Source organism: Melanerpes formicivorus, unplaced genomic scaffold (assembly GCF_026170545.1).
Source record: "Melanerpes formicivorus ecotype bairdi unplaced genomic scaffold, bMelFor1.0.p_v2 SCAF_7, whole genome shotgun sequence".
NCBI lineage: Eukaryota > Metazoa > Chordata > Aves > Piciformes > Picidae > Melanerpes > Melanerpes formicivorus.
In genome coordinates, this window is record NW_027142359.1 from 12,681,731 (window position 1) to 12,901,854 (window position 220,124).

Genomic DNA, 220,124 nt, shown 5'->3' on the forward strand with positions numbered 1-220,124 from the left:
AGAATGGTAGTTGTGTGACTGAAGATAAAGGAACAAAAGGTTGTAGTTGGAAAAATTATATTCCTTTTGAAGAAATAAAAAAGACAGAAAAGAATCAAACTGCAACAAAGGAACTAGACGTGATTAGAAGAAAATACTATAAAAGTGATCCCTAAAGAGAGGAAAGTAGAAGCAGCTCTGCTGAAAGGTGTCTGAAAGGTAGGGAAAAGAATCATCTACCAGACTTCTCTAGAGGAGATATCCATAGCAAAATGCTGAAGAAAAATTAATAGAGACTTGCTGTGTAGTATGTAACCAGGCTCAGATAAATATTCACATTTCACAGGCTTTCCAAGATTAGGGCCTGTGAAGATTTTAACACTAACCTGGTGTTCATTTCTATCAGATAACACTGTGAATTTATTTCATACTCCCTGGCTGGGTTTGAGTTTTTTTAATTTAAACTGGCAGCTGTTGTTAGGGTGAAAATCCTGGTAAATTAATTAGGAATACTTCCTACTTCAAATACAGTTGAGTGGGTTTACCAGTAGGATAAAATATTACGGCAGATTTTGATTTAAATTTCATACACTTTTTTGCTAAGTAGTTCATCAGAATCAGACCATATACTATGAGGTGGAGCCCAGTTTGGTGAGAATCCTGTGTTAAGGTGTTTGCATTCCCAGCAGTCCTTCACCCTAGGGCAAGATCCTATATTTTAGCAAGGATTTCCACAGCAGCATTTGGCTAAAACAGCTGTCTGCAGTGCTGGGCTGGCAGTAAGCAGAGGGTTTGAGCGCTGAGCTACAACTTGTTGCTCTCAGCTGAGTTAAATAGGAGCAGAACTAAGCCATTCTGTGAATGAGCCTTTGTATTTGAGTACCTGACAAATTTTGTACTGCCTCCACATGCCTAAGTAGCAGTAATGGCAGATCTGTGGCATTAGATGGAGAACCATACAAGGTTTAGGAAATCATCAAACAGTTAAAACCTGAATCACCTTCTTTTTGGTTGGTTGGATCTGGAGAAGCATGATATATGCAAGTAATGCAACTGTGCCCCATGCCTAGGAATAGACTGCATTTAATAAGGAAGAACAAGATTTCAGAAACCTTTCTTAGTTTTAAAGCTTTTAGGTTGAGTCCCTGGGCGGGGGGTTGACAGTCTTAATGCCACAGTTCACAAAGACTGACAGAACACTACTTGTAAACCCTGGATGCTTGTGGCATTTTTTCTGCTGTACTAAGCTCAGTGTCATTCATGTGAGTTTTAACCCTTGGCTGGTTAAGTATTTTGAGCAGTTTTACCATTTGGGTGAGATAGGAAATTGGGAGAGGAGAAACTGGCTGAATGTGGCTCCTTTCATTGCTGACACCTCCCTACCTCCCAGGATCACAGGATGTTAGGGATTGGAAGGGACCCCCAAAGATCAAGTCCACCCTCCCTGCCAGAGCAGGACCATAGAATCCAGCACAGGTCTCACAGGAACACATCTAAATGAGTCTTGAAAGTCTCCAGAGAAGGAGACCCCACAACCATTCTGGGTAGCCTGTTCCAGTGCTCTGCAACCCTCACAGTGAAGAAGTTCCTTCTCATGCTGATGTGGAATCTCCTGTGCTGTAGTTTATGTCTATTACCCCTCGCCTCTCCCTCCTCTTTCTTCCCTCTGTCAAATCAGGTAAATATCTTTTGTTAGTACATTTGTTGTTAAGGTATTGTTAACACATTTTCACGTGGACTTTTCGCTGTGAATTATTGGCATTTGAATAGTGTGAATGGATCACTAAATAACATGGTGTTATCCTTGTTCCTTGAGTGGATAGCCACAATACTTTTAATAGGAAAGTTAACTTTGATAGGGTCTATTAGGGGGTTTATTGCCTTAAAAATAAAAAATAAAAAAAAAAGAGAGACAACTATTTAAAGGAGAAGGATAGCCAAAAATACACAGGCAAAAGCTGCAAATGGAAGAGTTCTCAGCACAATATTCTGCTTGTATTCCTGATTACTAGATATGAAATAGCAATCTGGCTTACTTACTTACTTACTCTCATTTTTAGCTATATAGTACTTGTAATTAGTTGACAAATATTTATCTTTAATTGTTCTCTCTCCAGTGCCCCTCCAAGCTCCTCTTAGCACTTCTTACAGAGGGTATCATAGGTGGCTACATAAGCTTTTGTGACATACTATGTGTTTGTGTGTGAATAGACTTAGAGGGCGTCCATGAATACTAGTGTGAATGAGACTACATACCTACACAGAAATACTTATCAGAAGAGGAAAGCAAAAAGACATTTTACTTTATCCCTTGTTTCTGAGGGAGGATGAGCACACTAAGGAGAGCCATGACAAGTGCACTTCTAAAATCTTTTTGCAGCAGGCAATTCATTCTTAAGGGTAGATTCTCATTTGGTGTAAACCATGTACTTCATTCATTAATTTTACTATGCTGATTTTTCACTGAGAATCTTCTCTGTAATTTTTAGAGGGTTGTCCTGTATGTTTCTTGCCTGGATTGCTGTCTCACAGGATGGTCAGATACGATGACAATGCCTATGGTATAAATAGACAGAGACAGATCTCTGTAGGGATCATTTTGAAAGAGCCAGATGGCAACAACCACTTCTTTTTTTTTTTTTTTTTTCCTGTGTCACAAATATGTTTTGCAGTAGGGCTGTGCCTTTTCACTCCAAATGAACCCAAACAAAACCTCATGCATCTTTTCTACATACATTTCAATTCTTCTGGGAGGCATCTGTGGCCCAAATTATACAAAGTCAAAGCATCATTTTACAGACATACCATCCAGGAAATACAATGACATAACCAGATTGCTTACAATTGTGGGACTTTAACTGGCTTCCTGAAACATTAAAAAACAAACAAACAAAAACAGTGAGAAGAGTTACTGATAAAAGGCCCCATGCATACCACTGCTGTGCATGAATAAGCCTCTGATTAATTCTGAGGTCCATGTACACATCTTAGTAGCCCCAAAAATATAAACAGCATTTCTGTATTCAAACTAACATCTGCATCACTCGTTTAGTAGTACTTTGCCTTCTACTTTCCTCTCTTATATTCCTTCAGCTTCTCTGACAAATTTTCCATTCTATCTTGGTGTCATTCCTAAATTCAGGCTTGCTCCTTGATATTTCCTGTGTACAGAAGACAATACCTTCCATGTAACTGAAACCAGGGTTTTTTTTTTCCTTTACTGTGTATGTATAAGCAATTGAAAACACTTCTGTCTGTAGTGGAGGTAACACTATGCAATCAAGAGTATGTGTACTTTTGGCAGTAAGGAGTGTAAAAGCATCATTTGAATTAAGAGCCTCATTAACTAAGAGGTAACCATCTTCTATATCAAATTATGAGTGTCTAAACTTCATACCAGACACAGGACCATACGTGTCCCTCTCCTGCTTTTGCCAAGTTTTTGCTAATTATCTTTAAGAAAAGCAGCACAGTTAGAAACAGCATTTTTAGGATAAGTGTCTACTAGTTTGTTTACCATTTTTTACATGACAAAAAATGTGATATTTTGGTTGTTTTTTGTGTGTGTGTGCTATAATGCAGCAGGGAAGAAATTTCCAGTCCCGGATTCCCACTAAAACAAAGCTCCTGTTTAATACAGAAGATAGAGGAGATGAACCAGGTTCCTTTAGCCTGCCCTGTTCTGGTGGTTATTTACACTGACACTCAGGTGAGGATACACAGCTAACTTTCAGAATGAAGTTTAAGGATTACTCTCACCCAGTGTCTGCTGTAACAGCTGCCTCTCTGCTAATCTGTAAAGTATTTTGAAAGATGTAATCCCATTTAGGATGTTTGCTTCTCCCTTCCCATTGCTGTGAATTCACTTTCCCCTTTAATGAGGAGCTGTGCAGGCAGCCAGAAATGCTAAATGCAGCAAGATGATAGAGAAATCTGCATTTTGCCAAGAGGGTTTAACACACAGGCAGGTCCAATCTCAGACACTCTCTCTTTTAGGCTCAGAAATACAGGCTTTAGTGTTATCTTTGAGCCAACTCTGTCAGGTGATCACACTGTCAGCTATCTAATCTTTCAATATTTGATACTGGCCTGAATACGGTATGCAGTACACTGGAAAACAAAGGGAAATCCATTTCCTTTTATTTCCACACTGTTGTGTGAATGGGGAAGCAAGTGATTTGGGTGAATTTTTTTTTTTATTTTTTTTTTTTTGTAGTTTTATTTCTGCTTGGGGAAAGGTGAGGGCCATTTTTGCTCCAAGTCTCTCTCATATTGGGGAACAGTAAAATAAAGGGAGCAATAAACCTCTGTAAATACAATTTTCTGGAGTATGGTGGCAGTGGTACTGATTAGCAATAAGTGTGCTATTGTTCCTTGATATCTCTGTGAAGTGGAGGCACAAGCATTTTACTCCCTGGTGATCACTCACTTGGGGATAATGTTTGGTAGGAATTTATGCTCAGCTGTATTCTGCCCTATTTCCTGGTATTTCTGGTAAGTCAAACTGGCACCTTCAGCACATTTGCCTTTGTACTTAGAAGGGATTGTCACTTCAGAGATGACAAATCCTTTATACAAATTTGAAGAATAACAAACTCTGTGTGCCTTTTATATTCAAATTTGTTTACAGAATGATATTTGCAGATAACTATTTAAGTCACCCTTTTTTCTTTCTTTCTTTTTTTTTTTAATCTGATGATGCAGTCAGTAGTTTGTTCTGTGCTTGGAGGTATATTTCTTTCATTATGTTCATTATTCATGATGATTCTGTAGTTATTCCTGTGCTGTGGGGATCTGCTGCATTCATTAAATATCATTTCATAAAATTGATGGGCTGTGGCTGGCACAACTTTATCTATCAGATTTTCAAAGAGAATATATCATGTAACTGGCTTGTAAGATAAGCTTATGAGTTTTACAAAGTATGCATATTCATTATGCATTTCCTGTCTGCCTTGCTGTGTCACCTCCATTACTGGAGGGAGCAGATGCCTCCAAACCAAGCCTAGATGCCTAAAGATTCTTGAAGCTAGCACTTGATTCTGTTAGACTACTGAACAAGCTGCTGACATACAGCAAGCCCTCTAGGATTTCCTCTCCTGTGTGACCTCATGCTTAGTTTTTGGAAAAGTACAAAGTTTTCAATTCTTGTAACCATTGCATTCCAAGATAATTCCTTCTGCTAACTCTAGCAAGGGAAATGTCTTAGTTTCATGTCACAAATATTTTTGATGCAATTTCAGTGTTGCACACACACGTCTCCAGACAGAAGCTACTTATGGTTTAAAGGTGTATAGACACTACAGCACGTAGTTTTGAGATCCCTAGGGTTTCAGTTTTGTGTACATGTACAAAGTGGAAAAAAAATACTGTTGCTAAGATGAAATGCATTAAGAGGAGTGTGCTCAGCAGATTGAGGGACATTCTCCTTCCCCTCTAGTCTGCCCTGGTGAGGCCACACCTGGAATATTGTGTCCAGTTTTGGGCTCCCCAGTTCAAGAGGGACAGGGATCTACTCAAGAGAGTCCAACAGAGAGCCACCAGGATGATTGAGGGACTGGAGCATGTGTCCTATGGGGAGAGGCTGAGAGGCCTGGGGCTGTTTAGTCTGGAGAAGACTGAGAAGGGATTTAATAAATGTTCATAAATATCTGAGGGCTCGGTGTCAAGAGGGAGGGGACAGGCTCTCACAATTGCACCTTGCAATAGGGCAAGGGGCAATGGATATAAACTACAGCACAGGAGGTTCCACATCAACATGAGGAGGAACTTCACTGTGAGGGTCACAGAGCACTGGAACAGGCCTTCTCTGGAGACTTTCAAGACTCATCTGGATGCATTCCTGTGCAACCTGTGCTAGCTTCTATGGTCCTGTTCTGGCAGGGGGGTTGGACTTGATGATCTTTGGAGGTCTCTTCCAACCCCTAACATCCTGTGATCTGTGGTAGCCTGGGAATAGAGATAAGGCAAAGTTTTCAAGAAAAAGTCATATACATTATTACAATAGCTATTTTATTGTTGAGGGGAAGAAAAACTCCTTGCCTGAAGAACAACTTGTGCTCACAAAGCTGTTTGTCTTTATGGCATTTGCTTCTACAATAAAAGATGCCACCTCTCCCTAATCTGTCAAATTTACATTTTTTGGTAAAAGTTTAATTTTGTTTTGTATTTAGCAAGTGAAATTTTCTCATAGTCAGTAGTTGTAATCCCACTGTCCACAAAAACCACTATAGTAATGAATTAAAAACTACATAGCAAAGGAGATTTATATATATATATATTGTGGACAATACAATTGAAAGATGATTGTTTGTGCGCCCATCCCTGTAAAGGTAAATCACAGATGGTAGGAAGTGCTGTGACCATCTGATTATATTAATGTGGTAGTACATTAGCTTAATGTTTTGAAGACCAGGAAGTTTACATCTCAGTGGCACTAAACGGGAAATCTGCAAAATGTAATATAATCTAGCAACAGGTATTGTAATTGATTGTCCTTAAGAACTTAATTTAGGAAATTAGAACTACATCTAAGCAGTAGTGAAGAGCAGAAAACTATAGACCTGTATGCAATTTTACAATTGCTTTGTCTCGAGAAATGTTTTATTTGCCAGATGCTGCTCTTCCTGCAGGCACAGTTAGATCAGATTTCACTTACAAGTATTGGTCATGGACATCTATCCATGAAGAAATTGGATATAAAGGATCAGAGCAGTTGATTGAATATTGGTGATTGGTGTTTTGGTGCTTTGTATGATTTCTCATTTCATTCTGATTATTTTGTAGGTTGGGCTTGTAGTTCCTAGATAAATATAAGCATACATTAAGCAAACAGTGGCAGAAGAGCAGTACTTAGGCTGGCAGGCATGGTTCTGGAGATTTATAACCCCCACAGGAGTGTGGGTTTCCCGTCTCTTTGCCTAAAGGCTATTGCTGTTGTGATTCTACTTGTTTTCCAAACCTGGAGGAATTACAATGTCTAGAAATACACTGTGGATTCTGTGCACACTCAAATTTACTTGACATTTCACAACGCTAGAATTTGTTAGGCTGCTCTTTGTTGGATGCAAATTGCCTTTGTTCACCTGTTCACGAACAGACACAAGAACATATAAAGCAAAGACCAGAATTTAATTCATTTGCTTTGCACTGAACAGCTAATGGACCAGAAGACATGGCAGAACCAGAGAACCTTGCAACTTCAGTATGTTCATGATATGGTACAGAGGCAATAATGACCAAAAAACACGCTTGGCAAAGCATTGCTTAATTCTAGGGTCATTTTTTCCTCAGTGAGCTTAGAGCCCTGAATATTCTGAAAGCAAAATATTTCACTTTGATAGATCTTGCTTCACCTTTGATTCTCATTTTGCTTAGCACCCTTGGTCCAAAGAGATACTTCCTTCCTTTTCTTCTTCCAGCTAGTTCTGCTTATTAGCTGCAATAAAATGGCTTTGGCTTTTCAGACAGCTCCTTAAGCTAACTGTTCAGGGAGACAAACTGCTTCTTTCAGAGAAAACTACTGGAGAATTTCCCTTCTTTCTCATGCAGGTTTCTTTCAATTCAAATACTTTACTATCAGGAAACTGTATTTCAGTGGGGAAGAGATATGTACAGCTGAGATCTCACAGTGACTCTCAAGTTTGTAGTGGTTTATGTGACTTCTATCTCCTGGCACAGTACAGATGGTTTAGTCCTAAATGGAGCTTGTAACACAACAAACCAATGACAAAACACTTGCCTTTAGCTTTCAGTACAGGGCTATCATCTTTCAAAATGGACAAGTCAGAAATGCTGATCTCAATGTCAGAGTACTTCTGAATTTTTTTTGCAGTTAGTAATACTTTTACCAAATTTCATTATTCTGCTTTAATGGCCCAGCGATTAAGAGAATTTTCATTCCATCCATTGTAATCTGAAATGTGTGACAGTCAACAAGGCTACAGGATTGCTCAGTTTATGACAGGTGAAGAATTTGACATTGTGAATAGTGTGCAGTGTTTTTCCAGGCTTTACAACTACATCATAAGTGTCCAGTTATCATGTGGCAGCTAATTTCTGAACCAGTTTTGAGCTGATCTGGAGAAGCTGAAATTCCATCTCATCAGTCTCAGCTTTTGTTGGTCTTTTAGTGGCTAAATTAGCAGCATGTGAAAAAATAGTGATTAGAAACATTTTGGAAGTACACCATAGTTATGTAGTCTAATAGTTTCTGAAACAAGATCTTAGGAGAATATATGCCTGGGTTTTGATTTTTTTCCCCCCTCTATTATGTTTTGTAGCATAATGTTGCTTAGGAAGATCACAGGCAGTATAAATTCAATGAGAATATGCAAATGTCATGCAATATGACAGTTAAAGTGGAAGAACACAGACTGCAGATCTCAATTTTATAACAAGGTGGTTTGGCTTTTTTAATAAGGCTATTGGGCAGAATAAAATGGGTGTGACTTTATTTTCCCTCAATGCAAATGTATCTCTCTGATCTTTCTTATCCTCTTATCTTTGGATGAGCTACTTATAATAGGAGCCATCAGAGTGCTTTGTATTTCTTGAGCCTGCAATATTTTCACATCTGTCATCTGAGAAATCATCTTTCTTTTCTTATAACAGACTTTTGAACATAGCCAGAGCATTTATCTTCCTGGCCTGATAAACTGCTTTTTCAGATGTATTCTGTTTGTCCAGTAACCAACAGAGCTCAGTCTGTCACATTTCCCAGTAACTCTCTTACAGTCTGAAACACATCCTGCCTCAGAACTCATAATCCAGTGTGCAGACATTACCACCTGCTTCCCTATTTCATTACTCATTGACAATTACATGACTCATGCATGCAAATTAGGGATGAACAATTCTCATGAAATTTGAGTTTACCCAAACTTTCTAAACATTTTCTGATGTTTGTGGATGTACTTCAAGTTTGTAAGCCTTTGGGAGGCATGGTGTTTGTTTGGTTTTTTTTCTTTTTTAACAACATCATCTTGATGCTAAATATGATAGTACCTGAGAGGCTAGAAGGGACCCCAAGAGATCATGGGGTCCAACCCCCCTGCCAAAGCATGCTCACTTAGGGTAGTCCACACAGGAATGGAGCCAGGCAGGTTTGGAAAGTCTCCAGAGAAGGAGACTCCACAACCTCTCTGGGCAGCCTGTTCCAGTGCTCTGTCACCCTCACTGTAAAGAAGTTTCTCCTCATGTTGAGGTGAAATCTTCTATGTTCAAGCTTGAACCTGTTGTTTCTTGTCTTATTACTGTGCACCACCAAAAAGAGCTTGGCCCTCTCCACTTGACACCCACTCTTCAGATATTTATACACATGGATGAGATTCCCTCTCAATCTTCTCTTCTCGAGACTAAACAGCCCCAGGGATCTTAGTTTCTCTTCACAGGGGAGATGCTCAAGTCCCCTAATCATCCTTGGGACCTCAAATATGAAGATGCCAGTTCAGCTCTAGATTTCCAGAAACTAAGCAAGTAATGTCTTATAAACAATATAAAGCCTAGTTGTCCTCTCAAGAAATGTAACAGTGCTTAAAAATTTGCTCCTTACTGTCTGCCAGAAAAAGCAAGCATTAAAAATATGTGAGCTAATTATTCATATTTATTTCCCCCAAGTAGTCATAATTCAGGAGTTTATAAGTTATTTCAGTTATGAATTTGATGACACAGTCTGGTGTCAGGAAAGGTTCAACTTCTTATGGACCAGACCTGAGAGTGTCTGTCACATAGTCAGTACCATTTGAGCTGGCTTTTTCCCACTCATTAAGTAGGTAATGGCTTAGAGTGCTGTGGATATTCCACTCAGCCCATTTAAAGCATTGCTTCACTATGCACTGTGATCTTCCCAGGTACAGCTTTGGATGCATTTTTAGCTGTGTGGATGGAAAATTCTTACTTTTTGTTCCCCTCAAGAGTTTTTGTCTTACAATTTAGAAACACCTACATGCATGTACACAAAGCAGCATGGATCTAGAACATCACATCCCCTCAGTATCACAGCATGGATTCTCAGCTGGGTCACAGATCATTTGCTCAACACCATTCTGCTGCCAGATCCAAATAACTACATACTACCAGCCTTCAATTGCCACTAATGTAGATCTGTCCTGTATTTCACTGCAAGACCTCACGTGCCCCTATATAGTAAGCAGAATTTCTGTAGGGTTTTTTTGTTAAAAGATAATTTTCCTTTGAAAGGAACCTCTCAAGAAAACAGGGCAAACCCTTGGTCACCAAGCTCTTGTGTGCCGCTAACATGTTTAATTTAAAAGGTTACTGTAGAAAGAAGGCTCTTGTAGACATTCTACCACATAATATAACCATGTTTGAGCCAGACAGAGCTAAATGAACCAGATGAACATACAGCTCTTTAAAAAAGGTCTGATGTAGCATGAGAATTTAAAATAATTAAAAAAGGGAAAAAAGGAAGCTTTATAGGATAATAATTTTCCTGTCCCTGGTGTATTGACTATATGCACCACAATTTTTAGAAATAAGGAAATCAATTATATCACCACATTCAAGAAGATTCAAAATTATCCAGTCCAACTTTATCCTGTTGTAAAGGATGTCTTCACTGCTGACTTTCAGTATTATCTGAAAGTTAACTATACTGCAGAAAGCACATATTGCAAGAACTTTTGGAAAGTGTAAGAGCATTCTCTCTAAAGGAGAATGTGCACAGAGGCACCCACATAAATATGTACAGCTTGTAGAGAAAAGCACATACTTGTCTCAGCAATTTCTTAGGAACAAGTTAGTTAACAAGAAAGAGAAATTTTATATAAACAAACTGTCTTACTCATACAAATGCTGAATTAAAGCATTTAAAAGATGGCACTGCATGTTAATGCTACTTCAAAGACGGTCTCTCTGTTCCTCTCTAGTCTCACACAATATGTTTCATCTCTCTGGAGCTGAGAAGTTTGAAAGGAGGTCTAAGCAATACTGCCCCTCCTTCTGCAATGAATTATTCCTTCCAGAGATAGTTAACTAATACTATCTGTTTGCCATAAACCAAATGATAGCCTAAACCTGATTATAGTAGCAATGTGCTTTTCTGCAGCACCATTTCAAAGAGATGTTTATTTATTACTTGGTGAACAAATATATTCTCAGCAGATGACAAGTGAGCATAATGTGCTGCTTTAATGGCAGCTTTTCCTGTTGTGGTTTTTTTTCTTTTACCACTTACCTTCATATGCAGCTTCTTGGATTCTCTATTTGTTGATAGTTTCTGATGCATGCATCAACACTAATTAAACAAGCTACGCTTTTAAAGCTGCGTTCTTAGTCATGCTTGGGTTAAATGTGTGAAAACACCACCTTTTGGGCCAGAGACACCACTGATAAAAAGCAGTCTAAAAAGAAGTTGAATAGTTTAGACACTGGTAAAATAGCCACTTGCACACCAAGAGACTTAAGCATAGCTTGCATGATGATGCAATATGCTGCCAGTGTAAGTATGGTCTCAAAACTCTACAGGAGTGTCTTGGGCAAACATCAGGGAAACAAGGAGGGAGAGTTTGTGACAAGAGAGACCTCATTTACAGTATGACGACATTTTGTTTGGCAGCCATGCATGAAGAGTGGTGGTATAAGTGTAACTAACTTCAGTCTATATTTTAAAGTAAAAAGAATTATTTTTTTTCAAGGGAATTACTATACTGTATTTTCACACCCTAGCACCCTCAAGTCATCTGTACATTTATAGATATTTATGTATTTTGAGGAAAAGAACAGTCTGCATTTCAGAAATGGAGTTCTGATTCTGGACAAGTAAGGTTATGTTTACCTCAGAACTCTTTTGTGGTCTTCTTTACTTCTGTCTCTGTAATGTGCTTTTCCATAGCCTACCTGGTTCTCACTCCTTAAGCTTCAAAAGCCTGTTTCCTCAAGACTGATACCTCTGGTGCCTTCCCAGTGATGTAGGGACTTATCTTAAGGAAATGAAACTTCCTGAGAACAGTCTATATGTATACTAATGAGTTAGTTCCACAGTGTAGCCAAGGTGTTTAACAAAGTACCAGCGTGCAAGGTGGATATTTGATACACGTTGTGAATAGCTTGAACCAACATTTTTAAGTTACTAGGTCAAATTTCAGCATCATCCCTTTCATTCTCAACTTAATTCCCATACCAGCAAACTGATAGCTGTAGCTCAAAGCCACTTTTCATACCCATGTTCAGGTAGTGGGCTTGGGCCTAAATGACCTATTGAATAACCTACACCAAACTGGAATATTTTTATGGTCCCTTACAGCAGCATCTCAGCTATTGTGAACATCCATATGTGTACAAATCGGCTAAAGCCAGTCCCAGAACCTGAAGCAAATACACACAGGTTGCTAATCATGCTGTTTAAGCCAAGAGTAAAACTATTGTACATACTAATTTCTGTGATGGAAGCAAACTTAGGGCAAAGTCCTTGATGAGAATTTGGCTTTTGCACATTGGTTTTGGTTATTTTAGTTCTTGGTTTTATGAAGTCACTCATAAGGAACTGTGTTTCATGTGTTTGAAGACTCTATTTCTTAATTAGTTGTTATTTTCAACACCTTTTAAGGGCAAGTCTTCATTATTTTCTGTTTGCACCAAATGATAAGATGTGGGGCCTGAGGCTCTCTCTTGACTTTCACTGACTGCCATCCAAATTTAGACCCATATTTAAGTTTTGAGATCTTTCGTGGGGACATTTAACTTTCCCCAGTGCTTAACATAGAGTCACCAGTCAAATCATCAATCTGGGCAAGGCTGACATGGCTATGCTCTGAATTTCTGGTGGATTGATAATTATATGGGCAACCAACACATCCTGTGTCTTCTACTAGTAATTTGACAGATTTTCTACCATTAGTTGCTGACTCTGGCCAGCTAAAGGAAACTGAAATTTTAAAAACTACATACTGCTTTAATCAAACATTACACTTCCATACAAGATATCTGAGGCTTTCTTCTACAGTCTTCCTTCTCTCATCTGTGCCATACTTCATTACTTTCCTTTCGCTTATATCTACACCGGGATGAATACAGCTGAAAAACAAAGCAAGCCATATAAATTATACCTGAATCCCAATGTAGGAATTTTGTAAGCTCCCTAATGTGTCTGGCAGCTAATCTGTCTTGATAAGAGATAACAAACATTTAACATTTCCATTCATGAAGAGTAGTTACTTAGACCACTTAGAGGGTACCTTAAATTTTTGTGTGGTATTTATTTTTCATTTATGTGTGTTCTTAAACATCTTCCTCTGTCTGCTTGTTGGCTGATAAATCTATCTGTTATAGTCTTAGTGTAGACATCATTTATACCTAGAAAAGCATATCTGAAAATGCATTACCTTTAAATAGTGGGATCCATCACATCTGAGCTCCCATGTCTGATAGCCAAAAAGCTCCATTTCATTTCAGAAGAAAAATTGCTTCTGTCAAGGTAAACAGAATGCATTATGCCCCTTTAATAACCATTTTTAAGCATGCTTCTGTATTACTGTTTTTTCACAGCTGTATTGCAATAAGCCTTAGAGTAATTGCCAGTTCTTCTGTCTAATAGGTTCATTATTCTTTTGCCATAATTGCAGCCATTAAATGTCCAATTGTTAAATTTCCACTCCTACATTTACTTAGTGTTACATTTTTATAATGGGGTATGTCATTACAGCACCCCAGTGGCTACAGCTGTTGTTCAAAGTGTTTCTAAAAGTCAATGAGATCTATTTGAGATACGTCTGTATTCTTGATTTTTCACAGATTCTCTCTACTGCACTATGTGTGTCATCTTTTTTTAGGTTTTTTCAAAGGGAGCTGCATTTAGGTACCCTCTGCTGAAAGTTTAAGGACCTGACCTATTCAAGAAGACATAAAGCTGTGACTTTAATATTTCTAAAGCACAATTTTTTCACTTTTATGAAATGATTCATATATAACAAGGTGATGGTGCAAAGATTTAACTAAGGGAAATTAACACTTATGGCTTAATAGCTTTCCAAGAGCCTTGATTTATCTTTTGTCATGTTAAATTTGTTGGGCTTTTTCTTTGTTGCAAAAGAAGGCCTGTTCCCAGTATTAGCTACAGTCGTGGTAATAAAACAATTTAGGTAAATTACTAAGTATGCTAAGGTTTACTTCTTATTTATGTGAGAGGGACTTATTTATTTGAATTTTTGGCTTCATATGCAAGATTTATTAAAAATAAGTAAAATCCTTTATAATTATCACTCTGCTGATAATAATTAGTAATTCTTTTTTGTTTGTTTTGGGGGTTTGTGGGGGTTTTGTTGTTGTTTTCTCATGAACTATACAGTTTGTGTGTAGTGTCTGGTCTCAGTCTTTTTATAATGACACTGAAAAATGGTTTTGAGACATCTATATGAACACTTGCATTAGTTTATGTTACTGGCAAGCATGGAAGAGCTGTTTTGGCCGTTGCTGTTACCAAAAAATTGTCAGCCAAAATCAATTTCCTGAGAGAGATGATAACCCATGCCCAATAACTCTGTTTGTGAGGGTATCCAGCCTCTTTTTAGGATATAACTTCATGTCAGTTTAAAACTCTCATAGGAGTATGTAATTTTCATTACTTAGATTTCACACTCCTCCATAAGGGGTTCATAAAAACTGCATTTGAAATGTATACCACATAACATTTTTATATGTAACACATTTTCATTCTTAACCTCATTATCAAGCTATAATTTTTTCCCTGATTAACCTAAAATTGCAACATTTTGTATCAATATATACAAGATTTTATATCCTCATACACTCTAACAAAAATAATATGGTATAGCACTAGAGATATTTGATTTATAAGATTCTATTTATGTATTTTTAAAGAGCAACTTTTTTGTCATCCAAATTCCTTCCCATACTGTAGAGCATATACTGAAGATAAAAACAGAAAGAAAAGAGGCTTTTTTTTTTCTGTACAGAGGTAGACTTTCCACAGGCAAAGAAAAACCCTCATGATCTCTACTTCTAGAATGTGGATCAAATCCACATCACTATCAAAGCAGAAAGTTGTTACCACATCATGTCTGTGTACATGACATTTATCTGCTTGTTATAATCATGTTTTCAGTACTGAACTGAATTAATTCATTCCGTGTCTGGCACTAGATTACAGTTATACTAGATATGCCAAGGTGTTGAAGATGCCATTCAGATGTTCTGTTCTCTTGTGGGGGAGTTCTTTTTGAGCAAAGTAGATATGGCAAATTTCAACTATAAATGTCAGTTTTACACCCATAGAACAGGCTTCACTTTCCTGCATCTCCCTGGATTGTAAAACTCAAGAGTATACAAAAGCATAGAGAAAAAAAATCCAGAGGTAGTAAACTTGAAGAAAAAACCAATATTTTTTACAGTGTGATTAGTGTTAACATCAGCAAATAGATAGCAGAAAATGTGTGTTCCATTAATCTTACCATGTTTTCAGCTGTTTGGGGCATTGGATAAAAAAAACCAAACAAATAATAAAAAAAAAAAAGTTAAAAAAACCCCCAAACATACAAACCACCAAAACCCTCCCCCACATTCTTCATTTGCAGTCCAAGCCAAAAGAGAGTTTCATAGTCAACAGCTTATCAGATTGTGAATTTCTGATCTTTCCACCACATGTAGGATTCACATCTAAATCATAAATCATTCTGCAAGCCACATAACTTTGTTAATAAATATACTTTGTATTTCACACTGGCTAGAAATAATTCCCATTTACATTTTTCATTACCATAGTTACAGGTATCATCATCTTCTCTCTTATTCCCACAAAACATCATGGCCTCAACAGTGCTATTGTGTATAAATCATCTGTTCAATAATTTCATTCTTCTAGTGTGATCATAAAGTTTCATTAAATGGGTATAGATTAAATAACTTTGTACAGAAGGCCTTCACTGTTGTAGTCATTAATAGCGTAATATTAACTGCAGTCAGCTGATCAATGTATTTTGATTTTTCACAAGTGTAATCCATTCTGGAAAATCAAGCCTTTGAGTACTGGCTTTTCTTTCATTATGCATCCTCACAAGTGACAGGAATGGAACTGAAATAAAAATCTGGAGGAAAGCAGAAATACAAGCTGAATATACAGCTTTCAATCAAGAAAGCTGAGTGCAGTCATATCTGACTCTAAAGGTCAAAATTTGAGGCTTCTTTCCTCCAACTCTCCACCTTTCCTCTGTGATGAAAGCCTGGAAAGCTGTACATCTGGTAAAAGTTTAACTCTTGTTGATGTCCTTTGAGGATAGCAATCTTCCCATGTTATCCATCAGGTAATGGCTATGAATGCTTCAAAAAAGGGGTAGCATTTTCCCAGTCCTTCATGGAATTACCTGCTTTGTTTCTTTAACTCTCAGCAGAGTCAGATGCATGGTGAATTTAGCAGTGCTGTCAAGAACAGGGGACACACTCTGAAACTACTCCTGGCTAGTCGTGCAGGCTAGAAAACTGCCCGTGCTCTTCAGGCTTTCCCTAAGATCTGTAATAAGTGGTAGGTAGGGTTATGAGGTTGGGGGATTAGTTTCTAACATAATCTGAAAAGCATAGCAAGGCTTTCACACTCCTTTTACACATTCTAGATGTAAAATCATTAGTAATGGAGACACAAAGGACAGAAGAAACATAGTTTAACTTTCGGTTCCTGAATATGGCACGTGTTCACATTGCATTCATTTTAAATAAGGCCAAGCCCTACATCTTCTGGACTGTTAGTTTAAAAAAACCAACAACACATCCCCTGTGGCTTGGGAGTCGAATGGCTTTGATACAGTATTATCACTGTAGACTCTCTAACTCGCAGTTGATCTGCTCTTGTTTGTATTGAAGTCATCCCAAAGTCATTGTTACAGTGACTTTTTCTGGCTGTGACTGTGCTTTCACTCCTTTTCTTTTCTCCCAACAGTACACCAACATATCAGCTTGAGCTTGAAATAATAATAACATTTTTGATAGTTTATGACACAGCCTTAACCTTCCTTAATAGCATTTTTATGTATTCAATATTCTGCTGCTCTATTTGGCTTGCAAGTCTTCCAGAAGCATTGGTCACTAAATAAAATAAAGTTCATCTTTATTGCTCCATGTAGTCTAAAAGCAATCCCTCAAAACAAGAATTATAAGATCTGCTATAGATGGAAATGTTTTTTATGACAGAAGTGGGCAAGGCCAATCTGTTATCATGAGGCACGGAGAAGAAAGGCCAATGTTCTTGACTGTTTAGTAAATGCACTTATTTTCTTTTTTGCAATTTTCATTATGGCAAATTGGTTGACCTAGAAGGGAGACATCGTCTCAAGGCTGGGATCATATTGTTTTTCTAGTATAATTCCATCATAGTCAACAACAGACATAAATGTAAAAATGAGGGGGAAAGGTACGACAGTATAGGATAGTATGTTTTCAGATCAGTAATCAGTGTCTATTTAAAACAAAATAGAAATAAGTGGCATGAGATGCTTTTACTCCATTTTATTAAGGTGAAGTGAAATTTTATTACTGCTGTTATGAAAAAATAAAGGGAAATAGAGATGGTGAGACCTAAACAAGCAGCTAAAAAACTGTTATATTAATCTAACAGTTCTTGACATTCTGTAATGTCACTGAGATGAGATTTTTTTCATCCATAGGGGGGGAAAAAAAAAGGAAGTCTCTGTGATAGTGTTAGTTAAATGAAAACAAGATGGAAGTCCTGTGCAGTAGATGCATATAGCTGATTTTCTTTAGGACAGCATAAAATAATAAAAATGTAAATTGTCTACTCTAAATTCTAGAGACTAAATAGCAAAACAGTAGCAAAAACAGTAAAAATCACTTGCAGAATAGTAACTTCTACAAACAGAAGCACTGTTTTTTCCGTGGCCTTACCAAATCACTTTGGCAGTATTTAACTGAATATTTAACTTCCTTTTTTAAATGGATTTGTTTCTCTTTTTGTTTTGTTGCTATTTTGAGGTGATGAAAACATTGTGCCTAGTTCACTTTTTCTGGAGTCTTTGTGAGCTAATAAAGGTTATTTTGCAGGTTAAACCAGTATGTGAAGGAGCATCAGCTCTTCATTCATAGTTACACAACCAACTACTTGTGCAGTAACACTGGGCCAAATTTAACAACCCTGAAGGAGGAAAATGGATGCAAATTGCTCTTGCAGCCTTTAAAAGATGTGGGCCACTTGCTCATGTCTGTAATTCCACAAAAGTTAAACTGAGTTATTATACAGATAAGACCACATTTGTACATGCTGTCAGGTTCCGGTTAATAGAAGGCTTTACTCCTCTGTTATTTTCATGAACTGTACAAGGAAGATGCTTATGTAGACTCTCCTTAAAATCTAAGTAAGGTTTGCTAAGAGATGAGATAAAAAAAAAAAAAAAAATCACCACACTAGTGAATCTGGCTTACTCTGGATCAAACTGCAAATATGTTTTCCTTTCTGAATTAATTACATCATGAATTTATCTCTATATGGATATTGACATGCCTTGAAACTGAATTTATTAGCCACTTGAATAGGTACTGTCCTGATTTTTGTTGGGGCCTGATTCTAATTTAGATGAACACCTGTTGAAAGATGAAAAGGGGCCTGTAAAATTATCTGCTTAGCTGAGATTTACAACCCCATAACATGGTCAAAAGCAGGTACAGCTACCTTAGAGCATGTTAGAATCAGACCCAGTACTTCCACATAACTTTATTTTGGATTCTGGCATGGCAGGTGCATATGCATGTTAGAAGAGGGTGAACATTTAATGTAAACTTGTATTTTATATGCCAGTGATCTCTTCAATGAACCTCTAAAGTATACACGTACATATGGACATACATAGACAGAGGACTGGGCTTTCAGCATATACAAGTACCTATTGGAATGTAATCAACATAGATGCACAAGGCTTATGATAACCCTCAGCAGCTTTGCCAGCTCATTTTTCAATACTCCCCAAGCATGTGGCTCAGACACTCACAAACAGCCTAGACATAGTGCTTTGCTTCACATGACCTTTTTATCACAAGTGATTTGTCTTCCTGAGAAATGCTGAAGGAAGCTAGACTGCTCTGGAAGTCATTCTAGTCTTTAGTCTCGGTATCATCTGGATGTGCAAGGAGAGCAAAAAGATATGATAAAAAGAGATCTGCCTTGCCATGTCATGTTCAGACATAACAGTAGTTTTGACTACTGCAATCCAGCTCAGAGAAACTGAAGGAAATACTGCTGTACGTTTTCTGTCAAATCCCTTGATTGATTTGTTTTTGTCTAGTTCTGCAGTCATAAAGAGTGAACATAAAGTGGAAATTAAGCAAAGACTTAGTAATGTACGGTTATTTTATTCAGTCACTGCTTGCCAGGATACTTCTTTAAAATAAGGAATCTTTATTGTAGTTATGCTTTTTAGAACAAGGTGAAGGTCTTTTATTGTTGTTGTTTGAGACTATGACAGTTTCTACTGTTTCACAATCTGTTTTTTAAAGATTTATTTCTGACTGACTTGTGAATTACAACTCAACTCAATGTTTTTATTCTTTGTTTCATTTTTGAGATATATTGATAGCGATGAGTCATATGAAAAAGAGCTCACATATGTAAGTGGTTACTGGAAGTGTTATAACGAATTCAGCAATGATTTGCCACAGCAATGGATTAAAAGAAAAAAAAACCAAACCACAAGAAAAAAAGTATTTATGGAAAAGGTTTGTAATATCTCTGAGTGGAAGAGACAGCTGAAGAGACAGTAAAGAGTCTCTTGAAGTCTGCTGTAACTAATTTCTAGAACAGTTAAAATCATTTGTAAAGATTCCATTTAGAAAAAGGGTGGAGGATTTTTATATTTCTTTTTTCCCCCCATTTTCAAAACACTGAAATTAACAGACTGGAATCTGGAATTTATTGAAGAAATCTATTTAAGCTAGAATAAGAAAATAGCAGTTCACATTTTCACTTTGTTTCAACCCTACTGACTTCAATGGGGGTTAAAGAATAGAAAGATGATGATCCTGAAAACATACATACCCATGATCTCCTACCATTAGTTTACTACTGATCAGTCTATCTGAAGTCCAGATGTTGTCTGTATGATTCCTACAGCTGTTTTCTACATCTACTTGCTTTAAGTTTGATGTAAGCAAACAATAAATTGCAGGTATTCAGCTGGAGCCCTTAAATCAGAGAGCTGTTGCTCACTTACCTGTTTATGTATGAAGTACATCACTTAACGGAATTAAGAGCAGAATCACACTTAGTGGGGTGGGTTGTCAGTGTTTGTTAGCCTGTAGATACTGTCAACATGTTTTTCCCAAATGCTAATGAGGATTCCTTGCTATTTGCAATGGACATAATCCAGATGAGTGTGCCCTCTGCTACTTTGCCATTATGCATTCCCATCAGAAATAATTCAGGGGAGTGAACATTCAGCCTATTAAGACCAATGTGCACAACCAGTTACAGACAGCATTTGGAACAAATTTTAGGAGAAAACACAGTATCAAATGGAGTAATTAAGTGTGGCTTTTCCATATATTACAACTTGTACTTGTGCTGAAAGGTATTTATTTTTAAATCCAAAATAAATTGAAATTACTGTATATGTCTGACAATCCCTAATCTTAAACTTTCCAAAATTGGATTCAATTTTATCATCTTTTTAGGCTCCAAGAACAACGTTATAGAAGCTGCTTAACATACTATCTTATCTTCATGATTGAGAGGCTTTTTTTTAATCAGATCAAATTCTTCAAAATGCATAGAAACTATTTGCACAATAATTCCGTTTTGAGTGTATTGGTAATTGTGACACAGTTGTGATAATTGTAACACAAGTAGTTGTGACTGTACAGGAATGGATGACAAAAGAATAGTTCCTACTTGCTATTTACATTACCACTGAGAACAGATGAGCTGTCATAGCTTTAAGTGACAAAAGTCACGTCCACGCTACTGAGATTCCAATTAGGCAGCTTTGAACACAGTCCATTTGTCAGATTTTTAGGTAGCTAACATTGCTGTTAGCTGGAAGCAAGAGACAATTCTCTACAGGGAAAGCTATTACTGGCATAACACATGGAAATATTCAATTGTTCTCTACAAGCTGTAGCTTTTGTTTCATCAGCAAGTATGGCAGAAAACCTGTCCAGGCTTCCTGCCTAACAATTGTAGCACAGCTTTCTTTCATCCGATTTTGATGTGTTCATCAGAGACAGGTAGCAGTCTCTGGATTTTGATGTTGACCATTTAATCTAACTCCATAGAATATTTTAAAAAGATTAAAAGACTCTGATAAATGACACCTTCTAATTTTTTCTTTATGCATTTTGTGATTACCCCAGGGCACAATATGAATATTAATAATAATAATACATAAGGTAATACGGATCTATCTGACAAAACACACAATTTCCATTCTTTATCTGTGTTTTGCTTCCTCTATCAACAGTGGTTGCTGAAGTACAGAAACAGACAGGTACCTAATCTTTCTCCAGATTTGTCAGGAAAATGTCCACCAATAAGTTGTGTGAGTTACTACAGACTGAAAATGGTTATTTAAAATAAAATTTTTAAAATATTTGAAGTATAGGGGGTTTTAAGTCAATAAATATATGCAGACTGCAGTTCAGCCAAGTACTTAAATGTGTGAGTTTTCATTGTGTGATGTAGGTTTTAAAAACAGATTCAGACAGTATTTTTGAAACAACATGTTGTGGTAGAAATAAGGCAAATGCTGGGAAGCAATTTATTTCATTGAAAAAAAATTTATCATGTTCATTAACTAAAAGGGTGCTATTTCTCTCTTGTTTAACCCTTTTATATATATTCTCTGAGCCTCCATTTAAGTCCTGCATTGGTTATTTAAGTCACTGCAAAAGGCCAAATCTTGAGGGTAAGCAACACTTTGAAATGTTTTACTCTCAGTGAGTGTTGCCCAATAGGCTGCACCCTGTTACCCAGACTGAAATGACAGTGATAAAAATATGTGCATACTCATACAGATTCCATTCTTTCACTTTTGAAAGTTGCTGTGGCAGAAACTGGGCTCTGTTGTGTTGCATGAGCTGTAACATTTCTATGTAGCACCTCAGGCTGCTGTGCTAGAGATCATGTTAACACTTGCCACCTATATTTGGACTGTTAGTTCCTTAGGCCTTGTCTTATTTGTTTACAAATCCCACCCCACTCTGTGGCATAATTAAAAATATAATGGATAGCAAAACAATCTCATTCATCAGTTAACTTCCATCTCACTTATAAGGCAGGATCATTTATGGCAGAAGGGACAGCCTCTTCTCACTTGCACCCTGTGATAGGACAAGGAGCAATGGAGCAGCACAAGAGGTTCCACCTTAACATGAGAAAGAACTTCTTTACTGTGAGGGTCATAGAGTAGTGAAACAGGCTCCCAGAGAGGTTGTGGAGTCTCCTTCTCTGGAGACTTTCCTGACCCATCTGGATGCATTCCTGTGTGACCTGTGCTAGATTCTATGGCCCTGCTCTGGCACGGGGGTTGGTCTTGAAGATCTTTAGAGGTCCCTTCCAACCTCTAACATCCCGTGGTCTTGTGATTTACTTGGTAATATGCTCTTTATTTCAGATGAAGTGGGTGAGCTCACCTAATGTGAGTATAAACTTCATTCTCTTCTGTGTGCAGCTACCGTGTGCAGCTACCGTGTGCAGCTACCTTTTGCAGCTTTTACTTCAAGTGGAACATTTCACAAGCTGAACATAGAATTCTGTATGAACATAGAAATTCCAACAGGTTTTGGTTCCACTGGCACAGGATGCTTGTTGACAGGATGAATTGTAGGTCCAGATAAATAAGATATTTTGAAAATAGGAAATCTCCTAAACTCTCAGTGAAGTCTAAAATGCAGAATCCTTACTATGAGTGCAGCTGTGAGCCCTGATCTTTCTGTTTCTCAGTAGTCTCACTGAATCTAATCTAATCTTGTCATCCATGTGACCAGGATAGTCCTTTTTTTTCCTTTACTAACTTCTGCTTGCTGGTCAGATGCTCAGACAAGAACAGAACTAAACATTCCATTTGTTCTTTAACAGCAGCAAGCAGTGATTGTTCATTAAGTCTGGGAGATACCTTTAATAGTGGTTTTGCCTAATTTGATAGTGTTTTGGTGCCTTCTGGATATAGTTAAGAAAGTTTAATGGAAATTAGTTAATGCTCTGTCACATGCTCAGGAAGTTCATAAAGGTGACATCCATTTCCTAGCTTTCATTGAGTTTCTCAGGGAAGTTATGCTACTGCTGACAAAGGGTGTTTCATTAACTCCCAGTACACACATACCTTGGACATGGAATTAGAAAGCTTCTCCTGGAATTCAGGTTACGTTTGCTTTTTTGCTTTCATTTTGTAGCTCATTATTATGATCCATTGTATAACTCCAAAAATTTTCATTTGTTCCTTGTCAAATATTTGTAGATATTATAGTACTCCCTGTAGTCATCCCTTAGCAGTCTTAACTTAGTTATTTTAATTCTTCTTCAAAAGTATCCTATCCTATCTACACATAATCTGAGGGGGTTTTGATTAATTATGTGTAGTTCACTGACACCTTTATAGTATTAAAGTGCCAAAAACTGTATACAGAATTCTATATGCAGTCTCATCAAATCTGCAAGGAGAAAGATCATCACGTCATTGGGCCGTGATACAATATTTCTACAACCCAGAGTCAGTTGCTGTTTTGGCTGCTTCAGCTCTTCACTGTAAGCTTTAATTTGCCATGCTTGGCTGTCTCCTTGGACATTCCATTATGTCCTTTCTACAGAATTGCAGTGCTTCAAAGGATTACAAAGCACAACTGGTTTTTGAAGGAAGAATTTAATTCTTATTATTTCTACTTTCATTTCTAACAATTAAGAGTTTTTTGGTGTAAGTTCCCTGTCTTTGACTAGAATAAGAAAGTGCCAAACTATGACATTATATAGAAATATACAAAATATGTCTTTTCTACTTCCTTTAAATTGTCTGTGTTGTAGATGAAGCCTGCTGGCCTCCTGCTTATAGCAATTCTTGCATCCAGTTGTTAAGACAATGATAATATCCAAGATAATTTCAATACATTTTTAATAAGATCTTGTGAGAGGTATTTTGCTACATCTGTTGGTATATTAAACTCTGAAGACTTAGTACATGGAATCCCGCAAGAATCATTCCTGTGTCCAGTTGTATCAGCATTTCACTATTGACTGAGATTCTGAAACAGAGGGTAAAAAAAAAGAAATAGATGAGACCAAAAGGTTGGGAGGGTCTGCAAGGGGAATATGAGACCTGAAAATGGTGATGATAAATTGGAAAAACATTCTGAAATCAGTAAGGTGGTATCCAATATGGTCAGACCTCTAGATGGAAACACACACCATGTGAAGTGATTAGCTATGCAGAATCACTGCAGATAATTATCTGGCTATAAACTGAATAGGAGTCACTGCACAAATGTGATGCTAGATGAAAAAAAGAAAATGCCAAAGGGAGTGTGATCTAATTATGCTGTGATTTTAGTACTGCTGGGGTTCTCCAGGAGTACTGCACATCATGTGCAACCTCATATTTAAACATGTGGACAATTCTGAGAAAGCCAATAGAATGCCAACAAGAACAATACAAGGTATAGGAATGAAAGGTTGATAGAACTGATTGTTAAAGAAGGCAGCTGAGTGTAATAATCACCTGCAAGAAATGTAATGGAGAGGACAGTGATAGTGGTGTTTTTTGGGGTTTTTTTTTTATTTCTCTGTGTGTACTTAACAATGAAAAGGAAAAAATGGGTATGTTTGAAACATATAGTGTGTTCTGATGTTTGGAAAACATTTTGATTTATAGTACAAAACATTGGGAAAAGGCTCCCTCTGGAAGTTTTGTGAGCTTTTCCCAAAGGATTTGGGAAAAGGAAAACAGGCTAACTATTCACAATTCTGTCACAGAGCAAGAAGAACTCCTCTTTGTCTAGCTTCATATGTTACTGAAACACTGATGTAGTATTAAGAAGCAGACATTTCTTTGCTGCAACACCAGGTGCATGGTGATCATTCCACAAAGCAGACATGCCAGCGAGGATTTCCTGTAGCTATTTACATGTGAGTTTTGCAAAGTAATGCCTATCTAATACAATAATTCTTCCTACAAATTACATATTCATGAAGCATGACTCAGCAAAGCATTTCTGTGCTGGTGTGCTTGCACAAGTAGTGTGGTGGTCATTTCGGGAAGTACCCCTGTCCTTCCAATATACTTTTATGGTATTGAGGAGACTTAAATGTTTATCTGACTCAACCAACTTCCTCTACAAGATAAGGATGCTCCTTAAACAACCACAGCTTCTTTCTTACCTATCAGTGGTTTACATATTTGAAGCACATAGTCTTTCAGCTGATTAACCACCTTGCTGGCCTCTTATATTTCAAGACTAAAAGCTTCCTAACTCCCTAGACAAATGTTAAAAATATTTGCAATGCTTTTTGTCATGGACAAAGAAACTACATAGTTATACATTGATTCAGTCAGAAAAGCTAAGGCTTTGCACTTTGAAATGCAGCCTCAAGGTAACATTTTCCCCCTTGTGAGATTTCTTTATTTCATGAAGAGATCTCCACTTTTAACATATATGCACACACACACACACTTCCTATTTCTAATTTCAGTCCCTAAAGCAGAACAATATACATGCACTGTATAACAAAGGTTAATAAAGCTATGATTACTAGTCTACTTAGTTTCTTGAGTGGAGGGCCTAAATCAGGGATCCACAAAGTTAGCCAGTTCCAGACTTCTGAAAATCACCAGATCATGTCAGCCTTTTGCACTTCATATGGAATCTTGGTTTGCTTCTATATCTCATCAATATGTGAGGATATCCTGCTGCTCTGGTCTCTATAAACACAACAGCTTGTACTTTGTATTGTGCATTCTTCTTTTGGGGATAAGACCAAGTCTAGAGCCATTGAATCCAGAGTGGCTCTTTCTGCTAACTGCCTTACCTCTTTCTGTAAAGCTAATAGGGTGTTTGCATCTTATTCCAAACCTTTTCTAAAATAGCAGAAATATTTACTGTCTCCTTTTATAATTCACTTCCTCCTAACCAAGGTGCAAACCTTGTGAAAACAAATGAAAAGCCCTAGACTTTTCAATTAAATGACTGTTCCCTTTATGTTTTCAGATATGATCATACCCAACTTCTAGTCTCTAACTTGTCAATCACAGTCATGTTTGGAACTACTCCAGGAGTACAGATTTCTGACCAATTGGTCAGTAATATCTTTCTGGCTTTGGTGACACATATCCAATACCATCCCTTTCCTTCTAGCACTGGCCATCCTGTCTATTTGTTTCCTGCTATGCCAGTATTGACTGCATGATTGGATGCACACCCTGATTGTTTTCCCATGAAGGTGACCTTATTTCAGCAGTCAATTTTTGCTAGTCCTTTAGGAGCATTGCATCTTTGGATACATCCACAGTATTTTTTTTAACTTTGGGTTGGGAACCTCTTCTATCTCCCACTCCTGTGCTTCTAATTCCACATTGTCTTTAAAAGAAGTTTCTTTCCACAAGTGTGTCCAAGATAATATTAGCAGGTATTGGAATGCAAAATAATGGCACCCCTTTCTTCTCAGGGAAGTGGGTGCATTCACAACAATTGCTCTTGTTAGCTATCTACATTGCCCTCTGCATCAACATCAATGTATATTTTCTTTCCAGAGGTTTCTTTTTAAGTTTGAGTCCCACAGGGACTCCTGGTGGGTTTTTAACTCTCTTTTCTCACTATCTCCTGTCAGGTATTCCTTCTCCTGTGTTAGTACTAGCAGGGACAATATTCATATAATTAAGAAAAATCCACTGTAAATTGTGGGTAAGCCTCAGATTAAAAAGAGGTAGTTTACACAATGCATGTTTGCAGAACAGTATAAATCCTGCAATATTAAACTGAAAAACTGTCACACTGCTTTGGATACAAGGGATATCCCAATATGAAATAACAAGGTTCCAGCTACAAATTATAAAGTGCATTTAATTCTTATTTCTCGTACAGCTCCAGCAACAAAATGAGGACCCCTGTCTGATGACATTCCTAGAGAGACTCCAGATCTAGGTGTTATCTCTTTCAAAATGGCTTTTACTACTTTCCAAGCTTTGTTGGTGATAGTGGGAAAAGCCTCTGGCCACCCCAAAAAGGTGTCTACAAACAGCAGGAGATATTTATGCCCTTCCTTTCAGAGGTAGTTCATTAAAGTATACCTGTAAATAATTTCCTGGTGAACTTCTTTATCTAGTGGGGCCTTCTTTATCTAGTGGGGCTAATTCCATATCTTGATGTGACAGGGAAAGGCTTCAGGGAATCCCGAAAATGTATCAACCATTACCAACAGCTATTTGTCAATATTCCCCAGGTGTGAATTCCCCTCTCCTGTGGAAGAGTTTTTGGTTGGGTTTTTGATTTTGCTTTTGTTTTGGAGGGGGGAAGGTATTCTTTAATTTCTAGATTATATATTTAATACTTCTAGCAACTGGCATAATTCCAGTTCTTACTGCATATCTTCTGATTGTCTTCATTAAAGCTTCATCTCCCATGTGTGTACCTCTGTTAGTCTATTCCATTAATTCTTTACATTCTTCAATTAGAGTTCTATGTAGCTATTAGTCCTTTTTCCTTCTGATGATGAGTGCAAGGCTTGGGTCTGAACAATCAATTCAGCTTTCTGAGTGAATGTGTTTGCTGGTAATGGTCTCATCTTGATTTTGTCCTCCAGGGTGACCACAGTGTATCAGTCAAGCCTGTTCCCAGTTAGATCATCTACATATTGCAACAGGGCTGTAGTATGGTTCTTTCCTTGCCATCGCTTCAGTTCTTTTGCCAATACATTACTTTGAGGGAGTATTTTCCAGCATAGTTGTGTTTTTCACCCAGCTGTTTGGCTTCTCTCATTCAAAACTAAACAGTTTCCAACTTTGTTCCTCCAATGGAATACAAAAGAAAGCATCTTTTAAATCTGATACTTTAAAATAGATATTAGAGTCAATTATTTTTTATGTAACTACAGAGTGTACATTCATCACAATTCGATTTACAGACCTTAGTTTTACCAGCCTGTGTTCCTGAGAATGCAATTTCTTGGAGGGCAATTTGGAATATTATATTCTGATTACCCCTTTTTCAAGAGATTGTTGTTTGTGGGCTCCAATCCTACACAAACTTCCTATTTTAAAGGGTATTATGTGTGTCTTAGCAGTTTGTCCTTGGTTTCAGTTCCACTTTTACCAGTTCCACTGATTTGGCTCTTCCAGGCTTCTCAGATGTCCATACAGAAGGATTCACTGAGCTTTCTTTTTTATTTTATTTTTCTTTATGCACATTGCTGTTTCTGCTTCCCAGAATTAAAGCAATACAAACTGTCAGGGAGGTCTGACTTGATACAAACTTCTAATTTTATGCCCCAGCCAGGCCCAAAACCCCTCTTGAGAATGTTCATGTAGCTTGCTGTAGAAACACAATGAAGTCAAACTTCATTGATAACAACAGTTCATTGAAAAGGTTTGGGTTCAGCAAGTTTTTCCTGAAGTGAAGGTAGGGCTCTGGGGAAAGCACATCTACCTTTGGGTGAGTATGCCCTAGGGAAGAGTGGTAATAGGCAGTTCAGCCAACTTATGAATCATTAGTAAGGTAATCCTCCTGAACATTTATTACTTCATCTATTTCCTCATTAGTGTTTTTTTTTCTTCTTGATGTCTTCAAATATTTTTTTATTCACTGCTGCTTCTTTAACTAAAGTTACCTCAGTGCATATTTGCTTGGTCTTATCTTCATCCAGCCCTGCTCATTTGTACAGAATTCTTTCCATTTCCAAAACATTCTTGCTGCCCGCCATTCTTTGAGTAGGCATCTGGGAAGCTGTATCATCTGCCTGGTATTTCCCTTTCTTTATCAGCAGGATTAAATTGTATTCTGATACCTTTCAGGATACCTTATATTTTTATGACAGAAAGCATCCTTGAACTTCAATATCCACCGCTCTGCAAATCCATTCTTTAGCATGCACTAAAGAACTAACGGGCACTACCAGGGAGCATCTCTATTATTTAAAATCAGTTCATTGTATGAAAAATTGTAGTAATGAAAGCCAGAGCCATGATGAATATTCTTTGTCTAGAATCTTTACTTCTATGACTCATGATATAGTTTTCCATATAATTTAATTTTCAGATTAAGATTTAAACTCCATGAGACCAGCTTTTAAATTATTTTTCTAACTTGCAAATACAATGGAGCTATATCCAGGCCCTATGTAGCTTTCTATAGATATTCAAGAACTATCACCAAGCCCTAGAAAATATTCCCTGTATATAGGAAAGGTCAGGAGAGACATGTTCCAAAACCATACCACAGCAGTTAAAGCAGTATGAAGTAGCCCCCAGCCAGTTATCAAACAGGGAAACTGTCATCCCCTCTTTGCATTTTTTCCATTGTGTTCCTCAAATGAACAGTCTCCAGAGAACCATCTGGAGAACCAAGGCTGGTCAATAATTTGCCCTAGTCATCCACAATGTTTGGCCAGCAGTGTTTATGTCTATGGTTACTACAACCCTCACTGAATGACTCCACTGATATTATAGAACTCACCTGAATTCTTTTGAGGCCACATTCTAATAGTATTGGAATGCCTCACAGCCATTAAATCTCTCTGTCCACACACTGCTCCCATCAAAGTACTGTTACTTCTTTCCAAATAGGAAAATTGAGTGCCGGTTAAATGTCATGCTTAAAGTCATAAAGGCTTGCAGCAAATCCCAGGTCTGTAGCAACCAGGCTAATAGTCACAAAGCAGTGACATATCCAATACCTCTTATGTTGCCTCAGATTATTAAGAATTCAATACCCCAAGATGGAATTAAATTAAATCACTTTTTAATACAGAAACAAATTAATAATTGAATATGGCCACTGTGTGTCCTAGTTCTGTCCCCACAGGAAGCAGCAGATGACCTCCACTGATAATTGTAATGAAACTGAAAAATTAAGTTTGACAAAATCAACAGATTTTGAATGTCCTCCTCAACTTTGTTTTGCAACATCACCGATTTAGCATTTGCAGTCCCTTTAATGAAACAAAGACAGTCAGTTCTGCAGAAAAGATGATATACCAGTCCTAGCTAATAAAACCCAGAATTTCTTGGGTCTGTAGGTATACAAGTTCACAACTCAGTGGTTTAGAAAGCAGGTTTTACTTGCCCTGAGGATCCATGGAAAGAGAGGCAGCAAGAAAGGTGAAACCATAAGATGCAGAGGTATATGTCATCAGGTACTGATAGAGTCATGGGTAAATGGAGCTGCTCTACTTCTAATTTAGAATAAGTTAGTAATAGGGGTTTTTGTACACTTCTTACCACATTTGTATCTACCACTATACTATGGTCTGTGAACTGAAAACAGGTAGTACTTCTGGAAACTGGGATTTTATGGCTGCTGTAGCCTTCACTTGAAGGACAGTAGCCACATTTTAAACTTGTTGGTCTTTTGATTTACAGAATTTATGAAGCTGTAGGAATGTAAATATACAGCCAAGGGGAAAACTAGGAACTGTTTTACATTCTTGGTTTACAAAGGCAAAGAAAAACTGGCAAACAGGACACATAATTCCTTGTGTGTTGTCTTATAGGAAGATCCATGTGTTTTGGACAAAGGAAGTAATACCACATCTTCCACTTTTAAACTAGCTCTTAATGCAGCCAGAAAAAGCTATGCAGCCAGAAAGAGTTGTGTAGATGAATGCAGGAGATAGTGGGCAAGTGCTGACAAAGTCAGCTCATGAGCCATGACATTCAGTTTTCAGAGAACAAAGCTGAGGCATCCCAAACAGTTGTATGGAGTGAGGTGGACTTGCAATAACACAAACTGGTGTTTGTGACCTGCTATAGAATAGAATAAAATAGAATAGAATAGACCAGACCAGGTTGGAAGAGACCTTCAAGATCATCATGTCCAACCTAAAACACCTCTTTCTTCAGGTTATCAACTTGGCCCTACTGATAATTGTGTATGTAGAAAGAAAAGAGAGAAACTACCATCTTTTGTCATAAACCTAGCCGTGAGGAAGTAATAGATATGTTTAAATGAACTATTTGGTTTATTTTTTTCTGCATTGGGATGACACTTAGACCACTCAGTCAAGCCAGACATGAGTAGCTAATGGGAGCTGCAGATCTGCATTAGTTACATATTTTATCTGTTCAGTCATACATGTGACTGAAACACCAGGTGCCTGCAGATGAAAATTGATTCTTAGTATATTACAAATTCAGAATAATCTAAGGCTAAATGTAGACCCCATGGGCTCCTGTTATTTTTAAATGAAAATCATTTCATGTCCAGTGACATGGAGAGCTAGTGCAGAGATCACTCTGAGCTTTGCATTGAAAGAGTAACGGGATACAGAACCACTTTCCATGAAGCTTTTCAGATGCTCAGGCTGCTACACATGAAGGATGGAACATGGGCTCAGATGACATGTGGATTATTTCAGTATGGACACAGGGAATCCTATGCACCTAGGTTTAAGAAATTATTTTTTTTTTGCTATTCTTGTCTTACTGCTCCTCAAGCCTTAGGCTTCTGTCTCTGTTACAGCACTCTGCCTTAGCCATTCATTTTAGCTATTACCGTTTTTTATTCTCAGGACTGAAGTTGTTCAGCACATGGGAAAGAGACTGCAGGCAGAAAACAATTATTTATGAATAGAATAGAATAGAATAAACCAGGTTGGAAGAGACCTTCAAGATCATCGCGTCCAACCTATCATCCAACACCACCTAATCAACTAACCCATGTAACCAAGCACCCTGTCAAGTCTCATCCTGAACACCTCCAATGACAGCGACTCCACCACCTCCCCGGGCAGCACATTCCAATGGGCAATCACTCTCTCTGTGTAAAACTTCCTCCTGACCTCCAGCCTGAACTTCCCCTGGAGCAGCCTGAGACTGTGTCCTCTTGTTCTGGTGCTGGCTGCCTGGGAGAAGAGACCAACCTCTGCCTGTTTACAACCCCCCTTCAGGTAGTTGTAGAGAGCAATAAGGTCACCTCTGAGTCTCCTCCTCTCCAGGCTAAGCAGCCCCAGCTCCCTCAGTCTCTCCTCATAGGGCTTGTGTTCCAAGCCCCTCACTAACTTCCTTGCCCTTCTCTGGACTCGTTCCAGCAAGTCAACATCCTTCCTAAACTGAGGGGCCCAGAACTGGACACAGTACTCGAGGTGTGGCCTAACCAGTGCAGTGTACAGGGGCAGAATGACCTCCCTGCTCCTGCTGGCCACACTGTTCTTAATGCAGGCCAGGATGCCCTTGGCCCTCCTGGCCACCTGGGCACACTGCAGGCTCATGTTCATCCTACCATCAACCAGCACCCCCAGGTCCCTCTCTGCCTGGCTGCTTTCCAGCCACTCTGACCCCAGCCTGTAGCACTGCATGGGGTTGTTCATTTCATGAAATTGGGTGAAGAAGCTGAGTGGGAAAGGACGCTTCTCTCTCTGTCCTTTGACCTGTTCTTTCCAGATCCTTAGCTCATGATCTCTGTAGATCACTCAGTGACTTGCTTGTAAGGAGCTAGGCTACATACCTTGCATCACCACTAGGTTTCCTTCCTGGGCCTGATGGCAGCTCCAGGTTGGGACTCAGATTGCAGAATTACTAAGGTGGATTAATAATAAAGCTAACTGCTTAGTCAGTTGATGAAGTTGCAACTAATTTATAGAAGAGTGGAAGATTCCTACTACAGGAATGGGCAAAATAGAAGACTCTTCCCTGTATTAAAGCAAGATAAGTGTGAAGATAGATAACTTTATTTCCCAAATCTCTTGAGTGGACCCTAAATCAATCCTACTAAGCAGACAGTAAATACTGTAAGATTTGATTAACACACAAGCTGATGGCTTTATAACCTTAAAACTGTAACAACACGTCTCTGTAGGTAGGAAGAGTGTGTTTTGACTTTTTCCTGGATTACAGTCTACAGTTACTAGAGAATGACTGACGGCTTAGAAAATCAAACCAGCAAATTTTTGTACACATGTACATGTGTATGTATTGCAATCCATAAAACTTCAAAAAAATCAGGAGCAATTTGAGCACCATATTGATCAGCTTGTATGCAGGTTTTACTCAAGCAGAATTCCTTTTTGGTTCAGAAAAATAAGTTGGGAAAAGATGACAAAGTCCTGTCTTAATCACCATAATAGCACTATAGCAATTTACATCCCTGGTTCATCTGCATGCAAAACACTTATAGCCACATATGGGTCTGCTGAAGACTTTCACCAGGCTTGACTCTGAGCACAACAATTATCATTTAAACATAAACATATCTGCTAAATTAAAGAAGGTAAAATATGTGTATTTGTCCTTGCAGGATGAGGTCTTTAAACCATGGGTGAAACATCAGAAGTCGTTTTGTCACTGAATTGTTTTAAAAGACTTTGTGAAACACCTTCAAGTACCAAAATCAAATAATTTACAGCATATATTAGTTGCAGGAAATGTAAGTCTTTTCACAGGACTGTATGACCTCAAAAGCCTCTCAAATCAACTGGGTAAGGTGTAAAAAGCCTACAAAAACATTGCAGCTCCATACCATTCTTCGGTTACTTTTAAGCTCATTATTATTGCTTTTTTTATAAAATCACTATAAATAGGTGTTTTTAATAGATCTGCAGATAGATCCTGAACCAAAATGACACAAATGGCACACTGTAATTAGACAAGAGAAGGGGGAATGAATTTGATGTTCTGCCAAAGCTCATTAGTACTGGTCATGCACTCTGGTGCACAGACTGTTGCTGTTGACTGGTAATAGAGGAGCACACTACTAGCTGGACAGGAAGGAGAATGTGAAATTATTCTTCTAAAAACTGAGGGAAGTATTGGAGAGAACAGAGAAGTAAAAAGGAGAGTAAGTCTTCTTTTCAAGGACTGAGATATTGCTGTTCCTGACCGTATGCCAGTAAAAAGAATGCCATTTAGCTTTGGCATTTATTAGCATGGCAAAGGCTAACTGCTCAGAGGTACCAAGGCCAGAGTCAATGTCTGTATTGCCTAACCTGACTGGCATTTATTTGGCAAGCTGCACAATTTTTTTGGCAGATTTGGTGTTCCCCTTGCTAATCATGTGCTATATATTCCTTTGTGTGTATGTTTGATGGTATATAAAGAGTGTGTGTTGCCTGGAGCTACCCTTTCTTATTAAAGCTGACGCAGGTTTAGAAAGCACTTGACTTTGGTATAACTTTTGTTCATTCTTATTCATCCTTGCTTCCTAGTGGCCAGTTTCTGACCCTGAAGGATATTCTTACAGTGTAGATAACATACATCACCACTTACTTCAGCCATGCCAGACAGAATGCAAATTGCTAGCTGGCAGCCTTGGGTTTACTATGTTTATTACAAATTACACCAAACTGGGTGGAATTAGTGATATGCTCAAAGGTATACAGGCTCTACAGAGGGATCTGGACAGGCTGGATTGATTGAACCAAGGTCCATCGTATGAACTTTAACAAGGCCAAATGCTGGGTCCTGCACTTGGGTCACAACCAACCCATGTAATACTACAGGCTTGGGGGAGAGTGGCTAGAAAGCTGCCCACTAGAAAAGGACCTGGAGGTGATGGTTGACAGCCAGCTAAACATGAGCCGGAAGTATGCTCAGGTGGCCAAGAAGGCCAACAGCATCCTGGATTGTGTCAGGAATAGTGTGTCCACCAGGACAGGGACATGATTGTACCCCTCTAGTCCACACTAGTGAGGCTGCACCTCACTTTGAGGCCCCTCATTACAAGAAAGACATTGTGTTGTTGGAGTGTGTCCAGAGAAGAGCAACAAAGCTGGTGAAGGGCCTGGAGAACAAGTCTTATGAGTAGTGGCTGAGGGAACTGGGATTATTTAGTCTGGAGAAGAGAAGGATGAGGGAAGACCTTATTGCTCTCTACAACTATCTGAAACAAGGTTGTAGTGAGGTGAGGGTTGGTCTCTTCTTCCTAGTATCAGTGGTAGAATGAGAGGAAATGGTCTGAAATTGTGTCAGGGGAGGTTTAGATTGAATATTAGGAAAATTGTCATTACCAAAAGAGTGGTCAAGTACTGGAACAGACTGCCCAGAGAGATCATGGAGCCACCATCCCTGGAGGTGTTAAAATAATGTGTAACATGGCACTCTGGGATGTGGTTTAATTGCCAAGGTGGTGGTAGGTCAATGGTTGGACTCAATGCTATTAGAGGCCTTTTCTAGCTGAAACAATTCTATGACTGTATGACTCTCTTCTATGACCCTGCATGTTGTAGCACAGGAGAAGAGAAAAATATTGTTGAATGCTGCAACTCACCTGTGAAGTTTATTCTATAAACAAATGTTCTGTAGTTCACACAAAGGTAAAAAACAGTGAAGCTCGGGTGTGTGCAGCAAAATAGCCTTAGGTGCATCAAATACCCACTAAAAATATGATGGAAAATAAATACTGTATAAAACACTAAGAAATGGTGATAAATGAGAGCAAATATAGACTTTAAAAGAAGGGTTGGGGTAAGCTATTTACTAACCAATTAACAAAATTACTGTAGTAAAGCTTTCTGCTAAATGGCAAGAATATTTCCTTTCTGCTGAGTCCCACCTAAGAGGAAGCTCTGAAGAGTTAGAAGATTACTGCAGTCATAGCGTGCCAGGGCAGGAGGCAGAATTTCAGCACTGCTTCTGTGCAGGTCTTAAGGGGGAACATAGATCTTTAAAGGTCTAGCATGATCTATTAGATTCTTCTTTGGCTTTTGTAAACTTTTTCTTAGCCAGTAAAAGGTATTATATAAAGCAGGTGAGAGTTGTTTTCTTCATTCAGATGCTAAATGTTTGGTTGAGCTGAAGAACTGAACAGAAATTTCTTGAGTCTTCATTCGGTGTTCCTTAGTGAATGATGTTTCCCAGCAAAGTAATTTGGGGATTTCTTGTTTAAATGCTGTTCTCATATCCTATGCACATATTGTGTCCATATTACTTGCTGGCCAGTGACAATAAAACTCCATGAATCAAGGTCTGATTTCAGCTGTATTCCTATAAATTTAATGAAACAGCAAAGCTGATAGCTTTTTCTTGGTAGGAACCAGGGAATCCAGACTTGAACGCTTACCAGCTGCTCTGTTGCGTTATGGGTAAGTTGCCAATGTCTGCCTGTCTCAGGGCCCAGGAGTTTTACTGGCACTTTTTGGCAAAATTAACATTTGCCTCTCCTTCAGGTGCCCCAATAAGAGCTTGCTCTGACACAAGTTCAGAAAGTTAAAGCAATTAACTTGTTTAATTGCTCAAAGGGACAGATACAGCAGATTCGGTACTCCCTGTGATAAATGAACCAACTGCAAGATGATCTCAGGTTAATAAATCCTGGGTAACATCTGACACAGTCACAGTCAGAGATGCAAACCTTTGCAGTAGCTCTAACAGAAGAGAGAGGTTACCAAGAGTTCAGCCATGTACTGAAGTTGCACTTCTCACCAAGAAAGGTGTCTCTGTTTTGGGTGGAGAAGAAGCACAGTCCACCAGCCATCCTTATGTCTGTCTTTTCCTCCCAGCTGCTGTTGCTGTCCCATGCTGCACCCCTGCTGCTGCCCCCTGCTGTACTCCTCTGCTGGTGCTGGTACGGGTGCCCCTGCAAATTTGCTGGTGCAGTGCCCCCAGACCACGCAAGAGAGATGTCCCTGCTGTGGGATTTATACCCTAGCCCAGGCTGTCTATGCCTTCTAGGTGATGTTTAGCATGATTTGGGAGGAAAGGTGAGTAACAGGGTCATATATATGTAGCATGTACTTAATTTTCCTAATTTGCATATTGAGAAGTGTCAACTTTAATATTACAGTTGCAGATAATTAGGCAAAGGTCTTCATTTGGGCACCCTGGTCCTCAAAATCTGCCTTAAAAATTGTCTCTGGCCATCAAATAATAAACAGGGCTAATAAAGTTTGTGCTATTTTAGCCCTGCTTCATTATTCTTTTTTACCAAAACAGGGCAGTCTTATCTTCATAAGCTTCCCTTCCTCAGTTCTTTGTCAGTCCAGCTTTGCAGATCTTCATTTTACAGAAACATTTTCTGGTCCCCAACCATACTAAACTTTCCTCTCTGTACAGTAGGCCAGGCAGTTTTCTCACACACTCCTAATCCAAATCATGAATAAATGACCACATACCAGCATGCCAGTGTAAGATTATATACAGCAGAGATGAAGTACTGACCAAAATGCTGATGAGAAACAAGTCTCTCTTCTGGGAAAAGTAAAGAGTAGAATCTTCCCTAAGATTCACTTTGGTAGATGCTTTAGAGGTGATGGCCCTATGTGGATTGACATTTGCTGAGAATCTGGGATTGAGGTTGTCTTGAATTTAGTAATTTGTGTCTGGGGGTTACAAACCAAGAAAACAATGGAAATGGGGGGCTATTCGGAAATTATAGTTTTCAGCCTCTCTGCTTTTACTGCTGTGTTATGTTCCCAGCAAAGGTCACAAGAGCTTTCCATCTATGCCATGGTTGGACAAGTCTTGCAAAAGAATGAAAACATTCTCACGCCAAAAGCCAGGGAATAGCAGATGAAAGTCCTGTCAAAGGTGAATTTTCAGACTGTGAGGCATGTATACCTGATGACTAGTCTTTAATGAGTGGAACCTGCAGGTGCTATAGCTGGTTTGTACAGTGTATTTGGAAGCCTGGCACAATCTTTGTTTGAAAAACATTTATCCATCCGAGTATTCGAGAGCTGCTTACTTGAGTAAACTCCTAGGATGCTTGGTTGCACCTCTGTCCCACCTGGAATTACACTTACAACCTCGAAGCTAACATGGCATATGAGTAAACTCTGCATAGAGGCAAGGAAATAAATATTTTTCTCTGCTGAAGTCAGAAATAATTTTGCCATCAAATTCAATGGTACTGGAAAAAATATTTATCCAGTGTATGTGACTCATTTCTTTCTTTGGATCAGAGGGCTCTCTTGAGATTAATTGTATGGCATGACCCACTCAGAAGCAAAGTGCTACTGATATGGGTGTTAGATATTGTGATGATTTCCCAAGGTAAATTCCAAGCTCTGTATTCTTTTGTTAGCTTTTGGTCCTATTCAGTGATTTTTGTTCCAGTTCTGGCACGACATCTAGTATTAAAAAATGGTGTTTGTGAGACAGCTGGCATTAATACCAGAGTGGGTAGGAGCCTTACTGACCCTGACATTTGAAGAAGACTTCATCTATATACATAAATCAGCTTAGTTACTGGAAGACTTTATGTTGTGTTTATTTCTGAACAGTAACACAAGCCAGATACATCAGTAAAGTGAAAGAAAGAAAACATCAACAGGAATCTGAATGGAAACCAAATACTGCTGAGAATGAAACCTTATCACAGGATGCAGGAGTTGGCATTCCCTGCTGCCAACAGCTTTCACAAGCCAAAGAAGTGAGAGAAGTGTTTTATGAGAATTAAAAAGAAGTTAGGAGACCCCCTTAGATAACTACCCACCTACATGTAGCTGTCACTGAAAAACCAAACAGTGGGAATGAAGAACAGTAAATGCTTATTCTTCTGTATGGCCAAGTGTCAGCCATGGGGCTCCAGTGAAATGAACGTGCTCTGCCTTGTGTAAATATATATATTAATGGCTTGGAGCTGCACTATCAAAGAAAAGCAGCTGAACAACAGAACAGCAAAACAAACTCTGAGGCCTTCCACTGCCTACAGCAATATGCAGCTGAAGTTGAATTCTTCGCTCATTTCAATTCTGAGCTAAACTCCATCTTCAATGCCATCAATACCATCAGTGTCATTACTGCAACCGCTGTGTGACTTTGATGCAATAACTATTAATTAGACTATTTTGCCCTCTCTCAACAACAGCCCCAGTGCTTCAGTTCCTAATGGAGTTTATCTTATTGTATTTTGATTTTGTTCAGAGCAGCCTTTCTGAATTCTAAGTTACTGTAAGGTAATTGAATGTACAGCAAAGGTTATAGAACACCCTTCATACTTTAACAGCTCATCTGCTTCACAACATTACACATCAGCAGCATAAACAGCCAATTCAATAATGAACAATACTGACATAAAACTCGCACCCTACAACCCACAGTCTTCTCACTCCTCTCTCAGAGGTCAGCAAGGTGAACAAATTTGGGAATGTCAGATCAAAGCAAGAGAGTACAAACCAGTTAAAACCAGTCACTTTCACAAGCAAGACCTACTCATCCTTAGAACATCATTAGCTGTTCCATTTGTCTTGCATCACAATGGTTGTCCTATATAGTTCTGATACTTTTGCATTAGTCTGAATCTAATGGTTTCTTTTGTCAGCCAATAGGTATAGTTAGCATGTTATCTAACGTGCTGGTGTCAGTCTTTCCACTGGTACATGAAACAGCAGTGAGTTAATATGCATTGTAGGAACTCAAGTTCATCATCACTCTGCACAGGGAGCAATGCACATCTGCGTGTACTGACATTGCTGTGGCTCCTGCCTCCTTTAGTTACTGAGTAGAGACAGGACAAGAAATGCATGTCTTTTCTTATCTACCTCTGTCTCACCTGTTCCTTTGTGTTTTCACAGTCCCCATCACAAAGTTGAGCTACTCTACTTAGCAAAATGAAAAAAGAAAAGCTTGGGGTATCTTCTGAAAAGCTTCAGCCTGTTGCAGGAACTAGCCCCAAAATGTTGCAAAGATTTACTGATATTCCCAGCAACATTCAGCTAGGTCTCTTTACCTACACTATGAAATTGATCTGTTTCCTGCCTCTTGATTGGGGTATATTCCATTTCAGAAATTAGTGAGCTATATGGATTTCAGTTGTTTCTTTTTAATGGAAAAGAAAGTTAGATGGAACTTAAGGTTTTGAAATGCAAAATGCTAAGCCTCAAATTTGATTTCAGTTTCTACTTTTTGGGTTTGTCATAACCAGTTTGCCAAAATATAACTAAATAACATGCATCTGATCCCAAAAATTCTAAGCCCCCAATGACTCCCACTGACTTGAGGGAAGTTTCTTATTGCTACTGTTGATGAGTTTGAGTTCCTACCAGTGTGAAGGTTTAGGTCCTAATGTGCTGAGAGGCTTAAAAATATCCATGAAAAGAGTTACTGATAATCAGTGTTGTTGAAATGTCAGCGAAGCAACTCAAAAGTGTCACAATGCAGTTTCCTTATCACTGAAGTTATCCCTGAAATGGAAAAGAACTACAGGGGCTTTCTTACTCTTTTTATAACATCATTATGGCCTCATCCCTTTAGAACACTTGATACTCGTGGCTCCCAGGAGTAGAGCACGAATGAATCGAGCACTGAGGATACTTGGCAGTATCACAGTTGCAGTCATGAAATCTTTGATTTTGAGGTTCAGTGCAAGTTTTGCCTGAGTGATTTGTGAGGTGGATGATAGGAAGGATGCTTGAAGATTTAGCCCTATATGTCTCTTTGGTTTGGGGTTATAGGTATCTAAAGCTCCATTATTGTTTTGGTAAAGCTGTGTAAGAATTTTCTGAAAACTCTGTCTCCCTAGATTCTTAATGTCTACAGAATATTCCTTATGATAAATATTAATAATTTGCAAAGACATGGATGAATGCATTTTTATAATTATCAAAAAACAGTCATCCTGGTTTAGTGTTTAAAATTAATTATAGTAAGGAAACTAGCATTCCATAAGGGAATTGCATGAACTCATCAGAGTGAGTTCATTTTGCCTTTCAATTTACCTTTGTTACAATTTATTTACTGACTTTGTGTTTAACTTCTAAGCACTTAGTGAAGTCTCACTTTTTTGTAACTAGAGGGCCTTATTCCAAAATATTTGATTTTCAGTGTATTTAATTTGCACAGCTTGATACAAGTCCATAAGAGGAGAACAAGGGTAACAAATATTTAAAAGTTCCTTCCATTGCAACGTTCTTTCTGGTGTGAGAATGGAAAATCAGTACATAAGTATTTTAGACTGTAGATACTCAGTTTTTACCAGGCTATTGAAAGTCAAATTTAACCAAGAACCAGTGGCAGTTAGAAATTGTTGATTTCAGGGACAACTAAATGTCCCTTTACCTTCTCTGGTTCTCCTGTATCCTACCATATCACTGGTATGCAGTAGGCACCACATCATAATGTGTGATCACGTTCCACCCAAGAAATGTACTTCCTTGGCTGTACAATGTTATCTGCAATCTCTTTTTTTTTTTTTTTTTTTTTTTTTTTTTGTCACTGTTGTTTTTTTCTTTTGTTTTTTGTAGTGGGAATAATGATCTGATCACACTTAATTGCAGACACCTGAGATAAATTGTAACCAGCTGTTTAGATACCATCAAGCACCTCAGCATTTCACCTGTACTTTGATTTCTCTGTTGCCATAGGGACTAGCTCTAGTTTTCCAAATCTGTAACAGTGAAACTGGTGTGGAGGTCACACTTCTAAGTAAGCTGGCAGTGGAAGGATCTTTGCCAAAACCTATCTGCAAAAGCTCCGACTTCATCTGATGCATGACAGAATGAAAACAGCAGCTAGGTATGGGAAAGACTCAAGTAAGGTTTGATGTGTACTGGAGAGCAGCAGTTCCAGAAGACATTCTCGCACATTGTTATCGTGAACATAGTGCAGGAAAGCAGTACAAGAAAAGTCTTGAGTCCTGAGGTATCATAGAATAGAGTTTCAATATTTAACATGGTGGAAACAGAAAGCCAGGAAATGGAGGAAGAGCTTGCTAACCTGATGCTTGGTTTGACTGAAGGTATTCTCTTTCCGTTTGTAGAGGCAAAGGTTTATTCATTCTAATACTGCTAGTATAGTGTCTGACTCTTTCAGAACACTGATGAAAAGTAATAAAAAATTGTATAGCCTTTTGAGATTTCAGAAGTGTTCTCACTTTTTCTTCATGATGATATGCTTTTCTGCAAGGGGAGGAGACACTTTTTTCCTTCCATCACCCCAATGATTACAGCATGGGAGAACAATATATAGTCCTTCTAAAGAATTCTTCCTTCATAGGATCATGTGAAAATCCAATTCTGGAATAAAATAATTTTTCATTTGAAGCCCCACTGTACCCCCTGCAGGCCACCAAGAAGGTCCTCTGGCTTGTGAGTTTCAAATTTAATGAGTAGCAAGACACCAGTTCCACAGCTATCATCACTTCAGCTCCAAAATCTAATCCACTGCATAGTTTGGAATTTGTTTAGGAACTGTAGCTCCTTGCAGAATCTGTTTTAAAGTCTCCAAAGGGTTACTACTACGTAACAAAATGGGACACCATTTTAAGGGCAGTTCTGCAAATACAAGCTTTCATCTCTAATGCATTCTCTTTTTGAGTCTCCACCCAATCTCCCTACTCTTTTAAAGACTGGTTCACTTCCATTAGCAAAAATAGCATTGAAAGTGGGCACCCTTGGTTAGTCTCCCTCGAAAGCCAAAATTGAGATCGTATTGTGACATTAGTATGCATCCTTGCTCAGAGCAGTGTAACTGATGCAATACATTTACAGCAAATTTTTAAATTTCCATCTTAGTAAAGAGAAACTGCCATTCAATCCAGTGAAATGCTTTCTCAGCGTCAAAAGATGCTATTACCCCAGGACTGGCACCATCCTTCATCTTAAAGAGGATATTAAATAAGCACAGCAAATTCGTGCAGGTGAGCCTACTGTACTAAACATAAAATAAACCTACGCATTGTTCAGGATGAATTATTTTAATGCTTCTACTTTGAGTCGATTGGCCAATAACTTTCCCAATTTGTTAATATCTGCATTTAGGAATAAAATGGATCTATGTAACCTATATTCCTCTATGTTTCAGTCTGTTTCAATGTTGCCACAATCAGCACCCTGCAGTCTGCAAAGTATGGCTGGTCAGCACCTGGTTTGCATAATCTAGTGCTACAACGACACAAAAAAGAGCCAACATCAGCTTGGGGGGGGGGGTGTGGGGGGTGTGTGTGTCTCTTTTTGAAATGTGAAGGCTAACCTTGTCTAATGATTGCAAGATTTATGAACAATTCAATATCAATAGACTAGAAAAGTGAAAGGTCAGTCCATGTGTACACAAAGACTAAGCAGCTTTAGGAGAGATGAAAGATAAAATGAAGATCCAGCTTGGATTGTGAAATATATTTTGAAGACAGAACAACATGATGAGAAGGAGAATCCCTATACAGAAATATTGGGGTTTGAGTTCAGGAATATACTTTAATCACCCCAATTTTAATACACAATCCTGCTTCTTGTGGATCTTGAGCCCAAAGCAGAGTGAGACGGCAATATTATGTCCCTTTACACCACTTGCTTATTGAGATTTAGAAATTTTACTTCTATTATATTTGTTATGATTAAAGATCACTCATTGCATACCATGCTTTCTCTGTGTACCCTCTTCTACTTTATTTGCTAAATACTAATTAGCTGGCTTGAAATGTCAGGAACCCAGGGCAACTTTTAGGCCCAAACCCTGTCTTTTCTTTTTGTGTGAGTGAAACTGTGCAGATCAGACTTTATACTTTTCTTAAAATCTCTTTTGACTTCTTAGCTGTCTGTCATGATATCTAAGGCCTTGTTTATCCCTGTCATAAGTCTCAAAGTGCTTCCCACTCTGCACTGTATCCATATTTGCTGCATATACTCTTTCGCTATATTATAATCTCTTCTTCTCTCACCTCCAAATGTGTAAAGCTGCAAATAGGGCACTCTTTCTTCTGCACTTTATTTAATAATACCCAGACTGTGGAAATACAGTCGTACAGCTGCCTTTCTAATTAATCAAAAAGACGTGCACTAATAATATAGCTACAGATAAGTAGCTGTGCTAGCAATCACCCAGTGCTGTGTTGAAAGGTGCCTTCCTAAGTAGACCCATCATTAGCCAGTTACATCATGGACCTCTGCATGGATTGGGTAAGTATGTGGCGGAGTAGGTTGTAGGAAAGAATAATCAGGGAGAAACCAGTCCCACTATGCAATGACTGAAAAGAAAGAAAAATGTGTGGAAGTTGTTCTGGTTGAAGATGGAGAGTGGGTGGGTTTGAGAAAGATTTGTGGCAGGTGCTAGTGCAGGTGGAATGTGTTGGGATAATTAGCACAGGGTAATTTGAAAGTATTGCAATGATCATGGGCTCCTGGACATTTTTGGATCAGCTCTGCATCGTTCCTTGTAGGTCCTTCTGGCTTGCTGGCTGAAGAGGTGATGTGAAGCAAAAAGGACTGAGCAAAGCCCCAGAGGAAGTCACCATTTGTATGGGGTCACTTTCCACCCAATTCTGTTCGAATCTTAACTGTAGATTCAGATGGGAGGTGCTGCTACCACATCAATCTTCAGGTGGTGCTGAGAAATAAGAGAACTCTTGGGTTTGAGAAGCTATGAAGGTTCAGATTTCTAAAAGAGTCTTCAAACTTTCAATAACTAAAATACTAAATATTTATAGCTGTAACGTGACAGATGGAGTTGAGTGAGCAGCATTCCCTACCTTCACTACATAACAAGCTTCTGAATTGAAGCCATGTGTATTTTGTGAGGACTAGTTACTGTGTAAACAATGCTTGAAGATGAACAGTGGTTAGGATAAAAAATGTTGAGGACCCTAAAGAAACTGACAGTCAATGGTTTTTTGATTTAAATAATTGAGCCAACCATACAAACAAGACTGGCTGATAATTCCTTCTCTCTTCACTAAGGAAAAAATTCCAGCACTATCCACACTTGCTCACCATCAGGGTATCACATTATATATATATATATATATATATATATATATATATATATATATATATAGTGTGTCAGGTAGATGATCCTTGGGGTCCCTAACAATACTATGATTCTATATACAAAAAGAAATCTCAACATCAGTGACTGAACAAGCATTGAGTAACTCTTATGTTATTTTATGATAAGGTACCATGCCCATTGTTTCACTTTGCTGGTAAGCTTTTGTTCTTCTTTACTATTTGCCAGTTCTTGAACCACAACCCACAGTGCTTCAACTTATCAGACTGCTTTTGAGTTGTATCTGATAGGCAGATGGATCTGAGCTCTCTGCTGCACATGTTCCAAGCTGGGTGATGTAAGCCAGCTTTATCCTAGAAGGCTTTATTCACAGTACTGCACTTCTGTTTCTGTGTTAATGTGCCAGTATATACATGCTTTCAGATTCCAAGCTCTGCATTTTCTGCACTGATACTGCTTAGAAGCAGAGAAACTCTCATTTATCAATGGACAGAAACAACCCGCCAAAATGGAGTAACAGTTGCTGGAGAGTGATTCGAGGTTGTGACAGAGATGGAGCAGTAGGAGTCTGAGTGGAGGAAACTCATACAATGAGCAAGAACAGCTTGTGTCACGTTACCACCTGTTCCTTTGACATCTGAATTTATGGTCTAAACCATAAATGGCCTAAGGCCTCATTTATTTGAACTTGGGACAGAAACAGCACATGCCCTACAGAGCTTAGCTTCACATTTCAAGTAATGATCACATGAAAAACTGAATAAAACTCACAGAATTTGGGGGGTTTTGGTAACAAACAAAAGCTATTGTAGAGAAAGAAGGTATCAAAATACTCCTAAAGTGAAATAAATTATAAACAAACAAACAAACAAACAAACAAACAAACAAAAAAAAGGAGAATAAAAGAAAAATAAAGCAGTTAGATAAATATGATTATGATTGTTTGATTAGAATGCCTTGGTCTTTGGAGAAATTCAGGAAAACAATAGGCTAAATTCAGTTATCACCAAGGAAATAATCAGAAGGCAGCAGAATAACTGCAGCAAAACTCATGTCAGTATGTTTCTTGGTGCTGTAGCTTATGGGAGGTAATATATACATGTTCATCAACTTGAATAAAATATTTACTGCGACTAGAAAAAGTGTAGGATGTTTTTAAAGTTCTGCCACTTGAATGAAAAGCATGAGGCAGGTGGTGGTGACAAAGGCTAGGGAATATGATAACAAATATTAATAGCAGTTCAAAGAAAGGATGGTACAGCTGCTGCAGAAATGTTGGATCCAGCTCTGCAGCTAAGCTGAACTTGGTCCTCTGCCCTGAAGTATAAGAAAGAAAAATGAGTGCATATAACCATGGATTTGCTCTAATCTATGATTTGAGGATGCCAGTAGACACACAAAATATCTATCCTGCATGAAACAAAGCAGACTTATTTTCTGTATTTGTTTGAGAGTGACAAATATCAATAATATGGCAGAAATGTTTAAACAAGGACACAGCACATTGCAAAGGAAGACAATTCATCTGTTTTAGCAGCTGGTTTGAAGCATTCAGTTAGGTATCCATTGCAGTGAAGAAACTCCCACAGTTGCAGTTCCTACAGTGCTTATTCATCCTGGCTAGAAGACTTGTCTAGGATAGTTTGCAGCAGCAGATTTGGGCATAGGAAATAATTTTATAGCTATTCTTTACTCTCTTGTAGGTCCAGGTTTCATGTTTAATTGAAATTAATCAAGCTACATAAATGAGGTCACTATCTCCATACCTTTAAAATGACTGGAGCCTGAGCTCCCCATGATCTCTGATATCTCCTACAAGAAATCAATCTATCCCCAGATGAATTCACAAATTGCTAGTACTAATATTATCTTTAACAGGCAGCTCACTTGAATGAAGAGATGCCCTCTCAATTCCTGTTGACTTGCCTGGGAAACAAGTACTCAGGACCTCTCAGTAGGAAGCTCAGTACTTCATTCAGGTAGCTGTGTCTGGAGTATGCTGCGTAAATGGAAGATATTCTTACATAACAAAGGTGGGCACTATGTAATTTCAGAAGCACACGGGACAGAAATATGAAATTGCCATCTGTGATAGGAGCCACTGGCAACTATTCTCACACTGTACAATAATTGATTTATTGCTCTGAATTTGCATATATGCTTGTATAGGGATATACTTTATGAATAGTAAAGATGGTTTCTATAAAACCCTAAATAAGAACAGTAGCTATTATAAAAATAAGGTAGATATATATAGCCTGGCTACTGAAGGACTTTACTTGATTTTGTGAGTGTGCCTTTTCAGTTTGATGGTAATGGATCCCCTTGTTGCCATAGTTGTTGTTCAGCTTGTCATCATAAGTGATGTTTGTGTTTGTGTTAGTAATAGCAGGAGAGTTTTCTATCGACTCGCTAATAATACATGAAGAACTGCAAACCAATCCATAATAAGCACTTATCTTTCTTTGCTTCCTTTTCCCCTCTAATGCTTAATTTCTGATATTTGATTCATAATTTTTTAAATTTATTTTTAAAGTTTATAAATTCTGTTCCATTTGACACTTTGGCTTTCTGATGGTGTAGATCTTTTTTTCTCTGCAAAGGAACAGACATGTGAACACTGAAAGTGAGCCATTCAGGATCCTGTTGGGAGCTCTTACACTATAGCAAAGGTAGCCACAGAGTATTCATGTGCATTCAATCTCTTACAAATTGTAGTAATTCTGTCCTCAGTTTCTTTAGTCCATATGCAAAATCTGTGCCATGTTTATAGGGATTATGTATGTCTTCCTTCTTTTGTTTTGGTGATGAATGCTAAAACAAAACACCGTGAAGAACACTTTCTGGTCATGCCTGTTGGCTTCCTCAGGTGGTACTGGTGACCCTCCACCTGCAGGCTCCTGTGATAATTTCTTAACCTTCAAAGTTTCTGACTTTAGATATGGAATTTTGAGTATGCTGTGTATTGTAGGATGTCTCTTGTTTAACTTCTACCCCCTTCAAAATTATTAGAATAAAGCACAGTGTTTCATATGTGATCTTGCAGTAGTTGAGTCCATTCAGCTGAGCTAGAAAGATTGTTTCTGAAATATCAAATACCTTTATTTATGCTTCCTAGACTGAGGAGAAAATGAAGAAATAGAAAAGAAAGAAAAAAACCCAACACAGCAGATTCAGCAGATCCAGCAGATCTTACCTTACTATTTTCCCTTTCTGTTTTCATTTGCACTTCTATTTCCATGCAATATTTCATTTTTTTATGCATCTATCACTGTTTGCTTCTGTCAAAAGTTCAAAGGCAGTCTGCTTTCATAAAAGAGAGATGGTATTGACTGATCTATCATATTGCTTCTACCTTTTTTGACCAATACTCAATGCATATTTCCAGTTTTGAAAAGCATTTCATGAATCACTGGACAGTTTGAAAAAATCCATATTGTAAGTTCATTACTTTGCTGGCTGCTGAATGTTTTCCATTGGCTGTGTTTGTGATGCAAAAGTGCAGCCCTTTCTCTCAGAAAAAAAGGAGTTAAAATTTCATATACACATAAATAATAAAACTACATAGGGAAGTGATATCAGAGTGATGTATTTCATTTCCTATATACCTTTGACTGCCCCGCTGTCCATTAATTCACACACATTTTCAGCATATTTCAACCTCTTTAGCACCTTTAGTCTCATTTTTCTAGCTAGTCAGTCGAAAACCGATTACTTCTCCCCCATGAAAAGTGGCACTCCGAGTCATCTTCCCAAATGTCACTGGCTAGAGGCCCAGGACAAGCCATATTCTGTTCTGCACTAACAGTCATGGTTTAAGTTCATACCTCATGAGGCTGCAGATCTAGAAGTGGGAGCTTTAAACTTGCTGGTGAGCTCCTTGCCACAGCAAGCTGAAGTATAAAAGATGTATCAGAGTTAATTTCAGCGGGGTCAGGATTTCACTCTTGAGGAGGCAGATCCAAGGCCTCACAGACCACAGAATACAATAGAAATGACAAAATGATGCCACTTTAAAAGGAGTAATTTTATATTTTTAACAAATATCTTTTAATGCTTAGCCACATATAGAATTTCATATTCTTCAATTCAAAGGCATAAGAATATCAAAGTGGTCCTGATACAAATAAACTTCTTCCTCCAATCTATTTTAAACACTTCTATCACCAATATTATTCTGAAAAACATCTTCACACATACAGGAATGCAAGTGCTTTCATCATTCCTGCAGAATAACATGTAGAACTCAACTAGAGTTTAACTACTTGTATCACACCAGATCTCTTTTCCCCTCACTTTTTTGTGAAAAGTACTAGATAAACTCTCTTAGACCTGTGCCCAATTTAAAACTGGCTCTCTAAAATAGTCTATTTTTTTTTTTCAGCAAAAGAGCCACACTGCCATCAATGAGTCACAAAATAATTAAACATTAAAGATTGTCTGGGCTTTCATTATGAGAAGGTGACAGGGCTGAAGAGTAGCTGCAGCTTCCAGTTAAGAAGCATTCTGTGCGCTGCCTGCATCTGCAAACACCTTACCTCCAGTTATGTTGGAAAGGGGAGAGGGACAGCATAGTCCAGAACAGGATTTGCTGAAGTCACACACAGTTACACAGCCAGTGTGTTCAGGGAAAACAACCTGGCAAACAACATCTGGGTCATCAGCAGAAATACTGACTGTTGCCCTCATCCTAACTTGCACTGAATATTTTTTCTACCAGTTGCTGAGAAGCACTGTCAGAGATGAAGAGGCTCCTCCTCTTGAATCCTCCAGGACAACCATAACGTAGAAAGCCTAATTGTTTATCATATTTAAGGTGTCAACTATGCTCTATGTTCTTGCTATATGGACCTGAGGAGAGATCAGCCATAGTTTAAAAGAGTGCTTCACACCTATATGAGGAAATATCTGAAAGACCTGAGTTAAATTGCATTATAAAAAGTTATGTCAATCATTGACAGCTCAGGGAATGATGTTGAGTTGCTGGAACATGTCCAGAGAAGGGCAAGAAAGCTGGTGAGGGGTTTGGAGCACAAGCCCTATGAGGAGAGGCTGACGGAGCTGGGGTTGCTTAGCTTAGAGAAGAGGAGGCTCAGAAGAGACCTAAGTGCTGCCTACAACTCCCTGAAGGGAGGTTGTAGCCAGGAGGGGGTTGGTCTCTTCTCCCAGGCAACCAGCACCAGAACAAGAGGACAAAGTCTCAAGCTGCACCAGGGGAAGTTTAGGCTGGATGTTAGGAAGAAGTTCTTCACAGAAAGAGAGATTGGCCATTGGAATGGGCTGCCCAGGGAGGTGGTGGAGTCATGACCACTAGAGGTGTTTAAGAAGAGACTGGATGAGGCACTTGGTGCTGTGGTTTAGTTGATTAGTTGGTGTTGGGTGATGGGTTGGACTTGATGATCTCAAAGGTCTTTTCCAACCTGGTTGAGTCTATTCTATTCTATTCTATTCTATTCTATTCTATTCTATTCTATTCTATTCTATTCTATTCTATTCTATAATTTCTGTTCAAGCAGTTGTACTCAAGAATCAGTAAAAGAGCTCTGCTGTTCCATGTCCATTATCAGTTTGGAGAAGTTTGTATCTCTTTGCATCACTACTTCTTACATTACTTTCTTACTCTGCAAGGATTTTAATTTTGTCATCTTCATCTTAGGTCCTCCTAAAGCTGCCACAAGCAGATTTTTATTTCATGTCACTGTTTTGTCAGCCTGTAGCTATCAGAAAGGTGAAAGTGAGAAGGGTACAAGAGGGGAAGAGAGAACAACTTAGTCCCTTCCATGCAGATGGAAAGTTCTCCTCAGTCAGACTTTATTGCAAAACCTAACTAGGCTCTGCCACTTTTTCTCCCGGGCTAGGGAATGCAGCTGTTGATGTTTTAATCTGTCTTTGCCCCTAGCTCTAAGGAGAAACAGAAATGCACTGACAGTTTGGTATCTCTTGCATATTGAAAATAAATTGGTTGAAGCAGGAAATCAGATGGACTTTAAGATATTCTCTGTGTTGACTTGTTTCCAAGTTGATTAAATGCTTAGAGTTCAGCCTATGCTCTTATCCTCTTTGCAAGTTGGGTATACAGATGCCTATCTACATGTATGCAGATTTCAGTAGTGTTAAAAAACAAATATCCAGATAGCTACAACTATTAATTCATAGGAATTTAAAATTAAATTGAATAGCTGGGCTGTTTTCCAGATGATTTCTAAAGTTCCCATGCTTACACGTAAAAACCTCTGTAGGATTTATGTTACACTACTGCATTTATTTCAGTGAGCATTTGACTGCCAAGAATACCATCTATGACCATCATGGCAATCTAATTAAGTATTTGACGAGCAGAAAGCTGGAAATTATTCAAGCCAAGCATTAAATTAGAAAATTTAGTTTGTCTCCTTTATCAGTAGATTTTTAAATCAGCCTATTCTACCAAAACCCATAAGTTTAATGAATTTGGTCTGTAACAGATGTCTAACACAGAGCCACAAGCCTAAATCATAAAGATGATGCTTCAGTTTGGCATGGCAAAATATATTAGTAAGGCTTAGAAAGGTCAGTCACCAGCAACCTGCTTGCTGATAGTTGAGAAATAGCACTGTAAAATGCATGAGCTGCCTTTTGTAGTCTCTTGCAGCAAGCCTTGGAGAGCCACAGATAATTTGCTTTCAATGATTCATCAAGTTGGCCCTTTGTTTCACTAATTTGAGTGTCAAGTGCAACCACGTAATAAAGAATTACCAAGACCTGATAAGATTCTTCTTATATTGCTTCGTTTGTCTTAACAACTGCTACTATTGAAACTAAACCCACAAACTGAATAAATGGCCAGTGCCGTGCAATATGGCATTCTTCTCAAAAATGATAAAGACAGTTTGCTGCGCTGTCCGCTGATGTACCATACATCCTTGTTTCTGCTTTCTTAAAAGGCACTAAATGCTGCATGCTGTGCCAGGGCTAGAGATGGCACTTGTGTCACTGTTAGTCCTCTGATCAATTAGTAAAGACAAAAAATAGATTTCAATGACAGTTCCAGCCTTGAGAAAGCTGCTACTGTGACCACGGTTGAGTTGGTCTGCAGATAGTTTTCTCTTTAATGTAATCTTTAATATTATATAGCTATAGGTTAGATGTGAACTATATACTAGAACTATTATTTCCATTAGTAGTTTCAAGAGAAATATCTTCATGATTAGCAGATAATAATAAAAAAATGCTATGCTGTCAGTTTAATAACTTTGTAAGAAATCATCCTTAAAAGGGCTGGTGTTAAAGGGGCACATTTATAAACGTGGAATTCCCAGAGCAAGAAATCTATGTTATTTGACGTCCGATGCTGAAGTTCTCATAACTGAACTGTACAACCTTAACACAAAGAAAGAAATAATGATAAAATCTTCAGAAGGGTGCTTAGGAGTGGCGAAGTGTCCCTCCTCAGAAACCAAAAAGCCTGTGAGATTTACGTTAAAAAAACGAAGAAAGGTTACATCAAAAGGTTCTGAAAGCAGTTTTTAGGGCTTGGGAAAGATTGCCTGGGAGGGTGTTAGCGCCGCACAAGGAGTTGAGGGCGTCGACTTTTTTACCAACGTGAAGTATTGTCTGAACGCTAGCTGCCAGGTTCAGGAAGCCCAGCTAGCGGCGGGAGAATGATGAGTTTTCTGCCAGGGAAAAATACAAATAACGCAATGTGAGGGTTGTGCCCCGCTGCTGTAGGCAGGACAGAAGCCTGGGAGGAGGGAGGTAGGGAGCCCCTGACCGTTCGCCCGGCGCCCACCGCTGGCCGGGGGGGAGGTACCGCCCGCTGTCCGCCGGGACCGCGATGAACGCCGCGCTGATCCCCGCCGTTCGCTACTCCCCGCCTGCGCCGCGCCGGCGGAGCAGCGCGGCAGAGCGAGAGGCAGAAGTTAACTTCCACCTGCCCTGAAGCCGCCGCTGCGCCGGCGGGAGGAGGCGGGGGCGGAGGCGGAGGCAGGCGGGGCAGCCGAGGACCCGGCTCTGGCAGCTTCCGAGGGTCCGGCTGGGTGTAATTCTCCCCTAATCCCCGCCACGGCGGCGCTTCTCTGGCCGAGCCATGTCTGCGGCTTCCCCGCCATGCCGAGCCTAGTGGAGAACGGGAGGACTGGCGGCCGAGAGGCGCACAAAATGAAGACCCTGATGGTAAGCGCATTGTTGGCACTGCTCATCCCGGCGCGGCGGCGGGGAAGAGAGGAGTGGGGCTACCCCGGGCACCCTGCACACTCTCCAGCGTTTTCCGGGCTGCAGCCCCGCGGTGATTCGGGATCGCGCGAAGCCGAGCAAAGCCCCGGCGGCAGCAGCGAAGAACTTTCCGCCTGCTTTCTTTTATTCATGTTGCTCGTGGTTTGGGGGTTTCGTGTGTCTGTGTGCGTTTTCAGGAGCGTATAGAAAACCGATCTGCTTAAAGGACGAGGGTGAAGGTAGCTGCGCGAGGGGGGAGCGCTACAATCCTCAACACTCCTTGAAATGCACGTATGAGGTTCCCGGGAGGGAATACGGCTGCTGGGAACTGAGAGGAGCGGGGGAGCGGGGCACACAGAGGGGAGAAGGGGCAAGCAAGCAGGTCTGGGGAAGAGGGAGGCAGGAAGGCAGAGTAGCGAGCTGGTAAGGGGGCCGGAGGAGGAAGGAGGGAGTTCCCCACTTCTCGCACTTTTGCCGTGTCTCTGGTGGCGTGAAACTCGCGGGCGTCACGAGTGCGGCGGCGGGGAGCGGTGCGCCCCACTGGGCCCCGCGGCGGGGGGAGCCCGCTGCCCCGGGCGCTGAGCCGCCTCTCTCTGCCCCCCGCAGCGCCACGGGCTGGCCGTTTGCCTGGCTCTCACCACCATGTGCACCAGCTTGTTGCTCATGTACGGCGGCATCGGCGGCAGCGGGGGCCACCCGGAGCCGCGGCGGCGGCAGCAACAGCAGCGGGTGGCGGCGGTGCCCAGCCGCCCGCCGGGACGCGGCCAGGACCAGCCGGCGATCCCCGTTGGGGCTGGTCTCCTGGAGGGCTACATCAGCGTCCTGGAGCACAAGGTGAGCCTCGGGCCGCGGGGCCGCTCGTCTCAGCCGGGCCTCGGGCCAGCCGGGGTCACCGCGCTGCCCCGTCCTCTCAAGGGACAGCCGAACAGGTACTTGCACCGCTCTCCCTGCCCGCGATCTGACCGGTCCCCCTCGGCGAGATCGCCGTGTCCTGGCTGCCTCGTTGCCTGGGCTGTCTTTTGCAGGCTTGGGATGCAGTCGCTGATGGCCCCGAGTGCGTGGGTTAATGGGGTCAGGACCCGGTGCCCTGCCTGAGGAGTGTCCCGCGTTCGTGAAGTGTTATTTACTCCCTTACTACTCAGTAGACTATATAAGGTGAAGCATTTTGTTTCAGGGGATGGAGGTACACTGGAAATGTATGTTTATAACAATATCTGGAAGGGTTAAAGAATTAAGTTTAGTTACTGGAATGGAAAGTTAATAGCTAAGTGTTTATTCTTAGCTCTTTTCCTGTTGGGAAACTGAAAAGAAATGTATCTCCTGCACAGATGACCTTTTTACTTTCTTCTCCTGGGAAGCAGAACTTGTCAACCATAGTATCTACTCTGGAAATTTGGGGCACATCTTTAATGGTGAACAAAATTATGTCCCTCCCCTTGCATCGGTGCATTGTCAGACTATAGTACCTGTTTACCAGGGATAGGCAGATTAAGTTTTGGTGTCTCACAGGGCAGATGTAATGACATAAAGTGAGCAAGGTGGCACATCCATGCTGAAGAGATACTCTGCTTCAGTAATTTTCTCAGAAGGCAGATTCCTCTTCTTCTTGTGCAGTGTTCAGTTTGTTGCATTTACCTGGAAACTCCAAGGACCTCTGCCAAAACCAAAGATAATGTTTAGTACACACAATTCTTGCAGTAAAAATTTACTATAAAAAATGAACAAGGGAAGAGTGGATTCTTAATTTTGTCATATTTTCACATCCAGACTGACATCCTTTTGAAAGATATGTTGTCAAACAAGTTACTGGACTCCGTTTAGAGGTACTGTGTGGAGAAAAGTGACCTTGATACACAGAGATTTTTATTGCGCCTTCTGGCTTCACTTTCTATGCAAGAGTTATCTGTAGGGCTCTTAACAAAGAGAAATAGCTCCTGATGGCCCCTTGTGGGCTTTATTTGGTTTCTTACTTTTTTTTACTTTTTTTTTTTTTTAATTCTTAAACATAATGTCTATATAGAAAAAGTTATTTTGGCCCTGGGGCTTCCCATTGTGTGAGGTATTCTCTTGTAATTCTTTTGTTCTTGAACATGACTGTAGTGATGAAGTGTAGATGTATGTGCATACAATTTTGTCAGCAGTAATAACTGAAAAGACATCTCTTGGGTGTTTTGGGTGTATGTGTGAGTAGCCCTCTGACACTGGTAACACTTTACATTGGTTTCTCCTGACTCCTAAACACTTGTCATTAGTAGAACATACTTTAAATTTCTATTTTATGTTGCCGTGTGTTTTGGAGAAAGCTGATGCTCTGGGGTTTTTAATGTATTGTAATATGGTCCAAACCCCACAGACGGTCCATTTCTGAATTTCATATCACATAGCTCATACCTCATAATAATAATCTCTTGAAGGTTTAATAACTTTTTCACATACCTTCTGTGGGTCAAAAAAAGAGTGTGCAGCCCCTGCCATGTTCCCAGCTTGCTTTGTTTTACTGTAATGCACATGAGATCATGCAGAGAGCTGTGCAAGTGTGGTATACAGAGCAGTGAGGACAGTATTACCCATAAGGAGATGATGGGGTAGAGAAGGGCTTTGACTCTTAGTAGTGTATTTATTTTAGTAATTTAGCAGACCTACGGATTTACAATCCCAGAATATATCAGTTTCCTGCAGAACAAACAAACAAAAAAGGGGGGGAGGATGCAGAGGATCCCAAGCATTGATGTTTTGGAAGAAGAAGGATTCAGCATTGATGATGAGAATAGAGAGAGAGAGATTGCAAGAACAGAGAAATTGTGAAAGATTTTCGGAGAATATGTTCTTTGGGTGTGGGATACTGGAGACTGCAAAGAAGAGAGGTTGTATAGCAAGCAGCATAAAGATCCAGCCCAAAGCGAGAGGAAAATGGAACAACCAGGAAGATTTAAGGAATATTAGAAGACTTTCAAGAAGAGAGCAAGATAAAATTCTTTACCTGTGAGAATGACATGGTGTTTGAGAATGACGTGGTATTTGAAGAGACAGGAAGGTCTATAAGGAGATGAAAAGTAGCTATTGTATGAGGACAACAGTCTTGGAAAGGTAAGGGACGAATGACTTCAGCAATGCTACATGTTATTTTGATGGCACAGAGGTGACAGTGTGAAATGACAATGGGTAGTAGTTTTTTCACAATCCAACTTCCTTAATTTCCCATATAGAATCTTGGGACCATCTGTCAGGATGACTGACCTAAAGCAGCGTGACTGTTACGCAGAGTTCATCCTTGGTGTGTGTCCATTCATGAATTGGCAGTCATCAGTAGACTGAATGTCTAGATCATTTAGAACTAGGAGCTGAAACATGTTATTACCTTTACAAAGACTTTGTTTCTGTATCCCATGGCTTTCTTTAAAAGGAAAATCTACTTCCATGTTCATGGTGTGGTACCCATTTTGGTGCTTTTAATGAGAGTAAGTGTGGAGATATTTGTGGATGCTATATAAAGTGTTGGAATTATTAATCTATAATTACAATGTAAGTACTGACACATTACAGGAGCTGTTCTATGGTTACATGTTACATAGTAGCATAGACATTTTTCTTCAGGGATAAAATAGAATACTTGTCCACACTGAAATACCTTGTATTGCAAATGTCTGTCAGTACTAGCAGTGAAACTCCTTCAGTAGTGCTGGATGATCATGCGTGAAGACTGCTTGCCAGAAAATCAAGGTACTTAGTAAAGTACCAATGATTTTGAAATGTAGCTTGCAATATTGTAATTACCAATTACTTTCCTCCTTTTTGTTTTACTTTTAGTAAGAATAGTAGTTCCTCACCCATTCTGTCAAGATAAGTAGGCAGTCTCTGAAAATACAGCTAAAATACACAATATTCTTTTTACTGGTTTGAAGACAATTTTTGCAGGAATCTCTTGTCACTTGGTCAGATTTGTAGTGTTTTGTTCTTAGTGCTTTGCCTTCATGGTTGCTGCAAGCCCATTTTTCCCAGAATCAAGCAGCAGAGCTCAAAACTGATGTTCTTAGCTTTAGTAACCTTGTGCAGTTTAGCAGTAGTGGTTTTGTTGGTTTAGTGGTTTTGTTGAATGGAAGACTTTAAACCAGAAAAGTCACAAATAGAGTGGATTTAGAGAGTGGTTCTTGGTGTTTCACCTCTGCATATCCCAGAGCAACAGCAGTTGACAGTCATTGTTTGAAATTAATTCATGATACTGGGTTTTATTCCCAATAGTGAGATGTTTATATCCTAAAAACATTTGGGACACAAACATGGTTTGCTGATAGTTGCTATTGAGAGGTCAGGGACTGAAATGAAGTATCAGCTACCTTTCTGCTTCAAGGAGCTGTTGCTTCCTACAGGGGCATATCAGAGGCATATTGGCAGAGTGTAGCACTGCTTATCTATTGCATCTGTTCTGCCATTGGAAAGGACAGGAGTCTCAGGCGGGTGACTAACATCTTTCATGAATTCTTTGAATGTAATCCTGAAATTAAAGAGGTTTTCACACTGGCATCAAGGGAAGCAGAATTATTCTCTTCCACGGGGAGGCATGGGGATAAGACTTTCTGTTGATTTATCATAGTGCCAGCAAGAAATTACAATGCTAATATTTTTAAAGCAATTACTGCATACAAATAAGAGACTTTTAATGAAAGTAGAAAATCTAATAGTATTCCAGAACTTGCAAGAAATAAATATTTAACCATTATATTACTATTCTGAAATGGATGTGAGAACATGTCTCTGGATAGTTAAGAAGCTTTTTTTACCCAGTATTGACTCAACAATTGGTATTACAAACAAAATATGAGTTTGTCATGTATGTAATTGAATAATATTTCAAGCCATCAAGGATTTTGTTTCTTAGAAAATTAAAAAAAAATACCAAAAAGCAATTTTGTAGGCAGAATGCATGATTTATTAGAACCATGTTGAAATGCCTTGAGATCAACATGATAATTCAAGTGATCACAATGATCTCCTTATTTATGATAATGTAAATTATATGCAGAGAAATCTTTGTGAGCCTTTTAAATTAATGCATATCTGAGAACAGTGTAGTTAATGAAGTGTTTGAGGAAGAGTCATTCTGCAAATAGTGCTATAGCTCCTTAATCTTTGAGATACAGTAAGTTGTTCTAGGACAAAATTAATTTTTTCTGGGATAGTAAACTTGGTGAAGTTCAGTAGAGGGTAATAAATAGTAAACAGAAAGAGTTTGGTATTTGAACTTCTATCTAAATAGTTAAACCATTGACAGATCAGATGTTTGGGGAGAGGGGAGTACTAAACCAGCTTTCATAACTAACTTATGTGAGATGGAAAGAAATCAATTTGGAGGATTTTAGTGTCTTTCAAATTAATTTGTCACAGTATCATAAGGTATCTTACAACCAAGTTGCTTCTCTTGCCTGAGGTGGGATCAAGCCCACTGAGTTGAAGTAAGCCTTGTCCCATGGTTTCAGTGGAGGTTTCAAAATTCTCACCTGTAAAGGAAGAAGCAGCAACTCTATTATGTGATTAAGCATTTGATGGAGCTTTTGTATTTGAGAGATCCACAAGGGGGAGACTTTATTCTGGAATAACTTTGTTGGGGACACTTCCAGCTGTGGGAGATCTCAGAGGTCTAAGTGTTTTGTTGGTTTCTTGCCACTTTTTAAATTTTGAGGTACTGTAGTTATCTTTTATGTTGTAGGTTCATTAAAGCCCTCATAAAGCTGACAGAGTTTAAAAAGAAAAGACTGTGTCAGAGAATATAACTGAATATCCAACACACAGAGCAGAGACAATAGTTCTACCAGATTTACCCAACATTTAAATAATGACTGCCTTATGCGTTATGTTTTCTTGCTTTTCAGCTACAGCAGTAGTGTGCTTTTTCAGGCTAACAAATCATAATGTTGGATTTGTTCATTTTGGTGACCCTTGTCTAAAATCTTTAGCAGCTTTTGTGTACACTAAATGACAATACCTGGTGTGCAATACAGAGCACACATCAATGATAGGTATATTTTCCTGTTTCCCAGGTTGCTTGGCACCTGTGCAAAGAACTAGCAGCCCTAGCCTGGCACTGTTTCTACTCAGAACATCTTGAAATGTTTTCAAATGTTTACATTAAAGGTGTCAGTTATCTGTAAAGTTTTTGCATTTGTTTTCTGAAAAAGGCCATATTCTGTAGTTGGACAAATTGTTGTAGGATTCTGAATCCAGTGTCTGTTTGAGAAAGAACGCAAATATCGGCTATCAGGATAATCAAAACAAGAATTATTTTGCAGTTACCACCATAGCCTAATTCTTTATAAGATAAGTGCCGGTAAAGATGAAACCTAACTAGTGGATGTAGTGACTCCAGACAGAGTTCAGGACCTGTTGCTTAAAAGATTTGTCTAAAAAGAGTACAGGTGTTATTAAATACTTGGATATCCCTGAAAATTAAAATATGTTTGGTATCCATTTAATCACAAGATCACACAGGATGTTAGGGGTTAGAGGGGACCTCCAAAGATCATTGAGTCCAACCCCACTGCCAGAGCAGGACCATAGAATCTAGCACAGGTTGCACAGGAATTCATCCAGATGGGTCCTGAAAGTCTCCAGAGGAGGAGACTCCACAACCTCTCTGGGGAGCCTGTTCCAGTGCTGTGTGACCCTCACAGTGATGAAGTTCCTCCTCATGTTGAGGTGGAACCTCTAGTGCTGTAGTTTTTATCCATTACCCCTTGTCCTATCCCAGAGTGCAACTGAGCAGAGCCTGTCCTCTCCCTCTTGACACCGAGCCCTCAGTTATTTATAAACATTTATTAAATCCCCTCTCAGTCTTCTCCAGACTAAACAGCCCCAGGTCTCTCAGCCGCTCCCCATAGGACACATGCTCCAGTCCCTCAATCATCCTGGTGGCTCTCTGTTGGACTCTCTTGAGTAGATCCCTGTCCCTCTTGAACTGGGGAGCCCAAAACTGGACACAATATTCCAGGTGTGGCCTCACCAGGGCAGACTCGAGGGGGAGGAGAACCTCCCTCGATCTGCTGGACACATTCTTCTTAATGCACTCCAGGATCCCATTGGTCTCTTGGCCACAAGGGCACATTGCTGTCCCATGGATTACTTGTCCGCCAAGATTCCCAGGTCTTTCTCCACAAGGCTGCTCTCTAGCAGATCACCTCCTAATCTGTACTAGTGCAGTATATTATTTCTTCCCAAATGAAGGACTCTGCATTTATCCTTGTTGGTGTGTAGTGTTACTATGTTCATTCATGTAACATGATGCATAAAAACCTATCAGTCACAAACTAGCTGTGTTCTGATTATTTCTTGGTTATCGAAAAGATAAAGGAAAGTTAATGATTGTTGTTACACTGAAAACAGAGACAGTATCAGAGTTTATACCAGGTGCAGATCTTCTTCCATGTGATTTGTGACATTTGTGGTGTAGCTTTATTCTTTCATAGCAACTGAAGCAAAAACATTTATTTCTGAGACAGTATCACAAAATCTTGGTGATTGATTTTAGTGCAAACATAAACAATAGGTAGATGGTGAGGTCAAGAGAGTTAATGCAGGATTGTGTTCTAATTTTCTCACATTTTAAGAAAGCCACATCTCACAGCAGTATCTGATACCATGAAATTGGCCATAATAGGTTACCTTGTTTTTACAACTGACTTAAGACAAAGGTCTTTTTATTATTTTTTACTTTGTAGAAGAAAAATTGAAGAAGCACGGAGATGTAGAAGATGTTTTTGTTTATTTTGTGCTTCTGTTTTCTGATTGCTTCTCGATTATAGCCTTTATCCTGAATCATTAAAAGTGAATAATGTTTTTTTCTGTTTTATTAAATTCCTGTGCATTATATTATAATATATATAATACAAGTAGGTGCTGTTTCCCTTCTCTGCTTCTGTATCTTCTCATGTGAATATGCAAAATTCTTCATTCAGTGGATATGCAAAATACTTCCAGGCAAGGGAATATGTGACACTTTTTCTGGTAGTGAGATTTGCCTGTCTCTCATGCAAATAGTTTTTTGGGTTTTTTTGGTTGGTCTTTTCATTTTCAACAGTAATTTCAATGACCACATTTATATTTCTAGTATATACTGAAGAATATTACATTTGATGACCATTTAAGGTTACCATATCGTGTACTTTTTTTCACACAGTCTTTCACTCTGAGAATTTTAGGCTATTTTCATCTTCCTGTGAAGACAAAGTGTTCTTTGGAAGGATTTTAATCCTTAGTGGAAGTGAGTCTGAACTAAATGAGATTTTCAATGACAGGAAATGTAATTTTTGTTCACAGCTGATGGATATCTCTCAATAGAGTTTCTTAGGTTCTCCCTTTCTGCCTGTCCTGGGGCATAAGTGGATATTGAGTGTCATCCTAACTATGTGATATCCTCAGAACAATAGACTGCAGGTAGTTTCTTTTTCCTGGTGACCTTCCCTTATTAGTTTAACCTGTATTGCTCAGTAATGCTCCATATGCACATCCTTGATGCTGAGGTGGCATTGATAGAAGAACTCAGTGTATTAATTGAACTTCTAATTAGGGCAATTATGATGAAATCAGCAGTCATTTGGTGCTGATATAAGCAGGTGTGACAGCACAAAGGCTACTTTGAAGGTGAGGTGAATCATTGTGGTGTTTCACCTCATTGTTTCGCCTCATCCCTAAGCAATCTCTATTAGTCATCAATCTTTCACTCCAATAGTGAAAGCTTAGTGTTAAGACCATCTTAATTACTGACTTTTGCTCTCAGCCAGAAAAGCAAATATTTTCAGTTCAGAAATTGTTATTATTTTTCTGCATTGTTATTCTGAAAGTATCAAAATACAGTTACGAGTAGGAGTCACATAGCAAGTAAGGACAAGTGAAGTCTGAAATCTTCTGTCTTCAGAGAGTCTGTTTATAACAGACAAATGGAGAAGTGGAGGTCTGAGGTGCTCCCTGGATGTGTTCCATGAAAGACAATAGTTGGGCTTTGAGAAACATGTATACATTCCTGTAGATAATATACCACATCTGAATTGATGTCAGGAAAATCTGGGAACAGTGTCTGAACTGTGTTCAGAGAAACATACAATGTAGGAGAAGCACAATGTGTATATTAAGTGCAATAATAAATATTGTGTTCTTATTAGAAACTTGCAAGAAAACTTCAGAATAAGACAGAAAACATGGAGAGGTCAAACTGATAAATTTAACAGATTACTATTTTTTCACAATGGCAAAGTGAACTAGTGCGAAAATGTACATTGCCCAAGAAGAGGGAACTGCAGTGGGTTTATATGGTATACAGGCAGCATAGATCAGATTTTCATGCCTGAGATTTAATAATCTGCACAAGTAGCACAGAACAAAAATATATAAATGTGTACTTTGTTGTTAAGAATTTATTGCAGCTGTTGACAAATTTCCATTACAGACTGTATGTCTCATTAAGAAGAAAACTGGAAAAGAGGAGGAGAAAGTTTCTCAATAAACAGCCACTACATTTGGAATATGCATTTTTGTTTAGCAAACATTACAGTTTGATTTTTAGTGTGTTATTAGCATCCTCAGGTATTGGGATGATGTTAATAGAATAGAATAGAACCTGAAGGGAGGTTATAGACAGGTGGGAGCTGGTCTCTTCTCCCAGGCAACCAGCACCAGAACAAGAGGACACAGTCTCAAGCTGCCCCAGGGGAGGTTTGGACTGGATGTTAGGAAGAAATTCTTCATAGAGAGAGTGATTGCCTTTTGGAATGGGCTGCCCAGGGAAGTGGTGGAGTCACCATCATTGGGGGTGTTTAGGAGGAGACTGGATGGAGTGCTTGGTGCCATGGTTTAGTTGATTAGATGGTGTTGGATCACGGGTTGAACGCAATGATCTTCAAGGTCTCTTCCAACCTGGTTTATTGTTGCAGAAACAAAATATTCTGCAATTTTTAATTTATTTTTTTTACTGTTGGACAGTATTACATTAGAATATAACTTTCCCTCAGCTGTAGCAGGTCATTAGAGACAGTTGTAATAATACTGAGCAGAGCATCAGCCCAGGAGTTACCTCTAAGGAAAAGAAAAATTCAGCAGTGCACGTTTGTGCAAATGTACATCTGTATCAGGCTTTGTGCACAGGAAGGGTAAAGGACCTTTTGTTACGCTTAAGAAATGGCTCACTGAGAAATAGGCTTCTGGAGACTGTATTCATCACCAAGTACACGCTGGTTTGCCTGCATGAAGTTAAAACCTTTTCTCCCAGTCTGAGACACCAGGCTGAGTTTTGTAGATAGTGACATGAGTTACATTGAGTCTCATTACTTTCAAAACTTTCTTTCCTGCACTGCATTCTCTGTGGATAGACGTTTTTATTCTGTTTCAATGAAATTCACCCTTGTGACTTGTATGAAACATAAGCATCTGAGGAAGCACATAATCGAGGCAACTGACAGAAAGGCAGCACATGGTTATGGGCTAATAAAGTGTTATAGGGAGATCCCAAAGCTAGGGGAGGCTGGGTCAGTAAGTCTACGTAGTGTAGTTTGAGACAAGCTTGTTAGCCTGAGTTTGAAAGCGGAATAGTCACACTGTATCTGAGCAAGTAAATCCTGACCTTTGGCAGGTACATTTCTTCTGGAGCTGGGCTGGCTCTTCACTGTGCTTTCTGGGGCACTCAGGGTCAGCATAGGCTGAAGCTGCACAGAGTACTTAGGGAATGGTGGTACAGACATGCCCAAAATGTGTCTGGGTAGTTCTCAAGTGCAGTGCTAGGGGCTGGAAATGCATTTAGCTGTTAACTTTAGCCATCCAAACTATGTACACCTTGTACTCAAAGAAACTGCTGGAGCAAAGGTATGTTTAGAAAACACGATGATGTCTAAGACTTGGCCTGTGGGTCGTATCAGAAAGATTTTTTTTTTTTTTTGTCCAAGTGCATGAAGGAAGCAGCACTTGCCCTACCTTATCCTCAGTCTTTATGCAGAGCACAGAGGCTCACAGGAGTGTGTGCTGTTGTACAGCAAGTGCTGTCCATTTCCTGCTCTGTTCTGACTTTTGGTGTGGCGTCTTTGGGTCAGCTTTTCAGACACTTGGCTAAATTTCATCCTTGGAGATTAGAATAATGAGAAATAAGCTTCTAAATTTTGTTGCTGTGCATTTTATTCCTAATGCTACAGTAAAAGGGTTAGTTTTACACATCTCAGCATATTGGTTGACTCTAAAATAGGAACATAAAACCTCAAAATGCAGCCAGTCTGACTGTAGCTGCCAGAGTGATACAGAGTTAATATTGCCTGGCCTTTCTCAGCTCATCTGCCTGTGCCTGAACATCTGTAGGTGAACTCTTCTCTTTTAACAGCAAAACATAATGAGACACTTTGTGTTTTATTCATTTTATTCATGCAATTTCTTTCTTAATGCTTGCTTTCCATAAAGTGGTGATTATTGATAGGCTATCAAAATATATCCTACAAATTAAAAAACTGTGGCAAAATCACAGCTATTTCTATTTGTACATCTACTTTTGTTTTCTCTGTGTGATACTGCACCAATTTTCTTTCTTTTTTTAATAGTAATTCATGAGCCTTACAGAGGCTGAGAGTTTGTTATAGTATTACTCACATTATCCGTGAGAACTACCTTGGACATGAATGGAACTGTACCTAATAACCAGCACTTCAGTAAGGGTTTCCCCCTTGTGCTGAGTGCCAGCTGACATGGCGTCTAAGCATATGTCTAGATGGGATTTTGCCAGCAGGTGAGACTGTGCTCTGCTTTCCTTTTGAGCTGGTTGGAGAGGCACTGTCTCTGCTTTGGCAGCTGAGTAGCTGCAGTTAGCATGTTGCTAAGCCAGAACTAATAAGCTTGACTGAGAAGCATGGTTTATTATCTTGGGCTCAGGCTCAGCCTCATATCTAGCGTGGTTATGTAGCTTACAGCATAGAGCTCTTATGTGTCCTACAATCTCAATGCATGGGCAGAGTTAGCGCATGGTTAGTTATATGGAGCGTGGTCGATATTTGCCTGCATCTCCCTGCAAAAAAAACCTCCTAGTCCTTACCCTAATGATTTCTTAACCCTGCTCCAAAGGCATTTTCAGGCCTCTGTCATACCACCAAGTATTTCCTACCTCATGTGATTGGAGAATATATCTACTACCTACAGGTTTACTGTACAGTTGTACAGTTCTCAGTGTTCAGTCTTACTTATGTACCTCACAGTACTTGCTACTTAAATTTTGATTATTGGATTGCCACATATTTAATACTCAACAGCCACAACAGGCTATTTTTCAGCATTTCTCTTTCATACAGAAACCTAATACAATAGATGATGTTGTGGATCAGATGTTAAAAGTTTGAAATGAGACCCTAAATTAAGTTCACAGAGAACGATTTAGTCCTCTAAATCCCCATTTATGACAAAATCTGCTGTTTTCACTGGGCACATGGTTATCAAAGAAAACATTTTAATTGCTTTGTTTTAGAAACTCATTTGAGAATGAAGCTAAGAGGGGTTTTGCTTGGAACGTGACTATTGACATATACACAAGTTATTTAATTTGTAAGGTTATTTAATTTGTAATATAATGTGTTTTCATTTATGTTTTCTGAAATTCTTACCATGTGAATTTCTGTGGAAATATAGTTGGCTGTGTCTTAATTTTGGTCAAGGAGGAATTTTTGCTGGTAGGATATTTAGTAATATCTTCATTAACAGTAGGCTGCTGAGCCTTAATGCTACTCTTTCCATATCTGATTATCATATTAATAGATTTAATTTTCATTTATCTTTTCTTTTTTATGAACAGCCAAAAGCTGCTTCTTTTCTTTTTTTTTTTTTTCAGTAGAATCAGAGCTGGAGCTAAAATCTTTATTTTTGCTTTATCTCCTTTATGTCTCAGTAGCAGAGCAAAGAAGCAGTGAACCTAGTTATAGATATGCTGAATATTCTTCCTCAAGTGTAGTGTTGGTGTATTCCTGATGGTTTTAAGGCATAAATGAAGTACTTTGTGCAGCTGGTAGATGTGGAAGAGGGATATCAGGGCCAGGAGGGTATCTTTTGGTATTAATGTGTCTTGATTTCTTCCAGCACAGTGATCCCTTTTGATCTGCAGCAATTTGTGCAGTACAGCACAGCTTTCAGGGTATCTTTAATTATGCCTGTGGATATTGTAGCTTGGAAAGTGAAACGAGGCTTTAGAATCACCTTTCACTCTCAGCTGTGCTGTTTTGAAACTTCTGGCAGCTTGTTGCCCACCTCTAAGGATAGGGATCATGCTTCTACTCTGGTGAATGATGCTGAATGTTCAGCATCCTGGGCTTCAGTAAAAGGTGCGGCAGCCTCTCAGTCTTTCTGCCAGAGCTCTCAGTGCTGTCAGGATGGAAGAGCAACATATCTTGTACATGCATATATATAACCTGTGATAGCACATATTTTAAGATCACATCTACGTTTGAGACAATTCACAGGTTCTGAAAACCTGTCTTTGAGGTTTCATATTGGTATGGAATACAGTGAAAAAACTGCATTATCTTAGCAGTAGAGTTTATGCTAAAAACAGACAAAGCTATTATGCTTATATCAGTGCTCTCAGACATACAGAATAAATTGATTGATGATAAGAGGCATCAGCTTTATTAAAATTTCTCAGAAATGATTTTTTTATAATTATGCCACTTCCTAGGGATATTTTTCACCACGTTACGAAGATGATGTGTCCTATTTGTAGCTCATAATGTGAAAAAAATCACTTTAACATGACAATTAATGTCCTAACATTTGAACTTTCAGGTATGATGGTTAAATTTCATGGTCTGTAGCAAATAAAAAAGAAGATTAATTTCACTTGAAGGTACAAGAGGTGATCTCCACCATGTCATAGTAAGTCCAAAGACCAACACTTAATTTAAGTTCTCAAGACTTTTAAGAATTGACTGCATTGCTCACAGGAAGCACATGAAGACCTTGTGACTGAGATCACCTGTAACAGAGCCCTGTGTAAGCCATTTTAGCTGAAATTGTAGTCCCCTCTCCACTTGATCATTAATGATGAAGTTTCATCTCATTGTCTTTATTTTATTGGAATTGCTCTTTTATATACTAGTATGTACACAAAGCACCAAGACTTTGAGATTCAACGTAAAAGTAATCTTTAAAAAAACAGTAAGATTTCTAGTTCCTTTCTGTTTCTCTTGGAAAACAAATAGATCTGTCAATTTTGTTTTGTTTTGTTTCATATCCCATACTTTACATCAGTAAAACTACTGAAAATTACATTGCACTGTGTTTATTAAAGTTATGCTGCTATGCAGTAATACACATAAGACATCTTACACTGCCTTAAGGATTAAGTTAAGCTCCTTTGTTGAGCCTTTGGTACGGCAGGACTGTTAATCTTTAACTGTCAGAGTCTGGTTAGATCCTTCTTTAGACTGAGGCTATGTCTAAGTGCAAAGATGTTAAAACAAATCAACTTGCCTAATATTTACGCCTTCATATATTTGCACACAGCAATCAATAAAAAGAGAAGCTGTGTTAGATATACATATTTCCATAAGAAGATTTAATTTCAAGCTCTTATTTAGCAGCATCATAAATTAGCTTTGTGTTTATACTTGTGAAATACAGAGACAGAGTTGACAGAAAATGTTCAAAATACTAAATTCTTGAAAATAAGATGAGCAGTGGGTGAGAGCGCATTGAAAAGAGGACAGGGGAAATTTTGTGAACCTACATTTCCTAATTAAAATGCTGTAGAGTTGTCTACAGCATGTTCATGTTTTATTACATCAGTAATTACTCTTTCATTTTCCTTTCAAATTACAACATTAAGTCACAAAAGAAAAAATGTGCTATAGTTACATCATATTTAGACAAGCCAAGATGACATAAAGCTATGAAAGGAATGGTGAAGCTGGGAGACAAAGTTCAATTCATTGTGAGGGATTAAAGCTAATACTTCTGCCCCAACCATGGATAAAACTGGTAGCAAGGAACTGCAGTATTGTGCTATAAGCAGCAAAATTTACCTTTCTCTATGGATGTTTTGTACTGTTTAATTGATATTATCCCATCTGAAACATGTGAAGAAGGCGTTTTAAATAATTATCTGATAATAGCCAGCTAGTGCAATTTGTGCAAATATTTACTCAAAGCAGTAACATAGTTGTCCAGTGAAGTGATACAGGTTGTAAACTGGAGCAGTCGGTAAAATACACTACTTCAAAAAAGCTTTTGAGTTTGGTAGATGCCTAAATGGTACTTTTCTAATCAGACTATATTTTTTTTAAACAAAGAAACCTTCAACAAGTAACGATTGTCTTTCGCATTCTCATTCAAATACAGTTTCAAGTGGCTGTTTTTATATTTCACACCCACACAACTTTCCCATTTTCTGAAAGAAGAGGTTTTTTCCTTCAACTCGTTAAATAGTAATACCTTTAACTTACATATCACCTTGCTTCTGAGGGTCTCCCAGTGCCATAGGAGTATTCAATGGAGACTCCTGATTTAAAGTACAGGAGTGTTAATTCCTTATGACATAAGGGGATAGTGAAACAAAGAAGTTCAAAGTGTAGTTTTGACCTTCAATGTCCAGCAAGGAATTTAAGGTAGGAGTTTGGGAAGGGCTAAAATGTTGAAAACTGCGGGCACGCAACCTCAGGATAGGTGCACAAGAAATCGCTTGAAATAGCTGATTTTCATTCATGGCTTGGAAGTTAAATTTGAGGCCTTTTGTGTAACACTGAGGTTATATATGGTGGGTTTGGAGAGTTACGCACATGAAGTAAATTTGAGATACCTATTCTGCTGTGTACAGATGCCCAATAGAAAATACTTCAGTGCATTTACAGTCCAGCCCTTCTGCTTGGAGAGGATCATGGTGGAGGATGGTTTAGTCCAGATAAAAAATAGAATGCAATTTATGGTCTTGAGTGGGCTATCTTCCATGGAAATGGTGTGTAAAGCTCCAGAAGGAAGCACATAAATTGATTACAGCATAAACTTGTAGCTTTCAAAGTGCTTTCTAACCTATTTTTAGTGAATTGTGTAACTCCCTCAACTTCATCATATGTGGCAATGTCCTGTGAGGCTGCTAGTTTTAGCCCTTGTCAGATCATACTCAGACACAGAGAAAGAGCAGTCCTTAAGTGCAGGTTTAGATAGTGGCTGAATAAGGCTTTTGAAGACCACACTTCTGGTTTTGGCTTTCACATTCTGTCAAAGCATCATCCACTTTTTCTGAGACACTGAGATCTCGCTCTGCATTATTACATAGGCACTTAAATAAATGACCTGATTTTCAGAACATGTTGAACCACATATATTTTGCACCAACTCAGGTGACCGAGGGCAAGTTCACTCTTTAAGCATGGTATTTGAAGTGCACGGCCGGTCCGCACATTGTTCTGGTTCTGCTAAACTTTAATAGGGTATGCAAATACAGGCACTGAAGAGTGTTAAATATACACCCTTGGGTCCTTAAGGAAAAGAGTGTCTTCATCATACTGGCACGAGCTGCTTGCAAAGTTCATTAATTTCTTATGCCTTAAAAATATTTGGTATGTATCTTATATTGTATTACACACTTGCTCTCTATTATATGACATTTTGTTAAAAATATGTGCTGTCTGAAAATCAAATACATGGAATTTCTTTGATGGAGAGAAGAATTATGATAGCACATCTCAGATTTCTTTTTGCATATTCAATTAATCTCATAATAGCTTAGTGTAAAGAAAGAAGAAAATCCCTGCCAGACTGTAGGAGAAGACCAACAAATAAGTTGATTTAAGATATATCTGAATATAAATGTTGTGAAATACCAGACTGATAGTTTTGAAATGTGGAATCGTTCACAGTCCTGTGAAACAGGAACAGTCAGGAAGAGTAGGAAAAATCTTGCCATATACCCATAAAGATCATCTTTAAAAGCAAAGGTAGGAGTATAAAGTACAAAAATTATAAATACAAGAATACAGATTTAAAAAGTTTCAGTCATTTTCGGTATGGCAGTAGTGAGATATGAGCATCTGGGTAAAGAAATACAGGATTTATGGAGTATCATCTTTGAAAAAAACAAAGGTCTTTCAGACTTAACATTATGTACCTGAAGTCTAAATGACCTCAGTTTTCTTTGCTTAATATGGATAAGGATTTTTCCCTTCCCTTGCGAAGGGTGAAAATAAAGATAAGACAATTCTGTTTGTCTCATTTACATTAGGGAAGCTGGAGAACTGCAAGTGGTGAATCCTGTTATCATGGATAATAAAACTGCAATAAAAGCTGCACTGCACAGTTGCCAGAATGAAGCTGTACAAACCCACCTATTCTGATTAGACACTGAAATACACATAGTCCTGCCACAGCGCTGTAGCTTAAGCTCAATACGTGACTCACAAATAGTGAACCCTGACAAATAATCTGTCACGTGTTACTGAGACTCTGTCAGGAAAGAAAGCCTCAAAGAACGCTTTTTAAAATTTATAATCCCATCGCTTGTTGTGCATCTCCTAACCATTTTATATTGACAGACATTCTGGTACCTCTCCCTCTCTTTGTATTTCTTGGGAGAACAAAAGCATAGCATCGGCTGAGTAAGGCCATTCCCACATGCTGATTTGTGAAGCTGGGAAGAGGTGCACAAGGTCAGAAAAATGCTGTGAATTAAGTTTGTTTTTTTTTTGTTCAAAGAACCCAATCTTGCTTCTGCTAAAGCACTACGGAATTCTCCTCTTGAAATCGGTGGAAGCAGGATTAATACCCAGGTCAGCTGCCCAGTCAATTGTTGTTAGCAGAGGCTGCCAGTATGGTGGGCACAGGCCTGCAGGATACTAAGCATCAGCTGCTGATCACCTAATAAGGCACTTCTCATGCTGATGCATAGACTGTTTCCTCGGTCTGCTTTGAACTGTTGAAATCTATACATCAATAAAATTTGAAGACAGAAGGGGCAAGTAACATGCAAGGCCAGGCCCTCGCTGTCAGATTCATATAGATTAGAGGAAAGAGTGGGAGGCTGCAGTCTAGAGCTCATAATTGTTAGGTGCCAAATGCTTCCTACACTGAATGACTCTCAAAGTCTTTGTATATGGCTCTCATTTTTAAGGAGCACAAGAACTCGGAATACCACAGAAGAAATTGGAGCCATAATGTTAATGTAGAATTGGGATTGTGGAAACGATTGTGTTATTTAAAAACACTTGGTTTTCTATCAACAGGCCTAGGTATTAATGAAGTACAGACTTTGGCAGTGCTTATTTAGGCTGGATGTTAGGAAGAAGTTCTTCATGGAAGGAGTGATTGGCCATTGGAATGGGCTGCCCAGGGAGGCGGTGGAGTCACCATCACTGGAGGTGTTTAGGAGGAGACTGGATGGGGCGCTTGGTGCCATGGTTTAGTTGATTAGATAGTGTTGGATCATAGGTTGGACTCGATCTCAAAGGTATTTTCCAACCTGGTTAATTCTGTTCGATCCTATTCTTTTATTGACTGTGCAAGACCATTTGAAAGGAATCCCCATTTGAGGATTGATGTTTCAGTGGTCATCCTCAGATCTGAGAAAGTATGTATAGTGTTATGAGTGGTGGCAGGATTATACTATTGAGGGATGTTGAATCTGTCTTTTCATTCTTGAACTAGCATTGAACTCATGTCCCAGTGGTGCTCTGAAAGGCCAGAACTTCCTTCATAAACCACTGACCTTTCTTCTTGATTATCTTTGTGAACTGGTGCTGTCTTTTAGTTAATAGAACTTCGTAATCAGGGAGCTAAGAGCGATAAAATAGAAGTGTTAGTTTTTGCTGCTGCTTAGATGTTGATGAAACTCCTGAATGCCTTTTAAATGTTATTCTAAATATGAGGAAATAGAGAAGAGGTTTTTTTATGTATTAAATAGGCTAGGAAAACAAGCAAGCAAAAAAGCCCCATTTGTCTGATGAGATGGAAGGATGTGTCATGCAATTTGAAAATGAAGACACAGAAACTCTTTATGAATGTAAAAATGCAATGACTCAAACTTTTTTTATGCTTTCTTGAGAGATTTACTGTTTTGAATATAAATCCTATTTGTGAATATTACTACACTTCAACTGGCTTCTGGTTTAGTCCTGCAGTTGAGACTGAAAGAGAAATACAAACATCAAAATATTTCTGGAACTGTATCACTCTTGGTCCCTGGTGAGTGTTAGAGCAGCTCCATGTGATCTCTAAATTTATTCTCATGTTTTGGTATTATCCTTTGTTACAGTAAACTAGTTGAATCTTGTATCACTTGCTGTAGCCTATAATAAAAGCTGAGGGAAAGAATGGTGTGAAGTGATTTTTGGACACTTCACAATGTCTACCCCCTTGAACAGGCCTATATTGTATTTTAAAAATGTGAAATGGTCTTAGTATAAAATAGAACCAGGCTAACTAGTCTTAGTTTGAATTCTTTTATATGAAAACCTCCGAATTTCAAGCTGAATCTCTCTGTGTCTGGATGTGCCTGAGGTTTCAGAGAGGGTGCTCTCTCTCCAGAAAATTAAGGCTCTAGATCCTAAGATATTACAGTCTTTCCCGGAAGGTAGCTTTGTAGGAGACATTATGAGTGTATTTAGGTGGTGAAACCTCCATGTTTCCTAACCTTTGCCCTACCTCCTGCTTGTAAACACTCAATTCCTACAGGGGCTGTTGAGAAACAGTGAAGATACAAAGCAAATGCTGTCAGCACCCTCATCTGACAACAAATTCAAGAACACCAAGAAGTGCATTTTTCTGTGTTAAGCAAATTGTTCCAGCATTTTTCTAAACACACCCTGCAGATGTGTTCTTCTACGAGTGATGTTTTCTACAGGACATACTACCCATGAAATGGTGCTTACCTAATGCTTTGTATTGAAAGCAGCATTTAAAGAAGGCAAATTATAATTTGCCTTTAGCAAGTGATGTTTGACAGTTCATTTGCTTTCTTAATGCAGAAATGAAAATAGTGTGACAGTATGTGAGAAATTGTTTATTCAGACCACACAAGAAGTAGAATGCTACAAGCAGACCTTGCTATAGCTCCTGGCAATGGACTAATTCCAAGGGCAGTGCAAGCAGGACACAGTTACAGAATATGTTGTTTATTTATGTTAATGTTATTCCTTTAAGCCTTCTTGCAGAGCAGGCCCTGAAGTGCCAGGTGCTTTCAAATGTACCTAGCACTTGTCTAAAGTGCTTTGAGCACATAGGGTAAAAAATGGGTGTGGCAGTTTTAGGCTATGCCTTTAAAACTTTTCACAGATCTTGAACAGGAAGTAGTAAAAATGTAAACAAATCACTATTGGGTATAAAAAGGAAAATAATGATAGTTCTAAACAATCCCATTAGAGAGATAAGGGACTTAAGATAGTAATGTAAACAATTTCTCTTCTCGGGCTTCTTCGCTCTGGGAGAGATACTAACTCCCTTCTGCTTGACCTTGGCTGCATAGTTTTGGCTAAGTCTAACAAACGTCTCTGCACCTTTCTCTTGTTCCTTTTATGTACAGGAAGCTAAGGGGGGACAGGGAAGGAGAAGCTATTAGCTTCCCCTGGTCAAAGACCAGGGGGTTCCTTGTGCTGTTCATTAATTGTAAATACCTTTACAGGTACTTACATATTGTAAATACTGTAGATGTTGTATATATTCATTGCATTTCATTGTAGTTTTGCTTGTAAATACAGCTTTCATTTGCTTACAACTGAACTGGTCTGGCAAATTTAATGTTGGGGGGAATTTTCAACCCATCACAATGGGTCAGTGTTATGACTCTCCTTTTAAAGAGGAAATTCAAAGTGATAATTTTGCTATAAACTAGGCAGTGTATGGGTCAAAGTCATCCATAAGGCTGCTGCTTAGACTGGGAGGCAGCCTGCATTGTTTGCTTGGGGATTTTCTATTTCTTGGTCAGTGGCTGACCAGGAGGATCCTAACAGGTTATCCAGATATGCAGCCTGGCTAGCCAGAATAAAATTCAGTTTGTACCTGTACCCACACATGGCTGAACCTGCATCATGTCTGCTGTGTGTATTTGATGAAAGGCAGGAGGCTTGTTTAAGGAGGCTGACTTACAACTATGAAAAGGGCTAGAGAGTGAAATCAGATGTTGTATTTGGTTTATATGGCAAGGGTTTGGTAGTGGGGAGGGCTGCAGAAGTGGTATTTGTGAGAGGCTGCTAGAAGCTTTGCCTATGTCTGACAGCCAGCTTGGTTCCAAAATGTGATAGTGGTAGCACCTCTGTGTTAAAATATTTAAGAGGGGGGAAAAAAAGGTGCAACAAACTGCTGCTGGAGAAAGAATATGTGAGAGAAACAGCTCTGTGAACACTTAAGGTCAGTGAAAATGGAGGGGGAAGAGGTCCTCCAGGTGCATTTCCCTGTGACCCCATGGGAAGCCCATGCTGGAGGAGACTCCTGGCAGAACCTGTGACCCTGCATGGGACTTAGATTTGAGCACTCTATTCCTGAAGGACTGCACTCTTTGGAACAGACCCATGCTGGAGCAGTTTGTGATGAACTCTAGCCCATGGGAAGGACGTGGGAGAAGTTTGCAGAGGACTCTCCTCTGTAGGAGGAACCCCATGCTGGAGCCCAGAATGAGTGTGAGGAGTCCTCCCACTTTGGTGCTTGCAGGTAGGAGGCAAGTTAAGCACAGGAATAAGGAAGAGGTGGGGGAAAGGTGTTCTAAGATTTTATTTTATTTCTCATTATCCTGCTCTGATTTGGTTGGTAATAAATTAAACTGATTTCTCCAAGTGGAGTCTGTTTTGCCTGTGATGGTAATTAGTGAATGATCTCTTCTCTCTCTTTCCACTTCTGAGCCTTTCCTTACATTCTCCCTCTATTCCATCTGAGGAGGGGAGTGATGGAGTGGTTTTGGTCAGGGTCAACCCACTGCAGATGTTTTCACTTTTATCTTAAACGTTTGCTCTACAGAGTCATTTAACTCCTGTTATGTGCTGAATCCAGGTGAGATGTCCCTGGAGAGCTATACTACACAACCAGGTGTTTGTATTTTGTGTGCAATTTTAATGGCCTTTTTGTGGAGTGATTCAATGGTGTTAATTTTTTTTTACCCTGTGTAGCATATCTAACTGCAAAAGTAGCAGGTGTTCTTTGCTGCCTTTGCCATTTAATCCACTGTAATCGAAATTGCCAGCTTTGAAGATAGGAGGAAAGGGACACCAGATTTGGTATTTTCTCACTGATAAAGCATTTGGGAAGATTATTACAGCTTTTTTAATAGCTCAGCTGTGCCAGTTCAGATTTATGTTTCAAAATGGTTAATTTTCTTATTTTCAATAGAAGTGAGGATATAGATGGGACATGAAGTGTTGGGATGTGGGATGAGATACAGATGGCATATGTAAGTCTTCCACGGTGATACAATGTGGATTCAGTTTAAAAAGAGAAAGTGTTTGTTCTTTGAAGTCCAATGATGACAACATAAATCAGGTTTTAGTTATGTTGTAGCTGTGTTTACCTCAAATTATTCTGAGATGATAGTGCTAAAATGGAGCACGGGGAAAAATTGGTTCTCAAGTCTGGCTCAAAACTAGCTCCTTGGTCTTCTTTCTGTAAAGGATTCATCCAGTTGGTACTGCAAGAACAGTAGTCTCAAAATTGACAGTTGTTCTTTGTATATCATTTCAAGTGTGACATTTTCTTAAAAGAGCTTTTTTCTGTGTATTATTTCCTCATTCCATTGCATTTCAGAGCAGTCCATTGCTGTGCATTCAAATTAAATATACCATTAAGATATATAATAGTGAAAGCTTCTGCTCTAAAGTCCAGTGAGACACATTTTCCCTTTTACTAGTAGACAGTGATAATGTTAAGTCTCTAATCTCATTAGTTTGAAAGAACCACCCTGTGGCACATGGGTGCTTTAAAGAGGCAAGAAGTAGAAGAGACATGATTGAATTTGTAGAAATTGGAAGGGAAATGTTTCTTCTGAGGGAACAACACACTTGGACTAGTTCAATATTAATGTTTTGGAAGACAACAGAGGAATCTTTAGTTCTGAAGTTGATAACACTTGTGTCCTGCATGAGAAAACTTAGTATTTTGCATTAGCAGGTTGCAAAATGGTGAGTTGACAATTTTCGCTATTTGTAATTTGCCTTTCACTTAATATTCTTTATGCTATTTATCTTCCCACCCTCAGTGAGAGGATTTGGCAGCTCCATTTTGTTTTTTAGCTACAGTCTTTATAATTATTTTCAGGTGTATGTTGTTACTCTTAGCAGCTACAGAATCTATCAGCTCTGTGTGGACACGTTTAGTAAGTAGCATTATTGTTTTATTCAAGCATCTAAATTTGACTGATGAGTTCATCTACATGGTTTTTGCAAAAGTCTGTTAAATCTGTAGATTTGTTTCATATTCTGATATAATTGCCTGTGCTTGTCTTAATGATGTTTTCCAGAAGATTAGACATATCCTATAGAATCTAAATTCCTTTTTTTGTCTTTTTGAAGAAAAGTGCCAAAGATTTCAGTGTTTGATTTAGATAGAAAATTAAGCTTGATAGGGGACACATAAAAATCAAGTGGTAAGAAAACAAATGCTAGATATGCTGATCTTCATTTACCTGAGCAATTTTACTGTCTGTTTTCTAAGTCCATCCCATGCTTCTGGATGTCATAAATCCCTTCTCCTTTGTGCTACTCTTAAATGTAAATGTAATCTCACCTTCCCCCTCCCCCCCCCCCCCCCCCCCCCCGTTTTGTTGAAAACATGGAAAAAGGCTAAAAGGTCAGTCATATTTATCTTAGTTCAAATTATTTTCAGTAATTGTATTTTCACTCATCATTGATTCTAATGAGACATAATGTATTGTGTACGCTCTAAAATCAATATAAAATACAAAGTACTATTTATAGAATTAGAAGTTAAAAAGGGGGAAATGCTTGTTGTTATTATTCATGTAATGCTGTATGTGTTTTACTGCTGCACAGTATAATTTATCAGATAGGGTACATTGAATCCCATTGAAATCAGTGAGAAATGGATATATGACTATTCACCACGCTCATTTGCTGTAATATTTTGGTTATTTAGAGCTGCTAAGGGTTTGTTACAAAAAATGTATTTTTTTTGCATATGCTGCAGTTACTTACCATGTGAGTTTTAGCACTCAGAATGGAGTAACAGCTGTAGCAGCATTACTGATAGGTATATCATGCCATGTCATATCATGTTTTTCCATCCCTTCCTGTCTCTCTTTTTATCCTGTCATACATATATGCATTTAGAGAGTGGTTGTGATGAGAAGGCTACATGTATATGTTAACATAGATTTCATCTACTAACTTAAGAGTCTTGCTGTGGAGAAGAGCTCAGATGTTCTATAGGTAGTGAAACAACAGTCTTTAGAGCCCATGGCAGATAGTGTGAAGACTTAGTATACATACGTCTTCAAAGAGATTTATGGTAGAAGATGAGGCATATTAAGAAATGAGAGGAAGGACAACCAGTAATTCTAGGTTTATAGTTCCTTCACCTTGAATTTTAAATAGGTATTGACTGTACAATCTTCTCCAGAAGGACAGATGTTTATTTAACATGTCCATCAGGTTATAGAGAATCATCATTGCTTGGAGAGTTACAGTCTGAACCTTGCTCTTTCTCCTTGCCCTTTTCCTAAAGCTTTATCTTGTCACTCTGAAAAACTGTTGGCATGTAGGTGCCATAGTTATTCACCTCTTTTGATAGGAATGCATATGGCACCTAACTCTGGCTCCATATTCTGGCTTCATATTCTGGCCCCTTGATCTGCCTCTTGTGGGGTGGTTCTCTGAAATACCGTGCTTTTCCAAACTATCTCCTCAAACATATCTTTCAGTAACATATCCTTCAGTAACGGTTGTGACTTCTGGAATGTTAACGACTGAGTTCTTTCTTAGGGTTATTATGATTTTCATCCTGAATGTCAGGAAGCCTGATGTGGTGAATACATTAGGCATTCCAAGAATGTAGACAGCATTTTCATCTTCTGCTTGGTTAGAATTTATTAAATAAAAATGTCTTGCATTGGATTTTGATGTCCTGGAGTCAGTACCAAATTCATCAATGAATTCATCTTAAGGAATAGTAATGAATACTGAAACATATTCTATGATAGTTTTATATTCTTTTTTGGGGGTTGTCTGAAAAAAAGAAAAAATATCTTTACTTTGTGATAAGCTGTCTCTGTCTTGGGGAAGCCAGGAGACACATTTCCTTTGGCTTCATTTCCCAAGAACTTCAAATTATGTACGATTGAAAGCCATAGTCCTGCCAATATATATGCATAAATTCAGATGTTGAGCTGTTCTAATAGTTGTATCAGTATTTTGTTTAGTAATACGTGACAAACAAAAGAGCTTGTACTACAGACTCACAGGCTTAAAACCAGAGGATGCTGTAGTAGGAGATAATAGGCTGAATTTGTCTACCTTGAGTTTTAGATATCACAGACGGATGCCTGTGGTTGAATGAATTTTCATTGCAGAGCTGTATGGGGATATACACATTATATGTGATAATAGAATACGTTACTGTAATTTTCACACTGTCAACTATTTTGGTTCCTGAAATAGGAGAAAACTTGAAATACAGAGGGACTTGTGTCATGAATCTTAATGCTCTAGTGTAGGGGTTCTTGAATTAGAAACTTGACTTGTTCATATACCATCTACCCATAGCTTTTAAGTGAATTGATTAAATGCAAAGTGCATTGCCTGTTTCCCATCCTATACCTGAATTAGCTCTGGCTTTTTGAAACCAGAAAGTGTTTGAAGCTTTGTAGTTCTCCTTCCTTTATGATATTTGCATTATTTTTTTCAAGATTTCAGTTTAAGTCTTAGTTTCTCTGAACACAGTCTAGTATCATTCAGTCTTTTGAACACTTCTACAACATTGCTCAAATGATTCCTACTGTCTGCATGTGAGTAGAACTAACACAGTTCCCATTCTTTCCTCTGAGTTAAGTCTTTCACTTTGGTTGTAAGAAAAGTTCTTTTCCATAGTCTTATGGATTCTCTGCAAGATTTCATTGTTATGCATGTGAGTCTCTGAAGATGACACACCCTTGCACTTAGTTCTTGATATTTTTATCTCTCTGTATAAAAGTGTGATAAAGGGTCTGGTTTTATGAATGGGTTTGAGGAGCAGAACATAATCCAAGCACATTTAAATCAACAAGTGTAGTTTACTTAGCTCTAATAGCTCATTTACCCACTGATGTTTTTTGTTATGTAGACGATTGAGAGTGAATTTTTCCTCCCTGTAGCCCTAGGTTGAAAGCAGGTTGCAGCAGGTCAGCCCGTTTTAAGAAGTCCTTTGTGCTTATCATCAGATCATGGACTGTTGTGTTGCAGTTCACCATGGAGCTATCCTGTGTGGGGTTAGTGTGACCTGGCCCACTTTCCTCAGGTGCTGTCTCTCCTGTAAGCGTCGGCACTACATTATTTGGTTGGCTGTCAGGTGGGGTGTGCTTTTGAACACCTTCATTCCTTAACCAGGTTTTGATGTTAGGAAGAAAGTTGATGAGTTCTTTTTCCTCATCTTCTCTGAATACCAATTACATTGTGAGATGTGTTTCAGGGAGCATGAGTTGCATTCCCACTTACTAAAGGCATTTTCTTTAAAAATTGTCCTATGTCGTCATTTTATTTTCTGGAACTCTCTTTAGGGCTTTTTACTATTCCATAAGTGTAGATTTATTCTTTCCAAGTTATGAAATTCTGCATTTTCTTGCCTCTAGCCTTTCTTTGGTTTCCTCTTTCTGTTTCCTGCTTGCTAGTTAATCGTGTTTCATGTCTTGTTTTACTTCTGCCTTTCAGTTTTCCCAGATATCAGCTGCATCTTTGCATTAAGTACGTCTTGGCAGCTTATGGTACTAACCAGGGCTTATGACGCTTGGTTTGCCTATTACATGTAATAAGGTTCAATACCTCAGGCTGATTCCACCTCAGACTTCCGTGTCTTTAAACAGGAATTAGGTTTGAGCCACATAACTCTAGCTAATGCTAGACATCATGTCTATAGTCAAACTACTGCAGACACATAACCTGTTCAGAAACAGATGGAGATTTGGAGGACCATAGATGCTCCATCACCACTGTCAAGTTTCTTGATACTCAGAGCTCAAAAAAGTTGTGCCTTTTTGGAATAAATTCAATCAGGCATCCAGCCTAGAGATGTGCAGAATTTTGCAGTCATATTTAATTACACAGGTCTGTCTTTATATGGTGCTTCTGCAGGTGCTTTTCTTTTGTCACAAAGAGCCTTAATCATAAAAAAAGGCAGTCTGAATTCAAGCATTGAACACATTTATGGTTAATTACCTCTCCGAACTACACTGTAATGAAAGTGAAGTTAAATTTGATACTGGGCACCAAAATCCTTATACTAGTTACTAAATAAAAGCTATCCTATTCAGTCAGTTATTTACAGCCGTAAATATTCTTTGTTATGTGTCAGGTGTTTTTAATGATAGCTTGCCTGTTTGAATACAGCTGTAGATGTGTTCTGACAGCTGTGTACACCTTCTTTCCTATGTAGGTGACTGCATGTCTTCTAAAAGCCTAATGATATTCTGCAACATTCCTGATGCTCAATATAACAAATGTTATTCTAACTATTTGCACCTTTACATTTTTAATGGACATTCATAAATAACTTCTGGGAAAGAGTAAGTCCTTGTAAGCATTGCTATACACTGTCCTGCAATGAGGCTGTGGTTTGATAACTGGTTTGTGAAGGAATTAATGATACTGAGCATACAAAATTAGTTTGTTGTGGAATATATTTCCTTGTGTTTTGAAGATCAAAGAAAGCATAAACACGAAAACAAAATAGGATCTATATACTTATTTTGTTTTAAGATGAAAAGGAATCCCAAGGGAAATTAAATTTATTTTAATTATTGATTTAATATCAAATAATTTGCATGGTAAGAGTGTGTTCTTCAGTTTTTTTAACTGAATGGACTTGAACATGTTGCATATAGTTCATCTCCTTTATGTGCTTACCAGTGAGCCATATTATAATATTAATGAGAGGGTGAGTTTCTTTCACCATTCTCTCATACTATGCTGTATATAAAGGGACCAGCCTTAACAAAAACATACTTTGATATCAGTATTCTTGCTTAGGGAAAGCCTACTAGAAAACAAAAGCTTTTTAGGAAAGACTTAGAAAGGATGATGATGATGGTGGTGATGATTGTTATAGCTATTAATAATAATATTTCAATACCAGGTCTTATTTTGTATGATGGCATTTTCATATCTGGACAACTCTATGATTTTTTTTTTTTAAATTATATTGTATTTAAAAAATTAAACCCTGAATTGTAGTAAAAACAAGTGAACCTAATTCTTTGAGGGAAAAACACTTTTCAGAAAGCTTAGGGGATTTTTTTTTTTTAAAGAAAATAAAACCAAACAGCCCAAACAACAACCAACCAAAAATCCAAAACAACTGTCAAACCCCAAACAAAACCAATCAACCACCACCACCAAAAAACAAACCTAGCCAAAGCCTAACAATGTGCAAACGCTGAAGTATTCTGACAGGTTTTCTATGAAGAGAATCTGTGCTCAAATTATGACCATCATCAACATTTTGTTTGTCTTCCAGAAGAATCAGTTAGTAATGCTCGTGATAGGCTGTTAGTTTGAGAGATAAAGATGTGCTGTTAAGAACTTGTAATTATCCTGCCAAATCATTCATTGTCTTTCACAGTGCTGCTACAAGGTTATACATTTGACTGTTAAATATGTAAGGGAAATATTTACCTACCTCTGTAAATGTTTCAGGCCATGATTCATCTAGTTCCCTTGAAGCGATTCTCCTTCTCCCTCAGTTAATGCCTCTACTGTGCAACTTCAGATTTTTAAAACAAACCTCCAAACCCCCAAAACTTTCTTTATAGTCTGTAACATTCTTTTATGAGCAAATGTCAGATATAGTAATTTAAGTTTTAACATCAGTGCTGTGTGTTGTAACATGTCAGGAGTTCAGTGAGGAATCAGGGCAAGTCACATTTCTCTGTAACTAACAAATCTGGTACTTACAGCTGTACCATACTTTTCAAACTTTATAAATGTTTAATGATGGCAGCATTTAATAATGTGTTCAAATTCCAGTGATTGTGTTTATCATGAATTATTTACTAACATGAAGATTTTATTCTTTTAGTTGTTGTTGTTGCTGTTCAGTATAGGAGATTTTAGAAAATGAGACTTAGGAGTTGGTTTTTATGCCTGTTTAATGCCTAACTCACTTCGGCTTTCTATGCTTCATAAGCCCTTGGGGAGGCATAATGTTTAATCAAATAACGTGTGCAACTGTATTTTAGAGCATCACTGCATTGACTGTCTGAATACTTAGGGGTATCTCATGTGAGGGATAGAGCAGCTTGCAAGTGCTAACACTGATGATGCTGAGAAATTATTCAATGATTCTGATATTGAGGCCCCTTCCTCTCAGCTGCTGCTCTAAGTCTTACTCCAGAAATGTCCACACAGTTTGGAGAACATAATTACAGGTATATTTCAGTGAGGTACTTAAGCTTGTGAGTTTGTCAATAGAATAGAATAGACCAGACCAGGTTGGAAGAGACCTTTGAGAGTGTTGAATCCAACCTATCATCCAACACTATCTAATCAACTAAGCCATGGCACCAAGCACCCCATCAGGTCTCTTCCTAAACACCTCCAGTAATGGTGACTCCACCACCTCCCTGGGAAGCCCATTCCAGTGGCAAATAACTCTTTCTGTGAAGAACTTCTTCCTAACATCCAGCCTAGTAAGAATAATTAAAGATTTAAGCACATGCTTAACTGTTGCGGTAGTGAAGGCTCTGTTGATTGGTGCTGAACTCCTGCTTATCCTAGTCGGATTCCAAAACAGAATCAGCTTTCCTCAGTGCATGTAAATAGTCAACGGGCTCAGGAAGTGACAGCCTCTCATGAGGTTATCAGGAGCTTTAGGAGTATCTGCGTGTGGGTAGCTTTTGTTTACTTACTGTCAACATGACATAATCCAAGTGGCGTTAGTGCTCTTGTATCCAGAACTGAAGCCCTTGGCAGAAAAAGGGCTCTCTCCCCTCAGCTGTCAGATTAATGTTTTCCCGTAACAATATGAAAATGCATAGATTTTTGTGCATTTGTGATCTGAGCCTGTTTGAGAATGATCAAAATGAAGGACAGTATCTGTTTGGTACTACCAGAGCTATCAATTGTTACTCTGTGGAAGTCAGCATACACTCCACAAATCCTTACAAAGTGTAGATTATAGAGTGGGTTTTTTTTTAAGGATGGTTAAATTCTGTTTAATACATTTGGCTGTGTAGGTCAGGCTGTGCTGAACTGTCCTTTCTTAGATGCAGTATTTTGGTGTGAGTGGAATGTACAAATCTACGTTGTCAGACAACTAGAAAGAAATGAGCACTGAAGTGGTTTAGGTGAGTAGTGTCCCTAAGAAACTCCTGTAGAAAACCTTTCCTATTGCTGTTGTATTTGTCTTAAGTCACAGGTAGGGAATCAAACCTAAATGTGCTGGGAACACTACAAATATGTAATAAATAGGTCCATTCCCAGACCTAAAGAATTTGAGGATCAAGTAAAGTGAAAGACAGTTAAGTGAGGCAAGAAGTTGCAAGGTTAAGCATAAAGTAAGTCATGTGTCTGTTGAGTACACTTGCATCTTGAACTATGAGAAGTGTTTCAAGTGCTAGAAATGTTATAGGTACTGTTTATCTTGTATTGGTACAGTTATTTAAGTAAGTAATGTAACTATCAAACACCAGAAGAAAGTCTAGAAGAAAGTTGAAGCATCGCAGGATAAAGTAGGTAACTGAGTTACCTACAAATTTATGTTCTTCTTACAAATGCTCCTGCAGTGGAATGTTCTTCCAGGACTGCAAAATCCTTTGAAGGGTCCAAACTCCTGTGATCCAAAGTGATCTGTCTGTTGGTAGAGAACATTCAGTACAAGTGTGAGGATGTATGCCTCTGTGTGTCACTTCTGGTTAGGCTGAACGTGTGGTAAATAAACCAGAGCAAAATGTTTTAGTGTTTAAAAATATACCAAATGAGATTAAGAGTATTAACTACTTACTAGGCATCAGAGGAAGGTTGAAATATTTCTTTAGAGCACTGATAACCAAAACAACAGATCTGATGCATGTGAAACATCCACCATGGAGATTACCTCATATATCAGGTACATTGTTCAGTTAATATCTGTGCCTCTTGCTTTCTCACATCAGCCACCTTGTGCCCTTGTATTGGTTCTGATCCATTAAAAATACTAAAGGCCATATTTTTCTTATTACCCTGGTGTCTGAGGAAGCATCACTGCAGGCACACAGTGAAAAGTAGGATATTTTTGAGTTTGCAGTTAAGTTGTGGCATCTGAATATTAAAGAATATTGGTATGATACAGTTAATTTTTGAAGTACGTTCTGAAGGAGAAAGCTTAATATTTGGTAGAATACATTTTGAAAGGAAGATTCAGCCTCATTTCAGTTTGCTGTTGTGACACTGCTCATCAGCTGTGTAACACTGTTAAAGTACTTCAACTTCTGTCAGACTTGTAATCTGATGAGCTATACTTGGAATAAACCTAAGTTGATGAAACAATCAGTGAGCCTTTGGCACTCTCCAAACTGATTAGTGAAAATCTAGCCAGTCTTTCTTTGCTCGTGTGACACATAACACTGTGCTGTATATACAAAGGCTATATCATTGAGATTTTCCACTGATACTGACCATTACTTAATGCTAATAGCCGCTAAAGGCATGACCATCTTATTCAGAGAGATTGTGTATCTTTTTAAACATGGCAGAATTGTGATCATGTAGATACCTCAGTGTTTGTTGACCACCTCTGGTGGGGTTTCTTACTGACATTCCAGACAGCTCTGGTAATTTTTCCATAGATACCAGTAGTGCAGTGACTGTTAAATGCACAAAACAGATTGATTCAAATTTATGCGTGTTAATTTTCAGACTTTCCATCTAGACTCTGTAAAATTAACCAGTCATCCACTGAGATACAACTGAATTTTAAGGTACTGCTTGACAGACTCTATTGACAGTTCATGTGACACACCTCCACAAAGAGCGGCAGCTACTAGTTGGTGTACGACATGTATGGTACCTGTTTGGAATGTAATACTCCATGCATTATGCCTGTAATAAATACACTTAACGTGGTTCAGGGAAGCAAGCGTGCACTTTTCTGTTTGAGAAGGATTTGTACAAACCAATTGATGTGATTACTCGCATGTATCAGATTATGGGATTGGTCCTGATGTCTGTGGATTTGCTTGAAGGTACAGTCAAGGTTTGTGACCTTTGTCTGCAAGTGAGTAAGAGTGCTACAAAATAAACTGATTTGTGTAGCTATGCAGTGTTATATTAAGTGATTTGAACCCAAATGTGTTTAATCATAATTCAGTGAAATTTGGGAATGTCTTTGGAGCTCTACATTAATAATTGTCTCCAGCTAAGATAAAATTAGGGTCAAGACTATTTCAGGCTATTAGAGCTGAAACATTGCTTGCTTTATTGAACATGTTAATTTAAAGCTGCATTAGGAAGAGCTGGAAAAAAAACCCAAAATTCTCCAAAGTGAATTTCTTAGTGACTTTTTAAAAAAACTGGTCACAAGTTGGTTTTAGTAGTTACACCAGGGCTATTTGCAACTGACTGTGTGTTGGTTGGATGGGCACAAGCTGCCCTAAATGGATACTAGTTCACAGAATCACAGAATGCTAGGTGTTGGAAGGGACCTCAAAAGATCATCTACTCCAATCCCTTACCAGAGCAGGATCACCTAGAGTAGCTGACCATTTCTGGTGTTGAACTTGGCATTTCACATTTAAGGCACTTAAATGAAAAGATCTCAAACTCTTGTAATGACACTGGTTTATAATTTGGCATTTCATAATACTTATCGAAATGATACGTGTGGGAGAAAGGTCATAGCCTGGTGTTTCACCCTGACATGCCTTACACTGGTAAAATTGTAGATTATGTCACTTGGTTAGTGTGGCTTGACCTAGCCATACTGTCGTAGAATCATTGCATCTAGGAGTGCTGGACAGTGCCATCTAAATGTTTTGCCTGGTACCTGTAAATCTTACAAATACTCTCAATTCTGTTTGGCCTATCTATCTTTTCTCCAATGACTAACTTCAGACCATTGGATCTGAAATTAACATTGCCGTGGACTGGTTACAGCAGTGTGAAAAGATGCTGGGACCTTCCTTCCCAGCCTTGCCTTTATGACACGACCGTTTCCCTGCACAGCTGTCATCTTGTCCGTGTTCTCAAAATCTACAGGTACCTTGCATGAGTTGCATAGCAGATCTGCTTTTGTTCTGAAGGATGTGAACAGCTCTACCCACCAATCCTGTGGCCCCAGGAGCCCCATTTCAGCCCAGTCTGAGGCCATCAGACCCTGCCCCAGCAACACCAACATCAACATTGTTAGGTGTGCTCTGCCAGGCTGGAACCAACATGTGGGCTGACAACCTGGTTTGGCCTCAGAGAGGTGCCTGGTGCTCAGGGATGGGGCTGACCCCAGCTGTCTTACTTCCTAACTGGAATAGTGAGGCTCTGTCCTGCCATCTCCTACTGCCCCTGTATTCCAGGGAGCTGCTGGACCTCACTGGCACACAGATGCCACAATAGCATGGTACTGCTGGTGCTTAGTAGTTTTAGTATAATTTGGTATTTTGTGGATTAGAACTCTGATCTTATAGTGATATCAGCATATTAGCCGTTGCAGTAGGATGTCATTGGGCTGCCCAGAACAGTATTAGTGTTTCAAATAGTTTGAAAATATTCAAAATTTTAATATCAGGTTATTTTCTTATGTGAGAAGGGTGCTGCAAACCTCATCTGATGGATTGTGTGACTAAGCCAATTTCTTTCCTATGTGCATGTGTTGACTCTTACGATAATACCCTAAGAAATCCACAGGGCAAATTCTTCAAAGGTAGTTAGATGAAAATTCTCATTCATTTAAAACAGATTCAAGTATATATATGTTTTAAAGATACAGACCAAAGTATTTTCAAATCCACACCATTAAATGGGGGTAATGGAAATTCTTTTGACTGTGACATAGTTTTAGGTTAGCTGTTCATCACTACTGTGGTTCTCACTTTACTCTTTAAATTACTATTTGTTTGGAGGTTTGTTACAGTTAATCAGATTTTCATAATGGCCCCTGTATATCCAAACATAAAAATATATTCTGAGTTGTTTGTATTCCTTTCCTCCAGCACAAGAATAATGGTTTAAAGTATAAATTTGCATCAGAATAATTCATAAAGCAGAGTTTATTTCAGGGCTATTTATTTCCTCCCAAGCCCTCTCTACAAAGTAGCAATAGCAGAATTACAGATATTGTGATCTTTTTGCAAATTGCTTGTACATTTGCCCCAGGGAGGGCAACTCGATACTGGACCGTGGTTTAGTAGACTGTGGGTGCAAGATGCAGTTGCAGGAGGTATTGCCTAAGAATGCAGCTGGAGATAACAGTGCTCAGTGCTGGGGACAACACAAAGATTAATACAAGTTTCCCACTTTGTAGAGCTGTTGCACAAATCCAGGCAGAGTGAGGCAGCCTGTATGTTTGTCCTAGCACATCACATACTGGTTGGAAGCATACTGTATCAGCTGTGAGTGGAAAAACTATGTCTCTGTAGATGTTTTGACTAAGTTGGTGTCCAGACTATATCTGGCCACAGTATATTGGCCCACAGAGGAAGAAAGATGTTGAGTTGAGTTGCTTGAATGTATCCAGAGAACTGCAGCAAAACTGGTGAGGGGGTCTGGAACCACAAGCCCTATAAGGAGCAGCTGAGGGAGCTGGGGTTGTTTCACCTGAAGAAGAGGAGGCTCAGGGGAGACCTTATTGCTGTCTACAACTACTTGAAGAGTGGTTGTGGCCAGGTGGGGTTAGGTCTCTTCTCCCAGGCAACCAGTGACAGAATGAGCAGACACAGTCTCAAGCTGTGCCAGGGGAGGTTTAAGATAGATGTTAGGAAGAAATTCTTCACAGAAGGAGAGATTGGCCATTGGAATGGGCTGCCCAGGGAGGTGGTGGAGTCACCGTTCCTGGAAGTTTCATAGTTTCATAGTTTCATAGTTTCATTCAGGGTTGGAAGGGACCACAAGGATCATCTAGTTCCAACCCCCCTGCCATGGGCAGGGACACCCCACACTAGATCAGGCTGGACAGAGCCTCATCCAGCCTGCTCTTAAACACCCCCAGGGACGGGGCCTCGACCACCTCCCTGGACAACCCATTCCAGGGTTTCACCACTCTCATGGTGAAGAACCTCCTCCTCACATCCAGCCTGAATCTCCCCACCTCCAGCTTCATTCCATTCCCCCTAGTCCTATCACTACCTGATATCCTGAGAAGTCCTTCCCCAGCCTTCCTGTAGGCCCCCTTCAGATACTGGAAGGCGACAATTAGGTCACCTCGGAGCCTTCTCTTCTGCAGACTGAACAGCCCCAACTCCTTCAGTCTGTCCTCATAGGAGAGGTGCTCCAGCCCTCTGATCATCCTCGTGGCCCTTCTCTGGACACGTTCCAGCACCTCCACATCCCTCTTGTAATAGGGGCTCCAGAACTGGACACAGTACTCCAGGTGGGGTCTCACCAGGGCTGAGTAGAGGGGGAGGATCACCTCCCTCGACCTGCTAGCCACACTTCTCCTGATGCAGCCCAGGATCTGATTGGCTTTGCGGGCTGCAAGTGCACACTGAGAGCTCATGTTGAGCTTTTTGTCCACCAGCACCCCCAAGTCTCTCTCCTCAGGGCTATCCTCCAGCCAGTCACTGCCTAGCCTGTATTTGTGCCTGGGATTGCCTCGACCCAGATGCAGGACCCTGCACTTGCTCTTATTGAACTTCATGAGGTTGGCCTGTGCCCACCTCTCCAGCCTGTCAAGGTCCCTCTGGATGGCCTCCCTTCCCTCCAGCGTGTCTGCTGCACCACACAGCTTGGTGTCATCAGCAAACTTGCTGAGGGTGCACTCAATGCCACTGTCCATGTCCCCCACAAAGATGTTGAATAAGATAGGTCCCAGGACTGATCCCTGAGGGACTCCACTTGTCACTGGCCTCCACTGGGACATGGAGCCATTGACAGCCACTCTTTGGGTGTGGCCATCAAGCCAGTTCCTTATCCATCTAGTGGTCCACCAATCAAACCCATGTGTCACCAGTTTGGAGACCAGGATGTGGTGCGGGACAGTGTCGAAGGCTTTGCTCAGGTCCAGGTAAACGACATCAGTTGCTCGCCCCTCATCTATTAATTTTGTCACCTGCTCATAGAAGGCCACCAGGTTGGTCAGGCAGGATTTGCCCTTGGCAAAGCCATGCTGACTGTTCCCAATCACCTCTTCACTATTCTTTTGAGCGAGTAGTGACTCCAGGAGGATCTGTTCCATGATCTTTCCAGGCACAGAGGTGAGACTGACTGGCCTGTAGTTCCCTGGTTCCTCCTTCTTGCCCTTTTTGAAGATGGGGGCAATGTTTCCCCTTTTCCAGTCTGTGGGGACTTCACCAGACTGCCAGGACTTTTGAAATATAATAGAGAGGGGTTTAGCAACCTCATCTGCCAGTTCTCTCAGTACCCGTGGGTGTAACCCGTCGGGTCCCATGGACTTGAACACTTTCAGGTTCTTCAGATGATCACGAACCTGATCTGCACTTACAATGGGCAGTTCTTCCTCCCCATCCCTGGCTTTGTCTTCCGTAACATCAGAAGTGTGGCTAGAGGCCCTTGCAGTGAAGACTGAGGTAAAGAAGTTATTAAGTACCTCAGCCTTTTCCTCATCACAGGTGACCATGTCACCATTTTCTTTTCTGAGGGGGCCCACACCTTCCCTAGTCTTCTTCTTCCCATTAATATACCTGTAAAAGTTCTTAGTATTCCCTTTAAGTGTTTAAAAAAAGACTGGATGAGGCACTTAGTGCTATGTTTTAGTTGATTAGATGGTGTTGGGTGATAGGTTGGAGTTGATGATCTCAAAAATCTTTCCCAACCTGGTTAATTCTCTGATTCTGTGTGTTTTTTACATTAAAATAGTTTTGGTTGTACTCGTGAGTTACTTTGGTATTTCAAAGGCACATTTCTGGTTAGTAGGTGGGATGGTTCTGTCAGTGTGAGACATTTCAGATTTACTAGTAGATATTCCTGTCTGGGCACCTGTCTTGCAGAGGTCTGTTGCTTTGCTTCTCACAGTTTTATGTTGTAAACATTTTGGTTCTTATCCACCCTGTCAGGAAGCAGACAGTTTGCTGCTCTGTCTATACACTAGATTGTATTCTGACAATGGGCATATTTGGAACACAAATGCTCTGAATAAATATTCCAAACAGCAGAGCGAAACAAAGCAGCAAAAATAGTAAAAATACTAAGCTGAGGCTTGCAAAGTGATAACTCTGTTGAAAGCACCTCATAACCATGTGTCTATTTACATCGTCTATAGTTACATGATGCAGAGAACTATTAGTGGAAAGTCTGTATGTGCAGACCCCCAGGAGGGCATCAATGAGAAGTAAAGTTTCCTTTGTGTTGATAATGGTGTGCCTTTGATGTACAAACAAAAGAGAACTGCTTTCTATGCTTCTTTCTTTTTTCTTTTTATTTTTTTTAATCAGGAACTCCATTTTCCCCATTTCTGTTACAATGTGCGCTCTCTTGTTGGGACTGGTCTGTGTGCAGTTTTTTTTCTATTACATTCACATCCCTAATGGAAATAGTTGTCTGCTGCCATGAGCATAGATGTATAGTGCCAAGGTGCCTCATCCCAGAAATGCCTTTATTTCTTGTTCCCCAATACTACCTTATCATGGAACAAACATCATTATACCTCTAAGTCTGCATCCCCATTAAGGCAATTATAAGGCTTTAATTATACTTTTAAAATGATGTGACTTCTGCATGTGCACTATATTTCAGTGAACACACTGCTTCCAAACATTTTTTAAGATACCCCATCATACTCCTGGCATGTTTGGTATAATCCTACCACTCACTACCAGTAGTCTATTATGTGTAACTAAGTCACTGATGTTGCATTGTATCCTCAAGACATTTAGCCCTTTCTCTGTTCATAATGATACAACTGACCCCTCTGAAGCAATTCCTTGAACGGAGATAACAGTTTTTCCCCTGCCCTTGACCAGTGGGCTGACTGTTGTGCTCAGCTCTCCTGAGGACACTGTTCCATTTCCCTCAGGAATGTGAAAAAGTAATTTTCCCAGATAACAGCCAAAAACCCAATTAAGCTAAGATTAAAGAAAAGAAGGATTTATTGGTATTTTAAGGAACAGAGAGAAAAGGAAAAGAAAAGATAGGAGATATTAAATTGCCTGAAGTGGAAACACAGACTGCTCAGTTGCTAGCATTACTTCTCAGTTTACAGACTAATTGGTGGATTTTTAGCTGGTTTTAACCATATAACAGTAAAACATTGGCTCTCCCACAGCCTAAAGCCATATCTGTCTTTCTGTCAGAGCTGGGAAGACTGTGACGTTCTGTCTTTGAAACACTGTATGTGGTTGGAAAACTCCCTGGGTGACTTGATCTCTGAATTTGATGTGACAATGTCAGTAGTTACAAAACATGCTTTTTTTCCCAGTGGGATGCTAAAATACATGCAAATTGGGCCAAGTGTACACGATTCTAATTCCCACTTTGCTAGTACATTCTATTTTAGCACCTGATTTTTTTAATACTTCATGTACAATGCATTTCTCATCTTATTATGATCTTCCAGAGGATCTCTTGTCTTCTCATCACCTATTTAAATGGAATACTAGATACTTCCTAGCTTGAAACACAAGAAAACAAATTATTTGCATATCTAAAATTAACCCTCTCTTTGTGTACATTAAAATTGCCTTTAGTAACTGTCCGGTTTCTTGGGCAGTTGAATAAACAGTTTCTTGCATGCATTTCAATTACTACATTTTTGTATTGCTAATGAGACTAACCAACAGTTTCTTGGAGGCAATCTTAATTTAGCAATTTCATTCACATTTTTATACAGGTACAGTGTTCCAGCTATGTAATTAATGGTGCTGTCTCAGCTTTAGAGGTGGATAGAGAATTAGAAATCAGCATGACAAATACATCAGGTATAATTCAAATTGTGAAGCCATGTTGTAACTTAAATTATCTTCATACCACGGAGTCCCAAACTGCTTTCCAGGCTATGTGCAGAATATACAGACCATTCTGTCCTCAGAAGGCAGCAACCAACTGAACAGTATCTGACTTGGGAAGGTTTAGTCATGGGCAGAATGTGACTCTTGTGAATAAGACATGGCCATCTTCATTAGGATGCTTTCTACTTGGCAAACTGAGTGAGTCTCACAAGGTGGAGGACTGAACTCACAAATTCCTACCCAAACCACTGTTTACATGTGCAGTTACATATTTTGAAGTTTCAGCAGCGTTCAGAACAGGCAAAGCTGTGTTCTCATGGACAGCTGCAAAAGCAGTGGGACAAACTGCAGTAGGATGGTTTGTAAATGCGGCTTAGGTGTTTTGCCGTTAGGCAGAGGAAACTTTATTAGAAATAATTTTCACTATATTATTAAAACTAGCATTCAGCTTTTTGCTCAGATTACCTCAAACAGGACTTTGGAGCTTTTGCACCAGGAAAGCAACCAGAGGTGCACCAGGGCCAAATGGTGAAACAGCATCAGGGAAGGTCAGATGGATGCATTTACAAGTCAAGACAACATTGAAGGGGATCTAATTATAGGCTTAATCACTGAAGGTAATGACAATTCAAGCTACTATAATTAACATAGCCTGGATAGTATAACTGTGTTCATGCAATAAATGAATCAACAAATCCAGAGCAAATTTTCAAGAATTATTTAAAAAGGAATGGAAAGTCTTAGACCTGAAGTCTTACACCTGCTGAAGCCCAAGAGGACTTCCATCAGTCAGTCAAATTTTCTAGCAGAGCCCAGGTTTCACCCCATGTATAGGGCTGTGGCTTTGTTTCAGAAAATATCTTCAATGCCGTTGTTCATAAATTTCTAGTAAAGTATCATTTCATCTAGTAAAGTATCATTGTCATTTTATTGGAACAGTGCCCATGATATGCTGTGCGGTTTAGAGATGGAAGTTGAGCCAGAGTACTATGGTCATGTTACCAAATCCATCATTACTGGCTTGTGTAATGACTTTGGCTGAGGCATGTGAATGTTTATGATTATTTCCTCCCAAGTTTCTCCATCTCTGAACTAAGTATATGTCTTTATAAAAAGCTTAAGCATCTATGATGAATAGTGATGTATAAGTGCAATAACTTGATATTTTCAAGGAAGAGACAAGGGCTGGTGGAAGAGTTGCCTTGGGTGGGTGAAGGTAGCTGTATTCTCTGCATTCCTACATGTCCCTGTTTGTAGTTCACAAAAGCTGGAGCAGTGTGGTATTAATTCATGGTCTATAAAACAAAATCACATTTTTAGTCTTGTATTTCAATCGGCCTCATTTTTATGAACTTTGCAGTTGTGTTTCACTTGGGATGTATTTGGCTGCTTGACAAAGTGACTGGAGATTTATAATTCCTTATTAGTAACTCAGGGCTCTAAAGGGAATAGCAGAGTACTTATTTACTTTTCTAGGTCAGACTTATGATGTAGGAGTTTAATGAACTTGTGCTAAACAGGAATTAAAGCAGAATTAAAATCTCAGAGTCCATCTGTCCAGTAAGGTTATTCATCTTATTTTGTGTAAGTTAGATATTTCTTCCTTGGGCAGGGCTGTTACTGCTGTGCTTTCCAAGTAATCAGCCAAGAATATGAGATTTTCATATAGAACCTGTTATTAAAGTCAATGCATTGATGTGATTTTGCTCTGAAATTACATTATGTCAGATAACTCTATTTATGTATCTGTGTTTGGGGCAGTACAATCCCAGTTCAAATGTGCTGGAAAAAAAAAGTGTATGATTCATGTTAGCAGCTAAACTATTGCTACAGTTTTGATGCCTCTCAGATACTGTTTGAATTAATAAGGTGACCACTGCTCTGTCAAGAACACCTTCAAATCTATGATTAAGAGAAACAGTGCAGTTATCTGTGCTTCCCTCTAAATGTGAAGGGAATACAGTGCTTCATATTCTCACAGAGGATACACACTGAGATTTATTTGAAATTACAAGATTAGTGATGGAGATAAAGATACATGGAAAAAAAACACCAAAACATGTTACAGAACCTCAGCCATGCCTCATACTGGACTTGTGCTGCAAGGAATAACATTTCCTCATTATTGAAAAGGAGTTTGTGTTACACTCAGAAATGTCTGTGAATCAACTGTGAAAAACACAATAATATATTTGAAGGGCCTGAGTATTTCAATAAATACTGTTTAAGGCCTGGAGGCATAACAGTGTATTCATATTAAATGCCAAATCTTTGGGTTTATGCAGTATTTAGTAAATATATATCCATTAATGTGTATTTAAGACAGTATGTAATTATCTGGGAGAAAAAAACACAAACCAAGAGATAATAGAAAACAGTGAGTGGTTAGGTCCTGAATACTCTATCTTCATGCTTCTCAAGGCTCTGAAGAAACATCTTCCTTCATGCTGTCCTAAAGGCTGATCCTCAAGTAAGTTCTGCATTTCCTCAGCCTTGATCTCTGACCTGAGTACCTTTGCACTGAGCAATTAATCCTCACTCAGGCAAGAAGGTCCTCTGCTTTGCCCTGAAGAGTAGCCAGGTGATTAGAATGCTTATCTAAAATGCAGAAGACAAAACCTTCATGTCTTTTTTGGTTGGAGGTGATTTACAGTTCTTTCTGTAAGGATACAAGCCTAATCTCTGAACTACACTTAATATGTAGGTTAGAGTACTTTGTACTTCTTGTTGGAGCTGTGCTTCTGCAACAAAGAACTGAGCAAGCAGGAGTGTGAATTGAATGCTGGGCAGAGCTGGTTCAACCTCAGCTTCTCTCACTGCATGTTATCTAATGACCATTTTGCATAGAACTCAAGGAACTCCTCAGAGCATGAATGGCTTCTTTAGCCCTCAGGCAAGCATGTTGTACAGCCTCTGTTCATCATTTCTTCTCATTATTCACATTAGATTTTCTTTTTCTTTGACTGATTTCCACATTAAGTGAAGGAAAGGAGCATTGAACTTTGAATTCTTTCTCTGCTTTACTCCATATCAACCAAGTGGCCAACAGAGTGCAGAATCCTAATTAATCTCTGTGGTGCATAAAAGGGAAAGAACCTAGCTCCACATTTGCATCCCACCTGCTAAGAGATACATGGGAGAAAAACAAGATGGCCTTTTTATTAAGTGAATCTGATGTGGAAGAGAGGAGGGAGGGATTTCATATTTGCTTTTCTGGTTTTGACTGGAGATTACTTGGCTCCAGAGCAAGTAAACTACGATTATTCTTGCTTGTATAAAGTATTCAAGATTCAGGACTTCCAATAGTAAGATGAAATTCCTACTTAAAAGTAAGCAAGCAAAGCTGTGCCCATGCAACAAATAAGCACAGAAGTGAACAAACTAAACTTTCGAAGTGTTACTGGTCAGTCTGATTTTGTAGTTGGTCAGTGAGAGGACAAGGTGTTTTGCCAAAAAGAATAGGAATCTTTGGAGCTTTCGCAGGGATTGCCTTATCGAAATGGCAGTGAAGGTTGTTGGCTACTTTAGGATGTGGATAATACAAATAACTTTGTGCTACTGGTGATGGTGAAGGGAGGAAATTGAACACCAGACCTATGCTGAGGAGCCGTGTAGGTGTTGAGAGAGGAGGAAAGATGTGGTCATGGACTGGCACAGTTGTTTTGGAAGAAACTGTAATGCAAAAGCACCTGTACCCATAAATCTGGTAGAATTTGGCTTGGGGGTGATGCAACTTTCCTATTGCAAAGCACTTCTCTATCATATGACTGTGTCTCTGTTAGGACTGCTTTTTTTTGGCATAGTACAGTTCTTTTGCTATAACAATAGTGTGCCTCTAGAAAAAAAATGACTTTAGAATGTGAAAGGCTGAACACAGAGCAAGAGTGTCTCTCTCTTTGGGAGGGGTCAGTAGAAACAATAATGCAATAATAGCATTCCTGTCCTATTCATTGATACGGATTCTTTTCCTCTAAGATACATGAACTGCCTGGAAAACTAGGTCAACCTAAATGCTGTTGCAGATGCTCATCACCAAACCTATATTGCTGTATACCTGTCACACTCAGCAGCTGGAACAAATTCCATGAAGAGACTGGGGTAAAAGGTGAGACTCAGCAGGATTATTGGCTGAAGGAATTACACTTTGAGTTTGTCTACTACAAAACAAAGGAAATGGGGAAAAACTGTGCTTAATATAGATAAATGCAAGGAGTATTTGTCTCTTTGTTTTTAAACTGGTATTTTTTTGTTAATCAAGTTTATTTGCATACTTTACATAAATGCAGTGTTGTTCCCATGGTGGACATTTCTTGCTGCTTAAGAGACTGAGCGAATTTCTTGGAACCCTTCAGGGGCTGAAAGTTCTTTAAATGGAGTTAGTGTCAGTGTAATAATGGGATTGTTTGTGATAAATTGCAGTACTACATATTTTCTGCTAAGCAAGGAAGAGCATTTTATGGCAAAATGAAGTTCCATGATGAAAGCCATGATGTCCAGTCAGGGCATATATTTGCTCCAGCACCTCTTGATCACAGAATGGTCTGGGTGGGAAGGGACTTCCAAAGGTCATCTAATCCAACCCCCTCTGCAGCAAGCAGGGACATCCTCAACTAGATCAGACTTCCTGGAGCCTGGTTGAGCTTCACTTTGAATATCTCCAGGGGTGGAGCCCTAACCACTTCCCTGGGCAACCTGTTCCAGTGTTCCACTACCCTCATAGTAAAGAACCTGTTCCTAACATCCAATCTAAATCTGCACTTCTCTAGTTTGAAGCCATTGCCCCTTGTCCTATCCCCGCAGGCCTTTGTAAACAGTCCCTCCCCATCCTTCCTGTTGGCCCCCTTCAGGTACCGGAAGGTCACTGTTAGGTCTCCCCGAAGCTGCCTCTTTTCCAGGCTGAACAACCCCAGCTCCCTCAGCCTGTCTTTGTAGCAAGGTGCTCCAACCCCCTGATCACCTTTGTGGCCCTCTTCTGGACCTGCTCCATCAGGTCCATGTCCTTCCTGTATTGAGGGCTCCAGAGCTGGATGCAGTATTCCAGGTGAGGTCTCACCAGAGCAGAATCACCTCTCTGGATCTGCTGGCAATGGATCTTTTCATGTAGCCCAGGATGCAATTTCAAGTCCAGCTTCTCATAGTTCACTGGAGAAAATGTAGGGTTTGTGCTAGAGAACAGCAGCATCTTGTCCTAGCTAAACTGTTCAGTAGTGCTTGGGAAATAATAACGTGTATGATTTATGTGCCCCTGTGTTGCATGTGAGTAGGTAGCTTGCCAGCCCAAAGAAAGCCAATGTCATGGTTCAAGCTTGTAGTTTCCTCGCTTAACACAAGCTGAAAGAGTCATTTGAGACAGATCATAATCTTTTCTCTGTTGATAGGAAAGTGGTAGGGAGCAGTAGTTAAAGTTCAGACCAGCTCTGCAACTTAAGTCTGCCCTAGAAGTAGGAAACTCTCATCTGCATCTATCTGTTCATTCCTTGGCTTTTTCACTGACAAGGATGCCAGAAGGCAGTGGTGTCTTTGTGATGCAAATTGCTCATGCCAAGTCTTACTTACTAAGAAGATGACTCATTCTTTAGGGATCAGTTTTTAAGGCAGCCTGTTACATCTCTCATTTGGTATGAAGGCTTTTGCTGGACATTTCAATGAGACAGTTACAATCTCACTTAAAATCTGTTAAAAATAATTCTTTTTATTCACTTTGTCACTCAGAGTTGTGTGTGAGTGCCAGGAACTGGACAAACTGAAATGCAACAAATGTGCTCTCCCAGGGTGAGCAGAGATTTTGACTGCAGGTATGAGTTGAAGAGTCACAGGATTTTTAATTCAGAGGAAGGCAAGAGCAGAGAGGACAACATTGGTCCAAGCAGCCTTACTGGTTTTACCAGCACATATGGCAGGGGACTCCTTTCAGATGAAACAGAGGGGAAGCAGCACAACAGTCTTTTGCTAAAGTGAGAAGAGTAAGGCAAATAGAGGCTCCAGTTTTGAGAGGGAAGGAGTAGGAACAGACCTGCTGAAACATGTGGCCTGTGCTGGAGTACAGGGATGGAGCCAACAACAGGGTGACCAAGAAGTTGGTGTGGTGAAGGCACATTATGCTGCAGAAGCTTTATGTATACAATAAATTCTGAGGTTTTGCTGCAGAACTGATTTTGGGGAACAGGATATGTTAGATGGAGGCAGAGGAAATGCTGGGGTTGCATAGTTGGAGGCAGAGCACCTGTAGGACTTTTCTGTAAACCCTGGGTGGGAATCCTGATACTTAACAAGCTTAAAAAGGAGAATATGCTGCAACAATTACCAGTTGGGACTACTCAAAACTTCTCAGGAGAGAGTAGATACAGAAGTGAGCACAAATGACCATTCTTTATGTGTTCCCTAGATATCATGGCTCTGGACAATGCAAGTCAAAACAATCAGAAATTGTGTCCAACTAATACATTGATTTAAAAATTGTGACCTATAAATACTAATACTGTGTTTGCAATTTATTTTTGTCTTTGATTTTAAGGTTTCATACTTAAGACTACACTTTCCAGTTTCTCAGCTGCCCTGAGAAACTTGTTCTCTTCTAATCCCATTACTCTGGGAGCTGGAGATTTAAGAAATGCAGGCAGTATTATGAATTACATATTAAAATTGTAGCAATTCTTAATATGGTAAGAAGAATAAACAGATCATCAGCCTAAGACTACTGTATGCAGTAATTCATCCTCAACTGATGATGTCCGAGTCAAGAAAAGCTTTGTGTTTTCTAGAAAGAAGGTTGTCTACTAAAGTCCAGAAATGTTCTTAATTTTGTAGGTTTTAAGTCATAAGCAACCATCACTGTATTCCTGAGTGGAACAAAACCAAATCTAGAACATAGACCCTGGACTCATATATACTGAAGTTACCAAAATAAGCTTTATTAAAGTAATAGCTATATCTTTTTTAATGAGTGACAAATACATTCAGAAAACACATTATATAAACTGTTCATAAGTTACAGTTTGTCCCTATGAAGCTATGATAGCCCTATGCTGATAGTAAATACCAAAGAAACAGAAGAAAGATTAAAACCTATAGCCTGCCCCCTTGATTCCTATAATGTTCTAAACTTCGTCTTCACATCCTCAATTTTTTATGTGCTCCTTTCATCCTTCAAAGTGAATTTCAGGGATGTTTCAAATTCATTCTTAATTTACCATATATGCTTCATTTCTGTTGTATCACTCCAATGAGATTTTAGCCTAGAAAATAAAGGTATCCTGGGGAGTGAGCAACCATGAAATAAAGGCATGAAGCACTGAAAAAATAGCGAATGGAGAAGCTTGGTGCAAAGGAAGCAGCTTGGATTAGAGAGAATTCCATGATGCCAGCCTGCCTTTGAAAGCTCACTGAAGTCTGTTAGACAGCTGGAAACAGAGTTGTAAAGGGGGAATTTAATCTCCTTAGAAGATGGCAAAATTTAACTGATGCTGGATAAAGGGGAACCTCCTGTGATGCTATATGGCTAATTTTCACAGAAAATGTTTAATTCTTTCAGATACTGCAAGACTGTATTTACTGCTTTAGTAAACAGAAATTGCTGCTTGTGAAAATTCATTTAGCAAATGCTATTTTGGAGGATGTTGGCATGTTGTGCAGTACTGGGGCCTCTTCATCCTTTTTTTAACAGACCTGCTAAACAACCGCAAGTTTTCCTTCATTCAGTAAGCTGTAGCTGAATTAGAACTCCTACCAATTCTTAATAAAATAATCAGATAAGAAAAGACATGGTATTAAGATGAACGCTTAATATGTGGGAAATTATTCAAGATAGGAATATTCTGCCTGCAGTTCTATTAATTTTATCAATGCATATATAGTGCATAGTTACAGTGTATAAGGATTATGTACACCCGTGTGCAGTAGACAGCATGGTATCTACCAAATCTTTACACTGTAAATAATTTACATTTAGTGCCAAGCAGAATCAGAATTTTCTAATCTCAGTGGAAAATAAAGTCTTGTCAGTTCATCATGTTGTCCTTATTACTGAATGCCTAGGAACCATTTCCACAAATGTAACTGTCTAGACATCCTACCTCTTCTCAGATTAGATAAACTGATTGATTCCTGGAGCAGATTTGCTCAAGATGCAACTGTCTGTCTTGAACTTGATGTAGCATTTGCTCTGAGTAGGAACAAAGAGAATGCTAGTACTTGTTTGTGCTTTGGGCTAATCTGCAAAGGGTAGAATATTTTATTTTATGTGCCCCCTGCTACTAGTCTTGCTAGCAGGGAGAAAGGAGGCATTTTTATACAGTGATACAGTGTTTAATTAATACTCACTAGAGCTAAGCCCTGTAGAAAACCACAGATCAGGTTTCTTGTCCTTGAAAAGAAGAGGCTGACCAACTACCAAGCCCCAGATTGCCATGGGAAACCCAGGAGATATGCAGCTATTTGTGATGAAGATGGTGTGTTAATGGTTTGTCTGTCTGTGGGCTTGAGTTGGTCATTTCAGTCTTTTACTCAGGGGGGACAAACATTGTAAAATAATGTTGGATAACTGGTCTTCAAATATGAGAACTCAGAACTTACAAGAGAAAGCTGTTTCAACATGCAAAATACAGAGAACCAGATTGCTTCAGACTGCATTCATCTGAATATAGATGTAGTTCATATTTCCATAGTAAGAGTTTCCAGCACACTGCACAGAGCTTGTATAGCATACACTCAGGAGGAAATATGGCTTGCATTATGTTGCTCCTAAGGAACATGGGATTGTTTCTTTGCTTCTAGGCCCCTGTTCTTTGTGTGAAGAGCATTGCTTCCTCTAGCTGTTGAAGTGTTAATGGGGGGGGGGGGGGAGAAATAATTTAAAAATATTGAATTAACTTTTAAATTGCCTGAAAGAGACTTTATATCTACAGCTAAGTATGTTTGGGCAAATAGTAGGAAAATAGTGTTGAAGCAATTCATCATGTCCATTGGTCCAGCTTGTGTCACTTCCCTAATTTGAAAATCCTGTAGAGAGTTACACAAAAATATATAGTTTGTTTGTGATAGAAGTGCTGCCTCTGTAATGCAGATTTTCTCTCTTAAGAAATGTTAACTTCAAAGTGTTATGCAAACTACTGCACTACAGCAGCAGCAATAGAAGTGTACTGGAGCCTGTCTTAGGTATTGCACACACCTGTTGTGCACAGGGATTGAAACAAACCATCAGCCAGCAAGTGCTAGGATTCTGCTGGTGTAGTATTTTTTCCCTCAGTTGAAAAATAGGATAGAGTTGGTGTAACGTCCCAAAGAGGTCTTTTTCTGGATACCAAGCTACAGCATTATGCTTTTACCCTGCTGCCAGCCCAGAAGGAAAGATGAATCTTTGGATTATCTGAGGTGTCACTACCTGGCAAACCCAAAATGTCTTCCATTTATGTGTACTAAAGTGAGCACTAAGTAAGACATGACTTTATTAGCTCTGGGAAGCAGCTTTCCTATTCCTGTGTTAGCAAAGGCTAGGATTTATTACAACGTAGTGTGGGAAGAAATTTGTCATCCATGATGTGGAGTAGGATTTTTTCTTTTCACATGGTTTCTCTGTTTCTTCTGCCTTGTGAGCTGCTAGCACTTCCCTGTATGGTAGATGATGCATTTGCATTTTCAGTCTGTACATTTCCCTTCCTGCTTTTGATCTGAATTGGCAGATAAGAGAAGAATAGATATAAAAATTAGGGGAAAGGTGGTGAGTGTAGCCAACACCGCAGCAGAATGGTCTGCAGTGAAGTGGTGTATTTAGGCATTGCCATGGCGTCTGGATACTTCGGAACCACTAAACAGTGAAATGCCAAGGTACTTACACAGGGCCCAGTTTACAAGTCACAGGTTGTTTTTGCACTGAATAACTTGATTTGTATTTGCACTTAAGACCATTTGTGTCTGAGATAGAAAAGTAAATGTAGTGACCCTGCTTGCTAGCAGCTCAGACTTGAGACTGTAATGTAAAGCATAATGTCAGGCAGTGCCTCGCCTAGTCTGATTTATGGCATTGAAACAGCTTGTTATGCACCTAGTGTGGGACTGGGTGACAGGAGTAAAGAAACCCCCCACCTTTTCATGTGCCCTAACAGCAGATTGCCTAGTCTGCAGAGCTCTGCTGCATCAAAAGTAGATTAAGAATCACAGGGTAGTGATCATGCTCTTAAACAGTAGATGCTATTAAAATGTTCACGTTGCTGTCAGTCACCACCAAGCACTGTTTCCTCTGATACTGGGAATGGAAAATAGACAGGTTGCAACTTAAAGTGAACTATTGTAAATGAGCAGCACGGATTTAATCCTTTCTGATACGGATTATTATCCATCTGTAAGATTAAATTGTATGTTGTGTTACTTCAAGGGTTGCACTGACCCCTAGATTTCATGCTTCTGGATTTTACTACTTCTTCTGTACTGTTGTGTTTCTATTCCATATTTTGACAGTATCAAGCCTTAGTCATACATGTGCAAGAAAATGTGAAGTTACAGATTAAGTGGCAGTTGTCCGTTTTATAGAAACTTTAGGGCTTTTTCGTGTGAGCATTGTGCAAAATGGCAGATACTGATATTGTAACTAATTAGTCAATCAAGGATTTGGCGGGTCAGTCAACGGGAATGATGTACAATGGACTAGACTTGATCACACTTCATTTCCCATCAATTGGCAGAGCAAATGGTGGTTCAGATGATAAGTTAGGATCATTGCCAGTCATTTTTGGGCTTGTGCCTTCCATTTTTTCTTTCTTCTCCTCTTCCAAACGAGGACCCACAGACTATTTGATGAAAGTGAATGTCCTCTGATGTTGGTGAATAAAGCGATGCAGAGTTTTTGTAGCCTCTGAGGGACATGAGACTATTTCTGGCTCCATAATTGATGCTGCTGCATAGTCCTGTAATCACTTAACCTTATTGAATTGTCCCCATGTGAAGATTTGATTTCAAATTTAGTAATCATTATACATCATTTATTTTCACATAGATTACAGGTTCATCTGTAAAGTGACAGAATTTCATCCCAGAGCTCTCTGAATGTTCAGTTCTTCACTTTTACTCTTTTTGGATATGCTTGTGACACTTCCAACTTTGGTGATTTACTAGCAATTAGTAGGCGTCCATGACAGATTTATTGTAGCCTTCCAAAGAGTGATGAATCAGGCATGTGGCTATGAAGATGTTCCCTAGGACTTCTGTATAATAGAGGAACACAGAGTGAGATCCCATGAACAGCTTCGCAGGACTTAACTAACTCTGCTCCTAACCCCAAATGGAAAATTGCAGTCTAAAAAGATTTTTGCTTAGCTGCTGCCTAACTCTGAAAGCACAAAAACCAACTTGCTTGTTGTTTCCTCATTTGAATTTCAAGTGAACTAGATGCTGCACTTCTTTTTTTCTGCATCTGCCAGAGTCTTTGCCTGATTTCTCTATAAAAGCTGCTCAGGCACTGGAAATTAGAATTGCTTTTTCCTAAATGGACTGTCTGGTTCAGCAAACCCACCCCACGTTCACACAGCCAGCCGTGCCTCTAGAAACAGAGCTGGAAGGAATGATGCCATCTACCCACAGGAGTTGTTCCTACGTATCACACTGTTGGCTAGAGGGTAGTTCATTGTTGGCATGAGGGGGGTTTATGCATTCCAGTTTTGGGGGCTGTGCTATTTTGTTCCTGTCAAAAAGATAATATACTATGTAGCTTTGAGGATAGGGATTGATTCCTTTGGAAATGGTGAATATTTAAAACTAGTTTAGTTCTGACAGGATCAAATGTTTTGTCATTAACCAGCTTTCTTTTGAAAATACATTGATCTGTTCTTTTTATTTTGCTTTTCCAGATGTCTGTTGATTGAAAAAAATAATTTCTGATGTGAAATCATCCACATGCTAAACAAATACATATTGAACCAAAATCCCCTATTTTAATAACTTTTTATAAAATTAAATGCAAATGTAGCATCCTTTGCAGTCTGTTAAAGCAAACAAAACCCCCAGCACATTTTAGCATGTTAAAACGATTTTTGCTGTGTTCACAGTGTTACACCATAATTAAAAAGGAAACCAACTAAGCCTTCAGAACCTGTCCCCTTATATAAAATGTAATTAATTTCTGTTTAATTATAATAGCAAAGCTGTACTCTGATTATTTTTGAGAGGTAGAAATCCTGCACTGTTGCTGTTTCTTTTTGTATTTTGGGAAGCAGAGCACATGTTATAAAGGGAGAGATTTGAACCGCACTCCCACTGTAATTAATGCTGACACATGGAGTGGAGTTTGGCTGCTTGTTTCTTCAAATGTGGATTTCCAGAATGGAGGCTCCTCCCAGCTGAAATGTGCTACCAGGAGCAATTTGTTCTCCTGGGAGGATGTCTTGTTTTCTCCTCAGATGCGCAAGTCTGGGAAATAAGCAGGCCTGACATAGTGCAGATGCTGGCATGCTCAGGGTGACGTTCTCACTCTAGTCACATTGGGGTTTGGGTGTCAGGGTGCCAGCTGTCCTCAAGGGCTCTCCCTTGCCAGGAGTTTGGGCACTTGTGGTCTCACTGTGCCTGCAGCCAGACCCATTGACTCAGGACTATGCTCTCATGCCATCTCCTGGAAGATTGTCACAGTTTTTTACCTCTGCCATACTGTGTTCCTTCTGCTCCACCCTGTCTGATGCAGGCATTTGTCACAGGATGCCAACCCTGTGAGATTAGCATGAAAGCAACTGTGGCTGTAGGTGGCCTTGTGTGGGTGTGGTGGGGAATCAGAGAGGACAGCACAGGTGCAGGGACACTGCACAGAGCCTGCTGGGGATGCTGCAGGCTGCAGGGGTCAGCCGTTAAACCTGCACAGGACGCATGCAGTAAGGTGGATGCAGCTGATGGGCTCTGAGGCTGTGCTAAGAGTGAAACATCAGGCAGCTCCAGGGAACTACCACATGTGGGCAGCAATAAGGCTGCTGGTACCGCCTTGCCCTGCCAGTGGGCAGTAGGGTTTGGGCAGCTGCAGGCAGTCTCTTGTCCTGTTCTGCAGATTGAAGCATCCCCTGAGGGCAACCTAAAGGCTATGCAGTAGAGACTAGATGAACCACCTGATCACTTTTTTGTTCAGTGGAGTGAAGCAGTTACACCTGATGAATAGCTGGCCTTCCTTTTAGAATATTCTTTACCAGAAAATTTCCATACCAAAAATAATTGGTGCTTCAGTGTTTCTCCCCTACAAGAAGGAAATACCCTGCCATCTCACCTGAGAGTTGAAATTCTGGCTCTAGAGAGGTCTAGGTTTGTCAAAAACGCTGTTTAGGGAGTGGGCACTATTTGGGGCAGTAAAGCTGGAAACATGACATACATGTCCAGTGCAGAAAAAATGCTTTAGAATATTCCTATTACTCTGAAGAAAAGATGTTCACTCACATGAAACAAAAATCCTGGGCTGCAATCAGGCTGCAATCAAACTCTGCTTACAGAATGCAGAATTTCCTGCTGACAGGTATCAGTTGGATGTCCAGGTGTTCGGTAATGGTGATTTGAAACACTGGAAGATTAAGAGATACTTTGAAAAACCTCTGCAGCCTAGCACTTGGTCATGCTGCCCTCTTCCCCTCTTTATTCTTCTGTGACCACCAACAGCGTTACACATTTTACGGTAGCATTTTGGGCTGAATTTTATGCACATCCAGTGCCACTAAACAAAGCAATGCTATCCGTCTATCTTCCCCCAACCCCTGCCACCTTGTTTTTACTTCTCTTCAGCTCCTGTTCCTACTGTGAAATGGACCCCAGGTGTGATCCAGTGAAATATACTTCCTTCTTCCACCCAGGAAGAAGTGAGCAAGAAGGAATTATATAATGTCGCTACCAGGTAAAATGCACTTCAAGTGACACACTCATCACATCCAAGGAGTGTAATTCAGGACTAGTAATGTAAAATAAAAAGCAGATAAAGGGTATAAAGCACCCATAAGTCCCCAGGGACTCTGCTACTCTGCATTTCACCTCTTTGCAGGAAGGTTCCATCTGTGCTGCTCCTCACTAAGCAATGATTCCATTGTTTCATGATTTCTGTGGTATCTGTTCTTGAATCTACCTCTTGCCTCCTCCCTGTGGCATGCATGCCCTTCTACACTTCAAATTCTTTGACAAAATACATCGGGTAGCTGTGGATTTAAAGTTACATCATTTCCCCAGTTATAGATAAGCTCCAACTTTAAGCAAGGAATATTACTGAAGAGTGTAGGCAAGCATCTGGGAATCATACTTCCCTCCAATCAGTTGGTGGTGAAACGTAAATGAAAGCATTTATGTGCCACAGCCACAAGAGATGGCACAGTTATAAATGCCAGTGAAATACATACATAGACTTCACTCTATTCTTGCAAGGTCAGTCACCCTCTCTCTCTGTAATTAACTGACTTCTTATCAGCTCTTTCCTAGCTCAGTTTTTCAAGGACTCCCTCTTCTCATTTTGCCTTGCAGCTCAGGGTACCTTCCTCCAAAAGAGAGATTCCTTTCTCTCCAGACAGCCTTTTCCTCAGGTTCCCCCAGAGATTCCAGTCCACCTCATCCTTTTCATGAGAGCTTGTTTACCCCTAAATATTCAGAAGATAGTTTTGATGTTCTTGTATGAAATGAAGAGCATCACTTTGGAGAAGCAATGCCATGTTGGCAGACAGAGATGCATTTCAGTGCTAAATGTTTGCATCCACCAAGTGTTTAATTTCATCTTAATCTGCACACTGACAAATAGACTTAATACAGACATCCTGATTGAATAAACATGTTTGTTTGTTTATTTTTGTCTCCTGATTGGGAATGTGGTAATAGTAAACAATGGGAGAGACATGTTTAGAACCTCAAAACTCAAAAGGGCTAACCTGAACTCAAAGGATTATTTTTCAGATTTAGTTGCAGTCCAAAACCAGTTGAAATTATAGCAATATATAGTTGCAGATATAGGTACAGAACTTTAAACATCTGTCATTGAGATGTTTTTGTGGTTTTAGTCCAACACACACTCTCTTTTTCTTCTCTATGTGAGTGCATGGGAGAAATTCCCGGTAACTTTCTGCATCCTGTAGCTATTGCCCATTTTTGCTACCAGTGCCTGTTGCCAGAGTCTTCCCTCAGTGTTGATATGCTCATGACTATGGAGGCTACCTGCATCCATATCCTGCTGCAGAGGTGGTACAGCTTTCTGTATTGTTGAACCTGATACATCCTCAGGAAAACATTTTGCACTCAGATGCTGTATATCCTGGGGGAGAAAAATAATCTGCTTTAATTCTCTAATGTCTCGTGTGCTGTTAACTCAGATGGACAGCATAGAGAGCAGTGTGGGTTACTATAAAATAAGCTGATGAAAATTATGTAGAGCTAGCCACATAAAATTCAAAAGGCCTTAGAGGACACCATAAGGATGAGCATTTTTGTCATTCCTTTGAAATAAAGACCTCTGAATTATTTCTGAACAAAGATTTTTCAAGGGAATGAGGAGTCTTTATTTTTTGTTTCAGTCTTCAAAAAGATAAGAGAAATAGAAGGCAAAATACATTTCAGAGAAAATTCTCTGTGGGGTCAGTAACTTTCTAATTAGATATTTGGTCTTAAATTTCATTTGGCCTGTTCTGGGGACTCTGTGCTGTGTTGGAGTTGTGTTAAAACTGGATGCCATTGGAATGGCTTGCCTGTGTCCTTGTAATTGCTATCACATTTTTACCTTGTAGCAATAATAGCCATAGTGAGAGTTTAGATGCATTTGGATGTGCCAGATAGTGTCACAGAAAGAAGCAAGTCCTTGAATTTGAAAACTGAGGGACAGACTTTAGGATCACTGATGCTTAGCTTTAAACCTGGATTATATCTAAAAAGTGACCCTATAAAATTTAAATCTAAAAAAAAAATAACAAAATCCTGCACAGCCATGACAGGTGCACTGAGAGCAGCTGAGGGCATACTTTTATGAAGCATTTAAACCGGAAAGAGTTGCCAAAACACAGGAGAGAACCTGATGTGAAAACTTTCTGAAGCAAAAAATCCAAACTGTCCAATACCTTTTCTATAAACCATTGAAATAATTCCCATTTTTCTGACAGGGTGATAACAATTTGCATAGTTAAGACACCACACTTGTGGCTTTATTGCATTTTAGTGCAAGTACTTAAGCCGCAGAACTAAAGTAAAACAGTTTGATGTAATATGGATGTCTATTTGCACTCCTTTTAAGATAAACATTAGGCAATAACCATTTCTTTAGAGCCTGTATATTGTTCATATGATTCTCTCTCTTGTATAGCAGCTCATGTTCATCAACATGATACATTCCTGCCCAATTTTCCAGTTCTGTCTTTCATTGAAGATAGTCTTTTCTTTCTCTGATTGCTTTTTCTTCTTAGACCATTACTCTAGTTGATAGCTTCAGGTTATCATTGTATCCTATCTCCCTCTCCAATAAGCCTATGATTGATACTAATCTTCCTCATGGGACACATTTATAGGATGCCGGATGGAAGCTACGCTAAATCTTTGCTTTATATGTGCTGACAATTTGCAAGGTTGCACCTTATATTCACTTCAGGTGGCTTAGGGGAAAACATCAGCACCTAGTAATCATGCTTCCAAATAAGAAATGTGCTCCCTGTACTAGAAGTTTTATCTTCTTGTTCAGTCTCCTGTGCTGCTTCTGCTTGTATTTTATGTAACAAGAAAGGGCTCCGTTTCTATAGGTGGTCAATATCCTGTAACCAAACTCATGTCTGTTCTTTCCAGTGAGAGGAGCCATATTTTAATTAATCTAATGGAAGCTTTGACTAGCAGGCAGTCCCTGAAAAAGAGTTAATGTGCCGGAAAACACTTCACACAAGCAGAAGACTCTTCACTGACTAATGTGCTTAACTGTACTTTTTCTAAGAAAATTATCCCGGTGAAAGCTTTATGGAGTGCATTTGTTTTTCTGTTTTTCTTTTCATAATATAGCCTCATGTTTTGAAATTGAATTAGCTATGTCTGAGGACCTTTAGAAAACAAAATTACTATATTTTTACTACAGGTTTTGCAGATGCAATCAGTATTGAACCATGGAAAGCAAAAATATTCCTTGGAGGAATAAAACCTACAGTGGTCTGTTCACTAGTGTGAGGAATGAATTTGCTGAAGTTAGGCTATTTACTGTTTCTGTTTATCAAATATCTGATGGCAGAGTCCAGCTATATAATAACTCCAAAGAATCAATGGGAAATGAAGATGCTAATACATAACATTTGCATATTCCAGCTCCACAGCCCAAGAAACAAAGAGAAGAAATTCATTTGTTTTATCTTTTATCTTTTTAAACAGGCATGCATTTATCTTTATGAACAGACTTGCCAGACCTTTTTTGAATTGCAAAGTTTTGCTGCAAATCCTTGTAGTTTGGATTTGCATAAGGATTGACAATGTTGGCCAAGTGGTATTTCCTAACCCTTTCTGTTTACTTGTGTGATATCGGTCACTGGGATACAGTTTTGAAGGCAAATGGTGCTTTTAGTTCAGTGGATTATGCAGTTTATTTTCAGGGCAGATTCCGCAACATTCCGAAAGTCTAGTTCAACAAAAGTTTTGAATGTATTTCCTTTGCCAGCATAAGGGTTAAGGCATGAAAATTCATGAAACTTGAAGGTCTGACCTGACTATAGAAATTAAACTACACTCCTTATCTGAACATGTGTGTGGAAATGTCATGGTCAAAACAAAACCATCTATTAAGTCAAAACTTGGCACCACAAAATCAAAGCTTGCAGACACTTGAAAAGGGGCACATACCACAGCAAACTGAGCTTGTTTGAAGTTCAAAACTCTCTACACACATCAGTGTTTCAGTCTGAGGCGGGGAGGTCCAGCTTTTTACACACAGAAATGTTACCAAAAATATCCCAGCAGGCATCTGAGTGATTTTTGTTGTTCAGAGACTCATTTCATAGTGTTTCAGGTAGACAGGACTTGGAAAAATATCAAGCAAACTCCTTGTGCTTGTATGGGTGGTGTTTGGTTTTTTTTCCATTTTTGGTTCTTTTCATATTACTATGAAAGTACTGTCCTGACATCAATGTATTACAGAGCGAAAATTAGCAGTGAACTTGCATTATTATCACAGGATCATATCTCCCAGAGTTCTTGCACTGTGGAAATCACTTCTGAGGAGAACAGCTGTACTTCACTAAGCTTGAGTCCCACAGCTTGTTGCATTGACTTAGAGAAGTCACTTCACAAATGTGAAGTTTCAGGGTTTCTCTTCTACTTTAAAGTAGATACTAAGGAGATTTGAAGGAAGGAAGCACAGTAATAGAAACAATATGTACAGCTTGTTCACGAGGGACGGACATGATGGTAAGAGAAACTTTATACCTGGAGCAGTGCTGAGTGATGGGATTATGAGAGCTGGAGCAGTCATTTGTGATATGCCACCAGTGGGCTGGGAATGCCTGGAGCTCCTGCAGAGGTTGGGGTGCCCATTGTGACAGCCTTTGGGAGAGGAGAACTGGGAAGGAGTGGCTAATCTCTAGTTGGAGCAGTGGTCCTGAGCCAGCAGCTTGTGAGAAACCTCAAAACTGCTCAAAGCTACAAGGAAGTAAAAGGTTGGAACTAAAGCTGCCAGGACAAAATCCTGTACTACTGGAAATGCATTAATTACTCGGTATTGTTGGCAGTGGCTGATGACCCAGCAAACAGGAACAAGCCGTAAGTAATAAATTACATTCAACATGGGGTGAACACAGGGTTCATTAACAGCATGTATGAAATGCTGGTTAAGTTCTGTGCACAAGGCACGAAACATAAAAAGCAAATAGGAGGTAACATACAGTGGGTGCCACAAGCTAGCTGTTGTGCTAAGTACAACGGGCAGTAAGATAGGGGAGACATGAACCTCCTACCAGTAGAATGATTTGCTTTATAACAAAAAAAGAAAGCCAGAGTGCCCTGCAATAAGCTCGCATGCTCCTGAACCATTAGGAATGTCTCTTGCAGTGTTTATGTGTGGTTTTTCAACCATTAATATAGCCCTGTACTGAATTAATTCAGTTGAAAACAGGAACTGTTTTGCTTTCCTGTACATCAGTCTTCTTATTTCTGCCACTGCTTTTATTTTAGCAGTCAGTTTGGAAGCTCTTGCAGAGGGGGTTGTTGGTTCAGTAATAAGGTTCAGGTAGTTAATACAGAGTGAAGAAACCTTATAGCTTTTCATTCCAGTTCAGACAGACGACAAGCATGATGGCTAACAAAATGCCGTAGAGGTGTTGCAATGCAAGAGGAAAACATAGCTGTCAAGAGCTTTATTTGTATTTTCACTTTCAGTCTCAAATGCTTTGCTTTGTTAAAGGTCATTCATCCAAAAGGAATTTGGCTATCATTTAACAGTTCTTGATTGCTCACAATACACTTTGAAGTAATCTGTAATATTTCCAGAAATGCCTACAAGGAATGCTGCTGTTCATGAGCTGGCAGTTGGTTGTCTTCCGCTGAACTGGGTTTTTTTGGGGGGTTAGTTTTCTTGGTTGGTTGGTTAGTTTTCTTGGTTGGTTGGGTTTTTTGTTTGGTTTCATGGCTTTGTTGTCGGATGGGTCATCATTTATAGAAGGGAAACTTTTATGCTACTGATAAGGGTGTGAGCTGAACCCAGGAGTCTTGAAAATAGGTCATTAAGTACTCAGTATGCATTTTCCAGTGTTGCTTGAGGGAATTGTGTTTTTTAAATCTTGTCTTTAAAATCCAAAGACTTCTATAAGCCAGTTTAAAAAAGGAAAAAAAAAAAAAGAAAAATAATTTAACTTCATCACTAAATCATTACATCTGAGAGTAACTTATTTTAAATCAGAAATAACATTTTTCCTTTTTTTTTTCTTTTTTTTTTTAATTCAAGCAATAACGTGTCTGAAAAGAACATTTTTCTGTCTTTGGACAAAATAGATTTTTAAGTCAATAACAGAGCAGATTGCCTCAAATTAGAAAGTACAGAAGTAACTGCAGCATTGTTTTTTTGTTTCTGTTTGTCTGTTAGTTAGTATTAAGCTGTAATTCAGTGTGATGTGAGTGAAAGTTACCAGGAGTCACTTTGGCCCATGATACAGAAATCACAGAAACATTCAGATTGGAAAAGACCCTCAGGATCACCAAGTCCAAGCGATAACCCTACTCTAAAAAGTTCACCCCTATACCATATCCCCAAGCACCACATCCAATCCACATTTAGACACATCCAGGGTTGGTGACTCAACCACCTCCCTGGGCAGCACATTCCAATGCCTGATCACTTTTTCTGTGAAAAAAAATTTCCTAATATCCAGTCTAAACCTACCCTGTTGCAGCTTGAGGCCATTCCCTCTTCTTCTGTTTCTTATTACCTGTGAGAAAAGACTAGCACCAACGTCCTTTCAGGTAATTGTAGAGAGTAATGAGGCTCCCCTCAACCTCCTCTCTTTCAAAGTAAACAGCCCCAGCTCCTTCAGTCACTCTTCATAAGATTTATTCTCCAGGCCCTTCACCAGGTTTGCTGCCCTCCTCTCCACTGGTTCTAGCACTTCCACATCTCTTGTGTTGAGGTGCCCAAAGCTGAACACAATACTCAAGGTGTGGCCAGAACCAAGTACAAGAGGACAATCACCTCCCTACTCCTGCTGGACATAGCATTTCTAATCCAAGCCAGGATGCCATTGGCTTTCTTGGCCACCTGGGCACACTGCTTGCTTGTATTCAGTTGCTTGTCAATTAGTATCCCCAGGTCCGTTTCTGCCGGACAGCTTTCTGGCCACACTTTTAGCAGTGCAAGGCTGCACTCCTGTTACAGCCACTGAGGTGCTGTCACTATAGTGAGAGGTGTATCTTAACCTAGGCAAGGTTCACCTGCTCCTTCGTTCCCATTTATCCAGAAAAGCACCATTTGTTTTTGCCATCTTCTGGGGTTCTAGCACTGTGAGCTTGCTGCCATGTAACCTCTATTCTCCCCCTCCCCATATGGGTGTTTAGGTGACTGGAACTGAGAAATAATTAGGACAACTTACTTGGCTATACTCGGCTTGTTCACTAAGTGCCCTAAGTATTCATATGACTGACTTATGTTGTAGATGTAGCCACATGCTCTGCCATGTTATGCAAGGTGCTGTGCACGTAGCTTAGGTACACATGAAACCATGGCTGCTTGTAGACAATGGGTACAGTTAAAGGTCAGCAGGTTTTACACCCACAATATCTTACATTTCAAAATAATTAATACAGATGCCATAAAATTCAACCTCCCTCTGACCCTGTCTGGGCATTTTGAAACAAGGCTGATGAAGTAAGGGTTGTATCACCTACCTAAAATGTAAGTCCCTATGTCATGGGTTTAGGTTTCTATGGTTTGCTTTTTTGCCTTTTTTCTGTCTTCTTTTTTTTTTTTTGGTCTCCCCCCCAATACCACTGTAATAATTACTGTAACAAAATGCTTTCTGTGCAGTTAATGTTCTTCTGGGTTAATGGCCCCTGGTTATTCTCAGGCCATCAACTTTTCCCAGCTGGTCATCAATCCCAAAGAACTGCCTTGTGCTTCCATTATTATTGCTTAAGTAGATGACATTTCTGGTGCAACCACTGCCTCCCAGTAAAATGACATTACAGCCAATAGCTTTTTTCACCCTTGCTTTCAACATTGTCAAAGCATTATAAACAGCTGGTATGAGAATGTCGTGGCTGTTGGCTGTGAATTCCTCTAATGATTTTTAGGTTTGAGTTTTGTAGACTTCAGCTGAAAGCATCTGGGTGAGGTGAGTGAAAATGACTTGCCCAGAGCAGCTATGTGGCTGAGCCCCCATGAATCATGCAAGGAGCAGCTAGGCAATACCTGAATGTTACAGACTTTTTTTTCCCGGAAGGAACAGTTTTCAAACAAGATCTGGGACAGATGTTTTGGGGGTGCTAATGTCTATCATCAAATGTTGACATCATCCCATCCCTTACCCCACATCCACAAGTTTCCACAGCTCCACTGATGACCGCTCTTGTTTCCTAATAATTGATGGGTCCTCTGGAAGACTTTTAAAAGAAACAAGTTGTAGCTCAGTAGGCCAGAAACCAGCAGAGATTGTTTAGGTGAAAATGTCTTGCTATGTGGATACTGAAACCCATGTGAGTTAACATTGGTGCTGACTACATTTCCTTTAACCTCATTAGCACTTCATCTTGCTTTCCCAAGCATGATGGTGGAGCAGCTAGTTCACCTTAGAGCCTTTTGCTAGGTAATTCATCAAAGTGGCAGATGAAAGCTTAAAGGAAAATGAATGTAAATACTGCATTAGGAACCTTGGCTCATGAAGGCATGAACATTTCTACCCATATTGTTAGCTCTGCATTACAATCCATCTATGTGAAAGAAAAGGGACTTTGTTGTTTGGGGAAGATGGAGATAGAAAGCTTACTGCTTGTATCATTACACAAATTGTATAGTTGAGGTTTTTTTTCTTTAATCAAAAAGCACTTCATCATTCATGAGCTTTTCTCATAGAGAAAGAAAAAAAAGAAAGCTCAAGTGGCAGCCACTTTACCTTCAGAATTAAATACAAGTTACTTAAGTAAAACACTCCCCTCAAATACTAGGGACCAAAGTATTTTAAAGCAGAGGATTGAGATTATCTCAAAACCAGATTATGTCTTCTTTTCAGTTTTAGCATTTTAAACTGTGCCTCACTGCACACTGATTTAGTAATTTGATTTCTATATCCTTGTGGCTGATACTAAGTGTAATTATATGCAGCTATAACCTCTAAATGCCAGTAAACCCACCAGGTTATACCTGAGACATATGCTAGCTGTGTTTGTAATGGCGTGAACAACAAACTGCCAAGGGGAGCCACAGAGTTTGAGCTCAAGGTGCCAGAGCTGGGGTTAGGTTGCTAGTGCTCATCAGAGCCAACAAATACTGTCACCTGCTCAGTATGCTACAGGATCAGGCCAGTGTCACAGTGCAGGAGACAATTGCTCTCAGCATGGTGTGTCTTATTTGGAGCCTCTGAAATTAAACAAGTTGCTCACCAGGAAGATATTGGAATGGCATTCTTTATGAAACTAAAGAAATAAAAGATGAAATGAACTATGAAATAAGTGAATGGAAATGAATGATGAAAATTCTGATGGTCTAAAGATATAGATTAAAACGATCATGAACCAAAATGATCTTTCCTAGGAACCTCAGACCCCCCGGAGCCACCAGAGTTCAGTCTGTTTGCCTTTTTGTCTGAAAAGAAACAATAAGATACATATTTATAATCTGATGTGACAGGTTTTAAATGCTTCAAGATACTGTTTCATGGAGAGTCACTAAGGCATGTCTTCAGATGGCCTTTACCTCTCAGTTTACTGCATTCTTGTTAGAAAGTAGGACTTCAGGAATATTGTTAACCCTTTACTCCTTTTTATTTCCCATGTTGAACAGCAGATACTTACTAATCTGTGTGCTGGTGGCAGACTTCAGCAATGTAATATGATTTATCATGCACTTTCATTTTCATGAAAGTTTATTTTACTCTCCTGATTCCATCAAGACAGCCACTTGCTGAACCTCCTGTTCCATTTCACAGTGTAACTTTTAAACATGACCTGACAAGCTAGAAAAAGTTCAGTGCACTAACTCACTGTCATGTAAAGTACATGTAGACGTTAATGACCATCTCTGACTATTGAACCACAAAGGAGGTACAAGAGCACTACAGTGGTTATGACATCAACTTGGAAATTGTGTGGAAAGACGGGACAAAGGTAGAACTCTTCCCTTAACAAAATGTCCTGACCACAATGTTGAAAAGCTATTCACAACTTTGTTTATGAGGAGCTACGATTGTTTTTTTTTCAGTGGGGGGAAGAGTGGGGGTGGAAATGGAAGAGGAAGAATTAAAAAAACACAATCCAATTATAGCTCATTTATAGCAAGTAGAATCAAAGAAGGGTCCAGGCCACAAGGGACCTCCAAAGGTCAGGTCGTCCAACCTCCCTGCAGTCATCAGGGACATCCCCAACTACACCAGGCTGCCCAGGGCCTTGTCAAGCCTCACCTTGAATATCTCCATGTAGATGGTAAATGTGCACTCCTAAGCACAGAAGCTGCTATGACTACTGTATATGAAGCAGCAGTGGAAGGGAGAGTTTAAACAGTGGACTTAACTCCACTGAGGAACTTTAAGGGCTTGCACACCTGTGCTGCATTTTCTCCATCTACAAAACATGATAATGTGTCCCCAGATATTTGAGAAGACTGCTGGGAGAGATTTACATAAAGCCCTCTGAAAATTTTGCTATAAAACACGTGATGTCCTTGTAAAATACAGTTATCACATAGCAAATGGGGAGCTGTCTGCAGCTAATTTTGAAGCATATGTGTCTTTGCAGCCTTTAAAAATGCACTGCAAGAGTTGTGCATTGGTAACCAGCTCTGGACACCTGCTGGGAAGTAAACAAGGTGACAGAATTGACGAGACAGAGTGTGTAATACGAATGAATGATGCACCTACTCGAGGTTATGGCAGAGATGTTGGAAACAGAACAAGCCTTCGAGTCATCGCACACTCCAGCATTCAGAGGATCTTGCGAAACCGCAACGAACTCTTAAATATGAGCCATGGGGCCGTGTTCATCTTCTGGGGTCCCAGCAGCTACATGAGGAGAGATGGTAAAGGCTTGGTGTATAATAATCTGCAGCTGATGAATCAGATACTGCCTCAATTAAAAGCGTATATGATTTCCCGCCACAAGATGCTTCAATTTGATGATCTTTTTAAACGGGAAACTGGGAAAGACAGGTGAGAACTTACATTGGGGGGCTATCATACAGTAGTAGAATAATGTACTTTATAATGTACCAATTTCAGATCTGCTCAGAGGTACCATCACACCCATTAAATCCTTTGCCTTATGAGCTGTAATATGGTATGACATGCCAAATAACATCACTTGCAATATGGGTGAAAAAATAAGCATCAAAACAATTTGTATGGAATATTGCCTCATCAATACCGGAATCTGGATATACTGTTTGTACAGCCAAGGAGGCAGGAACTGTTTAAATTTCACTTTGGGGTGATATACTTGAAAGTATTTTTACTGGTTTTGAAAAATCAGAATGGATAAGTTATGTTTTCTTACAGAGGAAATGCCACCATTCAGTGAATTATAATAGCTCTTTATTGAATTTAAGCATTCTAGGAACATTGCAGCTGTAAAACTCCTTGTAAAACAAATAAACATTAGTCATACATTAGGTGCTTCAGAACAGTTAATCTCATATTTCCAAATGGGAAAAGGAAAGTTATTACGATAGTTACATCTTTATGAGACTGTTTATGACTCATAGGCTGATCTTCAAATCAAATTTTTAGTAAGTGACCCACTGCAAGACTCGAGAATTTTCACATATAACGTTTTAAACTGGGCATTTAAACCAAAGACTTCCTAGCAAGAAATTTATTTTTTTTTTTAACAAACTCCTCTATTTTTTACTTACTAAATATGCTGCTGTAAAAATGGAACAGTCTCCACTTAGGTACAAATGAAGAGGTAGGTTTATTGTGCAGTAACTCATGGTGAGATTTTTCTAGTTTCACAAATAACTATACACACATACCAAAACTTGGAGCTAGGCTCGCTCCTGTTGTGGATAGGGAGGACTCAGGAGCACAGACTTGGTTTTCTGGGCTTCACAACAAGAGCAGAAACAGTGTTAGAGGAAACTGCTGTTATCCTCTTAGGTGATGGCAACTGCATTTTTGGTGCCTTGTTTTACTCTACACCATTTGCTTTCAGAGCTCTGTTTAGTTACAGTGGATCAAACTACTCATCTGAGTTCTCAGTTGACTCACACTAATACTAGAACACAGAGTAATGTGGTCAGTTTCTTACCATTAAAGGTCCTTTTCTAGTCATCTTCTACTTGGTGCTAGTGACTCTCTGCCAGAACAAGGAGAAAGGATAACAAGGGGAGATACCCTGCCAGTTCTACTGTATTTTGTTCCAGGTTTGTCCACCCAGAGTAGAGCAAAGTGAGAAGGTGAATTAAGCATTCAAACCCTTCAAGAAAAATGCAAAGGATTATCTGTATGCCCAGTACTTACAAAGGCATGAAAGTAGGCAAAGCTGTAGTTGCACTGTAACACAGGCCACCGTAACCCTAAGGGTCAGACCTCATACACAAAGGAATGTACCCTGTCCATCTCCTCTCCGGGATTGCGCTTTCAGTGTGAGATCCCATGCAGTGCCCAGATGTGAGGAACAGTTTACCTCCTCTGCTTCAGTCGGGCCAGTTCTGCTGTGACGACCCAAGTCCCATCCCTTTCCTGACACTTGCTGTGCAGTTTCAGGCAAGCTGCCTGGTTCTGCATCACCCATCAGGAGTAAGAGGCCCATAGCTGTGCATGTGATGAAAGCTTTTCTTTTTTAATGTGCAGGCACCTGGCTTAGTCCTGGCTTCTGAAATATTCTCAAGACATTTGAGACATTAATGACATTATAACAAGTTTATAGTGGACTCAGTCATGGGCACCTTGAACTCCCAGTGTGAATCAAGGGCACTTGGATGCTGGTAAATTCAGCCTCATGAACAGATCCTGTTGCTTTTAAGAAATTGCAGGCTCTGCTGTGTATGAACTGTGCCTTTAGAGGGCACATACAGCATAGTTGAAGGACTAAGAAGATTAAAATGGGAGATGAAAATGAATGAATAGGCAGCACAGAAAAAGAGAAGATGAAAAGCAACACGAGTAGGAAGGAATTTGTAAGGGGAAAAAAAATATGTAGCTGTGGGGGCAGGTGCAGAACATTGTACAGCCCAGGATGTTGCTGTTTTCTGAGAGGTATCTGCTGAGCTTTTGACATTAGTGCCTGCAAAAAAACAAGAGAGACAGACAGAAGGCTGCAAGACTGCAATAATCAAACCATTCATTTTTGCCTTAAAAATAATGGGGGAAAATTAAAAAGGTAATTGGATGCACTGTGCTGTTCAAAAAAACCCCACCTGATTTTGAAATGAAGGGAAACCTTCAGAAAACACTGCCAGTTAAATACTCTGGTGAATGACAAAGGGTGCACAGCCATATACTTGGTATTATAAAGTAACTGTACTTGAAAATAACTTTATAATTGAATAAGGGTACATTAAGAAAAAAATATTCAGAACCAATATTATAGTAATTAGATAAAAGAAACATAAATGAAATAACTGCAGGAAGAGTATTTCCATAGAGATTATAAATGAGATTTTGGTGGAGCAAAAAGGCCTTTAATTGTAATTTAGTGTGCACTACAGAATTATCAGCACAGAGTGTTAGTTCATCATATAAAAGAATATCTGATAATTTTCCCTAATAAGCACATGACAGTTCTTCATAGTCTTTCATTACAACTGATTAGGTATAAACCCAGTATTTTTTGTGGGACTCTTGTTCTCATCTTTTACGAGAAGGCAAGACAGCGTAGCCCTGTTTCTATATTGCTGTCCTACAGACATGGTATTTAAAGACACCGAAGTGGTACTTGAGTAAGTTTTTTAATCTTTATGTCATTGTGTGCTTTAAAACTGGTTTATTTAAATTCAGTTATTCTCCTATTATTGAAAACACCAAATTACAGCATAAGTGTGTGTAAACAAAAAGAAAACCAATCCAGCAGCCAGCCTAGCTGGGTTACTTGACCTGTGCAAAGCTCAAGCCCCTTCAGTCTAGATATAATTACTCCCTCAGTTTTGGAAAGTGAAGTGTTAGGCACCTAAAACAGTAGCTTTGTGCAAGCTCCAAATTACTCTTAGCCTGAACATGTTCCTGAATTACCAAGCAATTCCTAGGGTCAGAAACTCTCAAGTGACAGGGAAGTAGATTTTTCAGGCTTTTCCCTACCTTTCCCTTTCCTAATAATTTTGAATCAAAAAAATATTATTTACCATTTTGTATTGTTGCAGTGCCTGAAGGTCTCTGCTGAGCTTATGACCTAGCTATTATATTGTGACAAATTGCACTCACCCCCCACAAAGCTTAAGTGTAAATTCAGAGAATAAATAAGGCCCTATATTTGGAACTAATGAGATGCTTGGATCCTGTTATTCTTCAAATGCTCGATTAGCCTGAAAGTCTCTATGTCAGGAGCAGTGAAAACAAATGTTTCAGGAGTTCATGTTACCAGGTGACCTACAAAGGACAGAACAAATTAACCAGGCTTCCCAACTTCCTTCAGGCATTTTTGGTTAAATAAGTTCTTTATTTTTAGAAATGCCTTTTAAACAGCCAGCACTGATAACAACCACTTTCTTTTTTCTTTGCAATAGTTTAATTCAATGAGGAAACAGGAAACTTTGGTAAAAGGCATCCCTCAGTATCACAGTACTCAAAACATCTCCCTCCTACCACACTGTAGTTGGGCTACTTGGAACCAGCTTGGTCATCATTAGCTTGGGAAGCTGCATGATGGGCTCTTGCCTTCTGAATTGCATATTAGTGATTGTTGACGCTTGTAGCGTCTGCTGTGGCTTCAGGTCCCTCTTTCCAAGACTTCCTCATTCCATTGTCACTGGGTAAACTGTAAAAGATGGCCTTGAGAATGGGGTCAGGACCTGGGGTTCCCAGGTGACTGCTGCGAACCTCTGCTTTTTTTTTTTGGGGGGGAGGGGCTGGGGGGGATGTTGTCACAAAATTTCACAGGTATTAGGCAGATGCAAGTGTAGGGAAATGGGGTTTATGTAGGTTCCATATTAATACAACTTGGCACAGCACACAGCCATCCAAGTGATGGCACTGGTTTTCACAGTGCCTCAGCTTTAGTAAGAGAGAAAAAGACAGCCAGCCACTGTGACAGGCTGTCATCAAGAATCTGAGGTCTTTTTGGGTCACAGATGACACAAGCTTGAACTTTTTCCTGGGGGACTTTTCTAGCTGAGTGAGGAGCTATTAGGGAGACCTGCTGTCTCCTTCTTTAACAGCATTTGAAAGGAGGCCTTTCAATGAACTTGTTTGCTCTGCAACAAATACCCAACTTTATGTGCCTCTATTTATAAGAGAGGTGCCTGATGTGCTTGTGTAGAACTGCCCCTAAACAAGCCTCTGTGATACCATAAGACATGCTCCTCACTGGCATTTTACTGACCCTCCTGTTCCAAGGCTGCCAGCTCTCCCCCAGCACATGGACAGTGCAGGAACTTAGCACAGGGCTGGGATTTCCTGTGTATGTGTCAGTCAACCAGTAACCCTTACAGCACCCATTTTTTACACACTAAACAGCAATGGCAAGCAAATGTGAGGAAGAGGAAATGTTACTGTTGCCATTTTGCAGCAAAATTTAAGAGCGGTTTGTAAATCTCTTACATCTGCGAACATTTTACATGGAGATGTCTCCTATTTTGCATAAATAATGCTGGAATCAGTTGTGTTCCTTTCAGAGATGTATCCCAGCCTGCAGAAAAGGAGCTGCCCTAGAGAAATCCCTTGCAGAACTATTCGTTCATATTCAAAGATCCCACCAGGCAGGGATAGGACTCGAGGCAAGCAGAGGGGCAGCATCCAGGATGAAAGTTTCCCAGGCTGTCTAAGAAACAGATCTAACTGCAGCTAAATAAGAGTTTCCTGCCAGTAGTCACAGTGACAGGGAGCTTCCAGAAAGCAAGCACTTGAGGCTCTAGCAAATAGGCTCCTCTTCGTGCTGGGGGAGGCAGGCACTTCATCCCCCATGATGCATCTTCCTGAGCACTTTGTGTGTAAGCTCCATTAAGTGATTACAGGTGTGTATAGATTTCTAGCAGAAGAATATAAATACAGGGCATGAAGTTTCAGTCACTTAAAGGAAACTTACCAAAAGGTCAGGTAAATATTAACATTGCAGTGCCCAAAATTAATTGCAGCAAGTGCAGTTTCTACTTAGATTAGTCCACTGACAGAAGACACTAGCGAAATTATTAAGAGATGAATGAGCAAAGTCGTCTTGGTTGTCCCCATTTTCATAACCTTTCACAAGAATGAAAAAAAAAAATCCACCCAGAAATTGCTTCAGATATCTCAAGAATTATTTTTTTCAGCCTAGAAACTTAATTATGTTTTTTGCTTTCAGGAAGATATCCAACACTTGGCTTAGCACGGGCTGGTTCACAATGACTATCGCATTAGAGCTCTGTGACAGGATAAATGTTTATGGCATGGTGCCACCGGATTTCTGCAGGTAGGATTTACTTTGGAACCATTATTAGCCAACAGGGTTGAGTGTTACAGATAAATATCTGAATCTTTTAATTTTTTTTTTTTCCCCTCTCTGCAACATGTCTTCAGTCCTCTTAAAGCAATTAATTAACATGTCCCAAGATCGGATTCTGAGCACAACAAACAGCATTTAATTATGTTCTATAAAATATTTAAAAATTTTGTTTGTAGTGTGGGAGAATTAATCCATCTTGTTGGTTTATTTTAGTCTGAATATTTATCAGCTAAAAGTAATGCAATAATTGGCATGAAGTTAATCTGAAAAAAGGGGATTACTGGAAAATATTTTTTTGTATTTGTTTTTAACATTTCCACTTAGTTAATGAGGAATGGAGAATTCACAGTCACTGGTTTCTCAATTGAACTTTCTAAGCAACTTAATATTGTTGTATCTCTGTCAGATGAATCTCAGTCCTCTAGTGAATTAGTTTCCACAAAACAAACAAACAGAATTTGGACCCACAGAGTGGGTGATTGCTCCTGTGATGACCTATTTTGGTTATGCAGGGCCCCCCACCTCTGTGGGCCTGGTGGTGGTAGAAGCAGCACAGGAATTCCACCAGTGGAACCTAGCTGTGTGACCCCTTAACACTGTTTTGTGATGTAACAGCTTGGGTACATTTTATGGCTCTGTTGTACCTCCAGCTATATTCAAGACTCCAGAACCAAGGTGCTGGCTAAGTTTTCCCACTGTGGATCAGTGATAGCAGGAAAGGAGTCTTTAGGACTTCTGATACTGGACCAAAATCATGTTAGCCACATGATGGAAACTACTGACTCAGTATAAATGGATATAAATTTTACATCAGCAATCTTTATGCTAACTCTGGCCTTTCAGAAGGATGTGGTGATGTGCCCACACCTAGTCCTGATCCCACTGGCACTGTCAGCAGTGCCCAGAGCCGGTACTGGCAGATTGGAACAATGGTATCACAGGGCAACATTTCATCCTCTGATTGCCCATCCCTTTCATAAAAAGTACTTGTTTGAATTTTCTGTTGCAAACTCAGTAACCTCACTGGAGTAGGGTTCATTGACTAATTCAAGATGCTTTTCAGGGGCAAGGGGAGCAAGGCTGCAGTGACAGGTTAGCTCGTCTATCAAAGAACAGGACTAGCTTTGACTTTCTTTCAACTACTCAAAAGAAGCATTTAGGAATCTGCTTTTGTGTCATGGCCATGCAGTCTAAGTCCCTGAAGGAGTTAGAATACAAATTGCCAACACTAAATTCTGCTTTGTGAGAATGAGGCAGTTTAGGCTGGGTGCCTCCTGTTCCTGCCACACAAGCTACACCTCCAGTGTCCTGAGTGTCCAACCCAGTAGGTGGTCACAAGAAATAGCGTATTTCATACCCGTAACAATCCTGCGCCCTATAAATCCATCTGCAATGTCTTTTCCTCTTTCTTCCCTCTCTGCTCCTCTTGGGAGATGCTCCCTATTGGGTAATGGTGGGGGAGTATCTCAAGGCCTCTTAGGCCTGGCTAGGCCTAATGCCAGGAGGAGAAGGGGGAGGGGCGGTCTCAGACCTGGCCAGCTGAGACTAGCCTAGCAGTGCAGGGGGAAGAGCGAGCCCTGGGAGGGGTCTTGGGTATACCTTCAGGTGGGGAGAAGGGAAGTGTTTGGGAGGCTTTTAGGTGTGCTGTAGGGGATTCTGTGTGCTTTGGGATTTCTTTTGTCACTGCACTTGAAGCTTCTGTAAAACACTTGCTGCCTTTCCATTTAAACTTTCCATCACTTTGCAATGCATTTGCGTGTCATTCTTTCGCCCCTCTCAGGGGCAAGAGAGGATCTGCCTGGCCTCAAACCAGAACAAATTATCAAAACACTGATGATAAATGCTGTGATGTACTGCCAGACTTCATCATGAATTCCCCAAGGAAAATAACAGAACAGATATTCTAGAAACACAGCACAGCATTTCAGATCTTCTGTCATTTCAGTTGGCCAAGACATACTTCTTCAGTTTCTGTAAGTGGTCAATCTGTCTTTACTCCAGAAGTGGCTGTATTCATAGAATCATAGAATGGTCTAGATTGGAAGGGACCTCCAAAGGTCATCTAGTCCTTGGCAGTAAGCAGGGGCATCCTCAACCAGATCAGGTTGCCCAGATGTCCAATGGTACATGGAAGTAATTCTTGAACTGATGATCTAAAAATGCAAAAACAGCAGTTCTCTGCAAAGCAATGCTCAATCCTAACTTTTCAGGCAGTCAGTTAGTTTAGATACATAATTTAGTTTTTAAAATCCACTGTTTTTAAGAGAGAATAAAATTGTCACTGAGACCATATGAAGGGCTTTCACAGAATGTGGGGAGGCCTGTGGATGTGGTCTACGTGGTCTTCAGCAAGGCCTTTGACACTGTCCCCCACAGCAAACTGCTGGCTAAGCTGTCAGCTCATGGCTTGGACAGCAGCACTCTGTGCTGGGTTAGGAACTGGCTGGAGGGCTGAGCCCAGAGAGTGGTGGTGAATGGTGCCACATCCAGCTGGCGGCCAGTCACTGGTGGTGTCCCCCAGGGATCAGTGCTGGCCCCCATCCTCTTTAACATCTTCATTGATGATCTGGATGAGGCGGTTGAGACAGTCATCAGCAAATTTGCAGATGACACCAAGCTGGGAGCAGATGTTAGTCAGTTAGAGGGTGGAAGAGCTCTGAAGGGACCTCGACCGACTGGACAGATGGGCAGAGTCCAATGGGATGGCATTCAACAAGTCCAAGTGCCGAGTGCTGCACTTTGGCCACGGCAATCCCATGCAGAGCTACAGGCTGGGGTCGGAGTGGCTGGAGAGCTCCCAAACGGAGAGGGACTTGGGGGTGCTGGTTGATAGCCACCTAAACATGAGCCAGCAGTGTGCCCAGGGGGCCAGGAAGGCCAGTGGCATCCTGGCCTGCATTAGGAATAGTGTGACCAGCAGGAGCAAGGAAGTCATTGTGCCCCTGTACTCTGCATTGGTTAGGCCACACCTTGAGTACTGTGTCCAGTTCTGGGCCCCTCAGTTTAGGCAGGACATCGAGACACTTGAATGTGTCCAGAGATAGGCAGCAAGGCTGGTGAGAGGCCTTGAGCACAAGCCCTATGAGGAGAGGCTGAAGGAGCTGGGATTGTTTAGCCTGGAGAAGAGGAGGCTCAGGGGTGACCTCATTGCTCTCTACAACTACCTGAAAGGTGGTTGTAGCCAGGAAGGGGTTGATCTCTTCTCTGGCAACCAGCACAAGAACAAGGGGACAGAACAAGGGGAGACAGTCTCAAGCTGCGCCAGGGGAGGTTTAGGCTTGAGATGAGGAGAAAGTTCTTCACGGAGAGGGTAATTCGTCATTGGAACGGGCTGCCCAGGGAGGTGGTGGAGTCACCATCCCTGGAGGTGTTCAAGAGGGGATTGGACGTGGCACTTGGTGCCATGGTCTAGTCATGAGGTCTGTGGTGATAGGTTGGACTCGATAATCTTTGAGGTCTCTCCCATCCTTGGTGATGCTGTGATACTGTGATACGATACTAAATTATAATGCAGGAAAAGCTGCAATCAATCCTGCCATTGATAGATGTAATAATGCTTACAGCCTGCATAAAAAAATCTTGACATAAAGGTATGCTCACCTAGTCATAAAAAGGGAAAAGGTCATTTCTTAATCAAAAGAATATGAAGTGTCTTTACTTCACACCTGTTCCCTAGATGATGAAGGGGAAAACTGTACTTGCCATGCTTGGAAGAAGCGATCCATGAAGATCTATGCAAAGAACTTCTTGCCATAAATACAGTTAACCTTCTTAGTTTGTTCTTCAGCCACTCATTAAGAAGTTAAACAGTGCTTCCTTTCAAAGAACTAAGACAACAAAATAGAATAGCAGAAAGAAAGAAATATTGTGTAATTTTAAGCCATATTTCCTAGTTTCAGACAGAAAAAAATACAGTCTACCATTTAAAATACCTGTCTTGTGTGTGTGCAAGATGGTTCCAGTTATGCAACTAAGATATCATTAAAATTTTGAAAAGATAAAAGAACACTCTTACTTCTGTTCACAGTTAATAACACCAAATTTACAACTTCAGCAGATATCCATTCTTTTTTAAGTATTAATTAGTGAAGTAAGTAATGACTGTGGGTGATCACTCCTGTGGAACTGAATTAGTATCACATGTGTAACATGAAGGACTTCTCAAAGGTATTCTGAATATCACACTGTTGATTCTGGTACAAATTATTAGCTTAAGATCATTAACGAAATAGCTTCCCACCCATGCAGGAAAAATAGTCCAGTGAAGGAGTCTGGAGTACAGGCTAAAAGACTTGCCATTATTAATTACAACAATGTGGTTTAGATTAATTTCTATTTACTTTCACTGGACACTGATTTCTATTTTTATGGTTTATAGCTGACCTGGAATTGGTAACCTGATTATTATAAATTTCTAGTACTTAAAAGCAAAGCTATATGTAATGTTGAAGCCCTTTGCGACAGATTTATACTGTAGTAAGAGTTAACAGCTTTGATACTTCTCTCATCTGACTTGCACATTCTAGAATAAGATGAAAGCTTGTGCTTCCATGCACAGTGCAAAGATTTGGAAAACATGTGCACTTCTCACTCTTTTGTCACAAGAAACACAAGCCCTTTTGCTGTATAATTTTTCCCAGTGGCTAGGCCTTGTTGAAGCAAACAAGCACCCCAGATGGGAAGCATTTTCCTTTATGAGCTCACTTTGTAGCCTGCTGTATGCACAGGACTTACTCCTGAACTGGGCATTTTCCTTGTCTGTCTACATCTGCAGCCAGATTGTGGCACACATAGCACCACAATTCCTAAAGGCCCTGCAGTGCTGCTCTTCTTTGTGGTTGCTCAGCAGATTCAGTGGGAAGGGCACAGACAAGCCTTAATGCAGTTTGCAGTAAGTCCAAGTCCCTGAAGTATCTGCAGTAGTGACAGGTTGGTTCCTTTCTGATATCCCTGGGTACTCATATTCAGAGATATCACCCCGTATGTGTGTGCATAAACAAGGAAAACCCTACCTCTTTGTGGGCCTTGTAGAACTTGCAGAAACTGAAAGCTTAATTCTGAGCCTGACTTTAACTAGTATGAATAATTTTTGCTCCAGTCAGGGAGCCAGATCATTTTCCTGTAAGAATCCTCATTTAACTGCTAGGCCATTTCCCATCTGTGATAATTTGCTTGAAAATTGGCATTTGAAATCCTTTAATGTATTCCGTTGGGTACAGCTTTTAAATCTAGTGTTTTCTTGCCTTCCTCTCTCATTTCCTATGGCTTTAAATGCAAAGGAGTTGTTGCTAGTTATATTTCTGGGCCTTATGAGAGGCTTGATAGAAGGGTTGCTCACAGGATTGTAAACTGTACTGGAGACAGTCATGCCCTTTGGTCCATATGCCTGAATCTCACCTCGTTATCTTAATAACTTAATAACTAAATGTGTAAGTGGTTTGGAAAGCAGAGCTAGTGCAGAGCTCAATGAAATGGAATACTGGGCAAAAAAATTATCCAGAAATCCTCATAGTGCTGGCACGAAACCTTGCCCATCACTCAAGATATTAATGACATTTTAGTCACCCTTCAAAATAATGAATTTTTGACAAAGCCTGTGAGTACATACAGTTTTAGTGGGTTGATTTATAATGGCTCTTCAGTTTTAAAGGAAGAGGTTGACCATGATGAGATAGGGGATGGCCTTGTTCGTCTGCCTTGTTTCTTTTCAGACGCTGCTGTATTTTCAGCTTTCACTGTGGGCGGATACCATCTGTGGGAAAATGTGCACTGAAGTGGCAAACAGTAGATGACTGACATTGGGTACAAGCACTTACACAGTTGCTGTGCTGGCAGGCTGTTAGGCAGGAAGAACAGTCTATTTGACAGAGGAACTTTCGTAGATTCCTCCCAGCTGTGATATTAATATGCATGCAAAGTCTGACAAAATACTGATTAATGTCCAGTATCAGTCAGTGATAAAACAGCATCTGTTTTAATGTTAATAAATGAGGTGGCAAGCAATTTCCGTATAGAAATTACTCATGCATTTCATTTGCTGGTGACACAAGCTAATTGCAGAGTTAGAAGATAACACAGTACAGTTAATTTGGGTTATGGTGTAGTTACTCAAGACAGAGTTCAAATCCAAACCTTACTGGCATGCAGTCTAGGGGGATCCAGAACTCCGACAAAAGCAGAAAGACTTAAGACAAAATGTCCTAGGTATCTAACTGCCTTTTAGAGTTCCTAATCCAAAATACATTTGAAATTTCTCTTCAAAGCCTTAAATGGCTGCAGAGTGGTCTTGGAGAGAGGTCTTAAGTCACCAGCATTTTCATTATCGCATTGACTTCACCACCAGTTTTGCCAGTGGACCTGCACGCAAACCTTGACAGCACCCATCAGGGGATGCCTGTACTCAACATGGTGTCTGGACTACATTCTTCCGCCTCTTTCCTGTCAGACCCATGCAGCAGGTGTTTCTGGACTGTTTCTGATAGAACGTTGCACAAAACAGGTACGGACTTCAAAATGTTGTTTCAAAGAGGCAACAGTAGAGTGTAACCCAAGTAAATACTAAGATACCATAGACAGGGAGAAGGACCACCATCAAGCCTTCTCTCCTTCCTCACTCTGTCTGATCCCCCTATCCTCTCTGTGCCTCTCTGGTTAGTGTGGAGAAAAATAAAAAAAATGTGTCCAGCATTCACGTTCTCCTCCATGAGAAATCTTACTCCAGTTACCACCATCAACCATGGCAAATTTCAGCACACAGCTTAGTAATAAGGAAGTGACATAAAGTGATTAACTTCCTGTCTTTTTACAGTAACATTTCATGTTCTGCAAAGTCATTGACAAATGGAGGGGGGTGAAGTGGGGCAGCTGAGAGAGGATCTCAACTAAATCTACCCACAGATACTGGGGTGAGCAGCCTTGTAGTCTCGCTTTGCAGTACTGGGCCCTCAGCAGTTAACTTGTTTCCAGTGTGACTGCATTTGTTCCAAGTCTGTTGGAGATAGAGAATTTTAACTTTACTAATCCTAACTTAAAAGCAGTAAATTTACAGCAAGAACATAAGTGTAAAATCAGCTTCAGTGCGGAAAGGAAGAGCAGTCTAAATGAGAGGCAGAGACCTATTTGTCTAGTTGTTCCTAAGGAAAAATAAATCACATGAAAATGTGTCCTGTTAGATTTACAGTAACCATATAAATGATTCATTCTAGAGATTATAATAAGAGGTCCAATGTATCAAAAATGTATGTGAAAATTAATTGAAGATTGAGATCTACTAATTGTAATAATGAAAAAAACAAAAGGTATTACATTTCTATATGAAGGGTGTTTAACATTACAAATACAATTCCTGTATGTGAGGTATTGAAAGATTTCACTCCTCACAGTAAATTTAGAATCCATCTTATTCTAGAAATGTAATTTTATTGTTACTCTGGTCTTGTAAGATTGATCATCATCTTGTGTTAGCAGGAAGCCAGATTGATTGACTTAAAACATTAATCTAAGGTATAAATGGAAAGCAGCAGCAGTATTATACATTACCACTGCATATACAATATGGATAATGGTAAAATATGAAAAATTAGAGAACTGTGTAGGTGACAGAATTCCACAGTAAAAATAATGACCAGGACAGAATACTGACAGATTGTGGATGCATTCAATTGAAAGTGAGCTTAAAATATTAGCTCTTCAAAATGAAAATAATTGACTCTAGATTAGAGCTGACAGCCCTGAATCTGTGTGAGATTTCTTGTCTACTAGCATCCTGTTCATCTCAGGCTTTAACACAGAGCAGTTCCAAGACTTCACTAATGGTGGTATTAGGATTAGCTTTTCTGCCACTACAGAACAGTTTGCTGACAGTAACTGTGGAGGTTTGGGCTAACAATATGGGTTATTCTGTCTGGGGAAGCTGTCTCTCTTCCAGTCTATGACACGGGGTTGCATAAGGTCATCAGCCCAAACTGCCTGTGCCCAAAGTGAAAACATAATGGGTACAGTTTAACATAGAGAATAAAACAAAAGAATTAATTTCTCTTACTGTAATGCAAATGTGCCTTTTGCAGAATGTGACATCAAAGCATTGAGGTTAGAACTGCTAAAATGAACTTTATCCTAAACATCCAATTGGTCTTTGGCATATCCTTTGTGTCACCGCTTGAGTGCTCCTCTCCTGCTGGTTAATACTGATGAGCTCACAAGGTCAGAAGGATATTGTGGGTGAACTGGTTTAATTTTTAGCTTAGGTACATGAAAAATGCCACTGTAAAATCAAAAAGAACTAATTTGTGCATCAGATGTTTGATTATAAACCCAGCAACAGTAGACTGTATCACTGACCCGGCATGCAGGTACACTCATTGAAGTCATGCACTCAGAACCTCATACACCATGCTGGGAACGTTCAACTGAGATGACGTGACACAGATAACCACCTCCCCTCCATCTTCCCCTACTCTTTCTTCCCCCAGTTTGGTAATACCTCTTCAAGGCTCTTTACAAATCACAGTCTAGATATAAATCTCTTTTAAGCAGTTGGCTTCACATTTTAGAGCAGAAACACAGCCCTTCAGCACTCCCCCTTGTTTTTGAGCTACTGCTGTCCTTTTCTGAACCAGGAGGAAAGGATTAAAGGAGAGTAATAGAAAGAGCTGAGAAACACCTTTGCCCTGTTCTGATATATTAAATATGCAAGAAAAATACAGCTACCTAGAAACTCGGTTTAACTAGGAGAAACAGTGGATTTGAGCTCATTAGCTTAAAGATAGCATCTTTTCAATCAGTAAAAAAGAACATCTCAGGCTTCCATCTATTTTCTTTATTCCACAGGGATCCTAATCATCTTTCAGTACCTTACCATTATTATGAACCTCTGGGACCTGATGAATGCACAATGTACATTTCCCACGAGCGGGGCCGAAAGGGCAGCCACCATCGTTTCATCACAGAGAAACGAGTGTTCGAGAACTGGGCACGGACATTCAATATTCACTTCTTCCAACCAGACTGGAAACCAGAACCACTCACTGCAAATCACCCCGAGAGTAAACCCGTGGTCTGAGGGAGGAATGCACAAGACTGCGATCACAGTCACCTACTGTATCTGCCTTTGGGGGATGTTGGACCTTCTGGGACAGGAAGGCAGCCTTAGAGGAGAAGGGGAACAGGATTTGCAGCTGATGACTGAGACAATGGTCAGGAAGTTATGACGAAAGAACAGAGCAGATCAAGAGTACTTTCTGTCAGACTGTGTGTTAACCTAGTATAAAAGCCTTTTTTTGGCCTTCTGATTACTTCCTGTGTGTGTATGTGATTTGTGGAAAAAAGCAAACAACTTGAGTATCATTAATGGATGGTTAATTCATTACAGTTTTTTAAAGTACAATGCCACTGAATTTTCATAGTGAAATTTATTTATTTAATGGAGGTTTTTATGCAACCTAGGCCAGTATTTTTCTAACTCACAGTCAGTGTGGTTGTTTAACTTTCATAATCTTTCCAATTCGAAATGAATATTGCTGATGGTTTGAAAGGCCTAGCTTTTTATTTATAAAATTTGTTTGGAAAAATATGATTCTGTACAGCATGTAATTAATATTTGATCTGGAAATGTTGCATTTCTTTTAAAAATTTTGGGCTCTGTTCCAGCCTAAAGCCTTTAACAGCAAGAGTGGTCCCATGTGCAGAGCTAGCTAACTTTACATTTTGACATCTCATGCTAATACGAAAACAGTAGTGAAAATTCTGTTTGATATTAATGTGCATTGGCTGCTCTGCCATCAAGCTGCTGGTTTTTAATTAGGGGTGGGAGGAAGAAGGGCAAAGTTTATCCAGAAAATTCACTGCTTCTAGCAGCATGCTTTTCAGTGAAGAGATCAGGATCAGGCTGGAGGGTTTGTGTTCTGGTTTTGCTTCTCGTAGTCCTGTGAGAGGCTGAAGCAGCAAAACCCTCCTGAGCCAACAGACCACAAAGCAAGCAACAACTGCTCCAAACATGACCAGATTTCTGAAATCAAGACGACAAACTACCAGGTACTACACTATCAGCCATACTAGCTAAAAAGATTACAAAAATCTCTGTCTTCCACTGTTCCAAAATCATCACAGATCTCGGAGATCCTGGATCACATTGAAGTTGGGATGTGGAAAGAGCTCTGTGAGTACAAAATGGGCCCCTTGAAAAGAGCAAAGTCAGCAGTTTCTTCATGAAGTGCATGGCAAGTCCCTGTGAACCAAGGGGATGGACAATGCTGGTGCTGTACATGGAACCTCACAGTGTGAATTACTGGGTTACATTTGGCTTGTGAATAAAGAAGATTTCAGTTACACTATTATTTTTCCTTTTGCTTCACAGATACTAAATCTCTAATTTCTTCAGAGTAATTGCATGAACCATTATACCTCAGGTGTCAAAAGCTGTCCCTCATTTGAGACTCAAGAGGGCTCTGGGCAACCTGATCTAGTTGAGGATGCCCCTGCTTACTTGCAGAGGGGTTTGGTCTAGATGACCTTCAGAGGTCACTTCCAACCCAGACCATTCTATGACTGTTACACAAATGCTAAAGCTAGAACAAAGATACTGCTGTAAAACATCTAGGTCTGAGAAGGTGAACCTCAGAGGCAATACGGAGAACTGGGACCAAACTCACTATCATTTAAACCCACTTAGAACCCATGGTTTTCCTCATTCCAAAAATGAAACAGCAATAGCTGCATCTGCCCTGCAGGTACCTTGAATCTCTGGGGACAAAGTGAACTGCTCTGTCAGGGACAAAACAGTGTTACACCTGTAACACTGCTTGGACCCAAAAGCAGGCCTCCGAGAGCTGCTCTCCTTGCTGCAGTCTTCCCCACAATCATAGACCATGAAACTTTAACCTATTTTGCCTTAAAAGGTTTTGGGGTTTTTTTCATGTTTTTCCTGGTACACACCACTCAGCATACAAACTGAATGCAAAGCTCTACCATTGCCAATTGCTTGTATCCTGTCTCCTGTCAGCTGGTGTTTAACTCCCCTCTTTCACTGATTGTGTTTTATTCCTTCCACTTGATTTCACAATGTTATAGAAAGAAATAGAATGGATTTTGAACTAATGGTGAACATCCCTTTCAGTATGTGTACTGGGGTGTGTTATTTTGAGCATATATTGCTCAAATTGATGGTCTCTACCAAATTTATTTATAGATCATTGCTAATGTGACTGCAAGAAAGGGTACATATCACAGTAGGTCCTCTGGTGCCACCATCTTTTTGTTATTTTGTTAATGGTACAATAATAAAAAAGGTACTGTCATTCTAAAATAGAGCTCTTAGTTTTTCCATTAATTGAGAGCTGCAGGATGTGTATGCTCAATGTTTAGTTATGTTACTGTTAAAACCAGAGCATCTTAAGATAGATTACATTGACCTGCTTTTAGTGTTCAGCAGAAACATGGGAACTTGTCAGGCTCCATTGTGCTTGTTTCCTGCCTGCAAGACTGGCCCACACCAAGTAAATCAGAAGCAGCCTTTCAAATGGGAAGAGGAGACATGGGATAAACTGACCCTAAGTCTCCTCTAACTTCTAATAGTGACACTAAGGATTGCAAATATTCCTTCTTCCATTTCTGTTAATAACATCTAATAAGCTCGCTCCCCTTGCACACATCTGGTCTCTAAAAACAATCCCAAAATTCTCACCAGCTTCCTGTGAAGTTTCAGCAAGTCTCCCCATCTAATTACAAACCTCATGAAGGAGTGTTTCCTAAGAGGACTTCACATCTGTGTGCATAAAACTCACCTGCAAGAGGAAGCTTGATAATGCTGTGGGGACAGCAAGCTTTTAAATCAGACTGCTCACACAGATTTATATGGAACATAAATCCAGTCCAAAAAGCACGTGTTACGAGAGTACAAAAGAAATGTAAATAATTTTTTAAGTGCTGCAATTTAAATTTACAAATTACTGATTTTTTTTCTGTAAAAGCACTGTTTTTGAACTACTGCTACATTTCAGCCTGACTCAAGTTTTATGGCTTAGTTATAAACCAAACAGATTTATGATAGAAAATGCTGTCAGACCAGAGATAAGTAGGCACTGCTGCCATTCTCTGGCTTATGCTGTCATCTTGCACTCTTCACTATAATTTGATCAATTCATGATCTTCAGCACGCATCATTTCACATATTAAAAACTGTGGCAAAACAGTGTTTACAGACATCAGCAGTTTTAAGCTCTATGTTAACTTTAGTTCTAAACTCCTTGCATACCTTATGCTTTTATGTTTGGATTCATCAGAGTAGTTATTTTTCATCTCGGAGCATCATAGCTCTTAGGCTGTGGTTTGCGCAACTGGCATTGAGAATGATAGAGAAAAATATCTCTGCAACTAAGATGAGAAAAATGCAGCCACAACCGCCTGTTATTTTGGCACAATGGCTGTCAGGTGCCCAGCTAACAGCATCACAATACAAAACAAAAACATGATGTGCTTTGATAAAATCTTCCACCCAAGGCATCTCAGAATGACAAATTAATACTGCTTGTTTCTGGGCAGGAAAACTGAAGAAGGGGAGGCTAAGAAACTTCCCCAGACCAAGGTGCAGCTTTAGAATGAGATTTTTAGAGAGATTCAGGTGTGCTGACAGCTACCCCAGGCTCTAGCCAGGAGAACATTCACTGGCACTTTCATATATATACATGAACAGTAGCATAAAGGATAACATTCTGCAGGAGGTGCTTACCTGGGTCATGTCCTGCAGTATTTGCCAGACAGACTTCATATGACAATAAGTGATTTTTACTGAAAATAACTCTTAAGGATGCAAGGACACAATAATCTAAAAATAGCTGGAGAAATCATTGTGAAATGGGGTGAAGGGAATCTAAAGAGTAAGGAATAAAGAGATAGCTTGTGCTGTCTAGATATATTCCCCTGGAATATGAAGATCAAAGTCAGGCTGGAGCTGACAGGAGTGGAAAGTTTGTGCCTCCACAGCTACAGTTGTCCTGCACAAGTCTCTTTAATATTCTACCAACTGATCACCTGACACAAAAAACTTTGAAAATTGCTAGCAATCAACTCTGACTAATAAAAGTTAATTATTTTATTTGATGCAAGAGAGGCCATTTCTAGTTCGATTGAAAACATGGTTTAGGGATAAAAAAAAAAAAAAGGGAAATAAATGGTTAAAACAGTGAAAGAGTAGTGATAAGAAAGGCAAGTGTAGTTTAGAACAGGGAAAAAAAGTACAGAAACCTTACAGGTATCAGTACATCAGCTGTCCTGAGCCATCAGATAACACTCATCACTTGAGTTTCCAGCTGCCAACTGCAGAAGCACACCTTGCATATCACAAGGGTAAGATTTTATAAGGAGAAAAGAAAGGAGAGGAGAAAAATATAAGGGCTAGCTTCTTTTAAAAACACCTAGGGAATGTGAAAGGGTGAGAGTCTAAGGTAGTGAGAAATAGCTCCATACCAAAGCAGAAAAGTATAAAACTCGAAGGGTGTTTTATAAAATGCCTGTGAAATGGCTCTGCTGATGGTAAATACCATTAAAACTGCTGAACTGTTAAATGCTTTCTACACTGAAAATTACAACAGTCTGAAATGTCAGATGAGATCCTTTGGCCACCATGGGGACAGATTTTCAGTTTCACAGTGGAAAAAAGGTGGTGAGTTGTATCACAGCTAACTCTCGAATAAACTCCATGACAAATGCAGAGGCTGTGAACCAGCATTCCCTTGCCTTCAGTGGCAACCTTTGGGGGCTTCCAGAAAGAATCACCCTTGCACCCTGAGAGCAAGGGAGCACGCAGCTTTCACAGGGAGACACCTGCAATGTCAGCAGAAGAGGGAGATATTTCTCTGTATTATCTGTCTGTGAACACCAGACCAAGCCAGATGATCAACTACTCAGTAGATGATAACAGTGTCCTTGTTCTCCATGGATTACTTTGACCAGGAGTTGTAAGGAAGACAGAAAAGTACGAGACAAGTAACTTCTGCAGCTCAGACAAATGGATGGAAAACTGACAACAGAATTAGCAGTCATAAACCGTGGTTAAAATGTAATGCAGCTTTTGTAAGAGAAGTCATGCCTTGCAAATCTACAGTTCTTCAGAGTAAGTGGACAAGATACAAGTGATGAATCCACTTGAGAGTTCCACAGCTGGTTTTGGAAGGTGTCTCTTAAAATAAGACTCCCAAAGAAGCTATGGTACCATGGCATATGACACTTACAGAACTCATCTGAACAAAGGAAATAAGACTAAGAACAATTTAAGATTAGAAACAGAATTCCACAGGAAAATGTCACTGTGTTTTCCTTGTTTTTCTGTACTCTTCCCTTGGCATCTACCACAGGCAACTCCTAGACACAGATACAAGAGCTAGACTGTCTAAAGAAAGGCATGCATTTAAAAAAAATATTTAAAAGTCTATCCAGTGAACATCAGCATGTGCCCTAAATCCCAGTTACATCTTGCCATACAGTGTGCTGAGCAGCAAGACACAACAACAGCAACTGCATCCTCATTTTACTGAAAGTAGTTCCAAAGGATTTAGCTTAGATGGACCCTTTTTAACAGCCAAGGAAACTCATCTTAGCAATTTGGTTTCTCAGAATAGGTTTATCTCCTTTAGGGGATGCCTAGTGACGTTTACATCTGCCAGCTTCTTTACACAATCCATACAACTGTTTAAGATAACATCAGTTGGACACTAGATACTTGGTGAACTACAGTGAAGATAAAGGGAATAAAGCATATTCAGCCAGGTATAAGGTTTTAGGACTTTGCTGACTTTGGCTATCAGATCAGTTGGAACCTATTAATTAGCATCCACACATAGAGCGTGATGTGGGTCTGTTAATAGCAAAATGAAAGAAATTCTGAAAGGAACCATTTGGTGTGGCTGCATTTAAGGCAAGAGCTCAGGTTATGTTTCTGTTTTAACAAAAAAGGCAAAAGAAGTGAACAGATTTATAACCTATGAGGATATGTTTCTCCTCATTGCATCCCTGCTGTAACCAAGCTGCACACAAAGACAAAATTGAAAGAGGTTACTGGTATTCAGTGGGACTGTTCATTTGTGTTGGACAAAATGGGAACATTTCTCACTACAGTGTTTTTTACCTAATGTGGCTATACATCTATAGACAAGTATTACACAAAGCACTAAAAAACTATTCCTCATCACTCCGTTGCAAATGATACTGCAGAGGATCAGCTACAGAAATGAGCAACGAAGTGCAGAAAGCCTTCTATACACACACAAAGTAATAAAAAATGCAAAGAAAGGGACTCCTGCAGAGTAGGGTATGTAAAAGAGGAATACAAAATACAAACCTAGACTGCAGTGGTACACTGATGGCCCTATTTGCCACTCCACTTGCATTATAAAGACCAAAAGACGTAAGGAAACCCTAACAATCATCACAGTTCAAGCCATAATATTTTGAGCTACAGATTTAGCCTGAACAGAAATGCCAGTACAGAATAAGTAACTTAAAAAGCAGACATTAGTATCTAATGCGTAACAATGCTCTGCATCGGTAAACCTCAAAGCATTTGACAAAGCAAGTAAGTACTGTTATACTGGAACAAAGCCTAAGTTTAAAATGCCCACTAATACTAAAGCAGTGGACCTTGCCAATCACTTACTATATGATAGCATTATTGCAGCAAGTTCTTTTGCAAGCAAGAAAGGAAAGACATTTCATCAACTCTGATACAGGAACTAGTACAGTGCGACATAAATATCCTAAACAGACCAGAGCTCAGTGGCCTAATCTCCACAGAGATGTGTCACCAAAGCTATGCAGTGGGCAGCAGTATGAAAAGACTTCATGAGAAACAGCACCTTTGCTGGAGCTTTGCCAGCACTGCCCTTTACACCATGAATGCAGTCTGTTGTTGGCTTAGCATGTTTGTTGAGTGGACTGCTGTAAATGCTGCCGCCGAAATAACTTCATCTGACAACTGGCATCCTTATTAAGCCTGTTGGCCAGAGCAGCAAAACTGGCTCAGATATTTGTGCATATTAAAGAAAAAAGTTAAATCCAAAATTTGCATGGGGGGGAAAGCATGGCACAATCAAATGTTAATTAATGTACATCTTCATAAACTTTGAACTGGAACCTTAAACACCATAAATTTAAACACTAAATCAGGCAGAAATCCTCATTGAGAAAAAGTAACTAATTTTAAAGAACTTGCAAGTGAAATTAGTGCTACGAAATGCTGATTTCAGAGTATGTTATGCAGCCTATACAAGAAATGCATTTCTCTACAGCATGTTGGTGCGTTTTTTTAAGTTCACAGAAAGCAGAAATAGCACACAGCAGAGGATATGAGCTTCTGCTAGAACCACATTTCATCATTGGTTGGGGTTTTTTTTCCCCCCCATTTGCCTTTCACCACTTAAGAAGTGCAAAAGTTATTACACTCATTATTGCACAGAAGTGTTGAAGTGACAACTGAGAAGAGTTTTTGTGGTACAAGTGAACAATTTGGAGAATACCAGAACGAAACTTCTGCAGGACAGCCATTGCTATTGAGCCACAAGTTTTCACCACCAGCCCCAGCCTAACTTTGATCTTCCTATTCCTGAGGAATACAGCTTGAGAAGACACTTCCATTATCTGTGCTATTTTTTGTAGTTCATAACTTTATGGATAGATTAGTCTCTTGGGTGAGATTTTTTACTCATGTCTTCAGTCCAAAGGTGAATTAGTTTGGAAGCACAGTTAAATTCTACCAGGTCCCACAGCACTCTGTGTCACAGACAGAGCTGGAAGGTCTGCATAGACAGACGCTGTGTTTTCTGTCCCCCCACCCCCATCTTTGTCCGCAAATTGTATCATAGACAAAGGTTGTTGCTTTCCAAATGCCAGGCTCCATGAAATGCATCATCCCCACTTCGTGAACTGCCTTCCACTTCATCTATTTTTCAAGGCCAAAACATCCTGAACTTGCATTAGTTCTTGTTCACAACGCAACAAATTACTGGATCAAATCTAACTATTTACTTGGAACTGGCAACATCTTTTCCCCATTTATACCGAAGGGGTAATTGGCTCTGGTTTAGGTTTTCAGGATGGAATCTTCTTTTTATTCCTTCCCTATAAGCATTCATCAGAGAAGATAAAGTAGAAGCTCTCAAGCTTAAAAAAAAACAACAAACAAAAAACCCAACAAAACTTGAATGGCATGCTGTTGGTGTCAGGAATGCAGGGGCTGCAGACTTTGCTTGTCTGCCTCAGTGGAACAGTTAGTCTTTCAAATCTCTCTTACAGAAATATAGTACAACACCTCTCTATCCTTATCACTTTGCAAATCCTCTCCACCCATGATAAATTCACAGCTGAGTCTGGTCTTTGTCCTTCACAAATCACTGATTTAGTACTATGTGCAACTCAGCCCTGCTTTGATGCGCCTCTGATGGCACATTAGACCACAAGATCTGTTTACTTCCAGTACACTTTGTGGATAGAGTACCAGAGAATGGAAATCCCCAACTGCTGAAACAAGAGATTGAAACAGGCTCAATTTGCAGATGCCCAGCAACAGATTTAGAACCAGATTAAATTTGCTTTTCTGTAACCAGTAATGAAGACCAGCTTTTAGGGGGCAAACAACCAGCCAACACTCTCTAAAAGAGACGCACTAATGGTATTTGCATAGATACTTTTGAATATTTTGAACAGTCTGTGATCTTTGCTTATGCCAAGAAGCAGCATTTCATGGTGATAATCACATAAATACAAAAAAAGATTCAGTTGGCACAGACCAGTGAAACACTAATTGTTTCATCACTGCTCAGGCTTCCTTCTCCATTAATTTTTGTAGGAAATGTTATGTCTGTTACGGAAGTGTAGCTTAGAGTCCTATTTGTGTAAATGTTTGCGCATGGTCATACGAAACAGTGTTCTCAAATGTACACAACGGTCCACAGACAGTGCAGAAATCAAATGAAGTGCAGAGACATGAGAGAATGTGTGTAGGAGTATAACCCTACTGCTCACTTACCGTTTCTTCAGTTCAGTAACAGTAATGCATTTCAATATGTGAGCTTGAAAGAGCTGAAAAAATGAAATGAACCCACTTACATTTTTATCATCTATGAGTATTCTAAACAATGAAACCCACTGCAAGACCTGTCAGTTGTATCTTAAGAGTACAGACAGGAACATTTCACAAACATAGGCATGCTTGGATCACCAACCTATCTACGCAGACTTCCAAAATGCTGACATTTAATTCTGCTCTAGAAGTTTCTATGCAAAGAAACATCAAGAAAGCATAATCTGCCTTGCTTTCTGGATTCCATTAGAAAGATCACAATAGAGGAAGCATCTACACTGCTTTAGCACATTGTCTGGCCTGCCAAACAGAAATGGCTTGAGAACAACCTGGCTGGTTCCCAGAGCCCAGATCCCAAAGTGAGTTTGAAGTGCTCTCAGGGAAATCAAGACGACTACTAACTATAAATAGATACCTACCTACACAAAACACATTTACAGATAATTCTGTGACACTTCCATACCTGCTTTCAGATTACAACTATTCATGAAATAAAAGTTATCACAGTATAGGAAATACTGTCTTGTAAGGATAGCAGAGGCAAGTTGATGATAATTCAGAATGATCTATCTCAACTTCACATTTTGATCACTCAAAAATATCAGAAATGCCCAAAGCAGTTTGCTACATTCCAATCAAATTGTTCCCACTTTGATTTAATGCCCTTCACAGGCACACTTATTGAGTGCTTGCATTCATAAATTGCACTTTAATAACCTACCTAATTGCTTCCTTTTGCCCAGGCAGATAAGACAGCATCTTTGCTATCATCTGCTACTTGGTACAGCTGAGTTGTGTAGATGTTTCTATCTATCACCTCCTGCAAAATGTGACTGAAAATGGGGAAAAAAGAAATATTTAATACGACCTGTTACTGCAGCTGAATCAAGGTACAAAGCTTTGTCAACTTCTCTTTAGCTGCTTCTTAGAGTGTGGCAAGATTTGCCAATATGTGATTAAAAATATTTGTTACAATTGAAAAAGAGTATCAAATGAAAACTAAAATGAAAGCTAAGTAAATCCTCCAAGAAATGCTGAAGGATTCATTTCTATACCATGTCTGTACATATCTTGTATAGTGTCTATCTCTGTATGACAGATCTTAGCTGATTGTTGCATTAGAAATAGTGAGGGGTGTGTCTATCACAGAAATATAAGGACAGTGGTGTAGGAATGCTTTTGTTTTGAATACAGATTAATTCCAAGTCCTGCTGTTCACCAAAAAAGCACAACAAAGAGGTGCAGCAGGCAAGTGTTTACCTACCTTTATCCTCTCCAAACCTAGAATATATAGGGGGAGGTGAAATTTTAAAAAAAGGTTTTAATACTTAAGAGTTATACTACACTGCTGTTTTATTGTTCTCTGGCATCAGACACTAAAAACAGTTGGAAGCCTCAATGCCTGCCACCTCTGTAGCCCTTCCAGTCAGTCTTTGACAAGTACACTACCCCAACCCAAGACTATGATGCAACAATCAATTTGAAGGACAAGAAATAAAGACAACAGAAATGTTTATGTACTCAGATTAGTAAGTTCTGTGCAATATGAAAATGCTCAATATACCTTCTATGAAAGCCACATTGGCTCTATCATTTGGATTACAGATAACTCTTCATAACTTTCAGAGATACATTATGTAGCATTTACACCAAGCAGGCCTCACAGAAGCTTTATTATAGTTAAGCTAGAGAACAGGGTCCAAAAGACTTGTTTCTATACATGCACAAATTTGCTCTTCTCTTCACTAGTATTGATATACTGTACGAACAAAAACCTTTTAGCATACATTCATCAGCAGATGTCCAAGACGACAAGAGGCCAAAACAGAATTTACAAAACCTACGTGATAAAGGGCATTTCCCAAGAGCTCAGAAACTACAGAACACAACAGTACAATTTAGAACATTTTTCATCCTCATACCAGAGTCTGTTTTCTTCTGTGCAAAAAAACAGTGCATTGAAAATCTTGAAAGTATCCAACTCCATATTGTATGGACTCAAAGTAGAACACCTAAGAAGGGTTCCACATGAACACTGGTGAAGCTGTAACTGCACTTTTTTAGGGAATTTGTTGAAGTAGATTCAGTGAGGTCATCATATATTTTTGTCTAACTTTCACCAGCTCAAGGAATCCTAGACTTAAAACTGCTTAAGGTGAAGGGACTGATCTAAGGGTTGTATTTAACAGGGAAGGGGAAAAATATATATATATTAAAAAAAAAAAATCAATATATTCTAGAGTGTTTTTATTTTTGTGCAGAAAGCTTTCAATACATCATGCCAAACTCTGCAAAGTGGCTTAAGTTTTTATTGACAAAATGACATCTTAAATAACACTCTGCACAACATCTACTTCTTCAGTGATAGTTTGGCTACTTCTAAGATTTGCATTGAAGTATGGGGAAAAGAATTTGCCCATTTACAATTCATAATCAATCTCAGAACTTTTCTTAATGTGTTTATGTCTCCTTTTTGAAACAGAAAGAACAACTGCTCAGAACAAAACATTACAATGTTTAAAACAAGGCAAAGTAATAAACAATCAAAAAGTCTATTATTAAAATCATGTTGGATTCTTTTCAGGAAGAGGGGGAAAAGAGATGACTTTAAAAGAACCTTTAAACCTTTTCACTGCAAAATACACATTTGGAGAACTCAAATGACACCAATGAATCCAAAGTAGCAGCCAATGCAATCACCTTGCTTGCTCAAATTCAGAAGATGTGTTTCATGTGCTTGATTCCATATGTTTTGAAGAAAACCATGATGATCAATGCCCAGAGTCCTAAAATAAATCCTCCAGGAGGATGCCAGTCCTTTTGTTTCGGTTTCTGAAAAAAAAAAAAAAAAAAAAAAGGAGAAAGAAAACCGAAAAATTCCTACTCAATTTTCACAATAAACAGACACTGTGTTTACCAAGCGCAAAACAAAACAAAGGAAAACCAACAAAAACATCCTTGCAGGAGAGAAAATACCAATAAGCTGTATTTCTTCATAAAGTAAAAGCATCTTGATGGGGAAAAGCAAATGGGAGGTGAGCTGCAACTCAAGAAGGGAGGTCAAGTACCATGAAAAGTCCACTAGAACTGTGCCTGAGACACCACTTTGACAGCATGTATCAATGTTGTGGGACACATTCAAACTCATTTATTTGGACACAATTTCTCACATCTGGTCTCATGGTAATACAAGACAATAATGTTGTGAGTATGAAAAAAAAACCCACATTCCTACAAGTGATAATGTGAAAGAGAAAAAAACAACAGAGTTGTTTTTTCCACTATGTACAATGTTTTCTACAGCTCCTTTTGTACCAAGAATTATGTGAATAAACAGGTATCTAACCACGTAAGAAGCCAAAATTATTACAGGAATATCATAAAACAAAATAGGATTGTTTTTAATGTCAATCACATTTCCCAGGGGCCTCACTGAGTCTAACTGCCTTTCCTTAATGTAGAAATATATTCTGCAATTCAAATACCAGTCCCTTCAACAATGTTTTATCTTCAGTAAAAAGCAATACACTGCAATTTGTTAAAGCCTTTTCTATCTCACAGTTAGCAGTTAAGACAAGATAAAACTTGTCTGTCCTCTTCCTCCTCTAACATAAAAAAACCCCTCAGATACTCCATATTCAGGGCAAAATGGATTGTAGAATCTAAGCACTGCTATGTGCTCCAAGATGTTTCTCTGGGGCTAAGAATAAGGTGAACCTAGATGATTGTTTGTTGTTTTCCCCCTCTGGTTATCATGGCAAAAGTATCGTAATTGCAGTATTTAGTATTATAACTCAGTCCTTCATGCTTGTGCCTACTGTTCTTGCCCTCAGCAGGTATGTTTTGTAGATCTTCTAGGCAGAGGTGATTTACTATTGCAATAATAAATACTGAAGTGTTTGCTGAGCTTTATTTCTGCCTTGCTGAAAGATTTGCACTGTTTCTTGTATAGAGTGAGACACAAAAGGCACAGAAAAGTATTTCAGTTGTTTTGCATTTAAGTCAAATTTAAATTTTCTTTCCCTGCCATGTGAATAACTATTACAAAAGGTGGCATTGTTTCAATTTATGTGGAAATCTGCGTACAGAAACTTGTCATTCTCCACTAAAAGTACCAGGTGGCTGGTGAACTTTAATGCAGTAAGAAAGCAGTTTGCGGTGTCTGTTCTTTCACGACAGCTTTCCTGTCAACAAGAAAACAATATTTCTTGATTGCTCAGCTCCCATTTTCTCAGCTACAAAGTTTTAGCTTTAAGAATTTTCTTTAGATGCCATGCTTGCAATTAAAACACATAACAAACAGCCACATCACCTGAGACACCTGAAGAACTCTGTGCTATGAAATATTAATGATTTTACTCTGATACAGGAATCAGAGGCAGCATTAGAATTTGCATCGACAACGAAACCAAAGACATGAGCAGAAGATGGTGTCTATATATGCAAATCACTCAGTTTCCTAAGAAGCACTCATCAGCTGCAGTGTACATGCTGCTGGTAATCTACCACCTTGCTGCTATTCACAACCACACATCTTCATCTAAATATCTCAGGAAATCAACTCCACACATTCAAAAAGGCTGCCAAAGCCACCTCGCTTCTGGAAGTAACAGCACGCGACACTTCTCCACATAAAGGAACTTTCTTGTTTAAATCCTCCTAATTAACCTGTAACTTCACATGCATATTGCAGCGCCTCTTTCATCAGTCTCTTTGTACTATCAATCTTTCTTTTCTTGGATCTCAGACAAATTCCTTACCACAAAGTGGCACCTGACCCCCTTCTAGACAAATGACTTCAATTTGCAGTCGGTGACACTAAAAGCCTTTCTCTCCTATTTTGTATAGAACACGCAATTTAATTTCTTTAAAGAATTTATATGAATAAATATTTATAAGGTGATCTATGAGTATGGTTTTACATTTTGTCATGCCATCTACTGAAGCCTCCCTGGAATTCCACAAGGAAATGGAAGGCCAGTGCAGCAGTGGCTCCACATCAGGAAATCGAGGGCATGCATATAGTTGGTTTAAAGCCATGGGATACAATGTTAAAACGGGAAGGATTTAAAACATGAAGACAAGCAATACATACGAGGCTGTCTAGGCAAGAGTTATGTAATTAGTAATAAATAAATTATCTTAACAAGGAAGATTTACAGAACCAGAAAATGAAATTTACACATAAATATTAAACCACAATAAAAGGGCAAAGAGATGCAACTCTGCTGTACATCTGTAAGTCAATAGTGAGGTTAATTGAGCACAAAATTATATTGAAATATGCCAGTATTTTCCACTAGGGGCATACAGCCATCAAAACCTTATGAATACCTAAATGGGATTACATAGAATCGTGTTTAAACCCATGCAGTATGACTGCAAGAGCTGAAATAGATAATTTTCTTTAAATTAACTTGATCATGGATTCCCAAGAAAGTTTGTCACTGAATTAAAAATATAATTAGCTGTCAAAGCGACAAGTTTATCCTTCTGAAATCACAACAAATACGATATAGAATACTTCAGTAACACCTCTTTGTCCAGCTGGACACATCACTTAATCCGCAAACAGCGCTGTGAAGTTCCTTTATGAAAAGCTGCATCACCCCCCTCTACCATGTAAGGTGAAGCACCCCCATCTACCATGTAAGGTGGAACTGCTGCTTCCAGAAATTATGTCAGCAAATTGTACTTGTCACACAGGCTGGCAGAGAGCTTTCAGCCAGCACCATTGTAACAGCAGACCCAACAATTCTGCCTCCTTGGCCCAGTTCTGTCAATACCAAAAGCACTGCCAGTGTACCTATGTCAGCAAGGAAGTGTGATACCACTCTGAGCTGTCACAGCTACTCCAGCAGTGCTGCCTAATGAAGTCAGGGGCCAAAGAAGGAAGCCCTTCCATCAACAGACATGAGCCTCAACTGCACTGCTGCAGAAGTTGCTCTTACTGTTTTGTGCAGGTAGGTGGGGAAGTGTCATAGAAATCTCTAACTGGATAAACCATTAGAGTAATTTCTTCAATACCAAATGAAAGTTCCCCTAGATCCACACATTGGAAGTCAGTTTAGAAAAGGCAGAAACTCTTTCTATGCTTATACCAATTCTATGGATATAAAAAAACCCCTCTAGATAAACTGTCCCTTTATATCAGTTTTAGGATTGATCAGAAAGCATTAGTGAATATAAACTTTTTACCCAGCACTGCCTCTGGCACCCACATGTTTAGGTTTTGTCATTTATAGAATAGAATAAACCAGGTTGGAAAAGACTTTCAAGATCATCGAGTCCAGCCTATCATCCAACACTATCTAATCAACTAAATCATGGCACCAAGCACCCCATCCAGTCTCTTCCTAAACACACCTCCAGTGATGGTGACTCCACCACCTCCCTGGGCAGCCCATTCCAATGGCCAATCACTCTTTCTGTGAAGAATTTCTTCCTAACATCCAGCCTAAACCTCCCCTGGCACAGCTTGAGACTGTGTCCTTATGCCACAATAGGACCCCACTATAAATGCCCTCTTTTCCCCCTACAACAGCAGCATATAAAACTGTACAATGTGTCATGAACAAATACATTCAGCAGCTTCAGGGCTAGTCCTTATTGAATTGCTGGAGATTCCAAATTGGAAAGATAGGTAGCTAAGCAACAGCAAGCTTCCTCCTGTGAACTGTCTTCTGTTGTAGTGCTCTAGTTCTGGTAGATTCATTATCCTGCGGAACTTAAAAGCAGTTAACAAAGAGTTGCTCCAAGTACTGTAATTAAGGAGAGGATAAAACAGTGTATTTTCAAACTGGATGGGTCTGTAGGGACCTGAATGGAAAGTACCCAAGACTTCCCGTGAAGGTGTTTCATAAAACATACAATACTTGTTACTCTAATTTAAATTAATTTGGGGGGTGGGGAGGAGAAGAAAAAGTTATTAAAGATGAAATGGTCCTTAGATTAGGAATGGTTTCATTTAAAATGTTGTATGAGAAAAGAAGATTTAAATCACCATGTATTGACACTTCACATGGAAAATGCTTAAATATAATCTAACCAACCCTCTAAGTCCTTTTCCAACAGAACTCCCTTTGCATTAATGTAATCAATAAAGATAAAAATAACAGCACAGAAAGCTTTGAGTTAAGTTCAGAATCCACACTTGGATGGTAACAGTGCATACAGTCAGCGATAGTAGTAGTTCCCTCATGGAAAAGGGATATGCAAATTCTTGTCTCCTCCAGCATCTTATTCCAAATAGAGCTTAAAGAAAGTGGGTAAAATCTTAAAAATTAATGTGCACATCATCCTTATTATGGGGGATGTTCTCCCCAAACTGAGGCAGATGGTGTGTGTTTGTACCATGAGTGCAAGATATCTATATGCAACTGCACAAACCCAAAACATTAGAAGCGCTGTGTTCCAACAAGTCCATTAAAGTGGCAGCTATCGTATTTCAATTAATCCTTCAAATTGTCTCGCCAGTGCAAAGTGCCCTACACCCAGTTTTGGCCTATTTATGGGATCACACATGGTACAAAATATCACCCAGGATTCTGGAACTGCCTGGCAGACAGCAGCAACTACAGTATGGGGGCAGGAGAGAAACCCTGACCGCAGTCTTCTGTGGAGTTCTCCACCTCTACTACTCTCGAGGAGTCAACAAGTGCTCAAAGGGAAGTGTTCTTGCTGCTTTGTCTGTGCAGTGCTCACCATCATCATTACATCATTTGGGTGAATTTTGTATATTGTGGGGTGTAAATTTCCATGTTTTTTTCTTGGCTGTTCTCCATTTAAATGTTCTCCATTGCAATAGTAAATGTTTCCTTTCTTGTTTCTCAAGATCTTTAACGTTATGCTAGGGTCTGTGTTACAGAACAGTACTGATACCTGGGAAAAAAAAAAAAGATAGATCTAAATTTCAAAGCAGATCTTTGAAATCCAAATCCAACCCCAGATCCAAACTTGAAACAACCCACTTGCTTCTCATCTCAGGAAAAAAACTACTGATCTCAAACTGAAGGAAAAGAGAACTCTTTGGGAAAGCCAAATCCTGTGTAGCACACTGTGCCAAAATTATCTGCTTCCTCGAGGTGCTCCACAGCAAGTCATGTTAGCTTGCAGTTAGACTTTTCAAACTGGGTAGATATCCCTATAAATTCTTATGAGAAGGCTCACAAAGTTTAATTTCAGAATAAATTCCTATGTATCACTAGCAAATCACAGCCTGAAGTACATCGTCAAAGCTTCTAGTGGTCACTATGTGCGTCTAATTTGTCAGTTACAGTTTGGATTTGGGGTCCTTGTGGTGGGGAAGGAAATCAAATAACTCCAGCCATCTTGTAGCAGTTTAATCTTCTTTTGTGTCTACAGCAAGATTAAAGTCATAGGAGAACTCCAACACAGATGCTTGTGCAGATGTTAATCTGCAAAAAAATGTAAAGCACCTTTGATAATCTTCCAGATTGTAATTATTAACAATATGTCCAGTATTAATAAAATAATTAAGAAAGTTCACTCACCATCAAAAAAAAAAATCATGAAAGATACCCAGAAAGAGTATCAATTAAACTAAATTAACATACCAATGCCAACAACTACATTTTAAAGATTTACCTTGAAACTGAATAAGCACTGTAATACAAACTACAATACTGTTAGGAGAGCTTTAGCTTTTCATTTCCTTCTCAAATATATACTCTGTAATGGCTGCTTAGAAATGAACTTTGACTTGTTCTCTACTTTCAGCTTTATCTCGCAGCATTACATAGCACTTTAAAGTGCTTTTAATGCATTAACAATCATTTTGAATAGGCTGCCCAGGGAGATGGTTGAGTCACCAACCCTGTAGGTGTTTAAAGGTCATTTAGATGAGGTGCTTGGGGATATGGTTTAGGGGTGAACTTTGTTGAGTAGGGTTGACAGATGGACTTGATCCCAGCAGTCTTTTCCAACCTTCATGATTCTGTGGTCTACTAATCTTCCAACCTGTGACACAATACAAATATTCTTCCACTCATCAAAGGCAGTTTTCCCAGCACTTGGGACCAAGTGCAATTCAATTCCCAGACAAGCCAGCACCCAGATCAATGATGCCCACCTGGCAAACACAATAGGGATTGTACCAGGAGGCCTCCAAACTTAGGTGTGTGATTTGCTACACTCATAGCTAACAAACACATCTCTGTACTGGCAGCTGTAACCAGTCATACCCTTCTTCCATAGACTGGCACAGCACAGATCTTACCTCTTCTGAGCTCTTACATGCTCAGCCACCAGTGAGTTACATTATGGGAGTCCTGCATGCTTTAGGGTTGTATTTAGAAAAAAGCAAACCACCACCCACTACATCTATTTAAGGTATATTAAGAAAATATTTTTTAATATATTTTAATCAAATTCATACTTTTATATGAAGCCATGATGATGGTTTTCCACAAAAGGGCACATAACTCCACAACAGAAGACAATGAATTACATTTGCAAACACAAAGCTTTATGCCAATTGAGGTGTGCAAAACCAGAAGATCAGCAGCTTAAGTAGGCTCAGTACTGAAAACGTGGCCACCACTACTCTGAGAGGAATCTTTTTTATTAATGCATTTATAATCAATTAAACAAGCGGAGGATTATTAGCAAAAACAAAATTAAAGGTGCCACACTACAGATGGAAAAATAAATTTCTTGAGGTCCTTACACTGTAGAAACCAAAAAAAAAAACTACAGACTAACAAGGCAGCCCTCAGTGCAGAGGACCTCTAAACTCACTGCTACTGAAACTCTGGGTAAACCAGACAGATATAGCAGCTGCAAAGAACAAAGGAGGTGAAAAGGGTGTGTGGAGGCTGCTAGAGAGACAAAGGTATTTTGTAGTCATAATAATGAAATCCCGTAAATAGAGCCAAGCTATTATCATAGTACTATTTTTCCATGCAGCATGTACTGCTCACTTTCCCCTGGGAAAAGATTATCTCAAAGTGTTCAGGAGTGCAGATCTTATTCATTCCAATATACCACATTGCTAGTGGGAGCTGAACCAAAACCAGTCTCAGCTCTGCAGAGACAAGGCAGTACATGCACATGTGGGTTCCTGCCTGTTTTGGTCTGGGATGATTACTCCAAGTACCAGCCTCACTCAGCCCAATCTTTCTTTGGAGCACAAAACTTTCTCCTTGGAAATCTAACTTGGATTTCCCATAGCATATCGCTGGACCTCAATGCAAACCCATTCAAATACTTCAAAATCAATGTGCTCTCAGGTAAGTTTTTTTTCCCTTAATCCCCTAAAATTAATTGTGTGCCTTAGAACCTCCATTATGAAGTATCATTTTGATCATTCAAATTCAAATGAAGTTGTTCCTGTTTATATGGAGAAACCATTAAGTTCATAAATGATTATGCTATTCCTTTCAAAGTAGCAGTGATGCTTCTAACCACACAATTTTTTTCTGCATATCCCATGAGTATCTGTTCATTTATTTCCAGGTGACAGGCTGTATTAACAACAGATGCTAGACAACATTAGATCTTATACTCAATATGCCATACTGAGTACAAAATCTAATCAAATACCTCAACAGCTACATTACAAGTTTTTACTGCTCATTTTAAAAAATCTCTACAGCTACAATCTTAAAAGTTCTCCTTTGCCCTGAGCTGTGTGCTACATTATATATGTGTGCAGCAGAGCTCCACATTTTCTAGCTCCAGTTTGTGTAACTCGAAAACACCACCACATTCAAGAGCAAGTATGAAAAAAATGGAGGAAGAAACAGAGCTGAGGCAAAAGGTGCCTGCATATTTATATGAGCAAGATCAAAATATGTCTGTGTTTTTATTGCAAAAATCTTCATTTTCAGTGAGAAATCAGTGTACTACAGCTGGTGACAGATCAGTTGCTCACCACCACCACCCGGCTTTTAAAGTCAACTGTTGTATTCAGTAATTTCACAGTCAAGCCACGCAAGTATTCTCACCCAACTTTATGTTGCATCTACTGTCTCTGTGAGCAGCAAATAAAGGAAAAGGAAAAACGAACTTTTCTGAAATATCATCCTAATGCTTCTGCCTACTCTAGCTGCTACACATGTACAAAAACAAATCATAAAGCACGGACACAGCAGTAATACAGACACTTATTTAGTAGTTGCACATAACTGCAACTACACTAGAATGTCACGCTTGGTATGTTGAAGAACAAAGAATCCCAGCCAGCAGTTCCATTCCTGCAAAAGATTTTTGCAGGCAGCTGCCATTAAGAAATAATGGCAGATTTATGGTATCATAAACATTCACCGTTCCTACATGACATTTGTATGACACTAGGTTCATTTGTTGAATGCTACATGGGGCTCAACAAAGACCATCTTTCTGGAAGAATGAGTGAGTGTAGCTAAGTAAACACCTTCCCAGATGACCACTGGTAGAATGTATGGTATCAACATCTTTACAAAAGAGTAAGTCTTTAAACCGGATTAAACCACAGATGATCTTATCTAGTGGCCAATCAGTTGCACCTTTCCTGCCTACCATCTAAAATAAACACAGGTTACTGTCATAATGATGTCATGTGGTCACTCAGTCCCCTGTAAGTACTACTCCTCTGTTTGCCAGCCATGTATTGGTAGATGGTCTTCTGTGCTAATAAGAACTCCCCCCCTGAAAATCCATGACACTCAATAATTCACTAATTCCCCACCACTGCAGCCAGGCTTCTCCAGTAACAGAGTCAGAGGAGACAGCTGTCAATGTACAGGGCCTTTCACTGTAGGGGAGGAAGCAGCGAGGAGGAGACAGCTGGCTATAACAGGGTGGCACACACCAAGCCAGTCACTACAGAAGTAATCACTTGCACAAAGCTGAATCACAACCTCATGCAAAGAACTGCACAGGAATGACTATACAGGATCCTGTCTTGTCTGTCCAACAGCATGAACTGCTCCATTACTGGAGTCTTCATTCATTTACCTCTTCCATTCATTCTTTGAATGGAAATGATTTCATCAAATTTCAACCCTCTGAATTATTTAAGGAAAACAATTCCAGACAGTGCACTAGAGAACAGTCTGCCAATATCCCTGTCTCTGGCCATTCATCAGTCCTGTCAAGAGCTTGTGAGTTACACTGTTGTACTCCTCTCAGTATGTTACTGAAGGATAAACAAAGCATAATTAACAACATTAAAAAATAATACCAATAACACTACAACTACATGGTTAAGTAGGACAAATACATGAATATATTTGGAGCTAACTGTGCTTTCACCTGAGGAAAAGTGTTCAGAAAGGTACCTGCCATCACAGCCCTGAAAAACATGTCAAGATAAGATTGGTAACATTGATATTTTTCCCTTACCAAAGTGGGCTTTTTGATAACAGTTACTTTTTATGCTGCATAACCTTGGAAGAAATATAGACAGAAGAAAAAACTAGCTAAATTGTTACTCCTGTTTTACCACTCAGTGAAATACCACTTAAATAAACACTATCAGAGAAGCTTTCATGTGTAAACAATAAAAAATAATTATTAATAAAAACTACAAGCTTATGTGAGAAATGAAAACGTTCCACAACACTGAACTGACACCAAAAAACAGAATTAAATCTTGCATCTTGGTCAACCTACGATAACATACTTCAGTAATCTGCTTTATCAAGAAAAGTCCTGATCCTGCATGTATTTAGTGGCAGTAACACAAAGTCAGTCCAGAATTTCATCGTACGCTCAAACAACACATGGTGACACACACAAATGCTGTTGATTGTAAGCCCAGTGCAATCAGTATTAAGCAATAAGGAATAACAATTATGAAATACTTTGCCTTTTGCCCAAGGATCTAACATGCATCCCCTCCTTTCCCTCCACTCCACACACACATCCATGCACGCACTTGTCTCGCTGGCATTATTATTCCAGGGACATACACAAATCTGCAAATTGGAGAACTAATTTAACAGCCAGAATGGATGCTGACCCTCCTATCAAGACTTAAGTTTACAAAACCTGCACAATGTTATTGCACTTTTAGTGGGGTAGCTACCATTCACAGCTTTTGGGGAAAGAATCATGGCACTAAAAGCTACACATTAAGAGAAAGTGTGACAAAGCAACAGAAGCCATTTAGCACAACCAGGACAGGTGATATAGCAGAATAGGGCTCATCCCTGTAATGTAGCACATCTGCCTTTTCACCAGTTTCTACTGCAGACAAAGCCAGAAACATTCTGAACATGTTGGGCATAATTTGGGGATGTCAAAGGCAGCTTTTCCATAGCCTAAAGAGGCTTCTGCAGAACAATTAGCTAAAATGCTAGAAGAGAGGACCATTCTCTGCATACGAAAACAGAAGTCTTACTAATCAATGACCACTTAGAAGTATTGCTTACATTTGCCAGTATGTCTCATTCCACATGCAAAGCTTGTGCCAACAAAGGCTCCTCCTACAGAACAGCAAAATGAAAGCAACTTTGCAATAGTATGTCTTGTGTTAAATACTCCATCTACTAAAAGTGCTTTAATTTCCCATTAAGCGGTTTTGCTACATCAGTTTTCCCTTAATTAGGGAAGTCCTAAAATATACTTTAGGTCAAGCATAAATTTTAAATTACTACCCTGGTACTTTATAGGCTTTTATGATATAGAAAAGATTTATAATTTTTTAATTCAATAAAGATTAACAAAATAAATGTAGCAGTAGCTCTTCTTTCCATATTTTTTGCTTTTAATTTACATTAAAATACAATGAATAAAGTTATTAAGCAATATTGGGGGGGGTGTAGACTTTTGCTATGTAGACTATTCACTATAATAATAATGAACATGATAGTCTCTACAACCTCAAAATTCTACTGCTAGGAATTATGCTTTCTCAATAAGGTTTCTGTGGCTTAATTGTCTTACTGTAATATTAATATTTGGTACTTAGATGTAATTAAGAAGAGGGGAACCATTCTTAGAATACTATTCCAATCCATTAGGCAATTTTTCCTCACTATGATATGAACATTTTCATCTACTTAATTAGCACACCTACCTCTTCCAAGCCTAAGTGCACCTTATGTTTTATGATGGCCCAAGTTTAAAAAAAAAAAAGAAACCACAACACATCAATTATGCCTCCACTCAATTGTGTAACTATTTTAAAATGTGTGAACAGTCAAGACAAAATTGAAAAATTACCATAATAGGCTTTTGATACTTCCCCGCTTAAGCAAAAATTAATTCTAACTCCCTGTTTTTATGCAAAGCCTTTATAATTTCTCTAATCTCAAGTTCCCATGAGAGAGAACACAATACTTTCAAGTACAAGAGTGTGAGCCTTGGCATCTTCCCTTTTTAGTTATGCAGTTTATTTGATGGAAGTCTAAACTGCTAAGCCTCCCTTTGTGCTTAATATAAGCCACCCTCAGTGGAAACACAAGTTAATTTAAGTAAAATTAAGTTTTAGGAAGAATGTATTCTCTTGCACAGAAAGCTTCACTAAAGCAAAGCTATTTAAAATGTAGCATCTGTTTCCTGAACTGCTCTAGAACCTGTAATAAACTAAAAAGAAGCACAATTTTAAAAGGTACTTTTACATGTAAAACATCATAAAAATAGTCACAATGGAGTAACTTATTTATCGTTTTACTGTATGTTTTTCAGTTTCATCTTGCATAGAGACACTCTATCAGTGTAATGAATTGGCCTGTTCTAAATGTAAGACATTAAGCATCTTCTGTTTTATTAATGGTGACTATTATTAAAACCTACTGCTTATGTTAGAAAAGTAAATCAGCTATATTGCCGGCATACACTTCCATACACTGTAAGGTGTGTGGCTCACATACTAAATTCATTGAGTTATTTCATTTATTTCTTTGCCCTGAACCACAGTTGAAGTATTTGTACATCAGATACTATGCAACAGCAGCACATGGTGTATTATGATGCCCACAAACCTATTAAGGTCATAGAGAGCTCGTGCATATATTTAGTATATTCCCATGTGAGGCAGAGGTATATTATTTGCATATCATTATGCACTGAAAACCTATTCAGTTATCCCCAATGGAGAAAACTCACCACAGTGACCTAAATACTTTTTGCTTTTCCAATATTTGAAGGAATGGCAAATAAATGGGACCCAGTGCAGACAAATCCAAAAAGACTCAGAGCATCTAAGAATCCTGGTTTGTAACTAACAAATGCAAATGAATGCAGACCCCTGTATCACACAAAATCTCATGGAAGAAAAGAATGATGGAAAAAAAAGTGAATTATATGCTTAATAGAGGACTACAATGTTGGGAGTAAAAATGGCTGGAGATCATTTTAGCTAAAAAGCTCTGACATTAGCCAAGCTTATTAAGACCACAAAGGAGAGCAAGGAGTCTCAAATCACAGAACTCACTTAAAAATAACCTTCTTAAATGTACAACAGCAGTGGCAGCTCTAATACTTGCCCAAAACAAAGTGAGACAGTTACTGGTATTTTATCTATAGCACTCTGCAACAATTCACATGGTGTCAACAATTGAGATCCATGGGACACATACATACTGCTTCATCAATAACAGCTCTAATGTCCTGCATAGTTTCTGTAATCATATATATGTGCTAGTGGGTCAAAATTGTTCTCAGTTTTTACTCTCTCCACAATTACAATATTCTGATTAAACATCTACCAGCCACTACTCATTCCTTCTTTTCTAATTAGCCTGCCTGATTTAAATACACCCACCAAGAAAGGAGAATATAAAGTGTCTGTGTACTTTGTGCAGCAAGTCAGAAGAGATTAAAATAACGGTCCTTTATGACCTTTGTCTACAAATCCGAATCTCTCCCTATTAAGCTTTGCTTTTAGCCAACATGCTATGTGAAGTTTACTTTAAGCTGTAAGCATTTTTGAACCTGTCTCCTTCTGTAAAGCTCTGAGCATAACTGCAGCAGAACAGAAACAGTCTTAAAAACCATAGTTACGAGCTGGTTGTAAAGCACACCAAAAAGAGATCATGGCACAGTCAGTCCAAATGCAAAACAAACACATGGAAAGATGAATCATGCATATGTAAAGGTTTGTGCATACAGGATCTTCAAACACATGGCTGATGCAGCTGAAAAAAGAAGCACAAATCACTTTTTTGACTGTAAGAAATACAGTAATTTTCAGAGTTCATGATCATACAGCTACTACCAACCCTTCAAATGCAGCTATTTGAAGTTCAGATGAGCAAACCAGAAAGATCTACAGCACTCACTATAAAACCTGACATCTTACAGTCTCTTCCTTAACCTCTTCTTCTACTTTACATCTTAGGTAGTGCTTATCAAAAAGAAATTATTACAGGAACGACCTCTTAAGGAAGCTGCAAATAAAACATAGTACCTTTAACAATTACAGCTAATACTGAGCCAAGGCACCTTTTAATGTATTTGTTCAATAATACATCTGACAATTCTATACGCTGGTGAGTAGGAAACTGATGTTCTTTAATCCTTGAAATGGATGACACTACATACATAAATAATGCCTTATTTTACCAGTATTCTCAAGTGCAAACGGAGCACTCCCATATGCACTAAAGCCTTAAATTTGTTTCAACTTTCCAGAGTAACCATTATTTTCACTCAACTCTCACCTGCTCTTGAGAAATATAAACAAAAAATTTCAGGGAATGTACATATATTGTACATACATTTTTAGGCTTGATTGTAGAAAGAAGTTCTTCACAGAAAGAGTGATTGCCCATTCCAATGGGAGGTAGTGGGGTCAACGTTCCTGGAGGGGTTTAAGACTGTATGAGGCACTTAGTGCCATGGTCTAGTTGATTAGTTGGACTTGATGATCTCAGAGGTCTCTTGCAACCTGGTTGATTCTGTGATTAGTTTTGGCTGATACTACCTATTCTAGTTGGCTTTAAAAATTCTGTAGTCACATAACTAGACAGCCTGAAAAGTGTTTTTTGTTTTTCTTTTTTTTTTTTTCTCCTTAAGCCATATTTTTCAGCTCACTGCTGTGCTGAATGGGCATAGGGCACTCAATAGGAAGCGGGGAGAGCGGTGTGTGGGCAGCCCCTACTTAAATTACTCCAAGCTGCCTGTCAAACTGATCTCCCATCCTGTACCAAAGGAGGATGGAATTACAATGCCTGTCTTCAAACGTAAGAGTTTTCATAGGTCAGAGAAAGACACAATTTCAGAAAACTGAACAGTATGGTGCTATACTTCTTTGTTCAGGATCTGTGCAGCCTAAAATGGCCATTTTAAAAACACTTCCTCAGTTTCATACATTTCTGTTATTGCCTTTCCCCAAAGTGACGACTGTTGTGGAAGGAGAGCATGGTCCAGGGGCTACTGTCACCTTGCTGTGTGCCACTTCTGTGAAGAATTGATAAAGTCACATTCTGAGATATGACAGCAAAGACTGGACCCTGCTGATTCCCAGAAACTAATAAAGTACCTGCACATCAAATGGAACATTTTGGTAATTGCTCAACTAAGTGTTCTGAACAGAACTGTGTAATAGTAAAACCAAAAGAGAGCATTCTTTTATTGTTTTGATATACACTTTTGTTTCACTTGGAAAAAAAAGGCAAGGAAGGAGGTAAAAATTACATGTTTTAAAGCATAAAGAAGAAAGAAAGTCTAGACCCTGTGTACAGCCATCCTGCATCCCATGTCTCTGGGCAGCTGGAAGAGGCTATGACAAATTTTTCCCTTGTCTTACAGAAAATGTTCAGTGTGGTATTTCTAGTAAGAAATGGTTAAAAAAGTAGAACCCACTCCTGACCATTTAGGTTCCTCACACAACATACTTATTTAGTTATTCAATCCATTGTATTCCATTAAAATTGGAAGAATTTCATACTACATTCAGTTCCCCTGTGATGTTTGGTCAGAAACAAAAAGTCCTCATGCTTCTTTTCTAGCTCTGCCAAGGAGTGTTCTGTGCAGACAACAGAAGAAGAGCTTGCCAGTCATTAATATTTCAGTCTGTCCTTACAGAAATTAAGTTCCACATAATTATTGCTAATGTTTTAAGATTCAAGAGACAGCATTTGAAAGAAGAATAATTCAAAGATGCTTATTTTTATTGTGTCTTGAAGACTAAGAGAGGAGCTTCCATTTAATATTTCAACTTAAAAAATAAAGAAGCAGAACCTTCCCTGTGGTTGAAAAACAGTAAAATAATGATCCTGAATAAGCAGACAGTGATCACCCACAACAGTCCTTTAACAGAAAAACAGAAGAAAAGAGATTGCTTTACTAGGTCTCTGCTTCCAGGGAGTTTCCCTCATGCTCAGATGAAAAACATAAAAAAGCAGCTGTGCCTTGTCTGTAAAAACAGATTATCACTAATTTATGCTAACTCCACACCACTGTATTCTGCGATTGGAAAGAACTAACAACACAAACAGCAACAATTTTTTAAAAATATAACTTAAATCTTTTATAACAACACTTTATGCTACACTCAGAAACATGCTCTATTTCAGAAATGCTATGGCTTTTCTTTTGAGATTCATAGGCTAACCTGCTACTTAATTTTGAATAAGGAAAGAGAGAGACAACTTTATAGTTTGTGTGGACTACTAGCTTGCACACCAAGGTTCTGAATGCTATCACTGACTCTGCAGTAGTTCACTTGAATGAAAAAACGCCTGAAAATGTTTCTGGTTCAATGTTTTACCAGTAAAAGATCTGTGCCACCTACAACCAAGTAAAAAATGTGTGGTTTCTTGGAATATGCCAGAGGAACAGGGGACTATTCCATTCTTAATTTATCATAGAAAACTATCAAAATCATTACGAACCCATTCTCTAGATTTAAATGTACACATTGCATACATTACATGACTTGCACACAGCAAGACTCTGCTACTCCCATCTTTTTTTAATCAGTTTTATTATTAGACATAATAGGGAGTGAACCTCAAAACACCTATGTGCACCAAGCAGCACGCAGTGTTGGCAGGAGCATCTTTACTGCTCTGTGATGTATTTGGATTGGTGGTTGGTAAGATTGTACAGGAATAGCTTTTCACAAAACCCTTCGTTTGCTCCTTTTGAGCACCACGATTTCTATTAGGTAGCATTCAATTTAAAGGAAGTTCAGAAAAATTAAAATCATTTCTAGGTTATGCAACAGTAAGAGAAACTCAATCCACATACAGTACATAATTTAGGGAAAGAAGCAAATTCTTATTTACTGGGTCACATGCAGACCACTCGAGACAACTTCCACTAGAAGTTATAAAAAGCAAGCAAACGTGTTTAATACATGAAAGCAATTTGGGGGGGGGGAAACAACAAAACAACTTAGTAAAACACATTAACTTCTTTAACTCCCATACATCCCAAGTGCCTTAGATGATGAAAGGCTGGTTCAGCAAAAGGTGTGCAACACACCTGGGTTTAGCTCTGGACATGAATATCATCAGAATGCCTGAGCCCCAAGAAAGGACTTTATGTCAACTGGTGAGGAAAAGAATGTTGACAGATTTCCATGGCATGCATCAGAAACAGCTTTTCTCATCTCTAGTCTGGAACAGACAGAAATGAACCCTGCCAGAACAGACTGCTGTTCTCCATGTACTCCAAAGCAGCCACAATAAGTGGCAGCGATATAGGGAAAATATTGTCTTCAGTAAGTTGCTCAGAACTGCAAAAGTAAAGCCTGACCTGGCAAGTGTCCTAATGCATGGTGACATGACAAAAGGATTTTTTGTTGGGTAGCCATGTAATGTACTTTGCTGGAATAAAACTGAATTCTGAAATGAGAGTAATATGAAAAATCCAATTTTTCCATCATCCTGAAAAAGATCCAGTTCTGACCCAAAAAAAGCATTCCCAAAAAGACCTGTGTCTGTGCTAACAGATGCAGCAAAATTTGGGTGTTTCGTTGAAAGGCCGTATTTTATCTCTGACATCGAACTGAATACCATGACCAGAGTTTTAAACAGCAAGCTCTGCTTTGAAGCTATTTTCAAATGCAGCTCCATGGATGGATTTTCTGAGAATGTATAAATAGCTTTATCTAAAACTTTATACATCCAACCTGACACATCCTAAATATCACAAGTTGATTTTGTACTGTGTCTTTACAGGTTAGGAAGTTCAACACAAGTACCATTTCAAGTACTTTAAAACTTAATAAATTATTACCCATAAACCAAAGCTACTGTCTGCATTTTAAAAAAAACAAAAAAACAACAAAAAACCCTGGCCTACTGCTGTGATAATAAACACTTTCCATACTTGACCAAGTTTCTAAATGCCACCAATGGTTTTATATAACATAGGAACCAAGACTTCACCACCAGGACAGCTGCAGACTGAGTGCAAGAGGACCTCTTTAAATATATTAGCTGCCAAATATATCAGCTAAAAGCAATGGGCAAGGTATCAGTGTGATCCCTGAGTTTTAAAGTCATGCTTTCAAGACTGTATCAGCATGTGATGGGTTGATTTTCCTATCAAGCATTTCACAAAGATTGTAAGCCAGACAAAAACACTTTAATTTAATGTTTGTGAACACATTTAAGTCTGAGAGCTAAAATAGTTGTGCTATAGATAATCCAAAATTACTTCAAAAAAATCTATACAACATAGTGTGTGCTATTTTCTTAATACTGTTTCAACAATTTCTGCCAAATGCTGCTAAAGAAAACCTCTCTCAATTAAATCAGCGTGAAACAGGAATAACATCAACAAATGCAACAAACTAACACTTCTCTACTCTGTGAGAATGAGGTCCCAAGAATGAATAAAAACTCATCTTCAAATCAAAACTGGGTGGAAAACTCATTACAGAAGCACAGAAATTACAGAATCTAAGACCTTGTGAAACTTAATACAGAACTGCAACTCTGCAGTCATCTTTGATGACCAGCCCATGCATTTTTAAGTCTGGAGAACAGTCTCGCATCTTCTTTCTTAAATTTCTTATTTAAGCTCCCTTATTGTGGACTGCAGTCAATACCATCAAACTAGACTGAATGTGGCAACTCCCTCACATCCTCTGGGTCTAAAGTCATCAATGCTAATGGTGCTCACACAAGTTGTTCAAGCAAAATTTCGAATAAGAGAGACATATTTACTCAACAGGATTACCATGACCTCCTAGTAATTTCCTGAGATTACAGAAGACATCTTGCACTGAGGCCCTTACAGAGAGGCTACAGAAATCTAGTGGTTAAAAGCTCTACAAAAAACCCAAAACCTTAACACATGCCTCCAAAACCAACACTCAGACTAATTTAATTAGAACCTATATGTAACATTCACCCATGCATTCCCCTACATGAGAAAACACCTAGAATCTCTTTCTTGTTAAGCAAATGTGCAACGTCAAATGTTAAGTAAACTGCAATTGCAGCTATGGGCTGGGAGTTAATTTCCTGAAAAATAAGTGCACAGGTTGATTGTGGTCTGAATTTTCCATTCCATTTTGTTTTCAATTATAACAACATCAGGAGATCAGGCATTTATCCACTGAAATGTGCCTTTCATCAATAAAACATTCTTCCATCAGCAAGACACCTGTAACAATTTAAGTTTCTTCAATATCCTAAATCCCAGTTAGGCAAAATACGTTAACACATAGTGACATTCAGAGCATGAGCACTGGCACTGAAATTAGGTGCCTTTATTAAAATGCTTTGCTGAATTGGAAGGCCAGCTATGAGCGTCTTTTATGATAAATGAAAACAATTTTCTCAAACGCAGCATCCCCTCTTCTTTCACCAGAGCTGTTTCGACTAAAGACAACTGCAGAATCAAAGCAGTCTCTCCTTTTTCTCCCTCCACTTCTTTTCTTTTTTTTTAAACTTAGTATTCATAAATTTACTCTAAGTAGCAGCGCTGCATACACAGCTGTACACAAAGAACCTCATTAACAGGTTGGCTTAGGTAGGCACCTCTGAAAGCTTAACTGCTGCCATTTTAAGACTGCATTCATTTCGCAAAAACGACTGGGTTTCTAGTTCAGTTAAAAGCATACATTTTTTTCCTTTTTGTTTGAGAATGGAGAGCCACTTTATTTACAAAAATCTGATTTGGGTTTGTGTCTAAAAACTAGAGGCTTAAATGTAGGCATTTGCTTTCATTCTGCTATTTATTTTCATTTCTTCACATTTGTCTTTTTAATTAACCACGGTCTAATGAAATAAAAATAACACATTGCTGGGAACTGGAATTGTGAACTTTATATGGCTGTTACTTTTTCATTTTTATACTGCTATAATAATAAATAATTGCAAGTGCTATAAAGTTTAAGATCAATCCCAAAATCAAATTCTGGGTCTACTTTTGCTAAATAGTTTAGGATGTACCAAGTCTTGTGGAATTTTCTGGTGGAACAATCCGATTAGAAATCAAAAGGTAATTTCTGTTCATTAGTGTATTTATTTTTTTTAAATACCAGAGCTGAACTGCTGAAGAGAATGTTAGGAATCACATGTAAATGCACAAGGAAAACGTGGACTTTTAGTAGTGTTCAGGAGAATAAATTTCCAGTTAAATTTAGATAGAACTAGCAGCCATGTTGGCTACCAACTATAATTAAAAGCTACTTTAGAGTTATACTGCTTTAGGACACCTGTCTACCATTGTGAAATTGATGCCTCTATTTGATGTAAAATCACTGATGCCTTTATTTCTTCCTAAACAAAGCACTGGTTAACACAAGATAAATCCTACATTTGATGCAAAACTGACAACAAAGGCCATACTAAAACATTTTGATAAAGAATCATCACACCACAAATACTAATCAAAAGCTTAAATTCCTTTTTTTTTTTAAATCTCTTATAATTTCTTTCTTTCTTCTAGAAGTAAGAAAAATATTTGTTCATATAAATCTAACATGGCATTTGCACTATGTGTCCCAATTGTCCCAGGCACCTCAGAAACAATACATCATAGTCTTTGCAGTGCTAATGCACCAAGACACTGGTGCAGAGTGTGCTCAGCTGATTACAGCTCCCAGAGGCTCAAAAAGGGCATCACCATCATACAAAACCAGGGCACAATGCCCAGACTGCCTGACACGATAGCTAAACAATGGTCCTTTTATTCTGTTTCTCTGCATCAAAGTTATCTGCGGTTCTGTGGGGTATGTTTCCTGCCTTCTGTGGACCACAGCTCTGTACTAATGGTAAATCTGTTATAGCAAACAGATAAAGAGTACATAAAAAACCAGATTTTTGCTTTTCCACAGAGCAATATTCTATTGCACTGTAACACCACAGCCAAATGAACCCCTGTGGTTATTACCCACCTAATGTTGTAAAACTATTACTATGACATTTTGTCTGGTCAACCATCTTAAAGGTTAATTCTGTTTCCTATTTGAGATTTTCCTCCAGGTGAGCCATTCTGAGCACTTTCTATTTACTGATTCCAAACAACCCCCAAACTGTTTCATTGCTCACTCTCACAGTTAAGAACATATTGACTGGCTGCCTGCTCTGCTGTTTAATTCATTTATGCTGAGAGTCAGGCATGAAGACAGAATTTTAAATGTGACATTTGCAGGCTGTTGGGTCATTTGAAGCTCTGACAACACCGGGGAGTTCCTGACATACAAACTGGTCCTGATTTCCAATCTTCCATGTTCCAAACACATCAGAGATTCTTCCTGGAGGTGCAGATTCCAGCCAAAAGTTTTTAAATCCCTTGTGTTTACATCTCGCAGAACAGACCTGTACACTTTCAAGTTTTAAAATAAAGCTTATGTTTCCTTTAAGGGGAAACCAGTACTGCCTGCAGCATGCAACTCAACTGCTTAAAAACATGGATAGACAAAGGTATTTGAAAAGACCTACAATAATAATAGGACTTTGTAAGCAGCCTTGACATTTAGTGGACTTTTATTTGTTCCTGTTGATTTTTAAGCATTCAAAACTAGCTCAGACTGAAACCAGTCTTACATTGTCCATCTGGTTTATTGCTACCCTGACCAACCCCAAGTCCCAGACTTGAGGTTGCAAGTTTCGAAAAGTCATGAAAATCTGGTGAAGTTCCCACTGACTGGAAATGGGGAAACACAACCCCCATTTTCAAACAGGGAAAAAAGGAAGCCCCTTACAGTTTCACCTCTCTGCCCAGCAAGATGGTGGAGCAGATCCTCCTGGAAACTCTTCTAAAACTTATGTTGACAGCCAACACAACTTCACCATGGGCAAGTCATGCCTGATAAATTTAGTAGACTTCTATGACAGGGTCACAGCACTGATGAACATGGGATGAAAAACTGATGCTGTCTACCTGGACATGTGCAGAGTATTTGATACTGTGCCCCATGACACTCTGGTCTCTAAATTGAAACACACAGATTTTATAGGTGGACTGCTCTTGAAAGGAATTCCATCAAGGAACTGGCTTGATGATTGCTCACAGAGTGACAGTCCGTGACTTGATGTCTCAGTGGAGACAAGTGACAAGTGATGTTCCTCAGGAGTTGGTACTGCGACCAGTGTTGTTTAACATCATTGTCAACAACACGGACAGTGGGCTTGAGTGCACCCTCAGCAAGTCTGTGGGTGACACCAAGCTGTGTGGTACAGATGACATGCTGAAGGGAAAGGATGCCATCCAGAGGGACCTTGACATGATGCTCAACAAAGCCAAGTGCAAAGTCCTACACCTGGGTCAGGGCAATCCCAAGAACCCATACAGGCTGAGCAGAGAATGGACAGAGAGCAGTCCTGAGGAGGACTTGGGGGTCCTAGCTCATGGAAAAACTGAATATGAGCTGGCAGTGTGCACTGGCAGCCCAGAAAGCCAACTGAATCCTGGGCTGTGTAAAAAGAAGTGTGACCAGCAGCCCAACGGAGGTGATTCTGCCCCTTTATCCTGCTCTTTTGAGACTTCACTTGGAGTATTACGTTCAGTTCTAGAGCCCCTAGCACAAGAAGGACATGGAAATTAGACTTTAAAGCATCACAAAGAATGGAGACACTAAGTCTCAAAACTCAGTGTACCACAAGTGTTATCTATGTTATTTTGGCTTTTTTAAGGAAGGGGAACACTCTTTGGTCAAGATGCAAATTCAAAGAAATTAGTGGATTATTTTTTTTTTCCTCTATCAGTAGACAAAATTTTAACAGCAGCTTCTGAAGCATTAACTGTATCACACAGCAAGCATCTTTTCATTGCCATGTTCATAATGACTTTTCTAATATAATAGTTATCTGAATAAGAGTATGTTGGTTTTACGTACTTCCAGCATAAGGACATTGATAATGTGCGTCCCAGAAAAGCAGTTTAAATATTACAGATATTACAAAAGAAATATTTTAAATAGAAAGACGTACCTGGTGTATTATTTGAGCTACAGGAAGTTGTTCTGCATATTTTAGTGGTTCTGCTGCCAACTCATCCTTTGGAAGCCTGGGAAGAAATGAAGTTCACATGTATCAAAGTTTACAACATTTTCCAAGTTAAAATACTGAAATTTAAGAGTTTCAGGCACATTACTTTAAAAAAAATGTGGTATATGGGAGATTTTTTTCCTTATTATGAACAAGTATATTTTAAAACTTAAATTGAATATTTCTTATGAAGTCGAGTGAAAGAATACACATATAGTAACAGAAATGTGTGTAACATTGTGGATTTTTTCCCTGACCAGAGCACATGAAACAAATTTAGCACTAGAAACCTTTAAATTCTGGTTTAGGTGAATAAAATGTTGGTGAAAGTTGGATTAAAATTCATACCCAAAGTCTTATGTGTTTACAGAGCACATTCAAGACTGCTAGTGATAGAAGCTTCTTCACTCAGTCCTGCCAACATAATTCAAATACGATCATCTCAAAAGGCAGGAAGGATTATTCATCACTTCCCATTTTTGTTGTAAGCGTACATCAGTGTTCAGATGCGGTAGAAGTTCAAGAGCACAAGCATTTGTGCATTCGCCAGCACAGTTGTGTGTACTACTCAGTTTTAAAAAGTGACGAACTAGTGAGGGGAAAAAAAAAGTAGACTACTTCTAATGGAAAATGCATCATAACCCTTTAAACTTTGAACAAACTGAAAATTCAGAATCCACAAGCAGTCTCTTAATATAATACCTGAATGATAGTATATTAATATGAATGGATTTTTTAAACCCTTCAACCATACTTCTTTCATCTACTGGAACTGCACAGTGTGCACCACATTTTCAAATATCATTCAAGATTTTCATCAGCCACTCCTCTATCTTTCTGAGAAGTTCAGGAATTTCAGTAAGATGACAAATAGTGAAGGGAGGAAGATGCCCACAAAAACAAAGCCTTTCACTGAAGTTAAAGCAGATAAAAAGTACGCTTCAAAGCGTTCGGCATGATCAACTCTATGTCAGTTAGCCACTTGTGCTAATAGTTTTTTAACAGTTTTAAGCACTACAAACCCCTTTGATTATATTACTATGAAAGCTCTGTAGACTCATTTTCATTTTTCAGACCAGTCATGAGTTTACTGGCCTAAACACTTCTATAACAGGCATAAGGCAATTTCTCTCTCAAGTTCTTTTTGTTTCTGTTATCTTAACCACAAAGCCTGTTCCTTCTAAGAAAAGTGAGAACGGGATGATGCAGTAAGAAATTATTATCCTACAAGCAGCGCAGAAGACAACACACTGCATGCAAAAGCTTCCCTGAAGCTTCCATCCTTAAAGCTCCGAGAACAGGAGTGAAGTCCAGACTTGTGTGTTCTTAGGAAAGGCTACTGGAGCTTCAAGTCCCCTGCAAGTGGGCACAGAGACTATACTTTAAACAGTTTTATTAATAAGTACAGAAACAGCTCACTGCCAGTAAAATTAAGCAACATGACACAGCTCACAATGACATGACTGAATTCTCTCCCCCAACACAGGGTCTCCATCCAAATATGACTGCTCCTAGGCACATGTTATGCCTTGAATAACACACAAACGCTGTCCAGCACTAGCTGCCATGAGCCATAACAGTATCATGGACCATGCTAAAATTAAACATTTTATGACTGCTAGACAGTACATCAGTCTGCATAGTTTACAAGCACAGAAGCAGCCTGATATCCTGTCCTAGAAAAATTACATTGGTTGGCTTGGTCAGCTTTGCAAGCAGACCAAAGAAAAGGCACAATCAGGACAGTTAGTACCAAGGAGAAAGAAATTTGATGCATAACTGCTATTTCATTTTACACTAGCCCTAAAACTAGTAGGTCACTGACGCTGAGCCTTCTAAATGTAATTACCTGTAAAAGGCAATCCCCTTCTAGAAAGTCTAAAGTATAGGAAGGTCACGACTAAGAAAGGAGAAAAATCTCAACACAGAAAGGGATGTTCCACTTCCTCCTCTCCTGCGGGGGTTAGGAAGTGAATAGGTCAGGAGAAAGATCACCTCCATTACAGTCATCAGGACCTTGCCTCTCCCTTTCACAGAGGGACAAAAGTAAATTGGTTACTACTCTTCTTCCAGAGATAACTTCCTGGGATGGCATTCACTTTTGCTCAAAACCATCTATGTCAAGAAAAAAAACCCAAATAATTAAAAAAATAGAACTAATCTCAGTGGAATTTGTGCTCAAATCATGTGTGGCAGTTTGAAGCTGTAAGTTCAGAAAATTAGATGACCTCACTATTTCATTCATTTATATTTTGACACTTAAACCTACATAAAATTGAAGGCATACAAATTTCTTTGTATGTTTAATTTATTTCAAAACAATTACAATACAAAAACAAAAGTAATTTTTCATTAATTAATTTCCCAGTAAGAAATAGTCCTTTCTGTCTCAGTTGAGCATGACAGCAGACTGCTGCCAACAGTGCCAAAGCAAGCTAACACAGCAGTGTATCAGCATATACAGCATCACGCCTGACAGCTGGTAATGCACAGCATAAGGAGATCTTGATTTTCAGGGAGAAGACTAGAAAGAAACATTAAATCAGAAGAGAAGTGGGAAGCACTAAGAGATAGCAGAAGAGGATCTTGAAAAATTCAATTTAAAAGTTATTTTTATACTGCCACTGTGACTGCTCTTAGATGAAGGAAAGTAAGCATGAAACAGAAACTGTGGAAAGAGAATCTAAATCCAGTAAAATGTGTCAAGATATTTAGTGAAAAATCTTATTTGTTATTTATATTTGCATGCTCACTCTTCTGGGAAAAATCCTGAGACTCAATGTATACTAAAGAAAAATAAATCCTTAGCATCAAGAGGTGGCACATTATGCCCCAAGTGCTAATCCACCCCACAATCTGATGCACAGAATAGCTGCAGTGGCTTTTAGGGCAGAGATAAAATACATCTCATACAAGTATTACAAAAATGCAGGGGAAAAAAAGAGCAATGTTGATCAGTAATTGGTTTGTTCATGGCAGAAAGGGGCTGTTAAGACAGTGAAAGAGAGAGAGAGGAGTCTAGATAACAGGACAGGCTGTACAACATGGGTCTCTGGGCAAATATAAACATTCACTAATTATAGATGCAAATAGGACTAAGGCTGGTAATTCTTCCTTCCTATTCAGTCTCTAAATTTGATGGTTTGCACAACTCACAAATTCCTTATGCGTATGACCCATGCACAAGTAATATTGCACCTCAGAAACTACTGTTCCTTGATGATAAGTCCTAACATATAACCACCTCTCCTGGAAACTACATAAAAGCAAAGTCAGAGTGTGAACTGAAAAACAAAGAGGTAATCAGAGACAAAAATGCACTATTGAAAAAGAGGGTTGGAGATGAAATAGAACAGGACAGGACACAGTTGGAAGAGACCTTCGAGATCATCGCATCCAACCTATCATCCAACACCACCTAATCAACTAAACCATGCAACCAAGAACCCTATCAAGTCTCCTCCTATGATGGTGACTCCACCACCTCCCCGGGCAGCCCATTCCAGTGGGCAATCACTCTCTCTGTGTAGAATTTCTTCCTAACATCCAGTCTGATTTACTTGCTGTAGAAGTGCAAAACACACTGCTCCTGAAATGCGGTATAGTTTGTTTGACACACAACTTCTGAACACTGTGACTGAACATACTGGAACAGATTGGGCAATTTGTAAAGGGGGCTCAAAAGCAGAAATATTGCAACTGATCAGGCAGACAGTATGTGACTGAAGGATGCAAATAACATAGCAGTGGCCTAAATCAGACACTCCAAGCTGAAAGGCTGACGTTCTTAATCTAAACCTGTGTATAGCACTGATAGCTTTATTGACTGTAAATACATGAACATGCTTGCATCTGGCAATAAAAAGAAAACAAAATACCAGAGCTTTATGCACCACATCAGGAAAGTTATTAGGCTTCCTATTAAAGAGAGGCTGAAATGGGCTATGTCAGGTTTGAGTGAGTAGTTTTAAAAATTGGCCATTGAAAAATTTATCTACCATATCCATACTACAGAAGATTAAGAATTAGTCCTTGGATTAATGCCAAGTACTTGATCTATCTGCTAAATCCTAACTTCACACATATGTAAGAATACAGTATGTTTAAACATCAGAAAAACTATATGCATGGAATATGCAAGTGTTTGAGAAGAGACCACTGTTAGCTCTGTTCTTCCCCACAAAGTGTGCTAATAGATCTTTTTCTTTTTAACAGAAGGCATGATTTGCATATAAGCATGCTTACCGCGTGGACAGTCATGAGGAAGAGAAGCAAACACCAGAGAGTGTATTCATTCCAGGAAACTTTCTTACAACATCCTCATATCATCAGTTTAGTTTCTTCAGTTCAAGAGTCAAAGCAAGCCTTTTGGCAACTTAAGGGAGCATTCGGCATACGTTTTGTTGCTGCAACCTTTGCTTAGGTGATTGCAGATGTCCTCCTTCAAAAGTCTGATATATTTAATAATGCAGACAAATACACTCACTACCAAAGTACTAAGCTTTGGTAAGCTGGACAGCTGGCAACTTACCTTGGGAGACCTTGCAGGACTGTCTAGCAGAATGCTAATGTGCATCTTTTGCAGTTCATTGCTGTGCAGTCTGAAAGTCTTTGAATGGGTAAACTATCAGTGCATATTCAAAGATGAGGAGGGGAGAAAACTATGTCTACAGTAGAAATATTCAAGCATTTCACAAGTACAGCCAAGGACACCAAGACTCTTTGGTCCATGAATGCTGTGACTTCTACCTCATGATGCTTGTCAGAACCTAGCAGCACAGCAGTTGCCATACTATCAAAGATGACTTAGAAAGAAGATGGCATAAAATTCAGAAATACAATATGGAGATAAAGCTGAAAAAAAAAATCAAGTGAAGGAAAAAACAATTTTTGATCCAATGAAAAACTAATCAGGCACAATCAGATTTACAAGGATCTAAAGAAGGAAGCTACTGACTTGCAACAAAAGAAAAAATATTTCCAGTGTGCTTCACATACTGAAGTAAAAATACCTCTCTGTAGGAATCTCTCTCTCCAGGAATATCACTCTATAGGTTAGAAATGAAAAATACTTCCTGTAACTTGTTAATTCGTTTTGAAATAAATGTGAAATATTTTGACCCAACTTAGATGCACACATTTATTTTTGTAGTTTAGAAAATACCATAAGCCTCTGAATGCACAGTGATTTCTGTTGGAGCCTGATCATAAACAGATCTGCTGATGTTCCCAGAGTTTGTCAGACACATTGAGTTATAATCTGTTGCTTCACAAGCTGGATAAACTAGACTGCAACAATTCTTTCCTCAGCTTTTCCCTAATTCACACAATTTTTTAGATGAAAGAATTTCAGATTACTTAATTGTTGTCAAGCCACATATTCTTAACCATCTCAGGATCCCAAAAAGAGGTAACAGAAGTCTGTTGTGTATTTTAACAGAAGTTGACCAATATTGTCCCTCTGCTCTTCTCTAGTCAGTTACTTTTGTCAAAGTATGTTTGTTGCTGAAGGGATTCTCTGTTCTTCCTGCTCCTATTTTATACTTAGGCAAGACACAGGAAAGGAATTAAAAAGAATATTAGCTTAAGTAAGCAGAACAGACTTTGCTGCTACTGGAAAACACATGACCTGTAGGGCTTCATTTTGTTATCTCAAATATTACACATTTTAGGTAAATTGGCAAATCTCTTTTGAATTAATTTAAACTTCAAAATGAAGATGCTGCTGAAGCACAAAATGCTAATCAAAAATTGGAGATTAAAAGACCAGCTAAGTCTCTCCTCTATCACTGAAAAATCACCAATTCACCACTTCAGTCCACAGCTAAAAGTAGGTACTTAGTGCTTCACGTTAATTCATTCTCACAGGCAAAATTTTGCAGGGGAAAAAAGAAATAACAGTTACAAGTGTCTCCATCAAATTTTCCAAATTTGTCCTAAACAGACAAGACCAGCAGTATCAGAGGAGCTTCTACCTGTTGTTCAAGCCAGTCTAAAAAGAACACTACTCACCTAGCTGAACAAATGTTCAATCTAATTTGAAGTATATAAATGCTGTATTGAGTAAGTGAGGCTTCAGATTGCCTCCTTGGATCTAGTCCTTCCTAATTGCATGGGAAAACATTTAAGAGAGTGGTTAAAAAAACCCAAACCAAGTTATTATCTATGGCTAGCAGTTTGGAAACCCATCACTGAATTTCACAGAAATCTCAGTGCCTGATCTTTACATAGACCAACTGAACACCACCTGCCAGTGCAAAGAAAGTCCAAAATCAGCAAGATGATTTTGAAACAAATAAAACATGGAAACATGCCAGGATAGCAATTCCATTATGTAGTAGCCATAATCAGTCTTTATAGCAAAGTTCACATTGGTTTAACACTACTATTCCTTCCTGCACATGTTCAAATTAAACAATGTTTACATTGTTACACTGTTCAGGAAGCCTCTTCCAAAATTCCACATAAAACACACATTTTAAGTCCCAGTATTTCTACACCTGTGGTACATATTTCTGGGTTTTTTTTCAGTTCATGAGTCATGTAATGCACCATCCAGCTAAATTTCTCATGAGACTGCTTAGTTCACTACAAGAATCTGTCAAAACAGCAGTGACAAAGTCTGTTCTCTGCCCAACACTATGCTCAGACCTACTTTACCTCCTATTTCAAGACTTCTACTTTATCTTTTTGCTCCTTTACTCCAACTAATCACAGAGAATTACAGAAATGTTGTTTCTAAGGGTCTTTCAGATGTTATCCAGTTCAACCTCAGAACATCAGATCGTCAGCCATGGCTTTGTCTGCCCAAGTCTTCAAAACCTCCACAGCCTCTCTGGGTAACACTCCAGTGCTACTTGACCCTTTTTTTCAGAAATATTTCTCCTAACTTACAATCTGAACCTTTGAAGCCACAACCTACAGGCAATGTCCCTTGTTATCAAAAGATTTTACCTTCACCCTAACTGCATTTCAAACAGTTGCAGCCTGCGGTTACATTTCCCATCTTTTCAAGGCAAAGTAAGCCCAGATCTCTCAACCATCTCTCAACCACCTCTCACAGGTTGCATGTTCTGGGCCACACTTCTCCACTTTCTAAGCATCTTTCTTAAGTAGAAGGCCAAAAGCCAGACACAGTATTTCAGGTGAGCCTTCACCAGCATCAAACAAACAATAACAATACTGATAACACTACTGCTCAATCTGCTAATCTCATTTCTCCTCATGTAGTTCAGTAGGCAGCTTGCCTTACCAATGATGATGACACCACTCACGCATATTTAACTTGGGTGTCCACCAGCGCCTCTAGATCTGCTAATCTCCAGGGCTGCTAATCAGCCTGTCAGGTTCCAGGCCTTACTGGCAGAACAAGTCACCAACTGAATTTCTTTCTACAAGTGTATGAAAGGCCATATATTAGTACCACTAATAGACCCAGGTTTTCTTGAAAGAACTGTGCTCTACAATGGGGGAATCAGAAAAATAATGATAAAAATTACTGTTCTGGGCTATATGCAATCAAGTTTCCCCTGAAGACAAGACATTGTATTTGATCTTTTTGGATGCAACATGACCACTAAGATATGTCCATAAAGCTGACAACCAAGATACACTGAGAACTGCAAAATTCTATACCACAAATGGTAGCCAACTGCTTTCCCTTCTTACTGCAGTACCATTCCTCTCTATGACAGAACTGAGAAGCATTCCAATCAGGCAGCACTAAATGCTTTAAATTTCCTGCCAATGCATATATCTAGGTAACACTATGTTGCTAAGCACATTAAAGAGGGCTCTTTACTGAAAACTGCACAGAATGAATGCAGCTCTTCAGCTTTTTACCATTTTTGTCTTCTGAAGCGTGATTTTGGTTATTTATAGATGACATGTGCACTTTGTCTAGATTCTGTTGTTTGTTCTTGTTAATAGCAGATGAAACCTCAATTTCAAATATACTTAGCGAAATTATGTTCTCTTAAGGCCAAGGTACTGCAGGTTACTGAGTCTACTAATGTTGAACAATGAATCTGTTATGATTGACCCTGTAAAGCAGTCATTCTTTTCCCTCATACTGATATTTTATGGCCTGCTTTTCTGTTATCAGTTATTTCACAATATTAGAACCATCTCCTGTTCACCACAGACCACTGCATATTAACCATAGTGTCCTATATTAAGGTTCAGTAATTTTACGAACTTCACGGCCTTCAAGCACGAATTATTTTAGTGGTCTGCTTCCAGGATTAAAAAAAAAAAAAAAGCAAAAAAAAGCAGCAGAGCAGCAGCAAGTCATACTTTACCTGGGTCAAGTGCACAGCTCACCACTTGGCCAAGTTCCCAACAGGAATACAAACTTGGGAATTTCCTTGCCTCTCCAGGCAAGCCACTAGGTCTGAGATCTGCGAGACAGAGACACACTCTCTCTTTCCACTCAAATTCAATGCTGAAGTAGTATCTGTCAGCAATACCTGTACAAGACATATCTGGATTTGCTAGTTACTCCTGGTTGCAAAGCCAAACATTCTGCTGGACAAAACAGATTTTTGGTATGTTCCAAGATGATTTCTAATCCAAATACTTGGCACAAAATCCAGCATCTCAGACACCTGCCAAACCAAGATTTCCTCTTGCTGGGAAGGGACAGATGCAGTAGCTCAGAGCATGCCACAAGCTATCAACTCCTTTTCTCTCTGTAATCTCCAAGGCACAAGGCTAAAGCAGGAACAGAAGTCTCTCTCAGGGCTACAGGTATGTCCCTCCCCAGTTATCTTAAATTCTTTCTCAGTTACCTTAAATTCTCTGTAGAGTTTTCTTTATCTTACTGGAAAAGTGAAGATAAAATTTCTTAATAAAAGCAAGTTGGCTTTTTTACAGACGGTTCAGTTTATTTCCATACCTATGTTGATATGAATTCTGCAAAGTTGTAATCACCAACATAGTAAACGCTTCAGCAAACAAAAAATCTTTATAATGGAATAAAAGCTAAAGCTACTCCTATAAAATGTCAGGTTTCTAAAATACTAAGAAGTACATTTTTCAAGAAAACCTGTATGGGTTGGAGCTTGCCCACAGTGAGAATAATTCATGAGTTTGCAGAACTATAATCCTGACAAAAATTCTAACAAAGACTAATATTAAGTAGCTATTTTTGAAAACAGGACTTTAACTTTTAAAATTAAACTTTCAGCATTCAGTCAGAACACACCTAAATTTAAGTTGACCATGACCTTCTAAGACCGTCTTAAGGCAGTAGTGTATGTACATTAAATGGATGGATCTGATTTTACTTTCCAAAACAAACAAAAAACCCAAACAAATTAGAATAGAATAGACCAGATATCCATTGTCAGAGTTGTTCATACATTTAAAAAACAATAATGTAAGGGTTGACATAAAAGTAATTTGTAATTTTAACTAAGAGTGAAGCCCTAGCATTATTAGCCTAACCCATCCTTAACACAATTTGAGTGGTAAATTCTTTCATTACTTAAAAGTCATTACCTGCAAACGTTCACCATCTTCAGAAAGTTGTACCAGTAACTCTGGATGTTAAGTACACATTTTCAGTACATAGTACCACCAAAAGACTGCATAATGTACAATGCATCACACTAAGTCTGTCACACAGCTTTTTGAAACTTCAGGCTCTCAACACCTTACATAAAAGAACAAAATCTCCAGTGCTGCTTAGGCCCTTCACAATCCTATACATAATTATGTCTGTGGATCTGAATCATATACATAAAAGGCAACTATGAAACTAAGGCAAGAATTAAAATTTTCTTGGTTCATTTAGTACAGATAATGAGGTCAGATTTCTCTTTCACCACCTACATATAGAATAACTATCACTTGTAGAAGCAACAGAACGACTCCAATTCCATAGTAAAAGAACTCATGAAAAAAACAAAACATCCAGTGAGGGAAGCACAAACTTGAAATATCAAAAAGATTTCTTTCTGCAAAATTTTGCAGCTACACACTCTCAAATATATGAAGTGTAGTCAAGAGTTTACATTCTGTCCTGCACCTCATGAGTGGGACTCCTATGCAATACTGCAACAAAAGTAACCAAAACAATAGGCACCTTTTTTTTCTGTCAGAAATGTCAAAATATTTTTAAATGCATATTATGAAAACCACCTACTTGCATCAGCATATAATTCCACTCCGCTTTTGGTGTTAATGATAATGAAAAGTATACAATGGCAATTGAGTATGCTGGTCCTCTAGGAAACTAAGGAGAAAGGAAAAAACCTCAACAAAAACAAACAAAAAATTATTTCTGTGGTTTGAGCCTATGACCTCTGCAGCAATTTTTCTGCATCTACTCTACAGCTGTTATACATTTTAACAAAATCTTACAGTAAAACTCAGAGTATGTGACTACTTGTGGCTAGCATATGTACTCTTTCTGGTTGCTCGTAAACTGAGGTTTAGTGGGTATGGGCCTTTTATACTTGAATGTCTCCCTTCCTTATTTCCTTAAAAAAAAAAAAACAACAAAAAACCAAACCCACAAACAAACAAAACAAAACCAGAAAAAAAATCAAAACACATCCACCACAACAACCCAAAACACAAACCTGAAAACCTAGGTCTACTTCATTTATCGAGACAAGGATGAATGCGGCAAGCACGCTCAACTCCATCAATGAATAGGTAAGTCTTTGAAATGAACAATTTCCCTTTCAGTAAATATACTGCACTGTAAAGTACTGAACTTCCAATGGAGAGTTGCTTAGTGACTGCAGTTGTCTTATTATGGAGTCCTGTACTCAAATGTGATAATTGCATAGTTATGATGCACTATATTCATTGAGACAAAGTCCTGGAATACAGATATAGTGGGGAAGACAGCAGTAAGAACACCACCTGCTATCTCAAGATGACAACTAAGCAGCCAATAACATTTGCACTGCAGCACTTGCCCTTTAGCACAGGCAGGGGTTTCATTAATATCATGGCAGAACCATGGTGCCATCACCTCTCTCCGAAGAGCTGGCAGCCTGAGACCCACTGGGAAGCTGTGCCAGCTCTGGTAAAATGCAATTTATACCACAAAAATGACAGTGCTGGTGGCTCTCTGTAAGTGAAAAACCCCAGGAATTTCTATTTATCTCAAGAACACAGGGGTTTTGTTAGTCAAATTTTTTTTTTTACAGATCCTAGGTCTATAAAAAGACACTATTGGTCACTGCATCTTTACTAAATCCATCATTATACAAGAGGTATTTTCAGTGGGGAGAAGAAGAGGAAAACAGTTATAAAATGGGCTTCTGAGAGATTATATAGTCTGAATTCAGGACAAACTGATAACATTATATTATAGTCAATTCCAGCTGTACAAAGAAGGAGTGTTTTCAGGTTTGGGGGTTTGTTTTGTGGTTTTCTCATTTGGTGGTGGTTTTTCATGTTTTTTTTTCTTTCCTGGTTGGTGTTTTTTTTTTTGTGTGTGTGTTGTTTCTTTTTTGTGTGTGTGGGTTTTTCAAACCAAAAAATAATAGAACCACCAATCTATTAGACATACTACATTATCACTTTCAGACCAACTACATGCATTACGTCTCAAGAATTATTTTCTACTGGAACTATACTTACATCTATCAGGACAGTAAATTGACAGTACGATGTTGCAACTTACTGTGTGAAATCTCTTTTTCTTGGAAACACAGCACTGCTGTAAAGGTAAACTCCAAAGTGAAACTGGCAGAGGATAAAGCATAAGAGAGAGAGAATTTTCCAAGCAGGTAAGTCTGAAAATGCCTCAGTAAGCCCCCAGGAAGAATATTATTTCACAGCAGGCACTTCTGATAGCACAGCAAAACATAATGGAAGTCCTCTGCTACTTCCTCTGAGAGCCACCACCCCAGCTACAAATACAGCACTGAGACACCTGCCTGCACCATAACAAATGCAGACACACGAGTGTAAGCCAAAAATCAGAATCCGCTTTTTTATCGCACGTGGAAAAAGTACTCTAAGACAGAGTTAAGTTTTCATAACTATTGTATATGATCACAAACGAAAACACAAAGACTGTATTTTAATTTAGTGAAAGACACCCTTTCCCCAAACGTACTCATCTCGAGAGGTATTTGCAAGGTGATTTATTTGCTTGCACCACCTAGTGGGCTTTACTTTAATTTACCAAAATAGTCAGAGTTCAGTGGTTTTCCTTCCTGGGACATTAGTGACAGACTTCATTTTCTCACAACATGTTTAATATTTCAAGCCGGCACGACCCACTAACAGCACTACACTTCTAAACTATAAAAACATAGCACCAAAAAGAATCCCTGCCTTTTTTGCATTACATTCTGCAGGAACTTAACTGAGATGTGACAGAAGTATTTCACAATGTAATGAATTTCCAATTTAGAATCATAAATCATAGAACAGTTTGGGTTGGAAAGGACCTTTAAAGGTCAAGTACATATCAACAGTACCTTGTTAGAGCACAGCATACATAATTTCAAGTGTCTTAACAGATTGTGTTATGTGATAACAAGGCCACATACTGATACTTGGAAGATACCTGCAGGGCTTTTGGATCAACCCCCTGGCAGAGGCAGGCACACAGAACAAAGGGCTCTGTCTGCACAAAAGAGGGATCATCAGGGAGTAGCAACCACCTGTGATAAAGTGCAGCACCTACGCTGCCTTTCTCCTAGCAGTTCCCGCTTTACTCTGTGCATCTAAGAAAGCTGCTTTAAAATGCATTGCCCCAGCACAGAACTTAACTATACCAAGTCCAGCCACACTGGAAAATGTCTTTTCTCAGGTCAAACCCCAACCTGGTAATAGACAAGAAATCATTAAATATGCCATTTATAGCTTGTATTTAAACGCTGTACTGACCCAGAACACTTTTTTTCCTCATAGTTATTCCTCAGGAAAAATTCACATATTGTAGTATGAAGTCTACTGCATTTACTCCAGCACAAAAATCATGCAATAGAGGCACCATAGATTGTTTTACAGATAGGTCAATTAAATAAACAAGACAAAGTGTCAAAGTGCTTCTATATCTCCCACCTGAAGTTTCTAGAGTACGAACCTTAACCATTTACAGGAATTTACATTGTCCTTAATTTTTACAACATTTACCATGATTTCATCTTAATCACTTTCAGTTCTCACTTCAAAACAGAGAGAAAAAAACCCAAATAACTCATACAATATCAGAGAGAAAAAAAATTACATAACAAAAACAACCCTGTGCTCATTTTACAATAAAGAACTCATCACAAATGTTTTATATGAATTCACTTTGGGGAATAATGCAAAACTTCCTATCCTTTTATAAACTTCTGTATGACAAAAGGAAAATATTTTCCTTTCACAATAGTTTATAAAATAACCAGTCTGTTTATTCACAAACAATGCCTTTTTTTCCCCAGAAGAAACAGTCACTACTGACAACTGCACTGACATGTATGCAAAGCCCCAGGGCTACGGTACTCTCTAAGACAGTTAAGTTCTATCTACTACTACACAGTAGAATCATATTCAAACAATATCAGAAGATAACTGTGCTGCAGCCAAGCAGACACCTATACAGTCTTTCAAAGAGAAGGCAAGAAGTGAGTCAGTCTGTATTTTAAAGAAAGGATTAAGTGATTTTTGTTTCCCTTTTTGTACTCAAACTTTTAGATTGTTTCACTATCCATACAAAGCACTCCTTCAGCATTACAGTGCATTTATATTTTACTTACTTGCTTGGGCCCTTTTAGTCTATGATGGATAAGATTAAAATTTAAGACTTAAAAGACAAAAAAAAAAAAAAAAGAGCATCAAAGCTCAGCCTTTAAATTAATCACTGATAGCATACATTCAGACACAAAGGCAACTGACTATATGTGTTGTTTTACGTAACCCTGTTATGTAGGGGCAACTCAAACCCCTACATAATACCAAAGCTGCTTTTTCCTGAAATCCTCATGTCCAAGCATTTGAGTATTTGGCTGCCTTTGCCACTCCTTTACTGCTACATAGTCAGCTGACCCAATGTACCATCCCATAAAGAACTCTTAGTATTCCCACTGTGGGACCATGTTTATTAGGAAGACTTTTGGTCATGTTTATACGGTGAAAGGCATTTTCAGAGCCCATTCTATCACACAGGTTAAGACTGCACTTAAAAAAAAACTGCAGAGAAAAAACCAAAACCAAACCACCGCAAAACTCATTAAAAAAAAAAAAAAAAGTGGAGGGAAACGCCAGGGGAGGTTCAGGCTGGAGGTCAGGAGGAAGTTTTACACAGAGAGAGTGATTGCCCACTGCAATGGGCTGCGCGGGGAGGTGGTGGACTCGACATCACTGGAGGTGTTCAGGAGGAGACTTGACAGGGTGCTTGGTTGCATGGGTTAGTTGATTAGGTGGTGTTGGATGATAGGTTGGACGCGATGATCTTGAAGGTCTCTTCCAACCTGGTTTATTCTATTCTATTCTAAAACTTTCACCCATTTTTCACCAAATCTACTAAAGTACCTCCTTAATAGAGTCTAACAGACATGAAAACACCTTTATTAACAGTGGTTCTCATATTTTTATTCTAAAAATCTGCTGCTTATCAGGGATTTCCAAGTGATAAAAGACAAGTATTAATCATATTTGCTTTAACATTCCATTTTTTATTTTTTTATGCTTTATTAAATGGCCCTCATATTTTGTTACATTTCTCCTCTTTTCACTTAGCTTCTGTCTAAAGCACGGGCAGTTGCTATGGTAACTTTGGCTTTTTTCCCCACTGCTCATGCAGGTTTTCATCAAACCAAATGATTTTTCTTTTAATCTTATCTGCTCTATAACAATAGTTCCTTACTAAGGTGCTGTATATGGTACCAGATAAGAATTGTAGTGTTTCACAGTAGTAACTTGAAAAAAATGTTAGTTTTGAGAATTTAGCAAAACTTAACAATTGAAGTGAGGGTTCAGAGGGGGTTCTGCTTGGTTTTTAGATGTCTGAGTACATTTCTCTCCTCTAATCTGAGTATTATTCAGGTGAAATGTACTAACTGACACACCAGTAAATGCAAGGCAAAGCATTTTTTTAATAACAAATGCTCGAGGAACAGAAGACCTTGTGTGGCAACTTTTCCTGAAAGAAAATTAATCAGTGTTGTTTCACATAGACTAATAAGCAGCACATAACTAAACAAAATAAGAACTGAGTTATTTCTTGCAGTACCACTGCAGATTTGCATGGGTCACAAAAATAAATATTTCAGGTCACTCCAGTAAAGTATTTCTTAAGTTTTGCACACAGTCTGTTATCAAATTGCTCTGTAACTTAGAGGAAACAAACTGCACATGACAAGAATCAGATGAAACATGTACAAAGGCTCAAGCCATTTCCAATTACTCTTCCCTAAGATTTTATTTTAAACTTATCATTCCAATAATATTTAAGTTTAGGGCTAAATTCTTCAATGCAGTTCTTCAAGTTTTCATTTTCCTTGAATTAATACAAAAGGAGATTCTCTCTTCATGTTTTCTGTGGGACAATGTAATCTCTTTCTGCTCCAAATAGGAAGCACCTCTCATGAGCACGTAATCACCTTTATAAACAAAAAGTAGGGAATCTATTCTTCGAATGCAGGGATTCAGTCAGACTCAGCTGATCAAACAATTACACAAAAATCCTTAGGGAGAAACAAACAGATTAACTACTTCACTTACTGGGTAAGGTCCAAAAGTAACATTCCTGGACTAGTTTTACTCAAATATGACCCCTAAGTTTACTCTGTAATGTATACATGCAGGGCCATTTGAAAGACAGTTTGGTCCAGTTGGGTAGAGTAGGCTACTGAAACCACCTCTGGTAAAATTAATTCACTTTTGATGCCATCATCCTCCCAAGCAGTACCATCAACACAAGTCAAAACATAGAAAGGCTTTAAAAAATAAGAAAGTGACTATTTCATAAAATTTAACCTTGAGAATGATTTTGCATTAGTGTGGGGACAGGCTGCATTCAATATCCATTTGCCTTAACAACAGTAAGTCACCTTTTTGCCATATGCTGTGGGTATGGAAATTTTCCTTAATTTCAGGTTGTATAACCAGAAATACATTATTGTTTTTAAGTTGGATAGATGACTATTACTGGTATTTCTGACCATATTGATTTCCTGATTCCCTCCTTTGCTATTAACTTTTTTCTCTCAATTTAGTTTGAAAGAAAGCATATCTAAAAATTACTATTTTATTTGACAAGGACAATTAGCAGTGAGAATGAAAAAAAAAAAATAATCTACAGTTTGCCTCACTTTGCTTTAGCCAATTTTGTTTCTTTTCACATTTCTGGTGATGTTAGCTTTATTATACAATGGCAATTTTTTTACAATTCTGATTACATTTAGCAAACTAATCTGATTACTAGATGAGCACAGTAGGCACAAAATGCATTCATATATTAATTATTCCCTGTTTTGATTTACATTACACTAGCTTTATTGAGACTTCAGTTTGTTGCCATGTGCAGGATGCATACTCATTTGGCACATTAAAAGATGCTGGGACTTCCTCAGTAGGTGGGGTATTTTTTCTAATGGTAGCCCTATCAGTCACAGCTTCCTATAGCTTTCTCTTATGCTCACAGCCAGATATGTGCAACAATTGCATAATGATTAGGTCTGTCCCACAGCTGCATTTTATATAATCACTGACATGGAAAACAAGCTTCACCTTTCCCTCCTCTTATTCTTCCCCCCCGCCCCACGATGTGCCTTGTAAAGGCCTTCATATTACATCCATGGGATGTAATATGAAATTGGAAAGAAACAGTTAGGAACCTGTAAGAAACAATTATCTGGGGTATCTAAAAACTCAACTAAGTACCTCTTGGTTCATGTACTACCATAAATAAATTCCATATCACACTACTAATCACTATCGTTCTAAGGCATCTCTTGCACCTATTATTACCATATATAAAACTTACATATATACACACAAAATTCAATACAGTGATAATGATAATCTTCTAAGAACTGCACTGCAATTTCAAATGTTTTATATTTAGTATTAGCTGAATTTAAGAACAGCCACAATCCAGCACATAATTACCAAATTACTCATGACTCTGTCATGGTGTTAAAGAAAATTATATTTGTATAAAACACTCATAATACAATATAATTAGAATTGTGACCAGCAAGGGAAGCCTGCTGTTTGGAGAACATGTACACCATCAGTACAGTTGTTTTTAGCTCACTCCATCACCAAATGGGAAGCATGTCACAGGGTCACAGGATGTTAGAGGTTGGAAGAGACCTCCAAAGATCGAGTCCAACCCCACTGCCAGAGCAGAACCATAGAATCTAGCACAGGTTGAACAGGAATGCATCCAAATGGGTCTTGAAAGTCTGCAGAGAAGGAGATTCTGCAACCTCTCTGAGGAGCCTGTTCCAGTGCTCTGTGACCCTCACAGTGAAGTTTCTCCTCATGTTGAGGTGGAACCTCCTGTGCTGTAGTTTATATCCACTACCCTTTTTCCTATGACATGGTGCAACTGGGAGAGCCTGTCTCCTCCCTCTTGACATCCAGCCCTCAGATATTTATAAACATTTAATAAATTCCCTCCTATTCCTCTCTTCTCCAGATTAAGAAGCTCAGGTCTCTCAGCTTCTCCTCATAGGGCATGTCCTCCAGACCTTCAATCATCTTGGTAGCCCTCTGTTGTACTCAAGCAGATCCCTGTCCCTCTTGATCGGGGGAGCCCAAAACTGGCTGCAATGCTCCAGGTGTGGCCTCACCAGGGCAGACTAGAGGGGGAGGAGAACCTCCCTTGATCTGTCCCCCTCTACAACCTTTCAACAGCCACCAGTGCTGCAGGAAGTGCCTCTAATAATGGCAAGCTGTTACATGTTTGCTCATTATTAACTTAACAGACAAAAATACCCCTTAAATTACAAAAATTATTACTAAAATATATGTAAAGCAAACACTGATGTAAACCACTTTGGAATCTATAGTTTGAAAAGTCTCCTTGCCACAGATAGCATAATACCTTTTCCAGTCCTTCCTAAATTAGTTTATAAACCCACAGATTAATATGAAGTCTAATATTTTTCAATAGTAACATTAGATTCACAAGCCACATAGAAATATTCTGTTATAATGATAATTTTCCATCTAACTACATTTTGTGTGTGCATACACAGTTTCCAGTTTCAAAACATCACAGAGGAGTGCAGATTTATCCATTTTACAGATACACTATATATTTTTATGGAAACATTTGTAAAAGCTACTAAGCAACTAATAAGATAGAAGTCAGCACAGAATATTTTGTAATACAGTTTTTACTAACAGGGACTTTATCAGAGGGAAACCACACACAAAGAAAAGGAACTAGGGCACTCTATTTGACAGCTACAGAAGAAACTGAGGTTATGTCCTTTATGGCTGAGATTTAGAGCAGTTTCACTTAGTGGCTGTTCTGCTCCAATTCCCCAGATAAAATTTAGACCTACAGCAAGAAGTCTTCATTCCTATTTTATTCTAGTAGGAAGTCATGGTTCAGATTCTTAAGTAACCAATAGGAAGAAAAAAAATACTAGTCAGTAGGGAACTATGAAGCTTAAATATTATGTTACAGTTAAATTGAGATAAACCTTACAGTATCTACAGCCCTCATTATTCTCTCACAAATTAAAATGACTCATAAATGACTAAATATGTAGAAATGCAACTTTTGTCCTACCACTGCAAACAGAAGAATAGTACTGAAATCTCTATCTGAGCAGCCAAAACATGCCTATGGCAATGTGTCTCACTTGCAGGTAACACAGGAGCAGAAATCATGCAGGAATACAAGTAACCCTTTCTGATTTTTTTATCTTATTTGAATTATTTAATACAATATTATATATAGAATCCCACCTGTGAAATTTAAATAGCTACTGTGAAACTATGGCAAAATATACTTTTATCTGCTTCTTTCACACAATTTACACTTAGGTAATCCTTTAGATTGCATAGAAAATCTACCCATTTCTACCCTGATTCATAGCACTGTGCTGATCAGGAGGAAATTCAGATATATAATGTACAAGCCAGATTTGCCCCCAGTTTAGGAAAGCTTCTGCCAGCAGAAATGTTGCCCTGGACAGCAGTTCCAGGAAGGCAGCCATGGGGAAAACATATTGGCATCAAGCAGCCCCAGCCCTCCTGTCCTTTTAAGAGCCCATATGGGGTCTGTGCAAACTGAATAGTAAGTCCTGCTGTCCAGCAGGACGCCTTCAGCCACTCTGGCTAGCCCTTCCCAGCCACAGATTAACTCTGCCATTTCCATGATACAGTGCCCTCAGTGAGGAGCAGAAAGACCATCTGTTCTCTTCTTGCAGTTAATCTCCCTTCCAGCGAGGCAGGATCTGCTATGCCTGCAGAGTACAAGTTAAACAAACTACCTGGGACCAGCTATGGTAAAAATACGCATCTTAGTGGCTCACTCTGAAGCCAGTGGGGCTTTTCTAAGCAGCCTAAAGGAGCCCAGCTTTGATTCAACAACATGCAACATCCCAGGGTGGCAAAACTACTTTCAGTAATGCTTAACTTGCTAGGGATACTCAGATTTCTGATGTTCAATGTGAATTCAAACTTTTTTGCAGAGTAAGTACAAGAGATAGCCCACTTCTACAAAATGCCCTTCCACACACCATCCGATGCTGTATGAATTCAACGTCTATCATTTATCACTGCAAACCCAATAGTCTAATAACATTTTTAAAAGCATTTAGATAAGAAACAGTGAAAACATGCCATCAATTTACAGATTCTAATCCATTGAAGATTATTCTGAAATAGTTGCAGATTTTCCTTATCCTTCAATCAGAATGTCTAAAAATGTACCAATATACAGGGAATATTATTCAGGGGTTTTTTTCCTCTGCATCTGGTCCCTGCAGGATTGATTTTTCTATTTTTCACACAGCAATTACACAGAAAACACTACTGTAAAATTAAAAATCCAGCAACAGGAGGCAGGAAGAAGGTGCAACATCATTAATTGTTTCCATTTCTGACCAACTATTCCCTTAGTGTTGGAACAAATTTGTACATCAGCTAGACTTCAGTAACAAATTTTTTAACCAGCAGGACTAGAAATTTAAAGTAGTTCTTATACAATTAAAGGAGCACATGCTAAAGCAACTGTGAATACCAATACTCAACATTTATTCTTCCTTTCCTCACAGGAAAGGGAACCCTAGCATCCATTGTATCACAGTATCACCACGGTTGGAAGAGATCTCAAAGATCATCGAGTCCAACCTGTCATCACAGACCTCATGACTAGACCATGGCACCAAGTGCCACGTCCAATCCCCTCTTGAACACCTCATTGTGGTCTTGCCCTCTCATGGGAGATAATGTATTGAACTATTCATGCCTGAACACTCAGCAGGGTTGAAGGGAGACAAACTCCTTCTCCAGGTTCACTTCTAAATCTTCATTTCTGTCAGTGATCAGAATGCTATTTAGATAATGCTATGCTTTCACTAATTCTATACAATAAGTACAAAATGAAAGTGGAGTTACCTAAACAATACTGGTGATTTCAATTGGCATTTTTTGGAAGTCAAATGATTTGAACCATTTCCACATCCATAGGAAACAAATCTTAGTAATTTCAATCTGTAATGAAAATATATTTGTTCCATTTATGAAAATATGTTTGTTCCATTTATGATGTGAGAATATGCTGCTTTCAGTGGTAGTAAATTCTGGTACTCCATTACAAAACATCAACATGCCCCTCTGCATATTTACACAGTAGAAACTTCCAGTTCATTTTATGAGATACTGCCTGTCTTTATGTTCCAAGTTAGATGTGACCTCTAGGCAAATGATAGAAGTTCCTATGACTTTTACTTCTTTTACAATACTACGTGAAGTCGTAGCCAATGCAGTCTTACTTTTCAGCAGCAGCTGCCACAAAGGACTTGGAGAGTGACCATCCAGAGTTGCCACTATATTCCCTTGCAGCTTCAGGAAACTAAGTAGTAATTGGAGCCAACTGAATTAAGTTTACTAGGATTCAAAAGACACTACAAATCCAACCCCTAAATAGCTATACCTGTAACTTCCTTTGTATCTCTTTCCTCTTTTTCTGCTTCAAGGGATGCAAAACACTATTTGTGTTCTATTATTTTCTGTTTGTTTCTCTCAGTATTTACTAATAACAACCTTTTGTGCAATCGTGGTGCAATGTCTGCAAAAAATCCTGAATAAATTCCATTTTGCTCTAAGTTCTTTGTTTACAGAATTACTTTATTTTCTTGAAAGATCAATTTCACCACATAGATGATATTCTGCTATCCTACAAATTTTTTACAATAATCTTAGCAGTAGCTTGGGCACTTTCGTAGACATATTCTGCATCTGTTATTTCTCCTCCCACAGTTTCTATAGATTTCTGATACTCCTGACCAAGCATTTAAAACAATCTCACTTTGTAAAGCAATATTAAACCATGTTCAGCAAGTCCTCTGTAAATCCACTTCTTTGTGATGAGAATAGTCTTTTGTAATCACCTTTAGTTTTCCTTCCATCCTTTATTATGACATCCTTGCTCTCCCATTGCCAGAAATTTGCACTAGTCTATTCAAACAGCTAACTGGATAGAAGAGATGCCTAGCAATAATGCAATGCTTTTTTCAGGGGAGTTCAGCTCTTCTCAACTCACGCTTCACTTTTTTGATAAAGAACTAGGCTCTTAGTACGCTCACTACGAAGCCATCTCTGAGTGTGGTAGAGGCTTCAGAAATAAGCTGTGCAAGGAAAGAAACATCTTACTATCTTTCAGCCCATTATGCAAATTACCAAAATCAATCAAGGATTTAAATAATAAATTTAGTAGCTCTATAACAAGAGCTTTGGTCCACCAAACATCTGAATTAGGAAGTCTCCCCTGTTGAGAGGGCTAGGAGATGAAGATAGAGATCATTTTTATAGTCTTTTAGCCATCAGTTATATAAGTGTTACAAGGGCAGAACGGCCCTTTCTCCCTCACAGCTTTGGATGAGGCTTAAATTTTCAGTGGCAGAAATCTCTGACCATCTGGAAGGTAAAGCCTCAGCTACTCAAAAAAAACAAGTGTAAGCTTTTTCATAATATGGAAACAGGGAAAGACTAAGAGTGTTTGCATATGCCTTAATACCACATTAAAAAAAACACCCCACCCACCACAAAACCAACCCAGCAGTGCTGCCTGAGCCCCAGAGACTTAATAGTTATGTGCCCAGATCCATTTCTGAGGCGTATGGAATGTCAGCATATGCTTGGCCATTAAATTCCAAAGACCTAACAGTCCCAGAATCTCTGCTCCAAGCTGCCTGTTTGCTCTTTGCCCTCAGTTTTTCCACCTACTATAAATCTTCTTCCTAATCACACAAAAATCACACAAACATCAACAGTAGCTCTGGTACTTTTGAAGGCAAGTAAATAATAGCAATAGAATGTCACTGAAATGATCATGCTATCTCAAAGCATGAAAACATGAAAATATTTCCTGGTCAGACTATGCCAAGCTCTTTGCACAGTCTTCTTGAGCAGCAGCATACATTATGCAACTACAGACATACCTCTAAGAGCAGACATTAATTTGTATTTTGCACCTGGCCAGCAAAGCAAGGAGATCAAACCTGGACCTCAATACAAAGAGCACTAGACAGACAAACAAGCACTTCAGGAGACTAGAATTATGGAGCTGTCCACTCAACTGCAAAAATAATAGCAGGTAAAGATCATACAAGGAAGAAAAGGTGAGGAAGACATAACAAGTCAAAATAAGAATGCTACATAGGCAAGGGGTAAAAAGGAGTGGGTAAAGGAAAATTAGTTTTAAAAAAAAAAAAAACAACAAACTAGACTGGACACCCTGTGATTTCTGGATATCCTCAGCTATCTAGATAACACTAAAATCTACTAGATGTACTTAAGAGCTGCCTCTAACTTTGCCATGCAATAATTTTAAACATTAGTTATCATTACCTAATGCTATGATGTGGACAAGTCAATCGACGTAAGCAAGTCACTTAAGAACATGCAGCTTCTGTACTCGATTCAAGAACTCAAGTTAATTAAAATATTGCCACTGACTTGCATGTGCTTCACAGCACCTCTGCAGACCAAGAGATTTGGTTTTGTGTCAAAGCCTGTTAAAATTATATGCAGGAATGACTATATGTAGGCTCAGCAAAGTAGCATTCTGCTGAAAACAGTGTCAAATGATAGAAACACAACCTGGCACTAATAGTTGAAAGCTGCTCATAGAACAACTGCAGGATGCTGCACAAAACCCCACTAGACATTGAAGGAAAAGAAGGGGGGGGAAATTCATCCAAGACCAAAAGAAAATTTGACCCAAGAACTATAGTCTCATCCATCTTTTTAAAATTACTTCTAGGCTACTAAAATACATATGGATCAAAAAATTCACACTTATAAATTTATTCTGTTATAATGGTAAGCCATTAGAGGAAAATACACTACATGTGTAACTGATTAGCATGCTTCATGAAAAAAAGAATTTATTAAATTCATCTGAAGATGTTTCCAGAAAAACAACACTACCCAGAATTAACAGCTCATAATCCCACTGCCAATTCTGCACAGATTAGTAGTGCTGCTAATTTATAAGTACTTTTTCTATTTATACATTACTCTGAGACTGAAACATGTAGCATCTCCACAAGGTTTCTGTCCAGTGAGAAAAGTGGAAAAGAGAAACCCCTACAAATTTACTCCAAACGAAGTTCAACTCCTCCTTTCCTTCTCTGTCTGAAGGAATTTCAAACTGATCATATAAAGGGGAGCAGGGAGCCATAGATCCCACCACAGCCAAGTCTGCTTTTCCATGCCCAGGATGCCTGAACCCCCGCCCCGCTCTGTTCCCCTCGCTCGGGACAATGCTGACACCTGCCGGCGCCAGCCCAGTGCGGCTGATAGGCTCCGGCACCCCCGCCCCGCCCGGGAGGCAGCCAGCCCGGCACACCAACACGCTCACACGTTTATTTAGCGGTTACGGGCTAGGGCTCAGCTGAAGCTGCCTCCTGCTTTGTGAGAAGGGCAGCCCAAACCCACCTCTGCAGACAGAACAACTACTGCAACTTTTCTCTCTCAAAACCACTTAAAGAACAGGTGGAAAATACAAAGTGGAGAGGGAAAAGAAAAAACAAAAGCAACTGAAGTGAATTTACACTAACCTAACAGCAAATCAGATTGCAAATGAGAACTGTGAATGTCTCAGAGAACAAGAGCATACAGAATTACTCCTAAAAATTATGTACAGCACTTGTAAGAATGACAAACCTGAGGCATCAGGTGAAAAATGAATGGTGATCTCAGAACAAATTCAGCTTTATTTTTTTTTTTTTAAGGGAAGCCCACTGAGATAACAGACTCTACTAGTCAGATAAATTACCTATTGGTTTGCAAACAGGATCCCTGGGGATTCAGGAACACATAACAGCAGCTTATTAAGCCCCTCAAACTGAAAATAACTGGTAGAAAAGAAAGGAGAGGAAAGAGAAAAGAGACAGAAAAAATAGACTGAGAGAACATTAGCTATTAATACACTGCAAATGAGCCAATTACTCACACTTATTCTCTGTTACACAAGCATCTTTCCTAACACAAGTGGCAAATTCATTTATTTTTAGGAAAACAGTCACTGCCAGCAGTACCACAATAATTCTTTACACAAGTTTTAAACACAAAGCCCAATTCTCAAAAGCAATGAAACTAGGATGATGCTATCTTAACTCACTCCTTACTACCCTCAAGAGAAACACTCATCCCAATTTTTACCAACACTTTCTGCTGATATACATCTTTTCCTCATGATAGGAGGTGAAAGGGAGAAAGTGTTCCAACTACCTGTAGCCTTACAATCCAAGTTTAAGAGACACACTCCTAATTTATTAGATGCACTAAATTCAACAAGGCTCCTTCTCCAAGATTTCATCTACTCCTTCAGGTTTGATTTTTTGCTTTTTCATGGGGATTTAGACAAAATATAATCAGCTGAAGTCCCAGAACCCCTGGACTGTCAGTTTTTCTACTAAAATTGGCATCTTCAAACCTAGTCAGTACTGTGGCAGCTGCAGTAAAAGCCCTTTGAAGTGAACACAGCTTAGATGAAAACTGCTATAAAGAAAGAGCAAAGGATTTTTTTTATTATTTTTTTAAAGCATTTACTCACAAATATTCACCTACTGCTACATTCTTTTTTGGTTAATTAGTAGTTGTTCTTTGTACAAGTCTCAGACAAAGCCAAAGGAAGCTTCAAAGGCCTCACTCATCAAATGTCACAGCTTGTGCTCAACATGAAACTGCCAGTTCTGATCTGGTTGCACAGCTGCAGCTCACCCCAAGCTTGGGAGTGGATCTGTATCACCAGTAATTATTCAGCAACTGGTGTAACAAAAGAACAAACTTTGCTGTGGCAAAGTCCCAATACTTGTTTGGTTATTTTAATGCCCAATTATCTGTACATATATGGCACTTGCAAGTCTAAAACAAATCAATCTAACACAGACTACTTAAAAGTGTGTCAGAGTTGAGGTCTGTATTTAATTTTTTGGTCATACTTTGTAACAGGAATATTCTGTAGCATTCTACTGCCACCAGTGTCTGAAAGGAGAAAGCTATCAAGCTAACATTGAGGGATGAATAAAACAAAGGAAGTGATTCATAAATGAATGAAGGCAAGAGTCTATTCAAATATTAAACCAGTAAAAAGCCCTGCAGATTATCTTTTAGGGGGGCGGGAATGGAGAAAGTAACTGGAATGCAATACAGCAAAAAAGGATTCTGCATAGATTTTCTCAGAGTACAAAAAAAAAAAGATTTGCACACTCAGTAGCAACTGTAATACATCTAAATTTGTATTAGTGGCATATATTTGTGATCTGTCACGTGTTTCCTGGTAAACATTTTCTGCAAACGCTTAAGGGGCACAAGTTCAATTCTATATAACTTTTCTTCTTTGCAAAAGCTTTTAAAACAGTATTGGACATGAGCAAAATTATTCACAATTAATTTGGAAAGATTATTTATTTCAAGGAATTCATCAAGCACTTCAAACTGCTGTCTACACAGATATACTACAACTTCCCAGCATTTTTCTACAAAGACAATACCTCCTTCTTCATTAAAAACACACTCTTTATAAACTCTTCCAAAGTGGTACAAGAAAATTTCTTTTTAGAACTGTGTCTGAGTATAGTGCAATGAATAACTTTGTTTTACATGAGAGCACTTACAAATAGTCATACACATTACATAAGGCAGTATTCCATAAGCTGCCGCTATGTGCTTCTATTCCTAGCCGTACATGTTCTCCAAGACTCTTTCAAGCTAAAAGACAGCTATTCAGCTATTAAAACTAGCACATTCCCATCCCTTCTGATTTCACAGATTTAAGTCAACTGGAATTGCCATCACAATGTAAGAGAGTTTTCATTAAATGGAACATTTCACAAGGATAAATATTCCTCTCTGCATGAGTGCCTGTTTCTCAACACTGCTTCCATGTGTTCAATTCAGTAGTGTGTCAGATACCTAAAACAAACCCTTGTATATTGGCACCAAACTGGCTCAAAAACAAAAGCTGAAAAGCCTAACCAGTAATTTCCTCTTTCAGAACAGTGAACTCACCTTAACTTATTTCTCCCCTTTGCACTGCCCACAAATTATAAACCCACATATACGTTTTTACCATGCTTTTTGACTGGCAAAACGTGTTATTTGCTATAAGCTTTTTTCATTCTTTGGAGAAAAAGCATTTAGTATCATTTAAACTATTCTAAAGCAAGGAATCACAAACTTAGCTTAATGTGTATGTGGTTAGCACTAATGTGCATGATAAAAATAGAAACAGTATGAAAATGTGAAATAGACTAAATCATCCAGGATACTTTTAATTATAAGGACCAGAGTCAATACTGTCTTTAGAATACACTAAACTATTTGAGTTGGAAGGGACCTATGACTGCCTGACCAATTAAGGGCTGACAAAAAGTTAAGGACATAGTCCACATGACTCTTAAACACCGACAGGCTTGGGGTGTAAACCACCCCTCTTGAAAATCTGTTCCAGTGTCTGTCTGTCATCTGGGCAAAGGAATACCTCCTAATGTCCAGTCTACACATCACCTAACTACTTAAAAAAAAAATAGACCTTCTATCCACTAATTTATTCTTTGAGCGACAGTAAAACAAGGTAGACAATAATTTACATGAACTTAAGTTGGAAAATACTTCACTCCTGGTACAGCAGACTAGTAGAAGGTGTCCCTGACTATGGCATGGACTGGGAACTAGATGATCTTTAAGGTCCCTTCCAACCCACACCTCTTCTATGATTCTATTTCAACCCATTTTATTTCTTTTCATTTTAATTTCACCCTAGAGAGCAGTACCACAAAACAGAAAAAGATGCAATGGAAATGGAAGTACAATGACAAATTCTACAGTACAAGCACATCCTCCTTTACATGTTCCCAATAGGTGGCAACAGAATACCAAAAATACAAAGTAGTTTATGATTCTTTCTTCATCCACAAAGTAAGGGCAGATATGCTACAGCTTTTATCAATGAATGTGCAGCAGTAATTTTATTCAAATGAATCACTGAATCTCAGGACAGTTCACGGAAAAAGCCAGAGAATTCACAGAATGGAAATAAAGGATTTACTAAAACCCTAGTTGTTATGAAACCAACCGATGGCTTATAGTCAGAGCTTATCTGAGGGAGTAAACCATTACAAGCAGGAATTTACTGCAACAAAATGTTTCTGCACATTAAAGAATAAATGTTAAAGCAGAAAGAAAACTTCAGACTAGTGCATTTGATGATGACATCCATAACGTGGTGTTGTGCAGTATTTATTTACAAGACTGAATAAAGGAGTGAGAATTCTAAAATAAACAGTTTTTCCGCTGAGAACCCCCAATTTTATGAGTAGTAGCAGGTCCACACTGCTCCCTGATTCTTTGTAAGAAATGATGGGAAATCAGATTTGTTCATTTCTTGACAGTTACATGACTACTTTGTTTCTGTGGCACAGAGCTATACAAATCAAGTCTAAATAATGACTACTTACTTGCTTTCAAAACCAGATAGGTTGCTCTCCAAAGAAATTGTCTCTGATGTAATCTCCACCTTTCTCACACTGCCAAAGAAATCTGTTATCAGAACATCTTGTGGGTCTCGCTGAAAGAGATCAGTTCGGTGCCCAGGTGTTGAAACGCACAAACTTTTTGGACAGACCTGAAACTTGAAATCAAGATGGACAATCATATTTCACCCCCTGTTCATCAAGTCTCCACAAATTACATTGTTATAAAAAGATCGATAAATGCCACACAACTTGCACTAATTTCAGTACAAGCTCCACAGCTGGAATAAAAAAAAAAATTGACCAAAACCATTAAAAACGTAAACATCTTAATTCTGCATTTCAGAAAATCTTTATCCTCACCATTATGCAATTGAGTTTAGAAATGCTTCTGTGAAAGCCAAGCACCAATTACAGCTAACTGATTAAATGCACAAATCTATTGCTGAACACAGACACAGGAATGGTGCTGGTTTTAACTCCATTGACCACCATTCCTTGGGCCCATTTGCCCAGACAATGCTTTATCCAGCAGAGTGTTTTCATCCAAAGCCATGAGAAGCCAGTTTGTCCATGAGAATTCTGTGGGTAACAGCATCTAAGACTTTTCGAAAGTCTAGGTAGACAATTTCCACAGCCTTTCCCTCATCCAACAGTCAGGTCATCCTATCATGATGAGCCTGGAAAGCTGAGTTCACATCTCAAACCATTAGAAGCCACCTCATAACCAAACACACAACCCTACTAGACAAAGGAGCTACACACATCTCTGCTAGGCAGAGGCACTACTCTACAGTACTCTGGACAGGTTTTACGATCAAATGTTGCTGTCCATTCAATTATCTCACTGGAAACCCATGGACCACTTGGTAACAGTATATATTATGTAAGTCCTTGTATGTTCCAGCAACAAAGAATATCTAACAGAACAGATTCATGTACAGAACTATGAAGGATTCTGTCCACATGCATGCTCATCTTCCTTAAATTCTTCAAGTGATTTTTCACAAACAGGTCCATTAGTCACTAGATCTAGAGATATATATATAATCTAGAGATTATATACCTAATTAAAAACATGGGTCAGCTCTTCCTAGGACAAAATCCCAAGTCCCAATTAGCTCAATGAAGATGCAACTTCAGTTTTGCCAGATTATGACTTATAAAACCTGCAAGTTTCAATGCATACTTCCTAGCAGAAATTCTGTGCTTAGACATTAAAAGGATTCCCAGAGAGGAAACAATGTATGTGACTTTTCTATCTCCCCATTCCTCCTTTCTGCTCTATTACAGTTTCTCTTTCATACCTTATCTCTTTTGTCTAAGCCTGTAAGCACATGGCATTTGGCTGCTAGTCCTGGGAGACTTCACCTCACTTTCACCTTTACCTTAAATGAATAATACAAGCACATATATCCACTGAGCTCTTTTTTAATGATTCCCATTTCTCCTGTTGGTAGAGTATCACACAGCTGCTGAAGAAAAGATACGGTTAGATCAAATCTTTGTTATCCTCCCTGTGAAGTGAAAATGAACTTGACTCATGAGAATCCTGCTTCCCATACAAAGCCACTCGTCAATGCACACAAACTCTAAGTTTCAGTTTCACCACAATGCAATCAATTTCTTAAACTCTGCTCCAACTGAGGGCACAAACATAAAAACTCTCTGATGTAAGCTATAAAAGGCTAAGTATTTGTTTTAATCACAGTATTTGATGCATAAATCTATACCACAGTTATACCATCAAGTCTCCCTTCCCAGCTCTCAAGGGAGCACAAATGTCCCAAGACAACTGCATCAGCACTGAAGTTAAGAAACATAGTGCACCCAACTATTTCTGATTTGTCTCACAACAATTTGCTACCATAGGAAGTTGAGATGCATCTTGAACAAAAATGCACATTGGCACTGAGAAGACTTCAGTATCTACTTATCCAGTACCAGTGTGAGAAAAGAACTGCAAAGCAATTATACCACAGCAGACTAACTAATAACTGAAGTCTTTTGACAAAAAAACAAAAGGCAAGTGCTGGCTAAATGAAAAGTACTTGTTCATGTGGCACTATTTCCAAACTGTTTTAAATAAAATACTATTCGAATAAAGTTAAACAATTGCCCCAAACTGAAACTTGATCTTGATTTTTCTTAATATTTTCAGCTGGTTTATGACAAATGGTATCTCACTTTGAAATTTATTTGAATCAACTGTGTGACATTTCAATTTAGTCTTTACTTTTTTGGGACTGTGATCAAACCAAAAGTCAGTCATTTGCACAGCTTTATGCTATCCCTTAGCAACACAGATGGAGCAGGTGGGGAGTAGGTGGAGTGGATTATGAAAAAAGATGTCTCATTCTTTGCAGGAATGCAACAACCGAATCTTAGGTGCAAGTGAAGAGAAGCTGTTTTAAGAGTAGTTGGAGAAAAGTAAAGAGCTGATGGAATAGAAGTGTAACAAATACACAGTACTTCTAAAAGAGCAGACATTTGATATATCAGAAGATCAAGTAACTAATCATTAACTAATAATTTTAAACCTAGGTAATGAGCCACTTAATACTGTATCCTGAGTTTGGAAAGGTTTTGTTTTGTGGTTTTTTAAAATCAGTCTTGGACAAGCAGCAGGTCTTTGTTCTTAAACCAGCACAACACTAACAGTGCATTCAGTGCCAAAGTATCCCATATGTAATATGTAATTTTGAAACTCTTAGATGAAGTCCTGAAAAGCACAGATTCAAAATCAAGAAGTGATAAAGTTTGTGTATATAACACTCAGTACATGATCATCATACATCATTACATATTTGGGTTCATTATTCTCTCTTCCCTTCTCTGAGCAACAATAAACAGATTGACATATGCTAAGATGACTTAGATGATGTAAGGAACTTAACAGTATGGGATAACTTCCCACAGAGCTTCCTGAGTATTTGGTATATCAGCAAGATGCAAAAACACAAGGGAGAACTTTTAGATATCTTCTCCAAAGAGCTCAAAAGGTAAACTACTTGGCCAGATAACTTCACAACATCTGGATTAATATCTAATCAGCTAGACCAGTTATATAATTCCCCAAGTGGTGTGTTATACAGTACAAACTACTGTTCAGAGATTATTTTTTTTTAACATAAATTCATTTGCTGGTTTAGAGAACAGATCTCTAAACTGCTGTTTGAATCAAGCGGCACAACAAAGAACTGGCATATTCTTCTTTAGCAAGACTTTTAAATAAGTTATTTGTATGTCACAACCAGAATGCATTAAAGGACAGAATTTCATTCTCACAGTAGTAAAAGAATCTTGAATCTTAGTCATCAAATCAATTCTGCCTCAACAACAACAAAAAATAATCTGTCAAGTGTGGGCTGTTAGAGTGAATTCTACTACACATCTAGCAGCCAGGCTAATACTATCCTCTGTAGACAGAGGGTGGCATAAAACTTTTGAGCAGCTGCTCCTTCAACAGAAATGAATCAAAGACAATGTGTTGTGTGCGTGGTAGCTCTTAGACCACCGTCACAGCATGTCAGGATTTACAGCTACAAGGCACCAAAGCATAACGTATTACTACAATGAAACTAGTACTGGAACAGCTAGAAAGGGTCAGTAAATCAAATACAGTTACTTTTTATACCATCTCACCAGTGTATACATCTAACAGCCACAAAGCATTTTCATAGGTTAACTGGTGTCTTCTTGTGGTTTTTTGGGTTTAGCCTGGGGTTTTTTGTTTGGTCTTTTTTATTCATTTACTCCTGCCTCATTCCTCTAACTCCAAACACTGATGGATTTGTATATATCTTGTCCTGGAATCTAAGCAGATATACAGAGCAATCAGTCTCTGCAGGTATTTTTAAGCACAGGGTTAGAATTTTAACTGTTTAATCACCTGTGCAAAACAATATCCACATTTGCAAACTGCCTGATATCCCTTTTATTGATTTGAAAAGCTTTATACTATCACTTTTCATGCACAAATACTTCATTATACTGAAAGGAATATTTAATGAGTACTTCACTCATTTTTCAGTTCATTTAAAAAAAAAATCTGCTTTATTTTGTTTGTTCAGTAAATCACTTTGACACTAAGGACAATCCTTGAAGTGTTAAACTACAACTACATTTAGTAATGGCAAAAAGACTCTTCAACAGAGGTGCTCCCAAGCAAAACAGCAGGGGAAGAGAAAGCATTTGAAGAACCCTACAGACAAAATAAATTAGTTTGGAAACTGTTGAAGTCATTAGCATATTCATGAATGTTGAGTATTCTACTTACTAGGTCATTCATGTTTGTCTGACTGGCTGGATGAATTTCTTCCAAGAACTCTAGTACATAGAATGTGTATCTGTCCATAAGATGAACGCCAATCCCAAGATCAGGTTGATGCTTAAAAAAACACAACAGTTATTGAGCATTTGCAGGAGAGAATTCAGTATTTAGGAGAGGGAACAGAATGTAATAGCATGTTACAAAAAGTTAAGCACATTGAGTTTTCATCCTTGGGCAAATTACACAAAGAAAATTACTAGCCATGAAGAAACATATTGATAACAAGCTGAATAATAAAGTTTACCTTTTTCTCTATTTTTCTAGACTATATTCTGTTAATCTCCATGTTTGCTAAAAATCAGGGAACCCCCTCTTAATGATCCAGTACAGATTTGGGGGCTGCCCTGAGCTTCTAAGTAATTGGAAAACAGGGCTAGAAAAGGCAGCTATCTTACAGCACTGCACAGGTTCAGGTAATCCTGACTTGCTGCCTTTGGTCTGGCTAAGACCTATTATATGTTGTCTAATTCCTCTGGGATATAATTACAGCAGATGAAAGGTAGTGGGTTGAAGCTTTCTGCCGCCTCCACCCCACCCCCCACCCCCCCCCTTCTGGGTACATCAAGTGTAAGAAGTCCTAATTGAATATTCTCCACACATCTCCCAGCAGTCTTCCCATATAAAGGCAATGCATATATTGACCAGCAAGCACATAAATTCATTGTTATCCTGGTTGTTTGGGACAGGGCACAAAAACAAACAGGAAAATTACAACTTTTGTCCAAACTATACTTTGCAACTAAATACCTTACACATTCAGCAATTGGAAGGGAAAATTTTAGTTAAAACTCAACAGGACCTTTTAACTCAGGCATACTGGAAACTGTTTTAAGGATCACAAAAATATACTTACTGATAAGGAATCTTCTCCTACTTGGCTACTAGCCAAGGCCATTATATTAGGTGAATAAAATCGTTCATACATAGATGCTCCTTGACAAGTATCAATAATAAACAACAATTCATTGTACCTGAAAGAAAGAAAACAGCTTCCTTACCCTTCTCTCTTTAGACAACAAATATATACTTTGCTTTTTAGTTACCAGGACAGCTGCTGAACCTAAGGAACAGAAAAGTTCACACTGATAGACTGCAAGACGCAAGTTTAGTCAAAACAATACATTTGAGCAACTGTAATTGCAGGAAGCTGAACCCAAAAGTTAAAATTCCACTGCTGAATGCAAACTTTCAAGCAACTATATGGACATCAAATATTATTGCTGCTAAAGTTGAGCACTGCCTACCAGTAAGACTCAAGGCATGTTCACAAAGTATGATATTTAAGTTCTAAATAATGTTTCTTTTCATACCTTCTTTTCTGCCACATTTGTTCAAAGGCATCAGCAAGCTCTACGTTTGTGATTTCTTCAGAATCTTGGAATTTTAGGAAACCATTTCCACCATGGCCTGACAGGAAAAGTCAGAAATTAGAAAATGTAAGTCAAATGAAGATATTCAGGAAAAAAAAACATGCAAACACAACTCTCTTTCTCCAAACAAACTCCAGCAAAAGGAGTTATTAGTACAGTAATAACAGTGCACATACATAACTTCAAAATGGAAACCACTTGCTAAGTGCTGCCTTACAGGTTTTTTCTTAGTGAGTATGACATGGCTAAAACATACCCAAAAAATAACCCAACACAGCCTTTTATTGATCCATTTGTTTGGACTCCTGATGGGATTATATACAGAAACTTGTAATTACCTGTCATATATATTAGAATATTGCTTCTGTCATCAGAAAGAAGACGTTTAGATCGTGGTGTACTTGGTGGGATTCTTCCTGTTAATACACGCAAGAAATTTTCAACAGTAACCTATGAATAGAAGCATAAAGTAATTTTCTGAAGAGAAAAACATTGATTATGGGTGACTGTGACTGAGGACAGTAATGGAATACTAAAACATGCAGTGTAAATATTGCATGGTATAAACTGCGTAAGCAGACATTTCCTGTTGAAGGTTTTACTGCAGTTTTACAATCATATAGTGTCTTTTACTTTATTCCACTAACATCACCCTGGTGCTTTTTACATCTAGTAAGCCTATTATTGTTATAAATACATTTTCATTTATCTGAAAACCTGCCAGAATATGGCTTTATTCTGCTAAAGCTGCGCAAGTACTCACAAAATTCTCCAACATTAGTGCGTGCTACCATGGAAAAATATGTTTTAATTCCCTCTGTAACTTAGAAAAGGAAATACAAGATCAATTTGGTCATCTAAGTTTTTGAGTTATCAGGTAAGACCCATCTGGATGGCAACTGTAAAACACCCTATAAAGCTTCCTCTTTAGACAGATGCACCCAGCTAAAATGTTAGCAATAAAACCATACTCAGGGAAAAGGTAACAAAAACAGAACATCACTATTTCAGTGCTTTATATTCATGCCTTTATGCAAATCTTCAGAGAAAGAAAACATCTACTATATACTTATATATGCTCCTATAAACCTTTATTAACGCTTACATAGCACAATTAAACCATGCAATCGTCTAATTTAAGATCAACTGGTAAAGATGCTGCCTGTTCTAAGGAATATCAGCTGAAAAAGAAAAGGCGATAGAATACATATTTCTATACAGTAATTATTTTACAGCAATGATTAGGTTATGGGTTTTCTTTTCTTGTAATAAAAGATATGCTTGAAATGAAAAACATAAGTAGCTCTTCCTAATAAACATTTCACTTGCCTGCCAAAAGTTTCAAGTTATAATTTATAAGTGTTTGCAACATGAAACACTGAACAGTCATTTTCAAAGAGGAGACATTTCAGCAATGTGTTTATTCCTAATGAACGTAAGGAGCTCCGTATATTAACTGTGGAGATTCCCTTGTTTAAAATAGCCAATACAGAACTTGTTTCTAGTATAATAAACATCAAATACAAACCCAACTATCAAGGGGGAAAGAGTGTGTATTTTAAACCAGTTGATAATAAAAACCCTGCCCAGTCCAGTAGTGTGAACAGAAAGACTTCCTCAGACTCCACAGATGTGTAAATCTTTAAACCAACACTCAAAACAAAGACCCAGTGATTTAATTAAAGCACAGTCACCTCATAGCTTCTGTAATCCACTTCCACATCATCACCATAGACATTCAGCTCCATGTTTTTATGACTAAAGACAGTAGCTGGTTTGGGATTTCTGGGATTACATGCCATATCATCCGCCAGCATCAGGACAATGTGGCTATGGAAAATAAGACAAAAATGTTTCAGCCTACTTTCACATAACAGTCAGAAAGAAATAACAGCAGTGTCCCACGATTACAACAGCCACGTACTCCTGGAAGTCTAAATGGAACTTTGCTTAGTTACATCCTGTTTCTTTATGGACATCTTCAGTATTATAGAGATACCGCACATGGAAATGCAGCTAGCTGGTTTTTACCTAGAGGATAAAGCTAGGCCAAAGATGGGCATGGGAGTACCTGACATCAGCAACTTTGTGACAGACTTGCCTGGACTTAGGCTAGCAGAACTCTTTATGAAAAATCTAGATATTTTTACAGGGCACTAAATAATTTCATGCAGCTCTGTGGAAGAAATCATAGCCCATTTGCACCTCCCCAGCCAGCTCAATTAAAGACATTATGACCATTCTAAATCAAATGTGAGGAGCTCCTGAACACTTCTTGAATCATTATCATATAGTAATGTATCAGATGCAGTATAATCTGTATTAATGAAATTTTCCTGAAGAATACAAATGGGCTGACACCAGATATTTGGTTGTCTTCATAGCAGCAAGAATAACAAAAACCAAGACCCAGCATATCATAAAGGTATTCCAACTTCCATACAACCAGAGATCTACATTTCACCTGGCAGGGTAAGGTTTGGGTCAAAATACAAAACAGTAAGTACAAACTGCAGGCTGTGATCACTAGAAAGAATGTGCCAGAGATCACAAAATCACAGATGTCTGGAACAAGGTAAAGTCAGATACAGTTTCTCCTGGACTGTGATCTTTGTGTTTTCCAAACAATGCTTACAAAAGGAAAGCTATGTATCCTGCAAAGAATGCTGCTAATTCAGACTCTCAGAATAGTTGCAGATTTGTAAGGTTTACATTTTAGTACAGTTAGGGTTCCTAAGATCTCCACACTGAAATGAAGTACAGCAAAAGCTGTATCTTGGAATAGTAGTATTATTATTGATAAATTTATCAATTTTCACATTATGCTTCCACCAATTTACTAAGTGGTACAGTTCAGTGGCCAGATAGCTCCTCATGTTTTTAATTTAATTAGCTCACTTCCAGCTGGAAGCCTTATTATAACTTGTTGCTTTTTCTTTCAAATAACATTGCCACACTTCTCAATGCACTGCTGCAATCATTTCCTTTTTACTTTTATCTTGTTGAACTGAGAAATGCATTTTTATTCTGCTTCAAAAAATAAGGGACATTTAATAGCACATTTGCAAGGAACTGTATTCACCAAGATCCCCTTACCTATCAGGAATGCCCAGTCTCTTGACACTTCTATATACTGAAAGAGTATTTGCCACATGACGATAATTAAACCAAAATCGAGAGGTACACACCTTGGGGGGGGAAGCCAACATATTAAATAGTGTAAAAGATACAAATAGTCCTGGCATGCTGTATCAGAAGATTGCAATTACAGAAGTACCAACAAACTAGTAACAAATCAGAAAGAACACAGCAACACCAAGAAACTCATGATACAAGCTATATAAATCACTGTTGTGCCAAAGGAACAAATGCTGAAAATAAACATTAAAAACTAAAACAATGTTCTTAAACATACTGACACAGGAAAAATATCATCAAACCCAACTAAGAAAGTGACACCTTAAGGAGTAATTCAGCAATAGTAAGTGAAAAAACTAATTCTTTTCATTTACTTTCTTCATATCAAATGGTAGAAATATCAAAGGAAGAGTTCTCATCTCAACAGCAAACCCATTCTGGGAGCATTCTTATACAAAGGCATCAGAGAATTGATGCGGAAGCCACAGACAGGAAAACAGACTGAGGAGTGCATTTTAAGGAGTCAAATTCAATAAAGTAAGAGCTAAGTGAGCTCTAACCAAAATATGAATACAAATTCTCAGATTTCAAAAAACTTCTGGTTTCCGGCACTCAAAGATCAGCTATTCCTGTACTTCAGTTATTCTCTAGGTCAGGTATTATTTCATCTGTCCTCAAAAACTTCAAACCAAAAAGATTTCAAGAGCCTTCATAGGCAACCTGCCATAGTTTCTTACTAGCTTTATCATTGACCTTGTGTTTCACTTCAGTTTGATACTTTGTTCCACACCAAAGACAGCAATTTTCCTTTGGAAACAGATTTCTTTCACTTTGACAAGTCTTTCAAACAGATAATGGAAAAAGCACTTTAGAGGAGGTGACTTTAAAACAAAGCAACAAAAAAACCCCACAGAGAAACAGGAACAATCATTTAAGACATCCCAGGCTTTGAGGTGCCTGACAAGCAGTAAACCCCTCTGTATTTTACTAGTAGCAATTGTTATAAAGCTTAACCATGAACTACTGAGGGAAATATAAGCAACAGAGAAACTGAACACAGAAAGTATTGCTCCTTGGTCCTAATTTTCCACCTTCTTTGTGTGTTTTTATGACTACTAATAAAAGCACCTATTTAAGTAGAACTTGATGCTTAAATAGTTTCAAGTTTGCACATTGTAGAATATAGAAATTATTCCTTCTAGTTCAATTAATTACAGTTAACTCTCCTTTTATACTGCTCAGTTCTATTATCTAGAAAACAAACAGCTGCTACTGAGTAATTACAATAGTGTTCTGAAACAAACTAGTCATTAAGGCCTGAATTGTGGTTAAGAACCAATTGCACAGCATGATTCAAAGATAATAAAAAGATTCATGGCAAATCTAAAAAAAAAACAAAACCACACACTAAAAAGTGTTGATCTAAACATTATGTTGACCAAATTTATTTTATTCTAAGCCCGTTATCACAAGTTAACAGATTGAGTAAGAACAAAAATCAGATATAAATCACACCTTTCGGGTCAAAGAGATGTATTTCTCTGATACCAGAATTATTAATTTTTTCCCCAACATGCATCATGGTAATTTAACTTCTTCAGTGCTGTCAGAACTTTTGTTTTATTAATCCTGTTATATATCTACACATTTTCAGTGCCTGCAATGCAGTAACACTGAAAAAATTGTTTTATTACAGCATAATAAATCTGCAGCCACCATGTCAAATTCGTTCATCTTCAAGCCTTTACCTTTCCATTTCTTTCAAATGAACAGAGTTCTTGAGTGACTGCTGCAATTATGGCCATTGATTTAAAAAAAAATTGGCAACTTTATGGGAAGAAAACAACCTGGACCATGCTTACCAAAACTGCCCAATTATTAGTGTGTCCACTTCTAAAGAATTGTTCCGCTTGATCCTGAAAGATGGAGAAAATATTACATGTTTTTCAGCAATAAGAAATGATCAGTCATATTTTTGCTGTTTCCACAAAACAACATTCAACGTATTTGTTTACCACACTTCAGCACACAGTAAATCTACCTCTCCAAGTTTCTGTATTCTCACACATTTCATGCAAATTAATTGCTTCAAATGCTTCCCTGGAACTTGCTAAATAATAAAGAAGAACTATTAGTCACTTGCAGCTTAATTAAAACAAAAAGCCCACATATCTCTAATCCAAAGAACACCTTGAGAACAAAATAATATGATTTATTGATCTATTCTTTCTTCATTAAGAGAAAAGGGGCTTAGATTAATTTCTATTTTCACTGTTCCTCTCATCTTTTCAAAAGCAGGTAAGTGGATATACAATTTTAGCCCATTTTAAATCCAAGGTGGTTATAGTTTCTTCCAAAATCAGGAGTTATGACAACCTGCTGTACAATCTGTGTTATCTACAGTTTCCATCATGCTTTGCAGAGGAGGGTGCCATTTTTAACACATAGCATAACTAAGGACACAGAATGGGACTAAGACTTTGCAGAAGCAAGGGAATAAGTCTATCACAGCCTAAGAATCCTGATTTCATGATTCTTACTCAGATTCTGTTAACTCTCAGAGGGATACTAAGAGACCTGCAGTCTCATGCAAAACATAGGAGAACAGTGTTTGTTAAAATACAAATAATGCTGTACTTCAAACAGCAATATCTCCAAATAATTAGTAATCCAAAGACTGATAAAAATGTTTCTATTGGTGATTTTTTTTTTTTTTGCCCTATTTCTAATTAACTTCTAGTATGACAAATTTTTCATAACGCAAAATTCAAATGCAAACAACACTCCAGATGTAGTGTGGGCACTGTGGAAAGCAACATAATTACTGAAATACGAAATTACTCCCACCTGGGAAAAACAAAACAAAACACAACCAGTATTGAACGCTTCGGTGTGTGAATGCTTCACAGCTGCGCCAAGTGAGGTGAAACCGGGCAGCCTGATATCCACCCTGCTTTTTCACACACCGCTAAGCCAGCAAATGCCCGGAGAAGGAACACTGATTACTGAAAGCTGCATTTCGCAGCCAAAGTAAAATTGAGTTTCAGAAATTTGCACATGTATGAAAAGCCAGGGTTGTTTACATTCTAAACAATTTAAAGTTACAGGTGCCTGAAGAGTCCCATTGTCTCCGGGCTATTCTCCATTATAGAGCACAAGTCACTACACCCCGAGGACAAGCGGGCAGCCGCCGGCAGCCCCCCGCGTTACGCCCACGGGGCAGGGCGAGGCGGGGCGGGAGAAGACGAAGGACCGCCCGCCCGCAGAAGGCAGGACAGCGCCGATCACCATCTGTTCGGCCGCTTGGGAGCTCTCCTTACGGGCTGGGCTCACCAAGACAAACACAACCGTTCCCAGAGCAGCACCAGCGCCTCAAGCAGCTTCACAGACGTGACCCCCGACAGCGGCGGCGAAGCGGGCAGCCAAGGGCGGCAGGCGCGGGCTCTGCTCGCGGTGGAGGGGAACCAGCAATACAGAGCCTGCGGCACAGATAAGCGCCGCTCGCCCGCCCTCTCTCCCCGCCGGCCGATCCCACTAGCCTTAGTACCTGGACGCCGCTGGCGAGCGCTGCACCGCAGCACCCTAGGAGCAGAGCTGCGGCGGCGCGAACCCAGGAGACGCCGGGCATCGTGGCCGCCATCTTGCCCCGCCTCCTCCGCAAGGCTGTAGCTGCCTCAACTGCCGGAAGGGGGGGAAGCGGCCTCTGCGCATGCTCTGTGCCACGGCCGCCACCTCAGGCTGGGGAGAGCTGCTGAAATCTGTGCTTGCTGTTTGTCGTTGTCTCTCGGCTCTTTAGCTAATAGAAGGCGTATTCTGAGCTGTGACTAACGCCTGCTCGCGTATAGGAGCTCCCTCGGCTTTGCCAGCCCCTGGAGAGCTTCTTTGAAACTCGATTTTTACAGAGCCCTGGCACTAGTGGTGGCAGACCTCACTGTTGCTTTGAGCGTACGCCCTCGGTGTGACTGCCCTGAGGTGCAATGCCAGCCCTAGCCTGACGTCCATCCGTTGGACAGGTTTGGCTAGTATTAAAAAACCACTCCTGCTTGTCAGGCTCCTGGGAATGTAGTAACAGACATGGTTTTTCATCCGGCTACCAAAAATAAGCTCAAATTACTGGGTTTCGCTAAAGTTGCCATGAGGGCACAGTAAGGGACATGGTGAGCTGTGGGTGGCCTCAGTCCTGGTGGCTGCGGGATGCAGATTTGGAGAGCAATGAGGAGAGGAACCACCTTTGCTGAGGAGGAGGGGGAATGTGAAAGGCATCTCAACATGCCTTGCTATAGCTTTGCCTTTGGTGCATACATCCCTCAGAGCTAATGAATCATCAGATTTTTATTTCAGTCTATTGAAACACTTGATATGATTGCTGTATTTCCACTAACTCATCTTTGTCATCATCTTTGTTCAGTTGCTTCATGCCTTCCATTAGTGAAGATTCAGAATTTGCCCTGTGCTCTCTCTATTTGCCGTCAGTAGTGACTTTTTCAGACAGGAGCTTATTTCCATGTATTGATGTTGGAATTTCAATAGCATTTACTGTTTGCAAGCATCACTGGTTTCCTCAAAAAAAAAAAAAAAAAAACCCACCTCTAAATAGATTGCCTTTTCTTTCTTGCCTACAGCTAATAAACTCACTGCCTTTTGAACATTTTAGCCACCAGCTCCTGTTGTGCCTGGATGTGTTTCCTGTCTGAGACACTTATGAACCTACTGAGAAGTGCAGTGGACATCTGTGTCCCTTGATGCCTGCTTGTAAGCTGCACTGTTTATCTTCTTCCTCCAGAAAACTAATGAATTTAAGACTAGAGCCAAGATTTAAGCTTTTCCCTTGTCCTTTGAAATGCTTCCACTTAGGTCTCTGATCATTCTCAAGTGTGTTCAAGATGTGTCAGTAATTCCAAAGGATAGGCAGCTGTCTTGCAGAGCATGCTGATTTATACACCGATGAGTCAATTTCACACTCATTGGCTTGGATAGCTCCTCACTACCTTTCAGCCCACACGTGGAGATGTTCAGATAGCATGTGATGGAAGGTCTCAACCTTTCAACTTTATTCTGTGATTCTGTTAAGCTGTTTTCTGCATATATTGTAAATATTCATCCTTTGGTATCATGCATTTTGGTCAACAGCTTTTCCTATAGAAATTATGTCATCAGCTGTATTCTCCTGGTGCATCTTTGAGCCAGGCCTAAGTCCCGATGTATGTACCAAATGGAAAGTTCGGTCAAACGCTAACAAATGGTAACTGAGAATTAATGAACATCTTCTCTGTGAATGAAACTTTAAAGTTTCATGATCACATAAAAACTCCCAAACCTCGTGAAATTTGTGTCACAGGTAAACTTAATTTTGTCATTCTCTGGAAAACTTGACCTAGTAGTTTTAATAACATTCTTTATGTTCACTGTGTATTTGCTACATAATAATAATTTTTAAAAAGTCATAATTTTCTGTCATGTAGCATTGGAATGGTGTAAACACAGGTTTTCACGTATGGACTGTACAAACAGGCATTTGCTACTTGTGCTGAGCAATTAAGGAAGTGTAGCAAATTTTCCTTACATGAAAGATCACCTGTAGGGATAACACCTTTAAAATATCAGGTATCACCAATACTTTAAGCATGTTTGTCCAATCCATATTATTATTTTTCATGAGTTATATGTAGTTGGTTCTGCAATCTACAGGAAGGTTTAGCTGGCTCTTGATGAAAAAGCATAGCTGCAAACTCATCTGTCTTGTGTCACATGCTGTCTGCTGCAGTGTGTGAGCAATATTTGGATCAAGTACAGTCATGCTGCAGGAGTTACTCTGTGATTGTAGGTGTTCAGGTTATATCGCTGCCTTTGCATTCCAAGGCAGAGACAGTATAGAGTTAGGGCAAACTCAGTCTCACAAGCTCATTGGAATATTCCAAACCAGTGGCCATTATTCCTTCTGATTTATCTGTCGTGTAATATCGTGCGTAGTTCACTTGTTTTAGGTCTGTCTCTCATTTGACTTCTGGATTGCCTCAGTCTGTTTGAGAAGTAGATCTATTTCTTCTGCTGCTTTTGGCTTTTATTTCCTTACAGTCTCAGTCTTTCATGGACTTCAGTATTCATCAGACATAGCTGAGTGTGCCAGTGCTTCAGGCATTTTTCTTGGAGGTGGTATCACTTCTCTTCCCCCCCCCCCTCCCCCCCAGTAAGATAGTAACAAAAGCTTTGTCTTCATTTTCTTTCATCTTTATTCCCTTAGGCAGCTCTCAATACAGACTTTGTGTTTGCTTCCATGCCTGTACAGGATTTTTTTTGTCTAGAAATAAAGCTCTAAGCTGTCTACTATCTTTTCATGAAAATCACAATGTTTTTTCATGCTCTGAGTCTCCTTAGCTTGACCTTTGCCACAGTGTTTCATGTACCTCATGCTGAGTAATTAGAAAGAACACCAAATTTGTATCCCAAAATGATTTGTAATAAAAACAACTGTTTAAAAAGCTGCTGTAACTGCAGTTGAAATTCACATTGGTGCATATCTTGGTGCCCTTCCAGATTCTTTCCTCCTCTAGCAGGTTGCTCAGGCCCTAATCCTCTAATCTATCCCCTCTAGAAATTGCCCTCTAGGAGCCATCTGTCATCTTGTTCCTGTCCAGAATCCAGCAAACAAACCTATCCTTCCTCTGAGGAGGGGTAGCAATCCCAAGTGTAACACCACAAGATCCTAAACCAGGGATTTGTACCTGCTAAAGTTTCCATGACGCTTTTTGACCACTTTCTTGGTTACATATATATTACCTATATGTATCATATTATATCTTTTATATCTTTTCTTTTATGCTCTTAATCCTTGTTCTATATTCTTATCCTGTTTTTAATCAGATTTGTACTGCCTGATAATTTTCTTCTGTGGAACATAAGGAAGTATCTCTTTGGCTATATTTATCATGCTTACACAAAATAAAAAACAAAACAACAAAAACACAGGACGAAAAAAATTAATTCTTGCAATGAAGTTAACAAGATGGATTCTTAAGGAATCATCAATAATAGCTCAACTGTACCATCTCAATACAATAGACAAACAGGCCTGCTACAGTTTGATATCTGAGCTGATAAAATGGCTCTCTTCAAATAATGAACCTGAATGAAACAACAATAATCAAATTAATGATTTACCTTATTTGTTTGGGTATTTTCCCATTTCTGATAGTGGAAGACTGGCTTGCTATAGAGTGTTTGTATTTTGTGAAGGTTTGCAATAGCAAGGTAATACCAATTTAAAATAGGCAAAAAGAGCATATGCTAAAAGTATGAAAACAGGAAAATATCTCAAACAAGCCAATATTTTTTACTGTTGTTAACAAAGTGAGACTATAAACTTTTTTTTTACAGTGCCTTTTGCGGTCAAAATAAAGGACAGGCAAAAACCTTGAAACCCACAATGAAATTCAGTTGACATTTATTTGTAATGAATTAACCATCTACCTTGTCACAAGTTCTGTTCTGTCATTAATGATGCAAATATCACCAGGCATGGAATTTCCATACTGTTGAATTGTGCAATAATCCAGCATTTCATCTGCAGAAGATGTGTGGTTATAAACCATTCCAACAGCTTATCCTATTGGTAAAATAACTAAAATATGAGAAAACAAAGTATGAAAAACCAGTAGCAGATTGTTTACATGTTTTTTTAGGTATAATGTTAGTCATGAAATACGAATGTACATCACATCTGATCTCAGTGCATCAATCTCTGTCTCAGTAGAAAACAATGCTGGAAATGTCTGTCAAAACATTCTCATTTATTAAAATAATAAAATATGTGAAAACCATAGCAGTAAAAAAAAAAAAGAAAAGAAAAAAAAGAGAAAAGAAAATAAAAGAAAAGAGAAAAAATAAAAGAGAAGAAAAGAAAAAGAAAAGAAAAATGCCTTCAGCTTGTAAAGCTACTCTCTCCATTTTATTTCTCTATTAATATTTCAAAAGGGTTAATTCTCAAGTGGGACATTTGTGAGCATTTTAAATAGGAGCACAATAAGACTCTTAATGAAAGTTCCCTAAATAAAGCTAAAATAATAATTAATAATAATAATAATAATAATAATAATAATAATAAAACAACCAGGTTGGAGGAGACCTTGTGTCTTAGAATCATTAAGAATTCATCATTTTTATTCTACTACTACTACTTCTGACATGTCCATGATATATCTGTCATGTGTCCCAAACATAGCAAGTATCTGAATGTCTCATGGACATCCTCCCTGTAGAGACTGAGCTGAAGTAGTCCCAGCTCTGCTACTTGAAATAACCACTTATTTATCTCAAGTAAAGGACCATGTTGCTGATGGACATATTTTAGCTCCCAAACCATTACTTAAAGCTATTGTGTGTATACTTAGACTACTCTACAGCCTGAAGAATTATTCAATTTAATATTATGAAAATTGTACTAGAAATAAGATCTACAGTGAGCACTGAGTCAACTCTAAAAAACTTTACTCATACATCAAGTAAAATAACATTGATTAGCATTAAATATTTAAACAGTGACTAAAACTTAATCCAGTTCTGTAGATCACTGTGTGATGAATCCTGAAATTTTGTTAGAACTGATTAGTGGAAGATTGCACTCAAGAAGTAGAATTTAAGACAAATCCAAAACCAAGCCACTAAGAAATTTAAAGAACTATTGTGAATGGAAGGAATAATTTATTTTTAAATAAAGTAAATATGGAGCAATTACTTCTGATTTTCCAGGAGTTACGGGGAAAGAGAAGATCAAAACAGCCCAAACAATTTTTGCACAAAAGTCACTTACACTTTTTAGGGCAGCTGCTATGCTGTGAACAAAAGTGGCAGTGGATCAGTAAACCACAATTTCCCTAACTACTCAAACTGTGTAAAGCAGAGTATTTGCTTCTCTCTAGCTTCATTAAGCTGCTATGGCTCCAGTAGAAAATATTCACGCTGCACTAAACATGGAGTATCCTGCAACATACCATGAATACTAACTCCATGCTCTTTGAAGTTAAACATACCTATTTCTTTGGCATATTTACTGGAAACTGCTCCCAAGTAGAAATGCTGGAATGACTTCATAAATTGAAATCATAACACTTGGGAGCCAGTTTTTGCTATGGTCTATAAAACTGCAGTCATGAAATTCCCTTCTGTGTGGGCCACTAAAAGGCCTTTTTTCCATTACAGTGCTGGCACTCAGTGCAAAGTGGAATGCTTTTTAAAAAATTAAATGGGCTATTACTAAGCAGAAGGTCTGAATGAAACAACAAAAAAAAACAACCCCACACCACATTCAGAAGGAAAGTAAACTGGTGACTAGGCAGACCCCCAGATTCTTTCTTTCTTAAAAGCCACACTGTGTAGCCTAAGTTGATCAGGATATTGTGCAAACCAAGAGGAGAAGTGCCCACACAAGAATCTGTTCAGTTATGGAATCTATGAAAGTTTTTCCATATTGATCTGCAATTCTGTCACAAATTAAAGAAGAATCCAGATACTTTCTTCTTACTTGTCTTTATCTTTGTGCTAAGGGGTGCATCCTGACAAGATTTTTCTAGCTGATGGAGACCATAAACAAAAAACTACCTAGTGATAACAGGAACTGTCAGTACAGGAATATGTGCCTTGTTGTTTCTATGTACCTGTCCTGTTCTATGACCTAAACTAACTGCTTTAGCTGCTGAATATATATTATATGAAAATGTAAAAGGTGTATTTACTGCAGTTAATGACCTTTTACATTTTAAGGTAGACATTCATATTCACATGTTCATTCAAGGTGATTGATCTTTATATGGAGAAAAGGCACCAACCAGTTAGTCGGTTTCAACTCATCAGTGCCTTAATGGATGCATTTGCAAAAGTATTATCTCAGTGAAAAATCAACTTCCTGCACTTTTAATTCTGACAGTTATCAAAGATTTCCTTAAACAAAAATTCTCTGGTTATAACATTATGTAAACCCTGGGAGCACTTTAGCTGCATATTCATATTAAATATGTATCTCAAGAACATAATATATATATATTTACTGGGTACAGAAATGTACACTGAATTTGGGGTCTGCAGGAATTCCACACTGAAGTTTCATGAACAGCACTTTAAAAAGAACAATGACATCAGGGTCATGATATGAGGTCAAGTGTACAGAACTTTACATGTTACTTAACATTGGGGTAAAGATGATAATCATTTGACTTTGTTATATATGAAAATAATTAATGCCTTACATCCATACACCACCTTCTACTGAATGATCTCAAAGCATCCAGTGTAATTTCGTGTCATCTGGAAACTAGGAATCTTTAAATGCTATTTGAAAATTTTGGGTGTTGCTACTACATATTAATTTTTCCCTCTTTGATCTGATTCAGTTTGCCTGCCTATTTCCTCAAGATAAGGAAAGTAACAGCCATTTTTTTTGATTGCTATAAATTGTCGTGTTATAAGAAGTGCATTTAAAACACATTATTTTCCATGGATAGATTTTTATAATAAGATGCTAAAGGAGTATTTAAAAATAAGAAAACTGAATGCATTTTGCCTGCCTTACACTGTCATCTAGGAACCAGACCAGTGTAAACCATCTTTATCAATTTCCTTCAGTAATTCTATATCTAGTTATGATGATCTAAAATTGCCATATTGGTTTCAAATCATTTTGTGGAATAAATTCATCCATTTGGCTATTTATCTGCTCAGAATTCTAGAAACCAAATATATTTTCTCTCTCAGAAGAAGATAATCATATGTTCATAGGTGAAAATTTTGTTTTGGAGAGGGAGTAGGTCTGTGTATTTATTAGTACTATTGAATGGTAAAATCCATCTTTTGCTAGAAATTGCTCATAACGCTCTTGCCATAAAAGAGCTCAGCTAGGAAAGCTGTGCAGTCTACCTATACAAGTCATGATTCATTTTTCCCTAGCCCAGAGGCTGAGGGAATAAAAAGTTTCAGCAGAAAGACAGGAAAATGAAGTAGAATCTTTAACTGTCAATCAATTTATATAGAACAATAAAATATCAGCTACATACCTGTCCAAAACTGATGTGGAGGTGATTTAGCTTTATAATGTAGAGAAAGTAGTCATTTAAGAGCTCTTTGAATATTCAAATCTTTTCCAAATAGTACCAACTCAGCTGTAAGTCAGCATGAAAAGGAATGGCAAAGACTGCCCGAATCTGATTAATTTGTTATACAGAATATAACCAATACAGAAATAATTTTAAAAAAAACAAAACCTTTTTTTCTGTTATTGCTAAATTAATTTCTGTTTTATCACACACAAAGTATTAAAACACATTGCAAGTCAATAACATCTTTGCTTCTCACTGTCCCACTGCAATCTGAGATCTGTGAAAGACATTTTTAAGACTGCAAACTTAATACATCCATACTTTCAATTTTTTTAATAAATCAGGACAAGGAACATATTAGTGATTCCAGTTTTATAAGATAACTTGAATAAAAGGAATAGGTAATGACAGGGCTTGCTTCATGAACTCACTAAGATCCTGAATATACAAGGAAAGACATTTATTAATAAATATGAAAACCACAGCCGGAGTTTGTCACTTGTACAGCTGTGTCACTTCGTAGTAACCTGCCTCTTGAGACAATGTATTCACAAAGGAGCAGAGCTTTGTAAGGAGTTCTCCTGAAAACTGCTATTCTTAACAAGCTTCTTCTGAACCCTCCTGGCACAATGACTCCACCATCCTGACAGGGTGTATTTGCTTTCCAGAACACAATTGCCCCTTCCCTGAAGAGATATTAGTAAAATCGGGCCAAGGGTCATACAGATGAACAGCTATTTAGTTTTGTTGGATAGCATGGCTGGAAAGAAAGTGTCTTGGTGATTTAAGAAGTGCTGATGATTGTTAGTAATTTCAAATGTTAAAAACTATTTGGTATCAGGATTTATCCAATATCAGGATAAACAATTTTATTCCATTTAACCAAATATTTTCAACCCATGCTTTGCTGAAGCCAAGTTTAAGTTCAACCATCATGTGACAGTTTCATCAACTGTTCCGTTATCTTTGCTAATAAGCCATCTGGCAGGGTGTCATCTTCTACTGAAAACAGGTGTTTGATCCAGTTCTCATTTGTTCTACTGTCAAGAAAGCATTCACTGAAGTTGGTGACTAAATTCAGGCAATGTTCTCATACGTCAGCAGAAAGTCAGGATGAATTAAAACATTTGCCAATTTCTCTCACGTCTCTCAGCTCAACTCATTGTATCCTAAGATGCAATTTAATTATTTTGGCCTTGTTCTGTATTCTATTCTATATTCTATTCTGTATTCTATTTTTAGCTATTTATTATGTAATGTGCATGTTTTAATCCCTATATATTGCATTCTCTCCATTGCAATGCAAGAATAAAAAGCAGGTGAGTTGAAGAACCTAAGATCATCGAAAAACTACTTACCTTAATCAAAATTAAAATATTCTCTGCAAAACCTTTGTTCCTTGCAATAGATTTGGAGTTTTGAGCTAATACCTGCCTAAGTTACAGCCTTCCAGGGTGTAGAAAAGAGGGTTTGGGCAGTCATTTCTCACTTCATTATGAAATACAAAAAAGAGACAGAGCTTTAGCTCTAAAGAAACTAAGTTAAAAACAAAATCTCAAAACAGTGGCTGACCAACATTATGACAGCTACTGCTTTGTGGTGAATACTGAACACACACTGAATATGGGAGTAAGTGACCCTTCACTTTTCACTAGAACACTACAGTTGTTGCCATGATCACTCTCAACAAGAGCAACATGACCTTATCCCAGTGTGAATCCTAACTATTAAAAAATTTGCCATGTCACAAAACAAAATTCATTTTCTTAACATTTATTTCATATTTTGGCATACATGTACGACCTGTCCAAAATTAATAGTACTTTTGTTTGAACACAAGGGGTGGGTGTGTGTGGGGGAATCTTGTGTTTCTAAGCTTCGTATGCTCTTTTTCCTACATGATAAAAAAGACCAGCTGGGAATTCTTCTTGACCCTAGGTTTAAAAAAAAAATTGTATCAAATTAACTTGCACTTTTTCCCTAGGACTTGACATTGCAATTTACCACTGTAAAGATCCAAAGAGCAAAAAATGTTGAAGGTTTCTCATTGTGAGCAGTGAGCAGACTCTTCTAAACCCTTCATACAGAAACGTTGACATTACTTTCCAATTCATTTAGCTTTCTATTAAAAAAAAAATAAATTAAAAATAATAATAATCAAGAGGCCTATAATTTCAAGAGCTATACTTTGTAGCAAGGTGATTTTCAAGTAGGGAAGATTTTCACTGTATGACTGAGTAACAGGTTTTAGGAATAATATCATAAGGCACTCAGCTTTTATACCACTAAGTAAAACAATAAATGGTGAGTAGCAGAGACTCATACTTTGTAACAATCTTATGCTCCATAGCATAGCTCCCAAGACAAAGTCTAATATGCTTGAATTCTTTTCTATTTCCCCTAACAATATCCACAAGTTATTACTTAGCTTAAGCCTGTTTTATTAACTGAATTTTTCTGTGTTTATTTGTGGGCAGCTACCTGAAGTTCCTTAGTTCATAAAGAGTAAAAGAGATGAACAGAAATTGCATTATTGTCAGTACCTATTTGGTGACAATTCATGGATTGGACGCTTAAAATCTGTGGTTGGATCCTTAGGATAAAAAGACAGGGAAATTAAAGCTTGACTGGAAAATAAAAGCACAGCATTTCTAAGTAATTTAAAATTCAGTATTGAATGATTTGGAGTGTTTATTAATTGGTTACTGAGGAAAATAATCCTCAAAAAAAAAAAAAGCAATTTCTATAGTAGAGGGTGGGGAGAGGAGGTGGGGCCAGACAGATTTCCATTTAAATGACATAAAATAAAAAACAAAGTCTCAGGAAGCTGTAGTGGACTAAAAGTCTTTGTATGCCCCTACTCTGTGTTCTGACCAGCTGTCTTAGGGACAAGGAAAATCTCTACAGGATCTCCTGCCTTCCATCTTACAGAAGGTTAAGCACTTCCTGAGGTGGCAACCTTGAATTTATTAAGTTACATGATGGCTGTATAATATCCTCATGCTATCTAATTATTCTGAACCAGATCAAGGATAAGGACTTAAATAGAAAAATATGCACGATAACTGGGAATTATTTAAGAAATGTTAACAAAATACCCAAGACATTAATAGCATACAACTGCAGAATGTTTTGTTTAGGAAACTTGAATGAATCAAAATTATTAAACATATATTTAATGACTAATTGACTCGTCTCAAAAGTGTCATGTAAATGTGAAATATTAAGTGACTTTCTGGTTTAGTCCCATGGGAACTGTTTTGGCCATGTGCTATACAACAGTTTTATTGATTGCCAAAAGGAAAAAAATAATAGAAGCAAATCCTGGTACCACTGGCAGATAACAAGGACTAGGGAAGTTGTAACTCACAAAGGGGACAGCCCATTCATACTGACCATGATGATCTCTTGGTAAACTGACTGCAAGCAAATATATGAAGTCATATATCAGTGAGCAGGTGCTGATCCTAGAATGGAGGAATCTGTGAGAGAAAACAGAGTGGAAAGCAGAGCTGCTGGGAGTCCTCTAGATAACCAGCTAAAGATGAACCTCATTGCAACACTAAGGCCTGTGCACTTCATCAGGGTGGAAACAGAATGAGGCTTGACAGGTTGTTATAAGCAGGCTGGATCACATCAGTACCTGGCACTGGTGTGACCATTTTTGGAACAGTTTGTCCTGTTTCATGTCTTCCCTGAAGATGCTACTGATAAACTGGAAAGAGTTCATGGAAGGGTGACAAGACACTGTAACTGGAATATAAAAGCCATAGGTCTTTAATTTATCAAAGCAAAGGTTAAAGAGTGTCATAATCAGAGCATTTTTTTTTCTCAGCAGATTGAAATATACATCCACAAATTTCTAAGTGGTACAATCTTCCTTCTTCCCTCCCAGATTTTACGAATCTTGGTGTCCTCAAAAATTATATAAAATAGCAGTTCTGGAAATCAGTGATTAGATTTTTCTAAGTAGATTTTTCACTACCTTTCAATTCGTGATTTAATTCACTGAAGCAACCTGTTTAGATATCAGTAGAAAAGAGAAGAAGAAAAAAAACATCAAAAAATGTTTAGCAAAGTGGAAAAGAAAAGGGAGAGAGAAGAGTAAGTTTAAAAGTTAAAAAAACCATGTTAGCAACACTGTAGGAAAGAGTTCAGAAAAAGGTTTCTCGTCAAAACGAAAAGACAGTCTTAGCAATCTTGGATTAATTTACACCACATTAGGCACAATATGAGGCCTGAAATAAGTTCTGCATTTACATGAAAATGCATATTATTTCTGGATCAGGGACATATAATTCAGCATATATTATTAACAAGGCTACACTGATTGTTTTACTTAGAGAATCTACAAATTCAAACCGTCAACATGTCTTGCACCAGCCTGTATAAGCACATCAATCCAAGGACATTCGGTATGATTTAATAGACATCTAGAAAAGCAGCAGCTTATGTAAAAAATACCAACCACTAGTGCTTTGACAGGCACTACACATACACACACACACAAAGTGAAGATTCTTATAAAAGACTGAGAGATTCTAAAGTGATTTTTGAAAATGTAGAGCCTAATTATGCTGTAACTGAAGACTATGGATATTATGTAACTGGTTTAACCAAGAAGAGAGGGCCCAGAACAGCATATTCCAGCTGATCCCATACTAATTTCATACTAGTTCAGCTTCAACCAACAAGAATGAGAATGCAATCAGCTAAATGGTATAGGAATCATAAAGAGTTCTCAAGATAAATTTCCAGAAATGTTATTGTTTTGAAAACAAAATTTTATTCCTTCTACTGTAGCTTTTTCTACTACTGAAGAGGTAGGAAGTGATAGAAGTATAACCAATGTGATCTTCAGCCTTACCTCAGCATCATGCAGAGCTGCCCTTCAGGAATGGGCAGTGTTTGCAGTTCAAATTTCTTAGCACCTTTATTTTTTTGCATTCAGCATTATTTTCTAAGGCAGTAAGACCATCCACAATTTCCATCCACAATCTTGATCAGATACTGTTAAATGACAAGCATCTAACCTTCTAACAGCTGCCTTTATGTTACCTACATTCCTGAAATGAAAAGTAATTCAGCTTTGTGTTTCCATTTAGCTAATATATTCTTAATCCTTTGCTGCCAATGTTCTTCAGAGCCTTTTAGAAGCATCCACCTGTGACCTTGTTTCAATACAAGGATTTTGCCAAAGGCAAACACATAACAAATTACTTCTAGAAGGAGATACCATATTATTGGATCCAAAAATAGCCTTTCCAGATAGATTTGACACATTTGGTCTGACAGATTTCTTAAATGGCCATATTTTTTTTCTGAGGTGGCCATTTCTAAAACACAGAATTTGATTTTGTGCAACAAAAATCAGATCAGCTGAAAATCACTCTTTCTTTGAACAAGAATTTTGATGTGCATAATTACAATAGAACAGTCATAATTTTACATTGTGTTAGCATTATTTGAGTAAAATGCCTGGGAGCCTAGAATAAAAAACCCAAAACAACTCAGACAAGTCTTTACACACACACATACACACACACACACACAAAATCATATTCCTGAGGAAGAACCATGGAAAGCATGTGGAAAGAAATATTTTTCTTTATCAATCCAGGACACTGGATGAGATACCAATTCACCCATAAATGTTCAATATATGAAAATGCATCTGCTGAAAGGCTATCAATGGAATATATCTGTGACAGCAATAATACAAATTCATTTTATATGTGTGTGTACAAGTATACACACAACAACAAAACCCAAAAAAAACCTGCAAAATGCCCAAACTACAGATCTACCTTCCTAAACAGAATGGCATCTTCCATTAGTCCTCCTTAGGAAATATTTTATCTTAAGAAAATGTCCTTTTAATTAATTCAGTTTTCCTCTTGTCAAGCTTCATTTAAGGTTTTCAGAAAGCAATTACGTCTCGTATCTTTTTGTAAGGACATTGGCGTCTACTCCAATTAATCAAAATGAAGACACTGTGCTTTTCAATTAATTTACATTTGGACGTATTAAAATCTTAGCAAGAGAAAGCAGGGTTAAAGCCACATCTAGACTTCATGGGAGGATGAGAAAGACTGCACATATGCAGTTCCCAGGGAATATTAAGCTCTTCCTTAAACATATGACAGGTGCCAATACAGTAACATTATTGTAGCTTCCCCAAGTGGACACAGGATTCATAGAAAACGAAGTTGGAAGGGATCTTAAGCCATCTAATCCAAACTTCTTTCAAGAGATACTTCAGCTGAAGTGCAGAATGGGCCATGCATCAGTTGACTGCTATGGAGGGAGGTTAGGGGCTGCCCTTCAGATGGAA

The 220,124-nt window shown here is 38.7% G+C and overlaps 2 protein-coding genes across 2 annotated transcripts; one reads left to right on the plus strand and one right to left on the minus strand.

Annotated features, from left to right (window-relative positions):
• The first annotated feature begins 52,720 nt into the window (after positions 1-52,720).
• On the plus strand, positions 52,721-131,480 carry ST6GALNAC5 (ST6 N-acetylgalactosaminide alpha-2,6-sialyltransferase 5). Its single transcript, XM_068141061.1, has 5 exons — positions 52,721-52,883; positions 53,529-53,756; positions 116,488-116,897; positions 122,179-122,286; positions 131,149-131,480. The coding sequence occupies exons 1-5, from the start codon at positions 52,818-52,820 to the stop codon at positions 131,378-131,380; spliced, it is 1,044 nt and encodes a 347-aa protein (XP_067997162.1). The 5' UTR covers positions 52,721-52,817; the 3' UTR covers positions 131,381-131,480.
• A 10,241-nt stretch (positions 131,481-141,721) lies between these two features.
• PIGK (phosphatidylinositol glycan anchor biosynthesis class K) lies at positions 141,722-206,376 on the minus strand. The gene is made up of 11 exons (XM_068141062.1): positions 206,254-206,376; positions 204,569-204,622; positions 202,665-202,756; positions 201,263-201,398; positions 199,907-200,018; positions 199,509-199,605; positions 199,052-199,169; positions 198,145-198,255; positions 193,851-194,023; positions 165,676-165,751; positions 141,722-143,218 (listed from the first exon to the last, which is right to left on the minus strand). The coding sequence occupies exons 1-11, from the start codon at positions 206,344-206,346 to the stop codon at positions 143,102-143,104; spliced, it is 1,179 nt and encodes a 392-aa protein (XP_067997163.1). The 5' UTR covers positions 206,347-206,376; the 3' UTR covers positions 141,722-143,101.
• Positions 206,377-220,124: the final 13,748 nt, after the last annotated feature.

Bases quoted from the DNA above. Each gene is read 5' to 3' on its own strand.
- ST6GALNAC5 (XM_068141061.1), top strand. From the start codon at position 52,818: ATGCCGAGCCTAGTGGAGAACGGGAGGACTGGCGGCCGAGAGGCGCAC. The intron at 52,884-53,528 runs GTAAGCGCATTG...TGCCCCCCGCAG, and splicing joins ACAAAATGAAGACCCTGATG to CGCCACGGGCTGGCCGTTTG. The intron at 116,898-122,178 runs GTGAGAACTTAC...TTTTGCTTTCAG, and splicing joins CGGGAAACTGGGAAAGACAG to GAAGATATCCAACACTTGGC.
- PIGK (XM_068141062.1), bottom strand. From the start codon at position 206,346: ATGGCGGCCACGATGCCCGGCGTCTCCTGGGTTCGCGCCGCCGCAGCT. The intron at 201,399-202,664 runs GTAAGGGGATCT...TATTTTCCATAG, and splicing joins AGACTGGGCATTCCTGATAG to CCACATTGTCCTGATGCTGG. The intron at 199,170-199,508 runs GTATGAAAAGAA...TCTTTCTTTCAG, and splicing joins CAAATGTGGCAGAAAAGAAG to GTACAATGAATTGTTGTTTA.